The sequence below is a fragment of the Lutra lutra genome, chromosome 12 (assembly GCF_902655055.1).
Source record: "Lutra lutra chromosome 12, mLutLut1.2, whole genome shotgun sequence".
Lineage (NCBI taxonomy): Eukaryota > Metazoa > Chordata > Mammalia > Carnivora > Mustelidae > Lutra > Lutra lutra.
The window spans coordinates 64,081,426-64,298,416 of NC_062289.1; the positions used below are offsets into that span (position 1 = coordinate 64,081,426).

At 45.3% G+C, this 216,991-nt stretch overlaps 6 protein-coding genes across 10 annotated transcripts; 4 read left to right on the forward strand and 2 right to left on the reverse strand.

The window, feature by feature from the left end:
* The first annotated feature begins 20,882 nt into the window (after positions 1-20,882).
* On the forward strand, positions 20,883-23,351 carry CLDN5 (claudin 5). The gene has a single exon (XM_047698254.1). The coding sequence runs from the start codon at positions 22,038-22,040 to the stop codon at positions 22,692-22,694; it is 657 nt and encodes a 218-aa protein (XP_047554210.1). The 5' UTR covers positions 20,883-22,037; the 3' UTR covers positions 22,695-23,351.
* Positions 23,352-25,784: 2,433 nt separating this feature from the next.
* Positions 25,785-59,511, reverse strand: CDC45 (cell division cycle 45). The gene is made up of 19 exons (XM_047697879.1): positions 59,233-59,511; positions 59,051-59,110; positions 58,191-58,283; positions 56,924-57,061; positions 55,808-55,954; positions 48,890-48,945; positions 47,020-47,068; positions 45,623-45,684; positions 43,687-43,737; positions 42,196-42,315; positions 40,546-40,677; positions 40,196-40,294; positions 39,437-39,598; positions 33,771-33,909; positions 33,604-33,687; positions 32,246-32,364; positions 29,706-29,782; positions 27,493-27,559; positions 25,785-25,912 (listed from the first exon to the last, which is right to left on the reverse strand). The coding sequence occupies exons 1-18, from the start codon at positions 59,281-59,283 to the stop codon at positions 27,495-27,497; spliced, it is 1,704 nt and encodes a 567-aa protein (XP_047553835.1). The 5' UTR covers positions 59,284-59,511; the 3' UTR covers positions 25,785-25,912; positions 27,493-27,494.
* Positions 59,512-60,018: 507 nt separating this feature from the next.
* UFD1 (ubiquitin recognition factor in ER associated degradation 1) lies at positions 60,019-86,028 on the forward strand. Of its 2 annotated transcripts, none has more exons than XM_047697880.1 (12): positions 60,019-60,164; positions 64,226-64,358; positions 64,738-64,770; positions 67,630-67,751; positions 70,928-71,058; positions 73,395-73,467; positions 78,461-78,529; positions 79,356-79,421; positions 79,661-79,708; positions 80,480-80,568; positions 81,676-81,757; positions 85,905-86,028. In XM_047697880.1, exons 1-12 carry the CDS (start codon positions 60,162-60,164, stop codon positions 85,977-85,979), a joined length of 924 nt encoding a protein of 307 aa, XP_047553836.1. In that variant the 5' UTR covers positions 60,019-60,161; the 3' UTR covers positions 85,980-86,028. The 2 variants fall into 2 exon arrangements, with proteins under 2 accessions (XP_047553836.1, XP_047553837.1); XM_047697881.1 differs by having other exon boundaries at positions 60,043-60,164; positions 64,226-64,332.
* A 2,582-nt stretch (positions 86,029-88,610) lies between these two features.
* C12H22orf39 (chromosome 12 C22orf39 homolog) lies at positions 88,611-97,326 on the forward strand. Of its 3 annotated transcripts, none has more exons than XM_047697884.1 (4): positions 88,611-88,664; positions 88,813-88,980; positions 92,097-92,302; positions 97,196-97,326. In XM_047697884.1, the coding sequence occupies exons 1-3, from the start codon at positions 88,641-88,643 to the stop codon at positions 92,223-92,225; spliced, it is 321 nt and encodes a 106-aa protein (XP_047553840.1). In that variant the 5' UTR covers positions 88,611-88,640; the 3' UTR covers positions 92,226-92,302; positions 97,196-97,326. The 3 variants fall into 3 exon arrangements, with proteins under 3 accessions (XP_047553840.1, XP_047553841.1, XP_047553842.1); XM_047697885.1 differs by having other exon boundaries at positions 92,100-92,302; XM_047697886.1 differs by lacking the exon at positions 97,196-97,326 and having other exon boundaries at positions 92,018-92,243.
* On the reverse strand, positions 96,829-100,620 carry MRPL40 (mitochondrial ribosomal protein L40). 2 transcript variants are annotated; one of them, XM_047697882.1, is made up of 4 exons: positions 100,421-100,620; positions 100,022-100,105; positions 98,076-98,234; positions 96,829-97,265 (listed from the first exon to the last, which is right to left on the reverse strand). In XM_047697882.1, the coding sequence occupies exons 1-4, from the start codon at positions 100,471-100,473 to the stop codon at positions 96,941-96,943; spliced, it is 621 nt and encodes a 206-aa protein (XP_047553838.1). In that variant the 5' UTR covers positions 100,474-100,620; the 3' UTR covers positions 96,829-96,940. The 2 variants fall into 2 exon arrangements, with proteins under 2 accessions (XP_047553838.1, XP_047553839.1); XM_047697883.1 differs by lacking the exon at positions 100,421-100,620 and having other exon boundaries at positions 98,076-98,283; positions 100,022-100,095.
* An 884-nt stretch (positions 100,621-101,504) lies between these two features.
* On the forward strand, positions 101,505-187,987 carry LOC125082359 (protein HIRA). The gene is given in 26 exon segments (XM_047697887.1): positions 101,505-101,643; positions 119,419-119,481; positions 121,967-122,077; positions 123,317-123,407; positions 124,746-124,840; positions 131,807-131,902; positions 133,116-133,276; positions 135,043-135,214; positions 137,709-137,821; positions 140,096-140,166; positions 140,853-140,863; positions 140,866-140,957; positions 143,194-143,409; positions 144,367-144,452; positions 148,842-149,039; positions 150,181-150,342; positions 166,647-166,851; positions 167,224-167,328; positions 168,539-168,687; positions 169,880-170,041; positions 170,644-170,702; positions 171,105-171,210; positions 172,838-172,960; positions 173,453-173,616; positions 175,643-175,731; positions 187,729-187,987. Coding segments are annotated over 26 exon segments (3,054 nt in total). The 5' UTR covers positions 101,505-101,606; the 3' UTR covers positions 187,846-187,987.
* Positions 187,988-216,991: the final 29,004 nt, after the last annotated feature.

The following is a 216,991-nucleotide window of genomic DNA, read 5'->3' on the forward strand; positions in this document are numbered from 1 at the left end:
GTTATATTATTAGTTACTGTTGTTAATCTCTCACTGCACCTAATTTATAAATTAAACTCTATCATAGGTAGGTAGGTATGTAGAAGAAGAAACATAGTATATATAGGATTGGGTATTTTCCACAGTTTCAGGCATCCACAGGGGGTCTGGGAACATATCCCTCCCCCCCTCCCAAGAAGGGAGAACTGTATATCCATATGGTAGACTGTTTTTCAGCCATAAAAAGAAATAAAGTACTGACAGGCTACAATGTGGATGAACCTAGAAAAACACGATGCTAAGTGAAAGAAGCCAGACACCAAAGGCCACATATTAAATGATACCACTTACATGAAATGTCCACAACTGACTAATTCATAGAGATTACAAGTAGATTAGTGACTTTACCATATTTCATGTTGTCAAGGTTTCCAATGTTTGCCTTTGTTCTCTCATTAGCTGGCTTCCATCAGAGACTTCCCGATTGGCTGTACAGTCATTGCAGTGGCTGGCATGGGTTTCCCTCATGATCATGCTGGTCTGCTGCTTCCAAGGGCTTGCATCCATGTGGGAGGGTGGCTGGGGGGGTGCAGGGGTCCTGTCCAAGGCCAAGCTGTTCTGTAAGATGTGTGGTGGGGGCTACTGGAGGGGGCTATGCCCCACATCATCCAAGCCCAGAGAATCTTACTTTCTTTTTGCCTTTTTTAAAAAAAAAAATTGCTTTTTTATTGTGAAAGATAACCTTCAACATAAACAGCTTCACAAATTATTAGAAAGCAAACATTCATGTAGTCACTCCCCAGCTATCACCGCAGGATCTCCGTAAGTCCTTCTTTTTTTTTTTTTCTTCTTTATTGATTTTAATATCTTTTAAAAAAATTTTTTTTGCTAACATTTTTTTTTATTTTCAGCATAACAGTATTCATTGTTTTTGCACCACACCCAGTGCTCCATGCAAACCGTGGCCTCTCTAATACCCACCACCTGGTTCCCCCAACCTTCCCCCAACCTCCCACCCCCCGCCCCTTCAAAACCCTCAGATTGTTTTTCAGAGTCCATAGTCTCTCATGGTTCACCTCCCCTTCCAATTTCCCCCAACTCCCTTCTCCTCTCTAACTCCGTAAGTCCTTCTACTCACCTTTCCCCAGAAGTAAAGACTATCCTCACTTTCATGGTAACTGTTTCTTTGTTCCTTATAGTTTCACCACACATATATGTAATCCTATACAATGTGGTTTAATTCTGCCTGCTTTTAAATTTATAGAAGTAAAATCTGGTTACCTATCCCTGCAGAGCAAATTCCCCAAACCTCAGGGACTTGAAACAAGGATAATTCTATTATTTTCTCTCAAGAGCTTGTGCTGGTTGGGCTCAGGGTGGGCGATTCCTGCTCAAGGCCTTGTATATGGTTATGGGGGCAAGGGGCACCTTTGGAACTCCTCTGCTCTGTCTCTGGTAGTCAATGCTAGCTGTTGGCTGGACCATCCACACGTGGCCTCTTTGTCCAGTCTAAGCTTACTCACTACACAGTGCCTGGGCTCCAAGAAGTGGCTGCTGAAGGGGACTGGGAGGGAGCTGTATAACCCTTTAGGACCTAGCCTGGAAGGCATACAGCATCATTCTTGTTACGCCCCTCCCAGATCCTAGGGGAAGAAACACAGACCCCCATATTACAATGGCAAGGCCTGGGGGAGGGAAATCAACAACCTACAAGATGATCATGTTCATGTACACGCATGTGCATAGTGGTATATTGCAATAGCCCAAAGATGGAGGCAACCCAAGTGTCCATTGATGGATGAATGGATGAACATAATAGAGTCCCTCTATACACTGGAATATTATCCATCTGTAAAGAGGAAGGAAATTCTGACATGGGCTACAGCATGGATGAACCTTGAAGACATTACACTACGTGAACTAAGCCAGTCACAAAAGGCCAAATACTGTCAGACTCCATGTATATGAGGGACCTGGATTAGTCATATTCATAGAGACAGAGATAGGGCATTGGGGCTGGGGGAGGGAATGGGGAGTCATTGTTTAATAGGTATAGAGTTTCAGTTTGAGAAGATGAAAAAGTTCCAGGAATGGATGGTGGTGATGGTGGTGAATGTACTTAACTTTGCTGAAATGCACACCCCAAAATTTAAGATGATAAATTTTATGTGTTTTTTTACCACAATATTTTAAAAAATTAACCTAAATTTTTAAAAGAACAGAACATATAAACAATGTCTTTGGATAGCTCTGCGTTTATAGCATCTTTGGAAAATACAGTCTGCTACCAAATCATACAACTTATAGTTTGGGGTTTTTTTAATCTCTTATCCGCTATTGCCACAAGTTGAGTGTTGCTAAGTTTTCAGGGCTGCGTACTGTTCCCCCAAGTGGATATGCCACCATATTTATCCATCCACAGGAGGGACACTCCAGTGTGGGGCTAATAAAAACAATGTTGCTAAGGACATTCCTGTGCTTGTACCCCAGTGTCCATGGGCACTTGTTTCTCTGCTCATGGGATAGATGCTCAGTCAACTTTTTGAGAGAACAGCAAACTCTTTTCTGAAGTGGTTGTACCAGCTCGCACCCCCATCAACCCCAAGGGGGCCAGGAGACGTTTAACTGACCCCGCTTGTTTTTTCGTTTTGTTTATTTGTTTGTTTGTTTTCCTGGCAGCTGCTCAGGGGCGGGCTGGCATTTGCACAGGTGCAGGCCTGCATCCTCCCAGGCCACAGCCTACCTGGGGAGGCCCTCCCAGGACAAAGTGGCTCCCAGGGATACACCTGGAAGCTGCAACCCTCTCTCCCGGCTCAGGGCTCCTCATCTGCCCACAGGGTTCATACTTACCTCCATTGCAGTTAATCCCTCCATCTGATCCTATCTCCTTCCTATCTTCCAAAAAATCTTCAAAGTCTCTCAAAATTTCTGGTCCAATGATGGAATTTTAAATTATTTTCCATGGGTTTGTTTATCAGCCCTCAATATGGTTAGTATAGTGCACAATGAGATATTCTATAATGGGAGAGAGGGGAGTCTGTGGGTGGGTTCTGGCTGCTGTCTTGAACCCCATCCTCAGCCCAGGGTCTCTAACTCACTCTTGCCTCTCAGGTCCCGAGCTTGGTGAGCCCTGAGAGCCCACCATGAACTGGGGGCTGTCCCTGCCCCCTGGAAATAAGAGGCTTGCTGAGTTTGTGTCCACCCAGCTGAAAGACTACATTTCACCTTTCCTGGCATCTAGATGTGGCCATGTGACTACTGTGGAATAGCAGCTTCTGGAAAGGTGGAACCTTGATTTTGCTCTTTTGAGCTCTCTTCCAGGCACCACCCAGGCCAAGCCCAACACACTGGTTCTTCCATTGTTCTACTGCTGTTTCCCCTAGCCCATCCTGCTGGTGCTTGTCACTTTTCTGACCCAGGGTCTCCCCTTTCCCAGAAAGCTTGTTCCCATCTCCACCCTGGAGAACTCCTACTCATTCCTCTAAACCCATGTAGAGGGCAACTTTTCTCTACAACCTCCCAGCCTCTCAGACAGGTGGCTGGTCTCCTCGGCCTAGCACTTCTGCACCCACTGTCACTCTGTCTATGGGGTCTGGAATGAGAGAAGGAGAAGTCATAGTCTGAGTTCAGCCAGCATGTGCTACAGGGATCAGGCCCAGCCGAGGTCAATCTCCAGCTCTACCTCTTTGGTGAGAGTGTGAAGAGAAAGGGGGTGTCTCCAGGGGGCAAGCAAGGGCAGATAAGGGATGAGTTTGCATGCTCCAGGCCCTGCTAGTCTCCCTGGGAGGGCAGGCAAGCAGGCAGGCTGGGAGGCACCATATCCTCTCCAGTCCTGGGAAGGCAGCAGGCTGGGAGAGTGTCCCCATGTCCTTGGCATGGTCAGCCTGGCCCTGGATGTCCAGTTCTGACTCACTCCTTGTTTGGGCAAAATGCTGGCCTAGATGCCAAGTCCTGAGAGCTTGACAAAGGCAAGGGGAGTAACGAGATAGGATCTGAGAGCCAGCTCCTGGGAACAGTGTGGGTACCCAGCCTGTGTTTACAGCTGCTTCCTGCTCTGGCTCTCTGTCTGGTGAGCTGGGTGCGGCCACTGTCTGAGGAGGTGGGGGGATCCTCTCCCAGCCCTTCGGGTGGACCCTGCATACCAGTCCTGAGTGTATGAAACAATCACAGGGCAGCAGGGACAATAGCATGAGAGCTGGTAGCAGGTAAATGGGTTGAAACATTCTAAGGTTTTGGTGTTGGTGGGAGGAAAACAGAGATATTAATGTTGGAGGTTATTTGATTTAGAAGGTGACCTCTGAAATAGGCAAGGAAGGTCCATTTGCAAACAAGCACAAGGGAAAAAATAAGAAAAATACAAAAACAATCCAAAAGAAGTCAGAAAGGAGGAGTAGAGAGGGGGATCTGGATATAACTTGTTACAAATAAATCCAAATATACCTGTAATCACAAAAAATGTAAAAGTACCTAATGCTCCAGATACAGAAAAAGATTGCCACATTATACGAAAAACAATCCAGCTTCCTGCAATTATAGGAGACCCTCCTGAAACAAATATAATATTGAAGGTCAGGGGAGAGAAAGATACACCATGCAAAGACTAGCCAAGAGTGAACTTGAGCTGTGTCAGTATCAGATGAAATGCAATTTAAGGCAGCAAAGCCCAAAGTTGATTTGTTGGGAATACAAATATAAAGCCAAGCTTCTGGTAATATTAACAAGAAAAAGAAAAAGTGTAAATAACAACAACAACAAAAACACAGTAGAAAAGAAAAGGAGACTTGGGGGCACCTGGGTGGCTTAGTCGGTTAAGCAACTGCCTTTGTCTCAGGTCATGATCCCAGGGTCCTGGGATCAAGCCCTACATCAGGCTTGCTGCTCAGCGGGAAGCCTGCTTCTCCCTCTCCCACTCTGCCTGCTTATGATCCCTCTCTCGATGTCTTTCTCTGTCAAATAAATAAATAAAATCTTTTTTAAAAAGGAAGAAAGAAAAAGAAAGAAAGGAAGGAAGGAAGGAAGGAAGGAAGAAAGAGAAGGAGACTTAACCACAAATGCTTCCACAAGTAAACGGAAATATAAGGAGCTATTTGTCAAGTGTATGGAAACAAACTTGAAAACATGAACTGAGCAATTTCTTGGAAAATAGTTTTCCAGAATGGAATCCAAAAGAAATTAAAAAAACCTGATTTGTCTTACAATTAATGGAATGTAATCAGTAACTTAAAAACTACCCCTCGTGGCTCAGTCATTAGGCATCTGTCTTCGGCTGGGGTCATGATCCTGGGGTCCTGGGATCGAGCCCTGCATTGGGCTCCCTGCTTGTCAGGAAGCCTGTTCCTCCGTCTCCTGCTCCCCCTGCTTGTATTCCCTCTCTTATTGTCTCTCTCTTTATCAAATAAATAAATTAAATCTTTATAAATAAATAAATAAATAAATAAATAAATAAAAACTACTCCTCTTCCCTAAATGTTTCAGTAGCTTTACATGCAAATTCTAACTTCCAAGAAACAGATCATTTTAATCTTGTACAAACTATTTCAGAGAATAGAAAAATAAATGTTTTCAACTCATTTTTATAAGGTGAATATAACCCTAGTATACAAACTTAGCAAGAATAGGACAAGGAAAAAAATTAATGGTAAACCTAAGCCACCTAGGTGCTGCACAATGAGGACTTTTTTAGATGAGCTACTGGACATCCTAACCAGGGGCGTAAAACAAGATAAGGAAATAAAAGGGACTGGATTTACCAAGATAATTACAGGGGCACCTGAGTGGCTCAACCGGCTAAGTGTCCAGCTCATGATGTCAGTTCAGGTCATGATCTCAGGGCTGTGAGATCAAGCCCCGTGTCTTGTGCCCAGCATGGAGCCTGCTTAAGATTCTCTCTCTCTCTCTCTCTCTGCCCCTTCCCCCACCCTGCCTGCACACACTCTCTCTCTTTCAAAAACAAAACCAAAAAAAGAAGAAAAACACAAAACGTATTTGCAGATGTGATTATATGGAAACCCAAAAACATCTGCAAGTAAGTTGTTGGAATTAAATAAGTTTGCTGGATTAGAGGCAAAATTCTTTTGCATTTCTATATATTGGCAAAAATCTCTTAGAAAATACAATTTTAAAAAGATACAATCTAAAATAGTGGCAAAAATACTTACAAATCCAGAAATGAGGGTACCTGGGTGGCTCAGTTGGTCAAGCATCCAACCCTTGATTTTGGCTCAGATCATGATCTCAGGGCTGTGGGCTCAAGCTCCGTGCTCAGCTCAGAGTCTGCTTGTCCCTGTCTCTCTGCTCCTCCCCCCACTCACACATGCTCTCTCTCTCTCTCTCTCTCTCTCAAATAAATATATAAAAATATTGGGGTGCCTGGGTGGCTCAGTCATTAAGCATCGGCCTTTGGCTTAGGTCATGATCCCAGGGTCCTTGGATGAAACCCCGCCTTAGGCTACCTGCTCAGCAGAAAGCCTGATTCTCCCTCTCCCTCTGCTTGTGTTCCCTCTCTCTCTATGTCTCTCTCTGCCAAATATAAATAAATAAATAAATAAATAAATAAATAAATCCTTTAAAATCTTAAAAAAATAATAAAGAATCCAGGAATGAATCTAGTAAAAAAAAAAATTGTAACCCTAAAATGTAGGCACTTCTTATGGGCCATTACTGCTCTAAGCACTTTAATCCATGAGCTGATTTAATCCTTACCATATTCCAAGAGGAAGCTGTCCTTACTTTTCCACCTTGTAGCTGAGTGAACTGGTACACCCACCTAGCATGCAGTTACCTAGTGGGAGGATTTAGGTGCAGATAGCCCAACCACAGAACCTGAGCTCTAGCCATGGGCTTCCCTGCCTCTTGTTGGTATTCATTGCCTCAGTGTACACATAGTACACATGGATCCTAGAAAATTTAACAGAAGAGACAAAATTAAAGAAAATAAAACCAGCTCTGTTGATTACCTTGTTACCTTGTTCATGTACATTCCCCCGGCTTCCATTCCAGTTCATTCCTATATGGTGTGGGTCACTCCAACTCTGGGGCCCACAACCCCTTCTCAGACCCCAGACAGCCTTCATCCTAAATTCTCTCAGGTCTGATCATTGTACAGTGAGATTCTGCGGCGGGGGGGGGGGGGGGGGGGGGGCATAAGACTTTTTCTTTGGCTTGGTGATGCTTTAAATAAATGAATTCAAAATCGGAGATTTTCTCCCCTGTGCCACTATAAGACATACTCAAAGATGCTTCCCAGGCCAGGCCACTTGTGGCAGAGTCACACTTGCCAGGGACCCCCAGCTACCCGGTATCTTTTGGCAGAGAAAGAGAGCTCTTCCCATGGCCTCTTCTCTTTGGTGGTGCTGTGAGTGTGCTAGGTGTTGTCAGAGGGCCTCCTATTACCTTCAGGGAAGTGAGCCGGCTTTGAGTGTCTTCTGTTGCTATGTTGGGTGTTGGGAGACACCAGATGTGTGTCACCTTCTCCTGGTGGGTGGGGGACTAAGAGTCTCTTACCATTATGTTGCTCTTTCAGCTCTGGAGCCCCAAACCAGTTCACTTTCATCTTACCACCTTTCAGAGTTATTCTTTGAGTGACTCTTGAATTATTTCCACAGTTTGCCATTGTACTTGGTGGAAAGGAGTAGGGAGACATCAGTATATGCCATCTTGTTCAGCCCCAAGGCATCCTTTTACTTTGACCTATTTGTATCTTTCTATTTAGAATGAATTTCTTATAGGCAGGCATATAGTTGGATGTGGCTTTTTAAATCCAATCAGACAATCTCTGTCTTTTAATTGGGATATTTAGACCATTAATATTTAATGTGATTATTAAGATGGTTGGGTTTAAATCTATCAGCTTGCTATTTTTTTTATTCATCTCATCTCTTGTTCTCCTTTTCCTAATTTTTTTGTCTTTTTGGGTTTAGTACCTTTTAGGATTCCATTTTATCTCCTTTGCTTATTAACTATATCTCTTTGGTCTGTTTCATTTTTTTTTTTTTTTAGTGGTTGCTTTTTTATTTCTAGTAGAGATTTTTAACTTATCACATGATAGCATATGATTTCACATACACTTTATAGACCTTACAATAATATATTCAGCTTGTATGGTGACAGATGGTAGCTATACTTGTGGGGGGCATAGCATAATATACAGACTTTTCAAATCACTACACAGTACCCCTGAAACCAATGTAACATTGTATGTTAACAATACTTTAATCATCACCGTCCTCATCATCATCATAAGTGCTCAGCCTTTGTGCAAATATCGCCATCCATTTTACAAGTCCATCCTCACAATACATTGTTATAAATTTTGTGTTAAAAAATTAAGTATTTTAAAAGAGGTTTTAAAAATAATTTAAAATTTGTTAAATCGACTCCCATATTTACCATTTCTGGAGCTCTTTATTCTTCTGTGTATGTTCTCATTCCCATCTGGTATCATTTACCTTGTGCCTAAAGGACTTCCTTTAATACCTTTTGTAGTGCTGGTCTGTTGGTGATGAATTCTGTCAGTTCTTCTATGCTTGAAAAAAATTTTTTCATTTTGTTTTTAAAAAAATTTTATGTTGAACCAATTACAGATTCACAAGAACTTACAAGTATAGTATAAAAATGTCCTATGTACCCTTCACCCAGTTACCCTCAGTGATTACATTTTGCATAATTATAGTGCAGTATCAAAATCAGGAATTTGACATTAGGGGCGCCTGAGTGGCTCAGTGGCTAAGCATTTCCCTTCAGCTCAGGTCACAATCCCAGGGTCCTGGGATCGAGTCCTGCATTGGGGTCCCCTGCTCAGTGGGGAGCCTGCTTCTCCCTCTCCCACTCCCCCTGCTTGTGTTTCCTCTTTTGCTGTCTATTTGTCAAATAAGTAAATAAAATCTTTTTTTTTTTAAAGAAACTAGACACTGGTACAATGTGTGTGTCTAATTCTATATCACTAGGTATACATGATGTGTATATGTAATTCTACACATGTAATTTCTCAAATGTGTAGATTCATGTAACCACTGCTATATTCAAATATAGACTACTCCACCACCATGAAGATCTGCCTTGTACTATCCCTTTATAGCCATATCCACCTTCTTCCTCTGCCACAATTCCTAACCCCTAGGAAACACAAATCTGTTTCTATCTCCATAATTCTGTCATTTTATAGAAATGGAATCATAGAGTATGTAGCCAATTGGCGTTGGCTTTCTTCACTTAATACCCTTGAGATCCATCCAAGTCCATCCAAGTTACTGTGTATTTCAATGGTTCATTTGGTCTCTTTTTATTGCTGAGCACTGTTCCATACTATGGATGTGCCATAGTTTGTTTAACCACAAACCTATTAAGGGACATTTGGGTTATTTCCAGTTTGGGGCTATTACAAACAAAGCTGCTATGAACAATCATGTACAGGTTTTCATGCACTCATAAAATTTTATTTCTCTGTAATTAATGCCCAGAACTGCAATTGCTGGACTATATGATAGTATGTGTTTAGTGTTTTAGGAAACTGCCAAACTGTTTGCCAGGGTGGCTGTATCATTTTACATTCCCACCAGCAATGTATCAGAGATTCAGATTCTCTACATCCTCAGTAGCATTTGGTGTTGTCGTTATTTTTTTCTTATTTTGACTGTTTTCTTTCTTTCTTTTTTTTTTTAAGATTTTTTTTGTTCATTTTTGGGGGGAGGGACAGAGGGAAAGGGAGAGGGAGAGAATCTCAAGCAGACTCCCCACTGAGTGTGGAGTCCAATGTGGGGCTCAATCTCACTACCCTGAGATCACGAACTGAGCTGAAACCAAGAGTGGGATGCTCAACTGACTAAGCCATCCAGGTGTCCTTATTTTGGCTGTTTTAATAAATGTAATGATATCTTATCCTTAAATATGTGATGATCATGCCATCCTTAAAATATTGATTTTAATTTCTCTAATGGATAGTGATTTGAACATCTTTTCATATGTTCACTTGCCATGTTTTTGGTGAAATGTTTCTACGTGGTTTTGCCCCATTTCTAATTGGATTGCTTGTTTTTTTAATGCTGAATTTTTAGAGTTCTTCCATGTTATGGGTATTAGTCTTTTGTTGAATTTGTGGAATGCAAATATTTTCTCCCAGCATGTAGCTTGTTTTTTCATTCTTTTAAAAGTGTCTCATGAAGAAAAAATTAACTTTGATAAAGTTAATTGATCAATTTCTCCATTTATGAGCATGCTTTTTGTATCATGGCTATGTCTCAAAGACTTTCTCATGAGTTACCTTCTAAAAGTTCTTTAGTTTTACATTTTACAATTAAAACAGGATTCATTTTGATATTTTTTTTAATACTGTGAGGTTTAGATTAAGGGTTTTTTTCCCCCTATTGATATCCAATTGCTTTAGCATATTGGTGAAAAGATTATCCTTCCTCCATTGCGTTGCTTTTTATTTTATTGTGGTAAAACTTATATCACATAAAACTTCTTGTTTTAACAATGTTTGCATTTCAGTGATATTAAGTACACTCACATTGTTTTTATTTTATTTTATTTATTTACTTGAGAGAGAGAGAGAGAGCATGAGAAGCAAGAGGGTCAGAGGGAGAAGCAGACTGCCTGCTGAGCAGGGACCCCGATGTTGGACTCAATCCCAGGACTCCAGGATCATGACCCAGGCTGAAGGCTGTCACTTAACCAACTGAGCCATGCAGGAGCCCTACATTCACATTTTTGACAACCATCGCCACCATCCATCTCCAGAACTTTTCATCTTCCCAAACTGAAACTTTGTCCCCATTAAACCACAACTCTCCATTCCCTCCTCCCCCAGCCCATGGCAACCACCATTCTACTTTGTCTCTATGAACTTGATTATTTTAGGTACCTCATGTTAATGGAATCATACAATATTCTTCCTTGTGTGTCTAGCTTGGTTCACATAGCATAATAACCTCAAGGTCCACCCATGTTGTAGCATGTGTCAGAATTTCCTTCCATTTTAAAAACTATACTATATTATTTAAAAATAAGACTTCATTTTATGGATAAATGACTTTTGTTTTTTTATCCACTCATCCATTGGTGGACATTTGGGTTGTCTCCACCTTTTGGCTGTTGTGAATAATGCTGCTATGAGTATTAGTGTACAAATATCGTTCAAGGCTCTGCTTTCAATTCTTTTGGGCCATTACTTTTGCATGCTTATCAAAAATCAGTTGACTGTACTTACTTGTGTGAGGCTATTTCTGGGTTCTCTATTCTGTTCCATTGAACAATGTCTCTGTCCCCTAATAAGCAATACATTAACATCTATATAGTAAGTCTTAAAATGAAATAGAGTGATTCTTCCCACTTTATTCTTGTTTTTCAGATTTTTAAAGCTATTTTAATTTCTTTTCCTTTCAGGTTTTAGAAGAATCTTGTCTATAGCCATAAGAAATCTTGCTGAGATTTTGAAGGGAATTGCACTATAAACATCTTTACCACATAGAGCCTTCCCATCCATGAACACAGAATGCCTCTCCATTTATTTAGATATTTGATTCTTTTCATCTGTGCTTTGCAGTTTCCAGCATACAATTTTCGTGTATATTTTATTAGACTTACATCTATGTATTTCTGTTTTTGAGAGCAAATGATGTTGTATTTTTAATTTTGGTTTTCACAGCTTCATTGCTAGTATATAGATATGGAAACTGATTTTTTGTACCTTGATCTTAAATCTTTGTATCTTGCTGAATTCATTAATTAGTTCTAAGGCCTTTTAAAAAAGATTCCAGGATAAAGAAGATGTGATATGTATGTGTATGTATATATATATATGTATATATATACACACACATACATACACACACATATTCATTTTGAGATTATATTTTGAGGTATATATTTGTGTGTGTATACACACACACACACACACATAATGGAATACTATGCAGCCATCAAAAGAAATGAAATCTTGTCATTTGCAACAATGTGGATGGAACTAGAGGATGTTATGCTGAGCAAAATAAGTCAATCAGAGAAAGACAATTATCATATGATCTCTCTGACATGAGGAATCTGAAAGGCAGGGCAGGGGGTCGTGGTGGGGTAGGGAAGGGAAAAATGAGACATGATGGGATCTAGAGGGAGTCAAACCATAAGAGACTCTTAATGTCATGAAACAAACCAAGGGTTGCTGTGGGGTGGAAGGGTAGGGAGAGGGAGGTTGGGTTGTGGACATTGGGGAGGGTATGGGCTATGGTAAGTGCTGTGGAATGTGTAAGGTTGACAATTCACAGACCTGTACCCCTAGGGCAAATAATACATTATATATTAATTTTAAAAATCCCACCAACTAAACTACCCCCAAATTCTGAACACAAAGAAACTATGTGAATTAATAAATACTTATTATTGTTCTAAATAAATAAAAAAGATTCCATGGAATTACTATATTGACAATTACATCAAGAGCAATAAGGGACAGTTTTTCCCCAGCTTTATTGAGATATAATTGACATATAACACTGTATGTAGAATTTTAAGGTGTATAACATAATGATTTGATACATACATTGCAAAACGATTACCACAATAAATTGCCTTAACACATCCATGCCTCACATAGTTACAATTTTTTTTTTGTGATGAGAACTTTTAAGACCTTCTCTCTTAGAAACTTACAAATACACAAAACAATACTTGTTAACCTTAGTCACCATGTTGTACAATACATCCCCCAAACCTATTTAGCTTGCAACTGGATAGGGACAATTTTAGTTCTTCTTTTCTGATCTGTATCTCTTCTATTTTTTTCCAGCATTATATTCAACAAGAGTGGTGAAAGCAGAGTTCTTGCATTGTCTTGTCTTTGTAGTAAGTTTTGAAATCAGTTTGGAGTCCTTCAACTTTGTTCTTTTTTCAAGATCATTCTGGCTATTTTGGATGATTTACATTTCACTATGAATTTTGGGGCCAGCTTGTCAATTCTGCCATCTGGGATTTTGATAGGGGTTTCGTTGAATCTGTAGATCAATTTAGGGAGTGTTGTCATCTTAAAATTGTAAGTGTTGTCATCTATGAACATGAAATATCTTTCCTTTTATTTAGGTCTTCTTTAATTTCTTCCAACAATGTTTGTAGTTTTCAGAGTGTAAGTTCGTCACTTCTTTTGTTAAATTTGTAATTATTTTATTTAAGTATTTTATTCTTTTCTACACCATTGCAAATTGAATCATTTTTTAAACTTCCAGATTGTTCATTGCTAGTGTATAGAAATACAGTTGTTTTTGTATTTTGATTTTGTACCCTGTATCCTTGATAAACTTGTTTGTTAATTCTAATAATTCTTTAGTGGCTTCTTTAGGATTTCCTATATACAATACCATGTCATCTACAAATAGTGATAGTTTTATTTCTTCCTTTCCAGTCTTGGCCTTCTAATTTTTACTTGCCTCATTGCCTAGTTTGAAATCCCCCGTACAATATTAAATAGAAGTTGTGAGGATAAACATCTTGGTTTTATTCCTGATCCCAGAGGGGAAAGTATTCATTCTTTCATCATTAATATGATATTAGCTGTGGGCTTTTCACAGATGCCCTTTATCAGAGGGAGGAGTAGCCCTTTCATTCCTAGCTTGCTATGTGTTTTTATGAAGAAAGTATATTAGATTTGTTAAAAGCTTTTTCTGTGTCTATTGAGATGATCATATTGTTATTGTCTTGATTCTACTGATATGGTGTACTACATTGATTGATTTTCAGACATTAAACCAATTTTACATTCCTGGAATAAATCACTTGGATTTGGTCATGTTGTATAGTATGTATGTGTGTGTGTGTATACACACACACACACACATAATATATATAATATTATATATACATATAATATATATGTATACATACATATATACACACATACATGTTACTGGGTTTAGTTTTGACTTTGAGCAGGGCAATGCTGGTCTCATAGAGTGACTTAGGAAGTTTTCCCACCTCTTCCACTTTTTGGTAAAGTTTGGGATTGTTTGGTGTTAGTTCTTTAAATATTTGGTAGAGGGGCGCCTGGGTGGCTCAGTGGGTTAAAGCATCTGTCTTCAGCTCAGGTCATGATCCCAGGGTCCTGGGATCGAGCCCCGCATCAGGCTCTCTGCTCAGCAGGAAGCCTGCGTCCCCCTCTCTCTCTGCCTGCCTCTCTGCCTACTTGGGATCTCCCTCTCTCTGTCAAATAAATAAATAAAATCTTTTAAAAATAAATAAATAAATAAATACATATTTGATAGAATTTACTAGTGAATCCATCTGGTCGAGTACTTCTCATTGTTGGCAGTTTTCGGTTTGTTTGTTTTTTATTAACTCAACCTCTTGTTGCAGTTTATTCAGATTTCCTATTTCTTCTTGAGTCAGGTTTGGTAGTTTGTGTTTCTAGAAATTGTCCGTTTCACCTAGTTATCTACTTTCTTGGCAGACAATTGTTCATAGTGCTCCCTTATAATCAGTTTCTATTTCCGTAAGGTCATTCATTAGTGGTATCTCATCTTTCTTTCCTGATTTTAGTAATTTGAGTCTTCTCCCCTTTTTTAGGTCAATTTCAGTAAAGTTTTGTTATTTTATTAACTTCAAACAATCACCTTTTGTTTTCACTTAATTTTGAGGTTTTTTGTTTGTTTCTTTTTTATGGCCCAGGATATGGTCTGTTTTGGAGTAGGTTCTCTGGGCCTTGAAAAGAATGTGTATTCTGCTTTGTTGGGTAGTACTATATGAATGGTCTTCTATCTTCCTGATTCTCTGTCCAGTTGTTCTATCAATTGTTGAGAGAGGAGTATTGAAGCTTCAACTATAATTGTCAATTTGTGTAATTCTCCACTCAGTTTTATCGTTTCACATTACTTTCCAGCTCTTTTGTTTGGTGTATATGCATTTGTGATTGTTATGTCTTTGTGATGGATTGACCCTTTTTATGACTAAACAATGTTTTCTTCTGTTCCTAGTAATTTTCTTAGGAAGTCTACTTTATGTGACATTAATATAGCCACTCTGCTTAGTACATCTTAATACTCAGTGCATCTTTTTCAACCTATGCATGGCATTGTATTTGAAGTGATTTAATTTTAAGTATCATATATTTAGGTTATATATTTTTGTCTACTCTACCATTATCTGTTGTTTGTTATTAGACCATATACATCTAAAATAATGTAATTATTGATATGGTAAAGCTTAAGTCTGCCACTTGATTTTTGTTTCTGTTTGCACTCTCTCTTTGTTTCTCTGTTTATTTTTTCCTGTCTTCCTGTGGTTTACTTAAACATCTTTTTGAATTCCATTTTGAATTACCTATAGTAGTTTTGAGTGTATCTTTTTGTATAGCTTTTTTTAAAAAAGATTTTATTTATTTGACAGACAGAAATCACAAGTAGGCAAAGAAGCAGGCAGAGAGAGAGGGGGAAGCAGACTCCCCACCGAGCAGAGAGCCCGATGTGGGGCTCGATCCCAGGACCCTGGGATCATGACCTGAGCCGAAGGCAGAGGCTTTAACCCACTGAGCCACCCAAGCGCCCCTTTGTATAGCTTTTTAATGGTTGATCTAGGATTACATTAACTACACATAACTCATCAAAGTCTACTGGTGTCAATATTTACCAGTTAGAATGGAGTGTAGAAACCTACCTCCCTTTATGTCCCTTTACCCTCCCCCAGTTATAGTATAATTATCTTAGATATGTCCTCTACATAGACTGAGAACCATTTTAGGGAGTGCAATAATTTTTGCTTCAAGCATCGAATATAACTTAGCAAACTCAAGAGGAGAGGGACTCTGTTATATTCATCAGGATTTTGTTTACCATGTTCTTCTTTCTTGCTATTTCAAGACTCCTCCTTTTATGGTTTCCTTTCTGCTTAAAGAACATCCTTTAGCCATTTTTTTAGGGTACATCTCCTGGTGATAAATTTCTTAGTTTTCCCTCATCTGAGAATATATTTATTGTCCTTGTATTCTTGAAGAATCTATTCAGATATAGAATTTTGCATTGACATTTTTTTTCTTCCAATGCTTAAAAAAAGAAGTGCTACTTCCTCTGTTTTCTATGGTTTCTGATGAGAAATTTTGTCATTTGATTCGTTTTTCCCCTATAGGTGAGGTGTCCTTTTTCTCTGCTTCTTCACAATATTTTTCTTTGACTTTAGTTTTCAGAAAATTAATTATGATGGGTCTTGGTGTCAGTTTCTTTGGATTTATCCTACTTGAGATTCAGGCAACATCTTGAATCTGCAGGATTTTTGGTTTTTGCTTTGTCTGCTAAATTTAGGAAATTTTAAATTTTTAATTCTTTGAATACTTTTTTTTTTTTTAATCCCTGCCCTCTTTCTTTTCCTTTTGGGACACAATAACACGGATGTTAAATCTTCAGTTATCATATTACATTTCCCCAAGGCTTTGTTCTTTTCTTTTCTTCTTTTTTTAAATTTTTCCACATTCTCTTTCTTGTTCGGATGAAATAATCCTCTTGTTCTATCTTCAAATTTATTTATTCTTTCTTCTATCCCCTCCATTTTGCTGTTGAGCAGAACTCTAATCTGTTTAGTCCCATCCATCTTTGTCAGAATGGAAGCCCTCCTTGGTATGAGGAAAAGTAGAAGAAAACTGTAAAAAAAAAAAAATTTAATTTTTATCTTCTTTATACAGAAGGGCTTTTTAACAGTTAAAAATAAAGATACAAATCACATAGGGAAAGCCTTAATAGATTTAAATACTCAAAAGTTCCAATTTTTATAACATCCTGAAAAAAGTCAGTAATAGATTAAATAGCAAATGGCAAAAGGTATGTGCCATACACGTGACAGCAGTTAATGTTTCTAACATATAAAGTGAGAAAAACATCAATGCTCTATATTTATGCAGGTACACAGACAATTTACCAAAGAGGAAATAAAATTAGACAATATAAGTTGAAAAAAATTTTAACCACATTACTGTTCAGAGAAATGAGAGTAAAAGATACTATTTTCTACCTACTCAAGAAGTATAGTTTTAAAACTGTGAATATCCAATGCTGGTGAGAGGCAATGAAAACATATACTCAGATAAGAGGTCTCTGTGACACAACCTCCTGGATGTGAGCTGAAATTCTTTGAGGAATTTTTCCTGAGGAAATCATCCAAAATACCAAGGCTTACTTTGGTAGCAGTGTTACTGATAACAGAAAAATCATCTTTTATCAAAGTATGTCTTGAAGGATGGATGTATAATTAATCATCATCATTGTTAATTCATCATTCACCTTGAGCCAGGGAATGCTATCTACTAAGTTCCTTGACAACCCTTTGGTGTTAAGTCCATTATCATCCGCATTTTACAGAACCTCAGAATACATTGCCCTAGTCACATCCCACCCCTGTGAATGGTGGAGGTAGATTCCATTTTACCTCCATCCAACCCCTGAGGCCATCTTCCAGGCAATTAGAAACAATAGTAATTATGAGGGTGTTTTGTGTTGTTTTGTTTTGTTTAAGTAGGCTCCGTGACCAGTGTGGAGCCCAATGAGGGGCTCAAACCCACCATCCTGAGATCTAAACCTGAGCTGAGATCAAGAGTCAAAGGCTCAAATTACTGAGTCGCCCAGGTGCCCCCATGAGAGTGTTTTTAACAAGTGTAGACATGTTTATAATATGATGCTAAATGAAAAAGAGAATCTAGAATCACTTTATGCTTTTAAGTGGAAAGAATCTAAAATTGTTACAAAGTGCAGCATGCAAAGAAGGAAATAATCAGAGAAGGAAGGGGTTTAGAGAGAGAAGGTGGACAGAGAGGCCATGGAACCAGGGCAGATATGAGGGGTGAGAAGTGGGAGTGGGGTGGAGGGCCACTTTTTGCCCCTGAGGACACTATTGCCATTGGCTGACCTCCTCCAGACTCCCAAAGGGGTCCTGGATTATGCAGAGACTACCATCTGTTATAGTCCTTGAAGGTATGAGGGACCTACAAGACCCTAGGTCTCTGTCGACCAGAGCTCCATGCCCCTCACTCCTCTACCCACTGGAGAAGTTTAAGGCACAATGTCTTCCAATTTGGACAAACAGCCAGTGGCACCTGCTCTGAGGATTGAAGTCAGATGAGCTGCAAATGTCAAGGGAGTCAGAGAGAACATCTCAGGACCCCATAGTGTGCTCAGGAATGGCAGCAGAGGGCCAGGGATGGGTGATGGCCTCCCGTCCAAACTTGCAGCCTCCATTGTGGAGGGCTTTGTTACCAATGCGGAAACTAAGGCAAGGAGAGATCAATTCACTAGTCTGAATTGTGAATTCACTGGCTCTTTGTCAAAAGGTGTTTTGCACATCATTGCAAGCCCCTGTTCCCCTTCTAGGCCCCCAGAGCAGGGCCAAGTGATCTGAGGATTCATGCTGCCTCTGGGCAGCTACCAAGAAAGGGCACCGGTGGGGGAGTTGTGTGATCAGAGACTCCACAAACTTCTGCTCCACTGGAGGAAAACATCCTTAACTGTTTTGAAGCCAAAAGATAGAAAGAACGTTGTTTTTCACTTCCTCTGGATTGAAATTGGCTACTAGGAGCTTCCCTAACCCCAATCCCCAGGAATCTGGAGCCTAAATTTAGATTGTCCTTGGAAGGTCACTGGATCACCCTGGCACAGGGTCAGTCGGCAGCTACTCAAGATAAACTTGGCTTTTCTGCTGATTCAGGCCTTTCCCTCACACAATTAATGAGATCCTGCCGCTCTTCCCCTGGGAAAGCAGAACAATAGCGGCAGATGAGCAGGTGGCCTTGGCTGGCATGCTGGCCTGGGAGCCCCTCTCCAGAGATCAAGGAGTCATGACCCTGCCTAGCCCTAGACCCCTCTGACCTCACCGGCAGGCCCTTGCCCACTGTCTTGTCCTTGTCTCATGGAGCTTCATGGGCACCCCAGTCACCGTGCCCCTTCCCACCTCTGCACTCTCCAATGGAACTTCTTTCCTAGATCTTGGCTGAACTCTTATCTCCTTAGAGAGGACTCTATCCCTCTGCATGACACTGCCATCTCTTTAGCCCATGGCCATAGACACACCTGAAAGGGCCCTACCCAATTACAGGTTGGGGCAGGAGCTTGCTGGGTGTGTCCTCCACCCAGAGACAGAGCTTAGTGTGAAGCAGGTGGTCAGGAGACCACCATGAGTAGAAGGGAGGGCAGACACATCTCATGCCCCTCCTAGGTCCGGGCTGGGCCTCTCTGAGTGGACTCTGGTTCCATGGCAGGCCTGAGCCACAACCCAAACAGTTGTGTTGGGACAGAAATCTGATGGGGATAAGTGGAAACTGAGGCCTTTCCATCAAGTCCCCAAAATACTGTGAAGCTGTCTGCAAAGAGATGGAGGCTCACTGAGGCCCACCCTGGGGTGCCAGGCTGGGGGTGAGCCCTGGGATAGGCCCAAGGTGGTGGAGAGGGAGGGGCAGGTAGGCAGGCAAAGGGGGAGATCCTCGTGCTGGCTGCAGCTCCAAGCTGGCTAGAAGGGGTGGCATGGCCAGAGGTCGGCCGTGAATCACAGGAAGCCCCTCGCCAGAGAGAGATGCATAAAGAGGGCCCTTTCGAGGAAGCTCAATCCTGGGTGGTGATGGGGAAATCCAGTAAGTGGATGGACCCTTCCAACTTGGGCCTCAGGGAGCAAGGCTAGGAGACAGGGGCAGAAAGGCATCCAAGAGCAACTGATCTCAGCAGCACAACTTACAAGAGCAGCCTCTACCTGAGGGATACACTGCAGGCCTAAGAGGCTGTGGTGAGAGCCAGACCAGCCTGAGGGCCCAAAGAAAGGCAAGTCTGGATAGAGCACAGAGAGTGTGCTCTTGGACTGGTCAGGCCCAAGGCAGACAGGTAGGCAGGCAGGTGGACGTCACCCTGGGCAGCTCCCAGGACCCAGCACTTTGTCCATGGGCAGTGTGAGCCATGATGTGGGTTTTGGGTAGAAGGGCCTCAGGAGAGGGGCCTGCCAGCATGGCCTCCCTGCCTTGAGGAGAACAGCCTGAGTGGGCAAGGATGGGGCCCAGCTGGCCTGAGGAGGCTACAGGAGTCATCCCAGGAAGAGAGCAGTGTGGAGTGTGGTGGGAGACCTTGGGCAAGGTCCCTGGACTTGGGCCTGAAGGGAGTAGTATTGGGAGGGTGGGGTGCGTGGTACAGCTGAGCTCCCTGGAGAGGACAGGAGGAGGCGAAATCGGGAATGTGGAGGGAGACAGGCCGAGGAGTTTGCAGCAGGAGGGAAGCAGTGAGGGGATGGCTGGGAAGAGCCAGTGGCCCACAGAGCCCTAACCCATGCAGGGACCAAGGAGGCTGGAGGGTGAAGAAAGCGGTAAAACTTCCTCCCCCCACCCACCTTCACACTCATGGACCAGCAAACTTGCCTTGGGTACTTCCCCATGTGGGATGAACAGGGTATTGGCCTTATCTCAGAGCCATATGCAGAGGGAGAAGGAATCAGGTCCCAGGAGGGACAGATTTAGCAAAACTCCTAGGCTGTGGCTGACCTCAATGTCCAGGCTTTCTCTGTGGAGGGCCCCGTCCAGCCGAGCCAAGCACCCTGGACCAGAAGAAAGAACCAGGGTCCCAGCCACCTCAGTCCAAGACTGAGTACAGACTTTGCTGGAAACAAAAGGGCTGATGGGGAGTAGGGAGGGAGCTGCCAGAACAGGGCTGGTGCCCCCATGGGGTTCTGAGCTGCAGGGTCTGGTGCCCCCACCTGAGTCTCAGGGGGGCCCAATGTCCATCCCAGCGGGCCTTTTGAGAAACGGCTGGGCCATTGTGCAGAAGAATGCCCGGAAATCCCGAGCCTCCCGCCTCTAGCGAGGATGGGGGCTCTTCCTCCTGGCCAGGAAACTCCAAGTTGCCTTCCGGAGGGTGGCCTGGGCCTGGGGTGCCAGGGCACCTCCACCGGTGGGAGGGCAGAGCACAGCACCTCTGTGTCCCTTTGTGTTTCTCCTCTCTGAGGGCTCGGGTAGGCCCCCAAGCCTGGGACCACGGGCTGCTCCTAGGAGGACAGCCTGCTTGTAGGGTGACTGGAGAACACCGGGGACTTCCCGAAGTTGTGTCGCCTGAGCTGGGCCTCAAAGGATGGGGGATGGGAAGCATCTCAGGAAGAGGAGCGACCAGTGCAGAGGTTGAGAGGTCTGGGAAATCCCGGCGGCAGGGGCAGAGTGAGGGTCTCCGGAGGTGGTGGTAAGATCCCTGTTCCACCTGCTTCCTGCTGGGGCCTCAGGCCCCAGCTAGGCGGAGACCCGCTGGGCACTGGCGCTGGTCAGGACCTGGGGCTGGAGGTTCCAGCCTGACCCAAACAGCCGGCCCCTTGGTCTCTGGGAGACACAATGCCAGGACTGAGGGGGAAACCGCGCAGTGGTGAAACGGTCAGGGATGGGATTGGACCCCAGGGCGGGATTCCTGTAGTAATAGGCCGAGCTGTGCTTGGCTAACCCAGGAAAAGGGACCCAAGAGTCCCTCACGCAAACCTCTGCGCGACGGTGATGGTGGGGCCTCCCGCAGACCTTGGCCAGGCAAGAGCGGAGCTGGCCTGGGCATAGAGACCTTCACTCACTCCGGGAGCGGGGGGAAGCCGGTACAGTCATGAGGCTCCTGAAATGGAGAGGCTGGGACACAGGAAGGTAGCCCGGGGAGCGCGCGCTTAGCAACCCCAAGTCAGTCCGGAACGAGCTCTGGACAACAGCGGGTGAAGGGATAGCGGGCGGCGGCGGGGCAGGGAGCTGTCGGCGCCCTCCGCTACCCGCTAAGGGCAATGGTTTCCCTAACTCCAGCTGCCGGGGGCGCCTGTGATTGGTTAAGGGCCGACGGCCGGCGCGCGGATTGGCTGCTCGGGGACCAGGGGCCGGGCCGCGGGGCAAAGTCCGCCCCCGAACCTTCATAGGGGAAGCCCACCACAAGCACCCGCAGATCCGAGGCTGTGCGGCAGACTCTCCCGGACCGCGGATAGGAGGCGGTGAGCCGAGCTCCCGGGCGCAGAGGCACCAGAGCCGGTTCAGGGCGCCTAGCCGCTCCACCGAGGCACCGCCGCGCCCTGCCTGGAGGCCCGCGGGCCGTCGGGCGCCCGTCTCGCCTCCAACCATGGGGTCGGCGGCGCTGGAGATCCTCGGCCTGGTGCTGTGCCTGGTGGGATGGGTGGGCCTGATCCTGGCGTGCGGGCTCCCCATGTGGCAGGTGACTGCTTTCCTGGACCACAACATCGTGACGGCGCAGACCACCTGGAAGGGGCTATGGATGTCGTGCGTGGTGCAGAGCACCGGGCACATGCAGTGCAAGGTATACGACTCAGTGCTGGCACTGAACACCGAGGTGCAGGCGGCGCGGGCACTCACCGTGGGCGCGGTGCTGCTGGCGCTCGTCGCGCTCTTCGTGACCCTGGCGGGCGCGCAGTGCACCACCTGCGTGGCCCCAGGGCCGGCCAAGGCGCGGGTGGCCCTCACGGGCGGCGCCCTCTACGCGCTCTGCGGGCTGCTGGCGCTCGTGCCGCTCTGCTGGTTCGCCAACATCGTGGTCCGCGAGTTCTACGACCCGGCGGTGCCCATGTCGCAGAAGTACGAGCTGGGCGCGGCGCTGTACATCGGCTGGGCGGCTTCTGCGCTGCTCATGTGTGGCGGCGGCCTCGTGTGCTGCGGTGCATGGGTCTGCGTCGGCCGCCCCGACTTCAGCTTCCCGGTCAAGTACTCCGCGTCGCGGCGGCCCACGGCCACCGGCGACTATGACAAGAAGAACTACGTCTGAGGGCGCCGGACTCGGCGGGGCCCCTCGCACGAGCCGGACAACTGGCTAGGGGAGCCCCGCATGGACGGCATCCGAGGCGAGGCCGCCCCCGCGCGGTCTCCGCGGAATGGCCGGCTCTGCGCCTGGACGTGGCACACCGACCGACCGAGACCCTGCTCCCGCCCGCAGCCCGTTCTCTCCAATAGCAACTAGCCGGGTCCTGGGCCTCGCCCTGCTCTGAACAGGAGCCACACACTTGAGAGGACTTGCTCGGTTTCTTTTTCTGTGCGCAGAGCTTACTCCGATGTGGGTGGGGCGCGGGTCCCTTTGGCTGAGTAGACAATGGACTGAAATGCCAGTTCCCTCCCGGACCCTCAGAGTCTTGGATGCCGTCATCCTTACCAGCAGCTCCTGCGGATTCCAGGAGGGCAGACAGAGAGCGCAGGGACCCCAGCCTGGGCTGCCAGAGGGATGTATACAACTGGCCTCTCCCCCAACAGCAGGGGCCTGAACCCAGGGGGACTAAAAGACTTGGCCTGGACCTCCCTGCCTCACCCCGGCAGCTCCCCAGGAGATGCTTATGGGCACCAGATCCTGAGTGTGGAGCTGGGGCCCTGCCCTCCTTTGCAGCTTGTGGGGAGGGTAAGAATTTGCTTAGTAAATGGTTTGAATACCCTCCCACCTGTGTCCTGTTCTCTTTCCAGTCACTACTCATGCCCAGCAGCCCCCTTCATCCACCCGCCCACCAACTGCTACCTAAAAGGCCTTTTCTGAGACCTCCCAGCATTGCCCCTATGTTCCAGAAGATCCGTGGCCTGACCCACCCCTCCCTGCCACCTAGGCACCTTTCTACTGGGTGGGAAGCACAGCTACAGTCTTCGGCAACCCAGGAAGGGGAGATCTGTAGTCAGAAGAGCCTGGGGAGAGGACGATGCAGACCCCGGGAGAGGATGCAGGTTGGAAATCCACCCCCCACCCCCCAGCCAGTGTGGGGTCTTTGGATGCAGGAAGAGTCGAGGGTGGGCTGCCAGGCTGCTGGTTTTAAGAGGCTGGCTCCATGCCCCACAGGTTGGGTGTTTTCCCACTGCCCTCTCAGGGCTTGCCAATCTGTGGATCGCACCAAATGGCCAGACAGCTGTAAAGCACTGACTGGGCCCTTCCAGCCAACAGTGCAGCAGGAACAGGGGCGAATCCAGGATGTGTGTTGGGTTCCACCGGAGCTAGCGGCAAGACCGCAAGCATGTTGCTATGGGAAGGAGGCACTTGTGCAGGTTGCTTAGAGTGCCCGGGCAGGGTTCCAGCCCCTTGGTCCTGGCTCTTCTGCCAGTCTCAGCACAGCTCTGTGCGGGGCCTGTGCTCATCCTGCTGGCCTGGCGGCCAGCCCAGACTTGTGCTGACCATTAGCACCACTTCTGTGCCAGCCCCTGCTGGAAGTGCCCTGCGTAACTTTTCTCTTGTGAGTGGCGCCCCCAGGGAGCCGGTGCTGGCCTGGGCCTGTAGGGAGGAGCTCCAAGCCCAGCCAGCAGGGCTTGGCATCTGCCCCCAAACCTGGCCTTGGGGGCTCTGTCCAGAAATGCTTGGGCCAAATCCAGTGGCAAGGAGTCACCCAGGGCTGGCCAGGCTCCCCACTGTGAGGAAGGGGAAGAGCCCGAACACTGCCCTGAACCCCAGAAGTTGCAGCAGAGCCAGGGAGCTGGACTTCAAGGGAGGCCGAACTATCTGGTAGCCTGAGCTCCTTGCAGTGGGATGAGCTGCAGCAGGATGGTCTCAATGCCCAGAGGCCCTCAGCCGCCCCCCATGGCAGCCCCCCTTGGGCCTGTGCAACAAGGCCCACAAACGGTCCTCAAGTGCAAAAGTGTGTGATCCTGGGGCCTTGATGGGGCTGCTGGAACAAAGGTCCTGGGGCCAGCCAGGCTAGTGTTTGGACAGGAGCACAGACTGAAGGCTGCATCCCACACAAGCCCAGAGGTCTCCAATTCCTTCAGGCCCCAGGAATCAGCAGGATTCCAAAGGGAAGCTGTACAGTCCCAATGCTGCAAATGCTCAAGGTGGGCAGCTTAAGGGCCGGGGGAGTCCAGCTGATGCTGCCTGACTCATGTCAGGAAGGCCAGGAGCACATTCCATTTGCCAGAGGTCAGGTAAGAGGAGCTGGTCTCCAGCATAGCCAATCCCTCTGTGCCCACTACCCCTTCCCAAGAGCCACCCTGTGACCTGTCTCCACCAATCTGTCGCCTCAGTTCCAGGCCACTATTTCTGGGCTTTTTACCAGCTTAAAGCCTACCCAAACCACTCTGCCTCCTCCTGCTTAAGGCCCCAGGTGCCACACCCAGGTGGCCACGTTGCTCCAGCCTGCCTGCATCGCCAGCACCCTTCTCCCAGGCAGAGTAGCCAGATGGCCTCTGCCACTTATGTGAACAGCTCCCTCCTCCCCAAAGGGCAGGAATGGCATCGTCTTTGCCTCCAGACCCCCTCAACTTTCACAGGGGCTCTGGGTATGTGTCAGAGAGTGGATCCAGCTGATGGCACAGCTCCCCTGAGAACTCTTGCTATTCTGAAGACTCTGGAAGTTGCCGTGGTTCTGTCCAGTTTGAACTTTCTATGATCAGGATGTGGTGAAGCTATCTCTGTCCGGGGCCCCTCAGCCAGGAAGGGTGGGGACCTTGTACTTGTTATCTGCCCAACTGTCCCATTAGCCTGGGGGGGACCATGTACCTGTGGGGATGGCAGGGGTGGGGTACTGGGACAGGAGATGCGGAAGGATGAGATGATGGCCGTGAAGTAGGGCCTGGGAGGCAGGCACAGTCAGGAGGGTGGGCCTGAGCTGCTGCCAGGGCCAGGAGGACAGGAAGAGGTGGTGGGAGGGCAGAGCCGGGCCCCGGCTGGCATGGCTGGGCAGTGGTTGGTCCAGGAACCGTGTGGAGCTCCAGTGCTGAGCTGCCCAGCCTCCATTTGCTGCTCTCCAGGGATCCTGGAGGCCATCCCCCATGCTGATTTACTGCTGGGCCTCGAGGTCTCCCAGGCACAGGAAAAGGCTCCTCTGTACCCGAAGAAAGCTCAGAACAAAAACAAGTGCTGGCCCTATGACCACAGCCCAGACTGAGGCACCAAAACTAAAATGAACATTTTATTCCATTAAAAACCAGCTGTCCCTGCATCTAAAACTATGTCCATAACTTAGAGTCTAAATAAAATCCAGTTAATATAAATAAGGAGGAGGTCGTGTCTGCAGAGATCAAACTCTAGAGAAGAAAAAAAAGAAAAAATAAGTATATTTTCAACAATTCTGATGGCCCTATGAATTAAACAAATGGCCCAGGCCTTCCCTCTGTCCTGATGGGCTTGCTTCTGGGTAGCCTCCACCACTCACAGGGGAGAGAGGTGGTGACCCTGGGAGGAGAGCCACCCTAGAGCCACAGAGGTGCCCACCGGCCTCACTTCACCCCTCCAGCTGGGTCCAGGCTGTCACATGCTTGAGAACCCTCAGGGCCTCATGGCCTTTCACCACCCTATCACCCTTGCAGACCCTGCCTCAGCCCAGGGGGCCCTCACAAGGCTTCTCCCCCTGCCTGGCTGGCCCACCCTGCACCCAGTCTTGGTGACAGGACACACAGCAGTGCTGGTGTCATCACTAAGCAGACTACAGGGAAGGGTGAGGCCACAGACACCAGCCACCTCCTTGAGAGCCCCTGCCAGTAACCTTTGATGTGGGTCATAAACTTACACCCTGCCCCCATCCTAAGGCTTGGCTCTCATTGTCCATGGGGTGTTGGCCCCCTTTCAGTTGAGGGAACAGCCAGAGCCCAGTTAGGTACCCAGCACACCTTGCTAAAGACCCAATGGGTCTGAGCCCAAAGCCCCACCCCAAGCCCTATACACCCTTGCAGACTCTGAAAGAGGGACTGTGGGTCCCTGAGGTCCCCTCTATCGTCCTCAGCAGAGCCCACTAAGGCCCCAGCAGGGGAAGGGTATCTGCCCCCCACAGCTTCCAGCTCACAGGGGATGGTGGGGGAGCGGGAGGGGACCCTCTACATCAGGGCCTTGACAGGCCCGTCTGCCTCAGCGGTGAGTCCAGCCCGGGGCTCAGGGAGAGGCAGGGCTGGGCGTGGGCATCCGCAGTGTGGGGGGCCCTGGGCTGAGAAGTGGGCCCTAGGGACGGAGCAGCTGCCTGGCCCGTTTGCTAAGAGGTCCTTCAAGAAAGAGCTGGCATGTGTGGCACTGGGAAGAGCCCTGGCTTGGCAGCATCGTCATGGACTGCCTAGTGACAGCCTCACGCTCATGCAAGGCCCACAGAGACATTTCCTAGTTATCAGCCGTGTGGCTGCCAACAGCTTTGTTTTCACCTAAATCAAGCACGCAAGAGCCTGGGTAGAAGCCTCTGTGGGCCCTAGCCCAGGGCTTGATCTAAGGCTGCAAAGGGCACCAAGCTCCAGGAGGCTCCCCACCCCTAAGGGTCGGCTTCTCCCCCAGCAGTGCCAGGAGGCCTGCATGTCCCTCACTGATGCCCAGCCCATGGTGCGGTCAGGAGAGGGTAAATGCCAACTCTTGCTGAAGGGGTCCCAGGAGCTTAATGAAATTAGCTCCCTCAGTAATATCCCACTGTGACACTGCCACCAGCCCAGGGACAGACATCCTTGGGAAAAAGGCATTGCCCCCATATCTCCTCAGGAACCCTGCTTGGGTCTGAAATACAAGAATAAGCCTTGGCTTGAGGAGGGAAAAAGGAGGGAATGGGGGGCTCTCTTTACACTTCAACAGGGCTGGCTGTGCAGCAGGACTCCCCTCCACCAGAACCCTCCAGCATCCCCCCCCCACATCTCACCCTCAGGACAGGAGGGAAACAAGCGCATCCAGAAACTTGCTCCGATCCTCGGCTTTCAGTTCAATTACTGAAGTAATGAAAGAAAAACAGCTCGTGAGGGGGAGGAGTAGGGCTGAGAGTGAGGCGCTGTAGGAAAAACAAGGCAGGTTATATTAACTCCCTCTTTCTGGTTATCCAAGATGGGAACCACCCTCTGGCACATTCCAAAATGTACTCAGCCCCTTAGTGGCCTGGAATATTCTGAGCTCAGAGGTTGTATTTCTCTGTCCTCTGTATTTAGTCCTCAGAAATGGCTGGTTGCCCTGTTGGTGAGGCTGGCTGGGGTTACAGTCTGTGGGGAGGGCCCTCCAGGCTGCTAGGGGACCAGCAGTGACAGTCAATGGAGACACAGGGATGTGATAGTTTAGAACAGGTCCGGGCAGAGACAGGCCTTCCCGCCCTGCTGGACACAGTTCCCTGCCCCACTGTGGGTTGTAGGAGGCCCTGAGGTCCGGCAGGATGCTAGCCTGCAGCTTTGCTCTGGTCAGTCTCTCTGCTTCAGTATCCTCTTCTGTAGAAGGGAAACACGACGCGAACTGCCCCCATTTCCGGGGGCCCTCATCGAACAGCGCAAAACCAGGCCAGCCTGGTCCTATGAGCCACTTGTGTCACAGGCCATGGCTCCAGCAAACCCAGGCCCAGCCCACCCAGGAGGATGCTTGCCTGCCCTCTGCTATGCAGTCCCCTCTCCCCAGCTTTCCTCCCCCACGGGAAGCCAAGCGACTGCCAGCCCACAAATTCTCGCTGTGAGAAGCTGAGACATCCTGCAGGCCTGTCAGCACCAGCTTCTCCCACATCTCGGGCATGAAGTAGGAATGGAGGTGTTGCTGCAGGGGTGAACCCACCCAACACAGAGCTGCAGCCTGAGAGGCAGCTGGGGTGAACATGGGGTCTCTGATGCCAAGGGCTCACTGTAACAGATCGGCCGATGTGACGTAAGAAACTGTCCTTTCTGACAGGTGGGAATTATGGGCCAAGGTATATTCTCCTGAAATTCATGTGTAGAAGGCCTAACCCCCAGCACCTCAGGCAGTACATGCTGGATTTGGAGATGAGGCTTTTGAAGATCTTTAAACAAAATCACAGGGATGCGCCCTAATCCAATCTGACTGGGGTTCTTATAAGAAGAGATTGGCACACAGACACAGAGGGACAACCATGGGAGAACACCGCCAGAAGACGGCAATCTATAAGCTAAGGAGAGGTCTCAGGCCTCAGAAGAATCAGCCACTGTGTACACCTTGATCTCGGACTTCAAGCCTCCAGACTGAGAAATAGATTTCTATTGTTTAAACCCCCTAATCTATGGTATGTCGTTAGGGCAGCCCAAACACACCGATACAAAGTGGTGACAGGTCTTAAAAACCTATCAGCTGGGGCACCTGGGTGGCTAAGTTGTTAAGTGTCTGCCTTGGGCTCATGTCATGATCCCAGGGTCCTAGGATCAAGCCCTGCATTGGGCTCCCTGCTGGGCAGGAAGCCTGCCTCTCCCTCTCCCACTCCCTCTGCTTGTGTTCCCTCTCCTGCTGTGTCTCTCCCTGTCAAATAAATAAAATCTTAAAAAAAAAGATCTATCAGCTAGAAGAAAAAGCGTATGTGGCCCCATATAACCCATGTTCCACAATGGGCTATGGAGAAGCTGTGGGGTGTCGTGGGGAGCACTGGCCAGCCTGCACAGCCACCACCTGGACTGGGCTCTTCCATTCCCTGGACTCATGCAACATTAGGTCAGGGCCAGTGCCCAGATGGTCACACAGGACCACATGGCAGCCTGATGCGGGACCCTTCACGACCACACAGACAGGAGCTGCTGGCCTGCAGTGGTGACCAGCACAGCCTTGGAGGGAAAGGTGACCCTGACGCATGAGGCTGGCCCAGAGGGCTCTAGTGACAGTCCTCCAGATTCTCGGGGAAGTGTTCTCAAGGGCTAGACTATAAGGTCAAAACCAGGCCCACAGCTCTATGGACAACACCTGTTCCCCTGGCTGCCCATCAGGGCCCAGAGAGGAGGCCCTACGCATCCCAGAGCTCCCTGAGCCGCCTGAAGCAGCCAGGCCCAGGGCTGCCTCCAGGAAAGCGAGAGTGGTGCTGACATGGTATTTCTGTCAATGCCAGCTTCCCTGATTCAAGGCCAGCACTGACCTTGTAAGGGCCCCAGTTCCCCAGACTCTTACCTGAGAGGTCGAAATGGTTGTGTAGCGTCCGGGAGTTGGTGCTCTCCGCTGCCTTCTCAAACGCCCGCCCAAAAAAGCTGTAGACACATAAGAGGGATGTTGGGGGCCCTCTCACTGTGAGGAACCTTCCTAAATTGCTGGGACAGACAACAGGAGTTGGCCCAGACTCCTCCCTGGCCTCCAGTTCTGCCTGTTGGGCTGCTGAGTGCGAAGGTGTGGGGCAGGGAGACGGCCAGGAGCACACACCCATCCCGGGGGGCTCAGGGGGCTGTGCACGCAGTAAGGGCTAGCCATGGAGGGAGATCATCATGGGGAAAGGACTCTTGAACTGGCTACAGTCAGGGAGGATGGGCAAAGGAGGGGCGTGTGCTCCCAGCCCCCACAGTCCCCATAGTAACTCTCACACGGGACTGGGCACAGCAGGCAGAGCTAACCACCGATTGGCACAGCCACGTAGAGCAACAAATCTCTGGCGAGATAGAGGACGCAGGTGGCCGTGGTGGCCCGTGGGGGAAGGGCTTGCTGGCTGCCTTGAGAACCCAGCCCAAGAGCCCCTGGCCAGCTCCGCCCGGTGTGACTATGAATCCAAGACCCACGGCATGGCTTTGGAAAGCAGCCCAGCAACATGCAAGCACTTATCTTAAAAAAGTCCATTGTCTCTCCCAACTTGCTACTAAATGGCCTTTGCAGACACAGAAGGAGGTCAAAGCTCACAAGAGCAGGGCTAGGGCTGATCCGGATCCAAGACCAGTGTCTTCCACAGCAGAGGCCAGTAAGAGCTAACTGGGAAAACTGAGAGGCACAGGACACTGAGTGGTCTTTGGCTCCCGAAGCCACCGCACCAGGGAGCTGGATGGGGGTGTCTTCCTGCCAGCTGTCAGTATCTTACCAAGGTCACCTCTCGGGATGTGCTGGGGATCACCAGGCCTGGGGTACTGACTCTGCCAGGGACACAAAGACCCCCAAGGATGGTGACATTAGCCCCTGGGATAAGTCACAAGGCCACAGAGCATGAAGGGAGCCGCAGGGAAAACCAGGGAACCCCCAGGGTCCAGCCTGTAGGCCAAAACCAGGTGTGGATGGGAGGGGGCAGGAGAAAACCTGACCTTGCTACAGAAGGATGCAAAGAACCTAGACCAGCAGACGTAGGGGAAACATTGAGAAGACAGTGAGAAAAGCTTCTCAAAAGCGCAAGAAGATGAGCCTACGCATTCACAAACCCACCGGTACATTGTCTATAACAAAAAGTCGGAAACAGCCTGAACGTCCAATAGGCGATTACAGGTAAACTGTCATCCACTTAAGAGGCTTCCTATGGTTAGAAATCACTTTTGTAAAAATGTGCACAGAGGGCTGATGCTTGGCGAGAAAACAAAACAGAACTACACCACTGACGGAAATCCAAAATGTTTCCTAGATGCTAAATAAAGAAAAGGCTGAGGGAGGACAAGCAGCCACAACCCCACAGTCTGAGTGACTAAGCAGTTGTGTTAGCTTCTGCTGGGGCTGGAGCTGGACCCTCTACCCGCCGCCCAAACCATCGGGGGGCACAAGTGAGCTCAGCTTCCAGAGGGGTAGCAAGCTCTGGCAGGCAGGTCATCTGGGAGTGCACATCCTCCACACACCACTAAACAGTTTCTCGTATTCCAGCACTTATAACTGAACTTTTAAATGTGTTTGGCAGGGACGCCTGGGTGCCTCCGTCGGTTGAGTGTCTGCCTTTGGCTCAGGTCATAACCCCAGGGTCCTGGGATCGAGTCCCACATCAGGCTCCCTGCTAAGCAGGGAGCCTGCTTCTCCCACTCCCTATGTGCCTCCTCCAGCTTGTACTCTCTCTCTCTCTCTCACTCACTCTGTGTCTCAAATAAATAAATAGAATCTTTAAAAAATTAAAAATTTAAAAAAAAATGTGTTCGGCAAATGCCTGGATTTGGGATTCACTGAGCAGTGAATCTGACTCACCTGGGTGGAGCTGGGATTGGGGGGCACTGCCCAGCTCTCCTCAAGGGTTAGTGTGAGGCCCAAACAATACTCTTGGTGAATGATCATTCATGAGGGTTTTGAAGGCGTCACATAGAGCTGTTCTTGAGGAACTTTGCCGGTGTAGCCTAATTTCTGGGGTAGGTGACCTGAAACCTCTCAGATTTTCAGTATAAGCTGCTCCTCAGAGAAAAGGGTTGAGGACCAGGGAGGGCTGAGGTTCCCACCCAAGGCCACACAGAGCTGGGACACCTAATCACACCTCACTGTAGGTGTGTAGCCTCTCCTGGGGGTGGTCTGACGTTGGTCCTCCTCAGGGAGCCAGACACCGCTGCCTGGGAGGGAGGCCTTGAACAAACTAGAAGCATTCCAAAGTCCAGTCAAGGGGTAAGGTAGAAGTTCAATGGTAACTCTGCAGCCCACATAGCTAAACCCCCAAGTCCTGCCACGTGATTGAAGAGGCTGTCCTCACTTTGGCATTGAGGGCAAAGATCCCCTAACTCCGCAGAGCCCACAGGCCAGTGACACCCAATGCCCAGGAGATGCAAAACCCGGCTCACTTCTTTCTGTCAGAGCTGTCGGTCTCTGGGGGGATGCCCACCACAGTCACAGTGCCCTGCTCCACACTTAGGGGCGCAGCCATCACCAAGGGCAGCAGCTTGCAACGCCGGTTCTTTGTCTGCAGAGGCAAAGTTCACCCTTAATCACGGCCTCACGGAGCGATTGCTCCACTCAGCGCCTAGGAGCTCTAACAGGGCCAGCCACCCACTCCCCAAAAGCCTCCACGGACTTTCTCTCACCAGAAAGTCTCAAGTCCCCATGCAGCCACCTCCCAGGCTTTGACACCCTGTTCCCTGCATTCTTCTGTGCCAACACCTCTTGGCGGTTCCCTCCCTCACCTCCTTTAGGTCCTGACCCAGTTGTCACCTCCTCCCGGAGGCCTTCCCCAACCAACCCTCCTCTCATCCTGCTTCAGCTTGTCTATGGTGTGTGCCACCATCTGACACTGCACAAAATCTTTCCTCATTTGTCCCCTCTGCCGGCATGTATACTCCCTTGACACGGAGACTCAAGTGTTTCCTTCACTGCTGTATCCACTGCACCCACATGCTACAACAAAGGTGACCAGCTATCCTGGTCTGTGCAGGATTGAAGGGGCATCCCAGGGCATGAACCAGGATAGTTGGTCATCCTATGACATCAGAGCCTGGCTGGTGGGGGTTGCTCAAGAAATGTTTGAGGAGTGCCGGGGTGGGGTTAAGCATCTGCCTTCAGCTCAGGTCATGATCCCAGAGTCCTGGGATCAGCCCTGTGTCTGGCTCCCTGCTCAGCATGCAGTCTGCTTCTACCTCTGCTCCTCCCCACCGTTCATGCTCTCTCTCTCAAATAAAGAAATAAATAACACCTTAAAAAAAAAAAGTTTGAGAAGTGATGGGTCCTGTGGGAAAATTCGCCCATTTTCCAGATGAGGAAACTGAGGCTCAGAGATCAAATAATTGACCTCGTGTCACCCAACTGGTAAAGGAGGAGGCTGAAATTTGAACAGAGCCTAGAGGACTCTTGAGCTCGTGTTTTGTCCCTAGTCCATCTTTTGTCATCATTTAATTGTCTTTACATAATCATCAGCTAATTGTTTTATAGGTCAGTTTGGCCATAGGAGATGTCAACCTCCTATTAAACATTTTGTTTAAAGTAGCCCCCAGCGTAAACCCTCACCCAGGAAGCAGAGTGAGGCTCTGATGTTAGCTGGGCCAGGGGAGAGGGGTGTCCCTGGCCAAGAAAAGAAGGGTGTTAGGCAGAGCTGAACATAGCCCTAGCCCTACACCCTCCGCGAGGTCCCTTTGTACTTGTCCCAGGGACGGGGAGGTCAAGAGCTCTGAGTCTCTACCTTCTGGCATCCACCCACCCAGCTCCTCACCGAAAACACGAAGGACTTGAGCAGGTATCTGCTGAGCAGGGTCAGGGATGCAGGTTTGGAAAACAGCGCAATGTCCGGAGTGCCCTGCACGGGGAGGACACAGAGATAGTCAGAGTGGGCTGTTGGTAGGCAGGTGCTGGGACCCATCTGTCCATGGGAAGCCTGACCTCCATGAGGGAGCAGTAGAGGAAGGGCCCCTGGGAGATGACAAGGTTGGTGCAAAGGCAGCTGGCAATGGTCTGCTGCGTGGCTTGCAGCTGCTTCTTGGCGAGTTCCAGGCCATGGTAGAGCTTGTCCAGGTTACTCCTATAACGGGGCAGACACACAACTTTGGCACAGTCACAAACAGAACACTTGGTTCCTAAGAGGGTGGGTGGGGATGAGTTTCACTCTTTTCCTCCTGCCTTCCCTAGCATATGAAAGGAAGGATTAGCGGTGCCTGGATGGCTCAGTATCTGACTCTTTGTTTTGGTTGTGAGACTGAGCCCCACACTGGGCTCCATGCTGGGCATGAAGCCTGCTGAAGATTTTCTCTGCTTCTCCCTCTGCCCAACCACACCCCCCAGCCCCGCTCATGTTCTCTCTCTCTAGAAAGAAAGAAAAAGGAAGGAAGGAAGGAAAGAAGGATTAAAACATGTATAAACCCACAGTGACCAATATAAAAGGTGGGAAGGGGTTCTTGGCATCAGAAGACAGGAAACTGAAAGCCAACAGAGGGAAGACACTGCACAGGAGGTTCTGGAAAGCCCGGAGGACTTTGACAGAGGCGGGGCTAGGGTAAGGGCCAAATGGAGGACCAGTGTCCCCCCACCTGATGGGTGGATTTTTATCTTTCTCTCCCAGAAAGGAGGGTTCTTCTCTAAATACATTAAAATGAACTCTCTGGGGGCGCCTGGGTGGCTCAGTGGGTTAAGCCGCTGCCTTCGGCTCAGGTCATGATCTCAGGGTCCTGGGATCGAGCCCCGCATCGGGCTCTCTGCTCAGCAGGGAGCCTGCTTCCTCCTCTCTCTCTGCCTGCTTGTGATCTCTCTGTCAAATAAATAAATAAAATCTTAAAAAAAAAAAAAAATGAACTCTCTGTGGAGAAGTGTATCCAGAAATTAAGAGCCCCAAAGTGTCATAATGACACCCTACCCACCAAGATGAAGCAATGTCTTATAGCCAGCAGGCTATGCCAAAGCCTCACCAGGCTTCTACACCCACCCTCTTGAAAGTGAGGACCACCAGATATTTCAGAAATGTCTGTGCCCTAAGTAAATGACCCTAGATGAAACACATGATTTGGAGAACAAAAGAAAACTTAAAATGAACTCTAATTAATATCTTCAAAGAGACTGGGCAACAAATAAATTAAAAAATCACTAACAGGATGCCATGAAAAAGGAACAATCAGAAACTGGAAGTATTTGTGGAAAGTAAAGTGACAGCAAAAAAATTAAAAATTCACTCAAAGACTAGAGAATACAGTCAAGAAGCTTCCTTCACATTGATAACAAGACAGACATGGAAAACATAAGGCACAAGTGAGAGGCAGAGCATTATTCCAGGAAGCCAGGAAAGAAAGAATTAAAAATGTATGTGATGTATGTATGTGTGGGAAGATTAGTAAAGAAATAGTACAAAAGCATTTCTAAGCTGAAAGATCCAGGACTTTGGATAGAAAGGGCTCGCCTGAGAACCCAGTACAATCCATGAAGCAAGATCCACCTTAGGCACGTCATGATGAAATCACAGAACACTGAAAAGAAATGAAAAAAATCCCTCAAGCTTCTTTTGGTGGGATGGGAATGCATTTACAAAGAAACAAGAACCAAGAAGTTTCAGATTTCAATTAGCAATACTTCCTGCTAGAAGGAAGGGAGCAATGGAATCCACATTCACCTGGAAATTACCTTCAGCATTGAATTGTAAATAAGCTACACCAGGAACCAGAGGAGGGAAAAATGAAGATATTGTCAGATATGCAAGAACTAGACCGCTTACTGCACATGTGCTGTCTTTAAAAGTTACTTGAGAATTGTGCTCTAAAATGAAAGAGTGAAAAAACCAAAGATAAGGATCCTAAGAAACACTGGCTCTAACCCACGGCACAGTCAAGGGCCAACAGTGGTGGCAGCAAACAGCAGGCCTAGAGAGCTGCAGGTCCAGGCTGGTGTCAGAAGACAGAACCCCAGGCCTTTCTGGGGTTTCCTGGACAAAAAGGATTCAGGGAATATCTCCTGGAAGGAGAGCTGGGAAAAACAGGATATAGAAAAGAAAGCAATTAAGATCTCCAGGAAAATCAAAGAGCAGTACCAGAAAGTAATATAATCACTGCATGAGGGACTCTGTTATATTTTATTAGCACAATGAAGTAATACTATGATTTTCATCATCTAGAATCTACCTATAGCCAAGGGTGAGATGACTTGCATTCTATTCTGTAACCCAAGATTAAGTGTTATTAACCCTGAAAATGTAAAAGTATAAATTTTACAAAGCGAAAGTTATGGGGAAAGAGAAAAGTAAGAATGCTAATATCCTCTTCTTACAAAGTAGGGAGACAAGAGACAATGGTGATAGAACAAGATGTAGGCGTGTTATAGTTACAAAGGAGCTACAAATAGTGGCATAACTGTACCCACAGGAGGGGAAAGGAGCGCAAAAGAGGAATAAATGTCCCCTCATAGCAAGAAATCAGTAGACAATGTCTAAAAATGCTCCATCAACTCTGGGATGAGGACACTTAACAGTTTATACTATGGTTATGGCATTTCCTCAAATTTCTAGATAAACATAGGTAGAGCAACCACTTTGTAAACCAAAAATCTAGGACTCTCACAACAAAACAAGAGAATAAAGGAACACTACAGACCTCAAAATAAATATAAGCAGGGGGAATAGACCATTAACTGGCCACAAGACTGTTGTATTGCTGGAGTCAGTGTGGGAGGGAGCAGGGAAGTAGCAAGACCTAAGAATGATGAAAATTCCAGGCAACTGGGGAACAGCAGGCCAAAGCGAGAGTTTTGCCCGGTCCAAGAACAGGTGAGTGCAAGGAGCTGTGGTGAAGTGCAAGGGGCTATGGTAAAGACTAGCGGGGCCAGAGTGGTCTAGCTCCGGAGTCAGAGCTGCTTTCCACATGAGGAGAAAATGCTGAGAATGGAATCAAAATTGAGTAAGATAGAGACAATATAAAAAGAGAAAAATAAGGTATAGATAAAAATGCACAGGGATAGTAATGGAAGTTCGAGCAGCTAGATTGGAAAGGAGGAAGTAAAACCATTTCTATGTGCAGATAACAAAATCTTGTATATATGAAATCCTAAGGAATACACTAAAACACCATTAGAGTTATTACACAAATTCAAAATGTTGCAGGGTACGAGATCAATCTGCAAAGATCAACTGTATTTCTATGCAATAACAATGACCAGGCAAAAATTAAGACAGCAAGTCCGTTTACAATAGCATCAAAAAGAATAAAATACTTCAGAATAAATTTAACACAGAAGCACAAGAATTCATTCTCTGAAAACTACAAAACATTGTTGAGAGAAATTAAAAAGGATCTGAGTTAATGGGAAAATATTCCATGTTCATGGACTAGAAGACTTAATATTGTTAAGACAGCAATACTCCCCAAATTTATCTATAGGTTCAATGCAATCTGACTTCTTTGCAGAAATTAACAAGCTGATCCTAAAATGCATATGGAAATTCAAGGAACATGGATTAATCAAAACTTACTATAAAGTGATAGTAATCAAAACAGTGTGGTATTACCACAAGGGTAGATATACTGATGATGGAACAGAATTGAGAGTCTGGAAATAAATTCCCACACTTACAATTTTCAACATGGTGCCAAAATGATTCCATGGGGGAAAGAAGTCTTTTCAACAAATGGTGTTAGAACAATTTGGATGTCCACATGCGAAAGAATTAAGTTGAATCCGTTCCTTGCACCTGACACAAAAATATACCTCAACTGAATCATATCTAATGTAAAGGCCCAAATTATAAAACTCTTAAATGGTTTCTTAGATATGACATCAAAATCATAAGAAACAAAAGAATAAACATAACTTGAACATGATTAAGATTAAAAGTGTGGGCTTCGAAGAACAGCCTCAAGAAAGTTGAAAAGATAACCCACAGGATGGGAGGAACTATTTGCAAATCATAGGTTCGATAAGGGATTTGTGTTTAGAATATGTGAAGCAATTCTTATAACTCAGTAATAAAAAGACAACTCAGTTTAAAAATGGACAAAGGGCTTTAAAAGACAATTCTCCAAATGAGCCCTACAAATGGCAGTAAGTACCTAAAAAGCTACTTAACATCATTAGCCATGAGGGAAACACGGATGAAAACCACAAGATCCCACTTCATACCACTTCACACCAGGATGGCTATCAATGAGAAAAACTGACAGTAACAAGTGTTGTCAAGGATGTGGAGAAATTCAAACTCTCAGACACTGTTGAAGGGAATGTAAAATGATTGCAGACACTTTGGAAAACAGTCTCGCTATTATTCAAAAGCTTAAACAGACTCGTCATGTGACCTAGCAATTAAGTGTATACCCAAGAGCAGTGAAAATAAATGTCCACACAATGTATCTATGTGTATTTCTGGCAGCAGTATTCGTAACAGTCAAAAGGTAGAAACTACCAGATGTCTGTCAACTGATCAAATGATGAATGAAATATGGTATGTCCAGATAAGAGTTTTATTTGCACTAAAAAGGAAAGAAATTCCTTTATATTATAACATGGATGAACCTTGAGAACTTTAGTGTGAGGGAAAGGACCTCAAATTTATGATTATAAAGGACCGTGTATTGTCCATTTATACCCATTTATATGAAATATCCAAAATAGGAAATCTGTTAAGACAGAAAGTTGATATGTGGTTGCCTGGGGCTGGGAGAGATGGAGGATTTAGGAGGCGACGGCTAAGAGGAACAGGGTTTTTTTCTGAGACAATGAAAATGTTCTAAAGTTAGATAGTGGTGGTATTTCACAACTGTGTAAACATACTAAAAGCCATTGAACTGAACACTTTAAACGGGCGAATTATATAGTGCATGAATTATAGCTCAGTAAAGCTGCTTTAAAAAAGTATGCTAGAGAACAGGGCCAGGAGACCTCAGAAAGCAGACCCTTACATTTTTTAACACTGCACAAAAGCAACAGAAGTGGCAATTCTCTCATGTTAGAAAAGCTGTCTGAATTACGCCTCTTTTGAAAAAGTCAAGGAAGTGAAATTCACACGCAAAAAAGAGCAAGAGACAAGGACCAAGGTCAAATCCTCTCAAAGTTACTATCAGAAAAAAGGAGTAGAACAGCATCCCTATCAACAATGAAAGTGCTCTAGAAAGATATGCTCCCAAAAGGTCAACATTGTATTGTTCTATTTCAAAGCAAGCTAAGAGATGTTAAAAAAAAATAATAATAAAATAAGACATCTCAGGAAATGAGATAAGAGAAAATCAGAAATAAAAGGAAAATAACTGATGAATGAAAATCATAAAAATCACAAGATTGAATAAATACCACAAATGTCTGAAGAGGGAAAAGGAGGTGAAAACAAAAAAAAATTTTTTTAAATCAAAAGAAAGGAGATTAAAAGGATTTAAGAGGAAATGACACATACTGAAGATAGATGGGAAATGTGTCACATGCACCCCTAGTTCTGGTAGACTGTGATTCAATTTCTGCAGAACACAGTCACCGCCACACCCTGGGGTCCCTGTGACCTGCCTCCCTGAAGAGTGTTAGGTTGAGGGCCAGAGGTGGCCTGAAGGGAGAGTGGAGGGGGGACAGTGCCCCACAGTCACACCCACTACCTGGAGAGACTGTCCAGAGCCTGGATGAAGTTATCTGTCCCCGAGCTGTCCTTCTCAGGGCTCTCCATCAGCGACATGGTGGCAAAGACCACGTCACTGGCCAGGAACTTATGCTTGAAGCCAAAGTGAATGCTGAAAGTCTGCACGCGCATGTCCTTCATCCTGCAGTGGGAGAAAGCAACATGGCTGTCATCCCTGTGTGCGTGTGGGGGTCCTGAGCTGTGGGTGAGCTCTCACTGCCAGGCCAGGCCAGCAGATGTACTACTGTCCCTCCCTGGCCTCTGCTAATGCTCATGGCAAGACCATTCTGGTCCTGGAATGCAGGGGTTCAGAAGAACTGACATCCCAGCCCTGTAACCCAGAGCACTGAGTGCCTTGTCCAAAGCTGTTTCACTGGTTGGGGGACAGAGCAGGGATGTGCCTGGCCCCTTCCTACATCCAAGGTTGCTAGGAGTAGCCACAGAACTCTCTAGACAGAGCTTGCCTGAACTTGGCCCCAGTGGGCCCTTCCCAGGGCCATTTCCTGTGTTCAGTGAGGGCTAAACCAGGTCAAACTAGAGCTCTGTACCTTGGCCCCAGGATTTAAGGACCTGGACTTCTCTAGCTCTGGACCTACTTTTAACCCAAAGAGAACTCAAAACTCCAGGAAAGGCTAAACAAGTCACACTCATATTGTGCCATCGTGCTTTTGCATTATCTTAGGAATGTGGTTATAGCTGAAGCCTGAAGGAAAGTTAATACAGAAAAACATGTGTTTACCCAAATTTATTTGCAGACTCTTCGATCATCTCCCGCAAATTCTCCTTCAAGGAGATGTCCATGGACTGGAACTTCTGCTTCACCTGTTTCAAGGGGAGGCTGGAAAGATGATGAACATTGGTCATATAAGCGACCTGGCTTCAGACAGGAGATCATTAGACATCAGAGGACGGAAAGCACCCTGTGAGGAGTCCCAGAACGTGCAAACAAGGGATGATATTCGGATGATATCTGGGTGAGGTGCTTCTGGTAGAAACAAGCAGCCCCTGGATGTTGGTCACAATGAAAGGGAGAGAACTTTCCCTTGGGCGCTGAGGGACGGGGGCCTCTGGGCCAAGCTGGTCACTCACCCCACGTCGGCGAGGAACTCCTGGAGCCGCTTCTGCCCGTGCACAGACCAGAGCTTGAACCTGGCTGCGGTGTAGCACGTGTTACACAGGCTGTCATGGAGGGACCAGTGCTGGTAGAGTGCCAGGCGGAGGCTGGGGCAGTCAAGGAGGCTGTGGCTTTGGCTGTACATGGCCCCACCCATCCTGGGAGAGCCTGTCCGCACAGTCCGTTGCTACATGGGCAACCTGGCACTCTTTGAACTTCTTGGCTTAGCCTGGCCCATACAGAGGGCGTGTAAGGGGGTGGGCACATACCATTATCACCCTTGAACTGACAGGGAAACTGAGGCATGGGGGTTCTGACAGTCTGTGTCCTGTGGTGACAGAGAGAGTCCTTTGGCCACACAGGGCAGTCCAAACTGTCATTCCATCTGCTCCCTGTGCTACACCTAGCTCGGGCCTCCCCCACACCTGTCTCTCTGCTGGGACCCCCATTCTCACCCTTCTTAAACATGCTCTTTACTGTTGGTGGGGCTGTGAGTGAGACTGTGTGTGAGGACGATCCTGTCTGCCTGCACGCCTCTTGTGCCCTCCTCCAAGGGCCTCAGCAGGATGCCAGTCATGTTGACGCTCTGACGTATGCCAACGCACATGCCCCTAGAGGCCTGGCCTCAGGGCACGTGGTAGGCTCCATCCTCTGTGCTGCCCCTCCCGATGGCTGGGCCCTGATCCCCAGACGTCATATGTCAGGTCCTGGGGGGCTCCCCTTCCTGGGATCTCTGCTGCCTCACATCTGGTCCCTCTTCCTAGACATGTTATGACCACCTCCTGCTTGACCTGTCTAGACCCATGTTTATTGGTCCCCATCCATTGCAGTAGGCACAGGGCAGCATCATTCCTGCCATCATTACCTACCACCGAAGCAGCTAGGCTCCTAGCCACGCCTTGCACCTATGGCTGCCACAGTCTGTCTCTCCACAACCAGCAGCCCAGGGACCTCTGAAGCACAAAGAACTGAACTCCCCAAACCCCTCAACCTCCCACTGCCCTAGGCCCTCTGACCCTCAGACCCCACCCATCTTTCCAGCCCCTTCCTCAGGCTCACCTCAGGGTCTTTGCACGGCCACAGCCCTGGCCCAGGTTATCCTCCATCCCGTGGAGTATGGCTAAGTCTCAGTCTGAGATGTGGCCTCCCGAAGGTCTTTCCTGGGCACTGCCACCCAATAAGCCCCTGGTTATTCTATCAATGCCCTACCTTCTTCTCAGGAAACATTGGTGCTCTGTAATCATATGTTGGCTTACTTCTTGCTGAATGGCTTGGCAAGAGTCTGTGCTCATTGCTAAACCACCCATGCTGCACAGGTGGGCCCTGCAAGGCACCTGTCCACACGCACCAGGCCCACAATAAGCCCTAAAGAAATAGATGATGCTGCCAAACACAGTACTGGCTGGCATTTCAGAGCCAAAGGTACCCAGAAGCACCAGGACAGTGGCCACTCCCCAGTCCCTGGTGCTCTGCCTGGCCTGGAGAGCACACCAGGGCCCCTCTCTCCTGGTAGCACAATCCACACCTGCCAGTCCGCAGCCCCAACCACACCACCCACAGGCTGGGCCCACAGACGTGACACAACCAGCGGTGTGGAGCTGAGCGAGCCTGAGCTGCAAGGATACTCATACTCGAAGGAGATCCGCGTACAGTCCACAGAAAGGGCGTTCTCCTCATCCTCATTCCGGTGGTTGTGCCGGGACACGTGGCGCTGCAGGACGCCGACGTCGGTCACGTACTTCATCCTGGAAAGAAAGCCCCGCCAGCCGCCTGGGTGGGCGCCTTCCTCTCACACACGGCCAGGCCACGCGGCTTCCCTTCTTCCCTTGGGAGGGCCCCCCCCTCCCAGGCTCAGGCGCTGGCCCACCGCATGGGCTGTTCCTGCCAGCACTGATGGAGCTCCGCCACCACTGCGGAGAAGCCAAGTGTGGCTCCAGCACCAGGGCCTGGTGGCCGTGGCTGTGAGGAGACTGGGAGAGGTGTGCTCTGGCTGGGCCCCTGTCCCCCTTCCACTCTCCTCTGGGTGGCGGCTGTCCGGCCCTTACTTTTTTGAGGCCTCCTGAGGGTGGGCACGGTGAGAGGCCACAACCCCGTCCACCAGCCACAGTCAAGTGGACGGACACATAGTGTCAGTAATCCCAGCAGAGGGTGTGGATCCCACACAGGAAGTGCTCCTGAGCACAGCAGGGGAGGGCAGATCCCAGTCCAGGTCCCTCTGCTGGTGGCCACTGACCAGGACACTGACAGCGGAGCCTCACCAGAGGGGCTGCCACAGGTAAGGGACAGTGCCTGGAAGGGCACGTGCCCCATGCCATCCTGAACACAAAAAAGGGGGAGCAAGGCCCAGCAAGGTGTCCAGGCCTATGAGACCCAGAACCCTCCTGGTCCCTGGGCTATACCGCAGGACACTGGTGGGCAGAGTGGGGTGGGAGAGGCAGGAACAGGGGGCACAGGGATCTCTGCAAAATGCATAAGGGGTCCAGAATGCATAAAAGCTGTGCCACGTGATAGGCAAGGGTGCCCTTGGACAAGGTTAGGGTATGGGACCCTATTGATTCCCTTGGAGCTCCTATTTGATGGCCACCAGAGTGGGGATGAGAGTGGGTGCCAGTACCCCATGCCTCCCTAGTGTCTACATTCTGGCGTAGCCCTTTAGCTCTCCATCAGGAGGGACAGGGAGCACAAAAGCCTGCCCACCGAGAGGCATAAGAGGACTCAGCTCCATGCCAGTCCTCCTGGCAGTCCTTGCCAGCCTTCTCTGTGTCTTTGAGATCACATCCACCCTTCCTGGCAGGATTCCTGGGGCCCTCACCTCCTCCCAGCTCCCCCCTACAAGGACATATGGAGAGCAGGGAGACTGAGCTCCCTCCCTCATCTCTGGCTCCATCTGCTGGGCTCTCCAAGGGTGGACACAGCATCCACACCAGGCCACACACCACTCCACCACAGGTCCTAATCCTAAGCCCTTCCTCAGTGAGGAGGATCCAGGCCCAAGGCCCGCTCCCTCCTCCACAGGGCTCTGCCACCCAACTTCCCACTGCCACATGGGGCTGCAGCCAGGCCAGGCCCAAGGCCACAGCCTAGGCCAACCTCAGTCTGAGGGAGCACATCCTTACTGGGTAATCTTGTCTTGTACCCACTGGTCTGTTAGTCCAACGATGGCCCACCTGGAAGAGAAGAGGGCAACAAAGCTCACAGGAGCGTCCTGCTAACATGGCCCGGCCCAGGCCCACCATCAGACAGGCAGTCTCTCCGCTGCAGGGTAGAAAGGTTATGGGGCCAACTCAGAGCTCCCGGCCCAGTGTCACTGCTGTGGGAGCTTTGGGGACTCAGGAGGAAGATCTCCCAGGGCAAGGATGGCAGGCCTGACACTGTCTCTATGTCCTGGCTGACCCTACCACTCTCTGCTCTCATCCTGCTGGAGTGGGGCTACAGCAGACACCGCATTCAGGTGCTAGTGGATCCTGACGCATCGTTCCCCCACCTAGCCCCTCGTGCCACCCGCCCACTATGCAATATACCCTATAGGATAGCAGACCCTCAACACGCCCATGTCTCCCTGTCTTAAAATGGTGGGACATGGAGCAATAGCATTTAGGCCTCTTAAGAGCCTTCCAAGGTCCCGTCTCTTAGCTCATCTATTGTGGATGAGATGATCATGGAGACCCAGGTTGGCCTGACCTCCCCAGGGTTGTGCCCAGCCCCTGGCAAGAGGGACTAGGACCTCGGGTGTGTACCCTTGGTCAGTCTCCAGGCTGCATCCTTCAACACCCTCCTCTGGGGTGAGAGCCGAGAATAGCCAGAGATGCTGGGTATAGGTAAGGCAGGGGACGCCCTGGAAGGTTCACCTGGGGGCAGGGTGTCTGAGCACCCTATCTCAGTACAGCAAGCATCTCTTCAGAAGGTATTCTTCAAAAAAAGGCCACCCTGCTATGTCTTCCCTGACCTACCCTTCCTCCTTCCAACCTTTCCACACATGCATTTCATATCAGGTTATTTTGCTTTTGTCCTTGTGCTGTTTCTGGAGTTTTCTGGAGGTATTTCACAGGGCCACATTCTGACATCAGTGCTCAACTGGGGTGCTTGTCGTGAGTGGGCTGTCAAGGGTACTCCTGAGCATAGAGCAGGTGCTCATCAAAGGCTCTGCAGTGCTGACATGGCAGTCACACACTGTGGCTACAGGGCACGGTAGAGGGATCCCACCTGACCTTGCTGCAAGATCTCTTGATTTACAAGCTGGCCCCTCTGCCAAGGTATGGGATTGTCAGTCCACACCATGGACGAGGACCTGAGGCAAAGAGAGCTGAGCCAAGTGTCTGTGGATTACAGCTGGTCACCAGCTCAGGGTGATGACACAGCAACTCTGGGCTTCAGTGTGGCCAGTGCCTTGGTCCTGCCCCAGCCCTTGGCTGTCCTAAAACCCTGATTCAGCAAAGACCATTATAGTCCCCACTATGGGCTCAGGGCCAGGAAGGGCCTCCCCGCCTCATCTCATGGAGGAGAAAACCAGGACCCGAGCAGAGGGCTGAAGGGGGTGGAGCAGGCCAGATCCAGACTTTCTTTGCTCAGACTCTGGGTTTAGTTTCTAAACCAGCCTAAGTTGTGTTGAGCACTCGTGCTGATGGCTTGCGTCGCAAACTCAGAGGTGGGCTAATGGATATTCCTGTGCTGGATTCCACTGCACATTAGGGATGCAAACATGTCTAGCAAGGCCTGTTTTGTTCAAATTCCATGCTCCTTCTGTTACCCAAATTGACCAGGCATCAAAGCTGAATGATAGGGTGGGAAAGGCAGAGCTGTAGTCAGGCCCCACCCTCGACCCTCTGCATCCAACAGTGTCCCCTCCATTTCCCCCAGAACTTTATAGGCAGGCAAGAGTCTCAGGAAGAAAAGCAGGTCCATGAAAATTCCCAGAAAGGGGCTGTATCTGATATTCCTGGTGGGAAACCGCACAGAGATGTCTTCCTCCAGACCCTGTTCTCACTGTGGGAGGACAGCTGCTTGGAGAGAAGGAAGCCCCACACAGCACTGGTCTTGGTGGGGCCTACCTACCACAGCATATCGTTCAAGTCCTTGGACATCATCCATGCCAAGTCGAACATCACCATGGCTGACTGCAAGAAAGAAAGAAGGCTGAGATCCAAGGCAGCTGTGCTCAAAAGAAGGGTACACATTGGGGCTGGGCTGTACACCTGGGCCAGACCTGAGCTATCTAGGGTCCCAACCAAGCCCCTGAAGATTGAAGGTCTTCCCAGCTAGGGAAGGAAGCGTGGGTGGATTCTTGGTCAAACTGAGGGAAGAAGACAGAGTAACTCAAGTGACTTACAGGGGGTCCTCTGTTAATTCACCATTCCTGTGTGTACACTTTGTCATGCAAGGGAGAAGATCTGGGTGCAGCACCGTCCTGGGCCTCTACACATCTCACTGGTGCCTTGGTGATACCCGGGGAGGCACTGAAGCCCCCATGGGTTGGGGCCCATGTCCACATGCTCTTCCCAGAAGGCTGGCGGCCTTAAACACACACACATACTACCAGGAAGGCTGGGTGAGGCAGGGCCTTTGTTACCGTTACCTGGACATTAAAGAGGGAGGGTGCCTCAGGACCTCTGTGGGGAGCTCTTTCTAACAAGGCTGTCTGCAGACAGAAGCATCTGCTCCCTGTGAGCAGAGTCTGGGTTTTGGTGGGAGACAACAGGAGACATCAGTGTCCAACCAGAAGACTCTGAAGTCCCATTAGCTATGACACTGGGCTGCCCACCAGAATTTCCAAGGGAATGGTTCATACATGTGAAAGGAGCCAGGCCTCTGTCCCAACCCACCTCACCCACTGCTTAGAATTTTCCATGTCTTTGGGCAGAGCCAAAAGGGCAAAGACAATCCTTCAAAGGACGATGGGACCTTGACAGGAAAAGGGATACTAGAAATATGGCGTTCAGAGTTCAAGGTCCCAGGGCCAAATGCTAAAACTGAACACAAGATATTTTACTGGAAACTTATTTTCGAGGGCTCCTTAAAGCCCTGGGCTCTGTTCGACACTTCCAGAGTCAACACAGTATGTTTTTCATATGAAATTCTGTTCCATAACACACACCATAATATGTAATTCTCTGAAATTCTTGAGGTTTCTCTTCTTAGAGACTAAAACAGACTTGTCTGTATTTTTGATGATGAACACAAATAAAAGCAGCTGTCCTAGGGGCATCTATTAGTGTGCAGGACCAACCTAAGACCTGCCTCGGAAGTGAAGGCAGTACTCTTCCTTTTATGGTGAAGAAGCTTAAGCCTCAGAGGGGCTGCCCCATCTGCCCTAGGTCACACAGCAGAAGTTGTGGGGTGCAGGTTCAAACCAGGCTTTTGTGGCTTTAAAACCTATGCTCATTCCTCCTCATGTTTTAGGACACAGCCCTAGAATCAGAACTCTATGGTGAAGTACACCCATCCGTACATACCGAAGTTCCGTGATATTCATACTGTTCGTAGTCAAAGAGGATATCTCTTCTGTAACGACATAAAATGCAGGCCCTCAGCAGGAAGCAGTGCAAGGAAGACCAACATTTGGAAAATGCTGAAACTTGACAGTATTCGGAGAAACACTGATTAAGTCAGCCACTTACAGACCCTTTCACAGGGTATACATGTATAGGGCAGGGAAGGGAGTGACATTGACATAAAAGGCTTACGGCAACAAAAAATGTAAAATGGCATAGACTAGTCCCAGAATCTCACTTCTAAGAAATTACCCTAACACAACAGTTCAAAGGAACAAGCAAACAGCACTGTGTGCCCAAGGCTGTTCATCGTCTCCCTACTTGTTGCGGCAAAATACTGGAAGTAACCTCTGGTTCAAAAAAGAAGGGGAGGGGTGCCTGGGTGGCTCAGTGGGTTAAGCCGCTGCCTTCAGCTCAGGTCATGATCTCGGAGTCCTGGGATCGAGCCCCGCATTGGGCTCTCTGCTCATCAGGGAGCCTGCTTCCTCCTCTCTCTCTGCCTGCCTCTCTGCCTGCTTGTGATCTCTCTGTCAAATAAATAAATAAAAAATCTTTAAAAAAAAAAAAAAAAAAAAGAAGGGGAATGGCCAAGTTAAGTACAGTGCATGTTATAAAAGCTGCTTGGAACTATCAAAAATGGTTATATTAGGGGCGCCTGGGTGGCTCAGTGGATTAAGCCGCTGCCTTCGGCTCAGGTCATGATCTCAGGATCCTGGGATCGAGTCCCGCATCAGGCTCTCTGCTCAGCAGTGTGCCTGCTTCCCTCTCTCTCTCTCTCTGCCTGCCTCTCCATCTACTTGTGATCTCTCTCTGTCAAATAAATAAATAAAAATCTTAAAAAAAAAAATAAAAAAAAAATTAAAAAAAAAATGGTTATATTAAGTGAAAAAATGCAAAATGGTGTGCATATTATGATCATATAAAATATGCACAGTGTGGCTACCCCAGGAAGATTGACCCAAAGTCAGAATCTCTTCCAATCAGTGAATAGGATTCTATTCATTCTTCTTTCCTTATGCCCCCCAAAATGGTTTTTCAATGTCCTTCCACGAGGGGGTGGCTGAGCACAATACTTGTTTACAAATCAAGGACTGGATCTAGCAAGGAATTCTCAGCTCAACAGCATGCCTACACAGTCACCTCGAGCTATAGTCACCTTTCCAGTTTGTTTTTTTTTTAAGAGCATTTCACTTTTTTTTTTTTTTTAAGATTTTATTTATTCATTTGAGAAAGAGTGAGCAGGAGGGAGAGGCAGAGAGAATCTGAAGGAGACTCCACACCGAGCTCAGAGCCCAATATGGCACTTGATTCCATGACTGTGAGATCATGACCTGAGCTGAAACCAAGAGTTGGCTGCTGAACCAACTGAGCCGCCCCTGCATCCCTAGAGCCCTTCACTTTTTAAAATTGACAATATGGAGAGGAATTAAGAATAATTTGGTTTCCTTTGCACACGCTTTTTTTCTATGAAAACCTTTACACAATTAGCATCTATCTCGTTTAGAAAGAACTTAACAAATAAAAGTACATCTGGAAAACTACAAATATAAAAGACAAGGGGCTGTTTCCCCTAACAGCATGTATCTGGGAGACCTCTGGGCCCAGTCCTGCCACTCGTGAGACTGCAGGGTGATACAGAGGAGACCCAGAGCTCTCCTCCAATGCAGGGGCCACATGCTCGCTCCTGGAGCCACTGGCCCAGAATTTCTAAACTAAATGAACTGTTCTCAAGTGGGAAAAAAAAATGTATCCAGGCCCCATGGAAAACACAAGTATTCCACAGGGATTACGGGCTCTGTGGCACAGCGTACTGCTTCAAATATATACTCACCTCTGGGCCTCCCACTCTCTTCGCTGCCTCCTCTTCATGGTTCGTGTCACTATCTCCTGATGCGGGGACAAAGAGAACAAAGGGCTGAACAAAGAAGCCAGGAATTTATCCCTGTAGCCTAAGAAGGTTCTGATGAGGCACAAGCCACCAGGCATGGGCCCCCATCCCCCAAAGGGAAAACATGGGTCATTCATTCCCATGTCCTGAGCTCAGGCTGGTCCTGGAGGAGGGAGAAACTGAGATGGGGAATAGCCAGGACTCCTCTGGCCCACTGGCACTGAGGATACCAGATTGTGGACAGGAGCAGATGCTTCTCCAGTGCCTGGTCCCGCTACACTGGCCATGCACTCCGTCTGTCCATTCCAGCCTTCAATTCTCCCCACCACTGTGTGATCCAGGATAAGTACATCGCCACTTCATACTGGCTTCCCCACCAGATTAATAAGCACTAATGTTTCCTATATCCTTCCACGTGCCAGTCACTCTTCTAATTTGATAGATATGATCCCTTTAGTTCCTACAGCAAAGACATGAGGTAGCATGGCAGGTTTACAAATCTATGGTCCCAAGGCTCCTGCTTCGAGAAAGATGGAAATTTTCCATCTAATTTTCCCTATATGTCTGAAATGTAAATATATCTGAAAACCCTGTATATATATATATAGAAAGCAAACAAAAGACTCTGGAAGGTAGAGAGGAAGGCCAACAAGCTGGGGGTCCTAGGACCTGAGGAGTGAGGTACAGATGAGTTCCCCAGGTTTTCGTATGGGCTTATATATCCCAGACTTTTTTTTTTTTTTTTAAAGATTTTATTTATTTATTTGACAGAGAGAGATCACAAGCAGGCAGAGAGGCAGGTAGAGAGAGAGAGGAGGAAGCAGGCTCCCCGCTGAGCAGAGAGCCCGATGCGGGGCTCGATCCCAGGACCCTGAGACCATGACCTGAGCCGAAGGCAGAGGCTTAACCCACTGAGCCACCCAGGCGCCCCATATATCCCAGACTTGAAGCTGAAGAAGCCGGCAATCTGGAAACACCAACAGGCACAGAGGAAAAAGTCCCCAACAAAAGCCAAGGACCCAGAGGAGCAGCCTCCAAAGACAGAAAACTTTGAGATAATAACTGGCCCACTCAAGCCACTGCACCAAAAACACTGTGGCCCCATCCCTATCCAGCCAGCAAAGATCAAGTGGGAGCCTAGACTGCCACCCTGATAAACATCTCCCACCTGTAACACCTCCACCTTTCACTTGCAACACCTCCCAACATGCTAACTGTGGTGGTATCAGAAGAGGCCAAATAGTGAGCCTGGACCTTCCTTACCCAGTGGTAACAAAGAGCAACTCCTCTCACAGCTAACAGAAGTTAAGTGGGAAACCTTGAAATTCTACCTCCACCTGGCTATAAAGGGATCATGCTGCCCGCCCCCTGCTTTGCCAGAATGATGTCAGAGAAAGCAGATAAAATGGAAGGCTTAAATAAGATCCAGAATCTCAAAACGTAATATAAAAATGTCCAGGTTTCATGTGAAAAGCACTCATCACACTAGGAACCAGGAATATCTCAAACTGAACACACGAAAAAAGAAACCCACAAATGCCAACACCAAGATGACAAAGATGTTAGAAGTATCTGACAAAGATTTTAAAGCAGCCACCACAAAAATTCTTTAATGGGCAATTAGAAACGTAGCTGAAATGCATGGAAAAACAAACAAACAAACAAACAAAACCAGGAAGCTTTTACGAATGAGTAGAAAAATAGAATAGAGAAGAACCAAAGAGAAATTTACAACTGCAAAGTATAATAACTGAAATAGAAACTCAGTGGCTGGGCTCAAAAGCAGAATGGAGGAACAGAGGAAAGAACCAGCAGGTACAATGATAAAAATTATCCAGTCTGATCAAGAGAGGAAAACAGACTGGAAAAACAAACCAACAGAACCCCATTAACATGTGAACCTACAACAAAAGACCTACCCTTCATGTCATTGGTGTCCTGGAAGGAGAGGAGAAAGAGGATTGGCTGAAAACCCACTTGAAGAAATAATGGCTGAAAAATGAAGAAGTATGGCTCAAAATTTGGCAAGAGACATAAACCTACAGATTTAAGAAGCTGACTGAGTCCCAATAGGTTAAACCCAAAGAAATCCACACCGAGACACATTGTAATTAAACTTCTGACCATTAGAGCCCCCAATTTTTTTTAAATCTCAAAAACAACAAAAGGAAAATGACATTTTACCTATAGGATAAAACAGTTTGAATGGCAGCAGATTTCTCACCAGAAAACACGGAGGATGAAAGAAGGAGCATAACTTTCAAGTGCTGACAGAAAAGAACTGCTAACCCCGAATCCCACACACAGTGAAAATATCTTTCAGGAACGAAGAGAAAAAAATTAAGAAAGTCTCAAAAAAGGGAAAACTAAGAGAATTTACTGCCAGCATATTGCCTTTAAAAAAAAGAAAAAAAATATATGGTTAAGGGCGTTTCTATAAACAGAAAGAAAATGAGAAAAGAAAAACCCTGGAATGTCAGGATGGAAGAAAGAACATGCTGAGTAGAAACTAGGTAAATACAATAGGCTTCCCTTATCCACTTGAGTTTTATAATCACACTTTGTTGTTGAAGCAAAATTTATCCCACTGGGACAGCCCATGTGGATCTAAATGTACACAGAGACTATTTTTTTTAGAAACTTACATTATAAATAGAGGAAAATAAGGGAAGTAAAGGAATCTAAGATTTCTACATTTATATAGCCTGTTTTCTCTAAATCTGAGTATGCACCTTTATAAATAAAAATATTTCTGAGAATATATCTTGGATACCAGTTTATTTACAAATCATGAGGATTTAATTACATTTGAAGTATTCTCAAAAGTGTTTGGGCGCCTGGGTGGCTCAATTGGTTAAGCATCTGCCTTAGGCTCAGGTCATGATCTCAGGGTCCTGGGATGGAGCCCCACACTGGGCTCTCTGCTCTTCGGGGAGTCTTCTTCCCCCTCTCGCTCTCCCTTTGTGCTCTCCCTCTCTCTCTCTCAAATAAATAAATAAAATCCTTTAAAAAAAAGTGTTAATTTTGGGGCGCCTGGGTGGTTCAGTGGGTTAAAGCCTCTGCCTTCGGCTCAGGTCATGATCCCAGGGTCCTGGGATCAAGCCCCGCATCGGACTCTCTGCTCAGCGGGGAGCCTGCTTCCTCCTCTCTCTCTGCCTGTCTCTCTACCTACTTGTGATCTCTATCTGTCAAATGAATAAATAAAAAAATTTTTAAAAAAGTGTTAATTTTTATTAAAATCAGGTATGTAGGCCTAAACTTGAAAGAGAGCAAATACAAATTTAGAGCAGCAAGTAAAACACTCCATGAACAAGTGATAAATACTAGAAAATTGGACTGGTTTCCAATGTCATTCAAAATAAAACAGAAAAAAAGAGATGGGATCCCGGTTTAGGTTAAAAAACGATTAAGAGAATAGCTAGTTACAACTGTGTCAACTCTGGCTGGATGATTCAGACACAAAAACAGCTATAAAATCTACTTTGGGAGAGGCACCTGGGTGGCTCAGTGGGTTAAGGCTCTGCCTTCAGCTCAGGTCATGATCCCAGGGTCCCAGCATTGAGCCCCACATCGGGCTCTCTGCTAGGTGGGGAGCCTGCTTCCTCCTCTCTCTCTGCCTGTCTCTCTGCCTACTTGTGATCTATCTGTCAAATAAATAAATAAAATCTTTAAAAAAAAATCTACTTTGGGGGCAATTAAAGAAATTGGAATATGGATTGAATAGATGACATTACTAATTTCTTATGTATGATGATGGTACTGTGTTTATAGAAGAGAATGTTCTTAGGAGATGAATATGGAAGAATTTGTCAGGGAGCATCATGGTGTCTGCAACTCATTCTCAAATGAACCGGCGGGGAGGGGGGCATACATAGAAAGAAGGCAAACTGGCAAAAAAGGAAAATGTGAAAAATTGCTGAATCCAGATGAAAGGTTTATGGGTATTCACTGTACTATCTTTTTAACTGTTGTACACGTTAGAAAAATATCAAAACACGTTAGAAAAAAATAAAAAATAAATTAAAAAATCAAAAATATCAAAAAAATATCAAAACAAAATATCAAAAAAATATCAAAACACGTTGGAAAACAGTATGGAGGTTCCTCAAAAAGTTAAAAATAGAGCCACCTCATGACCCAGCAACTGCTCTACTGGGTATTTATCCAAAGGATACAGACACAGTGATTCAAAGGTGCACGTGCACCCCAATGTTTATAGCAGCAATGTCCACAGCAGCCATAATGTGCAAAGAGCCCAGATGTCCATCAACAGATAAATGGATAAAGATGATGCGATATATATATATATATATATATATATATATATATATATATAAAATACACAATGGAATTATTATTCAAAATGAAATCTTGCCATTTTGCAATGACGTGGATGGAACTGGAGGGCATAATACTAAGCGAAATGAGTCAAAGACAAATGCCACACAAGTTCATTCATATGTGGAATTTAAGAAATAAAACAGATGAACATAGGAGAAGGAAAGAAAAAATGAAATAAGATGAAAATAGAGTGGAAGACAAACCATAAGAGACATGGATATCTAGGAAATAAACTGAGGTTTGCTGGAGGGGAGGTGGGTGGGGGGATGGGTAACTGGGTGATGGGCATTAAGGAGGGCACTTGAAGCAATGAACACTGGGTGTTATATGCAAATGATGAATCACTAAATTCTACCCCTGAAACTAATAATACAGTATATGTTCACTAAATTGAATTTAAATAAAGAATTTAAAAAACACTAAAATTATAAAACTTCTAAAAGAAATAAAAAAGCCAGTGGAAAATTATGTATATCATTATGAGTATCATAGAAAGCATTCACAAACTCAGATTCCAAATAGATGCACTAAGAAAGTTAATGGAAGTTCTGACGGGTTCTGACATTAGGAACCATCGACATTCTCTTTAACGCCAAAGCCACTGGTCAGTTCTGCTTGCCTATCCCCCCTACAGGGCCCTTGTATCTGTGGACACGCTACACTGAATGCTGGAAGATCCTAGGGATTTCCCTGGCTCCTGCCTTCCTCATTCAGGTCAAGTGTCCATGTCCACCTTCATGAAAGCAGCCCATTCCCTGTCCAGCCCCTTATCTTGTTTTAGTTTTCCTCAAGCAACACAGCTCTCCCCCTGAAACCATTCTTGAACTGTGTTCATTTATACATTCCATATGTCTCCCCCACTGCAAAGGAAGCTTTGTGAAGACAGGACTTTGTTCTCCCCGGGGGACCCTAGAGCCTAACCGATATCTGGCACATATTAAGTGCTGATATACTTATTAGTCAGGATATAGAATTCCAAGATTCTAATCTGCAGAACGTGAATGTTCCCAGGGAAAAATCCCACCAGATACTGATATGTGGGGCCCGATGGAAAGCAACTCACTAACAGAGAAAAGAATGCTATAAATAAAGGAGCATCAGATCACAAAAAAAGAGCTCTTAGAAATCAAAGCTTAGAAGATGAGACCACAACTTGGCCAGAGAGTGGAACAGATAAAGAGTTGGTCAAGAGGAAAGAGAATCTAAGAATGTGCCTGAGGTCCCCTATCAGACCACCCAAAACTCTACAGAAGGGACTGGTCAAAGGCGGGGAAGGCAAGGAGAAAACATTCTTACCTTTGCAGAACATGCCCTCTAGATGGACAGAATGTCCTGAATGTCCCCAAAATGGCTCAAAAGAGCTCTGCTCAAGCACCTTATTAGGAAGTGTCAGGCCAAGGATGAAGGGAAGAGCCCAAAACATTTCAGACGCGAGTTTCAGCATGCACACCAAGGATTGGGAGCCAAAAGTCCTCAGCTTCTTCCATAACACTTGAAAACTGGAATAAAACATGGCCTAAGGCACCTGGGTGGCTCAGTGGGTTAAAGCCTCTGCCTTTGGCTCAGGTCATGATCTCAGGGTCCTGGAATCGAGCCCCACATCGGGCTCTCTGCTCAGCAGGGAGCCTGCTTCCCACCCCCTCTTTCTGCCTGCTGCTCTGCCTACTTGTGATCTCTCTCTTTCTCTGTCAAATAAATAAATAATATCTTAAAAAAAAAATAAAATAAAACATGGCCCTCCTATTAAAGGAATAACCATCTGCCATTTTTAATTTCCCAGGTAGCAGAAGCCACTGCATTGGGTAAGCTACTTCTGTTGGCCAGGCCCCAGATCAGGTAAGCACCTCAGACCCAAAAGTCACGAGGCTCAAACTACTCTTATTTTTGCATGCAAGAGGCTTACCCTGGAGTGACCACTGGGGACTGAGCCTAGCTGAGAGCCACAGACCCATGCTGTTCCTCATGGTGACTGCAGAGAGCAAGTCTTGAGAAAATGAGGAAGAGAGTTGATGTTTATGCTATTTATTGTTTTTCTTTATCACTTTTTTGGTAATTTTATTTTTTATTTGAGAGAGAAAGCAAGGGGAGGAGCAGAGTGGAAGGAGAGGGAGAGAGAATCTTGAGCAGACTCTGGATTGCGTGTGGAGCCTGACATGGGGCTTGACCTCAAGACCCTGAGGTCATGACCTGAGCCAAAACCAAGAGTAGAACGCTTAACCGGCTGAGCCACCAAGCCACCCCTCTGTATCACTTTTTTAAAAAGTATGTTCTCTAAGCGAAGAGCTGAGCCATTCTAAGTTTCATCTTATCTGATGAAATTCTACTGTATGGACAAGGATGTCAAAGGTCAAAGAAGTTCAGTAACCTGCCTGAGGCCACACAGACAGGGGATGGCAGAGCTCAGGGTCAAGACCCATGCCTGCTGAGTCCCAGCCAACCTTGGGCCCCACAGGCTCCAGTCTGAGCTCTGACCTCTGGGAATGACAAGTTCCTCAAGACTATGGGAAGTCCCAAACTCACCTCTTCCAACCGTGTGCGCTTCTCAGAAGGCTCTGACCCATTGTCACTTTCACTTCCTGAATGCTCTTCATCCTCTTCTTCATCCCTAAAGATATCATCATAGGCAGGAACTTCAAGGTCATCATCTTGTTTAATGAGTAGTTTGATCTAAGGTTAAAACAAAAAGCAATCAAGGCTCTCCTCTATCATTGACAGAAAATTCTCTGTCACATGTTTTTCTCCTGGAGAATCTTCTTTCCCATTGAGCTGACTCGTTCAGTTTTCTGTACAAAGAGTCCCCTGTTTGAGAGAAGAATTTCCGACTTCTCAAGCATTTTCCTGTTTTCATTTCCACTCCCTGAGGCACTGGAGTTGTACCACACAATACGAGAAAATTCCAAAGATTTAAAACTATCCCCAGTCATTGAAGTCTGAGAAAAAAGCTCCCTCTTACGCCACACACTAAGCAAACAAAATGAATACCCTCCAACTTGGACTCTGATGGAAAACCTGAAGATGTGTGACACTTTGGTGCATACAACTGCTGTCTCTAGAAGCAGGGCCAAGCTGATTTTGCTTCAAGAGAGAACTTTAGGGCCAACAGTTTGATAACAAGGCTGGGGGTTGGGGAGGGTCAACTCAGAGAATGGTTAGGTGGCCGCCCTGTGCCAGGCTCCATGCTTGCTGCTGGGGCTCAAAGAGGAAGCACAGCACGGCCATTTTAGGCTAACAGTGGCCTCTTACACTATTGTCTTCTGGTCCTCACACCACCCTTTGGCTGGACAGAGAAAATGCTAGCCCCACTTGTAGGGCTAATGCCTCTAGATCCTTTTATTCAATGAGGTCAGCTGGGCCTGAGCTCAGAGGGCAGGCTCAGTGCAGACTTCTGATCCCTACACTTCAAAGGTGAAGTGAATTCCAAAATGCATTCTGAGTGCCTCCAAGGCTTAGGCGCCAGTTTCTCACCAGAGAAAAGCAAGACCAGGTTCTTGCCCCTCAGGCTGTTCCAACTCCTATAGCAGAGGTGGATACGTGCCTTGCTTAGATCACCAGATGCGATGTTGTCCATAATATAAGAGGTACAGAAAGACGGACAGGAGAACTCAGGGAAGACATGTACCCCAAAGGTCGAGATACCTGGGCATCATTGTACACATTCACGACGTTGACTGGTCTGTGGGTGTCACACACAAAAAATATGGCATCTTCGTCAGGCTGGAGGATATCCAACAGGTCTACGTTAGCTCCACAGTTTATGAGGATAAAATAATGGAACTGGAAAGAAGAAAGAGGAGAGGACGTTGTGAAGTAAGTGCCTTGAGGAGGTTCTTCACTTCAGCCTACTAGGCCCCTAAGTCCTTCTTCTGAGACACATCAAGCCCCTGGCACTGGGCAAGGCCTGGATGGTGAGAGGCTCCAAAAATGGCAAGTGCTGGTCTGTGTTAGTGCTTTAACATACTCCACATGCTATTTCATTTCCATGATGACACCATGAGACAGGCCCCATGGCTAGCCCTGTGACTGTCTCTGCTTCTCAGAGCAGCACGTGGAGGCTCAGCATGACTCAGTTTCATGCACAGGACCAAGAAGTTGACGAGCAATAGACCAAGACTTCAAAGGCATAACAGAGCCTCTGCAGATCTCAGTCACCCTACCGGACGGTGTTGCCTCTCTGTACTGACAACGTCATACAGGTCTAAATTTGTAGCAAGTCTTGGGCAGCCCATACTCAACGGGCACATAATATTAAATTAAGTCTTATTACGTCCTCACTATAGACAATCCCTTCCTTGTAAACACCAAGTTGGCACCAGTATGCTCCTTCTGTGATGACAGGAGCTCCAGGCAAGGATTTATCTCTGCTAGACAGTCCAAAATGTGGCCACAGACCCCAAAGACCCTCTTCCCTACCACAGCCCTACCCTGTAGGATCTAAAATGTCCCATCTTTCAGGATAGCCCTATGCAGAGGTACCAGGAGTCCTGGCCTCTACTGTTTAAATTGCAAAGGGAGAAGACATATTCCTGGATTAACATTTGGAAGCTGGGATACTTTTTCTTGGAGAGAGAATGTAAACTAGTGGTGTAGTGTAACATAATTTTAACTAGGCCATATAAAAAACTAACTGCTAAACTCTAAGCAGCTTACAATGAAAATGTCTGCAACACAAATTCAAAGGCAGAGGGTGTCTGCCGTCACTATCTTTTTTTTTGGTTGTCAATTTCGTCTCTACAACTTGAGGGTAAGTCACCCTGTATAACTCATTTTTTCCTTCCATGTTGTGTAATATAGCTGATAGTTAAATATACATACAATTTATCATGGACATAGAAAGAATGCTGTGTAGTAAGAAATTGCAACTGAGTAAAATAAGACTAATTATTCCAAAATATTTCTTCCATACCTGTTCTTTATGCTCAAGAAATGCAGTTTCAAGTTCTTGCCACCCAGAAACTGGAACCAGGGTATACTGCACGTGATCGCACTGGAACAGAGCCTGAGAGATATTAATTTCAAACCTATCAAATTTAGGATATCTACAATTAACTTTGAAAAGCACTTAAAAAAAAAGATGGATTGAGAAATGAATGACATGTGATAAAGTAAGAATGGTAAAATGTTAATGGGGAAAACTAGGTTATGGGGATATGACTGTTCACTGTATCATTCTATCAACTTTGCCTAATTTTTGAAAATTACTAAAGGAAAACATTGAGGGGAAAGTTGATCTTATTTCTAGATCTTCTGAGAAGCAGTGCCTCACCCAAGGGCCTAAGCAAAGGTCATGTAAACATTGGATCATATTCAAAATAGAACCAATGATCTTCCCTAATAGACGAAGGAATCTGAATTTCTGATATTGTGTATGAAACCACGGTGCCCTCAGTTATCACAGAGTCCTCTGTCTGAAACCCCACATTCGCGAAGACACGCGTGGTCTAAGGGTCTCTCCAATGCAACCATTTTTTTGTCCCACGTTATTGCAAAAAAAATAACTAGTATTCCTGCTTTTTGCCGAATCCTTCCCTGACCCACCCAATACTCCTGCCAGCGACGAGTGCCCCTCCCTAGGTTTCCTTTGCTCCAGCCCCTAAGGTAGCCTGAGCTCTCATCATGGGGGCTGGGGTGAAGAGAGTTTCCCTACTCTGCTCCTCACCTCCAGCCCCGACTTCCAGCCCACCCGGCACCAAACTCCTCCTGGGGCCCCGCCTGCATCCTCACCTTTCGCCCCGGCCCTTCCCTTCCAAAATACGCAAGGCTCACCTGGAGGATCTTGCAAGCGCACAAAGCGTCCACGTCCGAAGCCACGAAGAGAAGGACCCTCTGTCGGGAGAAGAGCGCAGTTGAACGCAGAGACCCGAACACTGGCCCCTGGTGCCCTCCCACGGCCGCTCCCTTTCATCCCTTTCCCCGACAAGGCCACGAGGTCCAAGAAAAGGGGTCACCTGGCTCTGGACCACCTCGTAGAACTCCTTGCGGAAATCGGACACGAACATGGCCACGGCGGCCGGACACCGAGAGTTAGTGCAGAAACTCCTGAGAGTTGCCGGGGTGGTCAAGACTCCCGCCAAATCAGGACTCGTCCGATTGGCCCAGGATCCAACCAATCGCTACTTAGTTCCCTGCCTTTCCCTCTTTCTCATTGGGTCATATTGGAGGCGGGCACTAGCACTCCGCCATTCAGGCTGGAAAAGTCAGGCCGGCTCCTAAAGGAGCGTCATCCACAGGCAGGACGCAAGCACGGTTGCCCACTTCAATCCTGACTCCCATTTACACACAAATCTGACGCTTGGTGGACATCTTTAGTTTGGGAAGAGAAGCTTATAGCCTCCCACTGGGAACTCCAGGAAAAAGAAACCTCTCCAAAAATTAAATCCACTTATGCAACGAACGGAGTCGTCAGTTTACGACTTCAAAAAGCTCTCGGCGTAGTTCGAAAGCTGATGTGTAGCTTACTTCCGCCAGCATCCTCGATGGCTGCAGCAAAAGCCGGGAAGTCTACGTGCATTCTGGGTAGTGTAGTCGACAAGGCGAGCGGACCTCACTAAATTCGTCTAGAGGGGAGTACTATTAAAATGTAATTTAAAATAATGATAAAAATTACCCTAGAGCGACAAAAAATAGGAATTTGTATTTTAGTATATACTCCAGAGAAGTTTTAGACTCTAGCGCCTTTGCCCGGCTTCTTTTCATTTGCAGCCGACCCCTGTCCTCCTCATCTCCCCCTGGGTCTCAGGTCCGGCACTTCCGGTGAGCCTCCCAGGGCGTCCGAGCGGAAGCGGCGGCTGCGGCTGCTGCGAGCAGAGAGGGTCGGCGGGCTCTCATCGTAACGTTCTCTGGGCGAAGCGGCATCTTCGAGGCAGGGGTGTCCACCATGGTGAGCGCGGCCTGGCGAGGGCTGGGAGCTGGGGCTGGCGGCTGGAGCCAGGCGCCGAGGCCGAGTCCGGCAGGCTGACAGGACGGCCGCGGAGATGCCGAGTCACCCGGGCCGGGCAAGAGCTGGACCCTTGACCACGAACGGCCTTGGCTCGTCTTCGTTGGTCCCGGGCACAGTTCGAATTTCCTCTCAGTTGGACTTAAACTCTTTTAGGGTGAAAAGGAATTTTCTACGTTTCGGTCCACCCATGGGTCTCACAAGTGCTAGGCATGTAACAGGTTTCCATAACACCAAATTAATGGAAAAGTTGCTGGGGGTGAGGAGCCGAGTCGGGGGACCCCCCAGGGATAATGCTTGGGGGCCATTCCCATGGGCGGGAACACTCAGCCCTTGCCCCAGTTCTCCTCCAGCGCGGTACTTCTGGGTCATGGCCTCGGTTGTAATGACGCCTTTGGCTATTTAAGCGATTCAGTAAAGATAACAGTAGTAGCTAGTTTTTGCTGGCGCTCTTTCTTTTACACAGTTTTTAACACCCACAGTCCCTTATTACTCCTCATCCCATTTAATCCCTACAGTACCTTGGGAGGTAAGGATGATTATCATCATTTTAACCGTGAAAACGCCCAAGGTTTAAAAAAGTAGTTTAGATCAGGGAAGTGGGAGTGGAAATTTGAAGCCAAGTGTGTCTGGCGGCAAGATTAGTCCTGTTGCCATTGTACGGCATTGCCTCAATGTCACTTGTTTATTTTAGCAAAAAGAAGTAATGGTTATTAGGTTTTATCCGAAATATGTCATTGTTGAATCATGCTTCCATTCTCAAGTTCATCCACTTAAACACGTTGAATACCTGAGAGGTCTAGGCAATATGCTAGGCATTGGGATTATAAAGGAAAGTCCTAAAGGAAAGTAGGACTTGGGGTTGGGAGCAGCAGGGAGGGGCAGAAGGTCAGGTTCATAGGTGGATTGAAGGCAAGTTGTTAGGGGCAGTTAAATACTTTGTGGGGGGTTTCTAATTTAAGAAGGAATGAAAGCAAAGAGAAAAAAATGGCTTAGATGGGGTACGTGTAGTGAAAAGCTACGGGAATCCCCCACTGGTCTACCTTCACATTTGTTACGCTTCTGGCCAAGACTGTGGAACAGAGTTGTGCTTAAAAGAAGAGATAAACCCTTGAAAACTACTATGCTAAAACTCCCAGGGATTGAAGAGCCATTTGAGATTCTAGGCAGGAACATACTGTGTTTGTATTTCAGGAAGATCGCAGATTCATCTTGCTAATTTTGGAATTGCTAGTAATAGACCTTATCAGTAGACGGCTTTGCCTCTATTTAATGTGTATTTGGAATCCAGTCAAGAAAGAGTTGTTCAGGGGCGCCTGGGTGGCTCAGTGGGTTAAAGCCTCTGCCTTCAGCTCAGGTCATGATCTCAGGGTCCTGGGATCAAGCCCCACATCGGGATCCCTGCTCAGCAGGGAGCCTGCTTCCCCCCTCTCTCTGCCTGCCTGACTACTTGTGATCTCTCTCAAATAAATAAATAAAATATTTTTTTTAAAAAGGGAAATAGTTGTTCATTATGAGATGTTTTTTAAAACTTGTAAAAAACACATAAATTTACCATCTTAACCATTTTTAAGCATAGATTCTGTAATGTTAAGTATATTCACATTGTTGTGTATTGGATGTCCAGAATTTTTTAATCCTGTAAAACCAAAACTCTGTACCCATTAAACAATTCCCCCATTTCCCCTCACCTGTTCCCTGGCAACCAACATTTTACTTTTTGTCTCTATAAATTTGACAACTCTAGGGACCTCATATAAGTGAAATCAAATAGTATTTGTCTTTTTGTGACTGGTTTTTTTCACTGAGCGTAATGTCCTCAAGTTTCATCCATGTTGTAGTATGTGGTAAGATTTTTCTCCCTTTTTTTTTTTTTTTAAAGATTTTATTTATTTATTTGAGAGTGAGAGGAAGCAGGAGAGAGAGCAAAAGCAGGGGGAGTGGCAGAGGGAGAGGAAGGGAGAAGCAGGCTCCCCGCTGAGCAGGGAGCCCGATGTGGGACTCGATCCCAGGATGCTGGGATCGTGACCTGAGCTGAAGGCAGACGCTTAACGACTGAGCCACCCAGGCGCCCCGTGATTTTTCTCCCTTTTAAAGGCTGAATAATATTCCATTGTGTGTGGGTAGACCACATTTTTAAAATTTATTTATTTATTTATTTGAAAGAGAGAGAGATCGCAATTAGGCAGAGAGGCAGGCAGAGAGAGAGAGAGACAGAGAGAGGAGGAAGCAGGCTCCTCACTGAGCAGAGATCCCGATGCGGGACTTGATCCCAGGACCCTGAGATCATGACCTGAGCCGAAGGCAGAGGCTTACTTAACCCACTGAGCCACCCAGGTGCCCCTAGACCACATTTTTTTAGCCTTTCATCTGTTGATGGACACTTGGATTGTTTCCACCTCTTAGCTATTAGGAATAGTGCTGCTATGAACATTCGAACATGAGACAAATATCTTTTCAAGAGCCTGCTTTCAGTTCTTTTGGATATGTACCCTGTTGTGTAATTTTACATTAGTGGGGGTTGGGAGGAGGGACATCATGGTAATTGCAATACTTGAGAAGACTCCAGATTGCTGTATAACATGTTTTCTAAGCCTCACCATAATCCGCATGTTAAGACCTGGGATAGTACCTTTTTGGTGGCACCATGTCTTGAGTTTACTTATTAACATGAGGGCGTACCACAGTGTAACAACATGAGAGCACCTTGGAGGGGCACCAGTCCAAACCCTGGGCAAAGCAGGGAATATTCCTGGAGCAAGGAAAGGATGGTCATGGAAGCCAGGGGAAGGAGTGCAAACACCTCATGCCTGCTCTTCCTGTTGTCTGGAATGCTGTTCCCTGTTTTTGTTTGTTTGTTTTTGCCTGGCTCCCTCCTGGCATTCAAGTCTCTGCAGAGTCCCTTCCTGACCACCCACTTAAAATAGCAGTCCCAGGCACCTGGTGTCTCAGTCGGTTAAGCATCTGACTTCAGGTCTGAGTCCCATGTTGGGCTCCCTGCTCCACGGGAAGTCTGCTCCTCCCTCTCCCTCTTGCCTTCCTCCAGCTAGTGCTCTGCTCTCTCCCTCACTCTCTCAAAGAAATAAATAAAATCTTTTTTTTTTTAAGATTTTATTTATTTATTTGACAGAGAGAGATCACAAGTAGACAGAGAGGCAGGCAGAGAGACGGAGGGAAGCAGGCTCCCTGCTGAGCAGAGAGCCTGATGTGGGACTCGATCCCAGGACCCTGAGATCATGACCTGAGCCGAAGGCAGCGGCTTAAACCACTGAGCCACCCAGGCGCCCTTAAAGAAATAAATAAAATCTTAAAAAAATATATAGCATTCCCAGGAGCTCTCTGTCCCTTACCCCATCTTGCCCTCAGAGCATTGATCAGCACCAGACACGGCAGGCATTTTCTCTTGTTTCCCTTGTCTTAAATGCCAGCTCCTCCAGGGTGGATGTTGTACCTGTTTTGTCAATGAGCAAACAGCCTAGACTGATGTTCTGCTAGTGATTAGATCAGAGCCCAGCAGATAGTGGGCACTCAAATTTAAAAAAATAGATTTTTTTTTTTTTATTGTTGAAGAGGGAAAGTGTTCCGGTTGGAGGAACCAGGTGTGGCAGGTGTAGGAGATTGTGGACCGTAGTAACGAGTCCCTGAGGTACATGTGAGGTCTGGCCTGGATCCTTGGGTGAGGGGTGAGAGACTGAGAAAGGTTAATGACAGGCCTGATGTGGCCAATTGTATATTTTAATAAGATTGAACCTTCTAAAAGCAGTGGAATCGAGACGGGAGGGACGAGACTGGGCAGGGCCAAATGTGTAGAAACAGATCTGAGATTCCCATGTTCCGGGGAAGTAAGTGCTTCCAGCAGACTGCTGTGCTCCATCAGGATTTTGGTGCATCTTGTTCTTCCAGAACATTCCGCTGCATTAACTGCCCTGACTTGTTTGGGCTTTCGACGTGAGAAATGTACCTTTGTTCTGTTCTAACTCCAACGTCTCTTTCCTTCCTTGTAGTTCTCCTTCAACATGTTTGACCACCCGATTCCCCGGGTCTTCCAGAACCGCTTCTCCACACAGTACCGCTGCTTCTCCGTGTCCATGCTCGCAGGGCCTAATGACAGGTCAGATGTGGAGAAAGGAGGGAAGAGTATGTGCTCGTTTTTATTTTGAATAGTAACCTTTCCTGCCCTCAACCTGCAGTGCTTATAGTCTTCAGTAGCCCTTGTTTTGCATGTGTAACCAGAAGCTAGTTACAGTGATACTCATACTTGCCCAAAACTTGCTAAGGGGGGCCTAGGGTAGGGGGGAGAGTCCTAATTATGATTAGATTTATGGCTAATAGCTATTGGGTTCCCCACCATGAATTACAGCGAGTAAAATTCCTCATGAAAGACCATCATGAAATGCTGGCTACCTCACAAGTATCATATAGTATGTTTTAAAGATACGACAGAGACTAAATTTTGGCTTTTGTTCTGCCTTTTTAATTTTATTTTCTTAATGTTTTTAAAATATTCTTTCCACAGTAATTATGCCGCCCTCAGCTCTCGATCAACTCAGTAAGTATTTTCTCCATGGCTGGGGAACTGAGGTTGTTTACGTATGTACATCAGAAACTTGGCACATGCTCTTCAGTATGTCCAGACATAGGCGACCTTCATCATTTCTGGTTGGGAATTGTCCATGGAGGGTGCACGCTGGACCAGAGAGCTGGGCCTGCAGATGCCCTGGCGAGGTGGTGGCCAGCTGTCCAAGGGCCAGCAAGTACTCAGTTCTAGGTCCCTCCCCTGTGAAGGGGGTTCTACTCTTGTGAAACCCCCCACGCCCCCCACAACACATATATACACCTTATTCGGATCCATCAGGACTAAAGGAAAGTTCGAGCACCAGTGCTTTTTTTCCACCCTGCTGAGGCATCACCCTGATGCTACTGGCTGGGTTCACTAGGTTTTTTCCTAAAGGAGGCAGTGGGCTCCCAGGAGGGTGCTGTGCAGCAGACTTCTCATCTCTCCCCCAGCTCCAGGCCCGAATTCCTAGCGCTGTCTGCCCCTCTGCATTGAAAAGCACATAAAAAACTGAACTATTGTTTGCTGCCACGCTCATCCGGTCCTTTCTCTCATAGCAGGAGTGAGAAAGTCCCATGGGTGTGAGAGTGGCTATACTTCCTCTTTCTTCAACCCTTCATCCCATGAGAACAACCCATGGAGACCTCATGTCCCCCAGCCATGGGCGCAATCAGTTCCTTTTGAGATTCAGTGGTGTTTTTGGTGTGAATTTCTCTTATCTGAGGCAGGAATCCCTGGAGGCCACCAGAGGGCAGGTCCACACTCAGTGTCTGGTATAGTGGGTGGCGTGGGGGCAGCACCATTGAGAAGGGGTGTGGGTCTGGTGCATTCCAGCTTGGGCTTTGCACCTGGCCTGTAGACTAGTGACTTGGCCTCTGAACTTCAGTATTCTCATCTTTAAACAGGGACACACAGCAGCCACCTGTCAAAGCTTCTGTATGGCAGGAGTTCCTCCTCCTGAGAGGGTGCCCAGTGGGAGGTGTGTAAATAGCCCAAGCCCATGTGACACCAGTCAAGGCAGGAGGTCGCCTTTAGCCAGCAGGGCTAAATCAGTGCTGGCAGTGGCAGTGGCCACACCCGGTGGAGGCCTGTAATTCTGGCCTCTGTGCAGCCAGGGGGTTAACAGACCCATGGGGTTCATAGCCCCATCACAGAAATGGAAACAAGGCCCCCCAGAGAGCCTGCCTTTCCATTTGAGCTGAGCCAGGCACTGAGTGCCAGGTGTGACCCTTGTTCCAGGTGTCTGAGAAGAGACACGGATTGGGACAGGGGGCTTAGATCAGCGTTTGGATCTCTTAAGTCATGGAAGAAATTTTGTCCAAACGAAATTTTACAGAGAGTCTTCATTTATAAAAGGGTCACTGCTCAGTTTGGAGGAGGTAAGACGGGCAGAGGGCTCAGGAGCCCCAACACACTTCTCTAAGTCAGAAAATGTGGTGTAAAAACCACCAGACTGAGGAGCACAAGGGTTTCTTCCAACCACAAGAATCTTGGCTCCTTGGCTGGAACTTCTGCTTCACAGCCCTGACTGACCACTGTTCTGCTTCACGATTCCGAAGCTGACAGGTGCAGTGGGGACAGAAGCCCTGGCCTCTGGGCCCTTGGCCACTGTACTCCAGCCTCCAAGTCACCCTTGGTGATGGGGCGAGAACACCCACGCCCACTGCTGCCACTTCTGGAGGCTCTTCTCCCCCGTCTCTGGCTTCCTGCCCAAGCTTCTTACTTGATCTGCATCACCATAATTTTCAGGGAGATCCCAGGCGGAGTCTGCCATACCTCCTGCCACTGAATGAACTTTTTGTGGCCACATCTGCTTAAGCAGACAGGCTAAAGTGAGCTTCAGTGGTTAAGCCTCAGATCTGGGCCGGCAGCCTGGGTTGAATCCCAGCGCTGTCGCTCCTGGGCTTCTTGCTGACTGGGCATGTTAGTTCCCCATAGATAAAAGGAGTAACGGTCGTTCTTACCTCACTGGTCTGGAAAGAGTAAGTGAGAGCCTGGAATGTAGCAAACACTTGTTACTTGTCACTGCATCAGTCTGTGCCAGACCCATCCCCAGATCCCTGACTCTTTTGGGTCTCCTGCTTCACACTGCCTGTACCTCCTGCCCTCCTGGGTTTGCCTGCCTCTGGCTGTCTGTGCAGCCTGGTCTCCGGACCACTAGAGTGAGGGGACGTACTGTGTCATGCATGACCTTGCTGAGAGCCCACTTTGACGAATGCTCCCACCCAGCCTAGTGTCTGGCCCAGCCTCCCTCTCCTCCTGACCACACTCACCCCAGTCTCACCTGATGGCCAGCCATTCACAAACTGCCTGGGCTCCCCTTCCTTCCATGCCTTTGTTCAGGCTGCTTCCTCTCTGGCCTTCCTTCCCCAGCTGGCCTGCCCAGGACTCACCTGGAGGCCTGACTGCAGGAGTGCTGCCTCCCCCATGCCACCCTTCCCACTGCACTGCAGCATCTCGGTGCACGTGTTTCTTTCCTACCCACCTTTCTAACTAGAAACCTCTGCAGGTGGGGTTTTTGTCCAACATGTGGTTGGCAATTAAATTATTTACAAACACATGAGTTACCATATTACTTTTTAAAGTTGGGATTTCTGAAAGCCTCAAGCGTAAGCCAGTACTGTATCCCCAGGTGACCAAACGTTCCTGTGCTCTGGGCCAGGTGACGTGCATGGGAGAAGTGTGGGCAGGCACCCAGGGGCCTGAGTGCCTTGTGGGTCTGCCTGCTCTGGGGAACTAGGCCCTGTGGAGCCATGAGGGGCACCCAGGGAGGCTGATTTTCAGAGGAGCACTTTTGGGGAATAGAACTTCTCCCTCACAGAAGCTGTGCCTCATCCTCTCTCTCCTTTTTAGGCCGACTCAACATTACCTATCCCATGCTGTTCAAACTGACCAACAAGAACTCCGACCGCATGACGCACTGCGGTGTGCTGGAGTTCGTGGCTGACGAGGGTATCTGCTACCTCCCGCACTGGGTGAGTGGGGCCGTGCCGGTCTCTGAGAATCTATAGGCCTATCTCAGGATTGGGGCCCCATAGGAGGGTAGCCCCCAGTGTGTGTCAGGACTACAAGGATGGGATGCAAAGCAAGGCTTTGTGTGCTGGGGGGTGGCCTTTTCTTTGACAGTTGGTCAGCCAATAGCCCAGAAACCACAGCCATGCTCTTTACCTGCCGTTTCCTGGGTAAGGCTTTTGTAAAAATAATAGAGCAGGAGTATTTTTAAAGTGGTCTGAGTACCGAGTTCTATGTTTTAATACATTTGCTCCCACTTCTACTAATTTCTCCCCAGTTCTGTCACGCATGGGTATGTACACACTCGTGTGTTTCCATGCTTGTCTGTAACTGAGTCCTTCCAGAGCACATCACTTCCTTGCCATAGAAACAAAGCCTCTCTTTTTTGCCTTCAGACTTTCTCTTAGCCTGGGTTCTTCCTGAGTGCTAGGCCTGGCCAGCCCCCTCCCTACCAGGAACCCTACTCTCCCATCTCACTTGCTGCCTTACCTCTCCTATGTTGTTTTCCTAGCCTCAGTCCCCCAAGGAGCTCTTACTTATGCCTCAAAGCCCAGACTCAACTTGCTTCCCTGTTCACTTGCTCTCCCAGCATTTGCCGCTCAAAACCTTGCCTTATTGTCCTGTGGGTTTACAGGTGCCCCTCATAGGCACGAGGCCTTATCCTACTCATCAGATAGAGTGCTGTAGGTGGCTGAAGTGTTGGGCACTGACTACTTCCCCAGGTCATTCTGGATCCTCAGAGCCCCTTTGTGACTCTTACAAAGAGGTAAAAGAGGAGACAGTAACCTAGGGAAAACCGTACAGATATAGGGTTTGGGTGGCCCCTTGTCCAGGCTCTCAGACCATTTTGGATCAGAAAACTGGTTGGATCCCTTTTGTTGAGGAATATTATATCCCCTGGGAGGTTTCTTTAGATAATGTGGACCTGCTTCTATCTGGGCTGGTCTTCCAGCTCTTGTCCAGAGTCGATGGTTGGCTTGGGGTTTCCCAGCTACTGCTGGGATCAGAGCCAGCCTGAGGATCTTTCCACCCCCAGTGGGTATGTGAGCAGGGGTCTTCTGTTAGCTGCTCGGTGGCCTCTGTCCCACCTGGAGCTCGCAGGTTTCTTCAGGGCAAGTCAGCCTGCAACAGATGCTGGACTTTCTTCTAGCACCCGAGGCCTCATCTATTGGCCTAAACCAAGATCCTGCCCAGGACACTGGGAGCGTGTGGATGGATGCCTACTGCGAGGTGACTGTCATACTGCCTGTGCTCCATGGTGACCAGTGCCTTCCAGGGGCTTGTGCACACAAGGAGCAGGCCAGCCCTGGAGCAAGCCTCCTCCCTGCCGTTGGGGTCTTCCATCAACTACTTCCCCCCCAAAGTCCTGCCTGAGCCTGCTGATTCAACCACAAGCAGGGGACCCGGGCTCCTGCCTTTCCTCCTTGAGCTGCCAATGGCTATGACCTTCTTCCAGCCATCAGTTAACCTCTGTCTTCAATGGCAGATTTCCCAAGGAAATCCCTAAGGGACTGTGAGCTTGGGCTGCAACAGACTGACTGCCAGTCCTTACAGCACTTCCCAGGAAAACGTCCCTCTCCAAGGTCACCGAATGTCCCAGTTACCAGGTCTGTTGCCTCTCCAGCCTGGTGAGCACCCTTCCAATGAGAGTTTGTGGAGACCTCAGCAGGCTTGTCTTTGGGGCCCTACTCATTCTCCAGCTTTGCTCATGACCTCTGCCCACCTTGGCCCTGGCCTTCCTTCCTCTTATGTGCATCTTGTCCTTGGACCTTTAGAGTCTCCTCCTCCAACTACCTCTGTGGAGCCTCTGTGGTCAGCAGTGCTATTTGACAGTGCCATCTGGGTTAAGTGTTCTTGAGGGGATATGATGCCCAGGACCAGCTCCAGGGCAGCCCATTGTGGGATGGGGCCGGGAAGTGGGGCAGTGGCTGAGGAACCAAGGTCAACTGACCTGATCACTGTTGAAGCCAGGGGTGGGTGTGTAGATGCTGACTCATGCAGTTCTGCATTTTTTTTTTTTTTTTTAAATCTACAACCCACTGTGGGGCTCGAACTTAAAACCCGTGGATCAAAGAGTCTCATGCCCTACTGACTGAGCAAGCGAGACACCCTCCCCATTCTCTGCTTTTATATGTTTGAAGTTCTCTGTAAGAAACTCCAAGGGGCGCCTGGGTGGCTTAGTCGGTTAGGAGGTCAACTCTTGGTTTCAGCTCAGGTCATGATCTCACGGTCATAGGATTGAGCCCCACGTCAGGCTCTGCGCTCACACACAGCCTGCTTGAAATCTCTCTCCCTTACCCCTGCTCAAACTCATATGTGCACACGCATTCTCGCTCTCTCTTATATAAATCTTGGGGCGGGGGGACTCTAAAATAAGAAAAGCAAAAAAACCATTCCAAGACATGCAGGGTTTCTCATTTCTGGCCTACCCTCATTGACCCCCAAGTGTCAGCCTGGTTGTGGTGTCTTGATTTCCTGCCCACCAGGTACTCACAGGCCTATGTTCTTCTCTCTGCACCTTGTTTCTCAGCCAGCATCTACCACACAGGACAATTACATAGAGGTGTGGGGTTGTCTTGTCAGTTTTATATGACCCCCTGTAGCAGACGCCTCTGAGGGCTCGTCACTGCCCTGTGCCCTAGCTAGGGGGCCATTCCATGTGAGGTGAGCCCACTGGATGTCATCACTGTCCTGCCTCCATTGCAGCCGTTTACCCCAAGGCCTTGTAAGTTGGATGTGGGATAGCTCAAGGAGTAGGGGCGGTGAGCTTCTATGGGGAAACACTTTGCTTGTAAGAGACCTAGCACTGGTAGCTGTCCCTTCTAGGTGACCCTTCCAGTGGACCCATCTTTTTTCAGAGGCTGGCAGAGACACCCACACTGCCAGCGGCAGCCTCCTGGTAGCACTCCAAGGCCTTCCTTTCATGTCCTTGACTTGTGTCCTGGCTTGCTTTGTCCTCTTTCCTAATGTCAAATTACGGTTAAATTACCTGTCCTCAAGTCCTCATCTCAGACTCCTCTTCCAGCGACCCAAGAATGAGGCCGTCTGAATGTTGGACTTGGGCCTGCCGTATGTGTGGTTAGATGGCGCTGATGCTGGCCATTTCCAAGAGCCTCATGTAGCCTTCTTCTTCCTTTAGATGATGCAGAATTTGCTGTTGGAAGAAGGGGGCTTGGTTCAGGTGGAGAGTGTCAACCTTCAAGTGGCCACGTACTCCAAATTCCAGCCTCAGAGCCCTGACTTCCTGGACATCACCAACCCCAAAGCAGTGTATCCTTTTGCGATAAGAAGGGTTCTTCTGGACAAAGGAGGGGTGTGCCGGCAGTCGGTAAACAGCGAGCTTTTTGATGACCATGTGCCGCACGGCTTTGAGGACCACACATTTGTTTGTGATTGAAGTTGTGGTTTGAGAAGAAGGGTATTTGGCCAGCATGTTCACCCCGGCCTGGCCCTGGACAATCTTGCCAGGAGCTCTACGGCGGGCCTCTTCCAGACACTTCTTTGAGGGCAAAATGGAGCCCTTCCTCCAGGTGGACTAGGGTACCTGGCACAAAGCTCAGTGTGCTTTGATGGAAGGAGGCTGGCTGTTCTCCCTCCAGGCCCTACCCCAGTGGGCCCCCGGTGCCCCACCTCAGCCATGAGCACTTCTCAGCCTCACCTTTTACCCAGGGTTAGCACTTTGCACTCCAAACCAGTGGGGAGCATTGACAGAGTACATTTTCTGTCAGCAAGAAGAAAGAAAAGATTATAGGTTTTAGTGGTTTTTGGTATAGTCTCTCAACGTAAGCCAGACATGTGTGTTGATAATTAAAGGAGTAACCGGCCTGGGCAAGGAGCATGCTGTGAGTCCTCTATGGTCTAGACCTCTGGCTTGGAGGCCCCACCTTGGCTATTCACATCATGTTACAGAGCCGTCACTCTGCTGCCTGTTTTTAAAAGGCTTGAAAAAAAAACACAATTTAACAATACAGATAGGTAGACAGTTAAAAAAAAAAAAGTCTCTTTCCACTGCCTCCCCCCAGTTGCACATCCCCGTCCCCACCCCAAACCCAGGAGCGAGCCTGCTGCTGGCCACGTCCTGGATGTGGGTGCACTGTGTTGTCTTCTGCTGACCCATGTCTGTGGACAAGCCTGTCAAGTCCCCTATGACAGGGCCCTGGACATTGTGGGGGTCTGGGGAGCTGTGCTCACTGGCACTCACTGTTGAATGCTTCCAGACTTACAGGTAGGATGACATCCTGTGGCAAGATCCGCTTGCCCGGGTACCTCAGAGCTCCGCCTTGGATATACTCACCTGCCTTGCGGGGCCCGGACGTGTCTGCCTCCGTGACTGCAGCCCCTTACGGTTTTTCTCTGGTTTTCATGTGTGTTTCGACATAGAATTACCACACAGTTTTCAGAGGCTCTTTCTAGAGCCTCATGGTTAACTTTTTAGCCCGTAGAGAAAGAGTGTCCCCTTTGTCAGCTGAGAGGCAGTGTGGTGCTCCCCGGGCAGGCTGACAGGATAGAGACACTCATAGTAAAAGCCAGACTCAGCCCAGAGGCTGAGGGCACACAGAGCTGTGAGGCAGAGGCCAGCTCCGCCCCCAGAGGCCCAGAGGGCTGGCTGGGACAGCTCAGTGCCTCTTGCCTAGGGCAGGGCACCCCAACAGCGTGGCATTTTATGCAAGGGGACAAAGACAGTATGCACAGAATACCCTTTACACAAAGCTATTCTCATCTTAGAAGACTGTCTGAGTAAGAAACAGGGTGAGAGGAAGAGTAGGGATTCTAGTCAGGCTGAGTCTTGTACCCTCCGTGAGACTCTGAGAGCCTCACGTGCTGTCCCATGTTCCAGTGCTGGGTTCTAGAGCCACAGTGTATATGTGACCTTTCTATTTAAAATAATCCTCCGAATTGATGAGGATAACGTGGTAAAAATATTCCGTGTGAATAGGCATTACTCCCTCGCCTGGGCATTTGGCTTATTCAGTTTCTAAGACATTCTTATTAATTATTATTAGAAAAGAAGTTTATAGGTTACTTTTTCCTTCCTAATTTTTTTTTTTTTTTAAATTTTCCTCTTTAAACATACCCCTAAAATTGGGTTACCACCCAAAAGATAGAAACAATGAAAATGTCAGAGAACATTTTTGATTTTTGAGGGGGCCTATTTATCATACACTCTGTCTTTTTTTCTTCTGTGCTCCCATGGGATTTTTAAGATCAACTTGTTCAGGTATAGTTTACATAGAGTAAAATGCACAGTTTGATGGGTTGACGAATGGGAACACTTGTATATCCGGAACGTCTCCATCTTTCCAAGAGGTCCTCTGTGCCCTTGCCTGGCTTCACCCAACCTCCAGCCCTGGGAACTTCCCACTGCCTCCTGGCCCTCAGAGAGCTGCCTTTCTTGAGGGAACACTTTGTGGCAGGTTCTTTCCCTCTGCGGCATTTGCGAGATTCATCCGTGCTAGGAGCTTACCCTTCCATAATGATTGCTGAGTCATATCCCACTGTCTGTGTGGTAGAAATTAATGACGGTGATTATCTAAACCCCTCATGGAACTTGTTTCAGATTTGAGGTGCCCATGTTGCCATGTTACCTTGACAGTGTGTGTCTGCAGATTAGAAAATGCCTTGAGAAACTTTGCCTGTCTGACCACGGGGGATGTGATTGCCATCAACTACAATGAGAAGGTGAGTGTCTCCACCATGGGGCCAGCAGGGCCGGGAGTCCTGGTCAGTAGAGGTCACAGCCAGTGAGTACCAACAGTGTCCTTCTGGGGTTTGAATGGGGGTTCTTTTTAGGCAGAGTATGCTTGGCTTTTATCATGATGGCTGCCTGCTCCTTGCTTGTTTAAGTTCCCATGAGTTCATGTTTAGAGTCCTGTAGTAATTCATTCATCAGCTCTGTTTCGAGAATTGATTGATTGCGTTTTCAGGTGCCTGAGCTTCACGTTATTAATTATGTGTCTGCGTCCCATGATGCCAACAGTGTTGACTGTGTCTCTGTTGGGAAGCTCTTCACTGCACCCATAATCTGAGCTAATCCCTTTGCTGGTCTGGGGACACAGAAACAAAGCAGCCTGGGTCCTTGTCCTTGTGATTTGAGGAGCTGGCCCCCTACAACATGCCCCAAGTCCTGTGGGGCACAGGGAAAGCAGAGCCTGGCTCTGCCTACGGACAGTGTTACATGAGGTCACCTCTCCTTCTCACGGGAGCACATGTCCTCTTCCTCCTGTTTTCTTCAGCCCTGGTTTTCCCTTGGAAGCTCCCCTGGGACATGAATCTTTTGGGTCTGAATACCGTATATGTTCGTCTGTGATTCAGTGCTTCCTAGCTCTCTAGATCTAGACAATGTCTCTCGTCCTCCTGTTTCTCATTTGTGTCCTGTATAAGCGACACAAAATTCAAGACGCTATCCACGTCCCCATTATCTGTGGCAACAGGCGGAGGAGAGCTGTCATAGTTGGCAAGCCTGCCCCTTCCCCATCTTGCCACAGGCATGGAGCACAACCATGTGGACACCCTCACCCGCTATGACTATGGATGGTGACCCTCGTGGAGTTGCCAGAACAGACCTCCTGGTGCTCAGGAGTGACCACAGCCCCTGCTCGGCTTTCCCCAAGGCCAGCTCCTTGCCCCTTCACACACTCTCCTGTCCCGTCGGGGACTCGGGCTCTCACAACCGAGAATAGGTGCCTGGGTTCAGCTGCTTGCTCCCTCCATGTCAATGTAGGGATCCAGAGTGTTCTCAGTTTCCTTCTGTTTGAGGCATCTGTTGCTGAGAATCCTTATTTTTCAGTTTTGTGGGTTTTGAATCACACTTTGATGTTTTCTCATAAACTAAAAAATAATCATGTTCCCTTTAGCTAGTGGGGAACAATTTAGGTGCTCTCTACCTTAACTGAATACTTGAAGCTTTCATAATTAATTATGGGCCGCTTTAATGTAAACATTCTTAATATGAAGGTAGTAATGCTAAATATAATCCAAATTGATGATAAAGGAGTATACTGAAATTTTTGCATGAAGAGGGAAGGTGAGTGGCATAGAAATGAAATGCTTGTTTGGACCTCTACTTTTGGAAGTTGGGAAGGGTGGATACTCTAAAGGGCCTTTCTGATAAAACCCAATTTACTTTAGGATAAAGTCTAGATTGTGACTGTCTTGTTGGTCTTGCTTAGAACATAGGAGGTTTTTAAGAATCTCTCTCAGTGGGACGCCTGGGTGGCTCAGTTGGTTAGACAGCTGCCTTCGGCTCAGGTCATGGTCCCAGCGTCCTGGGATCGAGTCCCACATCGGGCTCCTTGCTCGTCAGGGAACCTGCTTCTCCCTCTGCCTCTGCCTGCCATTCTGTCTGCCTGTGCTCGCTCTCTCTCCCTCGCTCTCTCTGACAAATAAATAAATAAAATCTTAAAAAAAAAAAAAAAAAAAAAAAAGAATCTCTCTCAGTGTTGTCCTGTGTGCAGATGACCATGCCAATGCGTCAGTGAGCAATCAGAACTGGAGGCTTTCACATTAAAGTAAGGCCTTTAGAGGGGCTTAAACAGATCCAGAGGTGGATGTTGTCCTCATCCCAGGAGAAGGAACTCAGATACTCTATGGGAGAAGCAGCCCCCGTTTAGTTAAACCCTCAGGATTACTGTAGATTGAGCAAGCAAACAGGAGTTCATAATAAAACCACCAGATGCCCAAGCAGAGACAAGAAAAGCAGACATAGACCCTTAGCGAAATCAGTATTGGCATTTTCGTTTTTTGTTGTCTTTTCTGGAGTTTGTGGGTTTTTTGGAAGATTTTATTTATCTGAGGGAGATCATGAACTGGGAGGGGGTGAAAGGGCAGAGGGAAAGGGAGAACCCACTAAGCAGGGAGCCAGACATGGGGCTCGATCCCAGGACCCTGAGATCATGACCCGAGCCAAAGGCAGACACTTAACCAACTGAGCCACCCAGGCGACCCAGTATTGGCATTTTCAGATGCAAACATCAAGTAATTACGTATAAAATGTTCAAAGGAATTTTTGTAAATGGAATCATAAAACTTAGCAATCAGCAAAAGACTACCAAAAATAACTAGGCACATTTGAAAAAACAGTCAAAGAGTTAAATAACAGCTAATAGAGAATTCATGAAATGAAAGCTAAATCTGCAGAAGGGCCTTAGAATTCTACACAGAGAGTCAAAGCCATGAGCGCAGGGGAAACTAGGGTACTGGGGATCCTGAGAAAGTCACACATACTCAGTGAAAATGCCAGCAGGAGAGGACGGAGGACTGTCGCTGTTGTGAAGAGGCAGTAAGGGAAATTGCTTTAGAGCTGGCCTTCACCCCACATTTACAGGGAATATAGTGTATATCCCACAGGGTGAGTTGCAGACACCGAATAGGATATGGACAGGTAGGCAGAGAGAAGGTACTTAAAAAGAATGGTAGCCATTATAGCCTAAAATAACAGAAAACAGTTGACCCTTGCAGAATATGGAGTTAGGCAGCCCAGCCCCGCACAGTGAAAAATCTGTGTATAACTTCACACTCCCCAAAACTTCACTACTAATAGCCTACTGTAGACCGGGAGCCTTACCATAAACAGGAACAGCAAATTAACACACATAGTGTAGGGTTGTGTGTCATAAACTGGGCTGTTGTAGTAGAGTAAGCCAGAGAAAATGTTACTAAGTGTCACAAGTGAGAGAAAACAGATTTAAGGCACTGGACTGTGAAAACTCCCCGGGAAAGTGGTCCAGTGCAGTTCAAACCCATTGTTCAAGGATCGACTGTATCTCCAAAGGAGGATGGAAAGGAACTGTCACCAGTCATCTTCATCTTTAAAGAATGAAAGCAAAATCAAAATACTTCCAGATTAACAAAATCCAAGAGAGTTTATTTACCTGTGGAACTTGAAAAGCATGAGCTTCAGAAGTAAGCAGTATCCTAGAAGGAAAGACCAGTGTGCCAAAAGGAACGGCGAACAAATAAACTAGCAAGTCCGAAGTAAATCTTGGTAAACATCCCACATAAAGCAGAAATAATATTTAACATGTGAGCCTGAAACAAGGACATCCCAAATACTGGAAAAGAAGAACGAAAGTGTTCTCTATTTGCACTCCAAGAGAATATTCAATCAATAAAAATAACTAGAAACTCTCTGTACGTGTTGAATGTTTAAAAACAGTTTCAAGTGACTGTTTTAGGGCGCCTGAGTGGTTCAGTGGGTTAAAGCCTCTGCCTTCAGCTCAGGTTATGATCCCAGAGTCCTGAGATCAAGCCCCACATCGGGCTTTCTGCTCAGCAGGGAGCCTGCTTCCTCTTCTCTCTCTGCCTGCCTCCCTGCCTACTTGCGATCTCTGTCTGTCAAATAAATAAATAAAATCTTTAAAAATAAATAAATAAGTAATAAATAAAATGACTGTTTTAGAGGCAGCATGACCACACAAAAAAACTAAAAAAAGTCACAAGCATTTCTCTTTACTGCATGCAACGCAGTCTAGTATTTCTGTTGTGCTCCTTGCAAAATTTTTCTTTCCCAGCTCTGGTTATGACACAGTTGGCTTTATGGCCCACTAATCAGCTGTGACCTTCAGTTTGAAAGCACGACTGTAACAAAATCAGAACTTGTGGCCCCAGCGTTGACGGATATCTTGGCAGTATTGGTGGTGGTGTAGACGGGATGGCCAAACTGGTGGAGTTAGCCCAGGTATTGAGTGGAGAAACTGGGTTATATCCACACAGTGGCACGCATGCCTTGCTGCTTATCTTCAATAAATAATGAGGACACTTTATTTTTTTAAAAAGGTTTAATTTATTCACTTGTCAGAGAGAGATTGAGCACACACAAGCAGTGGGGGAGGGGCAGAGGGAGAAGCAGTCTCCCTGCTGAGCAAGGAGCCAGACCTGGGACTCAGTCACTGGACCCTAGGATCATGACCTGAGCCAAAGGCAGATGCTTACCTGGCTGAGCCACCCAGGGGCCCCATGAGGAAATTTTAGAAAACAGGCTGGGGACACAAAGCCCTCTCACTTCATTAATGTTTAGGGTTTTTTTTTAATGGTGGGACTCTCCAGACTGTTCTTTAGAAAAGCAAGGCATACCCTAGCTAAAAAACCAAAAACAATGCAGGAAAAAGCAGATTCCGCCACTTTCAACTCTTGCCCTTCAGAGCTTTTTTATGTTTGTTACATACTTGAGATTGACTCGGACACATAGCAGTGTGACTGGTCTTTAAACTTATTTTCCCGTTGACTGCATAGTATTCCACTGGTGACTTAATTTCTTTATATATGAACAAATAACACTCATTTAACTGATTTATCGGTAGGTATTTTGAGCACGCACTATCATTAGTCATATTGGAGAGAGCCGCCTCAGAATTTTCTCTTGGGCTGTTTAGCTAATTATTTACTCAGAATAAATTCCTAGACGTGAACTTCCTGGGATAAAGGTTGTGTCTTTTGCAATTTGATGCATAACTACCCTGCCTGATTTGAACCACTTATAGGGAACAGCCTCTTTTGAGTGATGGGAAGGCATCCAAGCAGACAGCCAGCCCCCTCGTCACAGCAAGAGGTGGCGGCTGGGGGATGGTGTCATGGAGGTGAAGAGCATGTCCGCAGGAGCTAGGCAGGGGGCCACAGTATGTGAGTGGGGACAGCCCATGAAACCGCGCAACTGATTTTTGTGTTTTGCCCACAGATCTATGAGCTGCGGGTGATGGAGACGAAGCCTGACAAGGCCGTATCTATCATTGAGTGTGATATGAACGTGAGTACCTCTGCTGCCTGCAATATGCTTGGGCCAGGGGAAGATGGGCAGTCAGTGCCCCACCAGGGTGTCATGCAGCCCCTGGGACCGTGTGGGTGACAGAGGCAGAAGAAGGTGATACCAGAACACTGAGAGGAGGCTGCGGACCTGGTAACCTACTTGCGGCCAAGCGAGGTGGCAAAGCTGTAGCCAGTTCTGAGGTGGCCGCACTCACCAGCACTGCAGACATGCCATAGCGGGATATTTTGGAAAGCCAAGGAAGCTTATTCAGCTTCTATGTAGGAAGCAGCTACTGGTACCCACAGCAGCCTGATGGGTCTCCAGGGAATGCTGCCACGCAAGAGGGGACAATCTCAGAAGGTTATATTCTCTCTGGTTCCATTTGTTAGCTACGTTCTTGAAATCAGCAGGACTTTAGAAATGGAAGACTTGGTGGTGGTTGCCAGGCGTCAGGAGCAGGCCAGGAGAGAGGCAGGTGTGGTTATAATGGGACAATTTGAGGGGTCCCTTTGAGGTCAGAACGATCCAGTGTCTCAACTGTGGCAATGGAGACACTGACTTAAACTTGTGATAAAACAGTGAGAACTTAAGGAGGAAATCTGAATGGGAGGGCAGGACGGTGCCACTATTGCCATCCAGGCGGTGATCCTCTGTGATTTTATAAAATGTTACCATTGGGGAAATCTGGGCAAAGTATACAGGGGCAGCTTTCTGTCGCATTGCTACCACATGTGAACCTATAGTTGTCTCAAGTGAAAACACAAATGCTAAGGAAGCCTCAGTGCCCCCATATCTCAAAATTATACTCTTCCCTTTGGGACCACAGGTGGACTTCGATGCCCCACTGGGCTATAAGGAGCCCGAAAGACAAGTCCAGCATGAGGAGTCTACTGTAAGTCGTTTGTCCGGCGTCCCTCCACAGCCCTGGCGCTGTTTGCCCTCTTCAGTGATGGGGCTTCTGTGGGAGGGTGTCCCGCGCGTGTTGTGGCAACGGACACATCGCGATTGGCCTCTGCTGATGCTGACACGGCCATGTGCCCTGCTCCTAGGGGACAGCATGTCCCAGCTTTTGGGGGTGCAGGGATAGCGTAACAATGAGAGGCTCATCACCCGTCTTTCTGTCCCCGTCAGGAGGGTGAAGCTGATCACAGCGGCTATGCCGGAGAGCTGGGCTTCCGTGTGAGTACCAGGCCACAGTTTCACTTTCTGTGCTCCCGCCGTGCCATCTGGGTTCCTCTGCAGGGATGCGGTTTTTGTGCACGCACATATCTGGTGCTTTCTCGGTGACATGGTCCTTCACATCCACTTTGTCCTGGAATCCTCTAAACAATTCTATAAGGCAGGCTCCAATTTTTCTTCTTTTTGAAGATTTCTAACCTACCAAAAAGTTAAAATAGGACACACATATACCCTTCTCTTATATTCACCAGAGGGGACCACATTCTGCTTTATCTCTGAGAACATGACTCTTTGAAAGGAAGTTGCAGCGTGACCTCCCAGCACTGCGGCCAGCTAGGCTCCCTGGGAAGCAGGTGGAGATAACCAGGGCTCTGGCACCAGGGTACTGGGAGGCAGCAGAGGAGTCAGGCCTGGAAAGCGGAGCTGAGCTGTGTGTGGCAGCTGCAACAGAGGCCTTCGCCCACCCTTAGGGCACCGAACTGGCTGGTCCCGCAGAGGCTAGAGCCAGAACCTTCAACCTGTCCTTAGCTACTGGCTGCCCACGTAGGGTGGCTGTGTTTGAGCAGTAGGCTCCTTTCATCTCACAGCAATCCCCTGAGGGGCTGGTGGAAAGTTCTCGGCCTACTGTACTCCAGCAGTTGGGGAGTGAGGGCTTCAGTCCCTAAGGGTTCTGGGCAGCACCTCCCCCATACATCCTGGCATCAGTCTCTGGCCACAGGATGTGTGTGTGTGCTCACCAGCTCTTTCGCACTCTCCTGCTCCCTCATCTAGGCCTTCTCTGGCTCCGGGAATAGACTGGATGGGAAGAAGAAAGGTGTAGAACCCAGCCCCTCCCCAGTCAAGCCTGGAGACATCAAAAGGTGGGTTTTCTGTCATCCTCTAGGGAGACTCTGTGCCATGTTCCTGAGCCGGGGCTGCCTCACTCAAGCTCTGGAGACAAAGCCTGGACCAAGGAGGCTGGTGGTGTGGATGACTGGCCCCTGCCTGCTCTCCTCAGTGGGCCGAAGCACCACCTAAGCCCGTGTTTCTCCACGGGGGTTCACTGGGGAGGAGATCGGTGCCCTGCCTCATTCACCAAGCCTCTCCCACTGCGGTCCAGCCTCCGCCCACCTCCAAGTGGTACCTGATCAGCTTGCCCTGCTGTTTCAGGTCTTTCTGGTTCCTGTTTAGTCATCTCTCTATTTTCCTGTTTTGTGACTTCCAATAATTGATCAAGTCCCATTATGTCAACTTCCCTCGAACAGGAGGCCGGAGCTGCCTTAATGTGTTTTTTGTCATTTGGCTCAGGGACTCTCAGAGCAGGTTTCCTGCTCTGGCGGCTGTCATGGAGGTGGTGGGGATGACATATGTCACCTGTCTACCTCGTGTATTAGAGCAGAAGGAGAATGCTGGGTGTGTGGGTTTTTTGGTGTGTTTTGTTTTTTTTTTTTTTTAAGATTTTATTTGTTTATTTGAGAGAGAGAGAATACAAGCTGGGTGGAAAGGGAGAAGCAGGCTCCCCGCTGAACAGAAAGCACAACATGGGGCTTGATCCCAGGCCCTTGGGATCATAACCTGAGGTGAAGGCAGATGCCCGACCCTCTGAGCCAGTGAGGCTCCCCTGGAAGTGTGGGTTTTTACCCAGTCTCTTAAGAGAGCATAAAGAGTTTAATGAGAATATAGCCCTTGCAGGGTCTGTGAGCCTAGAGAACAGAGATGGTAAGGGTCCCCCAATCCTCCACAGCAGGCCATGCATCAGGTCCACAGGCCTCTGCCCCAGTTGCTTTCTGGTTACTTCAGAAAGGAGGCTGGGAAGCACCAGAGGGCTGGCCAAGCCCAGAATGGGTACAGTGCTATAGCCCAGAGTGAGTCACTAGGATGACGCTTGCCTCTTTCTGCCTGATTTCTCTCGATGGTCAGGAATGAACTTCAATTCTTTTCTCCCACAACTAACATTTTTCCATTTTTTTCCTTCCTCTCCTTCACAGAGGAATTCCCAATTATGAATTTAAACTGGGTAAGATCACTTTCATCAGAAATTCACGTCCACTGGTCAAAAAGGTTGAAGAGGTGAGTTTATTTCACTGGTAATGAGAAGTTTGGTTTGTTAGCGATGACTGGAGAGTTCTTCCCATTCTGAATGAGGCCGTTTCTGTCATATCCCCACCCCACCCCCTCCGACCCATGCCTAGGGCTCCCCTCTCCCTGGTACCCTGATTGTCCTGTTAAGGCTGTGTTAGGGGTGTGCACAGGCCATAGCTCTGGTGACACCTGGTAGTGGTGATCAGCGTCATACCAGCTCACAGAATTCTGACCCAAGTGCCAGGCCCCATGCTGGTGCTTTGTACTTAACTGTTTAATCCCCAGCACCATCCCTTGAGGTGGCTGCTGTGACTATCCACATTTTTACAGATTTGAGCATGAGGGTGTGTGGAGGTGAGGGCACCCAGGCCACAGAGACAAGCTCCTGACCACTACATGGCCGCCTCTGTGCCACCACCCTCTAGACATGGCCTCCCCTGGCCCAGAAATTCCCTGTTACAGGAAGGGAAGGCTGCAGATTGGGGCAGGTGTTTGCAAAGGGTTCGTTCCCAACTTCTGGGCACTTCTTCCGAGTGTTGGAAACCAGCTCAGAAAACCCAGCACACCCTACTGCAGATGCCCCACACCACCCAGCAGCCATAGCCATTGTGCTGTGTATGTCTAGAACACCAACACTTTAGATCCACCACTCTCCTGGTTCCTCTTCTCAAAGACTCAGTCTCTTGGGCATCTAGGGTAGGCTAGAGGGCAGATGTTCTGTGAGCCTATTCAGGATGGGCGGCTAAACAGGATCAGTCACTGGCTAGCTCCTACCTGCTGGGCCATCACCAGCCTCTTGACCACTGAACTCTTCCCCTCTACCTGGGGGGTGATTGGGGAACGTCCAGGCTCAGGGAAACAAGTGTGGTCCTCAATGAGACCTTAGCCTCTGATTCCTCCTCGAGTGCCTTTCCAGGCCTTTGCCAGCTACAGGCTGGGGCTTGCTACCTCAGGCCTAGAGGCCTCAGCATGGGCTTCCTGCAGGCTGACTTGTGACCTAACTGTGGGAGATGAGGGGAAGGGAGGCCAAGGCTGGCAGGCATAGCTGGAGCTGTTTAATCCATAAGTCCAGTCTAGAAGGAATGTACGGCTGACGATGGGATTGAAGGCACACGCTTAGCTCTACCCCATCCTGAACCCCCACTAAAGCTGTGGCACAAGGTAATAAGGTAATAAAGACATTGATGAAAAGAGGAGGCAACTGCTACAAAACTTTGAAAGCCCCAGAACAGAAGGACAAGAGGTAACAGACCACAGGCCATGGAAGCTGCATCCTGAGCTGCCTGTGGAGAAAGCCAAAAGGCCGATTGGTTTAGATAGTAGATCCTAAAAGGTACCTCTGGAAATGGGGGGCCAAAGATGGAATGTGTGTCACAAAGAACTTAGAACCGCAGCACCCTTCCCCACCATGGGGCTGTACCTGCCTGACCCCAGGAGAAGGCTGGAGGCTTATCTTCCGGAAGAGGCATTATGACAGGTCCCTAGATTGGGGCCATCAACACAGTGGATAGCAGGACAGAATTAAAAGAATGAGTGAATTCTGAATTGTTGCCCTCGGTGTCCTTCCCTTGCTTGCCTCCCACGCTGGCTGCCAGGGTTGCTCATTGCAGTTGGAGGAGCTTTCTCTGGATAGTCTGGCAACCCCTGAGGAATGTCCCAGCCAACTTCCCCCAGTGTGGAGACTGCAGTCAGAAAGTTTTTACTTTCTTTTTTTTTAGCACAACTTTTTTTTTTTTTTAAATTTTAAAGATTTTTAATTTATTTATTCGACTGACAGAGATCACAAGTAGGCAGAGAGGCAGGCAGAGAGAGAGAGAGAGGAGGAAGCAGGCTCCCCACTGAGCAGAGAGCCCAATGCGGGGCTCGATCCCAGGACTCTGGGATCATAACCTGAGCTGAAGGCAGAGGCTTTAACCCAGTGAGCCCCCCAGGCGCCCCGAGAAAGTTTTTACTTTCTGAAGAGTTCTGAAAAGAGATTAGAGAGACCAAAGGTTCAGGAGCCATCAGGAAAATAATTTTCCCCAATGCAAGGGCATGAGTTTGCAGCCCTTGCATTGGACCTTCTGAGTGTCCAGCCCATGAATGAAAATAGCCCCCTATCAAGGCAAAGATCTAAAGCTTCCAGAAGGAGAAAAGAGGTTATACCACTGATTAAGAACAGCATCATTTTAGCACAGGATACAGGAAGCTAGGAGATAATGGAGTAGCTTCTCCAAAATTCTGAGAGGAAACTTTTCCAAAACATTCTGTACCCAGCTCTTACAGGCTGGATTGTGTTCCCCCAAATCCTTTGTTGAAGCTCTAACCCCAGCACCTCAGTATGTGATCTGTATTTGGAGATAAGGCCTTTACAGAGGCAATTAAGTTAAAATGAGGCCAGTAGAGTGGCCCCCTAATCCAGTCTGACTCTTCCTATAAAAAGAGGAAAGTTGGATGTGCAGAGGAAAGACCATGCGAGAACATCACAAGAAGGCAGCCATCTGCAAGCCAAAGAGCAAGGCCTCAGAAGAAACCAGCCCTGTCAGCACCTTGATCTTAGGCTTCCATTCTCCAGAACTATGAAAAACTAAATGTCTCTTGTCTCAGCCGCCCAGTCTGTGGTATTCTGTTAAGGCAGCCCTAGCATGGTAACACCAGTCAACCTGTCAGGGAAAATGAGAGAAGAAAAAGCGATTTTCAGCCATGTAGGATCTCACAAAAGGATATTCCTGAAACACCCTTTCTCAGGAAGTGTTTGGAGGATGTACCCTACTAAAATGAGGACATAAAGTAGAAATAAGAAAGACCTAGATCCAGGAAACAGGGAGCCCTGAAGCCGTTCGCAGCACCAAGAGGATGGCCAGTCAGGCAGAGCAGCCTTTTGTCCCCACAGAGATACACCTTCAAACAGACACAACCAGCAGGATGCCTGCTGTGATGGAATGTATGCAGAAGAGAGAAATCAGACACAGGGACAGCGGGACAAACAGAAGGCTCTGCAGGAAAGGAAGACTGAATGGCTCAGCTATGACTAAGATGTACATGGTCGCCACCACATAAAGCCGTGTGCAGGCCCTGCCAGCGATGCACTCTTGTGTTGGGGAGGGACAGGGCAGGTGCAGGGCTGTGTATCAGGGAGTACAAAATCTTCTCCTTCCGTGGAGAATGCCTCTTACTGACTAGCAGTATAAGCTCCTTAAAGGTACCTGCTATTCTCAGTTGCAAAAAAACAGGCCCTGTTGCTGTTGGTGGGAAAAATAGCTTAGTAGAATGTTTCTGAGGGCCTGTTAGTGACCGTATTATTGAGAGCCTTAAAAATACGTGCAACAGGGACGCCTGGGTGGCTCAGTTGGTTAAGCAGCTGCCTTCGGCTCAGGTCATGATCCCAGTGTCCTGGGATCGAGTCCCACATCGGGCTCCTTACTCGGCGGGGAGCCTGCTTCTCCCTCTGCCTCTGCCTGCCATTCTGTCTGCCTGTGCTCGCTCTCTCACTCTCTCTCTGACAAATAAATAAAAAAATCTTAAAAAAAAAAAAATACGTGCAACACCCCCCCCAAAAAAAGAAAAAAAAATTTAATTATGCAGGCCTTTTATGGTAGAATAAGACTTCCAAGAAAAAAATCAGAGTTGTGTGCAAACACATGAAGCTGCTCACCACAGCAATTTAAAATACCCCAACCTGGAAGTACTATCCAATGGTGAAAGCCTGCCTATCCCGGATGATGGAATTCTCTGTAGCCTTTAGAGCGTACTAGAAAAGAAATTCATCGACTTGAGACTGGGGAAGTATGGGAATAATTTACATAAGTATATATAGTAAAGTGGCCAGAAATATTTTTGAATGGTGGAGTTATCGCTGATTTTTCTTTTGGGGGTGTGTTTTGCATTTTTTACATTTTGAAAATGGCGGTGCTTCTGCAGAAGGATGTACATTCAACCTGAGAATAAAGGATGTGGTCGAGGCATAGTTATAATTCTCTGGTTTCATTTCTTAATTGAGTAGATTATGATTTCTATTTCAAAGCCATTATTCAAAGTATGATGAATAACAGGGAAGTAAGGGACATGGGTGGCTGGCACATGAGTCAACAAAATCAAGTGTTTATTCTAAGCCTCCAAGGAGTTTCTGAAAATAGTATTTTATCTTCACACTCAGGATGAAGCTGGAGGCAGATTCGTCGCTTTCTCTGGAGAAGGACAGTCGTTGCGTAAAAAGGGAAGAAAGCCATAAGTTGGGACTCTTGGCTGACTGGAAAATAAAATAATCAATTGCAACATAATGGCTTTTAGTTACTGGCTCTGATGGGGATGAGACTGTTGCAGAAGATGCTCTGTCACTTTAGGTTTTGTTTAGAGTTACCTAAGAATTACTGCGTGTGACCTGGAAGTGAAACAGTCAGACTCGGTGGATGATTTGGGGAAGGAGAAACCTCACTCTGAGGTCTGGCAGGCAGCCTCCTCCTCGCCCCTTCTTGCTTTCAGCCCTTGAGGGGTTGCTCCCACTGCCTTAGCCAAAGCAGAGTTCCCTAATTCCTGATGGAAGTCAATGGAGGGGATTGAACTGCTCTAACTTGAGGTGTTTCTCTTTTTTTTCACTTATTCCTTGCTTTTCCACGTAGATAGCTTAGAGCATTGCCTTTGGCCTAGAAAAAAAGTGGCTTAAATAGATCCGTGCTCTATAAATAGTGGTTATCCCATTACTCTGGCTGCAATTGTATGAGGAAGGGTGTTTCTATTTTTATTTTACATCTTGATATTCTCCCCACCCTCAAAGAACCATTCTTCAGAAGGCGGATTCCTGATCTGAATACATTTCATCTTGTAATTTGATTTCATATGGAAATAATTAGCTCCTTAATAAATCTGTTCTACAGTAAAACAGCTTCATGATGAAGCACAAATAGGAATATTAGGATAAATAAGTGCTAAAGATACAGTCCTCTTTCTCCTTCCCTACCCCCCACTCCCAGTTTTAATGTATTAAATTATCCAAGGTTCTGCTGGCCTACCTTTTTTATTAGCATTAATTTGGTCTCGGATCACTTTCTATAATGTGAGCTCTTTTGACATGTTAATCTAATCTCTTTTGTTCCTTGAAAAGAGTTTTACATCAAGAATTTCAAATAAAAACAGGCAATGATTAAACCTGGATTGCCTCTAAATGTTTGATTAGGTATCAACATGGGTTGGTTGGGCCACCAACCAGGAGTTGGAGGAAGACTTGCTTGCAGGTGTCCCTTGTTCCACCCTCTGGGAGGCTTCTGGAGAATGTATGGAGAGATGAGACTCTCTGACCCCTGCGTTGGGGATGGTCAGCCCGAACGGGGTCTCCTTTTGTAGGAGGACTCCTGGTATCCTATCCAGTCTCTGGATAGAACTCCCTCAACACTCAAGAGAGGATGTTCCCTTCAGGATGGTGGCCCAGGGTCCACCCACATGTCATCAGATCAAGAGCATAGGTGATTGTCCTGAAGATGAGGGCTGGGCTATGGCTCAGAGGGTCACCACTGACGATGGACAAGGTTTCAACAGGCATGAAGCACTGCTGTGACTTCCCTGACCCTCCCCTTAAGGGGTCTCTGTTTCACTAGCTGAGGTGGAAGCCCCCCTGGGTGGGTAGGCAGCCTCCATTTGCAGGATCACATTGGCTAATGTGTCATTTGATGCATAATGAATTTTACAGTAAGACGCTGTTTGGCCTTGGGTTTTTGTCTTCCCTAAGCAACATCTTCTGTGTGAGCAATGAAACACTCCTGGTCCTTTGCTTGAGCCACACTTTCCTGCCTGGGCCAGGGGTGGATCCTGTTGGGTGAGCTTCTGGTAACAGAGGGGGGGGGGGGGGGTCACCCAGAGCAAAAATCCTGGTCATTACTGCTGCACCCTGGCCTGCAGCCTTCTCTGTCTTCGAGCTTGGTCTGTGAACCAGCTTGGCAGGACCCCTGGTTAAATTGCAGCTTTCTGGCCCACCTTCAGGGAGTCTGACCCAGTCTGGATACTGGGGTGGGCCCAGCAACCGCGTTGTAAGCACCCCCCTCCCCCGGAGGATTAAGTTTGTGGAAGTTGGAGAACCCCTGCGTAGGTACTGCAGGTCTCCTTCGCAGATCACCAGCCTCTTTGCTTTTATTGCCTCTTGTCACCTCCTTTTTATAAAGGTTCCATGTCTTCCCACGCCTCAGAGTAAAGCCTTCACTCCTAATCAGACATGCAAGGCGCCCCACACTTAGCAAGGTTCTCCCCTCTACCCCGTGTCACACACAGCCTCCACGCCTTTGACCAGCTCATCACTGTGCTCAGAACACCCTTCGCTCGCCTCCACTACCAGCCTGCGTTCCCTCCGGAGATCATCCGGCGCCCTAGAGCCCCAACTCCCAACAGGTCACAGCGGGCCACCCTCACCGAGTCCACTGCATCCACAGACTTGACAGCTTTGCCACACGGAGCCGATGATCAGTATGTGCTTATGAAAACGAACCCTATCTTTTGAGATTTAATAAAACTGCTGAAAACCGGCGTGGACCCCGTGGTTTCAGAAATAGCTAACAAGGTGGCTGTGCATCCCGGGAGGCCCGCCAGGCACCAGAGGAAGGGCCACTGACATCTCTTCGTCCTCTCAGCCCGCGCGCCACCGTGCTTTCTACCTCCAGGCAAACCCCCGCCCGCTCCGCCCCTTGGCCATCCTGAGCACCTCCTCTACTGGTCACCGCCCCCCCGGCTGTTATTGGCGGCTCAGCCCGGAAGTCTTGTTTATTGGCGCGTCTCAAGGAGGTGGGGGAGGAGTCCAGCGTCACAGCGCAGAGTTCATTGGTTCCTATCCGTCTATCACACGGTACGCCTTGCCTTCAATCTTCATTGGCTAGCGAGCTCAGAGGCGGGGTTCCGCAGTCGCCCGGACATGGCGGATGGTGGAGGCTGGCGGGTGAGTGCTAGGGGCGCCCGAAAGGTGCAGGAACCTCCTTGGGCCGGACGACCGGATTACCCGAGGCTTCTCCCAAGTAAGGGGCGGGATGGAGGTCCCTAGGCGGGTAGTGCGGTGGCTTCTGGCTCAGGCGTGCTTCTCGCTGCAGCCGCCGCGCCCCTGCGAAGTCTACCGCGCGGAGTGGAAGCTCTGCCGCAGCGCCAGACACTTCCTGCACCACTACTACGTCCACGGCGAACGGCCGGCCTGCGAGCAGTGGCGGCGCGACCTGGCCAGCTGCCGGGAGTGGGAGGAGCGCCGGAGCGCGGAGGCCCAGGTGCCCTGGGGAGCTGGGGGTGGCGCTGGGCCGTGGGGGTGCATTGCCCCGGCGTCCGAGTGCACGGACCACACCCTCCCCACGTTCCAGGCCCGGGGGCGCTGGAGAGGAGTACTGTCTGGGTCCCCCTTTGGTTGTGCTTCCTTCCTTTTGAGAAATAACAAATATTAGTATATCAACGGGGGTTTCAGACACTGAAGAACAAAGAAAGAAGAGAATGTAGAGTGGTTTGGAGAGAGAGGAGGGATCCCCTAATAGCGTTAGTGTCCTCAGCAGGCCTGCAGAGGAGTTGATATTGCTGAGGCCTGAAAGACCGGGAACCAGCCTTAACAGCCTTCACCCAGCCCAGGGCGGGGCGCATCTGAGGAGCACAAAGAAGGATCAGGTGCTTGGAACAGAAGGACCGTGGGCTATAGAGGGGTAGGGGATGAGGCTAGAGAGGTACCAGGGACCTGGTGGGGCTTAAAGATGGATTTACAGATCATGGGAAGCATGATCTGATTTATATCTTGAAAAGATCAGTCTGAGGGCTGTGGGTAGCTCAGTTGGTTAAGCGTCCGTTGACATCAGCTAAGGTATTGATCTCCGGGTCAGGAGTTTAAGCCCAGCATTGGGCACCAGGTTAGGCATGGAGCCTACTTTAAAAGGGGGGTGGGGGGCAGGGAGTGCCTGAGTGGCTCAGTTGGTTGGGTGACAGACTCTTGATTTAGGCTCAGGTTGTGATCTCTGGATTGTGGAATCAGGCTCCGTGCTGGTCAGGGAGTGTGCTTGCGTTTCTCTCTCTCTCTCTCTGTCTCCCACGTCACCCCTCCCTCCCCTTCCCTCTCTTTAAAAAAAAAAAAAATATATATATATATATATACACACACACACACACACACACACATATATATATATATACATACATATATATATATATATGTGTATATACATATATATATATATACAGGTATAGATATTTATCAGTCTGACTGCCAGGGTGGGAGAGTGTATTATGGAGGGCCAAAGAGACCAGTGAGGAGGTGGTTCTGGTTTTCTATTCATTCAGTGAATATTTATCATGTTGGGAGCTCTTAAAGATAGAGGAGTGATGAGAACAGAGCCCCTGCCCTTCTGGCACTTTCATTCCAGTCTAGAATAGGTAGTGGTGCCTTGGAACTATTTTGGATGGGGACATGAAGAGAAGCTTGAGGGTGCAGTGCTCATGGTGAAGGGGGAAGAAGATCCAGCAGGGCTGGCAGCTGCTTCAGCATGCTTAAATGTATGTGATTATTGAAACAGACAAACAGATGTGGAAACCAAGCTTCTGTATAAAAGAAAATGATGACAGGTCTAGTATAAGTGGAAATCAAAAAATTGGGAAAGATAGCTTGTAGTTTGTATGGCAAGAAATTAATAACTTTTTTAGGGAGAGCTCAGTAAGAGCTTTTCTTATCACAAAAATGGGGATGATTTCAGGATAGAAAAGTGGGGAGAGGGGATGCCTGGGTGGCTCAGTTGGTTAAGCATCTGCCTTCAGCTCAGGTCATGATGGAGCTGAGGGTCCTGAGATGGAGCTCTGTGTCCGGCTCCCTACTGAGCAGGCTCCCTAATTCTCCCTCTGCCCCCCCCCTGCTCCTGCTTTCTCTCTCACCCCCCTCTCAAATAAGTAAGTTTTTTTTTTTTTAATCTTTTTAAAAAATGGACAAAGGGCACAAAGAAGGAATTCATTCAAAAAGAAAATTAAATGACCTGGTATATAAGGTCAGATGACAAGTGATTTCTGCCCAGTGAAATGTCAGAAGTGTTGATAAGGGTTTGGAGAGTCAGGGGCCCTTGTGCAGTGTTGGTGGAGTGTTGACTTATTCTGATTATCTGTCAAAAGGATACCTTTTGACCTCCTTATTTTACTTCTGGAAGTCCATCCTTGGGAAGTAACTGGGTAACAGTGCATTTAAAACTTCAAAATACCTGGGGTGCCTGGGCAGCTCAGTCAGTTAAGTGTCTCCCGTTAGCTCAGGTCATGATCCCAGGGTCCTGGGATCAAGCCCCACGTAGGGCTCTGCTCAGCAGGGAGCCTGCTTCTCCCTCTCCCTCTGCTTGATGCTCCCCCTACTTGTGTGCTCTCTCTGTCAAATAAAATCTTTTTTAAAAAAGTTCAAAATACCTGCTGCATCACTATGATAGTACAAACACTGAAAGCATCCTAAATGCTGCTAGTAGACGTGTAATCAAGTAACTTCCTCCACACAGTGGGGTACAACTTAGCCATTAAAGAAAATAGATAGCAATCTATCTGGGCAGGAAAGGTACCCGTAGTATACCTAGTGATAAACCATGGAAGTACACTAGGCAGTAGATTATTCCATCTTTAGGGAAACACTATTAGCACTAAAATTTGGGTCTAAAATTGTGTTGGGGAAGCTGTTAGTTTCACCACAGGGACAGAGGTCTGGGAGTTTTTCATATCCTTTGCATTTCTGATTGCTTTTTAAGTAAGAACAAAAACATTCTGTTTAAGACAGTAGAGCTTGAGCAAAGACAGACAATGAGATAGAGAAGGTGAAATTCTATCTGTAAAAAGGCCAACATAGTGCTTGGCACCTACCAAGTGCACCTTTCATGGTTATAAGGTACTGCCCCGTGTTTATTTTGGGAAGAGAGTAGCAGAGAAAAGCCCGCTGATTGAGTGGTACCTATTGTCTTTTGTCTGGATTCCTCCTCCCCTGTCCAGAGCTCCCTTAGCATGTGTCTCTTACTCATCCTCCCCACTGAGGCCACTCTTTCAGACTCTTGTCTCTCCTCTCAGCTTGGCCTCATGCTGGTCTCAGCAGGTAAATCTGATTAGGTTAAACTGAAGGCATCAAGTCCTGAGGCCCAGAAGAAGACATTTTAAACTTTACTCAAATGATGGTGATCTGTACAATAGTTTTCACAGTAGCTTAGGAGGAGGAATGATCTAGATCTTTGTATTTTAGTATGGAATAATCGCCAAGGTTTATTAGGTAGAAGCAGCCAAGTTCTGGAGTGGTATGTGCCTTATGCTTCATTTTTCCAGCTTGTTCGGAAGGGGGCGAGGAGAAGGGAGTTACAGGGGCGACGTGAGCTGGAAGTGACCGGGGGTCTCCTTTGCACAGCAGTCCCTCTGTGAGAGCGAGCGTGCAAGAGTCCAGGCTACACGGAAGCACGCCCTGGTGTGGGCCCTGAGGCAGAGCCCTCCTGCAGACTGGCACCTCCCTCTACCACAAGAGGAGAAAGACCAGTGATGAGCACTCCGGAACAGCTTCCTCTCATCTGTTTCAAGTGGGGCTGTCGCCCTAAGGACAGTGACCGGCTCAGTCTAGTGGGTCCCTGAATTTTCCACACGGCTTAGAACACAGAGCCTGGGGTCTCCAGCCCTCCTTGCCCACCCCCGCTGCTGCCTTGCTCTGGCAGACAATCTCGCCCACCGCACAGCTCCCAGGATGCCAAACACCACCGCAGATCCCAGTAAGCAGCCAGGTCAGGCCAGTTCATGCTCCACTCCCAGGGACAACACCATTCTCAGGTAAACTCTTGAGCAGTAGACCGGACCCAAGTGGACACATTGGGGGGGGCTCCTAATGAGGTAACTAAATGGTTGTGCTGTGGGGAACACCTTTCCTGGTCTTGGCTTGGTGACAGTGTGCATTGCCAGCCCCTGGTGCTTACATGGAGTTATTAGCCCACTCACTAAGTTCATCTGTGGCATTGCTCTTCGTAGGAGATAGGCCTCTTGGTTTTTAAGAAACGAACACAGCTACAGAATATACAGCCTCGCATTAAATGGGATCATAGACTCTTGGCTCAAGAAACCCAAGCCCAGGGTGCGTGGAATTTTAGTCTCCTTCCTTTAAAATTTCCTTTGGTCGGTTTTAGAAAATGTAGATTATCTCAAATGCCATTTTACACATGTGATTTCAGACAGACTGAAAATTAAATCCACAATTTAATAGTTGAGATTGTTAGATTTAGCAACTGACATTATTGTGCTCAGAAGAGTATGGGAATTTTGTATACTTACACACCTGTAGGTGTTTTTAAAATATATGCATATGAGCCAACAAGAACTCGAGTTTTTGAAAAGGTCTTTTTTTTTTTTTTTTTAGATTTTATTTATTTATTTGACAGACCGTGATCACAAGCAGACAGAGAGGCAGGCAGAGAGAGAGAAGGAAGCAGACTCCCTGCTGAGCAGAGAGCCCGATGCGGGGCTCGATCCCAGGACCCTGAGATCATGACCTGAGCCGAAGGCAGCGGCTTAACCCACTGAGCCACCCAGGCGCCCCTGAAGAGGTCTTTTTATCACTAACGAAATGATTTAGCATCTCATGGCTGCAGAGCAAGTCCTGTGGCATGGTGCCGAGGGCGAGGCTGGCTGTGTGCTCTGCAGCCTCTCTGCTTCTTCCTGGCCAAGCTGCCACTTTAGTAGCCCCCCTCACGACTGGGCCCCAACCTGGCCACAGGCAGTGGGTCAGACATCTTTTAACTCATTTTTGGGGGCAAAATAATCCCATCACTTCAGAAAGGCACAAATTAAAAATTAGATTTTGCCCTATCATCCTGTATTAACCCAAGAGTCCCTGTGACTGCACATATCTGTAAGTTTGGGGGGATCTGCACATAGAGCCCCAATAACCTCTCCCTGTGTATGTACCTATGAGCGGTAGGGATGTGTGCACACAAGTCCCCAGTGATCCTTCCCTGTGATTCTGTGTACCAGGGTATGTGTGTGTGTTGGGGGGTTTTACACATAGGTCCCCAGTAGCCTCTCCCTGTGTGTGTGTGTGTGTACCCGTTGAGTGGTAGGGGCGTTTGCACACAGGCCCCCAACGGTCCTTTCCTGTGACTGCATGTACCTGTGAGTGGGTGGGGGGTGTGCACATAGGAGCCTAGGAGCAGAAGGGTGAGTATAAAGAAGAGCCTATCTCAGCGTGGGTGTTTTGATACCTGAGTCAGCCAGGGTATCTGCCTTGTGTCTGTGGCTACTTTCTGGAGCATTTCCAGCCAAGGAGGAGAGTGGGAAGCTGGGGAGCTACAGGCATTCTCTTCACTCTGAAACAGAAGGGACATTGGAATTTTGCAATCTGCGTATGATTCCTTGGGGTTCCTGGCGCTGGCGGGGGGGAGGGGGGTGCTGCAGTGGCAGCCAGCACAGCAGTCCTGAGGGCTCACCACAAGGGATCCACATTCTCTATGTGCTTATTTAGGGCTGGAGGCTGCCCGCCACTGAATGCGCTCTCTGTGAGGAAGTCTTGGTGACAGATATCATTGCTGCACAGAATGTTCCTACGTCTGCTCCTGTTTTAACTTTGAACTCCCAACATCTGAGCACCTGCTACACTGCCCGGTGGGGCCTTTGGCTCTGGGATTGCACTCTTGAAATGGGCAAGTTGCCTTCAAAGAGCTCCAGTTGAGTTTAGGGGCCTGACATAAACATTTAAACATCATTAAATAAGTCTAAAATAATGGTAAGTGCTGTGAAGAAAATGGGCAGGGAGAAGATAGAGCAGCTCTCAAATTTTTTTGCATGAAACCCGTAACAAGTTTTATGATCTGGTACATACTTTATATGCTGCATATATGATTGAAATAAGCCTCACAAAACAGTCCTTATCTGTACAAGGCGTGATACACTGACATTTGCAGTTCTGTGCCACTGAAAAGAAACTGCTGTATGTGCAGCAGCTTGGGTGAAGCTCAAGTAAATTATACCGAGCTAAAAAATCTTAAATGGGTGCATATGACACAGTTGCATTTATGTAACATTGGTGAAATGATGTAATAATAGGGATGGAGAATGGCTAATGGTGCCAAGGGTTAGGGATGGAAGGAGGGTGTGGATGTGGCTAGGGTACATAAGGGGATCCTGTGGTAATGGAACCTTGACTCCTACAGAGCTGCATGTGTGATGGAATTGTGCAATGCTAGACATACACACAGGTGAGTGCAGACACAGTGGGAAATCTGAATGCATTCTGGGCTCTGCCTATGTCAGTCTCTTTCTCACACACTGTATGTGGCGTGTAAGATGTTAACACTTGGGGAGGCTGGGAGAACCACACACAGCCCCTCCTTGCATCTTTATTTCCAGCCTCCTATAAATCTGTAACTACTTCAAAATAAAAGTTATAACTGCTGGCCCTGACCCCATGAATTGATTATATAACCTAATGGATGAAACCTATTGTTTGAAAAGCACTAAAACAAAGCACCTGCAGGGGCGCCTGGGTGGCTCAGTCAGTTAAGCATCTGCCTTCAGCTCAGGTCCTGATTCCAGGGTCCTGGGATCCAGTCCTACATTGGGCTCCTTGCTCAGCAGGGAGCCTGCTTCTCCTGCCTGCCACTCCCGCTGCTTGTGCTCTATCTGACAAATAAATAAAACTAAAAACAAAACAAACAAAAACCAACAGGGAGGTGGGGAAGGCCTCAGCATCTAAGTCGAGACCTGGATGAAGAGGCCTGAGCCTTATAGGGGAAGCAGCTCACAGTCCACAAGGAACAACTGGGTGCCATGTGCTGATGGGGGGGAAGGTGGATGGGGGTGTGTAAGGTGTGTTCATGGGTGGTGAGTAGCCAAATGCCGGCCCTGGCTTGTGCTTTACAGAGCCCTCTGGTTGTGCAGAGCAGCTTACAGGGGGTCAGGGGAGGGCAGGGGGGAAGTGGCCACGTGGAGGCATCAGTTGGCTGCTGCAGCAGTGGAATAGACAAAAGGTGGCAGTGGTGTGGACCTTAAGGGAGCAGTGAGGTTGTGAAAAGTGGCCATATTCAGTGTTTGTCTCAAAGATCGAACTAATGAACTCAGAATCCTTAGGCAGTGTTTTTATCCAGTAAAAATGTTTAGTAAGTTTTTAAACCAAAAGTGAACCCCATACCTGAAGAAAATAATCTGAATTCTTCCTCAAATGAAATGTTTTCTTGGTTTATCTGCACTAAGGTGGTGAAAAACCCAAACTCTTTCTGAGGTAGCAATGCAAGTCACTAGGAGAAATGGCTCTATTTGCTCACTGGACCTTCACTATTTCTGGCTGAATTGTGTTGTCCCCCACCCCCCACCCCCTGCCACCAAATTCCTGTGTTGAAGCTCTAACCACTAGTACCTCTGAATGGGACTATTTAGAGATAGGGTACTTAAGGAGGTAATAAATTTAAAAGGAGGTCATAATACTGGGCCGTAATTCAATCTGACTAGTATCCTTATTACATGAGACAGGCAGAGAGGGAGGACCCTACGAGGACCCAGGGAGAAGGTGGCTCTCTGCAAGCAAAGGAGAACAGCTTCAGGAAAAACCAGTCCTGCCAACACCTTGATCTTGGGAATTCTGGCCTCAAGAGCTATGAGAAACAAATTTCTATGGGTTAAGCCCCTGGACTATGGTACTTTGCTCTTGCAGCCTCGCCACACTAACACATTCACTATCCCAGACTAACACTTGAATCAAGAGTCGGGTGCTACGCCCTCCTAGGGAGTACAGCAACTTTAAGTAGTGGGTGCCAGACTTGCTCCACTCTCTTCCACTTCCCTCCCCAGCTTAAAACCCAAAGCTGGCCCTGCCAGAGATGTGGGGAAGGTCCCGTGTTCCATTTCCCCAGTGGGAAGGCCCAGCCTCTCCTGTCTGCACAGGTACACAGACAACACACAGCACACAGTCTGCACATCCTTCTCTGCTCTTGAGGTACCTAGCTGCCTCTTGCTGGTGGTGTCTGCCCCACACAACTAGAATCTTTTTTACTGGGGAGCAGCGGTAAATGTCTTGGTCATTCTCTCCCCAGTACCAGACAAGGGCGCCATCTCTCACCTCCATCAGTCTTCAGGTCAATTAATTTTGACTCAAGCATAAGACAGAGACACTTGATTAAACGTATTTATTCACAGCATCCCTGGTTCTGTGACAAGCAAACTTGAGCCCTCGTCCTCCTGGCTCTAAAGGGCAGAGTGTTCTGCGGGCAGGTGCCTGCAGCTCTACCTCTTAAACTCCACCTGTGTGTATACCTTAGTGATATCATGGTACCTGCCTTCAGGGGGCTGGTAGTTGGAGACTGGTGGTGTGTAATCTGGTCCTTCTCTTTCAAAGGGGAACAAATTGAGGTCCCGCTTGGTGGCCTCTGCATGTAGCTCTGGGGACATGAGTTGCAGCTCCTGCAGAGCTTCCTGCTGGGACTTGAGCATGGTCCTGATGGCATCCCTCTCCTTCTCATGCTCTTGATGCTTGTACAGGGACCACTTCTTCAGAAGCAGAGCTCTCCGCTCACTCTCCTCAAAGGGAAGCTCCACAGGAGGCCGCTGTCTGGGAACATACAAATCCAAAGGTGTAAAGCTGGGAAGCACCGATCTCACTGGCGAGGTAGGCTGGGTGACTGCCTATGACCAAAAAGTCCCCACTGCCAGACAGAGATGGGACTTGGAAAACATGGAAGTTAGGGATAAATTAAATAACGGAATAGTGATGTGGTAGCGGATGCAACTGATGCTTCCATGGATACAAGAAACAGTGAGGCTCTAAGAAGACTGGCAGCCCTTCCCTTACCCCAGGCTGAGACTACCTTTGGTGAGTGTGGAAATGTTAAGTGGTGTCATGAAATAGATACCCAAGTCCCAAGGAGACAAGAGCCCAGATCAGCCACAGAATACCAAAAAAGCACTTGCTCTGTCCCACCTGTATGGCAAGCTGTTACTTTATAAATGGTTCACGCTTTTTACAAGGCAGCAACCCTGCCAGGCCTGTACACATCACATTCCAACTGTGAGCATTTGTACCATAAAGCTAGAGGCTAAGGGGTTTCTACCATCAAGATGAGGCAAGGGCTGCAGACCCAAGGCTCAAGTTATCAGTCACAGCTAAAACTCAGCTTGCAAAAAAGCAACAACATGAACTGGCTTATCAGTTATTCTGAGTTTCCTTCCCATGTCAGCCATTCAGGAGCACCACCCAGGAATGCTTTCGCCACCTCCCACAAAACACAGTCAAGGAGAAGAGGACTCAGACTGGGACCTAGTCAGCCCATGCCCACTCATCTCACGGGTGTGAAATGCAGATACAACTACCTGAAGATGATGGAACTCTGTCCTGAGAACCTCAACCCTAGAGAACTCTTACCTTGCTTTATCCAAGAGCCTCACAGGTGTAATAAAATCTTCAATGGGAATTAGCTCCTGGCTAGCTTTCTCCAGCCGTCTGATCCTCTTTTTCAGACGGTCCTTGACTGCTTGGTCTTTTTTAGGATCTACCTTTTTCTTCTTTCGCAGAGGTTCTGCTCTAATGGATAAAGCAAACATTAGACATTTTCCTCTTCAGTCTCACAAACCTGCTGAGAGACGTGGTGCTGGATGAGGTGCCCGGAACTTGTACTGTGCTCTCCACTGGGGAAGGAACTATACGTGGGTCTAACCTCATGAGCTGAGTGTGAAAGGGGACGGCCTCCAACCCAGGGTCCTTGTCAGAACTGCGTGGGCACTGGCAACCCAGGAAGGGCTAGAAAAACTTCATGGGCCATCAGGTATAAATTAAAAATAAGTACTCATCTTTCATGTTGGGTTTGGGTGTGTCTTGGGATTGCAGTGGAAACTAAAAACACCAAACTGATGAATTAGAAAATCATTACTCACATTTTAAATGGATTTGTCATTTTTAAAAAAGATTTTATTTATTTGAGATAGAGAGTGAGAGAGACAGCATGAGCAAGGTGGAGGTAGAAGGACAAGCAGACTCCCCTCTGAGCAAGGAGCCCAATGCAATGCAGGGCTCAATCCCAGGACCCTGGGACCATGACCTGAGCTGAAGACAGATCCTTGACCAACTGAGCCACCCAGGACCCCAGGCAGGATTTGTGATTTGTAAAAGTCAATTGAGTAATAAAAGTGACTGGTAGGTCTCTCTTTACTTTTTGGGATTTCTTAACAAATTTCCCATCCTAGAGCATTCACAAAAGTCCAATGTACACTCAGGAACAGATCTCCTATGGGGATAATATACTATTAAAAATAAGTAAATCCTCTGGGTCCCATCTGCCTTCCACTCAGGTCATGATCCCCAGATTCTGGGCTTCAGCCTCACAGCCAGCCAGGGGGCCCTCTCTGCTCAGTAGGTGTCTGCTTCTCCCTCTTCCTCAGCCCCTCCCCAGGTTTGGGCTCGCTCTCTCTCTCAAACAAATAAATAAAATCTTAAGAAAGAAAATAAGTAGGGCTGCCTTGGTGGCTCAGTGGGTTAAGCCTCTGCCTTCAGCTCAGGTCATGATCTCAGGGTCCTGGGATCAAGTCCCACATCGGGCTCTCTGCTGGGCGGGGAGCCTGCTTCCTCCTCTCTCTCTCCCTCTACTTGTGATCTCTCTCTGTCAAATAAATAAAATCTTAAAAAAAAAAAAAAAAAGAAGTAAATCCTCTAGCATCAAGACTGAGCCTTGTGAATCAAGTCCCTAGAAAGCACCCAGACTCCTAGGTGGAAAAGCTAATCCTCATGCCTCTCTAGACCTCTCTAGGAAATCAGACATCTGTGCTGTGTCTTTTAAAACATACAACAATCCCTTTAAAACTAATTTTTATTTAATCCATTTTTATATTTAATTTTTGTTTTCTGATTACAGGCAGCAGTATTCCACATATAGAATGCTGAAAAACAGAAAAGCATATTTAGCTACATTATTTATATATATATAATTTATATATTATTTATATATATTATTTATATATATATATATATATAAATATTGGCTATATTTAGCCAAGAGGGGCACCTAGGTGGCTCAGTCCTTAAGTGTCTGCCTTCAGCTCAGGTCATGATCCCAGGGTCCTGGGATTGAGCCCAGCATTAGGCTCCCTGGTCAGGGGAAACCCCTCTCCCTCTCTCACTCCCCCTGCTTGTGTTCCCTCTCTCGCTGTGTCTCCTCTCTGTCAATAAACAAAATCTTTTAAAAAAAATAGTAAATTTAACCAAGATATTTTGCAGGCAAATATTTTGCAAACCAAATGTCCTGTAGTCTTGTTCTGTTTATATGCACATCAGTCTTCTGCAGACACCCCCAAAGGGTCGGGCCCAGGGTAGTTTACCTCATGGGAATTAGTTCCCAGAAGGACAATAAAGAAGCTCGCTGGTGGGTATCTCTAATCTGTGTCTGCCAAGTTCCCAGGAGCCTGAAAAAGACAAAAGGATATATAAATATCTGACTCTCCTCACTAAACAGGAAAAGAACAAAAAATTATGCTATCCTTAAAACCTGGGGCCCTGGTAACTGCTGGATGTGACAAATCAACGTGGGAGACTTGCCAAAATCCCCCGTTCACACCAGAGAGCACTTGGGCAGAGTCCCTGCTCGCCAGGGTCCTTGGATTTCCATCTACAGGAAGAGGCGCAATCAGCTAGCTCCTCCTGGAGATAAAGTGGTCAAGGGCGGTCGGAGAGAGAGCACAGGCGAGGGACCCCACGACCCTGCTGGGGTCCGCACTCACCAACTCCGTGAGCGCAGAGCGCGAGCGGAAACCCCTAGCGCCGCGAGTGCCATCGCCCCTCTGGCAGTCAACCCGCTGCTTCCGGGCGCGCGCCCCTTGGCGGTCCGGTCCGCAGTGCCCCTCTCAAAGTTCCGGCCTTCCCGCCGCTCCGCGTTCCCGCGTTCCGGCTACAGAAGGCTGGGCTGAACCTGGACCGCCCCCGACGTGGCCCCGCCCCGCACGCCCCGGCGGCGCGTGGGCACGCCCCGAGCTGCTTGCACCTAGCTGTGCGTCTTCCCTTCCGTATCTGCGGGTGGCTGCGAGCTCTTCCCTGCTGAGAGTACAACTCCATCAGCGGATGCTCTAGCTCGTCGGCTTGTGTCCCTGCGAGGGCTGAAACCCCGCAGTGCAGCCAGAGTGACCGAGAGGGCGTCTTTCCGGGTACAAGTGCCTACGTCTCTGAAAATGGTCCCGATCTTCCTAAACGCACTCGTCTCGGTCTCCCCCGCGACCACCCACCGTCCCAGCCCTCAGGGCTAGCTCCCTCCCGCCATTTCGTACGAACTGCGGGGCCCCGGCCACTGCCGGCCAGAGCATCCCGGCTCCGGCTCCGGCACGTGGCCTGGCGCTCGCGAGATGCCCAACAAACGCGTATTGATGAATGACGGAAGCTAGCTAATTAGTCGGACTCGGCACCAGCGAGGTAGAGCTGGCGAGAGGGCCGTTCACGCCATCCCGACCCTTGCGGCTTCGCCGGCCCGGGCTGCAGCTCGAGGCCCAGCTCGCCAGCCGCCCTCCTAGTCGAGCCCCTCGTCGGCGACCGCGCCTCGGGCGGGCTCCAAGTGGGGTCACACTGCCCTGCCCCTGCCCGCGAAGAAGCCCGGGCGGCCCCGTCCGCGTGGGGAGCGGTTTCCCGCCGGGGCGATTTGGCAGGTGCGCGCCGTGACTTCCGGCGTTGCCCGGGAGCCGCCGGAGGAGGAGCGGCGCAGGGGATGCGGCTGTGGCGGCGGCGGCGGTGGCCGAGCGCGGGGGGCGGCTGTGGCGGCGGAGGGGGGCGCGGGCCGGCAATGGCGCGGCGGCGCTGAGGGCGCGGGGCGGGCGGCGGCCGGAGGGCGGCGCGGGAGGAAGCAGCGGCGGTGGCTCCATGGCCCGCGCGCGCTGAGGGACGCGGCTCTCGCCTCAGCCCGGCGGCGGCGGCGGCCGAACAATGAAGCTCCTGAAGCCGACCTGGGTCAACCACAATGGTGAGTGCGCGCCGGGTTCGCGAAAGGCCGAGTCGGGGGTCGAGGCGGGGTCTGGAGCGGGGTCGGAGCCACGCGCAGGCCCTGCCCTTCTCGGCCCCGACGCGTCCGGTGCCCGGTGCCCAAACTGCAGGGTCGGCGGGAGCGGACTTTGTCCTCCGCCCGAGGAAGCCGGCGAGCACGGGCACGTGCTCCGCTTGTCCTCAGCGAATCCGCCCTCACTCCTGGCACTTGCACTGAGCCCTCAGTCGCCCACCCGTGGTCTGTGGAGGAGCCGCGGCCTGCCTCCCGGGAGCGGCCCTGGGCGCCAGCCAGCTCCTGCCACTCGTCTACAGCAGCCAGGATGTGCTCAGATGGTCCAGTGTGTGAAACTGGGGCCCAGTCCCCTCTGTGGCTTTTCAGTGGCCGGGTGAACACCTGCAATCTGCATGTCTCTGCCCAGCTGGTGGGACTGTTACTGCTCCTGCCAGAGACCAGAATCTGGTGACAGTGCCCCCATTTGGGGGACTATGGCTTGGTCCCCAAGGTCCCCCAGCTGAACGAACCACGTTTATGCTGAGCTGAGACATCAGGGTGGCTTGGGTTGGAGCCTGTAGGACAAGGAGTGATCTAGGATAGGGCCTTCCTTAACCTTGTGGCGGTGGTCCCAAAGCGCACCCTGGGGGAACAGACTCTCCTAGTCCTCTGGTTGAGTGCATATAAGCCCCCAAAACTGGTAGAGCAGTTTGTCATAATTGTACTCTGTTGGCACAAGTACTGCAGGAGTTGGTCTTTGTTCCCGGGAGAGGTGAGGGGGGAGAGACCCCCATCCTCTTGCTGACAGCACTGAAGCCCAAGGAGCAGTCCTCCAGCCTAGGGCCTGTATCCCTGATGCCAGCCTGTCTGTGCTGACAGGAAAAGGGTCACCCTGATTCTGTCTTGTTCCTCATACCTGCTTTGCAAGGCGACTAGAGGGAGCTAGTGTTTCCTTTGAGAGCAAGTAAGGCCCCTTTTTTATACAGGTGGAGCTTTTTAGTTTTGAACTTAATCCCGTGGTGCTGTACACTACCACAACTGAACTGAACATCTATGTTCTTTCAGTCAGAAGTATTTTCTCCTTCTGTCTTCTTATATGACATCTCTCTCATTTTTCAGGGTCCAGATGAGGTCACCTTATTTGTTGTTGTTGACATTCTTCCTGTTTTATTCCACTAGATGTGTCTAGTTCCTGTGTGTGTACTTTCCATATGCTCTCTCAGGGCAGGGGACTGCCACAGTCCCCTCTGTATTCCCTACCACATTCAACAGTACCTTCACACAAAGGGTATATGGTAAATATTGGTTGCAACAGGTAAGCTGAGGTTTGCGTAATTTACAAAGACACAACTAGACTTACTGTGCATGAAAGCAAAAGTGGTGAACTTTAGTTGGATTTTTCCAAGTGCTGATCTCCAAGAGCATTCCCTGATGTGTAGTTTGTAGATCTTTCCCTGGAGAATTGGGCAAATGTTCAGTGATTATAAATTATGGTGCTCATGAGTCTGGAAGGGAAAAATTTTGCTATATAAGTGAAGATCTAAAGGAATTTTTGTTTTAAAATGCTTTGTCTGGATTATTTATTTGTTTTAAAAAGATTTTATTTATTTGTTTATTTGACAGATCACAAGTAGGCAGAGAAGGAGACAGAGAGAGAGGAGGAAGCAGGCTCCCTGCTGAGCAGAGAACCCCAATTCAGGGCTCGATCCCAGGACCCTGAGATCATGACCTGAGCGGAAGGCAGAGGCTTAACCCACTGAGCCACCCAGGCGTCCCTGGATCATTTTTTTAAAGATTTACTTATTTATTTTAGAGCAGGAGTGAGAGAAGCCAAGCTGGGGTAGGCGGGCAGCCGGAGGGAGAGAGGATCCTCTAGCAGACTCCCTGCTGAGCACAGAGCCCAAGAAGGGGCTTGATCCCAGGACCCCGAGATCACCCCATAGATCAATTTTTGTGTATAATCTACCCTTCTTTAGTCTTTCTTCTATCTCTTATCATATAATTTCTAACTTTGTGATAAACTCCTTTGTAGGACACAAGTTTTATGCTATGTAAGCATTAAGTGTGTCAAGATGCTCAAGCAATTATCTAGGTACAAATGAGCGAGAGTCTGCAACCAGGCCAGCAGCCAAACATTCCAACCTGGCAGAGTGGACAGAGCACTGGGCCCTGGCCTCTTGTTGCTGCAGTCTCTCCCTCCATGGTCCTAGAATGGAATAGGATAATAATTTGCTCTGGTTTCTTCACAGTACAGTTGTGATCTTTGGTTGCAAAGGTAGACACAAAAATGCTCCCCAGGCTATAAAGTGCTTTAGAAATCTAAAAGGTAGTAATAAAAGAAATTGAAACTCTGGCAGGATAGGAGTTAAGTTTCCTTTCTTTTAAAATCTCCTGAAATCAGTCTCTGTCTTTTCAAGTGTTCAGAAGGACTGTCAGGGTTAATTACCACTGTCCTGAAGGACATGATAATAATCTGGATCACTACTGAGTGGTCTTTTAAAGACTGGTAAATAATGGGAGCTGCTGGGAGCAGGAGCTGCTTAGCCAGAAACCAGAGTTGTGGGTGGTGGCCAGTAAAATCATGCTTCCTTTGGACTAACCCAGAAGACCATGGTGCTGTGGAGAGTGCATCATTGCACTTCCTGGATTCCTGACTCTGCATTCATATCTCCTGACTTGTTATTTGGCTTGAACATACTTTTTCTGGTGTCTGGGAGTCCAAAGAGGGAAGGAGCAGAGAGCCCAGTATTTTCCCTGTGGTAGCAGTGTCCATTCAGCCATGGTGGAAAGGACAGCTAGAATAAAGCAGGTTAAAGGCAAAGGAAGAAATATCTGTTGGGATGTAAGCATACTTTCGGTCTCCATTTTCCTGGCTAATAATAGTGCTAAGACCTTTCCTCTAAGGTAGGGTTTCTCAACCTTAGCACTATTGACATTTTGAACCACCTAATTGTTGTGGGGACCATACTGTGTGCTGTAGGATATTAGCATCCCTGGCCTTAACCCATTGGGATACCATTACCACCACCCACACACACACACCCAGCTGTGACAACCAAAAAGACCATCATAGTAATGGACTCCAGGTCTGCTGCATCATCCATCAGAGGGTCCTGCATAGAGGGGCACTTAGTGAATTCATCCATTCAACAAATAATGAGTACAGATTGTGTGCCAGGGACTGAGTGCTGGAAATATACCAGTGAACCAAATGTAGCAGAGCCCCGATGGCCAGAATCAGCCCCAGTTGAGAATCACTGCTCTAAGGTGATCCCGTAAGTTGACAAATTTTGAAGTTGTTGTATCACAGTGAAATGAACCTTGAACAAGGAATCAAACTGGATTCAAGATGCTATCATGTATTAGCTATAAATTCTTGGGGTTGTGATTCCACTTCTAGGTAAAGTTGAGGAAATATAAAGATTTGTTACTGTGTTTTCACCCTGTACCCAAATATAAGAAAGCTATCTGGAGATATACAATAAGAGCTGATAACATTTATCATATATATGGAAGTATGTGCCAGCCACTGTTAACACCTACACCTATTTTACTCTGTGTTCTTGGATACAGTATTTCTTATATATTTGATTTTATTTTAGGCTTGGAGGTTCTTTTCTAAGTTAGGTTATAGCCACATATTGGTCGGAAAGTGGATGATTGGGTTTTTGGTTGTAGAAAAATGTAATTTATATGTTTAGAAAACTTCATTGAGACTCGTGGTTCTTCCCATCCCCGGGCCTTTGCTCCTGAGAGTTTCTGGAAGTCTTCACTCCTGGGCAGTGTTCATGCTCAGCTCTTCAGGGAAGCCCATTCTAACCAAAAGAGACAGAACTGAAAGAATTCCTGTCCTCCCTTGGCCTCTGGCTCACACTTTGATGGCATTGTTGTATAAAGGCATTTGGCAAATTTTCAGTACTGGGGTAATTTGTCAGTTAATCACATTGCTTTATGATGTGTGTTTTTCCTCCTGCCCTGTAATTGGATTATATTTTCCCCTACCCTGTGTCCTTCCAGAAAGGATTTCAAGACATCGTTCTGAGACATACACCGATGAAAATAAATAAGTATGCTTGAAGGGGAAATGCAGGCAGGGTGGTAGAATAATGAAGTCAGCAGCTGGTGTGGAAAGGCCCTGCACAGCTGCTAGAGGGGCACTGCAGACCTATCTCTGAGAACAGGCTGGGAGGATCCTAATAGTGATATTTTATGATTGCAGTGGTCATTAAGATAAGCCTTGCAATGTGTTTACATCAAGGGTTCTCAAACAGGCCAATGTCTGGAAACACATTTTGTTTTCACAACTGAAGGGGGGTACTACTGGCAGCTAGTAGGTAGAGGGCAGGACTGCTGCTGAACACTGCAGCACATGGGACATTCCCTCACAATAAAGAATCATCTGGCCCAAAGGCCAGTGGTGCTGAGGTTGAGAAACCCTGCTGTATGTAAGAGCATCTTTATCATTATTTGCCTTTTCATTTATTTGTCTCGTGGTTCCAACTAGATTATAAACTTCTTGAGGACGAGAATTAGTGCTGTTTATCTGGGAGTCAGATAGTCTTGTTCTTGAATCTCCGTGCTCTGCTGCTCACAAAATATGTGTTACAGGAGGTTGTTTTTTTTTTTTTTTTTAATCTCTTTCCTGATTTGTTAAATGAAGCCAGTAATACCTGCTGCATCTGCTACCTGTGAAGGCTGAGGGAATCTGAGCTGTCTCCAGGCTGTCTCACTGAGTGAGGCCTGAAGACAGTAGGTTGATTTTAAAAATAAATAAATCAATAAATAAATAACCAGAATGCATCTGAAGATTCAGAAGAAAACGGGTGGGATTTTGCCTTAGATAATACACATGTGGGTCTTTCACTTATTTATGGACAAAACTTTGAACCCTTTTGGAGAGAAGGTCTGTGATGATCATAGGTAAATAAGGCTACCCCTTTGTGTGTAGGTGGGAGAGGACCTATAGACCACATTCTAGAATACAGGGCAGGTGGAAACCAGGGCTACACAAGTGAGCCAGTATAGCCCTAGGGACAAGAGTCTGGTTTGTGGGTGTACCCTGGGGCTGAGCCTTGATGGGAAGTGAATTGTAGTAGTAGAGAAGATGCTGCCACTGTGGAAGCGTCTGAAGCAAAGGCCTGGGGAGGGTTGGGAGCATTTTAGGAAAGGGAGTAGATGAAGCAAACAGCAGGTGTTTTAGAACACCTCTGGCAAAAGGAAAACCCATTTAGGTCAAAACTTGTTGTTTTTGATATTAACCCACGTAGGACAGACCAAGTCACAGGGACATTGCCCTGGTCAGAGGCACCGTAATGAGGGACAGATAGAAGAGGCAGTGAGTCTAATTTGAGAGCCAGGAATAGACCATCATAGGAATGGACTCCAGGTCTGCTGCATCGTCTGTCAGATCAGAGGGTCCTGCACAGAGAGGCACTCAGTGAATTCATCCATTCAACAAATAATGAGTACAAATTGTGTGCCAGGGGCTGAATGCTAGAAATGTAGCAGTGAACGAAGTAGCATAGCAGGATCTTTTGAGGAGCAGCATGTGATGCATTCTAGCCAGTAAGACTGAGAGAGCTGTCTGCTGGGGGTGTCCTGTCTGGAGGAAGGAAGAATTATTAGGGAGTGCTGGAAACAGGGCTGGACAGGAAGAAGTTGAGCTGTAGTGCAGTGCAACAGAAGCTGCTGCCCACCCTGTCAGGGGCTCTGCAGCTAGTCCTTATGAGTTGTCCGGGATTGGGGTGAAGAACCAGGGCTTTCTAATGCACATCTACAATCATTGGGTGCAGGCTGTCCTGGGGAGGGGACCTGACCTTAGTCAAAGCAGTTCTTCCACTAAGGGTAGGTCCTCTATGGAGAAGACCTCAGCTGGAAGTTTACACAGGTTGCCAACACTCCCACAGTTAGGGGCAGGAGCTTCATTCCTGGACGGAGGGGACCTGGCCTGGTACCACAACATCCATGACAGGCATGGTGGAGGTGAGGAAGGCAGCTGTCTGAGGGAGGAGCATTACAGGCAGAGAGAACAGCCAGAACTTGCCTGGCGGGTTTGAGGAATAGTACCAATATCTTGTGATTGGAGTGAGGCTGGAGCAACAGATGGGCAAGAGCACTAAGAGGTGAGGCTGGAGAGAGCTGTGGATGGACTGGGAGGACCTTTTGGCTGCTGGACTTCCGTTCCTAGTGCCACGTGAGCAGAGGAGTAACAGTGTTCTGATGTGACTGCTAAAGATCTTCCTGACTTCTGCACTGGGACTAGGATGGGTTTGGGGGCAAGGGAGAGAGCTGGGAGACCCATTAAAAGGCAGTCACAGTGATCCAGGTAAGAGATGACTGTGGTTTGGACCAGGGTAGTGATGGAGGTAATAGTGCTGATGAGAAATGACTGGACTCTATGTGAGTGTACACATATTATTTTTTTAGATATAACTTACATATGTTACTTTATACAGTAATTGTATATTATAATTACATAAAATATGTAAATTATAGACATATTTAAGTATAATTTACATAGCAAAATGCACAGTTTGTATACAATTTAATGAATTTCAGCAAACAGATGCACTCTCTTATTCATTCCCAACTCAAAATACAAACGTTCGCACCTCTCTAGGAAGTGTGAGTTACAGACATACTGTGAAGGTAGAGTCACCAGGGTAGAATGTGGGGTGTAAGATGGGGTGGCTCCCAGGTGAAGGGCAGGGTTGTTGTCCACTGAGATCAGTAAGAGAATAGAGTAGACGGAGCAGAAGAGCCAGGATTCAATTAGACGAAGTTGCCTAAATGAGGCCACCACACAGGGCTTCCCCCAGGTCCCATTTGATAAATGGCTTCTTCACCTTCTCCCTTTTGAAAACACTAGAACTCCATTCTAGAGCTATTGTTAAGGAATAGGACAAACACCTACATTTTGGCCAGAGACAATTGCCATGTATAATTATACTAGGATATATCTGTCTAATGGTGTATGAGTGGATCTGGATAATGAAGCATTTTGTGATTAGGAACTTAAAATTATTTCTCATATTATAGGAATACCTGTTCAATTTAGGGAAAATTAGAAAATGCTAAAACTTATATAGTCTTTGAGACCATTTGGAAAAAAATAAATGGATAACTTGGTACTTTTAAAAACACACACACATTTTGTTTAGTGTACATATCACAATGTAAAAGTATCTACGTTCTTTAAGACCTTAGCCAAATCCTGGGGCACCTGGGTGGCTCAGTGGGTTAAGCCGCTGCCTTCAGCTTAGGTCATGATCTCAGGGTCCTGGGATCGAGTCCCACATCTGGCTCTCTGCTCAGCAGGGAGCCTTCTTCCCTCTCTCTCTCTCTCTGCCTGCCTCTCTGTTTACTTGTGATCTCTCTCTGTCAAATAAACAAATAAAATCTTTAAAAAAAAAAAAAAAAACCTTAGCCAAATCCCTAATACTGTAGCACGTTCAGTGTTTTTATTGTATAGCCTCCCTTCAGACTTCCCATTACACATATAACGAACAGGTAAAATGTTGCTTTGTATTTTCTACTTAAATATGACTGTAGGTTATTTTCTCCACCCCCCCTTTTTTAAATTGAGGTATAATATATAGCATTAATGTTTCAGGTGTACAACATAATGATTCCATATTTGTATGTGTCACAAAATAATCACCATAGTAAGTCTAGTTAACATCTGTCACTGTACGTAGTTAACAGATTTTTTTTCTTGAGAAGAAAGCTTTTAAAATTTACTCTCTTAGCAACTCTCAAGTATGGGATACAGTATTATTAACTGTAGTGTTATTTTCTTAATTGTTAAACAGCTAACATTCCCTGCTCCCAAAGAAATGTTTTTAATTGCTCTTAATTTTCGAGTGGAGCTGTATAGAAGAGATGATGATGTTTGGAGAAATCCATTTTGCAGATAACTTTTAAAGAATATCTGTGTTCTGTAAAAGTAAAGGGGAAGAGACGCCAGGGTGGCTCAGTCATTTAAGCTGCTGCCTTCAGCTCAGATCATGATCCCAGGGTCCTGGGATCAAGTTCCACGTTGGGCTCTTTGCTCAGCGGGGAGCCTGCTTCTCTCGCTGCCTCTGTCTGCCACTCTTCCTGCTTGTGCTCTCTCTCTCCCTCTCTCTCCCTCTGACAAATAAATAAATAAAATCTTTTTTTTAAAAAAGTATGAAGAAATAGTGACCATTACCAAAACTTTCTAGGTTACACATTGGCAAATGCTGCAAGAGAAGTGATTAAGATTCATAAATGATATACCTGTGACTTTCTTTTACTTTAGTTTGTGGCAGCACACACATGCACATACACGCATACACACACAGAACAAAACAAAACAAAATGGTTGCATGATTGCTACAGCTTCCTTCCTGTGCTGTGTTTTGAATCTCTCAGCCACCTTGTATCTATGAGATGTCATCCTGGTAGAGCTTGCTTAAGGAGACGGGAGAAGTCTTTGTGGTTGAAATTGGTAGAGATAACAGGAGCAGATGGCTTTGTGAGCAGGCCAGGGCCATGCCTCCCACTTGCAGGTGTTTGGTGATATCTGAGTCCTCACTTCAGGAGATGAGGAGCCTGCCTTTCAAAGATTGGGATCCTAGTGACAATGAAGGTGTTTTGAATTTTGGGTCTCTGCTGCAGTCTTTCTCCAGCCATTAATAATAAGTATTTATTGAGTGCCTACTGTTTGCCAAGCCACAGCTCTAGGTACCACGGTGACTCTGTGACTAAAACAGGCAAAAATTCCTGAGCTCCTGGAGTTTACATTCTGGTGGCTGGGGTAGACAGACATGCAATAAAGGAAATTATACAGTGTGTAAGAAATTGCTAAGAAAAAAGTAGATGAGAATTAGGATTGGTTGTGCCAAGTTGAGGAAGTAGTACTTTCAGGTAGGGTTGTTAGCGCAGGCCTCAGTGAGAGGGCGACATTTGAGCAAAGACTAAAAGGAGGTGAGAAAGGAATGTGTATCTGGGAAGGAACCAGTGCAAGGCACAGGATGGAAACACCCCTGTGCAGTCTAGGAACAGAGGGGAGGCCAGGGCATGGGGCCAGTGTTTGGGGGAGGAGGCAGAAAATGAGGCCAGAAAAGTCATGGGGAGTGGTGCTTTTATGTTGGGCCTCTTGGCTTCCCCTGTCCCTGGTATGATCTTTGCTGATGGGGAGATGATGGGTAGAGCAGGTTTAGGCCAGAGTTCCACTGTAAAGAAATTGAAGGTGAAATGTCTGCGCTTGGCTGGATAGAGAAGTGAGCTGCTCGTTAGAGTGCTTAGGTGCAAGTCTCTCCAGAGAGATGGCTAGTTGTAGATTTGCACATTATCACTTGCATAAGGAGTCAGTTTTATAGGCAGCCACTGATGTTTTGATATTTGCTTTTATTATACATTACTATGCAGAGACATAGTTAGACCATGTATATGTGTGTAGTTATTTATTTATTATTGAGATAGTTGGAGATTACCGCATAGTGGAATGAAACAATACTAAGAGGTTCTTTGTACTCTTTTCCCAGTTTCTCCCACTGGTAACATTTTATAAAACAGCAACATAATAACACATTGACATTGATATTGAAACAATCCATCTGTCTTACTCAGACTTCTCCACTTGTATTTATACTCATTTGTGTTTGGGTAGGTGTTTAGGGTTTGTTTGGGTTTTAGGGTTTTTTGTTTGGTTGGTTGGTTTTAGATTTTATTTATTTGGGAGAGCAGGAGAAGGAGCAGTGGTCTCGTGCTGAGCACGGAGCCTGACACAGGGCTCAATCGGAGGATCCTAAGATCGGGACCTAAGCCAAAATCAAGAGTCAGTGGCTTAACTGACTGAGCCACACAGGCGCCCCCCTGGTGTTTAGTTCTATACAATTTTTCACTTGTATAGGTTCATGTATACACCACCGTAGTCAAGACACCGAGCAGTTCTAATTAATCCTTTTATAACCCTTCCACGCCTCTGTACCTTATAGATAGGTAGGTAGGTAGGTTGGTAGGTGAGTAGAGTTATATAGATATATATAGATAGATTGGTTGGGTTTGGTTTTAGTTAGCATTCTTTTAAGTTTTTTAAGTTATGTTAAAATATAAAAAATACACAAAATTTACCACTTTAACCGTCTCTCAGGTGTATAAATCAGTAGTGTTATGAGTGTATCAGCGTACTGAGAACTCACTATTGTGGAACCAATCTCCAGAACTTAGTCATTTTGTGAAACTAAACTATATACACCTTAAGCAACAACTCTTCATTCTCCCTACCCCCAGCTCCTGGCAACCACCACTCTACTTTCTGTCTTTATGAATTTGACTGCTCTACAGACCTCATTTAAGTGGTATCATATATTATTTGTGACTAGCTTATGTTAATTACAACATTTTCAGGGTTCATCCATGTTGTAGAATGCATCAGAATCTCTTTCCTTTTCAAGGCTGAATGATATTCTGTTGTATATATTATATATATATACCACAGTTTGCTTATCCATGCATCTGTCAGTGGACACTTAAATTGCTTCTACTCTTGGCTGTTGTGACTAATGCTGCTATAACACGGGTGTACAATATCTCTTCAAGACCCTGCTTTCAGTTCTTTTGGATATATACCTGGGAGTGGAATTGCTGGACCACGGGTAATTCTGTTTTTCATTTTTTAAGGAATGCCCATACTGTTTTTGATAGCAGCTGTGACATTTTACCCTCCCACCAGTGGTGCACAAGATTCCATTTTCTCCACATCCTCACCAGCACTTGTTACTCTCTCTCTCTCTCTCTCTAATGGTAGCCAACCTAACAGATGTAAGGTGATAATCTCATTCTGGTTTTGATTTGCATTTTTGTGGTAGCTAATGTTGAGCATCTTTTTACATGCTTGTTGGCCATTTGTATATCTTCTTCAGAGAAATGTCTGTTCAAGTCCTTTGCCCATTTTTGAATGGGTTTTTTCCTGTTTTCTGTCATTGAGTTTTAGGAGTTCTCTGTGTTTCTGAATATTAAAATCTCATCATATATATGATTTGCAAATATTTTCTTCTTTTTTATGGGTTGCCTTTTTATTCTGTTGGTAGTGCCCTTTGGTGGGCAAAAGGTTTTAATTTTTAAGAAGTACACTTTGTCTATTTTTAACCTCTTAATGCCTGTGTCTTTGGTATCATGTCTAAGAAACCATTGCCAAATCCATTGTCATTAAACTTTCTCCCATGTTCTCTTGAGTTTTATAATGTTAGGTTTTACATTTGCATCCTTGATCCATTTTCAGTTAAATCCTTATATGGCATAATGCTCTAGCTTCATTCTTTTGCATGCGGGTTTGCATCCAGCCCCATTTGTTGACGAAACTGTCCTTTTCCCATGGACTGGTCTTGGCGCCCTTGTCAGAAATCACTTGACCACATGTGCAAGGGTTTATTTCTGTGCTCTCTATTCTGCTATGCTGATCTATATGTCTGTCTTATGCCAGGACACACTGTTTTGATTACTGTAGTTTTGTAGTTAGTTTTGAGATCAGGAAGTGTAAGACTTCAACTTTGTTATTTTCCAAGATTCTTTTAGCTATTCAGGGTCCCATGAGATTCCATAAGAATTTATAGGATGGGTTTTCTATTTCTGCAAAAAATGTCATTGCTGGTTTTTGTTTTGTTTTGTTTTGTTTCAAGTGAACTCTACCCCCAACATAGTGCTGGAACTCAGAACCCTGAGATCAAGATTTGCGTGCTTGGTACCAACTGAGCCAGCCAAGCACCCCATCACTGTAGTTTTGATAGGGATTGCATTAAATCTGTAGAGCTTTGGATATTGTTGACATCTTAACAGTATTAAGTTTTCCAGTTTATGAAGACAAGAGTTTTTCCTTTTATTTGTGTCTTTAATTTCTTTCAGCGCTGTTTTCTAGTCTTCAGTGTACAAGTCTTTAGCCTTCTTGGTTACGTTTATTATTTCTAAGTATTTTTTTATTCTATTTTAAATGGAATTGTTTTCTTGGTTTCTTTTTAGATTTTTCACTTGATATACAGAAATGCAACTAATGTTTGCTGATTTTGTGTCATTCAATTTTACTAAATTTATCCTGTGGACTCTTCAAGGTTTTCTGCATAGAAGATCATGTCCTTTGCCCCACCTTATATTTTAATATTCTTTTGTAATTTTTTTCACTTAATAAATGTTTCAAACATTTTCCCATGTTTCATTTTTTGTTACAAATTCACCAACATTTGTTAAAACCAAGTATTAATGGGCTGTATAGGATAAGCGTTTCCAGGAACAATGTACAGTGGGCAAAGGGTTCAGGTTCCCCTAAACTTCCATTCTAGCAGTATGTACTCACAGATGTTCCAGTTGGATTTGCCCAGTGAGCTTTCAGAGCATAAAGACTCAAAGACAGGAGGAGCACAAACCAAAGATCTGAAGGCCACTGAGAGTGCCAGCCATTCTTGTTTGGGCCCTCCCTGCTTCTCTTTGGCCAGTGCTCTCAGTTCAGACTAAGTTCCACATTTGGGCCTCTTCCAGGAGTCTTTTCCCCAGATACCAGAGAGGAGGATGCTGTCTGACCACGCCCTGTCAAAATTCAGCTTCTGTACCTTACTTTTTATTCCTGCCAGAGGGAGAGCATTCACACTGCAGTTGTCGGATCAGCAACCCCCAGGCAGGGAACATGGCCAACTATCACAGTTCTAGGGAGAGAGTGACAGGAGGGTGCTCTGTGTGGTCTGAGGAGGGGTGCAAGAAGGTGTCCAAGAGGGGTCACCTGAAAGCAGGTCCCCAAGGAGAATGGGCTTTGGTAGGTGTGCAGGGAAAACATGCCACTTCATTCAAAGGATGTGAAATTGCCTGGTGGCTCTAGGGCCTAGGGAGTGGATTAATTTCTCTTTTGTCTCTGTTTTTAAAAAACAAAAATGAAGATTTTATTTATTTATTTGACAGAGAAACAACAGAAGCAGAGGAAGGGTCAGAGGGAGAAGGAGAAGCAGGCTCCACACTGAGCAGGAATCCTGATGCAGGCCTCTATCCCAGGACCCTGAGATCGTGACTGGAGCCACCCAGGCACCCCTTGTCTTTGTTTTTGTACAAAGAAAGGTGGAATGCAGAAAACAGTTAGTAATTCATCTTTAACATTGTGCCACAGGAAAAGTTATCTAACTAATCAGGCCATAGATCCTTTTCCTCTACTCTGCCTCAAAGAGCCCTTTAGAAAAAGGAGGTCTGTTCCTACTGTGGGTATGTGAACTGCTATATTCCTTAGACTGAAGAGTCTAGTGCTGGAAAGAAGTAGGGAGCCAATACCATGCTGGTGGCTTTGAGTAGCGATATTTCATCAACTCTGTGGCGCATCTCTACAGAAGGAAACATTACCCCAGTCACACCTTTCACCAAAGCACATTATGATCTCAGAAATGTTCACATGTGAAATGTGTGCATCTTCGAAGCAATGTGGCACAGCATCTTAATCTCTCTGAGAAAGTACTTGTAAGGGTGACGGGAATTCCACACCATTCAGATTGGAAAACTGGTATTTGGAGGCGGTCAGTAACTTGCTCAAGGCTGCATAGTTGAGTGGCATGGCTAAGAATTCTACCCAGGCATGTTCATTGTTCACACCCAGGACTGTTCCCAGCCCTTGTTTCTGCCTTCCTCTGGAGCCTTGAGGCCCCTTCTGGTCTTAACAAAAGCCCATGCTCCATGCAGCTATGTGGAGCTGAAATGTGAATCTGACCTTAGCATTCCCTTGCTTCAGAGGTAGCTGTAGAGGAAGGTCTGTGTTCCTCAGCGGTGTCTTGCTAGGCCCTACCCATCCTCCAAGCCTCCTCTCCCCACATTCTGCAGCAGCTTGTCAGAATTATTCTGTATTCTATGCCATGTCCCCAATGCCTGAAATTCCCTTCCCTACTCTTCTGGCTGACTCCTCCTCAGACTTTGGGACTCACTTCAGTTGTGATTTCTGTAGAAAGCCCGGGGTGAGTTAGGTAGCTTTCCACCTGTGCAGACACCCATCCCTGGGAGCTTCCTGAGGGCAGGGCTGAACCTTTATTGGCTTTACCTTTCCTCTGCTTAGTCCCATAGCAGGCTCATAGACAACCACAAAGGTGGATGGATGAGAAAACATCCCATCGATGCTATGAGTGGGTGTGGTGGGGAAGACTTGGGCTGTGATGGGTACCTGTGCAGCGAAGCCCCTCTGCTTACCTAGGCTCTGCTCTGTATGCTCTTGGGGAGTCAGGTTTGTTTCTGACTTGCATGTAAGTCATTTTGATGTGCTTCTTGGGGGGCATATAATACAATGTCTCACAGACTTAACGGAACTGAAAAGCCCTCCTGTGGCCAGGTGCATGCTCCCCACTGATGGATGGCCTTCTCAAGACTCTAGCTGAGTCAGCTAGAACTTTTCTGGTGAAAATGACAAATATGTAGCTCCAGTTGCCCTAGGCAGGAAACCGAATGAATTAGCATAACAAACTACCCCTAACCTTGCTGGCTTAAAGCAATAGCAATTTTATTATTTGTTTGTGATTGTGAAACCTGGCCAGGCTCAGCAGGGACAGCTCATCTTAGTTTTGCACTGAATCTGCTGGGATGGCTGGAGCAGTTTGGGGCCAGAACAGTTCACCCTGGGTCCTGTTTCAGGGCTCTCATTCTCACTGTTGTCTGGATTCTTTGACCCTTTGACCCTGGATTCTTTGGCCAGCTTGGGGGGGTCTCAGCACAGTGGCCTCAGGGTACTTGGACTTCTTACATGGCAACCACCTGATAACTGGAGCCAGACAAATGCCACAGGGCTCTGGCTTCCTCCAGAGGGCAAAAGTTGAACTGCAGGACCTTCTTTAGGCTTAATCTCAGAACTGGAGCAGCATCACTTCAGTCACATTCTCTTAGTTAAAACAGATCACAGAGCCAATCCAAATTCAAGGAAAGGGAAGCATGCAAGGGCAGGAGTCCTGAGAGATGTGTTTCACCAGAACCTAGCCAGGTAGCAGTCTCCCCAGGCCTTGGGACTGAGGTGTCCGGGGTGATCGAAGCTCAATATAGCAAGTCCAAGGCCTCGTCCAGGTCATCAGGACCAGTTGCACATGTGTGCATAGCTCTCACTCTCCCTCTGACTCCCTACTTCACCTTTCACCTGTGGGCTTTGAATCTCTTCCCTCCAGGCAGTGTCATCAAAGGCCTCCCAGCATGTCCAGGCATGTCCCTTGCCAGCTGCATCTGAAGGGGCAGCACATTGTATACTTAAAGCTGAGCATCCAGTGTGCCCCCTCAAGCTGCATGACCTTGGGCAACTTCCCTAAGTTTTGTGCCTCGGTTTCCCCCTCTGTCAAATGAGGATGTCAGAACGATCCATTGCACACGGTGGTGTGAGAGTTAGAGAATACCCTGGACTGTGCTGCCTGTGTGGCTTGAGGGGCCACATCAGACGCTTAGTAGAGTATGTCATGGACTGGGAAGGAGAGCTCCACAGGGCTTACCCCACTGTTGCTCTGCCTCTCCCAGAAGGAGTAGCTGGCCGGCATCTACGAGGACTGGCCCAACTCATTCTCAGCACTAGAAGCCATGGTCTGCACAGCTCATAGCCCTAATTGTCCTTTCTTTTTTCTTGAGGCTTCCCTGTCAGGCACTTGTCGTGCCCCAGATGGTCAAGAAACCCACTTTCTTGCTACTGCTTCCCTCCTAGGTCCTCAGCCTCTGGGAAAGTATGGCACATTCTCAGCAGCAGTGTGTCAGGCTCTCTGGCTTAACACACGAGACAACCACCTGACCCAGCAAGGGTGTGGTGTGCCATTGTAGGTCTGAGTGCATAGGCACAGGAACACCATTGTTAACACTTCCAGTCTTTTTTACCTGTATTCTCAGTCCCTACCTTCTTTTTATCTACTGTACAGAGTTTTCTGGATTCTTCTTTTGAAGGCAAAGATGGGGCTAATTAGGGTCTGCCCATCTGGACTGTGGAAGAATAGCAATAGCTCTCTCTCCTCGCGTCCATGTGAGTGCGCTCCACTGCTGGTTCTGGCTCCTTCCAAGCTATATAGAGTGCCAAGCTGTTTTGGGGCTTGTCTTGGGAATCCTTGGAGTGAACGCTCAGGGCAGACCAGGGCTGAATTTCCCGTATGTTTGTGCTCCAGGAAGGCAATCAGTAGCAGCTTGGCTAAACTTGACCTGTCACTGTAAAGCTCTGGCTCTTAGGTGTGGACCTGGAGGTGACTGAGGGTCTGGGGAACCTGGCTAGAGCTGCCAGCATGGCAGGGTCCTGCTATAGCAGCCTTTGTTGTTTTGAATTTTAGTAAGTAGTAGAGATGAAATAGTATGTGATGCGATTTCCAACTTTGCTTGGGTTTCTGCTTGTTCTCTGAGACAAAATAGGGCCCTTGCATTTGGGACACCTGCTTGCTAGTGTCCTTACACAGCTGTTTCACCCTACTGTGTAATGACAGGAAGGAGAGCACATTTCTCCTTGTCTGTGGAAGCTCAGGCTCGATTTGCCTGTTAGGGGTATGGCTCTGTGGAAGAAGATAAAGTAAGCTGTCTATTCCTTGGGGCCCACGCTGGCCATTGCCTTTTTGGGTACCAATATTTGATTTTCCGTATTTGGACAGTAACCCTGGCAAGACTTTCAGCTGTTAGGCACCACCGCCTGCCCCTGCCCCACCCTGCCCTGTCTCCACTTGCCATCATGTGATTCTAGAGCTGGTAGCCCTCCTTCTGGTGTCCATGCCAACTCCTCTTAGGTAACAGAGACAGCATCCTCAACCAAGAGACTTCTTGGCAATAGCACCTTGTCTGTATTAGTGATTGCTGACGTTCAGTCTATTGTCATGCATCTGATTTGTCACTGAATAAATGTTACTGAGCCACCACTCATCAGGCCTTTGCTAGAAGCTGAGGATATGGTGATAAACTTGACAACAATTGACATGCCACTCTTAGCATGGAAGCAGACTGGTTAGCCCGACAAATGCCACAGGGACCAGGCCCCAGCAACACTTCAGTTTGCTGGGTTTCAAGCTGTCATGATGCCTTACCAGTCTGGTCCACCAAGCTAGCCACACCGCTTCATGGGCCCTTGGTGTGGGTCTGCACCCTGTGGGGACTCCAGGAGCTAGTAGCTACAGTTCTTCCCCCTGGAGGGACTGAGCATCCAGTTGAACAGAGCACATCCTATGAAGGAAGTTCAGCCATAGGAGAGGCCAAGAAAGCTGACTCTCCACAGACTTCGAAGCAACACAAATATATAGGAGGGCATTTGGAAGCAGAAGGATGAGGGAAGTGATAACTGTGGTCTTGGTCAGCTACTGGTCCTACCCAGCTGTCAGCAAGGCAGAAAGGCCAGGGTTCTTGTGTCTAGGCTGCCAGCCAAGTGCAGGTCCATGGGATGGAGAGGTAGCTGAAGATGTAGCTCTGTAACTCAGAGCTGCTGTCATAAACAGCTCATAGCTTTAACAAATGTGTGTCCCCAGAATGTGGCCAGCTACTGTCTATTGGACCTCTGTGCAAATGCTCAAGCAATCTTTGGACTCAGTTCTAATGACAGAACACTTTGTTCCCCTTTGAGACTCAGCTATTTAATGTCACTTGGAGAGTCTTCCAGCAATTTCTACTTTAACTAAAACTGTTAGATCATTCCACTCTTAGAAGGAATTTATCGGCAGCCTATTATTTTTTCCCAGGAGCAGCGATTAGAGATATTACTCAAATAACCACTGTTTCAAAAATTTTGACTTTGTTGCTATTCTCCAGTGAATACAAGCCAAGATAGATGTTGTGTGTGTTTTTTTTTCCCTTTGTTTCCAGGAAAGCCAATTTTTTCAGTTGATATTCACCCTGACGGGACCAAGTTCGCAACTGGAGGACAAGGTACGTTCACAGAGTAACAGAAGGAGCACGCACGGTCCTGACACCTTGCTCTGCTTCTCCTGGTTGCCCACTGAGCTGAAGATAGAATACTTTCGGGCGCCTGGGTGGCTCAGTGGGTTAAGCTGCTGCCTTCGGCTCGGGTTATGATCTCGGAGTCCTGGGATCGAGTCCCGCATCGGGCTGTCTACTCAGCAGGGAGCCTGCTTCCCTCTCTCTCTCTCTCTCTCTCTGCCTGCCTCTCTGTCTACTGTGATCTCTCTCTGTCAAATAAATAATTAAAAAATTAAAAATTAAAAAAAAGATAGAATACTTTCTTTTTTCAGTATGGATATGACTCCATTTAAAATGTACAATTATAATCTGTTATCTCAAAACCCTTTTTTTTTTTTTTTGCTCTAGTGTGCTTGCTCCATATAAATATTTCAGTAGTGGGTGTATCTTTCTAATTCCTATTCATTGGGTTAATATTCAAATCATTTTGTATTCCCAAATCCCAGCTTATTGAAGGTGGCAAGTGGCAGGTGGTCCCATGGATAGATCCCCAGCCCTTGAGGCCAAGGTTGGGTCCTCATCTTCGTTCTGGCAGTACTTTCTCATCTGAAAAAGGGGAAGAAGTGGTTAAACTAAAACTATGGAGTTAGTCATGTAGTTATGAGGCCTTTTCTGGGCTCAGAGGAATTCAGCTAAGTTAGAGAAGTATGCTGTGGGCAAGTAAAAACGCCTACGCCATTTGAAAATACGGCCCATAGTAGTATTAGCATGCTTCATCGGTGTTACAGTGTCACAGTAACAGTGCTGCTTGGAAAGATAGTCATTTTTCAGGCCAGGACACCAAGATGTATATATGGTGGAACAAGGTGGCATTCCCACAGATCTCAGCGCCCGACAGCTTTACTATAGAGCAGCGTCTTCCTCAGGCCAAGGCCTTCCTGGATAGCACCTGAAGAGTACCTCTGTGAGTTCCAGGCCCTTGGGCCAGGTGCTACAGGGTGGGTTGCCTATGAGCTTCCTGCTGCAAGGGTATGCAGGGGACCCTTGATCTCCTTCCAGCACATTACGGACTGCACCTGGAAGGTACCCACTGACGTCATCTAGGACTACTGCACTAAGCTGGGGGACAAGGTTTTTTCCCTCATCCATAAGAAGAGACATACCTTCCTACCCTTCTCAGTATGTAGTATGGTCAAAAAGAGCTGTTTAGGAAATATTTTTATATACTGGCCAATAGGCAGTTTCAGGTATGCCTTATGATAATTCTGACGTGTCCATTTGTAGGCATTTATTGGTGTTTCTTCCTCTGTAATAGTTAAATGAGGGGCCAGACTTTCATCAGTTATCAGTAGGTGAGAAGCTTAGAAAGAAAAATCATTGCAAAAGAAAAGAAAAGATCATTGCCAAAATGCATAGATAATTTTTTTTTTAAAGATTTCTATTGGGGCGCCTGGGTGGCTCAGTGGGTTAAGCCGCTGCCTTCGGCTCAGGTCATGATCCCAGGTCCTGGGTTCAAGCCCCACATCGGGCTTTCCGCTCGGCGGGGAGCCTGCTTCCTCCTCTCTCTCTGCCTGCCTCTCTGCCTACTTGTGATTTCTCTCTGTCAAATAAATAAATAAAATCTTAAAAAAAAAAGATTTCTATTTATTTATTTGACAAACAGAGATCACAAGTAGGCAGAAAGGCAGGCAGAGAGAGAGGAAAGGAAGCAGGCTCCCTGCCGAGCAGAGCACCTGATTCGGGGCTCAATCCCAGGACCCTGGGATCATGACCTGAGCCAAAGGCAGAGGCTTTAACCCACTGAACCACTCAGGCGCCCCCATAGATAAATTTTTTAGCTGGGTTTTATATCACCTTATAATCCAGGATCCCTAAATGCCCTCTTTTGGTTGCTCTCCCATCTATAGGTGACAGCAAAGGGCAGATAAGAAGATAATGAGCCTTTTTTCCTGTATACAGGGCACATTTCATTGAGACGTGGGTCTCAAAGCATCCATTCAGCTCTAGGGGCTGCCCTCGACTCCAGGCAGCACCTGAAAAGGGATCAAAGTACTGGCAGAAATGTGCTGTTGCCCTTGGTTGCTAGGGTTCCCGTGCACAAACCTGAAAGGGTCCTGGGACATCAGTTTTTCCAGTCTTCAACTTACAGATGAGGAGTCTGGTTCGTGGGCAGGGATGAGGACCTTCTAGGGGCTCCTGAGGGATCTGTTGTAGAGGACAGACTAGAGCTCAGTCCCCTCCTGATTTCTAGTCCAGAGTTCTTTTCAAAGTCAGCTTGGCTTCCCCCTACTACTAAATCCATATGCTTTTTGACCCCCTTCAGCACTTAATCTTTCTTCATTTCTTTTCTGTAACTTAAATTAATGATGCAAATTTAGTCTCCTCCAGTCTAGTCCATTATGATTTATGAAAGCTAAATGAAGACTGTGTCTCAAGAGTTAATATCAAATCTCTACTTCTTGCCCATTGAATTTTTTCTGCTCCTTCATTCCAGGACAGGATTCTGGGAAGGTTGTGATCTGGAATATGTCTCCAGTCCTCCAGGAGGATGACGAGAAGGATGAAAATATTCCCAAGATGCTTTGCCAGATGGACAATCACTTAGGTATTACAGAGTGGCCCTTTGCAGGCTTTGCGTGTTGGCAGAGTGCCCAAGGTTAGCACATGTGTTTGTAATTAGAAAGATAAGGCCCCGTGCGGCGGTAACTCCCCTCGGCCTGCTGTCTGAAGGCACAGATGTTGGCTGCACACCTGGGTGAGTTATTCGGCAGAAGACTCGGCCCGCCCACAGAACCATCTTTGGACAGTCTGCAGGTACCTCTGGTGATTTCCTGCTCATGAGTCGTTACTGCCTGATTCCATGGGGCTTTGGGGCCAGCGACCTGGAAGCAGTAGGGTTCTGGGGAAGGGTGTATTAAAGACAACTCAACAAAAGGTCTCAGATTGCCACAGTGTCACTCTGAGGCCCTCTGCCAGGATCCTTTTGATGGTCAGACAGTGTTGTGGTTTCCTCTCCTATATTTAGTGCCTTAGTTTCCTGCTTCTGAGCATCAGAGTGACTGTATCTGGCTCTGGTTTCCAACCTAGCTGCCTTCACTGAGATGCTCCATTAACAGCTATGTCCCCTTCCTTACCTCTGTGTGTTCTTGCTCTCCCAACGTGCCTCAGTGCCCTCTGACTTGGAGCACAAGTCACTCGCAGGCCATGTGTGGGCTACAACTTGGATAGTGTCCCTTGTATTGCAGGGTTCCCAAAGGCCGAGCTGTAAGTGCTCCCAGACGCTCTCACCCATCAGGGGCCTAGGAGGCATTTCTGCTGGTCTTAATTTATAAGTGCAGAACCAGTCAACCTGTAGTGCTGACAAGTTTGGAAAATCCAAATTTAAAAAGGCCACAGATGGGATGAAGTCAGAGTTTTATGCTCTAACAAGCTGCTCCCCTGAAAGTTTTGTGAAGGGCATCTCAGCCTTTTTAGTACATGCCCTCATTTCAGGACTTCTCCCTGCTCAGGAACACATCTCATCATGAGATAGCCCTTTTGAAATAGAGATTTAGTTACACGTTTTCATGGAAATCCACCTCCTGTTGATTGTTTCATCCAACACTAACACTTCTCAGGTTATGTAGACTTCCCCTCGCCAAACTCTGTCCTGATCATTTGTTATTACAGTACAAGTAGGATAGTATTTAATCTGGATTGTTCTTCTGGGACTCACCCACAGTGGATGCCTTGAATAGTTGAGAGAGAATAGGTTTTATAAACCCTTTGCATCTTGCCAGACTCTGCATAAAGCAAATGGGCATGACTATTGGATTTTCATCACCCTATTTTTTTTTCTTCCCAGCATGTGTGAACTGTGTGCGGTGGTCAAACAGTGGGATGTATTTAGCTTCTGGGGGAGATGACAAACTGATTATGGTGTGGAAGCGGGCTACGTAAGCATCATTTTCCTTTCTTCACATTTTATTTTTAGAAGCTTCTTTGCTGGTCTTAATCACAGTCACCTTTCCCCATTCTGGCACTGAAGTCCCTAGAGCTCCAAACTTCCTGAGTAGCAGGAAGCACACATAGGCCTGGAGGCGCCGGGGCCTGACTAGGGAGGGCTTTGAGAAGCCACCCACCTGCCTGGAAACCTACTCAGTCGCCCTCTCCCAGGGCTGCAGCATTTCCATCTGAAAAGGACTATTAATCCTTTCCATTGCTGACCTTGGTAACTTTGTTTTGCTCTTCAAATGAAATTTCCCAACATACAGAATAGGTTAAAGTCTAAGTGCTCTGATGGAATGGGGGGGTGGTATCTGGAGCCTGCCCTCTTGCCACTCACCTCATTCTTTGTCAGCCCACCCTGGGACTCTAAGGAGCCCCCTTTGAAAGTGCCTGCTCTGTACCCATAATGAACTAACCATCACATAGAAAAACTTTTTCTTTAAACCTAGGCAGAGTGTCTCAGGGTGGGTCCTGGGAGTCTGTTCCATAACCAGCTCCCCAGGTGACTCTGGGAGCTAGTCAGACTAAGGGAACCAGACCCTACCCCGCTGCTTAGCCAGAGTGGCCCTTTGGCCGTGGCCATGAGAGCAGAGGCGTGCTATCTCCTTTGGCCCACTCAGTGAGCTCCTTCTGTGAGTTGGTAAAGAGTTGTGGGAGCAGAGTGTGTTAACAGAGGCTCTGTCTATCAGTGGTGTCAGCACCACCTCCATGGGGACCTACCCGACTGCTTGCATGGCAAGCAGTTAGTACCCGGGCTTTGACTGCTTTGCAAGAGAGCTTTAAAAAGACTGTTGGCTTTGCTGCTTTAGTCAATATAAATAATGAATTTAGTAGATAATTTGGGAATCTGAAAAAGTATGTGAAAATCACCATCCAAAAAAGCCATGATTAATATTTTGGTATTTTTCATGTGTGTCTTTCTGATCCATTTTCCATGCATAGATGATATTGATATTACATGTATTTTTTTTTCTTTACATAGTGATATCTTCATATTGTATAGGATGTCCTGTGGCCTGCTTCTTTCATTTAATTATATTTGGTGAACATTTCCCCATACAGTGGATAGTCTCTTACCACAAGATTTGTGATGGCTATTTAGTATTTCATTAAGTGCATGGAACATAACTTACCTAATCAGTCCCTTTTGTTCAACAATTTGATGCTTTCTAGCCATTGTCTGGTTTGCTTTGTTCTGTCTGCCATGATAAGCCATGCTGCAGTGACATCTCTGTGCCGTGCCTCGAGTATGCTTGGAGTGCCTTTCTGACTCCTCTTTCACACAGGTACATCGGCCCCAGCACCGTGTTCGGCTCCAGTGGTAAGCTTGCCAATGTGGAGCAGTGGCGATGTGTCTCTATCCTCCGGAGTCACTCAGGCGGTGAGTGGGGCTGCCTTTTGGGATGGGCAGCCCTGGCAGCTGTCTGCAGTCAGCAGCAGCACCTCCATGGCCTGGTGGACTGTTTTAGTCCTTATAGCAGCCTTGCGTCTGGGCCATCCCTCCCCATCACCATCGGTCACACCCTGCCTGTCCCTCAAGGTCTGTGCAGTCACTGTCCCCACTGCCTGCCTCCAGCTGCATTCAGTGCCCCCACTCCTGCCCTCATTGGGTATATGTTTATATCTTTAATGTAGAACTCCCCACGTTCTGCCGTTTATCCTGGTGAACTGAATCACTACCTCATCAATGGATCACTAAGTCTGTAAGCACACTTTATTTATTCCACAGAAACCAGCACACATGAAAAGGGGCCCGATGAAAAGTTTTTTACCTGACCTTGAGTATATTTGAAAAGTGTTTAATGGACTTGAAATGGAAAGGGACGCATTTTACAAATTTGAACCGAAGAAGAGGAATGTCATTCAAGAGTAGTTAAAAGCCATGTGTTGTACATTCAGATGCCAGGGTGCTAGAGTGACTATACCTTGGAAAGCCTGTGGTCTAGCCAAAGAATGGCCTGAAGCATTTCCCAGACAGGGAGAGCAGAAGCCAGAAAGGCCCGGTGCACATGGTGGGTCAGCATCATTTCACCACAGCTGGATCTTTACATACAAGGCAGGGAGTAGTACAGAGTGGAGCTGGCTAAGTGTCAGGGACCAGGTCATAGAAGGTTTGTGTTCCCTGTTAATGAAGGTGGCCTTTATTGTGGAAGAGATAGGGAGCCTTTAAAAGATTTGAGGTGTAAGAGGGAGATCATTCTGATAGGTATGTAGAAAGGAGCTTGTTTCGGTGGTTCAGGTGAAAACTGTAAGGGCCTGAACCAGGCCTGGGATAATTGGGATGGAGGGGGAGACTGACTTGAGAAATTCTTAGGACAAAGCAGGGGAGGGATGAAGGAGATTCCTAGCTGGTGCCTGCATAGCCGGTGGTGTCCTCTCTCAGACTATATCGATAGTGGGCTTATGAGGATGGATACCAATTCAGTGTGGGATGTGCTGAGTCTGGGGAGTGGGGGCAGGGAAGAATGTCACAAGATTTGGAATTGAGCCTGCAGCTCTGGGAGAAGATGGGGCAAGAGTGAGTGGTTTGGAAGGCATCAGCCGTAATCCACTGAGAGTTTATGCTCTGCAAATACTCTACACACACTTTAAAGGTGAACAGACCCACCTCTTAGTGACCATAGATTAATTCCACATTTTTGAAAGCTGGCAGAGTAGTATTGTATACTTGTTGATAACCATAAAAATGTGTAACTTAACCTTGCTTACTCACAGTTACTCAAAGCAGAGTCTAATTGGACTCCTCTGGAACTTGGAGAAAGTGTCCATGCAGGTGTTCAAGTGTGGGGTGGGGCCTCAGTGAGGCCTTTGTTGTGTTCCCTACCCTGAGACTTGGGCTGAACCATAACTTCAACTTCTCTCCATACCCACCATCCCAGGGTTCTCCTTTACCAGGAAGTAGGGTTGCCCACTTTCAGCAGGGACACCCATTTCTTGTTCAGTGGTCCTGATAGCAGTTATGGGCAGAACTCTTAAAGAAGAAAAATCAGTGAAAACGCAAAAATAAATAAATAAATAGAAAGCACTGGGTCTTTGAAAGCAGAGTGTGAAAAACATATACTTTGGCATATTTAATTGGGGAGTGAGGGTTGGAAGAAAAAAACCTAGAAGAAATTAGAGGTAATGGGGCTAGAAAAACGTTTAACCTAGAGGAAAAAGTTACCACGGAGTACAACATAATATTTATTAAACTAAAAAAAAAATGCTAAGAGAAGTAAAATTTTCTAGAAAATACAAATTTTCAGAATTGATACCATAAGGTTAGGAAAACTTAAAGTAGTAACCAATGAAAAAATTGGAGTCCTCATAAATGCTTCCTGATCCTAATTTATTTTTTGATTTGTTGATGCGGGGTTTTTTTCAAGTTGTTAAGAAAAATTATTCCAGGTTGTAGAAATATTTATTCCTTTCTTTTTTTTTTTAAAGATTTTATTTATTTATTTGACAGAGACCACAAGTAGACAGAGGCAGGCAGAGAGAGAGAGAGAGGGAAGCAGGCTCCCTGCTGAGCAGAGAGCCCGATGCGGGACTCAATCCCAGGACCCTGAGATCATGACCTGAGCCGAAGGCAGCGGCTTAACCCACTGAGCCACCCAGGCGCCCCTCCTTTTTTTTTTTTTTTTTTTTTAAGAATTTTTTAGGTACTTTATTCTTCTTAAGATTTTATTTATTTATTTGTTGGGGGGAGAGAGAGACAGAGAGCGAGAAAGCACAAGCAGGAGGAGAGGGAAGCAGAGGGAAATACAGGCTCCCTGATCAGGAAGCCTGATTCGGGACTTGATCCCAGGACCCTGAGATCATGACCTGAGTTGAAGGCAGACCCCTAACAACCGAATCACTCAGGCGCCCCTAGAAATATTTATTCTTCAAAGGAAGCTGTGATCCTGGGTTCCAAAAACCTAAAAAAAAATAGTAAAACAAAAGCTTAGACGAATACGAAAAAAGAAAAACCAGAAACATAATGCTTGTGAATTTGATAACTTTTGAAAACACTAATTCATTTTGACGAAGTATGATTTATAATGGAAGAATTTTGTGTATTACTATAACAACATACTAGGAGGTTAAATGAGAAAAGACTCTTGGAGCGCCTGGTTGGCTCAGTTGGTAGAGCATATGGCTCAGTCTCAGGGTCCTGAGTTCAAGCCCCAAGTTGAACATGGAGCCTACTTTAAGAAACAAAAACAGTCATCTAAGGAGGTTTTCTGAAAGGGATATTAGATAATTTAGCATCAATTTGTAATAAAAATATTTTTTAAATAGCCATAGGAAGCTATTTCCTTAACATGAAATGTCTTTTTCAACCCAATGGCAAATATTGTAGCACGTAGCTATTAGAACTTAAAAAGCGTTGAAAAGCACCTAGAGCTAATAATGAGTCATTGAGTTGGTCTCATATAAGAAAACTTTAAATTATTTACCTTTTGCTAGTAATAGCCAATTAGAATATCTAATGATACAAAGAGAACTCTTATACAGCAGGAAGAAAAATTGTAAATATTCAGGAATACTTTTACCAAGAAATGTGTGAGATCTGTAAGTCTTAAAACACAAACCTTTTTTGAGAGAGCTAAAATGGCCACTTCATAAGTGGAAAGATCGAAAAAAATAAAGACACTATTTTTTTCCCCAAATTCATTTAACAAATATTTATTGAGCACCTGCCATGTTCTGGGTGCTGTTCTACCCTCAGGAAGTTTACATTCTTATAAGAGAGACAGACAACTAGTCACATCAGCAACTAGAAGATAAGTGCCGAGAAGCAAAATGAGATGGGTTTTCCAGGAGGCCTCACTGAGAAGGTGACATCCAACAGGAGACCAGGTGGAGGTGAGGGGACCACTGAGTACACATCCAAAGAGCCTTCCAGGCTAAAGGAATAGCTAGGACACGGCCACTGTGAGGGGCTCTTCTCTGAGTGAGATGGGAAGACTAAGTAGGATTTTGAGTGGAGGAGTGAGGAGGCCTGTGGCAGCTGCATGGACTATAGGCAGCACTGGAGAGATCACTGAGGAGGCTGCTGGCGAGATGGGTCATAGCAATGGAGGTCAGGAGGAGCGATGGTCAGATGGAGAGTTCCTGGTGGATGGGATATGGGGTGTGAGATAAGCAAAGGAAATCAGGACAGTGTACCAGACTGTGGTCTGGAGGGTGTCAAGAATGCAGTTGCAATTACCTGATGGCAGGTGTGTAGGTGGGACAGACATATTTGCTGAGGGAAATGTTTAAGAATTGGCTTTGGGGCATGTTTAGTTTGCATTGCCTAGCAGGGGTGTAATTAGCCCTGCTGCATAGGCATTTTGATATGTGAGAGTTGAGTATAGGGGACAAGTGTATGTGGGACTGGAGGCCAAGGGTGGAGGCTGGGGTGATGGGGTGATTTGAGCTGATAAGGAACCAGTCAGTGAAAAGTGGCTGAGATGGAGAGGAGACCAATTAAGATAGAGCGTTTGAAGGAGAAGCAATCCAGCAGTGCATCCAATGTTGTCTTGAGGTCAGGTGAGGACTGAGGATACTGACCATTGGACTTGATGACATGGAGGCCACCCATGGCCTTGGCTAGTGCTGTTCAGGCTGGTGCAATTCAGTGGAAGCCTCATTAGAGGGTCCTCAAGATTAAGACCCAAGAGAGGACAGAGCTAGACTGAACCAGGCTGGGTTTTGGGCACCTGTGAAAACACAGAAGAGTGGAGGGTATGGTAGACTCTAAGCCAAATAGGGAGACAGCAGAAGGCCCATAGCACCTGGAAGCTCTGTTGGAGCTGAGAGGGAGCTGGAAGCACCAGTTGATGGTAGGAGTAAGGGAGGGTTGGCATTCAAACCAGGGAGGAATTACAGTGTGTTGTTTGGGAGAATCTCTGGGCATGACTGGGAATGAATGCCTGAGGTAGCAGAAGCCAAGGTTACTGGAGGAGGAGGCAGAGTTTAAGGATCCAGGAGCCTTGGGTATTAAACAGATCATCCTCCTAGAATCACCAAGAATGATTAGAGTATCCGGAATGACAGTGACCAGAAAACACTTCAAATGCAGGAGAGTCTCAGATGTATGTAGATGTGCAAAGAGAAAGAGCGGGAATGGTATGGTCTGAAGACAGAAGCTCCAAAACTGGGGTTAAGGGAGAAAATTAGTGGAAAATTTGTCCATAAATGGCTTTATTATGTAACTCAGCAGCGACTCCAAAGGGCACTTGGAAGAGTAAGGAAGGTTACAAAAGAAATCATTCAAAGCTGCAATGATTAAAATGTCATGAGTTTGGGGGCAAAACTAACAACATTGAAGTAGACTACATGTACCTAGGACCTTGGTGTATTATTGTGAAGGAGGCACCAATTATCAGTTATGGGAAGAATTGTTCCCCACTTGTGATAGAATAACCATTATATGGTTTGTAGATGAGGAAAGAGTAAGGTAGAGCCTCCCTAAATACAGCATGTACTGAAATAAATTCCATATGTTAAAGAGAGAAACATTCTAAATAATTAAAGCAGAAGAAAACAGAACTGAATATTCATCAGACCGCTCCCAGAGGGAATGTTTTTTAAGGTTAACAGGCAATAAAAGACATCACAAAGGAGAATCACAGATTTTACTATATCAATCTCTTACAGTATAGGAAGATAAACTGTTAGAATTTGCAGCTAATGCCTGTATTATCAGTAGTCCATGGAAATTGCTAGGAAAATCACATCTCCCTTCCGGCATTCCCTCCCAGCTGACCACTTCTCGGCTCTAGGACTTAGGTACCATGGTGAAATTCTGATGTTTACATGTCTGCCCCTCTTGGCCTCTAAGCTCTTAGAGGAGGTTTTTATTCTTCATTTTTTTAGGCATTGCATTGGTGTTTGTTAGACCCGCTGCACAAAAGGCCTCCCAACAGACAGAAGATGGGAGCAAAATAGCCCAAGAAGACAACTCTAGACAGATAGAAAAAATCTTCACTTTTATTAGTAAAGTTAAAATATAAAAAATGTACTTAATAAGTTAGAAGGGAAAATCGTAATCCTCAAGATAATAAGAGAATTTGAAATGGACATTTCTGCTTATAAAAGTGTAAAGTCATAGAGGTTCTGAAAAGCTGTCTACAGGGTTAAGAGAGTCCAGACTTAGGAAAGTCTTCAGGCATTCTGCCCAGAGTCCACTTTGGGCTGCCAGGCACAAGAAATAAACCAGAGTGTGGAGAATGGCGTACACCCATGTGCTCATTAGCATGAAACCTGGGACTCAGTTAATAGCTCATTAGTTGATAGTCAATAGTTGAATCAGGTCTGTTTATGGACTTGGAATGTAGAACTAAACAAGAGGAGCCCTTAGGATCACATAGGCTGTGGGGGTACTAAATGCAGCACACTAGCGCATATGCAGTGTGAAATACAAATTGCAGTACCTTGTGGAAAAAATTCATCAAGCTGTCCCTGAAGACTGTAAAAAATAGAAAAAAAAAATAGAAGTTTTGAGTATTTTGCTTACACCTTTTTAAAAATCCTATGAGGAGAGGACTAGATAGCTATTAACTTGCTGCTGTGTTTCTGTTTCTTCACCTCACCAGCCATTCTTCTGTACACCTAGCACTGCACCAGGCACAGAGGTTAGAAAAATCACACCTGCACGGCGAGATGGGCCCGGTCATCGTCACCGTCACAGCTGACCTTTATCGATGCCTTGGTGTGTGCCTGGCACCGTGCTACAGCAATTTCCCACATTTAATCCTCATAATAACCCTCTGAGCATAGGGTTGTGGTTTTTTTTTTAATCTGCATTTTATAGATAAGAAAACAGTCACAAAGAATTAACATGAGTGATTGTGTTTAGGGGTTCTCTAGGGAAGGGATATTCTGGTGGGGTCTTGGAGATGAGATCCAGTTTGTAAGGAGAAGGGCCTGAAGATGGCCTCCCACTTATTGGGCAGCTATTGTACTCTGGCTCTGTGCTAGCCATTATGCCAGGAGCGGTGCCTGTAGAGCTCAAAGGGCTCTCAGAAAGGCCCAGTTGGGATCAGAGAAGCAAGCTTAGCGAGCCTGAGGCCACAGTCCCAGCAGGTGTCAGAGCCAGAGTTCTTATACGTGGCCCCAAGTTGTCAGCCATGTCCTCAGTCACCTCCTTTGTAAGGGGTGAGGGAGGTCACTCAGATGCCTCAAATGTCATGACCAGTTCATAAACCTTAGTGGGGAAGTTTTACAGACTGGTTTTTAAGAAGGAGTTTAGTTATGATGATTGCAAGTCAAGTTTCCTCAAACATGAGAGGCTAGGGGCTGCCGGCCAACCTGGCAGACAGGTGTTGCCGAGTGCCCCACTCGCTGAGTCTGCACACCAGACAAGAGGCTCACCGCCAGCCCTCTTGTCTTCCAGATGTGATGGATGTAGCATGGTCTCCCCATGACGCGTGGCTGGCCTCATGCAGCGTGGATAACACTGTCGTCATCTGGAATGCTGTGAAGTTCCCAGGTCTGGACCTCTGACTGGGTGGCAGCATAAATGGGCTGATCATCTGGAGCAGGGTGGGCTCTCTGTCTCCTAAGGCTGGCAGTGACAAGTATGTTGCAGTGAATGGGGATTCGTGCGTCTCATCAGCAACTCAGTTCTTTCTCTCTTCAGTGACATTTGTTTAAGGTTTTAAAAGAGGTTTATGTTAAAGAAAAATAGTAATTGAGGGCTAGCGTGGATGTGCCACAGATCACGAGGGTGATAGGGTGGCGTTGCATGTGCTTGGCACCTGGCATTCCCCACTACACACATGCTCTTGAGGGCATGCCTCCCACCCTCCCCACCCCACTGGGCTCTGGCCTCCACTCAGTTGCCATCTCCTCTCTGAAGCTCTTAAACAAAGATAGGCTAACAAAACCAGTTTTGCAAAAGATTGGTATTTCTTATTAATGTGTGTAAAGTCAAAACAGATGGCATAACCTAGCATATCACTGTAGTTGATAACTAGTAAGATACTTTGATTCCTCTTTGGTATCTAGAATATGTTTTGTTCGTGGGCTAAAAACCATCCTCCGTGAACTAGGCCCAAGTCATTTTCTCTATAAGCCACCAAGATGTGGGCAGGGTGGGCGAGGGGCATTTTCATTGTGGTCACGGCCAGATTGAGAGTTGGGGTGGCATTTAGATTACAGGTCTCTAGGACATGCTATCTCATACACCTTTGTCCTTTGTGATGACTTACAAAGAACTTTCACCACAGTGCTCCATCCCCTGAGCTGTTAGGCCTGCTTTTAGCTGCCAGGAAAGTTCAAATCACAAATATCGATGTTACAGCACAGGTGGGCATGGCCTCCAGATGGAGAAACCACTGGCAGAGCTGCCAACCACAGACAAGTCAAAGGGGCAGAATTTGACTCTGGCCAAACCTGGATCCCTGCTTGCCTGCCCTTTAGGGGGCTTATGCAGGTTCAGTCAGTATTAGCTGTGGCTAAAGGGAAATCACAATGCCTGCTCCTGGGTGTAGTCCTTCTTTCAAGTTGCTTTTGGCTTGATAGGGATCATATTAGGGGGCTCTTTGCTTGTGCCCAGGGATGGGAGCTGGCCAAGATGGACTCCTGAGATCCCTTCTCTTGGCTAGCCATTCCATAGCCCATGGATTGCAGCTCATGTTTCTATATAGACTCATCATTTTCCCTTAGCTAATGCTTTCCCAATCTCCTCTTTTCCTCCACAGAAATTCTAGCTACGCTGAGAGGCCATTCTGGCTTGGTAAAGGGGTTGACTTGGGACCCTGTTGGTAAATACATTGCCTCTCAAGCTGATGACCGCAGCCTAAAGGTGTGGAGAACACTGGACTGGCAGTTGGAGACCAGCATCACCAAGCCTTTTGATGAGGTAAGAACACAGCTCAGGGAGTTTGGTCCAGCAGCCTCCCTGGCCTCTATGCACAGACGAGAAGCTGGCTGGGGTCCATACATTGTGGTTGAACCAACAAGGGTTCTCTGGGGTGGGCACTGTGGCCCAAAGAGTCAGATGATGAAAATCTTTCACTTCTCAGACAGTATGAAATGTCCAACTTTGAAGTGAGAAAAAGCTGAAGAGAACTGTAGTGATGCCTCCATAGCATTGTGCCACACAGGTAGAGGAGGCCTTCTCTTTTATTTTTTCCTGACTGTGCTGTGGCTTTACTCACTGACTTATACTCTGCAGGCCAGCCCACTTCTCTCTTGGGTAGTGAAGCAGTACCTCATGCAGAATGTCTGGATGTCAGACTGCAGTGACTTGGGTAGTATTTTACTACCTTTTATTTGAGTTCTTGTTTCATGTGGAATCAGAGTTCAGGGTCTCCCTTATTTGTTAGATATTTCTTAAGTGATGCTGTAAGAAGGGTAGTACTGGATAAAGGAAATAAAAGTGGACTGAGATGGAGTCTCTGCCTTGAAGCTTAGAACCTGGTGGGAAAGATAGACTTTCACATCCATTGTGAGTATGGTGATGGAGTTGTCCAGAATGCACAGAAGCAGCCGAGGAGTACTGATTGCATCAGAGGAAGGGCTATGAGCAAAGTTTGCAGGAGGTCTAGACATTTGCCCGTAAGTCAAGGCTGGCTGCAGAAGGAAGGTGGAAATCATGTATGCAGTTTTCCCCAAACCAACAGCACCACATGAGCACTGGTATTTACCGTGCTTAGTCCTGCCCTCCTTAGGAGTACGTGCCCTCCATGTACAGAGGACGTGGGCCCTAATGCCTTCTGGAGCTCCTCCTCAGGGCTCCGGCAACCAGGCAGCAGAATCCCACTAGCAGGGTTCCTGGGGCAGCTATGGAGATAGGCAGGAATGTTTGGAATCCCAGTAGGGAGCTGGTGGGACTCCTTAACCTCGGGTGGGCCTGAGTGGGCTTGAGGCAGCTGTGTCACTGCACTCAAGGCCATGCATCATCCTACCCTTCTCTAGGGTTGTGAGGCCAAGATCTTAATTCCTAAGTCATTCAGGCTGCCCTGGACTGACCTTGAGCTTTAGAGGGCTGTTTTTCTGGCCCATATCATCTCACTTTGCAGGAATAATAATGTGGAGGGATGCCTTGCTTCAGGCCTAGTCCAGATCAGGGGAACAATATCTTTCTGCCATGGATTTAATGGTTTATATGGGCTTTATGAAGTTTTTCTCATTTGCTAGTTAGTAGCACCACCAGTCTTCAGCTGAGGCAGGCTGGAGAAAGCATGTAGCGGCTCATGGTCACTGAATGCATCACAGAGATGGGTTCCTGAAGGTCCACAGAGTTCTTTCTCCACTGAAATAAATGCTTTGCAGATCTCATGTTGTAAGGTTAACATGCTAGGCAGAAGAAAGAGGTCAGTGGCCAGACAGATTTGGCCCAAACAGAACTGACAGAAGAGGTGGCTATTGATCGTCTAGATGCCACTGTGTTGTGCTCAGCTCCCATAGGGGAGTATAGGGGCTGCAGCTCCAGTCTCACCTACAGCCTTTTTTGTCAGACACCTGGAGGGACTGGAGCGTTAGAGCTATTAGCATAGCCAAAAGCTGGTGTACATGCTCTGCCATCATACATTTATAAATCTGAATTCGACTCTATTCTTGAGGACAGAGTTTTGGTCACACAGTTGGTCTTGAGCTCCTTCCAAGGGCACATGTTTCTTTCAGTGTGGAGGGACAACCCATGTGTTGCGTCTCAGCTGGTCACCTGATGGGCACTACCTGGTGTCTGCCCACGCCATGAACAACTCTGGCCCCACTGCCCAGATCATTGAACGAGAGGGCTGGAAGACCAACATGGACTTTGTCGGGCACCGGAAAGCTGTGACTGTTGTGGTAAGTGTACTTAGCCTCCACCTGGGTGCTGTCTTGCCCCGAGGCTGGGTCACATGTGGGGCTCAGGTGGTAGGCTCTGGAGAGTCAGCACATGCTACATTCTTGTTTCATTTAATTACTTATGTTTCATAATTTTTAAACACATTTTACAAAACAGAATACATACTCACATATTTTAATGAGTTTCACCGAAATCAGTCTTGATTGGAACATTGTAGCTCCACACTAGCCTTTTTCCATATTTGGGTCAGGTCCTGTGTACTCAAGCATGGTGTCCTGACAAGTGCTCCAGTAGCATGTGCCTGCTGAGCACGTGGGCCTATACCCCAGCCGTGGCCAGCGTGGCTGTGAGGCCATGCTGTGGATCACCTGAGTCTGGAGCTGCCCCTGCCCAATCTTGATATGGAGGGTGAAGGGTATCAGAAGATACGGGCTACTTTTAGTGAGGGTTTTCTCAGCACTGGGCAACCAAAACAAAGTAAATAGGTTGGTGGACTAGGGTTGACAAAAGTGAAGGATCGGGGCGCCTGGGTGGCTCAGTGGGTTAACATCTCTGCCTTCAGCTCAGGTCATGATCCCAGGGTCCTGGGATCGAGCCCCACATCAGGCTCTCTGCTCAGCAGGGAGCCTGCTTCTCCCCCTCCCGTCTCTCTGCCTGCCTGTCTGCCTACTTGTAATCTCTGTCTGTCAAATAAATAAAAATAAAAATATTTTAAAAAAAATGGGATGCCTGGGTGGCTCAGTTGGTTAAGCCGCTGTCTTCGGCTCAGGTCATGATCCCAGCGTCCTGGGATCGAGTCCCACATCCGGCTCCTTGTTCTGTGGGGAGCCTGCTTCTCCCTCTGCCTCTGCCTGCCACTCTGTCTGCCTGTGCTCGCTCTCTCTCTCTCTCTCTCTGACAAATAAATAAATAAAATCTTTAAAAAATATATATATTTTTTTAAAAAAAAAGTGAAGGATCAGGGGCACCTGTAGCTCTGTCGTTAAGTGTCTGCCTTTGCCTCAGGTCATGACCCCAGGGTCCTCCACAGCAGGAAGCCTGCTTCTCCCTCTCCCACTCCCCCTGCTTGTGTTCCCTCTCTTGCTGTGTCTCTCTGTCAAATAAATAAATAAAATCTTTAAAAAAAAAAAAAAAAAAGAAAGAAAAGAAAAGGTGAAGAATCAGCCAGAACCCTGATCTCAGTTTTTTCGTGTTACTTAAAATGGGCTAATCTTCCAATTGTTTAAATTAATAATAAATATTATAGTGGTGCCTGGGTGGCTCAGTCAGTTAAGGATCTGACTTGTGATTTCAGTTCAAGTCATGATCTCATGGGTCGTGGGATCAAGCCCCTCATTAGGCTCTGAGATCAATGGGAAATCTGCTGGAGATTCTTCCCTCTCCCCCTGCCCCTTCCCCCCCACACACTGGCTCACTCTCTTCTTTTCTCTCTCAATCTTTAAAATAATAATAATAATATTATATGTTGTGACTTAGAATATATATGTTTTATACAAATAAAATGTTTGCTTCTTTAATTTTTTTGTATTGGAACCCATGTAGGACTTTGTTTGAGCCCAGGTCCTTGTAATGAAAATGATTGAAAATCACTGCTTCAGCATAGCACAATGCTTCCCCATGACTGTCAGGTGGTCCTCATAGGCACTGTAAGAGTGACTCTGTGAGATCATGGTACTGATGCCTCTCAGGCAAGTCCGGTGAGACTCAAGACCATGTACACACCTCCAGGTTCTATGTTGTTCTGGTCTTTATGCCTGCCCTCTGGAATTAGAACCCCTATGGGCCAGGCCAGCTGATACCAGGCTCCCAGGGAGCCCCCTTCTCCTCAGTTGTCCTGGCTTGGGGACTCCAGTTCTGAGTCTAGAGTTCCTATCCCTTTCAATCCAGGAATATGGCAGGAGCTCTTGGTGTGCTTGCCAAAAGCAGTACCCAGTTACACTGAGGATAGTCCCCGGTACAGACTTTAGCATGACTTAGCTGGCCAAGTAAGATTATTCAGGGCTAATCAGTATCTGCTAGATAGTTTTGACTCTGGAGCATCACTTACAGTGAAGGGGAAAGGATTAATGGGGTAGGTATCTGACAGTCCCACCGACCTCTGTCAAGACTTTGTACCTAAAGCCAGGTCCTGGAACTGGCCTTTCTCAGGCCAGGAGGAAATCAGAGAGCCAATTTCAGTAGCTCCCATGCCATCAACCTGGCTATAGGCCCAGAAATGGAGAGTTGGTGGAGCCAGCTTCAATCCTTGTCCCACCACTTACTTATTGGGTAACTTGGCCCACATTTCCTGGCCTCCCTGAAACTCCATTTCAACCTCAGCAAAATGCCTCCTGGGTAGTGATGAAGATGAAGTTAAGCATGCTGAGTGCCTGGGGCTGGGAGAATGTCATTGTGGGTTTCCCGCAGACAGGCTGGTATTGTGGTATATTTCTGAACCTGGCATGGGGTGTATGCTTGATGCTTAATTAATTATTTAACATTTGTTATTTGGCTTTAGAAATTCAACCCAAAATCTTCAAAAAGAAGCAGAAGAACGGGAGTTCTGCAAAGCCCAGCTGCCCGTATTGCTGCTGTGCTGTTGGCAGCAAGGACCGTTCTCTCTCTGTCTGGGTGAGCCCCGACTCCCTCCCCCCAACCCCCCAACTCTCCCCCAAGAGCTTTTGTGGCTCCTGCAGGGGGAATGAGAAGGGGCTGTTTGAAGGAGCGGAGCCCAGAGGCCTGGAAGAGCCACTTTTAGTGGTGCTCAGTATGTGCTTCCACCCTACACCTGGGGTCAGGCCCCCTCGTTACCCCAAGAAGAAGGGAGGACTGAAGACTAGGCTTGGGCCCAGGTAGAAAAGGCCACCCTGGGGGCGCCTGGGTGGCTCAGTGGGTTGGGCCGCTGCCTTCGGCTCAGGTCATGATCTCAGAGTCCTGGGATCGAGCTCCGCATCGGGCTCTCTGCTCAGCGGGGAGCCTGCTTCCTCCTCTCTCTCTGCCTACCTCTCTGCCTGCTTGTGATCTCTCTGTCAAATAAATAAATAAAATCTTTAAAAAAAAAAAAAAAAAAAGAAAAAGAAAAGGCCACCCTGAGCCCCAGTCTGAGCAACTCTGTGTCCAGACTCTGGGAATACCCTCAGTTGGTATGTTGTGTTTGCTTCCTTTTGGAAAATCTTTCTGTCTATATATAAAACTTACAGCCAAATAAATAAATAAATAAAATTTAAAAAATAACCTACAGCAAATGCATTCATCTAAAGTATGCACCTCAGTGCGTTGTCATACATGTATGACATACATATATACAGTCTAACCACGAACCTGTAACCCCTTATCCCCGCCCCCACTTGCCCCCCGTCCTGACCCCCCTTCCCCACCCCCTTTGGCCAAGGCAACCACTCCAGTGATGTCTGTCACATCAACGAGTTGTGCAGTTGTGTTGCTTTCACTTGATTTAATGTTGTTGAGATTTGTGTTTGTTGTTGGATTTAGCAATCAATAGTTTGTTCCTAACTGATTTCCCCATAAGCAGAATGGACTTGTTGTGGAGCTGAAGGTTGTCCTCAGTCTGCCTTTATTACAGTTGTTTGTCACACAGAAATGGATTTCTGTGTACACTGTGGTTCTTTTTTCACATGACATTCTTATCGACGTTCTTATTCACATGACATTTCAGAACCTGAACCTTAGTGCTATCATAGGCACTTCCAGGCATGTTCTTCCTGGGCTCCTGCTGGCCTGCTTTGACCAAAACATTCCTGATCCCATTTTCTTAGAATGCTGAGGTCAGGTGTTCACATGGGTTCCAGATTTCTGAGTGGTCTGTAGGCACATTTTTGAGAGAAGAGGCAGGGCTATTTTTTTCTGAAAGTAGAATTAGGGGAGGGGCAAGATTCTTCTTGTGGATTCCAGGTAGCTCAGATTTCCTCTCCTCAGGACTAGGGTAGCTGCAGCAGCTCTTCCCCCACAAAAGCAGCACCTGATGGGAGCCGTGCAGAAGGTGTCCCGTCCCAGCCCACCACTCTTTGGCCCCTAGACCTGTCAGCAGGGTGGTCAGACATTAGCATGTGAGCTGTAGGGATATGGAGATGACACACAGCCCAGCCTTTGATGACTAGATACAAAGTAGATAGATACAAGATACAAAGATAGATAGATACTAGATACAAAGATGACTAGATACAAGTATGCATGTGGTGAATGTTGTGCAGTCATCAAAGAGAGGTTTTTACGGTGTTTGATGACATACTAATTATGTATTAAATGAAAAGCAAGCACAGTCATCTGCCAAAGAATAAAATATTTGCACAAGATAGACCAGGAGAAAATAACTCAAGTGTTATAGTGGTTAACTGTGGGTCTAGATTCAAGGTAACTTAAACTGTTTTGGTGTTGGTGGACTATCCGCACACACTTTTTAGAATGAGCCCATGTGATGTATGTAGCCAGTTACAGTGAGCTTTGCATTAATACATACCAGAACTCCTTGGGCGGAGATGTCCTGGCTTCTCTCCGAGGCTCTTTTCCTCTCCTGGGTGCTACTTTTGCTGCCTCATTTTCTGCCCAGGCCTTGACATCCTATCCCTGCTTGTAGACCTCTGCACAGGTCATGGCCTTTTTAGACCCACCTTCTCCATTCTTAGTTGTCTATGTATAAATCCATCTCCCCTGGCAGACCACAGCGAGCCCTTCAGACAGGGGCCATACTGAAATGTTTATTTTGGCAAGTTTGGCAAGTTTCCACGGTTTCCACGGCTTGGGATCTTGCTGGTCGCTGTTTGAATAGAATCCAGTATGCCCTATATGTCAACAAAAACTCAGATCAAGACTTCTCGGACTGTTGATGAGCTGAGTGGACAGAAAGCAGTGTTCATTCATTTTCATTAACTTCTCCTTTTTTTCTAGCTCACGTGTCTGAAACGGCCTTTGGTTGTCATCCATGAACTATTTGACAAATCCATCATGGATATTTCCTGGTAAGATGGATTCTTTTAAAATGCACAGGCTAGGAAAAGAGAAGCCACATGTTAGAACACGAGGCTTCTGAATGTGATTAGGGTCAGGTAGCCAGGGACTCTCCCCACCCCTCAACCCTCCAAGGTTGTGGGAGCCAGACCAGACCCCTGGGGTGCTGTTTGCATATGATTCAGAAAAGGGCCACCGCCCCTGCCTGTTGGGAGAGTGTCCTGCTGCTGTGCTCCTTGCTTTGTTGCCATTTGCCTGTAGAAAATACTTCTTAGGCAAACTGGTATTTGGGAAGCAGAGAGTGCTATGATTCTGGTTTCACTTCACTTTGTCATTGCATGAACCAGATTAGCACAAGTGTGGAGACACATTTTTTGCTTTTCAACGACCTCATCTAGATGTATACTTAATGCTTTTTTTAAAGTGATTTCAAAAACAAATAAAAATGAATTCTTACAAAGAAGATGAAGTATACTTTGCACCTATGCTTAGAATTAGAACTAAAAGATACCAGAACCTGCTAGGGGCGTGATTGTCTCTCCTGTCCTCACCCTACCCAGGGAATGCCACAGAAGGTAATGAAAGGGGTTCTGGCATCTGCATAAAGTCCTGCATGTCATCCTCCTGTCCCCCTTGGGGGTGTGGTAAGCCCCATAGGCCACTTGCTCTCCAGGCTGCTAATGGCCATCTCTTTCAGGACTCTGAACGGCTGGGCATCTTGGTGTGCTCCATGGATGGCTCTGTGGCATGCTTAGATTTCTCCCAGGATGAGCTCGGAGACCCCTTGAGTGAGGAGGAGAAGGTAAGAGAACATTATACCTTCAGCTAGTGGCTGAGTGCTGCACTTGCTCTCGGGCCACAGAAAAAGCTCTGAGAGGCCCCTTCAGTTGGACCCTCCTCTTAGGATTGTTTCTTAAAATATTATTGGGTATTTGTCTTTTATAGTTCATAATGCTTATCTTCTTTACAGTATAGATTAAAGATGAGACTCTTATTCATGTCAGAAATCAGTTCTAGAGCTAAGAATAAGTTTGGCATCTTTTCTTGAGCTTAGAATTAGCTCCACACTGAAAAGTTTTCCCCCTGGGAGATAGCAGGAGTGACAACCAAGGATGCCTGCTCATGTCACTTTCCCCGTTGTCTTGTAGAGACCTAGTTGCCAAGGTGTATCAACTATAACAGTAATGTTGGTCATTTCTTAGCACTTACTGCATTCCAGACTCTGGGCCATGCATTTTGCATGTATTATTTTGTATGAATTATACAAAAACCTTCAAGGAAGGGCTCATTTTATCAATGAGGTAACTAAGCCTTAGAAAATAGTTTGGCTCTTTGCAAAGTCCATACATGACCCTAAGGTTTGAGAACAGAACCGTGACTCACGCCTATAGGCCTCCTTCCCTCTGTGCTTTGCCCAGGACAGGGAGGCCAATGTGCTCTTCAGGGACTTTGGGACAGGCCCTGCTTAATGGACTGTAGATTTAGAAAACAGACATTTCTATAGATGGGTCTTTGATGACACTTAGTGAAATGTATTTGTTTGTCTGAAAGAAGCCTTATAAAAGCCCAAAGCAGGCGGGTGTCTCTCTCCTTCAAAGTTCAATTACTGGTAGAGGCCTCCCTCATAAGCTACTATGTGGACCTCCCACTATGATGTAACCCCTTGAGGGTAGAGGTCTGCCTTGTTGACATACCTAAAATGCCTGGCTCCCCAGAAGTCACTGGTCAGTGAAGGGATGAGTGTCTCAGTGGCCTCAGGTCTTCTTTCTACCCTGTCGTCAGTGTATCCTGGGATCACTGTACACTCCCCTCCTCTTTATTGAGTCCTGGCTAGTCAAGGGGAGTCCTACAAAATAATACTGTCTAGCTTACCATTTCCCAGATGGCAGGCAGGGACCCCATGTTTAAGAAACATAGGTAGGGCAGCTGGGTGGCTCAGTGGGTTAAGCCTCTGCCTTCAGCTCAGGTCATGATCTCAGGGTCCTAGGATCAAGTCCCGCTTATGTCTCTCTGCTCAGCAGGGAGCCTGCTTCCCCCTCTCTCTCTGCCTACCTCTCTGCCTACTTGTGATCTCTCTCTCTCTCTGTCAAATAAATAAATAAAATCTTTTTTAAAAAAGAAAAAGAAACATAGGTAAACATCTGCCAAATTGAATTCTGCCTCTAGGTTCCAGGGGAGGGATTGAGGGGAGAAGGGACAAGTAGCAAGGGAGGAAGGTTCTTGGCCCCATACAGCATACCAGGCCCTGCAGAAATGAGTCCCAGGGCATCACCTTCCCCTGCCCTGTATCCTCTGTTATGAAGCATATGTCCTGTTGGCCTCCACTGGTCATTAACACATCCTTGTATGAATCTGCTTCTCATCACACCGGTTGCCCCTGCCCACATGGGGTCCTATCTGGCTTGTTGTCACATAGGATTGAGACCTGGGAAGGTGGAGGGAGGGGCCCTGCTCGGAAGGGTCAGGACATGTTGGCTGACAGCAAGGGCTGAGAAAGATTTCCCTAGGTCTGTTGTGCCAGGCCTTCCCTTACTCTAAGACACTGTTAGCAGCCCCACGGAAACTTCAACCACATGGGACTGATGACTGCAGACAAGAATACTGAAGGAGGCTCTGAATTTTAGCATTTGATTCCCAAAAAGTGTCTGGGGTCCTTGGAGTGATTTAAGAACCTCACATTAACAATTTGAGTGTCTTACTTTAAATTCAGCAAATGTTCATTGCCATTCATTCTGCACCAGACCACATGGCAGTTTTTTGATCAGTTACTCATTCATTTTCATCCCTGGCTGTAGATACAAGGAGGCTCTATACATCTAGAGAGGGTTTAAGACTTCTCCAGAGTCATCTAGTCAGCTCTAGGCAGAATAAGGTGAGTGGTGAGGGCAAGCTGGCACCCAGGGCCCTGGGACCACTGCCCAGGACCCTTTCTAGTCTCAGAATCAGGAGACCTAACATGCAGCTCACCGACTGGTGGGCACTAGCTACCACTTTGCTGCCCACAACTAGTCTATTGCACTTCTCTCTGCTTCCCCTAGAGCCGCATTCATCAGTCCACGTATGGCAAGAGCTTGGCCATCATGACTGAGGCCCAGCTCTCCACAGCTGTCATTGAGAACCCAGAGATGCTCAAATACCAACGCAGGCAGCAGCAACAGCAGCTGGACCAGAAGAGTGCCTCGGCCAGAGAGACGAGCTCAGCTGCCTCAGTTGCTGGTGTCGTCAACGGGGAAAGTCTGGAAGACATTAGGAAGGTGAGATCTCAGCCCCGTATCACTGATGACGTGGATCCAGACCCGGGGACAGGGGAAGGGGCGCATGCAGTCCATTGAACAGAGCACAGGTGCAGGTGGTGGGGAGGCAAGTATATGCTGTGCCTATAACAGGACCTAGGGGTTAGCCAGCTTGGGCTACTTAGCCCTGTTGCCATCGGCTACATGAGGTAGTAATGGAGCCTAAGGCACTTTGTAAAAAGCTTCTTGTCCCAAGGAGCTCTAGAGGAGGTCATCTCTTGTGGGAACTTCCAAACCTCACTTTTAGCCTTTCTAGGAAATTCTCAATCATGAGAACGGTAGGTTTCAGGTTCTGTCCTGAGGAGATGTCTATGGTTTCCCCTTCTTTCTCTGGAAGCCCATGTCTCACTGTGGAATGGGGGTGAACGTGGGTCAGGAACAGAGCAGGAAATGTCAGGATCCCTTGGGGAGCTTAAACCATCTTCATGAGCTTGTGCAGGGTAACAAATCTCCCTAGGTAATTGAGACACAATGTGTGACTGGGAACCTTTGATTTTATGAGCCTTCAGTGGAAGAAATGACTCTGATGAGAGAAGGTCTGCAGATCACAGCTTAGAGACAAGAGTGGCTTACAGATGCAGGTTTCCTTCATCCCTTCAGTGAGCCCCATGGCTGCTGGGCTGGAGGGGCCTGCTCACTGCCCAGGAAGCCTGGCCAGGCCTGCAGTGATGGTGATGGAGAGCAAAGTGCTGCACCAGTTCAACTGGGAGCTTTTCTGTCCTTGCTGATTTACTGTGCAGGAAGTTGAACACACACCTGACAAAAATGCTTGGTTTTTGATTCAGCGGCTTAGTTTAGTTGAACCAGAAAGGCCATAGAAAGAGAAGTTAAAATTCATCTCCTTGGAAGCCTTATTTTTTGATACATGGAGATACTTAGCAGAAACTTTTCTATTCATATGTCACTCTCCTTTGCCAGAATCTTTTGAAGAAACAAGTTGAGACTCGGACAGCAGATGGTCGCAGAAGAATCACGCCTCTCTGCATAGCACAGCTGGACACCGGGTACTTGTTCACTCACCGAGCTTTCTGTGGCCTTATCTGGGGAGGTCTTCCTCTCTCCTTTCAGCAGTTAACACTTTCATAATCAGGGTCTTCATGGGCTCTTGGGCCAATCTGGAAATGGGGGAGTTGAGCCCTGCTTCCCACCAGCCTCAAAACCCTATGCTTCCTCCAGAGCCCTTAGGCACATTTGACTCATCAGAAGGTGGGCAGGGAGGAGCCTGTGATAAGTCAGAGGGCGAAGGCGCCTTTGAAGGGTCAGTGTGTCCAGATGGGCAGCTCTGCCTCATTGTTGGTGGGGCATTGAAGACACCAGGGAGAGAAGTCGGACTGATTTTTTTCTGTTTCATTTTTCCCTTTTATAGCCTTCTGTATACACTCTGTTGAATAGTAAAAACCCAAAGGACATAAACATTACCCGTAATCCAGTTTCTGAGATATAATCACTGTTAACATTTTGGCATCTGTATCTCTGGTCTTTTTTCCCCACTTGTTCCTGTATCTTGACCTTGCATCCTTTTTAATAAATAGTCCTCTGAAGCATTGGCTTGCTGATTGTCCAGGTTCCGAGGCTGTGAATGCACCATGATTTACTTGACCAGCCCCTTAACTATGGACTTACAGTTTGTGTCCAGTGTTTTGTGATTATAAATGAATCTTTGAGCACACCTGTGACTGTCACCTCAGGATACTTCCCAGAAGTAGAATTGCTAGACAGAGAATAGGGCTCTAAGGCACATTTCCCTGGAGGGGGCAAAGAAGGGGGAAGTGGACCCAGTCACCATTTGTTGTTGTCTCAACATCTGTAGTCAGGCTTGCTTTTATATTGGTCATTCTCCCCAAAACAATGTATATTGATTCAAAGGATAATAAGGTCCTGCATGAAAGAAATAGACCCCCACTATTAAGGTGATTCATTCTGGTTTTCTATTCAACCAGTCTGCTCAGGACATCACATATATACTAGTCCTGTGCACTTTGCAGTTGTTCATCTGCGAGCTGTTCTAGATCTTCCTTGAAATCTGAAAAACCTACCAGTCATATGGTTTGCTGATATCACTTCCTCATGATAAGGGTGTGCAGGTTCTGAGGCCCTGGAGGGCAGAGACCTGACCAGATAGAGCCAGTACCAGGTCTCCTGACTCCTCCCAGAGAGTGGTTTTCCTTTGACCAAGCCTTTTTCTATTGTTAACCTACTAGTGGGTAATGCCATATGCTTACTTTTTATTAGGACAAAATCAGACAGGTATGTGACTGTGCTTTGAACACTGAAGGGCTTGTGGGAGTGAGGGTCCTGGAGGTGGTGGTGATGGTGGCACTTTTCTTCTATGGATCCTTTCAGGCCTTACTTGATGAGGAGACAAAGGTGGTAGGTGGCTTTCTGTCTGTGCTACAGGGCGTATATTTCTGACACCCGAACTTGATTCTTTTGGTCTTAAAGGCTTTGTTGCCCTCTTTGATTCCTTGTTACTTGTTATTCTGTTGCTATTTGTTAAAACAAGTAGCAACAGAATAGGTAACGATTAGCTTAGCTAATCAAGCCAGAAAAGCATTTTTAAATGGAAATAATCACAGATAATGAATCAAAAGTTTGAAAGACTTCTTTACTGAATTCTATGCAAATAAATTTGAGAATAGATGATTTTGAGGAAATAAAATTATAAAAACAAGAAAATCTATAAAACTAAATTATTAAAGAAGAAATAAAGGACGCTGTCACAGAGCTAACCTACCAAAATCCACCAGGCTGAGACAGTATCACAGAGAAATTCTAATAAAGTTTTCATTCTAATCATTCTAATGATTAGAGGGACAGATCATCGTAATACTCTTAAAAATACTCCAGTGCATAGAAAAAGGAAAACTTCTAAAACCTTTTTTGAAATGAACATAATATTTACATCAAAAACATGACAAAGATAGAACATAATAAATTCCTGATCAGTCTCATTTCTGAATGTCAGTTCAGAAATGCTAAAGAAAATAGTAACAGACACTTACAGTGTTACATTGCTAATACACTATGGCATAGTAAGGTTTATTTCAGGGAAGCAAGGCAGTTCAAATTTTGGGAAACTTAATTTGATTCTATGTGTCAAAAGATCAAAGGAAATATGTGATCATCTCCACGAATGCGTAGGAGACATTTTTACTAATGTTCTGATTTAAAATTTAGTTAAGCATGAATAGATGGATATTTCCTTAATTTGATTAAAAACTACCTTATTTTAAAGTAAATTCAGAAACTAAACAAGTAAGTGTCCTTTCTTGTTGACTATACTTTAACGTTGTTCTGGAGGTCCTAGCTCATACTGTCGTCAGGAGAAAGAATAAATTGAAGAGAAGGTGGTAAAATGTGTCATTATTTAAAGACGGTATGATGTACAAAAGAGGCAACTGGGAAAACTGTCATAGATCGTAAAATAGGACAAAAAATGACTGGATGCAACCGATCAAGAAGATCTATACCTTTAGAAGATATAAAGGGAGAAATCACTTTCACAAATGCGGTACCTAGAATGTAACAAGAAATGTAGCTCTTTGTGAAGAAAAAAATTCAATACTGAGAGAACTAAAAGAAAATTCAAAGAAATAACTGAAAATGCATACCATTTATTCTGTAGGATGACTCAACATCATAAGATGATCTCTCTGAACATGAGCCCATACAAATAACTAACAGCAGTTTTCAGAATTAGGCTGATTCTAAATTAATGGAAAAATATGGTGAAGACTAGCTCCACCAGAAATTAAAACTTATGAACTATAATAAAATAGATACTAACACATGAGTAGAGCAGTGAAATACAATGGAAAACCCACAAGTAAGCCCAAATATTTCGGGAATTTTAAAGGTAGCATTTTGCATCAGCGATGAAGCATCAGCTAATCTAATAAATGAGAGGACTACCTACTCTCTAGAAACAAAGTTGGATCCCTACCTCACAACTTAAAATTAGATACTTTCTGAACAGCTCGTAGATTTTTTTTTTAATATTTAGCTTTTTTGTTGTTTAAAATTTTAGAAGATTCCCTAAGAGAATATTTTTAGGATCTCAGAGATTTTTTTTTTTAAGTCATTTTTTAAAATGACATAAAATTTAGATCACACAAAAATAACATTTTGTGGGCAAGGAAAATTGCACCATAAAAAGTCAAAACACAGCATCTTGGGGACACCTAAGGCTAAGTCAGAAGACCACGTAGCTCTTAATCTAGGGATTGTGAGCCAAGCTCCACAATGGTTGTAGAGATTATTTAAAAATAAAATCTTAAAAGAAAAAAAAATCCTAGGGAAAATACTAATTCTTCATATAAGGAATATTTTAGTTCTATAAATCGGTCTTATAATCAATAATAAAGACCAGTACCAGATAGAACAATATACAAAGGATATAAACAGTTCACCAAAGAAGGAAATCATATGCTTCTATATGAAAAAATTTCAATCTCACATCAAAATAATTGCAAATTAAAATTATAGTAAGTTACTGTTTTTTACCAGATTGTCAAGTATCAAAAAATTTGGTAAGACTGTTGGTGAGGGTTTGGGGAAATAAGCACTCGAATGCGCAGCTGGAATTTAAACCTCCATGGAAGGCACTTTAGAACTATTAATCAGAACTCATTAGTGAACATTCCATCTGCTGCTGCAATTCCACTTCTAGGAATTTATCCTATGTAATAGTGAAACAACTAGTGCAAGGATAATTATGATAGGGAGCATCTTTGAGTGGCTACTATGTGTTCTAAGTATGTGCTACACTGACCATAGTCCTGACGTCATGGGGAGGGGCCTGTCACTTTCTGTTTTGCAGATAGGAACCTGAAGCACAGAGTGGTTGAAGTGCCTAAGATCCCAGAGCTTGTGTATGGCAAAGGAGTGAGACCTGGCTGATTGGCCCAGGGCCCTTAGCCTTAGCACTGCAGTATCTTGCCTCCTGTTACAGCAGTGTCTATTACAGGAAAAGCTGGGAGAAAGCCCTGGCATTCCTCAGTAGAGGCTGGTTAGGTAAATTATGGTATATCCATACAGCCCATAACGAAAGGGAGTTTTGCTCTGTATGCTGCATTTCCTGAGTTCTGAGACACTTGTTTGCACATTTTACTATCTCTGAAATCAGGGTACATTTTATAATCAGTGGCATCTAACAATTACATTTGGTAGTAATTTTTTCTTTCTTAGTAGTACATAAAGTACCAGATCATCTTAGGTTCAATTACACACAGTGTATGACATAAGTCTAGTTTTCTTTTTACTTTTCTGTAACTTTGCACATTTTCTTCCACAAAAATACTTCATTTATGGACCCAGAAAAAAATTACTTCAAACACAGAAAGTACTTGATGTGGTGTCTGATTTCCCAGGCTGATTTTTGTTCTTGACAACAGGGACTTCTCCACGGCATTCTTTAACAGCATCCCACTCTCAGGCTCCCTGGCGGGCACCATGCTCTCCTCTCATAGCAATCCACAGCTACTGCCACTGGATTCCAGTACCCCCAACTCCTTTGGCGCCTCGAAGCCCTCCACAGAGCCTGTGGCTACAACTGGCGCCAGGCCGGCTGGTGATACTGTCAGTAAGGACAGGTGAGTGGGCATGCCAAGGCTTGCTCCTGTCTCTGGGGAAAGTTCAGATTTGGACACAGTTTCACTGACACTTCATGGCTCCTTCAATAAAAAAAGAAAGAGATGCTTGATTTTTTTTTTTTATAAGGGCCTGCTTGGGAGGGAGACCTTGTTCAGGTGAGTCTCTGATGCACAGGACCATAAGGACTTTACCTCCTGGGACAAGATGGAGTCCCAAGATGTGTTCCTGAGGGTGGGATCTGGCCAGGGACAGATCACCTGCCTCAGAGTCAGCCCCACCTATCAGCAGGTCTACATTTGAAGTGGCTTAGGCCTTCATTGCACAGTCAGGAGCATTGCCACACCAGTCATCTCAGAAAGGATATCTGGGGAAGGACAGTTCCAGATCTGTAAGACATTTTAACAGTTGGCCCTACAGGTCTTGGGCAAGGAGGGGGGCTCCCAGATACCAGCCAGGTGTCTGGTGCAGGGTTCAGGCAGGTGGATGTGGTCAATAGGAGGCCCAATGGCTTTGGGACTCAGCTTGTGTGACCTGCTTGGGCATGGGGGAAAACCTGCAGGCTCAAGCCTGGGCCCCTCCTGTGGAGAACACAAGGGCTATAGGGTGTGCACTTGGAGGAGTGTATGAAGAATGCATAATTGCCAAGGTAAGATGAGAGGGGCCACCCAGGCCACAGTCTTTGGCTGAGGTTGAAGGGCAGGTGTAGACAGTGGCTTTAGGATGCTGGTGGGGACTTCCCTCAGACCATTTGTTGAAGCAGGAAAAGCTGGTGAGTTTGGATTTGGTTTGGGGTGGAGGTGTTATATTCAGGTTGTGGAGATAAGGCTGTATGGTGAGGAAAAAAGGTTGTAAGAGCCATTTTCTAGGCCTCATGCTACCCCCAGAAGCTGTCAACATGCAGTGGGGAAATGTGAGTACATTTGCTCATGACCTTCTCAGATAGACAGACTTCCAGATTTTAACACATGAAACTATTGAAGAAATAGTCAGTAGTATTAGATTACATCTTGAAGTTGGGTTCTATGTAACTTTGATATTCATGCCCCTGTTAGTTGGCTCCAAGTAACACAAATCTAGGACTCCCAGATGTTTGATGGATTGTGCTTGACATGTTCCCCCTTTTTACCCCCCGACCCCCAGTGTGAATGCTACCTCTACTCCTGCTGCATCATCGCCCTCCATGTTAACAACCCCGTCCAAGATTGAACCCATGAAAGCATTTGACTCCCGATTCACGGAGCGGTCCAAAGCCACGCCAGGTGCTCCTTCCTTGACCAGTGTGACTCCAACAGCCGTGGAAAGGTAGGTGGTGGCTGTGTGGGGCCTCAAGAGACCAGGGAGGGTACAGTTTCAGCCAATAGTGTGGTGTCTGCTTTTGCACCAACCAGCCTGCCTTCCCATGCAGGAGCAGACTCTGGTCCCTCTGTACCCAGGAGCCTCTGTGTCCAAAGAGAAAGGAGCAGCTTCTTTAAGTGGGAAAATGGTTGCAAGGACTCATGTGGGCACAGAACAGGCGTAAAGGACAATGAAGACAATGACACCAGGGCTGGTCGCTGCAGAGACTATGCTGAAGATAAGGTTGTCATTTGAATAGAGCCCAGAGTTTGCCTAAAGTGGAGCAGGAGATTGGCTCTGATACTGTTGTACCATGGAAGTAATGGCCTGCTCAGACACTGACCAGGCATTTGGGAGCTTCAGATAAAAGTGATAAGAGGTTTTTATGAAATGAGCTTCTGTGCCTTTTCAGGCTCTATGCTACTCGCCCATTCTCTGCACCTCCCTTAGCACACAGCAACCAAACCATCTAGGATGTCTATTTCTTAGAATTGCAGGAGTCCTCTTGAGGTGACCAGAGCAGGTGTGTTTGTTGGCACAGTACTTTTCTGATTCCTAGGGAGCGTATCTCCACCCCCATGACCATGAACCCACCAAGAGACAGAGCTCAGTGAGGTGGGGGCTGAGGGGGTTAGAGGTGGACTGGGCTAGCTTCCTACAGAGGGGCAAAGGGCTTAAGTGATGTCCTCTTGGGGTTGCACTCTACCTTGAGGTGATAGGGGCTCAGCAGCCCTTTGCCGCTATCAGCCAAATTCAGGGACGTTGGTCACAGACTCACAGTAGGCACACAACAGGTAGGTACTTAATGAAGGGAGCATTTGTAATAAGACCTGACCTTGGCAGTAGGTAATGTCTTAGAGCTAAAGCTGTAGGACACTGTCCCTAGGACTGGACTCATGATCTCAAAATTGCTTGTCTGATCAGGATTTGTTCTCCTTGGAGAACAGCCTCTGGAAACGAGCATGGGAGGACTCTCTCTTCAAGTCATCAGCTGCGTCTATGACTTTGGCACGGGACCTGTATTCTTCTCTGTTGTGATCATGCCTATTTACATAAACAGAAATCCTTGGGATCTCTTTATCTAGCATTTCCTCTGTCCAGCAGTATGGATGATCTGAAAACCTTCCTGCTGCTCAGTACTTTGAAATGATGGATGAACTGCAATACATATGCCTAAAACATGTAACCAGTTTGTGAGAAAGTAAGGGAAGGCCCCAGGAGCCGAAATCTAAGGATGATAAGACAGCCAGAGCAGTGGGCAGGACCACACTGTGTGTGTTGGGCTGGGGGTTACTGACATGGTAACCTTGAGTTTTAATGGCCACACAGATTCAAAACAGGGCCTTGGGCCTGAGCCATGTAGGGGGTTGGAACTAAGACACTACCATTAAGTCAAACTGCTTGAGAAAGTACACCACCAGTGAGGGAGAGGATAGAAAAAACCTGAAGGGCAGGATGAGAACATGGCCAAAAAGTTAAAATATCTCAGTCAGTCCTCCGGGTTGGGAAAATAGACTGTATAGCCACAGACCTGCCCTCCTGTGGATTGGGGATGTTTAATGCTACCCAGGTCATCTGGAAACCAAGCAAAGAAATGAACACAAAAGGAGATTTAGGCCTAATTAACACCCAGAGGCACTTGGCAAAACTGACGCAAACCGCCCTCCCCCCACCCCATCCCAGTGACGTTTCCCTGACCCGAAGAAGTCCAGCATTCCCACCGAGAAGCACTGCCAAAAAGGGACACTCAAAATCCAAAGTAACAAAAAAACATGCAGAGACCATGCATTACACACAAATGTCGGGAGACATAATGAATAGGTTTAGACCTTTTTGTAAAAGTGATCATAGAGAATTGCCAGATAAAGACTATAAAATAAATATGCTTAAATAATCAAAGACATGAAAGATAAAATGTGTGGAAAGTCTAATCTGACATCTCATGTAAAAAGTTAACTCAAAATCTGTCAAAGAACTAAATGTAAGAGCTAAAACTTTAAAACTATTTTAAGAAAACAGATGTAGATCTATATGACCCTGGATTAAGAAACTGTTTCTTAGATATAATACCTAAAGCACAAACAACTAAAGAACTAAACAACTAAAATCAACTAAAAGACTTAGGATCCAAAATGTATAAAGAACTTACAATTCAACAATAAAAGGACTAATAACCCAATTTGAAAATGAACAAAGGATTTGAATAGAAATTTCTCCAAAAATATACAAATGACCAATAAACACATAAAAGACTGTTACTGTCAATAGTCATTAGGGAAATGCAAACTGGGAACCACAATGAGATACTACTAGGATGGCTGTACTCAAAAAGTCATAATAAAAAGTGGCGGTGGGGGGGCACCTGGGTGGCTCAGTGGGTTAAGCCTCTGCCTTCAGCTCAGGTCATGATCCCAGGGTCCTGGGATCGAGCCCCGAATCGGGCTCTCTGCTCAGCAGGAAGCCTGCTTCCCCTCCCCTCTCTCTCTTTGCCTGCCTCTCTGTCTACTTGTGATTCCTCTCTCTGTCGAATAAATAAATAAAATCTTTAAAAAAAAAAAAGTGGTGTGGGGCACCTGGGTGGCTCAGTCATTAAGCGTCTGCCTTTACCTCAGGTCATGATCCCAGGGTCCTGAGATGGAGCCCTGCATCGGGCTCCCTGCTCGGCAGGAAGCCTGCTTCTTCCTCTCCCACTCCCCCTGCCTGTGTTTACTCTCTGGCTGTGTCTCTCCCTGTAAAATAAATAAATAAAATCTTGGAAAAAAAAAAGAAGAAGAAGAAGTGATATGAGGGGGTGCCTGGATAGTTCAGTCAGGTAAGCGCCTGCCTTTGGCACAGGTCATGAGCCACACAGGTGCCCCAAAATGCAGCTTTCTTGATATGGCTGTTTCTTGTAATCCTTTAAATCCCCCATCAGTAGAGGTCTTCCTTTGGGGTCACAGTGTCGTGCATAGTTAGGAGCAGCACTCAGAGCCATACACTCTGAGGTTAAGTCCTAACTCCCCACTCTGGTGGGGTGATCTTAAGCAAGACACACAGTCTTTCTCAGCCCCTCTCCCCGCTAGGCAGAACGGCTCTCTGAGGAACACCTAACTCATAGGTGATATATCTTGAGGGTTGAAGAGGAAGACAGTGCCTGTAAAACCATATCTTGATCCTGGTCTCCTGCTGTTACTCCTTCATTATACCTCCTGGTGGTTTGGCAATTTGGTCTTTGCAACCTGACTGGTACTTCTTTGCCAAGAGTGTTAGATGAGTCTGGAAGCCCAGGTGCAGGGTGGCCATCCTAGTTGAACCTGTGGGTGGGTCCTCCACTCCACCCCGCCTTAGGGCTGTGTGTCAGTGAAAGGCACAGAGTAGGGTTCCAAGTTGGCCTGTGCAGGCAGAACCTAGGATGGAGCTCATTTGTAAGTGTGGCATCTCTGACCAGCTGTGCTCTTTCTCAGCAGATACCTGGATCTAAGAGACAGCTGCTATAGATCCATAGCTTGGTTCTCCTAGGGGTACTGGGTGATCTCTGGTACAGGCCCACACAGGCTGGGAAGTGCAGTTTTCAGTGGGTCCCTAGCCTTAGGAGCCCTGAATGGGATGTCAGGTAGAGGTAAAAGGTGGAGAGACTCCTGAGGGCTCTCAAAGAAGTCTCAGCCATAGAGAGTGATACAGCCTGAGCTAGGGCAGTGCTAAGCAAAGTGAGGTTCATGCACTGGTATTGAGTTTAGAAAGTGATCAAATAATTTAGAAGCTTATATGAGTTTGACATTGCTATGACATTCTTACTGTATTTTATAAAACCATAATTACACAAAAGTCTATAAATTCTAGAAAGGATTTTTGAAAGGATTTTGGGAAGCACTAACTTAGGGTGTCTAGACCATCAAGTTACATCCAAAGGTGGATGTTTTGCTCTGCTGTAGGGCGTCAGAAGAATGGGGAGCAGGCTTTGTGGTTTCATGGAGTAGAACTAGGAATTTCTGGGTTTTCCCAGTTCTGTACATGGGTACATATTGGAAAGAGGTCAGGATTTGTAGACCCTAGTGTGCCTGTCTACCTTTCTATAACCTAGGGCTACCGGTAGGAAGAACAGCAGAAGACATCCTCAAAAATACAACTTTTTGGGGCGCCTGGGTGGCTCAGTGGGTTAAAGCCTCTGCCTTCAGCTCAGGTCATGATCCCGGGGTCCTGGGATCGAGCCCCGCATCGGGCTCTCTGCTCAGCGGGGAGCCTGCTTCCCTTCCTCTCTCTCTGCCTGCCTCTCTGCCTACTTGTGATCTCTGTCTGTCAAATAAATTAAATAAAATCTTTAAAAAAAAAAAATACAACTTTTTTTTTTTTTTTTTGAATCATACACAAGAACTAAGTGGGATTTATCCCAGAAATACAAGGTTGGTTCAACATACGAAAATCAGCCAATGTAATATACGATATCAGTAGAATAAAAACAGACACCCCATGATTGAATCTAGCACCCATTCATGACCTAAACAAATAACAAACTAGGAAGAGAATGAAACTCCCTCAACATGATCAAAGGACGTCTTTGAAAAACCCACACAACTAAGATCATACTTAATGGTAAAAGACTGGATGTTTTCCCCCTAAGGAAAATGAACAGGAGCAAGACAAGAATGTCAGCTCTTGCCATTTCTGTTCAATACTGTACTAGAGTTTCTAGACTAAATGACTTCAAGATTGCAAGATACAAGATCTATATACAAAAACCAGTTGCATTTCTATACGCTTGTAAAGAACAATCCAAGAAAGAACTTAAGATAATAGTTCTATTTGTAATGGCACATAAAAGAATAAAATTGTTTAGGAATAAATTTAACAAAAGAAATACAGCATAAAAATTATACTTTGGAAACTATAACACATTGTTGAAAGAAACTAAAGACCTGAATAAATGGACAGACATTCCTTTGGATATCTTAATATTCTTAAGATGGTAGTAGCTCCCAAATTGGTTTACAGATTCAGTGCAGTCCTTTGCAAAATTCTGTCTTCCTTTTAGAAATCGACAAGCTGATCCCAAAGGTCATGTAGAAACACAGGGGCCCCCAAACAGCCAAAATAGTCTTGGAGAAAAAGAGCAAAGTTGGAGAACTCACACTTCCTGAGTTCAAACTTTAGTACAGAGCAATAATAAGACAGTGTGGTACTAACACAAGGATAGACATGTAGATCAAAAGAGTAGAACTGAAATCCCGGAAATAAGCTCAAGTCTGCGATCAGTTGATTTTCAACAAGGGTGCCAAGACCATTCAATGGATAAAGAAAGAAGATTCTTAACAACAGATGTTACTGGGACAGCAGGATATCCACATATGCAAAAATATAAAGTTGGATCCTCACTTCACTTTGCATACAAAATTAACTCAAAATTAATCAAAGAACTTAATTTTAAGAGCCAAACTAGAAAACTCTGTTACTTTGGATTTGTTAATGCATTTTTCGATAATCTATGACAGCAAAATCACAAGTAATCAAAGAAGAAATAGATAAAGTGGGTTTCATTAAAATTTAAAACTTTCATGCCTTTTTTTTTTTCCTTAAAGATTTTATTTATTTATTTAACAGAGAGATCACAAGTAGGCAGAGCAGCAGGCAGAGAGAGAAAGGGAAGCAGGCTCCCCACTGAACAGAGAGCCCGGCGCGTGACTCAATCCCAAGACTCCGAGATCATGACCGAGATCATGACCGGAGCGAAAGGCAGAGGCTCAATCCACTGAGCCACCCAGGCACCCTTAAACTTTTGTGCTTTAAAGGAGACCATCACAGGGCGCCTGGGTGGCTCAGTGGGTTAAAGCCTCTGCCTTTGGCTCAGGTCATGATCCCATGGTCCTGGGATCAAGCCCCAAATCTGGCTCTCTGATCCATGGGGAGCCTGCTTCCCTGCTTCCTCCTCTCTCTCTCTGCCTACTTGTGATCTCTCTCTGTCAAATAAATAAAATCTTTAAAAAAAGAAAGAAAGAGACCATCATGATGGTGGGGGAAAAAACTGTAGAACTGGAGAAAATATTTACTAATCCTATATCTAATAAAGGACTTGTGTCTAGAATATAAGTATTCTTACAATTCAGTAGTAGACTAATGATGCAGTTTTTAAGTAGGCCAAGGATTTGAATAGGCATTTTTTTTAAGTTTATTTATTTATTTGACAGACAGAGATCACAAGTAGGCTGAGAGGCAAGGGTGTGGGGGGGGGAGCAGGCTCCCCACTGAGCAGAGAGCCCAATGTGGGGCTCGATCCCAGGACCCTGGGATCATGACCCAAGCCAAAGGCAGAGAGGCTTTAATCCACTGAGCCACATAGGTGCCCCGGCGTTTTTAAAAATACGGTATATGAGGGGTGCCTGGGTGGCTCAGTCAGTTGAGCATTGACTCTTGATTTCAGCTCATGTCATGATCTCAGGTTTCTGAGATTAAACCCCACATCAGGCTCCACACTCAGTGGGGAGCCTGCTTGGGATTCTCGCTTTCCTTCTGTCCGTCTTGCCGCTCACAATCTCTCTTTCTCTAAAATAAATAAATAAAAATCTTCTTTAAAAATATGATATAGGGGCACCTGGGTAGCTCAGTCATTACGCATCTGCCTTCAGTTCAGGTCACGATCCCAGGGTTCTGGGATCGAGCCCTGCATTGGCTCCCTGCTCAGCCAGAAGCCTGTTCTCCTTCTCCTTCTTTTCCTCTCCCTGCTTTTGTTCCCCCTCTTGCTGTCTCTGTCTCTTTGTCAAATAAATAAAATCTTAATATATATGATATACAAATAATAAGCAGATGAAAAGATATTCAACCTTATTAGCTATTGGGGAAATACAAGTAAAACCACAAGATTCTACTTTGTACTTCTAGGAAATCAGAAGATAAATAATAAGTGTTGGCATCAATGTGAGGAAATTGAGAATTTCATACGCTGCTGGTGGTTATATAAAATGGTACAGACACTTTGGAAAATAGTTCGGCAGTTCCTTTAAAAGTTAAACGTAGAACGGGACACCTGGGTGGCTCAGTGGTTAAAGCCTCTGCCTTCGGCTCGAGTCATGATCTCAGGGTCCTGGGATCGAGTCCCGCGTCGGGCTCTCTGCTCAGCAGGGAGCCTGCCTCCTCCTGTCTCTCTCTGCCTGCCTCTCTGCCTACTTGTGATCTGTCAAATTAAAAAAAAAAAAAAAAAAAAAAAAAAAGTTAAACGTAGACCTAACATTTGACACAGGAATTTCAGTCCTAGGTAAAAACACCCAAGAAAAATGAAAACATGCCTACACAAATAACTTCTACGTGAATGTTCATATCAGCATTCTTTCAATAGCCAAAAGCTTGAAACCAACCAAGTGTCTGTTACCTGACGTATGGGTAAGCAAGGTGTGGTTGTGCATACAATGAAATATTATTCAATCATAAAAAAAGGAGTGAAGTACAATACAGTCTACAGCACAAATGAACCTTGAAAACATGCTAAGTAAAAGAAGCCAATTCTGGATATTTCCTATTCTGTGATTCCATTTATAGAAAATTTCCAGAATGGGGATATCTATGGGAATAGAAAGTAGATTAGTGGCTTCCCAAGCTGTGGTGAATGGGAGAATTTGTTGGGGGAGGGAAGGCGTTATAACCTAGAGGTATAGGGTTTCTTTTTCAGATGATGAAAATATTCTGAAATTGCTATTGTGGTTGTTGCACAACTTTGTGAAGATAGCAAGAATATTGGATTGTATACTTTAAATTCCTGAATTGTATGTGGGTTACATCTCAGTAAAACTGTTACCAAAAATAAACGCATTATACACATACATACACACACATACACAGATTCCAGTGGAGAAGTGTAAGAAAATGCATGAGATACCGTGTTTCTATGTCAGCAGTACCTAGGACTTCTAAGTGGAGTTTTTGATAGGCTTTTGTTTTGAAAACTTCCATACCTTCAGCACCATCAAACATCTTTCTTTGTATCCTTCACCTGGATTCAGCAGTTTTTATCACTTTTGCCAGTTTTTATTTTACTTTTACTCTACAACACACATGACAGAAACAAAACACTTCTGTCCTTCCTGCTATGAGTCACTTCCTAAGCAAGGATGTTCTCCTACATAATCACATTCCATTATCATACTCCAGTAGGTATTTAGTCCTATACTTTAAAATGTTTTTTTAAAAAATTTATAAAGTACTGTCCATCATTTAGAGTTTTCTCTTTGTGTTGTACAGTTGTATCTGTTTTGACAAATGTATGTCTTGTATCCAGCATTATAGCATCATGCACAGTAACTTCACCTCCCTAAATATCCCTTGTACTTTAGCTATTAATCCTTCCCTTCTTCTTCCCTGAACACCCAACAATCACTGAACTTTTTACTGCCTCCATAGTTTTGCCTTTTCTAGAATGTTGTAAAATTATATCATACTGTATATACCCTTTCTAATGGGTGTGTTTCACTTAGCAACGTAATGTTCTTATGTGCATTTTCATGTTTTGATAGCTCATTTCTTTTGATTACTGAATAATACTCCATTGTATGGATGTACCACAGTTTGTATGCACTACCAGTTTATCCATTCCCCCATTGAAGGACACCTTGATTGCTTCCGTTTGGGGGCAGTTATGTATAAGTATTATATAAGGCTGCTGTAAACATTCACGTGTAGGTTTTTGTATAAATAAATGTTTTCAGCTCAGTTGAGCTAATACCTAGGTGTGCAGTCGCTAGGTTGTGTGGGGAGACTAGGTTTAGCTTTGTAAGAAACTACCTGTCATTCACAATGACTGCATTTCCACCAACAATGAATTAGTTCCTTTGATCCACATCCTTGTCCACATTTGTTATACATTTTTTTTTAGATTTTAGCCATTCTAGTATGTGTTGAGTGATCTCTTATTATTGTTATTATTTTCAGTTCCCTGATTTTCACTTCTAATGTTGACCATCTTTTCATATGCTTATTGGCCATCTGGATCTTCTTTGGTGGGGTGCCTGTTTAGATCTTTTTATTTTTTAGATTAGATTGCTTGTTTTCTTACTGTCAAGTTCTACAAATTCTTTGTATATTTTGGTTACAAATCCTTACTCAGATAATGTCATTTGCAAATACTGTCTTCCGGTCTTTGGCTTGTCTTTTCATTTTTTTAACAGTGTCTTGGAGCAGAAATTTCTAATGTTAATGAAGTCCTACTGAACCAGATTTTTTCTGTGATGAATCATGTTTTCAGTATTGTGTCAAACACTCATCAATAATATTGTAATAACTTTGTGTGCTGACAGATGGTAACTACACTTACCATGGTAAGCACTGTAATGTAAAAAATAAATTTGCCAAACCCAGACTCATCTAGACTTCCTACCATGTTTTTTTCTAAGTTCTCCTTTTATAGTTTTGCATTTTACACTTAGATCTATGATTCATTTTGAGTTAATTTTTGTGGGAGATGTAAGGAATGAGTCTAGATCCCATTTTTGCATGAGGTTGTCCAGTTGTTTCAGCATCATTTGTTGAAAAGAGTGTTCTTTCTGTGCCTTTGCATTAATCATATCACTTGAGTATATTTTTATGGATCTATTCCTAGGTCTTTTATCCTTCCATATAAACTTTAGAATCAGTTTGTCAGTATATTCAGTATAATTTCCTGGGACTTTTATTGGAATTCCATTTAATCTCTAGATCAAGTTATGAAAAATTGACATCTTAACAATATTGAGTCTTCTAGGGCATCTGGGGGCTTAGTCAGTTAAGCGTCTGCCTTCAACTCAGGTCGTGATTCTCAGGGTCCCGGGATTGAGCCTCGCCTCAGGCTCCCTATTCAGCGCAGAGCCTGCTTCTTCCTCTGCCTTTGCTTCTCCTCCTTCTCGTGTGCACACTCACTCTCTCAAATAAATAAATAAATAAATAAAATCTTGGGGGGAAAAAAACTTTAAAAAATATATATTGAGTCTTCTTAACCATAAATGTAGAATATCTCCATTTATGTAGATCTTTTATTTCTTTCATCAGAGTTTTCTTGTTTTCCTCATATGGAATTTAGACATATTTTGTTAGATTTATATCTAATTATTTCATTTTTTATGCTAATGTAAAAAGTATTGTGTTTAGAATTTCAAATGCCAGTTGTTCCTTACTGATATGTAGAAAAGCAGTTGACTTTTGTATCTTAACTTTATATCCTGTAGCCTTGCCATAATTGCTTATTAGTTCCATTTTTTGTTGTTGTCTTTGACTCTTTGAGATTTTCTACAAAGAGAATTATGTCATCTGCAAATAAAGATAATTTTAGGGACGCCTGAGTGGCTCAGTGGGTTAAGCCGCTGCCTTCGGCTCAGGTCATGATCCCAGGTCCTGGGTTCGAGCCCCGCATCGGGCTTTCTGCTCAGCAGGGAGCCTGCTTCCTCCTCTCTCTCTGCCTGCCTCTCTGCTTACTTGTGATTTCTCTCTGTCAAATAAATAAATAAAATCTTTAAAAAAAAAAAAAGATAATTTTATTTCTCCTTCCCAATCTTAATGCCTTTGATTTCTTTCTCTTATCTTACTGCATCAGCTAGGATTTCTAGTACCATATTATATTAAATAGAAGTAGTGGGAGGGGACATCCTTGCCTTCTCAGTCTTATGGGAAAGCATTTAGTGTCTCACAATTAAGAATGATGTTAGCTGGGGCGCCTGGGTGGCTCAGTGGGTTAAAGCCTCTGCCTTTGGCTCAGGTCATGATCCTAGGGTCCCGGGATCGAGCCCCACATAGGGCTCTCTGCTCAGCAGGGAGTCTGCTTCTCCCTCTCTCTCTGCCTGTTGCTCTGCCTACTTGTGATCTCTATCAAATAAATAAATAAAATCTTTTTAAAAAATAAGAATAATGTTAGCTGTAGGTGTTTTTGTGAATATCCTTTATCAAATTGAGGGAATTCTCCTCTAATCTTGTTTGCTAAGAGTTTTTTTTTTTTTTACTGCTAAGAGGGTTTTTGTTTTGTTTTTTTTTTAATCATGAATGGATGTTGGGTTTTGTCAAATGCCCTTTCTGCATCTGTTTATAAGATGATACGATTTTTCTTCTTTAGCTTTATTAGATGTGATGGATTACATTAATCATTTTGAATGTTGAGTAGTTTGTGTATCTGGAGTAAATACCATTTGGTCATTGTATATAATTCTTATACATTGTTGGATCTAGTTTACCAGTATTTTGTTGAAGATTTTTACATCTATCTTCATGAGAGATACTGGCCTGTAGTTGTTTTTCCTTGTAATATCAGTATCTGGTTTTTATATTTAGGTAATGCTTACATCATGGGTGTTAGGATTTATTTCCTCTGCTTCTCTTTTGTAGAATATATTGTAGAGAATTGGTATAATTTCTTCCTTAAATATTTGGTAGAATTCACCAGTAAAACTGTCTGGGCCTGGTACTTTTTTTTCTTAGAAGGTTGTTAATTGATTCATTTTCTTTAATACACCTATTCAGATTAGTTATTTTTCCTTGTGTGAGTTTTAGTTGATTGTTTTTTGTTTTTTTCAAGGAACTGATCCATTTCCTCAAAGTTACCCAATCTTTGGGTTTAGAATTATTCCTAATATTCCTCTTTGTTCCTTTTATTATTGTCTATGGGAGCAGTAGTAAAGAACCTTTTTGCATTTTTGACATTAGTGATTTGTGTCCTCTCTTTTCTTGATTAGCCTGGCTACAAGTTTATTAATTTTATTATTCTTTTCAAAGGATGAGCTTTTTATTTCATTGATTTTTCTCTGTCATTTTCCTGTTTTAAATTTCATGGATTTCCGCTCTAATTTTTATAATTTATTGTCTTCTCCTTGCTTTGTATTATTTTACTTATTATTGCCTTATTATTATATTATTGTATTGCTATTTATTATTTATTTGCTTCTGCTTGCCATCTTTTTTCTAGTTCCTAAAGGTAAAGTTTAAGTTTTTTATTTCAGGTCTTTCTTCTTTTCTAAAATACGCACTCTCGGGGCACCTAGGTGGCTCAGTTGGGTAAGCTGCAGACTCTTAATTTTGGCTCAGATCATGATATCAGGGACAGGACATTGAGCCCCACATCAGGGTCCATGCTCATCAGGGAGTCTGCTTGAAGATTCCTCTACCTTTCCCCCCACCCTCACTCTTGTTCTCTCTCTCTCAAATAAATAAATATTTAAGAAAAAGCAAAGGGAGGGGGCACCTGGGTGGCTCAGTCAGTTGGGCGCCTGCCTTCGGCTTGGGTCATGATTCCAGGGCCCTGGGATCGAGCCCTCATTGGGCTCCCTGCTGGGCGGGAAACCTGCTTCTCCTTCTTCCTCTGCCTGCTGCTCTGCCTACTTGTGCTCTCTTTCTCTCAAATAAATAAATAAAATCTTTAAAAAAAAATAACAAAGGGGGTGTCTGGGTAGCAGTCAATTAAGTGTCTGATTCTTGGTTTTGGCTCAGGTAATGAATCTCAGGATCTTGAGATAGAGCCCTGTGTTGGACTCCACATTCAGTGCAGAGTCTGCTTAAGACTCTCACCCTCTGCCTCTCCCCCCAAAAAATAAACAAATAAATCTCTTCTTAGATTTTGTTTATTTATTTGAGTGGGGAGAGGCACAAGAGGGGAGAAGCAGACTTTCTGCTCAGGAGCCCAAGGCAGGACTCAGTCATAGGACTCCAGGATCATGACCTGAGCCAAAGGCTGGCACTTAACCAACTGAGCCACCCAGGTGCCCCAATAAATAAATATTTTTAAAAATAGTAGGAGTAAAATAAAATATATTCTCTGCTATAAATTTCCTTCTAAGCACTGTTTCCACTGCATCCCACAAATTTTTATACATTACATTTTTGTTTTTATTTAATTAAATATTTTTACAATTCTCTTGTGACTTTTTCTTTGAGCATATATTGTTTAGAAGTGTGTGCTTCTATCTCCATTTGGAAGTTTTTCAGGTATATTTCTGTTATTGTTGTCTATCGAACATTCAGGATTCAATGTTGTGGGCTTAAAGCATACTTTGTATGTTTTTTATCCTTTTAAATTTGTTAGAGTATGTTTTAAGACCCAGAATGTGATCTTAGTGAATATTCTGTGTGATCTTGAGAAGAATGTGTATTCTGCTATTGTTATATGAAGTATCTTATAAATATCAACCAAATTCAAATGAATAGATAGTACTGTTCATTTGAGTAATTCGTTAACTGATTTTCTGTCTGCTGGATCTGTCGGTTACTGATAGAGGTAAATTGAAATCTCCACTTTTGGTTGTGGAGTTGTATAGTGCTCCTTGTGGTTCTATCAGGTTTTGCCACATGTGATTTGATGCTTATTTGTTAGGCTTGTACATTAAGGATTGTTATGTCTTCTTGGAAAGTTGACCCTTTTATCATTATGTAATGTTCCTCTTTATTCTTAATACTTTTACTTACTATGGTGTCCACTTTGTCTGAAATTAATATAGCTACTCCAATTTTCTTTCAATTAGAGTTAGCATGGCATGTAGGCATATGCTGGAGAGTTGCAAGTTTGGTTCCAGACCACCACAATAAATTTAATATTGCAATAAAGCAAATCAAATGAATTTTTTCATTTCCCAGTACATGTAAAAGTTGTTGACAACCTACTGTAGCCTGTTAAGTGTCCAATAACAGCATTGTATCTAAGAAAAACAATATATATACCCTAATGGAAAAAATACTTCATTGTTACAAAATGCTAACCATCATCTGAGCTTTCAGCAAGTCATTTTTTTTTTGCAAATGGAGGGTTTTGCCTCAATGCTAATGGTTCCTAACTGTTCTGGATGGTGGTTGCTGGAGGTTGAGGTGGCTGTGGCAACTTTAAGACAATGAAGTTTGCTACATCGGTTGACTCTTCCTTTTATGAACAATTTCTCTGTAGCAATGCCGTTTGCCAACATTTATACACAACACTTCTTTCAAAATTGAAGTCAGTCCTCTCAAAACATGCCACTGTTTTATCAGCTAAGCTTATGTAGTATTCTAAATCCTTTTTTTTTTATTTTTTTAAGAGATTTTATTTATTTATTCAACAGACAGAGATCACAAGTAGGCAGAGATCACAAGAGAGGCAGGCAGAGAGAGAGAGGAAGGGAAGCAGGCTACCTGCAGAGCAGAGAGCCCGATGCGGGGCTCCATCCCAGGACCCTGGGATCATGACCTGAGCCGAAGGCAGAGGCTTCAACCCACTGAGCCACCCAGGCGCCCCCTTTATTGTCTTTTCAACAACGTTTACAGCATCTTCTCTGGGAATTGATTCCATTTCAAGAAACCACTTTCTCTGCTCCTCCATGAGAAGCAACTTCTCATCCATTCAGGTTTTCTCATGAGATTGCAGCAATTCAGGCACATCTTCAGGCTTCACTTCTAATTCTAGGTCTCTTGCTGTTTCCACCACATCTGCAGTTACTCCCTCCACTGAAGTCATGAACCGCTGAAAGTCATCCATGAGGGTTGGAATCTACTTCTTCCAAACTCCTGTTCATGTTGCTGTTTTGACCCTGTGAATCTTGTATGTTCCTGGTGACATATAGATGATGAATCCTTTTCAGAAAGTTTTCCATTTACTTTGTACAGATCCGTCACAGAAATCACTATGTATGGCAGCTATAGCCTTACAAATGTATTTCTTTAATAGTAAGACTTGAAAGTCAAAACTACTCTTGATCCATGGCCTGCAGAACAGATGTTATGTTAGCAGGCATGAAAGCAACATTAATTTCATACATCCAGATCAGAGCTCTTGGGTAACCAGGGGTATTGGCAATGAACAGTATTTTTTTTTAAAGGTTTTTATTTATTTGACACAGAGATAGAGATCACAAGTAGGCAGAGCAGCAGGCAGAGGGAGAGGGAGAAGCAGGCTTTCTGCTGAGCAGGGAGCCCGATGTCGGGCTCAATCACAGGACCCTGGGAACATGACCTGAGCCGAAGGCAGCTGCTTAACTGACTGAGCCACCCAGGTGCCTCTGAACAGTAATAATTTAAAGGAATCTTTTTCAGAGCAGTGGGTCTCAACAGTGAGCTTGAAATACTTAAAATATTTAGTAAACTATGCTATAAGCAGATATGCTCTCATCTAGGCTTTGTTGTTCCACTCATACAGGGTAAGGCAGAGTAGATTCAGCATACTTCTTAAGACCCTAGGATTTGGGGGGTGGTAAATGAGCATTGGCTTCCACTTAAAGTCACTAGCTGCATTGGCCCCTAACAAGAGAGTTAGCCTGTTCTTTGAAGCCAGGCATTGACTTCTCTCCAACTGTGAAAATCCTAGATAGCTTCTACTTTTTAAAACAAGGCTGTTTCATGTGTATTGTAAATCTGCTGTTTAGTGTAGCCACCTTCACTAATTATCTTAGCTAGATCTTCTCGACAACTTCCTGCAGCTTCTACATTAGCACTTGAAGCTTCTCCTTGCACTTTTAGTTATGAAACCAGCTTCTTTCCTTCAAACTCATGAACCACCCTATGCTAGCTTCAAACTAGTTATTCTACTCCTGTTATACCAGAGCCATGTTGAACTGGTGGTGAGGTTTCGGGGAGGAGAAGCATTCAGTTATCACGTGATAAATCTTTTTTAGTAGTTTTGGACTGGTGACCCTGGGCTATGACCTTCAGAAGAATTCTGTAGTCTGTGTAGGGTGGGGGTGAGGATGGGGGGGGCTAGGCTATAGTTGGTTAATTTCCCTGCCGCTAAGTCACATGGGATCTAGTAAAGTAGTTTCGCTTGAAGGCAGGCTTTTGTTAAGGAGAAGGGAACTCTGACTGTGTTTCAATGGTTCTTTTTCCCCTCCACTAGCCCAAAGCACTGAGGGGATTTTTTTCATCCCTGATCTTCACCTGTGAAAGCCTGTTAGAGCTCTTAGAGGTAAAACCAACATAAGTGTGGGGACCCTCCTGCCACCAGACCCCCAAGAGTTTTGATTTACAAGCCAGCCCACACTCAGCCTCCAGCAGTGTACCAGTTACTTTAAGTCTTCCTTCCAGTTAGGGTTCCAGGGGCTTAGCTCCAGGTGCGTTCCGACTTTCTGTCTTCACCTGGCATCTCCAGTTTCCAGGGTGGTAGTTTGCCTTGTGACCTTAGTTCTCTGATGAATCCAAGAAAAGTTGTTGATTTTCACTTTTTCAGCTTTCCTCATTAAGAATGAGAGTAATGACTTCCAAGCTCTTCTCATGTTGGGGCAGAAACAAGAAGTCCTTTTTTACTATTTTTATTTATTAATTTTTGGTGATGAGTATGGATTTTATTAATTATTATAAACTTAGTAGTCATATGGAGTAGGCCATGGATGTCTGTGTTTGTGCAGGTTGAAAGAGCAAAACCTTGTGAAGGAGCTAAGGCCGCGGGACCTCCTGGAGAGCAGCAGTGACAGCGACGAAAAGGTCCCTGTGGCTAAGCCCTCCTCGCTGTCCAAGCGAAAACTGGAGCTTGAGGTGGAAACAGTGGAAAAGAAGAAAAAAGGGCGGCCTCGGAAGGACTCTCGGCTCATGCCTGTGTCTCTGTCTGTCCAGGTGAGGCCAGTGGGCCCATGCAGTCTCCCCCAGCCCACTTGTGAGCTCAGTGCTGGAATCTGCACGTGCCCGAGTGCGATAGGAGAAGTGGTGCATGCCACTGTGTGCCTCATCAGTGTGGGAACAATCGGCAGAAACTTGCAGGCCCCCACATCTGCCCTCAGCCCACTCAGAGTCCTTGACCAGTTCCTTGGGGTCAGCTACTCATCTGGAAAGTGGGGGTCTTTATAGCATTCATCTGCACTTTCACCCTCACAAAGTAGGTGGAAACGCCTGGGGAACTGGCCTGGCCTCACCACTGGGTGACTCACCCAAAACTGACTTTGCCCTACGGTGCTGGGGCGGGGCTCAGAAACATTTCTCCTCTTGCAGTCCCCAGCTGCCCTGACTGCAGAGAAGGACGCCGTGTGTTTGTCTGTACCAGCACCTGCACTGAAACTACCCATGCCAGGCCCCCAGAGAGCATTCACCCTCCAGGTGAGCAGGCTTCCCACCTCTGCACACTCTCTCCACCATCCCCCTCTGTAAAACCCAAATTATCACTGACTTAGGTCTGCTTTTCAATGGCTCTCCATCACTTTCTGAGGGAAGTTGTAGTTAATCAGAGCCAGATCAACTAGCCTCTTCCCCAGGGGCTCTCTTGCTGCCCCCACCTCGAATTTCTCTCCTCTATGCTTTGCTCTTACAGTCCTGCTGCCATCTTCTGGATGGCCAGCTCCTTCAAAACTTGTCTCAGGTATTCTTCTGGAAGCCTCCTTGAGCTCCACGCTCCACCCTGGGCAGCCTTGGGCTTGGTACGGTTGGACTGCATGGTAATGGCCTACCTCCCCATCATCCTCCCTTGCTGGCCCTGTCCCTGTCATCATCAGGGCTATTTGAGTTCTTGAAGTAGAAGCTTATGACTGTGTGCTTGTTCAAAACACACCTCTAAAACAAAGAATCCTTTATGCCCAGAAGCCTTCCATTCATTCCATCTAGCACCTGACCTTAGACATGCCATAGGTTCATGCCTATTATTCCTCAGCTCAGGTGCATGTCCTCAGAACACATTCTAGGACCCCACATGGAGGTCACTTTCCACTGGTCACAACTGCCCCATGCATGCTGGTCTTCCTGGGACACCTGAGAGCTGATGTCAGCCCTTCTCACTACAGGTCTTCTGGGCCTAAGGATAGGGACCCACGTGGTTTGTTCCTGTTGCTGTTGTGCAGGGAGATAGGGCACACAAACCCCCTTCCAAACCCTAGCCACTGCCCTTCCAACCCCCATCCAGGGCCTTTACCACTGAGTGCTGCATGGGGATATTCTTGGTTTCCGGGGGTCTATAAACGGGCCTTTCTCCCAGTCACCCACTTTTGTGCCCACATGAGTACAAACTATTCAGCCGTTCTGCCTGGGTTTTCCTATAGGGGTATCTAGTCCATGAGCTCCTTGGGCATGAGAGATGAGACCAAGCAAGCTCCCAGCCGTCTCCCTGCCCTGGGGGCCACACATCCAAATATCTGGCCTTCTCGTCCCACCCTGTTACTGCACACACTGCCACCCTCCTGTTTACCAGCCCGTTCTCTCTGCCTCTCTGTCTTTCTCCTACTTTGGGCCCTCTGATGATCTCACCTGTCACATGACCCAAGTCTCAGTGGGCCCACCATCACCTGAAAAGACATTGTGTTTGCTTTCCTCCACCCAGGTGAGCTCCGATCCCTCCATGTACATTGAAGTGGAGAATGAAGTGACTGCCGTGGGGGGTGTGAAGCTAAGTCGTTTGAAGTGTAACCGGGAAGGGAAGGAGTGGGAGACAGTACTCACCAGCCGGATCCTCACCGCTGCCGGCAGCTGGTAAGGGCAAGGGTCTTCACCCAAACCAGCTTTTAATGTCAGACAAGCACCATGTGCTATGCTGTGTGGCCCTGTTACTGTCTGAGGCAGGAGGCATTGCCCTACATGCTAGCTTCCACAGAGGCCTGTGCCATGCCTTGCCCTAGGCTAAGCGTGTACATGTCTTCTCAGCCCCCACAAAACCTAATAAAGTCAGTATCATTATCACCATGTTATAGGTGGAGAAACGGTCTTTGAGGGTCAACCAAGGCAGGATTTCTACCCAGATGTTCTGATTCCCTTATCTGGCCATATTCCTAAAGTCTCAGGTTCCAGGCTGAGCTCTGCCTGGCTCCCTCTAACATGGGATGATTCTTTCTCTGGACCCCAGATTTTCTTCTAGAGAAGTCACGATGGATTTCTGATTATCCTGTGAGTCCGCAGCCCAGCCCTCTCCATATTCTGCACTTTGAGGGGAACCTTAACTCAGTGGTTAGTCCCCTAATGTCTTCCCATGGACTTCCAGGCCATGATGCCCTAACGCTGTTTCACATGTGCTTGATCTGGAAAGAGGACCAGCATTTTCCTCAGGTGCCTGTTGAGGTGTAGGGCCTCTAGTCAGGACCGTCTTTGACTCTTAAAAGGATTTTACAAAGATAATTGGCTTACATACAGTAACTTTAGGCCCTTAGTCAGTTATCATAAGGCTGCACGTACAGTGCTTTCAAAATGTCTGTGAGTACTTGACCTTCGATCTTAGGTCAGGTTCCCATGGACCCTGAGTGAGTGCATGGTGTTGCACTTAAAAGGAACCATAATTCTGTACCTCCTTTTCATTCTCTGCCAAGATAAGCAAACTGAGCTTCCTGATCCCAGGCACTCACAAAGGGCAAATGGGCCTGTGTCCTGGGCGTTGCTGTGGGCTCACCCTGGATTAGCATTAGTGTGAGCTCAGAAAAGCTCAAGCAGCCCCTGAAGGAAAGAGAACACATTCTTTTAATCAGATGTTCATCGAGACTAGGCTGCATCAGCCCTGCTGCCCCAGTCCTTGGACAAGGCCTCACCCACCTCTCCCTTTGCTGCACCTGCTCAGAGGAAGGCCGCAGCAGGCACGGGTCAAGCACAGACAGAGGGAAGGCTCTGCATTTCAGGGCTGCTGCCTCTGCCACAGCTCCCGATGATCATGACACCTGTCCCCTCTCTGCTTTTTCAGTGACGTGGTATGTGTCGCCTGTGAAAAGAGGATGCTGTCCGTGTTCTCTGCCTGTGGTCGCCGCCTCCTCCCTCCCATTCTCCTGCCGTCCCCAATCTCCACTTTGCACTGCACGGGCTCCTACGTCATGGCACTCACTGCTGCAGCCACGTTGTCTGTCTGGTGAGAGGCAGGCCCAAGGTGGGGTGGGCTCTAAGCAGGATGGGATGGGGCTGTGCAGGTCCCCTCTCACTGCAGGGTGGGGAAGGCAGCAAAGGTGGCTACTCAGCAGACATGTCTTGGGGCCCTGCTGGCCTGGGCATCTTAATGCCTGAGGAGCCCTGAACAGCCAGTCACACATTGCTTATGATAGCCACCCCGCACTGGGGGAGGGAGAGTGTGCAATGGAAGTGGCGCAGGCTGCCTGCCCCTGCTGCCATCGTTAGAGCATCCTGAAACCTCACGACAAATCACAATGCCTAATTGCATGTGCCAGCGTACAGAAAGGGGATCTCGGCTGCCAGAGCATGGCCACACTTCTCCCAAAGTTGGCATAGTGTTGGTGGCGGGCCCTACAGCTGTTTCCTAGGCCCTCTGCTATAGACTTGTGCAGAGGTAGTGTAGTGACACATGGGGAGTAGAAGCCACTTCCAGCACAAAGCCCCTCTCCTGGAAGCAAGGGCTGGGTATGTACCAGGGACCATGGAGTGGGGTCTGATCATTGGGGCACATTGTGATGCTTTTACCCCTGCTGCAGAGTAAGCTGTTCCTTGTCTCCCTCCTAGGGATGTTCACAGACAGGTGGTTGTGGTGAAAGAGGAATCTCTACACTCCATCTTGGCAGGTAACCTCAGCAGTGGACCGCCCCTTGTACATTGGAGTTGGGGGAGGGCTTGGCAGCTTGGGTTCCTGACATGGAAGCACCCTGTTCAGCCTAGATAGAGAGCCAAGCTCTGGGCCCAGCCTGAGGCATTTCGTGTTGTAGGGGATGTCAGTACGTTGTAGGGTGATGCATTCTCTCCAGGGACATATTTTAATGGGTCCCTGAGAGGTGATGAACAGCCTATGGATAGCAGAGAGACCCTCATGTGCAGAGTAGAGCAGTGACTGACTAGTTATGCGTAAGTGTTAAGACACCTGTTGCTAGGACTGTGGGAGCTGTGCTTTGCATTTCTCCTTAGGTGTGTATGCAGGCACCTGCTGATCAGAACACACCCAAGAACCCATTCTTGTGCTGTCTCCCCAGGAAGTGACATGACAGTGTCACAGATCTTGCTGACACAGCATGGAATCCCAGTGATGAATCTGTCTGATGGGAAGGCATACTGCTTTAATCCATCACTTTCTACATGGTAAGTAAGCCAGCTCCTGGCCCTACCCTTCTGGGAGAGTGTCCATCTGAGCTGGAACAAAAGCAATCAGGCCTGCCTGGCTCGGCTCCTGACAGTCAAGCCCTGGAGTGGGTGCCATGGTGGCAGCCCTGCTGGACTCTGTCAGCTAGAGAAGAGAGAGAGCTCAAACCTGCCAGTACAGGCCCCACTGTCCCTGTGGGCAGGGATGCTTTCCTTCTACATTGTTTCCTGAGGTCACTTTGTTTGGAACAGGCATTTGAAAATTCTTATGGTTGTCAGTACACATTTCCAGCCTTGCCTCCTTAGCCATTGTCAGCATAGGCGAGTTGGCTTCATAACAACTTCACCATCATTCCACACTTCTTGTAGCTTAGCAGGAGCTGAGTAGTACTTCTGGCTGACTTTGTGAATTAGTGAGGTTGCATAGTCACTCACTATATGTCATGGTCTGTGTCTTTCCTCAGCCCATTTTGGAGTTTGGAGGCCTTTTCTGTATTTGCAAAATCTTTATTCCCCCAAGATTTTAATCCAGATGTGTGAAGTGTGTACATTGTGTACCAGCCAATCAGGAATTCTTTTCTTCTGCCTGCACCTTTGGTCCATCACACCCAAACCAGCTGCCTTCCAGCCCTCTTCTATTAAGAGTTGCCAGGCACAAGTTTATCCTCCCACTGAGATTTCTTTCTTGAGTTTAAAAAAGAAGGGTGGGGGAATGGGGAGCCGCTGCCCCTGGCTGGTTCAGTCATTAAAGTAAGCAACTCTTGATCTTACAGTTTTAAGTTCGAGCCCTATGTTGGGTATAGAGATTACTTAAAAATAAAATCTTAAGGGGTGCCCAGGTGGCTTAGTCAGTTAAGTGGCTGCCTTCGGCTCAGGTCATCATCCTAGGGTCCTGGAATCGAGTCCCACATTGGGCTCCCTGCTCAGTGGAGAGCCTGCTTCTCCTTCTCCTCTGCCTGCCACTCTGCCTGCTTGAGTTCTCTCTCCGTCAATTAAATAAATTCTTTAAAAACAAAATTAAAATTAAAAAAAAATAAAATTTAATCTTTAAAAAAAAAAACCTCCCCATTCCCAGCTCTCCCAAGTTGCAAACTTGTGTATTTTATGTGATTACTATAATAGTGGAAACAGACTAGTTATTTAAGAAGGGAAACGTTGGCCCGGTATTTTACAAATTCACCCAACTATTTTTAAAGTGTGGCTGGAATGTTTTCAACAAAGATGTGAAAGGTCCCAAGAAGGTGAAAACTGTCTGCTTGGGATGCTAGAGAGGCCCAGGAAGGCTAGCACCTGGCATTCCTGGAGGCTTCCAAGGACCAGGCTGTATGGGCCCCCAGCAAGTGGGCATCCTGTGTACACTTCATACACAGGCTCCTGTCCTCAAGTTCTGAGACTATGGTGTTCAGGGGGTCCCAGCAAGAATCCTGTTGATGACCTTCACCGTCATTGATTTTGCCTCATGAAACCTGTCCCTGAGGGCCCTGTGGGGAGAATGCAGTGCTACTTGGCCTCTGCTGACACTCTGGCAGAGAGTCATGTGGTACCTGCTCCTTGGCGGCCTCACCCCCAGCCTTTCTGGTGGACCTCCTGGTTTTTCTGACCTCTGCTCCTGCTGTTGCCTCCCCAGGAACCTGGTTTCTGACAAGCAGGACTCCCTGGCCCAGTGTGCGGACTTCAGGAGCAGCCTGCCTCCCCAGGATGCCATGCTATGCTCCGGACCTTTAGCCATAGTCCAGGGCCGTGCCTCCACGTAGGTGACTCAAGTGTTGGGGGAGGTGGCTGGGTCATGCAAGCACAGTCCCACTCAGGCCTGCTCTCTGACTGCCCAGCCCTCTGCCTAACTGCTGCTTAGTACAAGTAGGCTCAAGGTGCCAAGGGTTGTGGGCCCACGTTGGGTAATATCTCAGGGTACTAGGTCACAATCCCTGTCACTTCAGGGCATAGATGGCAGTCTGAGGTGCTTTGAGTCATGGACACCGTGATGGGCAGTATTTGGGCTGGGGAGAAATGAGCTGCTGACCTGTCACCTCGGGCCTAGATAGAAAGGACAGGGTGGGATACACCTGGGGTGCTAGAGTGGGCAGGAGGCCTGTCACGGGACATGGGGACAGGTTAGCCAGCGTGGTGTCTGACACCTGCCCCTTTACTGGCTCCTCACTGGGGCCCAGGGGCTCGAGGTAGCAGCCTCCTGACCCATGCAGTACCCACTGCCTCATGATGCTTGCTCTGCCGGTCTCTGCAGTTCAGGAAGACAGGCAGCCCGGCTCTTCTCCGTGCCTCATGTAGTGCAGCAGGAGACCACCCTGGCCTACCTGGAGAATCAGGTTGCGGCGGCACTCACCCTGCAGTCCAGCCATGAGTACCGCCATTGGCTCCTCCTCTACGCTCGGTACCTTGTGAATGAAGGTGAGGTTTCTTGCGGCCCTTCCATCTTCCTGGGACTGACTCAATTTCTGTCCCAATATGACCCTCCTGAAAGCCTATGAATCAAGGCAAAGACGGCCCTCGCCCCATCTCTTAGCCTGAGCTATAATCAAGGCAGCTCAGCAAGCATCCAGCCCATTAGAGGCTCTGAGGCTCTGAATCAGGTAGGCCCTGAGGGCCGAAAGGTTTGGCTGTAGGAGGGGGTGGGGGCAGAGGATGCTCACATAGACATTCTCCAAAGGAGTAGATGAGATGCTCACCCTCCTGCCCTCCCTCACACCCTGCATCCTCAGTGGTCAGCCGCTTACACCAGGGAAGGGCATCTTCTGGCAGCATCCAGTGAGCCTGTATTTCTCTTCCCCCAAGCCCCTCCTGGCCTGGAAGGGCCAGCCCATCCAGCGCCTTCCCATGGCCTTCCAGCCCAGCTTTCCCTGCCAGCACTTCCCCTCCCCAGTATCTCCCCCACTACCTCCTCTTGCCCCTTTTGGCCAACAGAAAGCTAGGTTTGTTGAAAGAGGTGGCCATCTTGCTTTCAGGGCAACCTCCAATAAATAGCCTTTCATCTGTTTGTTAGGCATGTGTGGTGTTTTTCTTACCAGCCTTCCTCTTCCCTGAGCTTGGCCTCCAGGGTTGTGGCTTGGGAACCGGCCCTCCCAAAGCTCCCTGTGTTACCGCATAGCTCCAGGCCTGGTCACAGAGCAGCCTTCCCCACAGCCTCTCCTGGCCTTCCTGCTTTGCTTTTGACGACACCCTCCCTATTTTGTTTAAAATTTAGAGTACAGAAAAAGAGAAAAACATGCCGAACCCCTACAAATGTCACTCCTAGAACTCAGATATGCCACATTGCCTCTGATGACATGTATATATACACCTCTGATGACAACAGCCATGGCTGACCAACTCGAAGTCCCTCACCCCTCCCCAGCAGACTCCATACATGAGTTTAATTTTCCTCTTCCTGCCCAGTCTGTGTGGTTGCCCAGCCTGTGTGGTCACTGACTCTTCTAAATACTCAGTCTTCCCAAACCCATACCTTTGCTGGGATGCTCCTGTCACATCTGGGCTTCATACCCCATTCCACTGGGGAGACTGTTCCCCTGGCCTCTCTAATTTTCTTCATCCTGGGGACTGATCAGGACTCATCCTGATGCCCTGTACGAGGTCGCTGCCTCCTCGAGGGCCTGCACCAGTTGTGGGATCACTTCTACCACTTGCTTCTCTTTGTCCATCTTCCACACATCTGTTCCTACGTCCATACACAAGTCACCTCCACTCTATCTCTTGTTTCCTTGACCATAAAAGGACTCAAATTGTAAAGGAAGACCCCTCTCACTTCTAAAATTCCTCAGATTCCAGCATCACCCTCTTACTCTCTACCCTCATCTTTGGGTGATTTCATCATTCCCTGTGGCTTCAGCTGCCGCCAGTGCTGACAGGCCCCCAGATTCTGCCACCAGCACTTCTGGCACTCCACATACCTGTGCCATAACCCATGAGTTGACAGGCTTATGACTGCTTCTCCTGTCTTTTCCACTCTGTCACCACCTCCTCAGCCTAAATTCATACCCTTGCCATCTCTTACCTCCTAAAGGCTGCCTACTGACCCTGCTGATCTCTCACTACCAACATGTCTTCTCTGAAACAAATCTGACTAGCCCACTTCCACGATTCCTGCATTTTCCCATCACCTTGGGGAGTTTTTCCCAGAGCTGGCCACATTTATTTTTCCCATGGGCCCAGCACACAGAGGGGCTGCTCTTTATGCTGTCAAGGGAGTGGGTTCCTGAGTGAGAGTCTGTCATTATGAATCTCAGTGCCCCAAACTGAGAGACATGCAAGAGGCATTTTGCCCTAAGCAGGCAATAAAATAAACATTTGCTCAATCTGGTTTGGTATACACAACAACTTAGCATATTCTTGATTTTTTTATTTCTTTTTGTAATGTGTTCCTATTTCTGTTTTGTTTTGTTGTTTTGTTTTGTTTTGTTTTGTTTTTTTCCGTAATTAGGGTTTGAATACCGGCTCCGAGAAATATGCAAGGACTTACTGGGTCCGGTTCACTACTCCACTGGAAGCCAGTGGGAGTCAACGGTAGTGGTAGGTGCTGCTTTCGTTCTTGCCACAAGAATTCTGTCTTGAAAAGTGAAAGTGGAGATGAAAAATAAGCCAAAGTGCTTTGGAATTCTTCCCCATTAGACTTCTTGAGCACACTGCCACAGGCCCCAGGATCCGTGGGAGGGTGAAATGCCAGCACTGCACTGCCAGGCAGCAGCTGGGCCCTCGGCATCAGGGGCCCAGGGAGTGCTCAGCCACGCATGCACCTGAGGAGAGTTGCCTGCTGGGGTTACGGGTTTGTTTGGTAGAGGAGGTGAAAGATCCTTCCCTGCCTTCGTGGAGCTCCCAGTCTGATAGGAAGGCAGACAAAAGCAAGGAAGCAATTCAGTCAACAAGATAGTTTTAGACTATGGATTATACTATGCCCAGAAATAAGCAGAGCAATCAGACAAGGGTGCCTGGGAACGCGTGGCCAGGGAAGACATGAGAGGGGTCTTTTAGGATGAAACCCAGGGATGAGAATGCACCAGCTCTACCAGGACCTGGGAGTCTCCTGGTAGAGGTGATAGTGAATGCAAACATGGAGGCCACTGTGGCTGCAGCATAGTAGGCAAAGGACGGGGTGGTAGAAAATGAGGTAAGACAGAGGAGCAGGAAGATCAGTGAGATCTTATGAGGAGCTGGAGCTTTTGGAGGAGCTGGTGGCAAGAGATCGATTAGCAGGGGTGGTAATGCAAACTGACGTAGGAGAGCAATCAGAACTTGTTTTTGTAGCAGTCCTGGCAATAGACGAAGGTGACTTGGATCAGTGTGAGGGCGATGGAGAGGGGAAAGGAGACAGATTCAAGTTGTATTTTAGAGGCAGACCCAACAAGACTTGGTGGGTGGATGGGTAGAATAGATTAAGAGACAGAGAATAATGAACATGGATAGTCACCTCCAAATTTTTTGGCTTGCACATGTGCCTGCTAGTGCCTTGAAAGGACCAGGTTGGTGAGGGATTGGGGGTTGTGGATATAAGTTAGCTCCCCTGCTTCATGCAGTCACTGAGCAAATACTGATGGAGCACCTGCTCTGGCTCGGCATGGGACAGTGAGCAGTGAACAAAGCTCACGGCCCCCACCTTCCTAGGTCTCCATTCTTGTGCAGAGAGGTGGATTCTAAACAGCTGAGCAAGTACATGTATTGTGTTGGGTGGGGGTTGGTGCTGAGAACAAACATAAAGTGGCCAGGGGCATACTGGCAGGATGCTATTTATATTGAGTAGTCAAGGAAGTCTTAACTAACTGAGCAGAGACCAGAAAAGGTGAAGGGCAAAGCCCCACAGATGTTTGGGGGAAGAACATCCAGGCAGTGGGAACAGCAAGTCTAAAGGCCCAAGGTGGAAGGGCCTGCCGTGTGGAAGGAATAGCCAAGCAGAATGGCAGTGGGAGGATGAAACGGGTTGCAGTCAGAAAGGCTGGAGGTCAGACCTCACAAGCTCTACAGGCCTTGGTGTGTGATTGGCCTGTGTGTTTTATTTGATTTTTATTTTGTAGCAGTAGATCTTAATTTGGTTGGTTACTAGAATCCTAACTTCAAAGTCCAATTCCCCTTCCTTACCTCTTTGAAGGTATGGCACCACAGACTTTTAACATCCACTGTTGTTGCTAAAATCTCTGCTGCAAATCTGATTTCCATTGCTGTGTAAGTTCTTTTGGCTCTCCCTCTTGTTTTGAAGTTTCACAAACCTGAAAGTCTGTTTCTTTCATTCATTCTGTGGATCTGCCTTTGTTCTCTTCCTCAGTGATATCTTCCCTTCCATTTTCCACATCTTCAGAGAGATGTAATGTCCTCTCTTTTTAAAATCTTCTGTATCATTTTTTATGGTTGCAGTTCTCCCCCCATATTTTCAACTTAGTCTTTTATCTGCTTGAGCAGAGTAACCTTAGTTGTTTTAAAGTTGTATGTCTGATAGTTCTACTATTGGGAGCCCTCTTGGATCTGTTTCAATTGCCTATAAATGTCTCTGCCGGGTCTCATTTATATTATCTTGTTTCCTTACATGCCTGATTATTTCTATCCGCTGGACATGTTTGAAAAATTATTTGTAGAAATGGTTTGAGGCCTCAGGTGATGTTACCTTCTTTTACAGAGTGCTTTTATTTGCTGTTGCCAGTTCTTGAGGCACCCCAGCACTGCAGACTCCCCTCAGCCCACTTCTGGGATTGAGGTTTTCTAGGCTGTCTCATGATTCAAAGCCAGACGCTCATTTGTGCAGGGGCGGATTTATTTCTGGTTTACCTTTATTCTGGGTTACATCCCTTTGGGGTGTCAGCACAAAGAGGGATGACTTAACAGGAATCCCCACTTTTCATTTTGGCCCCTGCTTTTGTCTCCCTAGGCCCTCAAGTCTGACAGAAGCTCACTCAGCCTTTTTCTCATCAATAAACATTCCCAAGGCAAAGGCATCCCTCTCTGAATTTCTACCTTCCCCACATCCCAGGTCAACCTAGGTCATTAGCACATTAGCTCCCTGAGGTCCATTTCTATTTGTGTACCTTCGTCCCATGACCTCAACAGGAAGGGTGGTTCCAAATTACCAGTAATTCCCTAGCACACGTCAGCTCTGGGGTGACAGGATGTCTTCTTGGGTGGGAGATAGGTCAGCATGTGCCTGACCAACCTCTTCCCCAGCCAGGTTGTAGAGCCTCATTCTGTGATCCAGCTGCCACTCTGGGAGCATTAGCCCGAGACGTGAGCTAGAGTTCTACATAGCAGCTTTCTGTCTCAGATTGAAGGCAGGGGTGCTAGGCCAATAAGGTGCAGATGAAAGGAGGCACAGACAGGCCACCATTTATTAGCCATGTGCTCTTTTCTCCCTCTCCTTCCTGCCACTTATTCTTACCAGCTCTGAGCAGGACACCTCATTGGAGCTTTGCCCAAAAGAGCCTGGGGCTCCCTTTCCGTGTGGTCCCACCTGCTTTTCATCTTCTGTAAATTGCCTAACATAGCTAATCTGCTCATGGTCCCTGGTATCTATGACAAATGCTCTCAGCTGCAGGTAAGTGGTACTCCCAATAGTGACTGAAATATTGTTGTTTTCTGTCCTCCAAATAAGTCAGCCGGAGGGGGGAAACCAGTACCAACAGCATCTACCATTCTTACCAGAAAAAGAAAAGCTGGGGCACTTGGGTGGCTCAGTGGATTAAGCCTCTGCCTTCAGCTCAGGTCATGGTCTCAGGATCCTGGGATAGAGCCCCACATTGGGCTCTCTGCTCAGTGGGGAACCTGCTTCCCCCTCTCTCTCTGCCTGCTGCTCAGCCTACTTGTGATCTCTCTTTCCGCTGTTGCCACAGGCAGACAGAATATTCTGCTTTGTTTCTAGCAGTTTACTTCATCCCCTTTGATTTTTTAATTAAATGTTTGAGGTTTTTTTTTTAATTTTAAATTTTATTTTGTGGGCGCCTGGGTGGCTCAGTCATTAAGCATCTGCCTTCAGCTCAGGTCATGATCCTGGGGTCCTGGGATTAAGCCCCACCTCCCTGCTTCTCCCTCTCCCACTCCCCCTGCTTATGTTCCCTTTCTCACTGTGTCTCTCTCTCTGTCAAATAAATAAAATATTTTTAAATAAATAAATAAATAAATTTAATTTTGGATGGTAATATAGTCACATAGTTCAAAAACTAAAAGATATAATAGTTTTGAAGTAAGTTTGGGGGGGTTGTTTTTGGTTGTTTTTTGTTTTGGGTTTTTTTCTACTTACATTTATTTTATGCAGAATTTATTCCCAGACCGTTAAGTTTTTGTCTCTTCATTTTCTTGTGGATATCTTTTTCTTCTTTGCAAGTGCCTCTTCCGGTTTAGAAACCATCTGCTCTTTTTCATAAGGGTCATCTCTGTGGCAGGGAGAGCTCATGAACAGGTTAATCCAAACATGCATTCTGTAAATTCCCAACACGTCTCGGGGGGTTTGTTCACCTGGATATCCTCAATGACCAGAGAATCTACATCTAAACCTTTAAGTTCACTGTTAAGCATTTTTAAGCATGTGCAGTAAAAATTCAACACCCTTTTCAGGTCACTTACACTGTGTATACCCCCAGTGTTTGACCTGAGCACGCCTACCAACTCCACAATTACAGCAACAGAATGGCACACATTGCTTCTATATAGTGACATCCTTCAGATACGTGGTGGCTTCTCAGATATGCAAACTTTTGATGCATTCATAAAGTGAACGCAAAGCTTTCAACCTCTTGATCTGCATGCTTTTGTAGGGCTTTCTGGGTCAAGTGAATAGTGAACCATTTTCAGAGGTCACCTCGGGCCACTTATGGGAAGAGCAGAAATAAGTTTTGAAGTCAGAAACAGGCCTCCACCTTTCATCTTCTTTTTCAAGATTCTTGTGGCTCTTCAGGATCCCTTGAGATTCCATTTGAATTTTAGGATGAATTATTCTATTTCTGTAGAAAAACACCACTAGGATTTTGATAGGGAGTACATTAAATCTATAGATTGTTTTTGATGATACTGACATCTTAGCAATATTAAGTTTTCTAATCCATGAACAGGGGGTGTCTTTCCATTTAGTTGTGTCTTCTTTAATTTCTTTCAGCAACATTTTGTAGTTTTCAGTGTACTAGTCTTTCACCTCCTTGGTTAAGTTTTTTATTCCTAAGTATTTTATTCTTCAGGAGCTATTGTAAATGGAACTGTTTTCTTAGTTTTCTTTTCAGAATGTTTGTTGTTGGTATATAAAAATGCAGCTGATTTTGGTGTCCTGATTTCCTATTCTGCAAATTTGCTGAATTCACTTGTTCTAACAAGTTTTTTGTAGAGTCTTTAGGGTTTTCTACATATAAAATGATGTCTACAAACAAAAAAATTTACTTCTTCCTTTCCAATATTGATGCCTTTTATTTTTTTCTTGCCTCATTGCTCTGGCTAGAACTTCCAGTACTAAGGTGAGTAGAAGTGTGAAAAGCTGGCATCCTCACCTTTCTCCTGACCTTAGAGCAAAAGCTTTCGGTTTTTTTAACATTGAGTGTGATGTTTTCTTATATGGTCTGTATTATATTGAGGTAGTTGACTTCTATTACTAGTTTGCTGGGTGTTTTTGTAATGAAGAGTGTTGAACTTGATCAAAAAAATTTTTTTGCATCAATTGAAGATTATTATTAATTCTTCTTTAATATTTGGTGAAATACACCAGTGAAGCCATTTGGTAAGTCATGGGCTCTTTTTTTTTAGGAAGTTGGTGATTACTGATGCAGTCTCCTTACTAGTTATAGATCCATTAAGATTTTGTATTTCTTCATGATTCAGTCTTAGTAGGCTATGTGTCTCTAGGATTTTGTCCATTTTATCTAGATTGTCTAATTTGTTGGTGAACAATTATAGTATCCCCATATTTATAATTTTACTTTTGTGACATCAGTTATAATGTCCCTCATTTCTGATTGCATTCCAGTCTTCGCTCTGTTTTTCTTAGTCCACCTAGTTAAGAGTTTATCAGTTTGGATGATCCTTTCAAGTAGTAGCACATTTTGGTTTCATTTATTTTCTCAATCTTTCTATTCTCCATTTTATTTTCTCTGAAATAATGATTTTCTTGCATCTGTTTGATTTGGGTTTAGCTTTTATTTTCTAGTTTCAAAGGATGGAAAGCTATGGTATTTATTTGAGGTCTTTCTTTGTAGATTCTTACAGCTATAAATTTCTAACAATTGCTTTTACTGGATCCTATATTTCTTCGTATGTTGTTTTCATTTTCAATTGTCTCAGGATATTCTCTAATTTCCCTTGAGATTTCTTCTTGAATCATTGCTTAACAATGTGTTATTTCGGGGTGCCTGGGTGGCTCAGTGGGTTAAGCCTCTGCCTTCAGCTCAGGTCATGATCTCAGGGTCCTGGGACTGAGCCCCACATCAGGGCTTTCTGCTCAGCAGGGGGCCTGCTTCCCCCACCCCCTGCCTGCCTTTCTGCCAACTTGTGATCTTTCTCTCTCTCTGTCAAATAAATAAATAAAATCTTTAAAAAAAAAAAAAAGGCAATGTGTTGTTTCATTTCCACATATGTGTGGATTGTCCAGTTTTCTTTTAGCTTTTAATTTCTGGTTTCATCCCATTGTGATTGGAAAAGATAGTTTTATGATATCGGTCTTTTTAAACCTATTGAGATTTGTTTTGTGACCTACTGTGTGGTCTCTCCTAAAGAGTGTTTAATGTGCACTTGAGAAAAGTGGATTCTGCTGTTGTTGAGTGGAATGTCCTATATATGTACATAAGGTACAGTTGGTCTGTATTGTTTTTCAGGACTTCTGGTTCCTTATTGATCTTCTCTCTGGTTGTTCAATATCCCATTATCAAAAATGGGATATTGAAGTCTACTACAATTATTATAGAATTATTTTTCCTTTCGACTCAATGTTTTCTTCATATATTTAGGAGCTCTGATGTTTGGTGCATATGTTTATAATTGTTACATCATCTTTGGTGAATTGACCCCTTCATCATTATACAGTGTCCTTCTTTGTCTCTTGTAACAGTTTTTGAAATAACATCTATTTCGTATGATACAAGTATAGCCAACTTTTCTATGTTTTGGTTACTATTTCCATGGACTATCTTTTTTATCCTTTATATTCAACCTGTATGTGTTCTGAGCTCTGAAGTGAGTTCCTTGTAGGTAGCATATAGTTTGATTCTGGTTTTTTACCCGTTTTTTTTTTTTTTTTTAATTGAGGAGTTTAATACATTTACATTTGAAGTAATTATTGCCAGGGGTACCTGGTGGCTCAGTCGGTTAAGCATCCAACTCTTGATTTTGGCTCAGGTCATGATCTGAGTTGGGAGATTGAGTCCCATGTCAGGCTCCACACCAAGCATGTAGCCTGCTTAAAATTCTCTTTCTGTCCCTCTCCTTTTGCTTTTCCTCTCTCTCTCTCAATAATAATAATAATAATAATTACTGGCAAAAAATAATAATTACTGACAGATACTTAATATTGCCATTTTGTTATTTATTTTCTGTATGTTTTATAGTTTTTGTTCCTCATTTCCTCCTTTACTATTTTACTTTGCATTTTAGTTGATTTTTTTAGTGACCATGTTTTTATTCTCTTCTTTTCCTTTTATGTATGTTCTATAGATATTTTCTTTTTAGTAACTATAGGGATAACAAAAACAATCTATTTTAAACTAATAACAATTTAATTTCAATTGTATACAGAAACATTGCCCACTCCCTTACAGTTCCACTCCACCCACTTTGTTATTGAAGTCACAAATTATATCTTTATATATTCTATAGCCTTTAACATAGGCTTATAGTTTCTTATGCTTTTGTCTTTTAAATCTTATAGAATAAAAAAAATGGAATTACCAAATAAAATTACAAAATATGGATTATCTTATTTGTCCTTACTTTTACTTTTACTAGAGAACTTTCTGTTTTATTGTCTAGCATCCTTTCATTTCAACTTGGACTCCGTTTAGCATTTCTTGTAGGGTAGATCTAATAGTAACGAATTCCATCAGTTTTCATTTATCTGGAAATGTGTTTGTTTTCCCCTTATTTTTCAAGAGTAGTTTCACTGACTATGGTATTCTCAGATGTCAGTTTTTCTTTTAGCACCTTAAATATGTCATCCCACTGCCCTCTGGCCTTCAGTGTTCCTGCTGAGAAATAAGCTTATTGAGTATGCTTTTTACACAATGAGTCAAGTATCTGCTTTCTAGATTGTCTCTTTATCTTTGATGTTCCATAGTTCAAGTAAAATCTGTCATGGTATTCGTTCCTTTGGGGTTTTCCTACATGGAGTATTTGTTGAGCTTGGATTTGTAAATCCATGTTTTTCCTCAACCCTGGGAACTTTTCAGCCATTATTTCTCCAAATAAGCTCTTTTCTCCTTTCTATTATTCTTTTGGGACATAATGCATATATTACATAATGCATATATTGGTCTGCTTGATGGTGTCCTATAAGTCCCTTAGACTATTTTCATTTTTCTTCATTTTCAAGTTCATTGATTCTTTGTCTGTTCATGTCTACTGTTGAACCACTTGAGTGAATTTTTCTATTTAGTTACTATGTTTTTAAGTTCTAGAATTTTGGTTTGGTTCTTTTTTATAATTTCTACCTCTTTGTTGATACTCTCATTCTATTCACATACCATTTTCCTGTTATGTCCATCTGTTCATGTTCTCTTTGAGAATATTTAAGACAATTGTTTTAATGTCTTTGTCACATAAGTTCTAGGCCTATGTTTCTTTAGGGTCAGTTTTCTGGATGTTTATTTTGTGATTTTGAATGGGCCAATACCATAGCCAGCCATTTCCATGTTTCTCTGTTTCTTTGTATGCCCCATGGTCTTTTGTTGAATATTGGGCATTTGAAAAAATGGCCACCTTTCCCAGTCTTGGCAGACTGGATTCACTACTCAGCCAGTCATGAAGCTCATTTTTAAAATATTTTTTTTCAGGGGCGCCTGGGTGGCTCATTGGGTTAAGCCGCTGCCTTCGGCTCAGGTCATGATCTCAGAGTCTTGGGATCGAGCCCCGCATCGAGCTCTCTGCTCAGCAGGGAGCCTGCTTCCTCCTCTCTCTCTGCCTGCCTCTCTGCCTGCTTGTGATCTCTCTGTCAAATAAATAATAAAATCTTTAAAAAAAATAAATAAATAAAATAAAATATTTTTTTCTGATGTTTCCTTCTCTCCTTCCCTCCCTCCCTCTTTGCCTTCCTCCCTTCTTTCCCACCTTAGGTCAGACTCAGGTAATTGGTTGTCATTCTTTTATGTTCTCTAATAGAAGATGTTTTATGTTTGTAAGTATCCTTATAAAGCCCCACCTCTGTGGCATTTCTACAAGTTTTGCAACAGTCAGTGTTTTTATTACCATTTACTTGTAAATCATTTTTAAATATCAGTTAACTAAGTTAACTTAATCGATTAATCAGTTATGAGTTCTACTCAATTGTATTTTGGTTAGAGAAGATGATTTATATCAGGAGTTGGCAAACTTTTTCTGTCAGGGAAGAGAGTTAATATTTCAGGCTTTGCAAAGCCATACAGTCTCTGCTGCAACTACTCCACTCTGCTGTTGTAGTGTGATATACCAACAAATAGGCCGGGGTGGCTACATTTTTATAAAACTATTTACAAAAATATATAATGGGCTGTATTTGTGTATGCCAGTCTGCTGTGTACATGATACCTGCTATTTTGTTGAGGTTTGCTTTTAGAGCAATTTTTTATATGTCCACGTGTGCCAAAGACTATTTGTTTTCATTTTATACATATCCATTTAGTCATGTTTACTAACTGGTCAGTTCAGATTACCTGAATCTGCAGATTTTTGCCTTTCCATGACCCATCACTAGTTAAATGTGTATTAAAATCTCCCTGAGGGTAGTTTTGTCTCTTTCTTTTGACTGGCTCTTTCCCCAGTGATGTTTTTGTAACAAAATCTACTTTGGTAATTTAAAAATACTAGCTCTCGGGTGCCTGGGTGGCTCAGTTGGTTAAGCGACTGCCTTCAGCTCAGGTCATGATCCTGGAGTCCTGGGATCGAGTCCCGCATCAGGCTCCCAGCTCCACGGGGGGTCTGCTTCTCCCTCTGACCTTCTCCTCACTCATGCTCTCTCTCACTGTCTCTCTCTCTCTCTCTCTCTCTCAAATAAATAAATAAATAAATAAAACTTAAAAAAAAATAAAATAAAAATACTAGCTCTCTTTTCATTCTTTACTAACGTATCTTTCTGTCTTTAATTTTTAACCCTTTTTCATCCATGTTTATATATTTCTTACTAACATCAGATGGCTGACTTTTATGTTATCCAGTCTGACAGATTTTTTTTTTTTAATCACCAAGCTCAAACCATCCACATTCTTTGTTTTCTTGGTTTTCTCAAGGCCAACATAAACTTTAGCCTGAGTTATCCACATTTCTTTTCATATCTCTTGTAGCATTATCTAGATTTATCTCTTCTTACTTTGAGTATTTCCTCTAAAAGATTTTCATGGTGAATCTTTCTTGTAGCAAGCCTCTTGAGGTCTTAAAAGCCCAAGAATATTTTTTTAATATTTTTTATTATACTCTATTGTATGAATAACTGGGTAAAAAAGTTTAGGTTGTGAGGTTTTTTTTCCAATATATTAAAAATATTACTTCATTGTGTACCTTGGTCTTTTTTTGTAGGTGATATGATCTTGTTTTTTAGGAACTTTCAGAATTTTTCTATCTTCGATACTCTCAAATTCTATATATTTCATCCTACATGTCTAGATATCTGTTTTTCCATATCTTACTTTTTTTTTCCTAGTTCTATGAAAAATGTTGTTGGTATTTTGGTAAGTAGATTGCATTAAGTCTGTAGATTGCTTGGGTGATACAGATACTTTCACAATTTTGGCTGTTCTAACGCATGACCATGGAATATCTTTCCATTTATTTGTGTCATCTTTAATTTCTTTCATCAGTGTTTTATAGTTTTTGGAGTATAGTTTCACCACCTTGGTTAGGTTTATTCCTAGGTATTTTATTACCCTTGGTGCAATTATAAATGGGATTGTTTTCTTAATTTCTCTTCTGCTATTTCATTATTAGTGTGAAAAAATGCAACAGATTTCTATATACTAACTTTGTATCCTGTGATTTGGCTGAATTCATTTATTCATTTATCTAGTAGTTTTTTGGAGTCCTTTAGGGTTTTCTATATAGTATGGTATAGTAGTATCATGTCATCTGCAAATAGTGAATGTTACTTACTCCTTACCAATTTAGATTCCTATTTCTTTTTCTTATCTGACTGCTGTGGCAAGGACTCCCAGTACTGTGTTGAAAAAAAAAAAAGGAGTGAGAGTGGGCACCCTTGTCTTATTCCTGATCTTAGAGGAAAAGCTCCCAGTTTTTCACTGAGTATGATGTTAGCTGTGGGCTTTTCATATATGGCCTTTATTTTGTGTCCATATCTTACATGATCAGCACTCAGAGAGGCTTTCAACCTAAGGCCATTTGACTTTCTTTAGTTGCGTGAAATCTACCTGTATTACTTCCTTAAATATTTCCTTCTTTCTTCTTTCTCTCTCTCCTGTGGGACCCATTATATAGATATTGGGCCCTTCTGTCATCCTCCATCTGCCTTAACTTTTCCTGTATGGTTTCTCCTTGCATTTTCCTCTCTGTGTACCTCCCTTCTCAAGCATGGTCTGGTCCTCCATCTGACTCCACTCTGACTTGGTCTTCAGCAGTGGCCATTCTTCTGCAGATCCCATCCCTTCAACCATTGTGTTGCTCAAACTTAATATCTACACTTGGTTCTTTTCTATAATTCTTTGTCTTTCTGCCATTCTTATTTTAATATCCTGGGTCTTCGTCTCTTCCAGTGGTCAGAGTTATCATTTGGTGTTTTTTTTCTTTGCAGTGGCTGTGCTCCTCAGGGTTCTGTGCATTGGAGACCCCTCCTTGCAGTGCATATTGCAAAAGAGCCCAGGCAGACCATGGTACCAGTACACCCAGGCATGAAAGAGCCCTGGGCAAGGCCCAAGGGCAGAGGCCCCAGGATTATAAAACCAAGGCCAGCCACTGCCTCCCAGGTGCCTCTTCACCCCTAGACTTGACCTCAGGCCCCCAGAGAGCATTCACCTTAGGAAACAACTCCTCCTGGATGGCCATCCACATGCCCTTTTACCCTAATATCCTACTCCCATCCTGCTCTGGAAGGATAAGCTACTATAGCCACTAATCAGTGCAGTTGAAGGCCAGCAGGGACTGTGCGAGCAGACTTAGGAGACACAGAGGAGCAGAACCTACCCTGGTTTTCTTGGCTGTAACCTTGCACTGTGTCTCTCCCCTGCTCCCTGCCACTCGTATGCTCCAGCTCAGACTTTTAGCTTGCCTGCATGTAGAGAAATTGTTCTCATCCATCTCTGTTTTCTCCAGGGGGTGTCTGGGGGTCAGATGGGCAGACACGGGGTCTCTGCCAGGCCAGGGAAACCCAGCACCATCCAGGTCTCCTCACTGACACTTGCACTCAACTGTCATTCTTCATGTCCACAGGGTCTGCGGAAGAGGGAGCTGCTGAAGGAGCTGCTGCCAGTCATCGGGCAGAATCTCCGCTTTCAGCGCCTCTTTACCGAGTGTCAGGAGCAGCTCGACATCCTGAGGGACAAGTAGCCTGCCCAGACCTTCCCTGGCTGCAGCAAGGGCAAGGCCACCCTCACGCTGCTGACAATGCGCAGGGCCCCCTCTCACCTCGTCAGACTACAGAAGGACGAGGAGACACTGGCAGGAGGTGGGCTGTCCTGTGCCAGCGCTGGCCCAGCTACCTGGGCGGACTTCCCCTATATCCTGGGCCTGTTGCTCCCTCAGAAGGGGGAAGCTCTGCCCGCCACTCATCCCTCCCTCCAGGACCCCTGTGTGGAGCTGGGGCTGGGGCCCTGCCCTGCTGCCCTGGGGTCAGTGAGGCACTCCCAGGCCTGCCGTTTCCAGCACGGTCCCAAGGTGGACACTAGTCCCTGCCACTGCAGGCATCGTGCTGCTTCAGCTATGACGAATGAGCCATTTGTGAAAGAGAGAACCCTGAAATGTTAGTGTATTATGCAGTCAGTAGACTGACCTGAGACCTATGTAAAAGGAAAGGCTATTCCAACACGGACTATTTTTGTACTAGAATTTGCTAACTTGTAATATGGAATTTTCCTTTTGGCCAATAATCAGGATTCCCCTATAAGTCACTTGGACATTGGTCACTTGTAGGAAATTTAAACTCTAATTATGACAGCTACATTGAAAAATAATTGTACTGAAATTAACTTGTCTATCTTCATTTGGTTTTAATTTTTAAATGTTTGTAAAAGAGACTGTTTTTTTTGGGGAATGGGGCAGAGGGGTGGGCGATTTCTTTTGTAAGTGTAAAATAAATGAACACGCATTGGATACCAAATCATCCTGGCTTCCCCTGCCTTTTCCTTATAACTTCCACCTTCCTCCCCTGCTATTGATCCCTCTCCAGAAATGGGTAGTTATGAAACATCAGAACCGGAAGGAATCTTTGATGTCATCTCATGGCCCCAACTTCTCCATGCAGAAATTCATTTCCCAGCACAGAGGTCACTTTCTTGACTATGAAGCATCTGAGGCTTCTGCAGCTAGCAGGCCACCTCACACGAGTCTCCTTCCAAGCCAGTCATCAAGGTCTTCTGGCTGTGCTAGGCACAAAGGGCTATAGCTGGCTTTCCAATTTCATGGAAGGAAATCAGTAAATACAGACTTGAGTTTTCTGAAGAATTATCTGAAAGCTGTGATTTTCCTAGAAAGTTGTCCAGAAGCTGACCTTCAGGAGAGGAAATAGCTAGAATCACAGAATCTTCAAGCATGGTAAGAATGGAGCACCTTTACCTCTGTGTTATGCATTTCACTGTTGCCTTCCTGCCAGCTGTGTGGGATCCTGAGTCTCGTGGAAGAGGCATGGATTTGGAATTAGTAGAAGACATGGGTGACTCTGGCCACTGATATCCCATCTCTGGATGCTTTTCTACCTTCTTACTGCCTTCTCATTCATATCAAGTAGCTGGATGAGACACCGGCATACATGCATGGCTGACAAAGCCAGAGCACAGAGTGCATGTGGGTATGAACACCTCAAAAGCCAGGCTGCAAGTATGAGCTTTTCTTTAAGGAATGAGGAGCCAGGGATGCTATGCAGGTCAGGCAGCTTCCCTGGCAATTCTGTAGCAAGGCATGGAGAACTTTGTGGAGCCACAGGATCACACAGCCTTGGGACTGACAGACTTGTCCAGAGTCCAAGCCAGCAAAAATCTGGGCCTGCTTTTCAGCTGTCAAATGGAGATGAGGTTAAGAAAACCTGTATGGTTGTGAAGACTAACCAGAATCACACAGGCAAAGTCCTGGAGCTTAACAAATGCCTCCTTGAAGAAAACTAACAATCAGTGTTTTTCACTTTATTTGTGGGGGTTTTGTTTGTTTGTTTTTTAAGTTGGCTTCACGCCCAGCTCAGAAACCAACGTAGGGCCTGAACTCAAAACCCTTATATCAGGACCTGAGCCAAGATTAAGAGTCAGATGACCAACAACTGAGCAACCTGACACTATTTGGAGAGGAGAGGAAAATAAGCAGAAAGATGTTAGGGACTTCTGCTTCCAGCCAAGATGGACTAACAGGGACCAAATTGACCCTCCTCCCTGAACCAACCAAAAAAGCCAGTCAACATACATGAAACAATGATCTTAAGACACTGTATATCAGAAAACAAAGGACAATAATCCTGGGAGATGGGAAAAAGCAAACAAGATGACCCCTATGACTGTCTCAGCTTACCCATAGGGTTTCCAGGCTGCAGCAAAGGGAGGAAAAGCTGAGGTAGAGCCCTACAACTACTTGAATTGAAGAAATAAAGCTGAGAACCCAGGGAGACCAAGGCAGCTAGAACTCACAGGACAGAATACCAGAAAGGAAAAGCTCCATAGAGAACCCAACCCTCAGTTTAGGGAGCCCTACCCTATCAGTGCATATTTAACTGAGCGCTGATCAGGGTGTGGAAATGAGACCGCCAAGGGTAGGCAGAGAACCAACCACCTGAAAGGATTAGAGTGAAAATTGCCTAGGTATCACTTAGGGCTAAGAACAGTACCTATTCCTACCAACCAGATTAGAAAACCTTATAACTCACGGGCTTAGAGTACTCAGGAAGTATTGCCTAAATATTGAAGAATAATTAGATTACTACTCCAGATTCATGATTCATCTAACAAAAATAAAAGCAAGACCCAAAAGGATCGAACGGTTTCCAACTAATTAATTAAATGCAAAGCAAATTTCAAAAGGCCTTATAACGGATGCCTGGATGGCTCAGTTTGTTAAGTTGCTGCCTTTGGCTCAGGTCACCATCCCAGGGTCCTAGGATCAAGTCCTGCATCAGGCTCCTTGCTCAGCGGGGAAGCTCCTTTCTCTGCCTGCTCTGCCTGCTGCCCCCAACCCCGCTTGTGTTTTCTCTCTCTGACAAATAAATCTTTAAAAAAAAAAAAATTAAAAACGGACTTTGGGGCGCCTGGGTGGCTCAGTGGGTTAAGCCTCTGCCTTCAGCTCAGGTCATGATCTCAGGATCCTGGGATCAAGCCCCAAATTGGGCTCTCTGCTCAGCAGGGAGCCCGCTTCTCCCTCTTACTGCCTGCCTCTCTGTCTGCTTGTGATCTCTCTCTCTCTGTCAAATAAACAAATAAAATCTTTAAAAAAAAAAAAAAACAGGCTTTATAACAATACTAAAGTATGCAACATCCAACAAAGTGAAGTTTACAATGTCTGGCATCCAAACAAAGACTACCAGGCATACGAAGAAGGGACATGATCCAAAATGAGAAAAATCAATCTTGACTGATCTATCAAAACTGACCCTAAATTTATACAGATATTGAAATTAGCAGAGGACAGTAAAATGGTTATTATAACACTCTGCATTGTGTTAAAAAAAATTGAGTGCAAACATAGAAGACCATAAGAAAATCACAAACTTTTACAGATGAAAAAGATGAAACATTGCAGAAGAAAAGATCTGTGAGTGTAAGGCCATAGCAATTAAAATGGTACAAAACAGAAAAAAAATTCATAAGAGGAAAGAAAAAATAGTGTCATATGCCAAGGGACACTGCCAAGTAATGCAAAATACAAGCAATTGAAGTCCTCAAAGGGCAGGGGAGAAGAGAAAAGGAGGTGACAGAAAAAAGTATTTGGAGAAATAATGGCTAAAACTTGCCCCTCTCTTATTCTTTGTGTTTCTGCTGGTGACCCCTCTGCCACTGTCCTTTTCTCCTCACCCCTACCCTAATGCCTGCTGACCTCCCTACTCTGTCCACTGATGCCCACACCTTCCCACTACCTCTGCCCACTGACCTCTTTTGCTAGCAGAACACTGGGGGCCTGTGTCTTCCAGGGCTGGGACTCCTTGCTTCTCAGAGTTCTAATCTGATCATCTTGGGCATCTCCCAGCTTTAGCCTTCAGATCACATGTAAGGAGTCAAAACCCTTTACAAATTAGGTTGGGGCAGTGAGAGGTATATACACATAGTGTAACTCAAGAGAAAGAACAAAAACTCATAACCTCTTCCCATATCAGAGCCCTTATCCCTGTCCTTTCACATACATGGCAAATATTTTCTCCAGATGGTTTTTCACCTTTAAATGTTATTGGTATTTTGGTTTTAAGTTTAAAATTTTTGTGAAATTTAATTATTGTTCTTTTGTATCTTAAATTTCATCAAAATTTAATTACTTTTGTAACTAATTATTTTGAACTTAGGACACTTCACCAAAGATACATGGATGGCAACTAAAATAAGTACATGGAGAGTTAAGCCTCTGCCTTCGGCTCAGGTCATGATCTCATGGTCCTGGGATCGAGCCCCGCATCGGGCTCTCTGCTCACTGGGGAGCCTGCTTCCTCCTCTTTCTCTGCCTGCTTGTGATCTCTGTCTGTCAAATAAATAAATAATTTTTTTTTTAAGTACATGAAAAGATGTTCAACATCATTAGTCATTCAGAAAATACAAATGATAAATGATAAAACCACAATGATATAACAAGACATATCTAAAATTTCTTTTTAGATCAGCTCCTTCTATTTACTTCCTGGAATTTCCATTTTTTGAAATCAACTTCACCACACATTTAAGTAGCTCTCTTTATTAACTTTCTGCTCTGTCTAATATATAGACAGTTTCCCCTTTGTCCATATCCTATTTTTTTCTTTTTTTAAATTTAAATTCAATTAACCAAACATAATAGTACACCATTACTTTTTGATGTAGTGTTCAATGATTCATTAGTTGCATATAACACCTACTATATATACTACCAAATATTGATAGGAATGTGCAACAACTGGAACTTTTATACATTGCTAGCAGGAAGACAAAATAGCCACTTTGATCAAGTTTGACAGTGCCTTATAAAGTTAAAAATACACACCATAGGACCCATTCCTAGGTTTTTGGTTTTGTTTTATTTTTAAAGATATAAAATATTTTCATCAACACAAGAATGCCTCATGTTGCCCTTTGAAAAAATTATTGAAATATAATTCACATAACATGCAGTTCACCTATTTAAAGTGTACAATTCAGTGGTTTTTCAGAGTTACACATATGTGCAACCATCACCATAGTCACTATTAGAACATTCTGATCACCTCAAAAAGAAACTCCACAGCCTTTATTATGACCCATTCCTGTCATTCCTAAGCAATCATCAATCTACTTTCTGTCTCTATAATTTGCCTATTCTGGATATTTCATATAAATGGAATCATAGAATATGTAGTATTTTGTGACTGCTTTATTTCACTTAGCATAATGTTTTGATGGTTCAACCATGTTTTAGCGTGTATTAGTACTTCATTCCTTCTTATGGTCAGATAATATTCAATTGTTTGGAATACCACATTTGGCTTATCTATTCATCTGTTAATGGACATGTGGGTTGATTTCACCTTTTTGATGATTATATGTAATGCTACCATCAACAATTGTGTTCACATTTTTGTATGGACATGTTTTCATTTCTCGTGAATATATACATAGGAGTAGAATTGCTAGGTCATATGGTGACTCTATAATTAACTGTTTGAGGAACTTCTAGACTACCTTCCAAAAGGCTGCACCATTGTACGTTTTTTTTTTGTTTTGTTTTATTTTGTTTTGTTTAAGATTTTATTTATTTATTTGACAGACAGAAATCACAAGTAGGCAGAAAGGCAGGCAGAGATGGAGGGGGAACCATGTTCCCTGCTCAGCAGAGAGCCGGATGCAGGGCTCAATCCCAGGACCCTGAGATCATGACCTGAGCTGAAGGCAGAGGCTTTAACTTACTGAGCCACCCAGGCGCCCCACATTTTACATTTGTTATCAGCAATATATGAGGGTTCTGATTTATCCCCATTCTCACCAATGATTCTTGTTATCTAACTTTTTTATTATAGCCATCTGAGTGTGAAAAAGTATCTCCACTTGCATTTCCCTAGTGACTAAATATGGTGAGCATCTTCTAATGTACTTATCAGTCATTTAAATATCTTATTTAGAGAATGTCTTTTCAGATCCTTTGCCAATTTTTAAATTGGATTATGTCTTTACTAATGAGTTGTAAGAGTGCTTTATACATTCTAATACAAGTTCCTTCTTGGATATATGATTTACAAACATTTCCTCCCATTCTGCAGTTGTACATTTACTTTCTTGATAGTGTCTTGAAGCATAGAAGTCCTCAGTTTTGGTGAAGTCCAATTTATTTTTTCATTTGTTGCTTATTCTTCTTGTCTCATACCTAAGAAACTGTTGATAAATCTGAGGTTATGTAAATTTATCCCTGTGTTTTCTACTAAGAATTTTATAGCTTTGGCTCTAATATTTAAGACTTTGATCCATTTTTTTATATTATCCATTCTGTGACATTTTTATTTAAATTCAATTAATTAACATGTGGTGTATTACTAGTTTCAGAGATAGAGTTCAGTGATTCGCCAGTGATATTACCCAGTGCTCATGACACATCATGTGTACTCCTTAATGCCCATCACCTAGATACCCCATTCCCTCACCCACCTCCCTCCAGCAACCCTCAGTTTTATTTCCTATGATTAAGAGTTTATATGGTTTGCTTCCCTCTCTGAATTCATCTTGTTTTATTTTTCCCTCCCTTCCTTATTATCCTGTTTTGTTTCTTAAATTCCACATATGATAATTCTATTTCTCTGATTGACTTATTTCACTTAGCCTAATACCCTTTAGTTCCATCCACATCATTGCAAATGGACCAGATTTCATTTTTCTTGATGCCTGAGTAGTAGTCCATTGTATATCTATACCACATCTTCTTTATCCATTCATCTGTCAATGGACATATGGGCTCTTTCCATAGTTTCTCTACTGTGGACATTGCTGTTAGAAATATTGCGGTGCAGGTGCCCCTTCAGATAATTGCATTCGTATCTTTGGAGTAAATCCCTAGTAGTACAATTGCTGGGTCATAGGGTAGCTCCATTTTCAACTTTTTTGAGGAAGCTCACACTGTTTTCCAGAGTGGCTACACCAGGTTGCATTCACACAACAGTGTAAGAGGGTTCCCCCTGGGACACCTGGGTGGCTCAGTTGGTTAAGCATCTGCCTTCAGCTCAGGTCATGATCCCAGGGTCCTGGGATCAAGACTCGCATTGGGCTCCCTGCTCAACAGTGAGTCTGCTTCTCCTGTCTGTCTGCCCCACTGCCTGCTTGTTCTCTCTCTATCAATCAAACTCTCTCTCCCCCTCCACTCAAATAAATAAATAAATAAAATCTTTAAAAAATTATTTTCAACAAAGTCATCAAAATAACTCAGTAAAGAAAAATAATTTTCAACAAATGTTGCTGGAACAATTTGACATACATTTGTTTAAATAATGAACTTCAGTTCATACAACATATATTTTTTTAAATCTCAAAATGGAGTAAAGACCTAAATGTAAGAGCTAAAACTATAAATTTTCTAAGAGAAAACATATGAGGAAATCTCAGTAACTGGGGTTCTTAACAATAACACAAAAACATGAAATATGACAAGAAATATAAAACATATGTTATTAACATTAAAACATTGGAGTGAAGTAAAGGAAGATAAAGAGTAAGAAGAATCAGGAACCTATCTTTCCACCTAGATGAAAATTGTACTGGCAGAAACTGTCTGATAAGTATACTGGAATTCAAGTTTATTTGAATGATTGCCACTACCGAGGGAAAGCTTGGCTGGTAAATTGCAGTTCATTTTTTTAAATTTCCATTTCAGCACAGTAATGGCTACCCATCTTCTTTCCACCAAGCCTATGGCAAGCAGCCATAATCTTGGTTCCTGGTGTGGTGTTCTGGAACCACCGTGGGCAAGAAGAACCTTGTCCCCAAATATTAGTGATTGTTATTGCCACTGTGAGTAATAAGGACTTTGTCCTCAAATACTGGTATTTGGTATTCTAATTATTTTATTTTATTTTTTCAGTGTTCCAAGATTCATTGTTTATGCATCACACCCAATGCTCCATGCAATATGTGCCTTCCTTAATACCCACCACCAGACTAACCCATCCTCCTTCTACCCTTCCTTCCAAAACCCTCAGTTTGTTTCTCTGATTTTTGACTGATTTTGACCACTCACAGATGCAGGTCCAGAGGCTGACCACTGTTGTTTTAACTTGCACCAGTTGAAATTCCTTCCAGGGGATTTAAAGGAACATCCCTTGGGGTATTTTTTCTGTTTTTCTTTTTACAAAACTTTTCCCCCTTTGAGAGTCAGACATTTAAGGATGATGATGTTCAAAATCTAACATGTATACAGGGGAATTTAGAAAACCTCTATGCATGCCCAAGGAAACAAAGTCTCAGAAAAGACAAGAGAAGATCTCAGGTTTTCATCTCAAGCTGATCTCAAGCAAAGACACCCTTGAACAACGGGGGGGGGGGGGGAGAGCAGATTCTGGGGAAGGGGAACAATCTGATTCCAGAGTTACCACATTATGAAATTCAAATGTCCACTTTTGAACAATAACAAAAAACCACAAACATACAAAAGCAAACAAACATTTGTCCCATTTAAAGGAACAAAATAAATTGCAATGAACTGTCCTTGAGGAACCCCAAACATCAGACTTACTAGATAAAATATTAAAAAACAACTTTCTTAAAGATGCTCAAAGAGCTAAAGGAAAGCATGGAAAAAGACAGGAAAATTATGTATGAACAAAATGAGAATATCAGTAAAGAGGTAGAATTTATTTTTTTTAAGATTTTTTATTTATTTGAGAGAAAGAAACAGAGAGAGAGATAGCAAGAGAGTGTAAGCAGGGAAGAGAGGGAGAAGCAAGCTCCCCCCTGAGCAGACAGCCTGATGTGGGACTCGATCTCAGGACTCTGAGATCATGACCTGAGCTGAAGGCAGATGCTTAACCAACTGCACCACCCCGGCATCCCTAGAATTTATTTTTTAAAAGAAACCAAAAAGAAATTCTTGAACTGAAAAGTACAATAAGTGAAATAAAAATTCACTAGAATGCTTTAAAAGCATATTGGAGCAAGCAGAAGAAAGAACTGGCAAATTTTAAGATAAGACCATTGACATTATAAAGTCTGAGGAACAAAAAGAAAAAGAAATGGAGAAAAGTGAACAGAACCTAAATGACCTGTAGGACACTATTAAACAGTCCAACACGAATATGTCTTGTGGGAATCGCATAAGTAGAAAATAGTGAGTAGAAAGAACATGTGAGGAAGTAATGGCTGAAAACTCCCCAAATTTGATGCAAGACACGAATCTACAAATCCAAGAAACTCAACAAATTCCAACGAGGATAAACAAACCAACAAGAAACCCACACCAATACACATTATAGTCAAACTATGAAAAGCCAAAGACAATCTTGAAAGCAGCAACAGAAAAGCAGCTCCTCACAAGAAGGGATCCTCAATAAGATTATCAACCGATTTCTCATGAGAAATCTTGGAGGCCAGAATGCACTGGGCTGATATATTCAAATGTTTAAAAGGGAAAAAAAAATCCACTATGATTTCTATATCCAGCCAAACTATCCTCCAAAAATAAGGGAGAAATTAAGACATTCTCAGATAAACAAAAACAGAGTGTTTTACCACTAGAGCTGTTCCACAAGAAATGCTAAAGGGAATCCTTCAAGTTGAAATGAAAGGATGCTATACAGAAAATCAAAACTATATGTGTTAGTTCAATTTTACTTTGTAATTCCATTTCTTCATTTTCCACATTATTTAAAGGACAAGTGCATAAAAATTACTAATCCATGGCATTGAGTACCAAAAATATAAATATGTTATTTGTGACATCAGAAACTGAAAAAAGGGAGAATTAGCTGTATAGGAAGAGAGTTTTTGTATGATACTGAGTTTAAGTTAGTATAAATTCAAATTAGATTGTTTTAACTTTAGGCTATTAAATTCAATCCTCATGGTAATCACCAAAAAATGTATACAACATACACAAAAGGAAATAAAGGAATAAAAACTTTTTTATTATTATGTTATGTTAGTCACTATACAGTACATCATTAGTTTTTGATGTAGTGTTCCAAGATTCATAGTTTGCATATAACACCCAGTTCTCCATGCAATATGTGCCCTCCTCAACACTCATCACTGGGCCAACCAAAAACTTTACTACAGAAATTATTAACTAAACACAAAAAGACAGTAATGGAGAGAATGAGGTATACAAAAAGTCTATGAGGAATATAAGAAAGCAATAGCACAATAGTAGAACTCCTTCCTTATTAGTTACTTTATGTAACTGAATTAAACCCACTAGTCACATGACAGTTATTAACAATGAATTAAAACACATGATCTAACTATATGCTTCCTATAAGTGTTCACTTTCTTTTTTTTTAAGATTTTATTTATTTATTTGACAGAGAGAGATCACAAGTAGACAGAGAGGCAGGCAGAGAGAGAGAGAGAGGAGGAAGCAGGCTTCTTGCTGAGCAGAGAGCCCGATGTGGGACTCGATGCCAGGACCCTGAGATCACGACCTGAGCCGAAGGCAGCGGCTTAACACACTGAGCCACCCAGGCACCCCAAGTGTTCACTTTCAATCCAAAAACTCAAATAGGTTGAAAGTGAAAGGACAGAAAAGGAAATTCCATGCAAATAATAAAAGAGAGCTACAATGATTATACTAATATCAGACAAATAGATTTTAAATTTAAAAAATTATAATAAAGATGTTATATGTTAATAAAAGGTTTATAGAAAGAAGATATACCATTTACAAACCTAATAACAAACCCTCAAAATACATGAAACAAAATTGACAGTATTGAAGGGGGACATAGTTCTACAGTCATGGTTGGGGACTTCAATAGCTAACTTTACAATAATACATAGAACTACCAGACAGATTGTAATAAGGAAATAAAACAGTTGGACAACACAAGAAACCAACTAAACCTAACAGACATTATTCTCAAGAGCACATGGGAAATTCTCTAGAATAGACCATAAATTACATCATAAAACACATCTCAATAGATCTCTTAAAACAGATATATACAAAGTATTTCACTTACAACAAGAGGATGGCGAGTTACAAACCAATGACAAAAAGAGAAAATGTTCACATATTGGGAAATTAAACAATACATTCTTAAACAACAAATCATGAGGGAATAAAAAAAATACTTAGAGTCAACTGAAAAAGAAAACACAACATACCAAAACATATGGAATGCCTCAAAAGCAGTCCTCAAAGGAAATTTATAGTTGTAAATATCTACTCCAAAAAGGAAGAAAGACGTCAAATCAATAACCTAACTTCTCAACTTAAGGTATGAGAAAAAGCAGTGTAAAATGAATCCAAAGCTAATAGAAGAAATGAAATAATAAAGATTAGAATGAATTTTAAATAGAGAATAGGAAAATAACAGAGAATACTAATGAAACCAAAAGTTGGTTATTTGAAAAGTTCAACAAAACTGACAAAACTTTATAGATCCTGGACATCAATCTTTTGTCTGTACTGTCATTTGCAAATATCTTCTCCCATTCCATGGGTTGCCTCTTTGTTTTCTTGACTGTTTGCTTTGCTGTGCAGAAGCTTTTGATTTTGATGAAGTCCCAAAAGTTCATTTTGGCTTTTGTTTCCTTTGCCTTTGGAGACATATCTTGAAAGAAGTTGCTGTGGCTGATATCGAAGAGATTACTGCCTATGTTCTCCTCTAGGATTCTGATGGATTCCTGTCTCACATTGAGGTCTTTTATCCATTTTGAGTTTATCTTTGTGTATGGTGTAAGAGAATGGTCAAGGTTCATTCTTCTACATATAGCTGCCCAGTTTTCCCAGCACCATTTATTGAAGAGACTGTCTTTTTTCCACTGTATATTTTTTCCTGTTTTGTCAAAGAGCAACTGACCATAGAACTGAGGGTCCATATCTGGGCTCTCTACTCTGTTCCACTGGTCTATGTGTCTGTTTTTATGCCAGTACCATGCTGTCTTGGTGATCACAGCTTTGTAGTAAAGCTTGAAATCAGGTAACGTGATGCCCCCAGTTTTATTTTGTTTTTCAACATTTCCTTAGCGATTCGGGGCCTCTTCTGGTTCCATAGAAATTTTTGGATTATTTGCTCCAGCTCTTTGAGGAATACCGGTGGAATTTTTATTGGAATGGCATTAAATGTATAGATTGCTCTAGGCAGTATAGACATTTTCACAATGTTTATTCTTCTGGTCTTCCATCTTTTTGTGTCTTCTTCAACTCAACACACACAAAACAGATAATCATATAAAAAATGGGCAGAAGATATGAACAGACACTTCTCCAATGAAGACATACAAATGGCTATCAGACACATGAAAAAATGTTCATCATCACTAGCCATCAGGGAGATTCAAATTAAAACCACATTGAGATATCACTTCACACCAGTTAGAATGGCCAAAATTAGCAAGACAGGAAACAACATGTGTTGGAGGGATGTGGAGAAAGGGGAACCCTCTTACACTGTTGGTGGGAATGCAAGTTGGTGCAGCCTCTTTGGAGAACAGTGTGGAGATTCTTCAAGAAATTAAAAATAGAACTTCCCTATGACCCTGCAATTGCACTACTGGGTATTTACCCCAAAGATACAGATGTAGTGAAAAGAAGGGCCATCTGTACCCCAATGTTTATGGCAGCAATGGCCACGGTCGCCAAACTGTGGAAAGAACCAAGATGCCCTTCAACGGACGAATGGATAAGGAAGATGTGGTCCATATACACTATGGAGTATTATGCCTCCATCAGAAAGGATGAATACCCAACTTTTGTAGCAACATGGGCAGAACTGGAAGAGATTATGCTGAGTGAAATAAGTCAAGCAGAGAGAGTCAATTATCATATGGTTTCACTTATTTGTGGAGCATAACAAATAGCATGGAGGACATGGGGAGTTAGGAGAAGGGAGTTGGGGGAAATTGGAAGGGGAGGTGAACAATGAGAGACTATGGACTCTGAAAAACAATCTGAAGGGTTTGAAGAGGTGTGGGGGTGGGAAGTTGGGGGAACCAGGTGGTGGGTATTAGAGAGGGCACGGATTGCATGGACCATGGGGTGTGGTACAAAAACAATGAATACTGTTATGCTGAAAATAAATTTTAAAAAATGATTAAAAATTTTAAAAAAACAATAAAAAAACTGACAAAAATTTAGGGTGAAAGTAAGATCTAATCATTAAACTGGGACATTACTATCAACCTTACAGAGACTTAAAAAATTATAAGTATGTAACTATAAACAATTATATGTCAACAGATTATATAATCTGTTTATATATCTGATGATATAATCTAATTATATAACTGTTAGATAACCTAACTCAAGAAGAAATAGAAAATCTCAACAGACCTATAATAAGTAAAGATTTAAGTAATATTAAAACCTCCCAAATTCCACAATGAGTGAAATCATATGGTTTTTGTCTTTCTCTGATTAATTTTGCTTACTGTGATACTCTGTAGCTCCATCCATGTCATTGCAAATGACAAGATTTTATTCTATTTTATGGCAGGTAATATTCCATTGTGTATATATACTGTATCTTCTTTATCCATTCATCAGTTCATGGACACTTAGGCTGTTTCCATTATATGGCTATTGTAGCTAATGCTGTCATATACAACATGGTGAATATATCCCTTCAAATTAGTATTTTTGTATTCTTTGGGTAAATACCTAGCAGTACAATTGCTGGAATCATACAGCAGATCTATTTTTAACTCCTTGAGGAACCTCTATACTGTTTTCCAGAGTGACTACACCAGTTTGCATTCCTACCAACAGTGCAAGAGGGTTCCCCTTTCTCTGCATTCTCACCAACATTTGTTGTTTCCCCTCTTGTTAATTTTAGCCATTCTGACAGGTGTGAAGTGATATCTCATTATAGTTTTAACTTGTATTTCCCTGGTGGTGAACGATGTTGAGCATCTTTTCATGTGTCTGCTGGCCATCTGTACATCTTCTTTGGGAAAATGTCTATTCATGTCATCTGCCCATTTTTGAATTGAATTATTTGATTTTTAGTTGTTGAGTTTTATAAGTTTTTTATGTATTTTGGATTCTAGTCCTCATCAGATGTGTCATTTACAACTTTCTTCTCCCATTCTGTAGGTTGCCTTTTAGTTTTGTTGTTTGTTTCCTTCACTGTGCAGAAGCTTATAATTTTGATGAAGTTCCAATACTTTAGTTTTGCTTTTGTTTCCCTTGCCTCAGGAGACATATCTAGCAAGAAGTTGCTATGGCTGATGTCAAAGAGGTTACTGCCTGTGTTCTCCTCTAGGATTTTAATGGTTTCCTGTCTCACAATTAAATGTTTAATCCATTTTGAATTTATTTTCTGTATGATGTGAGAAAATGGTACAGTTTCATTCTTTTGCTTGTTGCTGTCCAGTTTTCCCAACACTATTTGTTGTAGAGACTGTCTTTTTTTCGTTGGATATTCTCTTCTTCTTTATCGAAGACTACTTGATATAGTTTTCGGTTCATTGCTGGCTTTTTCTATTCTGTTCCATTGATCTATGTGTCTACTTTTGTGCTGGTACCATACTGACTTGATCACTACAGCTTTGTAATATAACTTAAAGTTGGAATTGCGATGCTTCCAGATTTTCTTTTTTCTTTCTCTTTTTTTTAATTTCAGGTTTTTTGTAAAGATTTTTATGTATTTATTTGTCAGAGAGAGAGGAGAGATACCACAAGCATGGGAGAGGCAGACAGAGCAGGCAGAGGGAAAGCAAGCTCCCTGCTGAGCAAAGAAGCTGGATCTGACTCAATCCCAGGACCCTGGGATCATGACCTGAGCCAAAGGCAGATGCTCAGCTGACCGAGCCACCCAGGCATCCTGAGTTTCAAGTTTTTATTTAAATTCTATTTCTATTCTATTAGTTAACATATAGTGCAAAATTAGTTTCAGGTATAGAATTTAGTGACTCATCACTTATATACTCAATGCTCATGGAAAGTGCTCTCCTTAATACCCATCACCTGTTTAACCCATCCCCACATCCACCTCCCCTCCCAGCAACCCTCAGTTTGTTCTCTATAATTAAGAGTCTATTTCACGGGGGTTCCTGGGTAGCTCAATGTGTTGAGCCTCTGCCTTCAGCTCAAGTCGTGGTCTCAGGGTCCTGAGATGGAGCCCACATCAGGCTCTCTGCTCATAGGGAGCCTGCTTCCCCTCTCTCTCTGCCTGTCTTTCTGTGATCAATCTCTCTCTATCTCTCTGTCAAAAAAATAAAGTAAAATCTTTAAAAAAAAGAGTCTTTTTTATGGTTTGCCTCTTCCTCCCCATGTCATTTGTTTTGTTTCTTAATTTCACAATGAGTGAAATCATATGGTATTTTTCTTTCTCTGATTTATTTTGCTTAGCATTATACTCTCTAGCTCCAGTCACATCTTTGCAAATGGCAAGGTTTCATTCTTTTTTATGGCTAAGTAAATACATAAAATATATATCTTTTATATGTATTATAATAAAATTAAAAATACATATATACCACATCTTTATCCATTCATTAGTTGGTGGACATTTGGGCTCTTTCCATAATTTGCTATTGTTGATAATCCTGCTATAAATATTGAGGTACATGTATCCCTTCAAGTCAGTATTTTTGTATCCTTTGGGTAAATACTTAATACTGCATTGCTGGATTGTAAGATACTTCTATTTTTAATTTTTTGAGAAACCTCCATACCGTTTTCCAGAATGGCTGCACCAGTTTGCATTCCCACCAACAGTATAAGAGAATTTCCCTTTCGGGGTACCTGGGTGGCTCAGTGGATTAAAGCCTCTGCCTTCGGCTCAGGTCATGATCCCAGGGTCCTGGGATTGGCCCTGCATCGGTCTTTCTGCTCAGTGGGGAGCCTGCTTCCTCCTCTCTCTCTCTGCCTGCCTCTCTGCCTACTTGTGATCTGTCTGTCAAATAAATAAATAAATAAATTTTTAAAAAGAGAGAGAGAATTTCCCTTTCTCTGCATCCTCTCCAACATCATAGGGGAAAAAAGAGAAGGGCAAACCGAGAAACACACTCTTCACTCTAGAGAACAAACTCATGGTTACCAGAGTGGCAGATGGATTAAATAGGTGATAGGGATTAATTAAGGAGTGTACACATGATGAGCACCAGGTTTTGCATGTAAGTGTTGAATCACTAAATTGTACACCTGAAAATAACTTACATTTTATGTTAACTAATTCAAGTAAAAACTGAAAAAATAACGGTAATTTAAAACCTCCCAACAAAGAAAAGTACTGGACCAGATGGCCTTACTAGTGAATTCTACCAAACATTTTACAAAGAATTAACAAAAATCTTTCTTAAGGGGCACCTGGGAGGCTCAGTCGTTAAGCAGCTGCCTTCAGCTCAGGTCATGATCCTAGGGTCCTGGGATTGAGCCCCCACATTGGGCTCCCTACTCAGCGGGAAGCCTGCTTCTCCCTCTCCCCTCCCCCTGTTTGTGTTCTTTCTCTCACTGTGTCTCTCTGTGTCATATAAATAAAATCTTTTTTAAAAACCTTCTTTAAATTTTTCCCAAAAAATTGGGGGTGCCCAGGTAGCTCAGTTGGTTGAGGGTCTGCCTTTGGCTTGCATCGTGGTCTCAGGATCCTGGGATCAAGCCCCCTGTCGGCTCCCTGCTCAGTGAGAAGCCTGTTTCTCCTTCTCCCTCTCCCTCTGCCTCTCCCCATACCTGTGTGCTCTTTCTCTCTGTCAAATAAATAAATAAAATCTTTTTTAAAATTAATTAATTAAAAATTATCCCCCAAAATGGAAGAAGCAGTACCACTTCCTAACTCAGTCTTTGAGGCTAGCCTTACCTTGATACCATACCCAAATAAATATATCACAAGAAAAGAAAATTACAGACCAATATTCATTGCTCATATAGACACAAGAACCCTCAACAAAATATTACCAAATCAAGTCCAGCAGCATGATCAAGTGGAATTTATTCAAGGAATGCAAGAGCAGGTCAAGATAAAATCTATCAATATAATATATACTTTAACAGAAAAAGGGGGAAAGCCCCAGCTGATGCAGAAAATGTATTTGACAAAAATCCAACACTCTCATGATTTTAAAAAAAAAACCTAGAAAACTAAGAATAGAAGGAAAATTACTCAATATGATACAGGGTATTCATTAAAAACCCATAATTAATGTAATACTCAATGGAAACTGAAAGATTTTCCCCCTAAATCAGAAACAAGTTCAGGATGCCTGCTTCCACCACTGTTACCCACATTGTAAAGGATGTTCTAGCCAGTGCTATTAAACAAGAAAAATAAATGAAAACATCCAAACTGAACAGAAAGGGTACCACTATATTTGCACGTGAAATAATCCTATATATAGAAAATACCAAGGGGGCGCCTGGGTGGCTCAGTGGGTTAAAGCCTCTGCCTTCAGCTCAGGTCATGATCCCAGGGTCCTGGGATCGAGCCCCACATCAGGCTCTCTCTCAGCAGGGAACCTGCTTCCTCCTCTCTCTGACTGTCTCTCTGCCTGCTTGTAATCTCTGTCTGTCAAATAAATAAATAAAATCTTAAAAAAAAAAAGAAAATACCAAGTAATCCACAAGAAAGCTACTAAAGCAAATAAATTTAGTAAAGCTGTAGGGCTTAGTAAAGCTGCTGAAAAACCTGTTGTGTTTATAGTACACCAGGAATAAACAATCCAAACAATACAAAAAAGATAATAAGAAGCTCTATTTCTAATAGCATCCCCCAAATTAATATTTAGGAATAAATCTAATTAAGGAGGTGAAAAATTTGTATGCTGAAAAACACAAAATGTGCTGGATCTGTAAAACACTTTAACTAGCATTGACATCGTAACAATATTAAGATTTTTCATCTATGAACATAGGTTTTTTCCTAATTATTTATGTGTTCTTTAATTTCCTTTAGCAATGTTCTTATTCAATGCACCAGTCTATTACCTCCTTTGTTATTCTTCAGTGTTTTTTTTCTTGTTGATATTATTGTAAGTGGAATTATTTTCTCTCTCTTTTTTTAAAGATTTATTAATTTGAGAGAGAGAAAGAGGGAGAATGGGGGGAAGGGACAAAGGGAGAGGAAGGGAGAGAATCTCAAGCAGACTCACCACTAAGCACAGAGCCTGATGCAGGGCCTGATCCCACAACCGTGAGATCATGACCCAACCGAAAATCAAGAGACAGACCAACTAAGCCATGCAGTTGCCTCTGGAACTATTTTCTTTTCTTTTCTTTAAGAGGTTTGATTTATGTATTTATTAGAGACAGAGAGAGAGTCAGCAAAAGCTGGGAGAGTGGCAGGCAGAGGGAGAAGCAGTCTCCCCACAGAGCAAGGAGCCCAATGTGGGACTCCATTCCAGGACCCTGGGATCATGACATGAACAAAAGGTAGATGCTTAACCAACAGAGCCACCCAGGCATCCCTGAAATGGTCCTTTTTAGTTCTTTTTCAGATTTTTCAGTGTTAGTGGGTAGAAATGTAATTTGTTTACTGATTTTGTATGCTGCTATTTTGATGAATTTATTTATTAGTTATAATAGTTTTTGTCCAATCTTTAGGGTTTTCTACATACAAGATCATGTCACCTACAGAGATACTTTTCTTTCTTTCTCTCTAATTTGGATACAATAGAATATCATTCAATGAAAGGAATGAAACTTTGAAATATGCTATAACATGGATGGACCTCCAAACACTATGCTAAATTTATTATTATTATTATTATTATTATTTAAGATTTTATTTATTTATTTGACAGACAGAGATCACAAGTAGGCAGAGAGGCAGGCAGAGAGAGAGAGGTGGAGGCAGGCTCCCTGCGGAGCAGAGAGCCCGATGCGGGGCTCGATCCCAGGACACTGGGATCATGACCTGAGCCGAAGGCAGAGGCTTAACACACTGAGCCACCCAGGCGCCCCAGGATCCAAGCTAAATTTATTATTATTTTTAAAGATTTATTTAGTTACTTTAGAGAGAGAGAGAGAGAGAGAGAAGAGTGTGTATAAGCACAGGGGTGGAGAGAGAGAGAGAAAATCCCAAGCAGACTCCTCATTGAGCACAATGTGGGGCTCAAGCTCTCAACCCTGAGATCATTACCTGACCTGAAACCAAGAGTCAGAGGCTTAACTGACTGAGCCACCCAGGCTGTTAGCCCCAATCTTCATAGCAGTGATTTCTACAATAGCCAAGCAGTGGAAAGAGCCAAGATGTCCATCAACAGATGAAGGGATACAGAAGATGCAGTATATATATATATATATATATATATATATATATATATATACACGATGGAATATTACTCAGCTATCAGAAAGGATAAATACTTACCATTTACATTGATATGGGTGGAACTAGAGAGTATTATGCTGAGCAAAATAAGTCAATCAGATTAAGACAATTATCATACGGTTTCACTCCTATATGGAATATAAGAAACAGGGCACAGGACCATAGGGGGAAGGGAGGGAACAGAATGAGAAGTCATCAGAGAGGGAGAAAAACCATGAGAGACTCTTAACTATAGGAAACAAACTGAGGTTTGCTGGAGGGGAGGTGGGCAGGGGGATGGGGTAATCGGGTGATGGGTATTAAGGAGGGCACATGATGTGATGAGCACTGGGTGTTATATGCAACTGATAAACTGTTGAACACTACATCTAAACTAATGATGTACTATAAGTTGGCTATTGAATTTAAGAAAAAAAAAAACTTCAGGGTTTTTATCCTCCCTCCCTTCCCCCTCCTCCTCTCCTTCACCTTCACCTTCTCCCTCTCATCATTCACTCTGGGGCAAAAGAGCTACCAAGCCATGGGGACACTCTGACACTCTTTGGAGGGGCCCATGTGGAGAAACTGAGGCTTCCAGCCAACAGCCAGTGAGGAACTGAGGCCTGCTAACACCCACGTGAATTAACCTTTGGCTCCTGATGATCCTTCCAATCATTGTGATGTGAAAATGTTGGGGTCCAGGAGCAAATGGTCAAGAAAGAATTCTTGAGGCATCTGTGGTGCAAAAAGTGTGGTTTAATTAAAACACAGGGACAGGACCCACCCATGGGCAGAAAGAGCTGCCCTGGGATTGTGATGAGTAGCTAATTATATAAGTCCAAGTTGGGTGGGGGTTAGGGATAAATCTCTGAGGAATTTGGAAGCAAGGTTTCCAAGACCTTGAGGGGCTAGCTCTTGTTAGGATGAGGTCATTTAAGGTCTAGTAAAACTTTAGTCATGAGACCCTTCAGATGTATATCAGTGGGCCAGATGCTTAGAAGATGACTCTCAACATGTATTTGGTCAGGAGAGGGGGAGGTGGGTAAAGATAAAGGAAGTTTCCAAAGGAATTTTCATATGTTAAAGTAGACTTACAGGGTCCTGGAGGTCAGGTTAATGTCAAGCTAAGGTTGTTTTTTGCCTTTAGCAAAGCATTAACATTGAGGCAGTTGAGTTCCTGCCTGTCCCAAGTACTTGTCAATGGGCTATAAGATATAAGGAAGTTTAATTTTTTTTCTTTGTTTTCCACGTCAGTTGCAGCTCCTGCTGACAGGTTGACTGCAACCTCATGAGAGATCCTGAGGCAGTCTCCCTCAGATTCTTACAAAAAATTCAAGATTTTTGTACAGATTTTGCTATAAAAATTGTATGTGGTAATTTTGCTATAAAAAATTGTATGCGATAATAAATATTTGTTGTTTTAAAGTGCAAAGTTGGGGGGCGCCTGGGTGGTTCAGTGGGTATAAGCCGCTGCCTTCGGCTCAGGTCATGATCTCGGGGTCCTGTGGATCGAGTCCCGCATCGGGCTCTCTGCTCAGCAGGGATCCTGCTTCCCTCTCTCTCTCTCTCTCTGCCTGCCTCTCCGTCTACTTGTGATCTCTCTCTGTCAAATAAATAAATAAAATCTTTAAAAAAAAATAAAAAAATAAAGTGCAAAGTTGGGGACATTTTTTATGCAGCCATACAAAATACAATTGAATACTCACTGAATTTTCACAAAAGGAAAACACTCATATAATCAACACTCAGAATAAGAACAGTAACACCATGCCTGATGTACCCTGCCTTCTCTCTCCAGTCACAAAACCCATCTGAACTACAAACAACAACAACAACAACAAAATCCCAAAAGTACCAAGTTTTTTTTTTTGTTAAGATTTATTTATTTATTTATTTGACACAGAGAGAGAGAGAGATCACAAGTAGGGAGAGAGGCAGGCAGAGGCAGAGGGAGAAGCCCGCTCCTCGCCAAGCAAGGAACCCAATGCAGGACTCGATCCCAGGACACTAGGATCATGACCTGAGCTGAAGGCAGCCGCTCAACTGACTGAGCCACCCAGGCGTCCCAGTACCAAGTTACTTTTTATACATAAATTAGTTTCGACTATTTTTGTTCCTTAAATGAATGACATCATAAATATGTCCTCTTTTTTGTCTGATTTCTTTTACTCAACATTATGTCTCTGAGCTTCTGCCATAACATTGTGTGTAGTCTTAGATCATCTATTCTCATTGCTTTATAACATTCCATTGTGTGATCACACTACAATTTATTCATATCCATTCTGCTATTAGTGGGCATTTGGGTGTTTTCAATTTGGGGGGTGTTGTAAATAGTACTGCAGTGAATGTTCTGTTTGTTTTTTTTAAAGATTTTATTTTATTTATTTGACAGACAGAGATCACAAGTAGGCAGAGAGGCAGGCAGAGAGAGGTGGGGGGAATGTTCTGGTTTTAACACATGTCTCTGATGAATATATTTATGTATTTTTGCTGGGCATACACCTGAAGTAGAATTACTAGATCACCATGTAGTCTTTCTTTTTTAATACTTGAGATACTGTAATTTTTTTCCCATCTGAACAATCACTCCAATACATGAATTATTTGTGGGTCAATTTCTGCTGTCTTTATTTCTTCTTGTTCTACCCCACTGTATCTTATTTCCTTTTTTTTTTTTTTAAGATTATTTATTTATTTATTTGACAGAGAGAGATCACAAGTAGACTGAGAGGAAGGCAGAGAGAGAGAGAGAGAGAGGGAAGCAGGCTTCCCGCCGAGCAGAGAGCCGGATGTGGGACTCGATCCCAGGACCCTGAGATCATGACCTGAGCCGAAGGCAGCGGCCCAACCCACTGAGCCACCCAGGCGCCCCATCCCACTGTATCTTATTTCCTTCTATAATCATAGTTGATTGTGCACTACTAATTTCCTTGGAATAGTATTGGTCAGACACTTTTGAGGTGTAGGATGAAGGTACCTTTTTCTGAAGGTCACTAGAATTGCTTCATCTAGGCCCCTAGGTGGCACTACCAGGCTAGGAGCACCACAGACTAAATTCATGGCTTGGGGTTTTATGGACAAACAAAAAGATACAAATCTGGCCTGCCAGTGTGTGCAAGGCCTGGCTTATGGTTATATCTTAGAGAGAGGTCTGCCTCCCCACCTTGCTCTGTTAAACCACCCAAGCAACTTTCTTTGATGTCCCCTCCAAGTGGAGCTGGATTGCTGCTGAGTCATCTGGGGTCCCACTTGTGTGTGAGGAAGGTCTCCTATTAAATTCCTTGAGCAGACTCTGTGTTTTGTCTTTTGTCCATGCACCTCTTTGTGGGGCTCAGACAGGAGACACATTCACCACCTGGGGCATGTTTTGCTTATGCCAGAACAGGAAGCTCTCAGAAGAGTAACTGATGTCTTGAAAGGATGGGATATAGAACTCATGCCATGTCATTTCCATCTACATTACATTGGCCCAAACAAGTCATATGGTTAAGCCTAAAAATACCATAGGAAAATACACTTCATCTCAATAGTGGGAATAGTAGAATAGTAGAAAGTAAGTATTATTTGAATTATAATCCAAACTATCTCAACCCACAATTTTGTTCATGAATATTCATTATAATTCTGCATGAAAAATGTTCTCATCCCATCCCGAGGCCTCAAAACCTCCATTAATCACAGCATCGGGTTTGAAGTCTGAGATTTCAAGATCTGTATCAGTTGGGATATAGATGTACACACTAAACATACAAATTACTTGCCCCCTCTCTCTGTCCCAACCCCACCTAACATACAGTGGTGGAAAGGGGCAGGAAAATTACAATAAATACTCCCAGCGGCAAAGAATGGGAGTGGTAAAGTGGAGGAATGAGAGGCACACCGAAATCACTGGCCCTTAGTAATTATAAAGTTCTGGGCACAAGTTGCCAGGCATCCCTAGCCTATGGGGAGGAAATTGTCCTTGTGAACCGTTCCCCCGTTCACCCTTGTCCACTGTTCTTGGCTCCACTCTCTGGGAGATCGTTGCTTTTCCATCAATCTCCTTGGCCACTTCTGAAGAATACATCAAAGAAAATACCTTTATGGTGGTGATAGGTTTTTCAACATGCTCAACCTGCAGAAAGTTCAGTGCCCAGAAGTCTTTTTATCTCAAACAGAGTCACTGTCTTTTAGTCTATTGTGATGGTGCCTTACCAATATCACGCACAAAATCTTTGTGGTTGTCTTAGTCCTTCGGGCTGTTCTAACAGAGTACCACAGGACTGGGTGGCTTACAAACAACAGAAATTTATTCCCACCATTCTGGAGGCTGGAATCCAACATGGTTGGGTTCTGGTGATGGCTCCCTTTCAGGTTATAGGCTGCCAGCTTCTCATGCATCCTCACAAGGTAGAAAGGGCAAGGGAGTTTTCTCAGGCCTCTTTTATAAGAGCACTGATCTTACTATTCATGAATGTTCCACCCTCATGACCTAATCACCCCCAAAGAACTACCTCTGAATACCATCGTCTTGGGATTAAGGTTTCAACATATGAATTTGGTTGTGGGGTCAGGGGGAAGATACAAACATTCACCCCTTAGCGATGGGCTTTCCAAGTATTTGATTCCATGGGCCAAAGTCATGAGTCAACTCCATGTGCCAAAAACCACACCCAACGTTCTTTTCAAGACATGCCTCTGAATTTATTTTGAGCACATTAGGCTTCTACAGAAACATACAGAAACATACTCTTAACCTTTATAGGCGCACCCTTATCCAGCTGAAAGGATCTACCTAGTATCACCCTAACAAAGTGGGTCACAGCTACATCTTCAATTGATATTTACCCTGAGTCCATGTCTTACTGGCCAAGTTGTATTTTTTGTTGTTGTTGTATTATGTTAGTCACCATAAAATATATCATTAGTTTTTCATGAAGTGTTCCAAGATTCATTGTTTATGTACAACACCCAACGTCCCATGCAATACATGCCCTCCTTAATACCCACCACTAGGCTCACCCATTCCCCCACCCCCTCCCCTCTAAAACCGTCAGTTTTGGGGCACCTGGGTTGCTCAGTTGGTTAAGTCACTGCCTTCGGCTCACGTCATAATCCCAGAGTCCTGGGATTGAGCCCCATATGGGGCTTTCCCTGCTCTGCTTATTCCTCTCCCTCTGCCTCTCCCCCTGTTTGTGCTCTTTCTGTCAAATAAATAAATAAATAAAATCTTAAAAAAAAAACCCTCAGTTGGTTTCTCAGAGTCCACAGTCTCTCATGGTTGTCTCCCCCTCCAATTTGCCCCCAATTCACTTTTCCTTTCCTTCTCCTAATGTCCTCCATTTTATTCCTTATGTTCCACAAGTAAGTGAAACCATATGATAATTGACTTTCTCTGCTTGACTTATTTCACTCAGCATAATCTCCTCCAGTCCCATCCATGCTGATGCAAAAAGTTGGGTATTCATCCTTTCTGATGGCTGAGTAATAATCCATTGCATATATGCCCCACATCTTCTTTATCCATTCGTCTGTTGAAGGGCATCTTGGCTCTTTCCACAGTTTGGTTATTGTGGACTCTGCTGCCATGAACATTGGAGTACATATGGCCCTTCTTTTCACTACATCTGTATCTTTGGGGTATATACCGAATAGTGTAATTGCCAGGTCATATGGTAGATCTATTTTTAATTTTTTGAGGAATCTCCACACTGCTTTCCAAAGTGGCTGCACCAACTTGCATCCCCACCAACAGTGTAAGAGGGTTCCCCTTTCTCCACATCCTTGCCAACATTTATTGTTTCCTGCCTTGTTAATCTTTACTGGCCAAGTTTTAGATATAGACTTCTTCCTAAGGTTGTGTGGGTAACAGCCTCACATTTGGTTTAGAAACAGTCTCATCTTCCAATGCTGCAACTTTTGCACTCTTGCCATTGCTTCTAAATTCAACTTGCAAATTGGTCATTTTCTTAAAAAAAAAAAAAAAGATTTATTTATTTATTTGAGAGAGAGCGCGAGTATACAAGTGTGCCCCAGTGGGGGGAGGGGGCACTAGGATAGGGGGAAGGAGGCTTCCTGGCCAAGCAGGAAGCCTGACATGGGCTCAATCCCACAATCCTGACATCATGACCTGAGCCGAAGGTAGACCCTTAACTGACTGAGCCACCCAAGTGCCCCACGAATTGGTCATTTTCCGATTGCATTTTTGTGTGTGTGGTAGAACCCTATCAAGTGAAGACAGAAGCAACCAGCCCATGTTTTCAACATTTGCCTTATTCGTTCTACCCAACTGGTACACTTTCTTTCCCATAAATTATTTATAAGTTTACTAGGGTTGTCATAACAAAGTACCAAAGACTGGGAGGCTTAGGCATCAGAAATTTATTTTCTCAAAGTTCTGGAGGCCAGACATTAAGGAAAAAAAAAAAGCAAAAACACTGTCAGCAGGGTTGTTTCTCCTCTGGTCATTCTTCTTGGCTTGTAAATGGCCTTCATTTCCCTGTGTCCTCAGATGGCCATTTCTGTGTCTTTTTCTAATCTCTTTTCATAGGGACCAGTCAGATTGGATTAGGCCCACCCATACAACATCATCTAACTTAATCACCTCTTTTAAAGACCCTGTGTCCGAATACAGACACATTCTGAGACACTGGAGTTTAGGACTTCAACATTACTTTTGGAGGAACATAATTTTTAACCCATAACATTTACCAGAAGCAATTTTGTCAATTAATAATACAGAACTCCAATTTTTCAGCTTTGTTAAGCTGTTTGTTACTACCCTATCCCCTGGTACCAAAGCAATGCCATATATTTCTGGGTTTTGTTATGTAAGTACATCATTTCTAGGTACCAATTTCTGTATCCATCAATAGTACCATAATAATGTAATTACCACATTGCCACAATAATGTAACAACCTCAACCTCTCTGTGACTTATGCTTATAACCACATTTACTTTATTTAAAAAAAGATTTTATTTATTTGACAGCAAGAGAGGGAACACAGCAGGGAGAGCAGGAGAGGGAGAAGGAGGCTCTCCGTGGAGCAGGGAGCCTGATACTCATCTCAGCACCCTGGGATCATGACCTGAGCTGAAGGCAGATGCTTAATGACTGAGACACCCAGGCGCCCCTACTTCTTCTTCTTCTTTTTTTTTTTTTTAGATTACATCTCACTCTGGGTCGGTTGGTTGGGGTTTGGATGATTTGGGCTAAACTTGCATCTAGGCTTCAGATTGGGGTTGGCTCTTGTCTGCATGCTCCATTCTGAGCTTCAAGCTGAAAAGGCTGGGACTCCTGTGGACATATTGTACTCCTAGTTGCAGCAGAACTGTAAGACTGCAGGTGTAACAACAGAGGATGTTTAAACCTCTGCTGGCCAATCAGCCAAAGAAAGTCACAGAGCCAAGTCTGAAACCAAGGGGTGAAGAGGTATCTTTAGTTCATGACAAATCTACGGCAAGGATGTGGATGAATCCTACTGCAAAGAATTAAGACATGGGACCAACCATTCAATCTACTACAAACCTAACTTCTCTCTATACTTTTCTCAGATGATGCTTGGGTCTTGGTCTGAAGATACCTTGAATCCATTCACTCCACTCCTGAGTTACAGACTATGATTCTCATACATTTTAAATCTGATATTTTTTTCACCCCAGAAGGTGTTATTATTTTGTGCTATACAGTCAACTTTCATTTAGATTTACCAACATATTTTTCTTGAATTTTAATTTTCCGCTATCTCTGATTCACCATTTGAGATCATTTCTTTTTTCCTGAAGACAATCTAGTACTGTTTTTGGTTGGGGTCTACTGGTAATGAATTTCCCTAGATCTCATTTGTCTGCAAATATAATTTCCCTTACATTCCTAAGGGATTTTCCCCCCAAATATAAAACTAGGTTAGCAGGCTTTATTTTTTTTAACTTCACACTTTGAAAGTATGATTCTTCTGTATTCTGGTTTCTACTGTTTAAGAAGTCAGTTATCAGCTTAATTACTGCTCCTTAGAAAGTCTATTCACCCTGGCTGGTTTTAAGGTTTTTTTGCTTTTTAAGTTTTCAGCCATTTTTAGTCTGACATGCCTAAGTGTGGTTTGCTTTTTACGAATTCTGATTTAAGTCTGTAATGCTTCTGGAACTTGAAGCTTGATCTATTGCATCAATTTTCAAAAAACTCTAAGCCATTATTTCTTCAGACATTGCTTCTGCCTCATCCTCTCCACTTCAAGGATTTCAGTTACATGTATGTTAGCCTTGGTACTGTATCCTCTATATTTGTCTATATTCTGTATTTTCTACCCCATTCTGTCTGTGCTTTAATTTGGAAATATTCCTCTGACCTAACTCTAGCTTTATTGGTTTCCTCTTTTCAGCTACGTATAACTTGCTAACAAACACTATCCATCGAATTTTTTACTTGTTATATTTTTCAGTTACAGGATTTCCACTTGGTTCTTTATAGTTCCTAGGTCTGATAAAATTCTCAATCTTGTCTTTAATTCTCTTAACCATATTAAGCATAGCCCTTGAAAAGTCTTTGGGGGAAACAGCATTACCTCAATTCTCTATAGATGTGGTTTTTTTTTTTCTGTTATTTCTCTTGTTTTGCAATCTTTTACCTTCTCTCCTTGGATGCCTATTTTTGATTGAGCGTAACAACTTCATACGAACAATGGTAGAAACGATGTGAGGCCCATCATGAGGTTATCTCTCTCCCTAGAGAATTTATGTTTGCTGCTGGCAAGGACTGAAATGATTTGAATGGTATCCTAAACAATTTGTGGTCCCCAAACAATACATTAGGGCACCTCCTTGGTGGTTCCCAGACTTAAACTTTGTCTACCTAGGGCATGAGTATGATAAAAATAATGTCAGAGTCCTACCTTCTCAGCCCTTTCTCTGGACTTGGCCTCTAAAGAAAAAGCATCTGAATGCCAGGCCAACCTCTCATTTCCTTTTTCTCTTGGATATTGACTTCATCATTATTCATTCCCTTGTTAGTTCTCTGATGCTTTCTGGAAACAGAAGTCCTCCATGGGCTTTTTAATTTCACTTATCTGAAAGCCACATGGGAATTTTAATTTGGATGTAACAGGTTTTCTGTGGCAGTTATTAAGTTTTGTCTTTCAGCTCTATCTTCCCTTCTCCTTATATAAACTGCCTTGTGGTGCAAGGGCTGACTCTGGAAACAAATATTTCTGTGCTGGCAGATTCTCCATTAGACTCTGTCCCCAAGGACAAGGGAGAGTGACTACAGAATCTGTTCCTGTGAGCACTACCTCAGCTCAGCAGATTCTTCCCACAGAAGAGCACCTCCTTCTCAGAACTCTGGCTGCCAGCTCCACTGACCCTCCCTAGCAGTGTACATACAAGTCCTACGTAGACCCCTCCCCTAGGCTTAGAGACCCTGGCCCTAGCTGGGCAATCAATCCCTCTCCCCAGAGGCCTTCCTCGAAGCTGGAATATTTTCAGGTCCTATTTATCCATGAGCTCTATGTATGGTAGCTAATTCCTGCACTTATACCTCCACGATAACTTGGGTTCTTGTTTTACCCTTCCAGCTATTTGGTTAGTAATGTAATTTCATGTTAACTATTTTTTTTAAAGATTTTATTTATTTATTTAACAGACAGAGATCACAAGCAGGCAGAGAGGCAGGCAGAGAGAGAGGGGGAAGCAGGCTCCCCGCCTAGCAGAGAGCCCGACGCAGGCTTGATCCCAGGACCCTGGGATCATGACCCGAGCCGAAGGCAGAGGCTTTAACCCACTGAGCCACTCAGGCGCCCCTTAACTATTTTTTTTTTAATTAAATTCCCTCTGTTCAAATAACTAGTGCGATGTCTGTCTCCTGACTTGTTCCTCACTGATAGTTCCCACGCCTATCCTCCTTCTATTCTCATTTTATTTACCTCACGGCATGATTAGATCATTTCGGGCCCACTTACAATGTTGTGCCAAGGCTTTACTGTATGTACTC

Bases quoted from the DNA above. Each gene is read 5' to 3' on its own strand.
- C12H22orf39 (XM_047697884.1), top strand. From the start codon at position 88,641: ATGGCGGATGGTGGAGGCTGGCGG. The intron at 88,665-88,812 runs GTGAGTGCTAGG...TTCTCGCTGCAG, and splicing joins CGGATGGTGGAGGCTGGCGG to CCGCCGCGCCCCTGCGAAGT. The intron at 88,981-92,096 runs GTGCCCTGGGGA...TCCTTTGCACAG, and splicing joins GCCGGAGCGCGGAGGCCCAG to CAGTCCCTCTGTGAGAGCGA.
- MRPL40 (XM_047697882.1), bottom strand. From the start codon at position 100,473: ATGGCACTCGCGGCGCTAGGGGTTTCCGCTCGCGCTCTGCGCTCACGG. The intron at 100,106-100,420 runs GTGAGTGCGGAC...TGTCTTTTTCAG, and splicing joins GCTCTGCGCTCACGGAGTTG to GCTCCTGGGAACTTGGCAGA. The intron at 97,266-98,075 runs GTAAGAGTTCTC...GTATGTTCCCAG, and splicing joins AGGCTCTTGGATAAAGCAAG to ACAGCGGCCTCCTGTGGAGC.
- CDC45 (XM_047697879.1), bottom strand. From the start codon at position 59,283: ATGTTCGTGTCCGATTTCCGCAAGGAGTTCTACGAGGTGGTCCAGAGC. The intron at 43,738-45,622 runs GTAGGTAGGCCC...CTTCTCTTCCAG, and splicing joins GACTTGAACGATATGCTGTG to GTGGGCCATCGTTGGACTAA. The intron at 33,910-39,436 runs GTAGTGGGTGTG...GCCCCGTTATAG, and splicing joins GCTCTGGACAGTCTCTCCAG to GAGTAACCTGGACAAGCTCT.
- UFD1 (XM_047697880.1), top strand. The intron at 71,059-73,394 runs GTATCCTTTTGC...GTGTGTCTGCAG, and splicing joins ATCACCAACCCCAAAGCAGT to ATTAGAAAATGCCTTGAGAA. The intron at 80,569-81,675 runs GTGGGTTTTCTG...TCTCCTTCACAG, and splicing joins AAGCCTGGAGACATCAAAAG to AGGAATTCCCAATTATGAAT.
- CLDN5 (XM_047698254.1), top strand. From the start codon at position 22,038: ATGGGGTCGGCGGCGCTGGAGATCCTCGGCCTGGTGCTGTGCCTGGTG.